This window comes from Pungitius pungitius, chromosome 7, assembly GCF_949316345.1.
Source record: "Pungitius pungitius chromosome 7, fPunPun2.1, whole genome shotgun sequence".
Taxonomy (NCBI): Eukaryota; Metazoa; Chordata; class Actinopteri; order Perciformes; family Gasterosteidae; genus Pungitius; species Pungitius pungitius.
Window position 1 is genome coordinate 306,134 of NC_084906.1, and position 235,218 is coordinate 541,351.

The 235,218-nt window shown below is 42.1% G+C and overlaps 1 protein-coding gene across 3 annotated transcripts; it reads left to right on the plus strand.

Annotated features, from left to right (window-relative positions):
* The first annotated feature begins 14,231 nt into the window (after window positions 1–14,231).
* Window positions 14,232–202,047, plus strand: nlgn1 (neuroligin 1). Of its 3 annotated transcripts, XM_037468705.2 has the most exons (12): window positions 14,232–14,628; window positions 31,369–32,329; window positions 32,960–33,019; window positions 88,588–88,647; window positions 94,416–94,568; window positions 189,974–190,186; window positions 190,917–191,183; window positions 191,279–191,640; window positions 192,278–192,438; window positions 193,267–193,423; window positions 194,739–194,816; window positions 195,879–202,047. In XM_037468705.2, the coding sequence occupies exons 2-12, from the start codon at window positions 31,750–31,752 to the stop codon at window positions 196,467–196,469; spliced, it is 2,682 nt and encodes an 893-aa protein (XP_037324602.2). In that variant the 5' UTR covers window positions 14,232–14,628; window positions 31,369–31,749; the 3' UTR covers window positions 196,470–202,047. The 3 variants fall into 3 exon arrangements, with proteins under 3 accessions (XP_037324602.2, XP_037324604.2, XP_037324606.2); XM_037468707.2 differs by lacking the exon at window positions 32,960–33,019; XM_037468709.2 differs by lacking the exons at window positions 32,960–33,019; window positions 88,588–88,647.
* The last annotated feature ends 33,171 nt before the right edge of the window (window positions 202,048–235,218 follow it).

Consider the following 235,218-nt stretch of genomic DNA (forward strand, 5'->3'; position numbering starts at 1 on the left):
CCCAGTGCAGCCTCATTATCCAACAACTACACAGTTCCTGAAAATTCTGGAAGTGGGGGAGAAGGACTGGCTGATACCCAAGCATTGAGGCCCCCAGGCCAACGTAACCAGTTTACTATTGGCCTAAGTCCTATTTTATGACTGTAAATGCTACACTTTGGAAAATGTATACCTGAGCAGAGTGGGCTCATCTACAATAGCACGTAGTGCGCATTGCACAATTGTAATGGATACAATTGAGGATCCTGTGAGGCCTGCAGAGGATCGTAATCGCAGATGCTTTCACACCAGAAAAGGCTGCAGTATCCAGGAAATCGCCAAGATCTGTCCAAGGCTTGTCACGTTACATCAAAGGTGTTAAATGACCAGCTTTTCTCCTTGTCTCACCCAAAGTCGTCACATACTAAGATATTTGGAATTTGTGTGCTGTACAGAATTAGAGACCTGCAACCTACGTTTTTGAAATGGTGGGCTGTACAAATAAAGGTGAAAAAGGAAATTAAAAAGGAAAAAATGTAGCATTGCTTACAAAGAATAACGGGGCTTTCAGAGGCCCCAAAAGGTCATTGAATTGACGGCTTTATTACATTGCATTCTACATTGGTACATAAAAACAATCTTGTATTTGCTTTTCTTTGACAAGAATAAGCTTTGTACAAGAACAGAAAAGGGACTTTCACATGTTATATGGCGAGTTCGCAGAGTGAAATTAGAAACAATTGAGTAATTTCCATTGACCTTGTGGAACTAGAAGCCTTTGTTAGTTTTTGGTCTGTCCATGTGATTTGTCTAACACTTGTATTAGAGTGGGCAGTCAACAGGTGTTTATCAAGCTATTTTAGAATATTGGACACACGGAGAGGAGTATTCGACATGTACGACTATATTTACTTGGTTTGTAAGTTCCTTCATCCTTGTTGTAGCATTTGTTGCTATCAATAATTCCAGAGAAGTGGAGATACACAGGGGAAAGAGACATGGAAGTAGAGCCAGATCCATGTTTGAAGTGTTGTTGTTAGGGATGACAATTTTGGGTTGCGGCTGCCTTGTAGCTGGTGGTTTCCTTTCTATGCAACCTCCTCCGCCGGGTTTCATCTGTCTGTCTGATGTCTGCAGTTTGATTTGCATGCCACTATGCTTTCATTCCTGATGCTGGATTTTGCAAAGTTGTATTTCTCTTTTCCCTATTTTCCTTGTCTCATCTCCATCTAGCAGCCCCGTCTGTGGTTATTTCAAGAGCTTTCTCTCTGCAAAATAACTTAAAACTTGCTTGGCCATGTGAGTATTTAAGCTCTTCTCAACAGATTTTTAATGCCAGTTTATTTAAATCCATTTTGAAGAGACAGTTTTTTGTGAAGTGTTCTTGCCAAAAAGAAAAAACTGAAGGTTGTGTAAAGATATTGGATTGAATATTACATGTCATTTAGCTTTTATCCAAAGCGACTTACATTAAGTGCATTTCAACCGTAGAGATACAAACTCAGAAAAACACAAGTACAATTTTCATCAAATAAGCGCCATTATAAGTACACTGTTAGTGCTACAATTTGTTGGTGTTTTAGTCATGGTAAAGTCTAAAGTGGTGAGCCTTGAGTTTTTGGCAGAAGATGATATCATCAGAGCTCATTCAACCATCTGGGAGTGAGGACAGCAAAAAGCCGAGTGCTTTTCTCTCAGAGGGAGGAACAAGCCGCTTGATGCAGATGCAGAGTGAAGTGTGCTGGTTGGGATGTAGGGTTTGACCATGTTCATGTTTTTACTATTTTAGTATTAATCATTACTATTACTGTCATCATACATTACCCTTTCCTAAATGTGGTTATCTATAGAGGAGAATTAAATGTATAAACAAATGTAATAATATAACTTTACACCAGAACATAAATGAAATAATTGATTTATTTCTGCATTTCTGTATTTCTGTGTGTGCATATAAATAAGCTCAGGCAGTCCAAACCTCATTCTTGAGCAGGATTGGTCAAATAGAGAAGCAATCGATCGCAGCACATCGCTCCTGTAGAGCGTCTGGAAGCTGCTAGCAGCGCTTATGGCTTCTACCAGCTCAAAACATTGGTGCTCACGTACCGTGCTGTGAATGGATGGGTCAAACCCAACATCCCAACCTGCACACTCCGCTCTGCATTTGCCAAGCTGCTCTTTCCTCCTTCTCTGATTGCAAAATACTCTGCAAGATCACTTTGCTGTCCTTGCTCCTAAAGGGTGGAATGAGCTGTGATGACATCAGGACTGCAGAGAGCCTCTACATCTTCTAAAAAGACTAACAAATTTTAGCATTTAAATTGTACATATAATGGCTCTTATCTCTAAGTTGTAAAACGGCTTATTTTGATGAAATTGCACTTGAAATGCACTTATTGTAAGTCTCTTTGGATAAAAGCGTCAGCTAAATGACACGTAAAGATTGTACAATTCAGCTCAGGGAAAAGTGTGATCTGCTCTCATTGATCTTACCCAAATGGTTTTATTTGATATCTGCTACATAATAGTGATTTTCTGCTCTCTTCAGTGGGTCAGTGTTAAATCACTCAGGCCTAAAATGGCATAAATCTTGGCTTCAAATTCCTTGTGTCTAAAATTGAAACTCATGCTTTCACTGTTTTTTTAAAGAAAAAAATCCATGTTAGGTTTCCTCATGAGCACAAATCTGATTCCATCTCTCTCAACATACTATTGATCAGATTAGGTGCTGGTTGTGGAGATGAAAATGATCCACTGCTGCTGGGAGAGCTGCAGTGGTTAGGATATCTCTCTCTGAGCAGTCTTCTATACCCTAACCCCATCAAAGAACATCTACATTTTGGTGTAGAAGGTTTTCAAATTGTGTACAGGAAAATGTTTGTGGAAGTTTGTGTGTGTGTGTGTGTGTGTGTGCCCTTTCAATTCATTTTATTTTGTATAGCCCAAAATCGCAAATTACAAATTAGCCTCAGCGGGCTTTACAGTCTGTACACCTGCAGCATCCTCTGTCCAGAAACCATCCAGAAACCATTCTCACAGCAGGTCAGACAGCGGTAGTTTGTCCACTTCCCCCCATGAGCGGCCAAGGGCTGTCTTGATTGCATCCAGGTGTCCGCCTTGTTTCCTTTACGTAGTTTTGGTTAAGGGACGGATCTACATTCATGTCTTCCTCTAAGTCCTGCACTCTCCTCCTCAGAGCTTTTTGGCTTTGAATTCCATGGACATTGACTTATTTGGGCTACTTTCTCAGTCTGTTCTTCTTGCTGCAGCTAGTGCCTCCAGCCCTTTTTCACAAGTCCAGATCAAGTGAGCAGATGTGGCTTTGTGGCCTGTTGAAATGTGAATCAGCTCCTGTTCTTCACATGTAAAAGGTTTGATGTGTTATTTTCCTTAGACCTTCTGCCTCCTTTGCACCTTGGCCGTCCTCGGTGTTTGGTGTCATTTGCTTCCAGGTGTGCCATTGCCTTTGTCTGCTAAGACACAGCTGTCAGAACTGGGAGAGCTTTCAAGTAGTTCTCCATGGCTGCAGACTGATGCCAGTGAAGAGTTTTGTCATGGCATCACAAATGAAGGTTTTTTTCAAGTGCGATGGTTCCAGACACCATTGAACCGTCCTTCTGTTTAATGTAATTAATGTTTAATTCAAGCCATTTATAGTAATGCAAATGTTGTGGTATTAAATAAGAATGCACTATGAGTTTGCAAACATTAAGACATTTTAGAATGTAATCTCTTCTGAACACGTTTCTTGTCTGCGCTTTCTGAACTGCACTTCTGGACCTCTGCTTTGATTACAGAATGCATGAAGAGGGCAGCCAGTCAGTAATTACATAACGAGCGCCTGCCTCAGTAAATCAGACGCTAATTGCTCACAAATTGAAAGTGCAAATTGATTAGAGTGTGCAGTGCAAATTGGAGCCCATCCGTAACTATAAAGCAAGGATTCTGTCAGTATGTGTGTCCATATGTCTGTGTGTGTCCTCTGAATGTCTTGAACTTTTCATCAATCCACCTCACACTTGGTGGGGGCATTGCTTAGGAAACAATGTGGAAATTGGTCCAAAATGAACACACAACCCATTCAATGTTATTGAACTTTAAACTAAAAAGCAATAACGTTACAACAGTGTGTTGTTCATTTCTCTGTAGCAGCAGTAGCGGAAGCTATTAGCACACTCTCCAATAACCCTAACCCTTTGCATGATATAAGCCCAGTAAATTGTGTAGTTACCATTGGGCATTCATGTACATATTTACAAAAAGTAAATGTGAATTTCTAAAACGGAAGGGAACGAGACGCTGCGTGACCACGTCATGAAGCAAGTGAGATGGCCTCAACCACCCACTTGCTCTATATATGTGTTTAACTGGCGGTGGTTTTCACATGGTCATTAGAAGTAATATTAGGGCTCATTATCGAAGGTTTATCACAGGAATGTTCAATCTCTCTTGACTATGAGACGTTTTCATCAGCGCAATGACAACACACTGCCCACTGGAATCTTTCCTGGATAAAAGATTCCACACCTCCCCAACTCTGTCCCCTCACCCCAACCCTCATCTTTTTCTACTTTTGGGTTGGCCAGACAAGGTTTGCAACATTAATGAAAGCTTGAAAAACATTGACTAAAGCCTTTGAAGTGGCAGAGAGCCTCTCCATCGTCTTTCTCCTCCCTGCTGCTGCTGGTGAGCTGATAAATGTTGCATGGAGCTTGCTGGGCAGATCCCTCTCCTAATCCTCTGGTCAATACAACAACTCTCCCTTCAGTTGTTTTTCAGTGTTTCATCTGGATCTCCTCTCTCCGCCCTGAAAATACAGCAATGCTAATCAATGTCAATCCACAGACCACTGACATGACTTATCTTCAGTCATGTGACAGCAGCTTCTTTCACAGATGTGAAACATTTTGATTTATCCTATTTTTTTAGGAGTTATTTTCCTTTATTCATCTTTCACCATAAACTGATTTAATAATCTGCTTCAAAACTCAAAAAATCCAAAAACCAAGAAATCAAATACCAAAGACACTCCACATCGACATTCAGACTTGCAAACAACGCGGCACACGACACACAGGGCATAAAGACACAGGGGAGGTGCAGGTGATGATTGAACACAGGTGGAAACAATCATGGACACTGCAGACAATCACAAGGCAGGAAGTGAAGTTGGCCCAGGCACACAAGAGGCATGAAAACTACAAAATAAAACAGGAAGTAAACCAAACCGTGACATGCTTGAACCCATTCTCAGAAGTACCAATGTTTAAAAAACTGTTGATGTGATTCCATAAGTAATGCATACAAGTCAAAAACCTTAAATAGTTAAGTGCATATTTTAGGGAAACTGTTTTTGTCTTTGTGTCTTTTGCAATTTGCCTGACATCTGGAACAAAACATCTGTCAATCAATGGGAATATCTGATTCTCTAGTGTATAAAGATGGATTTATAGTACAAACCAATTGAACTAGTCCTGAACTCTAGTATCAGCATCTTTTCTTTATTTTCAATATAGAAATAATACATTTGTTTAAATTATGTTGGTATAGATAATGGTTGGAAATGTTTTTTCCCAAATCTCTGAAGTTGCCTTTTCTTCAGGAGATATAAAAAATAACATCTATCATAAATCTTTGGAGCTTCAAATTGGTTTAGCGAGAAGTAAAGATTTTGCTAAAGAAGACTCCACTGCATTAAATAAGCACTTAAAAGCCTTTTTAAGTCACGCAGCATTATGTGGGAGGGAAGTTAGAGCAAATCGGTGGTTACCCGACCAGCCGTGTCAAGCAGCTGACACAGTTGGTATTCAGGTCCCGGCCCGTCCACTCTCAACATTTTGGCAAAGGGACGAGGCTGTAACTCTGGGTTGCCCTGTCCTTGTGATTCTGAAAAAGTTGTAGAGTTTACAGCTATGCTGTCAGGAAGGATTGAGATGGAGATGAAGGAAGGAAGCAGTAAGACACAATGGTTTTCTATCATGGAATGGAAGGAAAAAGGAGTCAGGAGGTTCAAATGCCAGCAGATCTTGAAGAGCGTTTAGACGATGAGGAAATTACATAAATGGGATGGAGATTGAAGTCAATAATGAAAGGAAATGAAAAAGAAGGAAGATGTGCAGGTTCCCTGAAGAGTCTACTGTGGATGTCGAGTGACTTACTGAAGCAGAGAGAGCAAACGAGGAGAAGACCAAAGAGAAAAAGCAAAAAGAATCCAACCAACAATCTTGGTCTTTACTGTTCTGAGGGATGCGGCCACCAAAGATATCACAGCCTCTAATGATTCTGTTTGCACTGTTTGGTCGTGGCCCAATAGGATCGGATACTTCCCCAATGTCCGAAAATCAGCCATTAACCATCAGTGAAGTCCCCGCTTCGTATAGCTGATGGGCGTGTTTTTAATGTTGTGCTGCTCATGGAGATTGTCTGAAGCAGTGCCCCCCAATCAGCATGGCTTCCCTGTGTGTGTGTGTGTGTGTGGACTCATACAGCTATACTGATATACATTATTAGCTCTCTCTATTGTATCGTCCTCATAATAGGAAAAATAAATCTAACATCAGTCTGATGTCACTCACAGCCGTACTCTACAGTTGTAACCACTATATATTGTCAACATGTTTATCTATGTAAACTTTGTAAACGTTGAAAAAAAAGTCACCAGTTTTTTTCTCTTCAAGTAAATGCACAAGGCAACACAAAAATCACATTAGTTCAACTAAACTAGATTCAACGTAAACTCACGCTTACAATGTTTACTGAAAGAAGATTTTCTCATTAACTTTTATACATTCAGACTTAATTTTAGTAGACTTCAGAGGAGTTGCAGGGCTTTGGTTTAGCTATTGTGAGCACAACGTGGCCGCCTGATGTATTGACTTTAATAAATATAGGTGGAGAGAAAGTAGGGATCATTCATGTCAATTGTCTTTAACTATTCTTTTTTATTTATCGGTCCTACCTCGTTGGGCGAGTGGTCAAAGCTAATCTTTACTTCTCCCCCCCCAAGGAAGTTTCAGGGACATTCATTTACATTCCTAAAAGTGGTTGAGCCCTGGGAGAAAAATATTGAAGTGAGATTCAACAAAAGCGCTGTAGATAAGTCACAGCCAAGGACAGATTGCTGCTCCTAACCAATGCCAAAGCAGGAGGCTATCAGATTAAACGTGATTTCTCCCTCCGATGTTTGACGAAGGCTGAAAAGGGATCAATATTTGGCTGGAGGGGCTTATGACATGCACACAGAAACTAATAAAAGATGGAACTTGATTACTCTGGTGCCACTGCCGGATCCAATGAGGCCCATATGCTTCCTAACGCAGCCACACACTGTATAGGGAAGTAGAATGACGCTGCGAGGGATAGAATTGCCGAATATGGTGCTCCTTAACATGTCCTAAATCATAAAATATACATATATACAGTATATGTACACACACAATTAACTACCTCCATTCTGCCAGAAGGAAACAAGAGTTGAGCCCAGAAACGATGCCGCCGCTAGTTTCAGTCAGTTAGGCAGGGGAGACCGAGGCGGTAGTTGAAGATGAAGAGAGCTTTTTGCAAAAATTAAAACCAACAGGATCAACACACAGCGTGGAACTGTGCAGAGGAATTCCTCCATGTGACAGACAGAAGGGGGATGAGTGGCAAACGGACCACACCCCACTAGGCTAAGCTAGCTGCTAGGCTACTTCTATCTCAACATCTACCAAGCGCGCCACACACTCTGCAGATGACCACCACTATGTCCTAAAAGACGGTTGTTTGAAAATGTCGGGAGTTTGTTGGTGTTACAAACACAGGCTCCGTTCATGTGTGGTTTTATTCTGCAATGAACAACATCGGTCTGTACTTCAGCCGGAGTCACTCGCTGTGTGGAAGCGTTGCAGCGCCCGTCAGGCCCATTGAACCCGCTACCGCCCCCTGCTGGCAGAAACCAGTGCTGTCCCGTAGCCAGCAGGCTCATAAAGTCTACTCTACTCTAGCTCCAGAGGTGTTGGCTAAAGACCGATCTCTAATCTTCCCTTCCTCACTAAGATCCTTGAGAAATCTGTCACAAATCAATTATGTGACTTTCTACAAAACTATTTTGTTTGAGGATTTCCTGTTAGGATTTCGAGTGCATCACAGCACAGAAACGGCATTGGTGAAAATTACAAATGATCTTCTACTTGCATCGGACCAAGGACTCAGTGCCGCATTTGACACCATCGATCACTGTATCATGCTGCAGAGACTAGAACACTTGATTGGAATCAAGGAAAAGCACTCAGCTGGTTTAAATCGTATTTATCGGATCGATCCCAGTTTGTGAACGGTGAATCCTCGAGGACCACCAACGTTGGTCACGGAGTCCCACAAGGTTCTGTGCTGGGACCGATTTTATTTACCCTGTATATGCGTCCCGGTGAGTGGCGGTTACAAAAGGGACTGAAAGAGTGATCCCTCCCTCTCACTCTGTATAAACATGCAAGCTGCCCATGGAATGTAGAGACATCCATTTAGAGGACAATTACAGTCTATAAATTGCACCAATTTGTTTCTGTTGTAAACCCATTAGGTAACAACATGACATCACCATATAACGAATAATGCATGTCTATTCATAGCGTATTTCTGCTAAATTGCAGTAGGATAAATAATCCAAGGACAGGATCTAAATTGTAAACTTTTTTTTTTAATTATGAAAAAAATAATCTTTAATAAATGCACCACACAGACATGTCTGCAGCAAACAGCATCCTTTATTCACTCTGCCAGCTCCTCAGGTTGGGTCAGGATCAAATCACCAGAGAAATGCTTTGGCCCTTCAGCAGCTTAATGCTGCACTGGCTTATGAGCTCAATTCCTTTCACCTGCGTTGGCATGGCAATACCAAGATGGATTTTGCTGGACTTAGTCTGTTTGCTGTTTTTTTCCTCACATAAACTGCTGCCTGCTGCTGGAAAGAAGGTTGATGGGAGCAGAGACACTGAACTGTCAAAATGTCCTCAACAAAAGACCATTACAATGAGATGATCTTCTAAATTTAAAATAAAGTTTTTGTCTTTAAATTTCCTTTTGATGTGAAGAACTTTGAATTTCCTTGCTGAAACGTTGTCCAAAATGGACACGCATTGGTATTTACCAAATGCACGGTCCTAGTATTCTTCTGTATATACAGGCTACACTGGCACACATTTTGGGAGCCAGGCAGAGCTGTCGCAATGTTGTCTAATTTAACTGCAATTTCTTTAACTAATGTGATGTCTTATTGTAAGTCACTTTAAAAGCGTCAGCTAAATGACATGTATGTAAATAATAAGCAGGAATTACATTTATTTTCCTGTGCAGCCTTGTAGTGTCTCATCACGTATCATGTGACATTGTGGCTGCCTACATTATCATAGGTTCCAGGAATCCTCAATGCAAAGCAAAATGTTTTAAACATCTCTCTACTGGCTTAGGCCATGACAATACTGCCAGCCAGTTGAATTTGCTGCCAAAGGAATTTTGAGAAATGCGTAGCCTCAGAACACCATCGTTACTATTCAAGTGACGGATGGGACTGACCACTTAAATAGGCAGACAGTGTGCATATTTATTTGTCAAGGTTTTGTCTTTCCAATAAACCATGTTAAATTGGCCATGTCAATCTCTGGGCTATAAGACGCATCAGGAGTCTAGAGCTCTAGGCTCCGCTTACTGATGAAGCTGCACCACTCTCATATTATACCTTTAATGATCACTAACCGGGTCATATTACTGTCATTCATCATGGATTCATTTTGAAACTGCAAAATACTGCATCTCTGCCAACATTTGGGCCACATTTCTATTCAATCTGGGTATTATAATATGGAAGCTAAGCTGGAGGTTGCAGGATAGACAAATTGGCAAGGGTGCTGTATAGATTTGTCTGCATGTAGAACAATGTCTCTCATCACAAAGAAATGCTCACCAGCCAATTGTCCCTGTTTTAAGGATGAGATGCATTTATAGCCACAAACAGTGGCATTGTTTTTCATGGCTAAGCTGCTCATTCACACATCATTTTGACTTGATGGGGACACAATTAACAAATGAGCTGTAAGGAAGCCATAATGGGATTTCATGATGAGCAGTTTCTTGTAACTGGAGGCAGCGCAGCTATTGAAGACAAACCTTGACACTTAACGTTTAGTCTTGTCATGTTTTAAAGAAGAAAAGGCACCATGCTGGTACTTCAAACCTTTTCAATCTTCTGCTTTCAGGAAGGCCTTTTTTCAACCTTATCACATCAACATTATTTGATATACAATAATAAACGTTGAAACTAGGGTCTTAGCAAAATGGGAACTTATTTCTTCTAAAACAAATTGTGTAATTGATGTCATCCAGAATAAAACCCATTATTTTGGGAACATGTGTGGACCAAGTTTTCAAAGCACAAGGAAACAGGTTCTTACTGCAGAATGTTTTTCAGGTCAGGTCACAGGTTCTGGAGCAGGAGTCTGCTCTCCACAAGTGGTCCTTGGTTCTTGGACAATTCTTCTGATTATTCTTTTTACTCCTCTGTCAGAAATCATCACAGGCAATGAGACCTTTTTGAAGGCCATCAGTTGGGACTGAACCAGCTGATATTAATTTGCACTGATAAGGGTCTGGATTGCTTTTTAATTACTGATAGTTTTCAGCTGTTGTCTTGGCTTTCCAGACCTTTTTGCACCTCCCTTTTTTCATGTGTTCAATGCTTTTTCCCTGCGTAATTTCACATTATTACACATAACTTAATTTCTGAACTTTTAGTTTTGGTTTCTTTGTATGTATGTATTACTTGCATCTGGTGAAAATGTCATGTCAATAGCTCCTTGGGAAATACATTCACTGAGAAAAATGGTGACGTGTTCAATACTTATTTCACCCGGTGTATATATGTTGCCATATAGAAATATTAGTTGGAATATTAAACTCAATTCATTTTATTTTGTATAGCCGAAAATTGCAAATTGCAAATTTAAAAAACGGTCACATCAGCTACGTGCTCAGTAGATTGCCAAGAACCTTCCCCCTTCACAAGAGGGCAGTTCTTATACCCCAGTTCAGTTCAACACATGTGAACCAACTTGTCTCTACAGGCAGGACACTGGGGACATCTTATCAGTGTGAGTGTGAGACACTCTTTTACCATGGCCTCGCCATCCCAGCACTTTATTAATTAATATACTGGTTATACAATGAAGCGTTTAGAAGAGTTACATATATTTTTGCCATTACAGTGCGGTAGGACCACTGCAGGGACAACCACCATCCACAGAGGCTTCTGTGGGAAGGGAGAGCAAAGACTTTAGGAAAGTGCAATGTTGGCTTAGGATGACAGTAATATGAATCCTATTTAAAATAATGATGATCATGATGATGATGATGGCAGCAGTAGGTGTCGGCTGGGCCAAGGCAGGAGTCAGGACCAGGGACCACACGGAACTATGATCCACAGAGACCTGCTAGGCGAGAAAACACAAAAAACTCCCGGAAAGAAGCTTAATTAGTGATGTACATTAAAACAACGTGGATTATTGTGGAAGGAGAGAGTGAGAGTGAGAGGGGCTCGGTGTGTCCTAAGAAGTCCCCCGGAAATCTAGGCCTAGAGCAGCTTAACTAAGGGCTGGTCCAGGCTAACCTGAGCCAGCCCTAACTATAAGATATCAAAGAGAACATTTTCTCCTACTTTTTAAAACTCTAGGAACCACAAGTAGCCCAGCATCTACGGAGCTCAGATGCCTTGTAGGACAATACGGTGTAACAAGCTCTTTAAGATAAGACGGTGCCTCACCAGCAAGTGCCTTGTAGGTGAGGAGAAGGATCTTAAATTCTATTCTTGATTTAACAGGAAGCCAGTGCAGAGAAGTTAATACAGGAGTTATATGATCCCATTTCTTACTTCTTGTTAATACACGTGCTGCAGCATTCTGAATCAGTTGGAGAGGTTTAAGCGATTTACAAGAGCAGCCCGATAACAAAGAATTACAGTAATCCAGTCTAGAAGTAACAAATGCATGAACTTGTTTTTCTGCATCACTTTGAGACAGGAAGTTCATGATTACCGATACATTACATAGATGAAAAAAGGCAGTCCTTGAAGTCCTCTTTATTTAAGAGTTGAGAATCCCAAGGTTCTTGATGGTGTTCCTGGATACCAGAGCAATTCCATCCATAGAGACTGTATCACGTGACAGCTGACTTTGAAGGCGCTCTGGGCCTGTCATGATAACCGAGTCTAGCATCAGGAGTTTGCATCAGCAAATGCAGCACTGAGGTCCTGCAAGACAAGAAAAGAAACGAGTCCTTGGTCGGATGCGAGTAGAAGATCGTTTTCACCAGTGCTGTTTCTGTGCTGTGATGCACTCGAAATCCTGACTAGAAATCCTTGAATAGCATTGTTTTGTAGAAACCAGGAGTTGTTTTTTATATGTTGTCTGGTGATGATAGCTGCAGTGATTAGATCCAGATTAAAGATCATTTAGTTGCGATGGACATATTTGTGATGAATGTGTATGTTTGGGAAAAGGCTTTGAGGAGGCCCTAGCTGTTATTTACTGGGACCAGTACAACTTGGCTAATTATTCCAGAAGGAGTTATGATGTGCATATTAATCAGGTGGAATATTCACATTTCAGATCCTGCATTCTTCACTGTTAATGTATTCCTCGTTGTAAATACCTTAAGGAGTAGAAACGCTGCCGCTGATAAATAATGCACCGCTGATAAATGAAACAGTGTGCAGTTTAATGTGTGTGTCTGTGTATGCACTTGTGTGACAGTCGATCCACTTTGACGGTTTGTGTTGTTTTTTTTGCCAGTTTGCCTGCAGATGATAAAAACACAGCATATGTTTCTTGCTGTACCAAAGCCTCTGTCACAACCAGCAGTCTTGTAAAGTTGTGTCCCCTGACAGAACATCTGCAGAAACTACACACACACACACACACACACACACACACACACACACACACACACACACACACACACACGCACTGGCTCTGTTTGGGCATTAGCCCACATTTCTGAAATAACACAGTGAATCTCTGTGTTCACATTTTGGGATATGGCTTGGACAGTCGTTGTAGTAACCTTCTTGTGGGGCTGTGACTTTTTTCAAAATGCTGTGACAACAAAAGCTTTATTCACTCATGTCATGGTGTAAAGGATTAAAAAATGTTGGAATTGTGGAATCATCCCATGGACACTACAGAATAGTTTCCTTCACTTCTCAACATCATATAGCCCAGTATGGTTACGCTAGTTTCCTCGACTACCTTTTCTCCATTTATACAAAAAAGACACATTAAAAAATCGCTTTGAGCAGTTGAATATAGCCTTTATTTGTGAATATGTATCCCCTCCGAGAAGGTACGCCGGGAACTGCAGGATTGGCGGTTCGAACCCTGGCTGCTCGTGTCCGATGTCGAACTGTTCCTGAGCAAGAAAGCCGACCCCTAACTGCCCCCTGGGTGCCTTTACGCCAGCACCCTGCTCCCACCGTGTGGGATGTATTCTTAGTTCACACAGTACCAACATTTGATGTTGTTCCTCCACCCATTCTGTGTCTAGGTACACAGGAAAATATATTTCAACGGCTTTCATGAATTGATTTAATGCCATTTTCTTTGCATTCTCTTAAAGCCTGTTATTATTTTTTATTTGGTTAGCTACAACTGAACAGGCAGCAAAGGAGATGGCCTGCAGCAACAGGCTGTGGGGAGATTCAGCCAGATTCTACAGTTTGACCCCCTTCCAGCCACATGAGGATGGAAGGCATTGTAGAGAAATTTATTTTTCCATTATTTATTTATTTAAACTTTAAAGATACAATAATACATTTTTTTTAAAGAAAAAGATTGTCAGATTTATATATATATATAGTTTATGTCTGTTCAGGATAAGATTACATTACATGTCAATAATCCTTCAACCATTAGGATACACACCCAGAAGAACAAGAAACAAGAACGTGCAATTGCATCAAATAAGCTGATTTATATTCATGTCCTTGGGGGAGATTTGGAACGTCTCCCTGACAATCCCTCTGTCCACAGACCGTCCATCACCTCCATTTATTTCCTTATTCTGTTACACATTACTCACATACTTTTCCTTTTAAGAGGCGGTGGGGTGGAGTGGGATGGCCTCATGTGGCCGGGCAGTTCCCGTCAAGGCCGCTAGGCGCGTCTCTGCTCCATGAAGGCAGTGGAGGGAGACTGAAGGTTGGAGAAGGGGGGGGGGGGGGGCGGAGAGAGAGGACGGTGCTCCATCAGCCAAGTGCAGGCTGAGTCGTGAGGAGCGAACGGTGGGGGGAGAATTCCCACTCTTGTTTCATTTTCTCGTCCCCGTCATGAAGATGTTGATGGTGCAGACCTGCCGCCCGATGCAGAGAAGCATGAGACCAGAGTCCTTTGGACTGGGAGGGGGGGGTTCCTGGATGTGTTTCCGCGCGTGCGTTCGACCGCATTCAACCTGAGTTTGTTACCTCTGGAGAGAAAAGTGCGACAGCCTTCTTACTAACTGCTTGAGCGTCTCTATTTGTTGGGGGAGGGGGGGGCTAAAAGGCTCCGGGAAGGACTGCGCCGCATCCTAACGGGACGTAACGCACAGAGGATTACGTGTGAGCAGCGGATGGACCCTCCCCGGACGGTAAATACACATCGGGACCTGTACACCTTCTCTGGTACCTTCATCTCACACTTTACCAGTGGAGTCTGCGGAGGGGGGGGGGGGGGTCAACTAGATGTGGAGATAAAGCTCTCGGTTTTCTCCACATGATGTTATTTCTGCCCAGGGGGGGGGGGGGGGGGGCAGTAGAACAAGCGGCATTACTTTGGTTCTCTCGCGGAAGCGCACAGCGAGCGAGATGCGCAAAATGAAACTAACAGACAGAAGCTTCCTTCTGCTTCGTGTAGATATGTCAGCTGTGTCACCTTTTAATGACGGGTCATTATTGTGATTTATTATCTGAATTCGCAGGTGTTGCATATTGATTCTAAAATGGGATTTAATAGAATGCTCACGTGGATTCCCAGAGGTTTATAAAATGAACGCAAACCTCCTCAGGCGGATTGCTGGGGGTCAGGATGGGCGGGGGGGGGGGGTCAGTGCGTTGCGTACGCATGAATGGTGAATGGAGTCATTCTAGAGAGGTGTAGAAACATTGCCATCACCATATCAATTTGGATGAATGCGGTACTTCTGTGTTCCCCGATGATTTGTCTCACAACAAAATAAAACAAGGGATGGAATGAACCTTTAGATGCTGCTATGAGGCCCAATGCCCCATCACCTCTCGCTCTAATAGATACAGGACCGGGCTTTACAGTGTCAAGTAGGTGGTGTTCGTCCTGGCCTCAGCTATGCGGGCATTTCCAAAAAACATGAAGTGATCATCAATACATTTCATAGATTCTATAAATGTCATCTTTTGTGTTCAGATGAACCGCCTTATAGTCCGAGGTGATGCTACATGTGATCTGCCTATGACATTTAATTAGGTTCTTAGATCCCCCCCTTCTTTTTGTCACTGCGTATTTGTGTTCTCGTCACCAGGTGGTGGAGGCGGCAGCCTCTACAGTGTTTTCATGGATGGGGAGAGGGGGGGGTGTTCACACCGATCGGCCCCAGGGGCCCTGATCTACATAGCGCAGCCCTCAAGGAGAACATCCACTCACAGCCTAGTCTTCTTCTCTCTCGCTGTGTGTTGTACATCCTCATCTCCTTCATGAACGGATCAAGGAGCAGCTTTGCAAATCATCCATTTTTACACAACGTGGCCATCTCATGCTTTGGTGACCTGTTTTATTTTGAAGGGTTCTTTATGTTGAGCTAGTTCTTGAGATAGTTTGGGTCTGTTGTGCATTCACTGGTACATAAAATGGCTGCGTCTCGGAATTCTTGTCGTCGGCAACAGGATTTGTAGTAAGAGCGTTACAGAACCAATGCTAAACGTTAGGGTTTTCATCCTCCCTCACTGGTTGATTCAGATGAATTAGTCATTTCGTCTATTCAGAGTTACACAAAGCATGTTTATTTGCTGGTCAGAATGCCAAAAAGTGGTATGAGACAGTAGATCGTATTTAACGTGGCACAGACACACTGAGGGCCTGCAACATGCACTCAGTGGTCCTAGTTTAGTCTCTCTTTAACAGGGTAAAACATGACAATTGTGACACAAACAATTTGTAACACTAATAATTTACACATTTATAAAAATGACCCCGCCAAACTGCATGCTGGGTACAGCTCACAACAAGAAGTAACTCTGTTGCTACATGACAACACGGCCCCAACTGAACACACTCTATACATCTGTGCACTTATTGTTCAAAGCTAGAAGCTGTCAACGTAAATGAGACCAGAAACAGCGCCGCCATCCCACCCTGAATCCGCTGATATGGGTTACATTTCTCAGACGAATCCCACAGAGCTAGAGGAAAACACCAAGCACTCAAATTCCATTACCACTTTTCAATCATAAATGACTTCACCTTTGCAGGTTTTAAATGAAAGAATGCATAATTCCCAGGGTTTTCAAATGGCAACGCATTCCATTTTTTATGGTGGGAGCCTCAGAGTGTTTGAAAAAACTGCACCTTACCTTTCTGCTGAGGCCTCCACTAAAGGATCTGGATTTGTTCTGATTTAGTCAAAGAAAAAACGTTATATATGTACTATTCACAAAAAGGTTAAAAACTAGACGAGGTCACATATGATTCACTTGTTAATGGTTACGAAAAATGTAGTACTCATGTTTTTATATAACCCACGTCAGTAATCGTTAGCATCAGCGAGAGCTTTGGTTATTTTGTACATCGATTGATAAAAATAATGAAAGGTACACACATCAGATCTCAATGCGCAAAAATGATCTACTCTACAGAAAAAATGTAAAAAGCACACAAACCCTGCACAAAGCAGCAGATATGAATCCTGCTGATGGGTTGAGGACATTCTGTGGCCCTGTCCAGCTCTCCTGCAGTAACTTCATGTCTCCTGGAATCTCCATGTGCTGGATATTGTGCTGGGAGAAACATCAAATCACCTTGGAGGAGTTGGACAATCTGTGCTTTTCTGTTCAAGAAATGGACTCAGGCTCCCAGTAGTGATAATGACTTTAGCTGTAGCCAACACTAGTGGAGAACCAGTCAAAGAGATCAGGACCCTTCTCATTGTTGACCATCTAGTGCACCTGTTGTTAATTCCCTCAATACCAATGCAGCTGAAAATGATTAAAAACCTCTGCTACTTTGTGCAAAATCGAATAACTAGTGATGAGATGCTGCTTAATATGCCAATTTCTGTTAAGATCTGATTACACTGGAATCATTGCAACAAGGAAACAATTAAAATATTTGTTAAATGCATCTTTCTTTACTGAGACAGCAGAAAATAAATTAGGTATTGACAGATTCCGGCTAGTGAGATTACTGAGGTTGGAAATCCGGTGTAATAATGGACACAACAGGGACTGATGCCAGGATTATTCCATAGTATGTGACAGATATGGAAATATTCATTATTGTACGGTGGGACCGGCCACCTCCTTTCCTTCCCTTCTCACCTCGCGTTATGACAGCCGTGGTTGATAAGGATTCATTACTTTGAAATATTTAAAATACTCTCTGCGTTTTTCATCTGTATTATTATACTATTTCAGAGGTGACTGAGAATCAGTATTCATAGCTGTGGTGGGTTCTTGGTGATGATTGCTAACAACCAGCAATCGGATCAACACGTCAACTGGTCAGTAACTTTCGCCGTGTGATTGCGACGCTGCAGGCTGCAGACGGACTTCAGTGTGTGCATCGAGCTCATGCAACCACTCTGATATAACTGTTATTTACATCCACATTTGTGATGTCTGGTGAGGATGAAGAAACATTTGGATGAAGATTTCCGTTTGTTTGATGCCACAGTTTGGCTTTTGCTTGATGTCCTATAGGCTCACAGACTCATGCAAAGCAATTTCGCTAAAACGCTAAACGCAATAATCTGCTCTGCCTGTAGCGTCTAACGTGGGGCGCAGAGAAGGTCCCTGTGGTACCAAACCACAGCCTTTCTCCAGCTTTGATAGTCATTTTGAAACTATGCTTCAACATGTTTTGGCAGAACCTGGGTCGCAGACACTACTGTGTCTTTCTTTCCCACAAAACCAAACCATGTCACAATGTATGAAAGTCGTTGGAGATGATCATGGGCATAGATGTCAGGATAAAACATCAGGGCAGTCGTGGTTCTAGTAACAGGCACAGTCAAATAAAGAATTCACCCATGGAGGACGGGGGAGCTGGCTGCGCCTGCATGTTATCAGTGATAGAGGTGATAAGGAACAGCAGGCGGCATAGAAGATACTATTTTGAGCTATTTCTCTGAGGATTCTTGTCTCAGGTTGGTTCAAAACAACACTATGTATTGAAAATGATATTTGGCCCTGCAACACATAAGGCCAGCTTATTTGGTTTAGCACAGAATAACAAAGTCTGTGTGGAGCTACTGCACACTTGTCACCTTCTCTGTTGGAGCTCTTCTGTGCTAGCTGATGCAGATTGGTGACCACAAGATAAGACTAAGCATTGACGATTAGTTTTATCAGCTACAAAAAAAGGAAGGACTGAGAAAGTGGGTAGAATATGAAGAGGGACATGTGCTGTTCACAAAGCATTTCACCTGGGCTCAGGGTACTACTGTGCTGTGCTGTAGTCAATCCGGGGGCAGTGGAAACACCCAAGACGTGTCTGCTAGAAGGTCCAGTGCAGCTCAACAGTGTGTTAATGTTCCCACTTAAAGTTAATTCAGAGAACTGATTAGTAATCTGTTAGGGCTGCACGGTATACACAGTATAAGATCTCCTTGCGGTATGAAATTCTCACACACCGTTAATACTTGTGTTACATAACAACAACAACCATAACAACTGAAGTTGCTCTTCAGCAAGCTCTGAAGGAAGTTGACTTCCTTCTGTTAAACATTTAAATTGCACTTTCAATGTCTGGGATTATCCGTGACATTGTTAGCTTGTGGTAAATAGGTTGCCCCAGATCCCCTTCACATGAAAAAAACGCATCACGATTAGGGCTGAAGTCAAGCTGTAATTGAGCTTATACAAAACAGGAGCCAGTGGTGAAGGGCGTCTGTGTCAGGACGAGTGACCTGATTATTAGTCAAGACAGCATACATTGACAAGGTGAGTGCTACGTTACTTGCTAAGCACATACACTTGTTTTTCTTCCTTTCCATGTTAACACCCTGAACATTTCCATGGAGGGATTTCCATGTGTGCTGAATAATCCAATCGGTGCGACTCGCCACAATAACAATTGAGAACAGAGGTCACTTTGACACATGCAGTGTTAAAGAGCTGTGAGTGATCAGAAGACTATAAAAGGAAAATACAGTCCGGTCCATTTACCATTTATTTTGATAGGGTTGTTAATGTTACAGCTGGAGAGCTCCAGGAGGACGAGGCCTTGAGTACGATTGAAGCAGCATTAACAGACCGCTTAAGCTGCCGAGTACTCTTTATATTTATAACTTTCATTTACATCAACATTTGTGATGTCTGGTGAGGATGAAGAAACATTTGGATGAAGATTTTGTTTGTTTGATGCCACAGTTTGGCTTTTGCTTGATGTCCTATAGGCTCACACACGTGGTGCTATTGTGTCTGGAAAAAACAGCAGTTTTTATTCTGTCATTACGTTCTGTTTCTGTGTGACTGTAGAGAATGTACAGTGTATTTTTGGTTTGGTCGAATTTCTCAGACTAGGTACACGGTTTCTGAGCCAAATTGGACACCTTTTTGAGACATTGCTAAAAACTATATATCTTTTTTATATTATTTCTTGCTTGTTAAGGAGTTGAAGACTTTAAGGGCCATGATGTGTGTTTAAGTCTGACCCATCTTGGTTTTTTTATAAAACATACATTAGATCTATAGTATGTATAGTAAGAGGCAGTTTGGAATTTAAACTGTAATCTGCCTGGTTACTCTTGGGCTTTCTGGGGTAACAAGGATTGCTGAACAGTAATTGACTTTATAATGGTTGGCAGCAGAAATCAAACCTTTCTCTCGGCAGTCTCGGTTCTGCCTTCTCTCTACTGTTCATTTGAGAAGGGAGTGAAACAATTAAGTCCATACGGTGCAGTTGAGGCCTCCACCCGGCCCCCTCTGCAGCTGAGCCAAACCACGGCCGCCATCACACACACCTTTAAGAAAAGCTTATATGAAAGAACAAGTCATTGAAACAAAATCCAGAGTGGCCATCACAGTTTCAACATAAGCCTCTGGCCTCTTCACGACATCTTTTTACATGTAATCAAACCAACTGGCTAATTCTATTCTCGGCCCACAGGGAGGGGGGGCGCGACTCTGCCATCCCCCGGTGATTCTTCCCACTCCAGTCGAGACTTTTGCATCCGCTTTCGCTTCAAAACTGGACGCCCGCGGAGGGAGCATCCTATTCGTTCAAATCGACTCTCCGCCAAGAGACCCCGCCCTCCTCTGACTCTGATTGGTTTTGTTTAACTGGGCGTTATGCCGGTGAGAAGTTGGGAGTGATTGAGTGAGGGAAAGAAAGAAGTTGGAAGGTTAAAAGATCAGAAAGCAGAAGTAAGGATGCGGTCTCCTGGGATCTGGGTGAACACTTGAATGTGTGTGAGCTTTCACACCAACACATCACCCCGTTGACTCCTGGCAGCTGGGAGCATTTTGTCTGCCAGGTAAAAAACAAACAGGGACGGAAAGCTTGGCTCTGCCGCCACCCACGCGACTAACCCTGGTCGCTTTCCTGCTTTATCCATGCTATGCGACTCACGGCACCGGCCTGCTTAGTATGGACGCCTACTGACAAGACTGACTGGGAGCAAATATCCACACATCGATTCCACTCTGTCGACATGATGGAATTGAATACGGTGCAGTTGGATTGGCACTCGTCCTTCGTGTGAGGTTGTAAGGCTTCTCCTGTTGATGTAGCAACCGCATTGTCACACAGAGGTGTGTGTGTGTGTGTGTGTGTGTGTGTGTGTGTGTGTGTGTGGGCTTGGCAGATGTCCAGTCTAGTGCTTCTCTCATAGTTATATAAGCTTGTTTTTATGTGTGTTGGTTTTATCATTACATAATTCTACCAGAGAAACTTGTCATACTGTCATCCGGCAAAGAAGACAAAACAAGAGCAGTTTTGGGACATAAACTTATTTAGCGGGTACTTTGGTGTCTGGTTTTCCTTGAGGATCTTGAGCACTGCATTCTGGTGGAACGGTCTTACAGAAAAAACTAAATGTAGGTAATTCCTCTTGGATTTATTCTAATGTAGATCACCTTTTTCTTTTAAATAATCACTGCTGAGCCATCACACATGAAAGCCATCCCATTTCGTCTGGGGAAGTAAGCTCATTAAATGTGTGCCGAGCACCATATTCACACCAGTAATACATTTTATTTTTTTCTAAAACAATTGACTTAAATGAGTTCTACTCATTGTCAGAACAATCCAACATATTCAGTATGCCCTAAAACAAATTGTAAAGGAATAAAGTCAGTACTATGTATCACTAGATTAACATTTTGATGTTATATAAACAAATAGAAATCAACAGAATAATATTAAAAGTAAGACGTGTTCGCGGCTTGCTTTCAGTCTGGACGCATCGTGTGTCCTCTCTGCTCCGACCGCAGTCCGACCGCTGCACAGGACTCACTCGCTGAGGACAGACACCATAAAAGTCTTCAATAAAACCAGAAAAGGTCACTGGATTTGTCGCTAGTTACTTTTGACAAAAAGTCGCCAAGAGGGTTTGAAAGGTTGATGTACTGATGAAGGAGCCTGCGCATATCTTAAGTCATAATTTTGCAACTCTCACAATTTGGACTTTTCTTTGCCGAAATGGGCTTCCATGGATATGCAAGCAGTGCCGAATGAAAATAAAATACTCCAAACATGAGGGCTCATCTCACACCATGCAATTATCTGTAAGTCAAAAATGTGTGTTATCAGCAATGACCCAACGTAAAAAATACATGAGTGGGTTTAACTGTATTCACACTGCAGATGGTTGTGGGCTTGTATTATGTTTGTGTTGATAGCCACATGAACAGACACCTCACTTTAATGTGTTCTCTTAATATCTTTTCTTCTTATCACAGATTATTCTCATTGTGCTACTTTAGAAATTAGTTGCTGTAGTTTGAAGTGTTTTGTTTTTATTCATATTTGCAGTATACTTTTAAACAGACAATATTTGCTTTGGCATTAAAAAAACAACTTTCTTTAATGTTGTCAATCGTCGTTTTGTGTTTTATAAAATATTGTTTTAGTACTAGTACTGGAAAAAACAAGCAATACCCATCACTAGTGATCAATAGCAAAGCAATGAAACTAATCTTCATAAGATCAATGTATACCTTGTCGTATGAAATTGATAGACTTGGAACTTTTGTCAGTCAGTGACCATATTTAGAGGTTTGGTAGAAGCATCCAATCACAATGTTCTGGTCCGTGCATGGGGCTCTAGGTCACTGATGCCATTAAGCAGCATCATGTACATTGGGGCTTTGAAGCCCGGCAACGAGCAAATTGTACAACACGATATAAGACTGTATGCTGCAAAGTTGTTGTACGGTGGGTGCGTCGTGCGGATAAAGGGCTCGGAGCCAGGATCGAGTATTTACAACAAGTTTTATTGTTTTCAGGAAACCGTGCCAGCGTCGGGCTCGCTCGTTGTCCCCGCTCTCTTCCTCCTCGCTCGTCCTCCCCTTACTCCTTAAATGCAGAGGACCCACACACACACACACGCACACACACACACACAATCACCCACAGCTGATAATTATTATTTCCACCTGGCCCTGTTCCCCGAGCCACTCCCCCTCTCTCCCCCCTGCAGCCGAGCTGAAACCACGCCCGCCACCACAGTTGTCTTTATCCGTGGAGTTCAACCTTTTCTTTGGGCTGACTCTTGCACCAGAGAGAAACCGAAGCTGGTCCGGCATGCATCCCTTCCACCATCCCTGTGTGAGTGTATCACAGAGGTGAGATGAGATGCTTAAAAAAGGACAGACAAAGGGATGGATGTAATGCTGCGATGAGGATTTATCACACAATGGTGGCTGGTGGAGAGATGGATGGACAGGTGATATGGATGAGCCTGCCTAAAGCAAGGGCTGATGGAGTGTTTCAGCTAGGTGACTGGCTGACCCATAAGTCTCCTGTGAGCCTTCTCTCTCTCTTGTCTCCCCCCTCCCTCTTTAAAATCACACTATGTTTGGAATGGTGACAGGCCCAGATGAAATGATTGGCACTTAGTTTTCCCCAGATAATCACCTCACCTACTGGCTGCCTCCACTGTATTAAAGTTATCATCACATTATATTCTGTGGTTAACTTCCACTGATTTGAGAAATGCAACAGTGTGATTAGTTCATGAATGTATATATAAGGCCAGAATGCTTGATTCTAGCTGGTCGGGGGCAGGTGAACAAGCAGAAATGTGTCTAGTGGACAAAGAGCAACATCGGCATTCAATTGGAGACATTTGACTTTCCACCTGACGAATGTAAGTCCAATATTGAATATCTTTTAGCCAACCGCTGAGTGGCTAAATGCTCCATTATGTTTAGCAAGCAGTCACTCTGTCTGCCTGCAGGTAAAGATCCATCAGTGCCTTTACCATTAAACAGGCTTCTCTACGTAAAGCATGGTTCTCGTGGACTGGGAAACAAAGAATTAGTGAAAACACACCCAAACTCTGCTAAAAGGGAACCTCTGTACAACATCCCTATTAGCATGAAGTCACATGAAATAAGATCAAATGGAAATGACAGTCCTAATTGGTGTTTACAACTAAGCAAGTACTGAATTCAATTTTAGAATATTCCTTCAAATATGATCCATTGTATTTGTAGAACTAAAAAGGGTACTTTTAACACCAGATGAGAACAGTGAGGACTAAACACTTCATTCATTCATTTATTCAGTGAATCAGTGCAACCAATCAGAATTCGTCGGGCATACAGTAATTTCCAGCAGTATGAGATTTACTGGACACATACACACACTACTAATCTCTATGTGGAGAGCAATGGGGCAAACAAGTCAAATTCCATGTATGCCTAAGCATGGCCAATACAGCTGATTGAGACTATGCTTGAATTTCAGTTTCAACATCATGAAAACACATTTTGCTATTTGTGTTTAGTACCCGAGTCCCTGAAAAAATAGACAACACTTCTATTGTACTACAGGCACATGGCAGACTGCAGATTTTGTGCTTCCACAGAAGGTTGTACCTGTGTACTGCTGTCCCGCTTGTCTCTCTGTGGGTTTGACTTTTGGACGGGCTACATTTGTTTTATGTCTCTAAGTGTGTTTCTGAATTCATGATGAGGATGGCTGTCACTGACTCGACGTGCACCATCTGGCTGCTTGTAACCGAGCTGTGAGTCAGGTCTGAGTAAATGCGTGAGGATGCTGCAGTGTTTAACTTCCATATGTCAGGAGTACCAGCCCTGCTAACGGCTCCGGGTGAACAGTGACCTCCTAGACTCATGCAACAAGACCTAATTAGAAACCGTCTGAAGATTCTTTCTTTTCATTACAACCTTTCCCAAAGGCATCCTTTTCAGGAGAGCAGCAGTTACCCAACAGAACCATCCCTAATATAGTTTGAAAATGTTTTTATTGTTGAAACATAAATACTCATTTTCAGCTAATCTTAAAGCGGTAAGTGACGGCATGGGGCTTTGGGGTTGTGAAAGTAGGACGTATGTGCTGTTTCTTCTCCCTTTTCTCTTAACCACTAACAATTACAGCTGTCAAAAGACACATCGATAACGGGACATTACAAGACATACCTACTTGTATAGGTCATTTCTTTTAAGTTTAAACAGATTTTACTTTATGTTATTATGTATTATTGATTGATTATTATTATTGAAATTCTGCACAAAGCAGCTTCAAGTTAGTCAGCATCCTACAAACTACACACATGCACATTGGCAAACTATGTTTCATGCAAACACACTTCGGTACGCAGACTCCTTCACTACGCACACACACACACACACACACACACACACACACACACACACACACACACACACACACACACACACACACACACACACACACACACACACACACACGTCTCTTCCATGGCTGTCACTGGGCATCATTGAAATGGCAGCAGCGTGGCTGCAGGCTGCTAAGGCTGATCTGAGCTCATTAGAACAGCAACTCAGACTGAGGGGATTCAGCGGGGATTTGTTACGCCATCACAACTCTCCTGAGCGCCAGAGAGGTGAAATGACATGAAGAGAAGGATGAAGAAGAGGTAAAAATACATTTAAAAAAAGATGTTGAAAGGGTTGGAGAGCAGAAGGATATTTGGAGCAGAGTGGAGAGACTGAAGAAAAGGGAAAGTGAGAGGAGAAAGGGGACTGAGAAGAGGGTCAGAAGGGCCATTGAGGTGATAAGGATGGGAGCTGATACAATACAAAAAGCAGAAAAATGTCATAAGAGCCTATATAGGAAGGGAGAACAGTAAATATGTTGGGAGGAGATGCAGGGTGGGTGATCTGATTAGAGGTGTAAAGCAAGGAGAGCAGACGTGGAAGGACAGGAAGGTGCAAAAAGATAAGATGAAAGCTTTATTGATTGGTGCAGGGCACAGCAGCAGCAGAGCTGAGCCAGAAACAAGTTACTCCTTACAAACCAAAACCTGCTCATGATGAGCTGAAGCCATGCATGATGTCAGATACTACCAGCCGAAATAATGGAAATGTCCCAGTGATTCAAATGAATATGAGTTTGTGGAGAGGAATATAGGAGTAAACCAGAGAGAAATGTTCTGTTGCGCTGAGGACCAAAAAATGAAAGGGACAGAAAAGGAGAAGTCTGAGTGAGCAGCAATGAGAGGAAAGGGAGGAAATGGAATGAAGACGCGAGTTGAAAATTGAAGAGGGATTTTCCAGTTGGTTACCCGGTCCCGACCACGTGTGAAATTTGCTCTGAACACCCGGTGGCGTTCAATCAGCAGCGAAGTGAAGCACCAAGGAAATTAACAGAGAAATTGAGGAAGTGGAAGAGGGAGAAGGAGAAAACAGACAGAAAACAGACAGAAAACACACAGACCTTTCTGACGTTTTACAGCAATATTCTGTCTGAAGCATTTGGAACAGATTGCTGCCAACATGGCTCAAGTAGTGCTTCCTGATGGCTGAAGTATGGAGATACACGTCAAAACATGTGATGCTGTGTCTCATTATAGCCTGTAATAATAATAAAGTATTTTTGCATGCTGAATATAAATTAATAATCGTTACAGATGGTGATAACAAATATTTTCTCACACTCTTCAATGTAAAATTGAACCTTAAAAGGTCTTTAAGGTCTTCATGACATTAAAAAAAGCCTGATTTTTGTAGTCAATATTTTTCTGGTTTGCATAAATGGATGCTTGTTTCTGATAATCATTGGTGCCTGAGGACAGTGAGGAGGGGACTCCAGTAGTTCTCCACATCCTCTCCAAGTTACCTGGTAGGTGGGGCCATCAAGGTAGGACGAGAAAAGGGAGAGATCAGAGCCCGGGACACCAAGTTCCTGGAGGGAGGGAGGGAGGTTTACTGTTTTAAATGCAACAGAAAGGTCCAGAAGGATGATGACAGAGGAGAGAGAGGAGGTTCTATCAGACTTACCTGGATTCCCTTCTCCACATTGGAGGACTCCTCTCACCCAACACCTTCCATTCCTGCCTTTTTGTACCCACTTTTGCATCCAGGGTGCAGCTCAGCTGTGCTAAGCTGGCAAAGTCTCTAATGTCCCAGTCCTGAAATTTACTGTAAATGTTCTGCCCTCATGCAACCCTACTCATGAGACCCTGATGGCAAAGAGCAGTTTGTCATTTATTTCTCCTGAGCCGTGTTGTAAAAACACAATTTCATGAACTCATTAACGAAAACGTCAAACAATCAATGAGCACAGCACCCTCCCTGTCTTGTCTTTTGTCTTTCTGCTATTATTCTGCAAGCGCTGGCTCTCTGTTCTGCATTCGCTCGATGAATGCCGGTTTGTTTAGTGATATTGCTGTTGTTGGGTGAGAGGGGCGTGAGGCTGTCTGTCTGCCAACGTGGCTGCTGGGGCAAAGTCGGCAGCTTCATCGACACGTGTCCTTTGATTTTGCTTTTGTCCGAGTGAAGAGGAGCGTTTGGGATATCTTCATCCGGCTCAACAGATGCTTTATGGGAAAAAAGGGGGTTTCTCGGGTGGCAGTAGTGTTGTTACCTCTGACCCTCCTGCTTCGAAGCTTGTGTCGAAATATGAACCAGTGCAAGGCGTAGCAAATGTATCGGTGCTTGATTCGTTCGCTGCTGATCACGTGATCAGTGACGTCCGAAGCTTCGTTCTGACGCACAGTCACGTGACTGCTTCAAATGGGCGCAAAACAGGGTTTGGGCGTGTCTGTTTGATACAGTCAAAGTCAGTGTTAAGTGTTGAGAGTAATAGTAGCAAAGAGCAAATTTTACACATTTATATATATATATATATATATATATATATATATATACACTGTGTTAGACCCCTGCTGTATAGTATACAAAACACACAGAGTAAAAAACTGTTGGCTGTAGTTTTACGTAAGTTTGCTGGTGCACAACAATAACACAAATAAAAAAGTATCTGAAAAACAACAACATCAAATCTCTAAATTGATGTTTTTTAATGAAGGTGATTGAGACAACAGGGTTGCAGGCCTCCCCTGATCCAAAGCATGACGGTGCCAGCTGGGATTTTCAGTTGCAACATCCTGCTGCGTTTGAATTCCTTTTAACTTCCCATCACTTGAAGAGAATGTGGGTATTTTCCATGGTTTCCTCGTTTGACATGATCCAAAGGGACCATTTAGCATGCTTCAGTTTGCTAAAAGTAAAAGAGGTTTAGTAGGCAATTCTTCTGTGTCCCTGAACAAATAAGTAAAACTGCTGATTTTAAAAGGCCAACAAAGCACTTTATCCTCTGGCATCAACATGGCAGCTAACATTATTTCACACAATGAATATGGATTGAAACGCTCATCATTACGTCAGTAACTTTTATTTACCATGTATTGTAATCGAAAGAATAATTGAGAGATTATTTGTTATTTAAAATTAAAGTCAATGTTATGTTTTTGATATCAGTCAGTTCTTGACTTTATGGATGTTATTACAAAAATAATTATTGTACTAAGTTAGACATTATTGTGATGAGGGAATTATCTCTACGTGGACAAACGCCTGCTCTAGACTCTCGTAGAGAGCCTTCTGTAACGTTGATCGCCCCCACAAAGGGCTTATAAGTATTCTGTGTTTATTTCTGCAGGTTCAACCAAACCTTTTGTTTTCATTTGATTCCATTATCAATTTTGCAGTGATAGTTTCTTCAATAGCTGCCACGTGATTGCAAACAAGCTATACTATGTGGGCATGAACCTACGTGAAAACCCACGATTCACTGAGTGCATCATGTGCCACATCAGGGTTGGATTGGACATAACTTTAATTATCTGTTTTTGTCAGATTCCACCACAACAGTTTATATTATTAGCAAGTTCAAACTCATCTCATAGGGAATAAACTAAATATGTTGTACATAAACACACGTGGCCTGAAGGTACAACGTTGATCTCCTTACATATCAAAGATGAAAAGCAGTCATGCATTCTGTGTTTCACTCTCACGTGGAACCATTTTTCTAATAGAACCTCTGTTGATGATTAACTCTTCCTCTGTCTAGTCCTCCTTGTCACCTCAATGATTGTCACGGTTTGGTCTCTCTTCCTGTTTTAGTTTGAAGTTTCATGTTCCTTGTGGTCTCGGGTTAACTTCACTTCCTGCCTTGTCCTGTGATTGCCTGAGTGTTTCCACCTGTGTCCAATCACCTGCACCTCCCTTGTGTATTTAAGCCCCGTGTGCCTGTTGTCCCTGGTCGCGTCATTCTGTCAGGGTCGGTGCTGGTGCAGGTTGAAGGAGGCAGGCAGGCAGGACTCAGACGCCGGGTTTCCAATGACAAAGTGCTCTTTATTCCAAAAACCAAAACCTAGACGTGCTCCAACGACGAGTGACGTAAGACAATGACGCGACAAGGGACAACAGGCACACAGGGCTTAAATACACAAGGGAGGTGCAGGTGATTGGACACAGGTGGAAACACTCAGGCAATCACAGGACAAGGCAGGAAGTGAAGTTAACCCAGGACCACAAAAGACATGAAAACTACAAAATAAGACAAGCAGACCCAAACCGTGACAATGATGCACACATCAATATGATTCTTTAATTAACCTCTTCAGTTCCAAACATTTTTCACATGTGTGTTCCCTGAGAAGTCAAGATAATTCTAGAAATGTAACATTTCAATTTGAATGGAAACAAAGTTTAGTGGAGCAGCTGTGCGTTTTACTTGATAAGAGATGGACGACCTCAACCTCAACTGGAGGCTGCAACAGCTTATGAACTCTAATATCTCAAATATGATTTGAAGCAAACTATTTAATTTTGAATGAATTCCTGTCATTATTTATCGTACAGTGGCCCTACTTCCCCATCCTATTCGACGGAGTAGGATTGTGCCTTCGGTTTAATTCATTTTCTCGCTAGGTTGCATCTGTTTTTATTCCAGGCCTCCTTTAACTCTTTGGGCTGCTAACTACTTCTCTGCTTGATCCCGATCACGTTGACCCTAATCAAATGGAGAAACTGTTGCTTTCATGAGTCAGCAAAAGAAAAGTATCTAGGTTAATCCCTACCCAAAATGCTGTGCTCACAGTCCTAGTGGTAGAGCCGTAGTAGCAGATGGCTGTGAATCCCTGAGTGGACGGCTCAAATCACTTCACCTCACCTTTGGCATTGGAATGTGTCAACACTACAGGGCATCTACTGAGAACAGCTGTGATTGCATCTCACTATTCCTCTCTATATGCAAATAAACACAAATTACATTTCTGCTATGTTGTTTTTAATCAGTGGGAGCAGAACACCTCCCTTTCTGGATCTTTCAGGAATAAGAGGATCGACAGTACAGACTATAGAATACTCGTAGTCCTCTGGGCTCTCTGTTATTTCTGGACCAGGTGGACTAAGTCCGCTTGATGTTCACACGTTGTGAACCACGTGGAGGGGGGGGGGGGAGGGGGGAGGAGTTATGTGATTGTTCACATCACAACGCTGTCAAATACTTTCCCAAAGACCTCGGCCACTGATTCAAGTGATCCCAACAGCGTTAGTATGTTACTGCCAGGTTGGAACGGGGTCCTAGGGGCGATTACACATTTGAAGTAGTTCAATAATGCTTCTGCAACAAATAAATTATACTGCTATTGTCTGTAAATATATAACACACATACACATGCACAAACCTTTGATCTATAACTAGAACTGTCTATTTCCTCCTTTTCTTCACATTTTGGTCCTCCCGCAGTTGATGTATGTTGTAAATGTCTGAACTCCAACTGCACTCTTCTTTGTGTGTGTGTGTGTGTGTGTGTGTGTGTGTGTTTGTGTTCACTACTGTGAGGACAATTGGGTGTGTGTGCCCCCACAAATTAATGCAAGCATAAACTCTCTCGTCTCTTGCTGTGCGCATGAGTGAGTGTGTAAATATTTATTTTTGTTATCAAAAACTACTTGTCACATGAAATGTGTGAGGAAATGATATTTGAATTCACACATACACAACCAGAGACTGACATGTGAAGGTGAGCTCATCCAGGTGCAAGATTGACTCCTAAGCACTGTCAAAAAATACATAATACATTTTGCTTTGCTGCATATTGTTCATACTTATAAATAAATATAAATTATAAATATTTGCAAGTAAAACAATTGTATTATTGCATTGTTCAGGATAGGATGAAGCATTTGATGAGAAAGAAAAGAAAAGTCCCGTCCAGCACCTGGATTTTGTGCTTGGCTACATAAACGCTCCCTCTGAAGCTGACCCTGAACAATGGCATCTATAAACCTGCCACCATTTCCACTTTTATTCTCAATGCCTGTGGTTTATACTGTCTCCTTGCTGCTAGGAGTATGATTTCCAAGTGTATGGCTTCTTCCCAAAACTATCCCCACTCTCGAGCCCCAGCGTCTCCCCCATAACCTGCAAACATCTGTCACCAAGCATACTGATACACTCCTTGCTTGTTAAACTTACTGTCATGTGCTATAAATAGATGTTATGGTCCTCTTAAACTGATTGATGCTTGTGCATAGGGGTGTAACACAAATCAAATGGCCCTCCTACTAATTGCTGATACTTTAATGACTCGCCAGAGACAGAGAGATAGAGAGGATTGAATGAAGATTATCTGTCTTTGTCTGAGCGCTGATTGTACTTTGTTTCTGTGTTGCAGGGGACAGCCTCCAAGTGTATAAGGCCGTCACCTCTACATCATGGAAACCCTCGTCCGGGATTTGCTTGTCTACCTTCCGACAAGCAGAGTTTAGAGAGGACATCTTTGCCATTCTCTGGTCCATTGCTGTGGCTATTGTAAGGACCTGTGTGAGGAATATTGTGAGGAATAGCTATTGGATTTGCCTTCAACCGAGCTGTAGGTTATTAATGGCTGCTATATTCCCAGTGGATGGTTTACACTGTCTGGATTTTAGACGGGATCATTAGCAACCACAACCTCCCCCACCCTGGGGACTTTCCCTTCCTGATGCCTGCAGAGGTTGTAGCTTAGTGTGATTGTGTGTTTGCATCTGCATGGTGTAATTGAGGAATAGAAAATATGAGAACGCAGCAAACTATTTTAAAACAAGGAGTCTCAACTATGTCCCAGTGGAGGCACCCTTCAATAACTGGTCGTCGGCTGCTCCCGCCTGCCAAGAGTACGAGCAAGATGATGGGACACGTAAAGCTTGAAGGTTCCCTGAGCAGCGGCCGCTGGCTGTCCTCTCTAATGTGGCTGATGCTGCTGCTGCTGCAGGCTTCTCCAACCTCTGTGTGGGCTCAGAAACTTGACGAGAACGACCCGGTGGTCACCACCGTCTACGGCAAACTACGTGGCGTCAAGAAGGAGCTCAATAACGAGATCCTGGGTCCTGTAGTGCAGTTCCTGGGCGTCCCGTACGCTGCCCCGCCGACCGGCGAGCGGCGTTTTCAGCCCCCCGAGCCACCGGCGGCGTGGCCGGAAATCCGCAACGCCACACACTTTGCCCCGGTGTGCCCTCAGAGCATCGTGGAGGGCCGCCTGCCGGACGTGATGCTGCCGGTGTGGTTCACCAACAGCATGGATGTGGTGTCCACATACGTCCAGGACCAGAGCGAGGACTGCCTCTACGTCAACATCTATGTCCCCACTGAGGATGGTGAGTTAGCCTGCGGGCCCGGGCCAGGATGGCTGTGGGGTTGGTGGGCAGAGGGTATTGAACCCACCACATCCTGGTACAGTGAAGGGTGTGTTGTCTCTGTCCCTGTCAGTCAGTAGAGGGAAAGCATGAACTTGTGCATGTTTAATGTGCATGCTACTGCTTATAGAACATGAGTGTGTGAAAGAGTGCGTGTGTGTGTGGCTTCCATGGAGACCAGTTAAACTGTTCATTACACTCCATCTTCTTCTTTCTGTTTACCATCTTTCCCTCCTCCTCCACCCACCTGTTGCTTCTCCTCGTCGCCTTCTTTGCTCTTCTGTGCACACTCGCTCCCCACCTCATTATTGTAACTCATCATAGCGCATTGTGCCAAGACACAATGGCTGCAGTTTGTTAAACTCTGTTGTGACCATCAGAGATTGATCAGGCTGACTGAGCGGCCCACTGGTAGACGGGATGATTGAATTGGTGTGTTTCATTCTTTCCCTCTGCCTTTATTTCTACCTCCCCCCCCCCCCCCCCCCCCCCCAGCTTTGTGTGTGTTTGTGTGTGAGTGCGTGTGCATGCCAGCTCCTGTGTGCGTTCAGGGGCTCCATGTTATTCTTTAGTCTTTTATTCATTTTACAGTCAAAAGAATATCCAAGGAATGTGCCAGGAAACCGGGCAAGAAAATATGTAGACAAGGAGGTATGTATAATCTGATCTATACAGCTCCATTAAAAGAAGAAACTAGGAGTGGAAAAAGGAGAAGAACCTTGTGATGCTGCTGAGAGCAATCATGACATCAAGGTCTACAAATTATTCAGGTCTCAACTCAGTGGATCTGCCTGTTTTCAGAATACTAAATTTCCTAATTACATGGAGTTAAATTGAAGTCTTCCTCTGACAGAACGTTGGTCTGATTTGAGCAGGGACCATTAGACATCTTTCAGGCATTTGCAAAAACACATTTGTTACTACAGCCCTGAATCAGCCATGTGATTTGCAGACCTTGTGATGTTGATGCCATGTGTGCTTTCATTGGACATCAAGGTTTGGTGAGATGATCGGCTGCCAGGTCTGGGGTCATAAGCTGTGCTGTAACAAGGCTTGATGTCTGAAGAGACAGCAGCATATGAGATCAGACACACTGTCACACACACACACACACACACACACTCACATTGTTTTGGGTGCTAGCAGTGCTAAACAAAATGAGCTCGGGGTGGACCTTGACTGTGTAATCTCCATTAAAGGTTGGCCCAGACTACTGTTTCATCAAGATAATGCCCACCTTCTCCCCTCAATCTCTCTCCCTGTCCCCCAGCCTCTCCCCACCAAGGTGTGTGTGTGTGTGTGTGTGTGTGTGTGTGTGTGTGTGTGTGTGTGTGCTGCACTCTCACACCTCTCCAGACGTGTTCCACGTGCAGAGGGACATTGGGGGGGATGCTTATTGAGAGATTATAGTTTACATGTTACACAGAATGGAGAACCAGACAATCTGAAGCGATGTTGGGGTCTGTGTAGGAGCATGTCTGGTTAATAGCTGGTGTGAAACTAAATCATTGACTCATAGAATTCTTAATATACACTACGATAATTCCACAAATAAATAACGGGACGTCATCCTAACAAGGGACTGAAAACCAAGGTTTCATTTTGTGCACTGCATTAAGTTAACAGTACATTTGCAAAGAGAAATCACAGAAAACTGCTCCTTAAAGTATGACAGTTTATTAACTTCCAACAATAATTAACAAGTTAATGTTATTAAAACAGCTCTACAATTGTTATCTAAACCACAAATAAAAACATTGATTAAGGCACCCCGAGGGGGAGAAGATGTGAAGGAGAGAGGGGGCTACCTGGAAGCTAAACCAATGAGCACATGGCGGAGCCTGTGTGGTGACAAACTGGTAGAGGTGTTTCTAGGGGGCTGTGTTTGCTCATGTGTTCTGTAGGTAGATCAGTTAGGGCTGCAACCACGAATGGATGAAATCCATTAAAAGAAATTTCGTCATTGATTTGTTGTGTCGCGTGAGTATTACGTCACTCAATGACTTGCAGAGATGTGCGCCGAGCAGAAAGAGAAGCCAATCACTGGCAGGATGGCCGATGACACTTACCTAAGGTTGCTGCTGATTAAAGAGACTTTTCCACTGTCTGTCTGTGATGATAATCATTAAAACATGACATTACTGACTAACTACTAGCCCCCTGAAGTTTCAACCATTGACAGTCGACTTTCCAGTGTCCCTGTTTGTGACAAGAATTACATTATTCAGATTACTGCCACCTTAAACTGCACACGTTTGAACTATTCCATGATGATCTCCAATTTCCACTTCTGTGCAAGGGGCCGTGATTGCTGTAGGTGCACGTCCGTTACTTGGTCCACCATCTCCACTCACTTTGAATGGAATGTGTCTGTTTGTAAGCACGGATCACTAATTAGCACCACCAATTTATTGACTGTGGATGCGTGGTGTTTTGTTTTCAATGGCCGGCGATGTGCCAGCACTGCTTGGGCATCGACCTGTTGGCCACTCCTGCCGTAGAGAAAGGAAGGTAAAAGTCATTTATTGTTGATTTATTATCCAAAAGCTAGATTTGAAAAGAAGTACAGCCAAGAAATACTCTCCAGTTATTTCATTGATGCAATTGCCACCTGTTTCACCATTTCTTTTGGCTAACTCACTGGCTAGTTTATCCACTATTTCAGCTTTGTCTTCTATGTTCATAACGTAATCCAGAGGGTCTTCAACAAGCTGTATTCACGTTATCCAGCAGGTTGGCTTTTTAAACGCTTGTTTTCTAGGCTTTGGAATGATGAAGGCGAGGCAATACAGCGTCTTCGTCAACACTCTTTGAGGTGTGGTTGCAGCAGGGTCTTCATTGTACAGAACTGTACTGTAGCTACTAGTGACTGTACACCATGTCTAAGATGTCAGAGACAGCTATTTAGCAGCATTTGTGTTGTTGGCATTGACTTTGTATGTACAACGTACAAAGAAACAAAAGCTATCGGCTCAGTGAACCCAGCGTAATAAAACTACTCTCTGCATGTCCATGATCAATCAAAGGGGAAGAAATATCACCTGAACATTTCAGTCACTTTCTCATTGAACAATGAAAAAGTCTAAAGCTGTTTCCTACCTGGCGAGGGAGTATGACCTTGGTATAAACTGTTTTACAACCTTTAGTTGGTCCAAGTAGTTACACACACACACACACACACCCAGCATCCACCCAACTAAACCCATACATGCACAGACTCACATACAACCCTGCTCAAGGTGACAGCATTGATAGCTGCTTATACATATTCATGACACTTGCATTACAATAAATAAGCAGCTTTTTCTTTTTCTTTTCTGAATATTAAATGAAGGGCATTTGAGCCTTCAGCATACCAATACCAGCCATTGTTGTCTCACAAATTACATTACAAGAGACATACCAATAAAAAAGCATTGCCCCATTTCAAAGATATATCTCGCCTTTGCTCTGTCGCTGCAGCCGTAGCACAGACACATTTAGCCTCATGTATATTTCAGATGCAACATATTGTGAATAGCGCAGACCGACACGGCCTGGTGAAAAGTGACAGCTTTCTGCATAGTTTCCATTTCATTCCAGTCATTATTTATGGGGGTCCTTCCAAATTGGCTGTACAAACGATGTAGTGCATGAAGCAGTTTGCCTCAGTGATGATGAAGAAGCAGCTGCAAACAAACTGTAAGCAATAATGTTAGCCTTGCACACCAATGACAGCAAGAAGGAAATGAGGGTCATTGAATATATTGCTGCATTGTTTATCTTGTGCCACATCTTTGGTTTTAAACACAACCAGTTTCATGTGTCATGTGTTGTGGATGCCAAAAAGATGTGCCCTAAAAGTAGGGATAACGAGAGATTAAATATAAACATAATAATGCATAATGTAATATAATGTAAATATCTATTACTGGAAAACGTGTTGTTCTATAACAAAGTAGATAAAACTAATACCCTGGCAGTGATCATTTAGATTTATATTTGATTACATTCATGTTTAAGTAGAAATTTACAATATTAACTGCTGTTAATAAGCACCTTAGTATTTGACGTTTTTGCACAAAATAACCCTAGACTTACACTTACACAATGCTTTACAATTGAATAAATTAAATAATTTTGCTCATAAGGAGATTAATTGTTAATGTACTTGGCAGTGATTTACATTGCCCTGTACTAGTTTACACGGACATATACAGCAGGTGAAATAAGTATTGAACACGTCACCATTTTTCTCAGTAAATATGTTTCCAAAGGAGCTATTGACATGAAATCTTCACTCTAACAAGTGAAGGTCTGGAAAAGGTCTGTAATCAGTAATCCAGACCCTTGTCCGTGCAAATTCTGAAGATGTAAAGGCTCTCTGTGGTCCTGATGTCATCAGAGAGCTCGTTCCACCATTTAGGAGCAGGACAGCACTTGAACTCTGTCTTTTGAATCAGCATATTCTGGGAGGCAAGAGAACATTTTGTTGAACATTCTCTTCTGTAGCTGTTAATTATTTATCTGGAGAGTGTGAATGCTAATGATGCAGCGTTATGGGTTTGACGCGTTCATGTAGAAGCAAGCTTTGCATCATCTCAGCAGCACTGAAGTGCACTTAACACTGAGTAAACACAGCAGTCCTGACCAGTACACAGTTACTACACCAAAGAACTAACTGCTAAGACAGATTGCCTCTCTGAGAACTTCTGAAAGGCTTTGAGCTCGCTGCAACAAACCCTGATGTGCAGCGGTGCAATCACTGGTAAACATACAAGTATTTTCTGTAACTGTAAGCAGTTTCTTCTGAGGACATGTGGCTGTTGGGATTGCATTAGCATAGCATGTCAAATCATATTGAGATCTTGAGAAGCAGGCCAAGACTGACTTTACCATGTTGGTGGGATATTCTGTGCTAGATGGAACTCTGGTGTTAAGGGCTGCCAAGTTGCTTTAATTACGCTTTGATGTTAAATTAGGTATGGAGGCGTAGAGCAGGTTGCACGCTGTAATGCTGGCACCCTTCCATCTGTAGAAACATGCAGACTCCTTGCTACCCAACCCAGGGCTTGTTGGCACGGTTGAGTCATGTGGACATTTTACAGATGGATGGCAGCATATTGTCCCAACTGATACTAGCGTTTTGCAAAGCTAGTATTATTGCAGGTTAGCAACAAATACATCCGTAGTAATGAGGGCACATTCCTGTGTCTGTCCCTTGGCACACTGCTCATTGGTAGACCTCCACAGAAATGACAGATGTGCATGTGTGTGTTCATGGTGTTGACTTTCCACTCAGGTTTACAGTTCAGCATGCGTGGAAAGGTAAATGGACAAGGTTATGCCAGGCCAGATGGTGCGTATGTTGGATGCAAGATGTCCCCTCCACTTGGTAATGAGACGGGCAGTGGTGTGGTGGAGGCAGCAGGGTGCCATTACACATACAAAACACCTCATGAGATGTGAGTGCATACTTTCTCTTTTTCTATGATGCTTACGGTTAAAACACTCGGTTTTACAGATGGATTCATAATCTTGTTGGAGCAGAAAACAAGAAATAAAACACTTACATTACATTCTGTTTTTTGGAGTTTATCCATAATAGACAAATAGTGGTTTCAGGATCTTCTGTGCTCCTGTATTTGTGGCTTAATATCAATAAATCAAACTTCTTTTCAGACCAAAGCATTAGTCTGTCATCTATAGTGCTCAATGAATCGCTGAATATTTGCCTAAGCAGGGGTAACGTTCTGGAAGTGCGTTGTCTCATGTTCATGGTGTTTACAAAGCGAGGCTTTCCTGTGTAGGATAAATCTTCTGTTTTGAGAGAGCGTGAATGAGCTGTATTTCTGTCAAAATGTCCTTCATTGGTGTCATTGCTTTAAAAATCCTTTAAAGGCCTTTTTGCAAAAATATTAGTTTGGCTGGAGGCTCAGCCGCATCCTCGTCATGGCTCACTGTCTGATTTTCAGACCACCTATGGAAGACAATTTCTCAAAATGTGCCACTTCTGTCCACCTTCAGTCTTCGTCCTCCGGTCTCCATTTGTGGTTTACTCACATAAGCAGATGAAGTCATTAGCTCTCTTCCTAATGACTACCTTGTGTGTCATCTTTAATGTTTATGTGCTGCCCTAACAAATACAGAAGGCAGAAAAGCTTGTTGGCACAATGAGAAGTAATGAGTAATATCATTTGCAGTTGCTTATTGTATAAATCATTTAACACCCTGCGGTGGTATTATTCGATCCATAGGTGCTCTGCAAAGTACCAGCCGTGGTATTAATCAATGCATCTATGTCTCCCTGTTTACTTTATGAATCCAAACTCACTTCTAGTTCAAATTTGTGGTTTTGATGCATCGACAGATGTTTTGAACTGGTGTCAGCTTAACTTTGAAGGATTACTGAATTAATTATCATTCAATTCAAGTTTTAAAAACAATATTTCTATTTAAAATAAAGATTTAGTTGATAAATCAGTGTGAAAAAATATGATTTTAAAATGCAGACTCAAAGAAGTATATAGAACTAATAGAGATCAACAGTTAGATGGTTGCAAGTGTTGCATATATCAGTCAGACGAGAAGGGCTGCCTGACATCACATTCAGAGTCTCTTGAAGCGTCGATCCTCACAGGTCACGTTAAAACACTGTGGCTCCTCATTGTCCAGGGTTTCAATCATCGGGCCCAGCCTCTGCATATCGTAATACACTGACATTGCTTCCTCTCTCAACCTGTCTCTCTGTTTTCATCTATTTCTCCAGAGAAATTTATTAGGAAGTCGACATCATTAAGTACCTTGACTTGTGTGCTGCCAGGCTTTAATGTTTAATTTCACACCAAACGAGGGGAGGAGGACAGGGAGGTGGAGGGAGGAGAGGATGGAGGGTAGGGGATCACAGGGGTGGATATGTTTCTTAATTTGTACGTGTGTGGGTGTGTAGTCATCACAGAGTAAACCATAAATCCTTCACGGCCCATTCTCGCCAGCAGCGTGTGTGTTTGTGTGTGTGTGTGTGTGGGGGTGGGGGGGTGGGGGCTTGTATTTGTGTACAAATGCTGATTATTGTAAATCCAGTAATTAGCCCCAGCAGTGCATAGCCTCAGGGGCTCTAATTGGACCCTTAAACCTACTGCCACTCAAATGTCTCACTGTGAAGATGGCAAAGATGCTGAAGCATACACACTGTGCAATACACAACGACACTTAAGCATACACACTGTGCATTACACAAAGATGCTGAAGCATACACAACACATGAAGATGCTGAAGCATACACAACACACAAAGATGCTGAAGCATACACACTGTGCAAACAGTGGAAGCGTGGACGGAGTGGTGTCTTTCCCAAACACACACAAAAGCACATGAAAAGATCTTTGTAAGATAAATAGCCTACAAGGACCTGTGTGCTCAAGGATGATGTACTCAATATTCATTCTCAGTTAATAACACCCATTCTCCCAATTACTTACTTACTCACAAAAACACACACAAACACAGTTGCAGTGGGAGACATAACCCTTACACCTGGATTCAATGGCCGTGTGTGTGTGTGTGTGTGTGTGTGTCAGCAAATTGGCAGCAACAGACACAGCTTCTGTCAATAACTCATCACTTCGTTCATTAAGTGTATTGAGCTTGTCAAATAGACTGTGTGTATGTGTGGTTGATTCCCAGCTTGTTTTTTTAACTGTCCTTTATTTCATTATTCAAGGTCCATTAAGCCTTTAGGCTGTGTATGTGTCTGTTGTAAAGGCTTGATGACATGTATGACATGTAACAGCAGGGAACAAGTCCCACATTGAGTTTGTGTGTCCATGCTGACAGATACAAGCCACAGTAGTCAAATGATTGTCTTTTGCTCACTGGTTCTGAATACACGTACAGACAAAGCTGGAAGTTGTTTTTCTATAACAAACTAATAATCTGTTAATGCCCAGGCAGTGGAAAATAGCTTTGCATTTTAAATTAATTTGATTAATGTTAATGTTTAAGATCTACAATAAATGTCAAGCTTGCAGAATCTCTCAATGTAACTTCATGGGTTTCAAAATATTAACAATTACAATCAACCGCCTCAGAACCTAAACAGCTGTGTGACCCTTGGCCCATTCCAACATGCCTTTTCAGCACCCTTTGCATTTGAACTTGTCCATACATTACGTAACCTTTGACAATGGTTGCTTCATGTTCCACATTATGTGCAGATCACTCATTGTGTGTTTAATCACTGTTATCAGACAGTAACTTGGATTCCCAGCAGTGTTCATTTTGGCAGATATTTTTGACAAATTTGCAAGGGTGCAAAGACTTCATGAGAACCAGGAGCCTAAACGCTACACGTTGTTGTCTTAGTCAGTTTTCTCGCGATGCTTTTGACACGGCCAACGGAAACCTCATGGTCCTTTATTGTTTCCACTGTGAAATTGGTTGTCCCAACAAAAGAGACCTCTTATTGTCCTACAATGGGTGCAATACATTATTTTTGGGGCTGGATCATGAACCAGACATTCTCAACTGGACCCCCACTTTTTATTGTCTTTTCTTTTTCTCTCCTCTTTACTTTTAGTTTTTTCTCTTATGTCCTCTGGGTTTTCCTCCACCTGTCACGTGGGCTTGCGCGTTGTTTGTTGCTTAGTAACGAACGTACGGTGGCCGAGGCGGTTTAACACCGTCTTCTCGAGATGTGACGCGTGGACTAGTTGACGTGCGCGTGTCTCCAAACGCTGGCTGCCGTCACCAGAAAACAGAGCAGCCAGGTCCACATGAACATCTCTGCTGGCCGACCAGCCCCGAGCTGTTAAACGGGTCTTCATCTCCACCACATCGGTCTCTGGAGCTTTAGCCTGCTAACACTTAGCTAAACTGAGACAGCTGAGCTAAACCAAGGAAACACACACAGTCCGGGTCCGTGGATGATGTCATCATGTCACGTTAATAAACGTCATACGGAGGCCGTCCATCTGTTAGGTGCACGCGAATTAAAAAAAAAAAAAGTATTGTGACTTAGTCACCACCAAAAATCTTGTCTTGTCTCGTTGACGAAAATAATCTTAGATTTAGTCAAAGTTTTTATTTTTTTAAGATCCGTTTTTGTCTCTTAGTCATCGAAAAAGGTCGTTGACGAAATTAACACTGGAGCAGGTAGGGGTTGGTGTCTTGCTCAGGGACATGTCGACATGGGACCTGGAGCAAATAGTTAAGCTACTGAACAGAGACTGTCTATGGTGCTCCCTGATAAAATACACATATATTATTATGCTGGTACCTTATTAGCAAATAATTATAATTATATATTATTATTAATTATTCCACTGTTCGTATTCAAGCAACAATTAAACATACACAGACATTTCTATTCAGGTGTTTCTTTTCCCGTCTATCCTAAGATGCCCTTTATGGTTTCCTCTATCGATCGGCCATGGCTCAATACCTCATAAACAAGCGTTGTAACAGTGTTTGATGTCAACTTAAACCTGATTGCCATTTGATTTTAAAATGTGTTGTTATTATTGTTATTATTATGAGTTGTATTATGTGAGTAACAAATATTCATGTATAAATGTAATGTATAAATCCTTAATGTAAAAATGAAAGTATAGCTTTTCATTTACAAAACCCTAGAAGTAAAACATTTATCAGTTTCATAAATTATGGCGACTGATATGAAAAAATGAATGGTTTGTAATAATGTGCCCTTTTACAAATTCAAGTGTCTTTCATCAGCCATTTACACTGTGTACATTCACCTCAGCAATCCATGAGCCGCCACATGGTTGACATACAAAAACACACTAACCATGAGATGGAAACACCAGGTCAACGCCTGGATGGATGTGGATGATACCTACTCAGATATGGTGTCCTATCCCATCAAACAAACACGTTGGCATCATAATGAATCACTCGGTGGAAAGACATTTAGGTTTTGTACAATTTGGGTGTTTGTTCACTTTTGAAAGCCTGGTCACAATGTTCTGGTTCTAATTCTGTAATTAGTTGGAATGCTTGAAGCAGAGTCTTGTATCTCTCAAAATGCTATTATTTTTTGGCTACTCCAAATAGTTTTGCTCCAGGAAGCATTTGTTTGAGGTGTGGATTTGGTCTAAATCTCTTCACTCTGTTCGTTGTGAGCTCATTAGCGACCAGCTGTTGATCTATGGCCATGAAGACGCAGCTCAGCAGTCATCCACTGCGCAGGGACGTGTAGGTTTAACCGTGTTTAGCTAACCGTACATGGACGTGTAGGTTTAACCGTGTTTAGCTAACCGTACATGGACGTGTAGGTTTAACCGTGTTTAGCTAACCGTACATGGACGTGTAGGTTTAACCGTGTTTAGCTAACCGTACATGGACGTGTAGGTTTAACCGTGTTTAGCTAACCGTACATGGACGTGTAGGTTTAACCCTGTTTAGCTAACCGTACATGGACGTGTAGGTTTAACCGTGTTTAGCTAACCGTACATGGACGTGTAGGTTTAACCGTGTTTAGCTAACCGTACATGGACGTGTAGGTTTAACCGTGTTTAGCTAACCGTACATGGACGTGTAGGTTTAACCGTGTTTAGCTTACCGTACATGGACGTGTAGGTTTAACCGTGTTTAGCTAACCGTACATGGACGTGTAGGTTTAACCGTGTTTAGCTAACCGTACATGGACGTGTAGGTTTAACCGTGTTTAGCTAATGTTACGTATGGACGTGCGTGTCGTGAGTTGGGACGGAGACCCCGGACGAGCAGACCGTAAGTAATGTGGAGGCAGGACGGTTAGATATGTGGGACATGGGAGAGCGATACGTGCTAGCTAGCTAAACTGCTAACGAGGCTACTCCCCGTATGCTGGACTTAAACCGGGGGCGTGACGTCATTGAGCTGCTGGCGGAGCCCGGGAAGGACACCTGTGATTGAGGAAGCGAGACGGTAGGATGTCAGCTAATCGCAAGTTTAGCATCAAGTTAAGTTCAGGGTCCGTGTCGAGGAAGGATGACTGTCGGAGTGGCCGTGTGATGGACGAGCGTCTACACCTCCGGCGTTGGAGATCGTCCGTCGCCGCGGTAAAGTATAGCTCGTGGGGTGCTAGGCGGGGTCTCCTCTCTAGCTAGTGAAGTGTTTAGCTAACTTTATAAACTTTATTAGCTCGTCACCAACGCCGAAGGCTTCACCGCGCTTCACCGCGCCAGCGAACAACGACAGCCGGCCGCCTCGCCCCTACAGCCCGTGAAGTGCAGCTCACCAGCTTTCTCCCCCTCTCCCTCCCACGCCACTACACGACGTGAGTAACATCCTGACACACGTGACTCCACCTTGTCCACGAACACCAACGTGGCTCCTTTTTTTAACTGAACGGGTAAAACCGTGAACTGCAAGTGGACATGTTGCTAATGACATTACCCCCCTTCAGTTAGAATAACTCCCCCTTGAGTAAGACTGGTGTTTCCCTGTTAAAGCATGGTCATAAACAAGGGGAAATGTTTCCGTGTGAAATAGTTGTTCTAAACTCCAATTAAATCCTACATTGAATCTAACTTTCTTTATGGTTGGTTCGACCTGCTACATAACTGTACTATAACGAGTCTTCATACGTTTTAATGTGGTGTCAGACTGATGCTGTTCACCGGTTACGTCTGTTTGAGGACAGAGTTTAGATTTATAACTAGTACTAAACCGTATATTACTACAGAAAATGTATTTTTTAATTCTCAGCTTTCTATTCTTTCAGCAACGTTTAAATTAATTTCAGCTTTTATTATTTCTGTGATTTCAAATTCATAGAAGCTTTTCCCATTTCTGTTTTTTTGCAATTCTTTCAAGTTGATTTCAGCTTTTCTCATTTCTGTATTTTCAGCCATTTTTAAATGTATTTCAGCTTTTTCTATTCTTTCAGCAATGTTTAGAATAATTTCAGCTTGTTTCCTTACTGTACTTTAAGCAACTTTTTGAAATTAATTTCAGCTTTCTGCATTCCAATGCATTTTCAGCAGGAAATGCATTTTCTAGTTGAATAACTTTTTTCTATTCATCATTCACACCGATTCACATATTGAAGACCCATTCAAGAACGTGCTATCTTTAACCAACTCCCCTCCTATCTCCACCATAGGTCTGTATCCTTATTTTGTGGAAATGCACTTATTGAAAGTCGCTTTGGAGAGCGAAATGACATGTAATGTTATGTAATCAAGACAGGAGTTACCAAACACAAGAGTGGTCTGAATGGCCATCAGTCTCTAACATTCAGACAACACTCACACACACACACCGTAAAAACAACTCTGGGAGCAATTTTGGGGACATATGGACATGGGCTGGCAGAGCCGGGGATTAGACAGTCAATCCTCTGATTGAAGGACATCTCTGCGCTACCACTGAGCCACTTTCATTCAGCCACACTGTGAAATGTATAACATCCTCTGCACTCATATGTCAGGACACCAATTTCACTGTTTGAAGCTAGTCTGCATTACAATCAAGGAAGGAATGTATTTACACAATGGAACTGTTCAAGTGCATCTTGAAATCCAAGCTAGACACAGAAGGCCTTAATATAGGGTTAATTTAGCACACTTGGAGGAATGTTCTACATTTATCATCAACAGTGAGTGGACATCCACATAAAAAGTGGCAAATTTTCAGTTTTACCAGCAAATGGAATGAACAACCGGCTTTTCATGGGATATCTTAGAAAAATAGTAAAGTAAAAAAAACAAAACAATATTGTTATCCTTGTAAACCCAAGCTCTGGTCAAAGTGTGTGGGGGTGAACGTCAAAATGGTGAGGAGCATCTTTGTCCTGTCATTTATCCCACCAAATATGGTCATTCTGCTCCTGCTTGCTTCCTCCTCTGTAACGCACATTCAAGCTCAAGTAAATTCTCAAAAAGCAGACACACCATATATGTGTGTACACATTCACAGTGGAGACATTAACACCCACACATAAACCCATAACCACATTTCATTCACTCCTTGTGACGCTATTTTGGCCCCGACCAAGAGTTTTCACACTAGGGAGGGTTTCAAATATGGCTCCCAGAGACAGTGTGTTTGTGACAGCGAACTGTTTGAGTGTGTGTGTGGCAGACGGCAGCTGCCTCTCAGTGTGCTTCTGCTTTTAGCTAGTGTGGTCCCTGAGGATAGGAGCTGCCTGAAGTCCTCACAAGGTGAGACAAATGGATTAGAGAAGAGTACAATCTGAGGCAGTAGCATGCCACCTCAATCCAGCCCCAAACCAGACTCCTCGCAGAGCCTTCCCATGAATCACTACTATGAGAGAGCTCTGAAGTCAGTGGTTCTAGACCAGACCTGACCTTCTAGAATTTAAAGGTCAAACCCAATCAAACTCTCACTCTTCCCCTCTTCCTTTTTTAAAGGGATTGGTATTGTTATTGTTGGCTTGCGGTGTAGTAATATGAGCTACTATGCAGTGAAATCCTATATATTTGGTGCCACTATTCTGTCACAGTGTGGGTTTGTTTCCTGTTTGATTTTTTAGTTTCCTGCCTTTTGTTGAACCTGTGTTAGGACCGGCTCGGAAGCCGTAACCTAAGGATGTACAAGAAACACCAGGGTAGAGGCAACACAGGTCCAACAACTTGAACTCGAGACCAGGATCTAGTGGCAGGCAGATGTGACAAAAGATGGCGAAACAAGGAGGCACTTATAGGTGAAGTCCACACCTTCATTCAGGTGCCCTCAGTCACTCATCAGGAAGCTGAACCTAGCACTCAGAGATCAAATACACACAGACACACATTCTCAGCAGGACATAGCATAAGACGTAACACCTGGGTAAGCTTCACTTCCTGCCTTGTGGCGTTATCCCTTGTGAATGTCTGCCGTTTCCCTGATTGTTTCCACCTCGTTATTTAAATAGTCTTTATTTTTTAAATCTGCGTTTAAGGCGCCCTGTTTGCGGTCGTTGACTTTCCGTGTGACAAGTAGACTACCAGCAGAGGAGAAAAGTTGATTATTCGTACTCAGTTTTTGTCAAATCAGGGAAGAGTTTCAGGTCTCACTCTGCCGTCCATTCAATTCAATTCATTTTATTTTGTATAGCCCAAAATTGCAAATTACAAATTAGCCTCAGAGGGCTTTACAGTCTGTACACATGCAACATCCTCTGTCCCCAAACGTTCACATGGGCACAGGAAAAACTCCCCAAAATATGAAAAAACCTTTCAATGGGGAAAAAAGGGAAGAAACCTTAGGGAGAACGTCAGAGGAGGATCCCTCTCCTGGGATGGACAGACTGACATGGATGTCATGTGTACAGAATCAACAATGTAAAAGATGTACAATACATTCTATTCCGCTAACAGTCTTTGGGCTTTGAGGAGACGACCGATGGAAGTAACAGCTTCAGTTCCCCATCAGCAAAGATAAACTGGTGGAAACATTCAGAATATAGTATACACATAAATTTACATAGATCTTTTAGGTATACAATGCTACATTAGCTGTTCGGGTTCTCCTGTCTTCATCATCATCATCTAATATCGATACTACACTAACTATCAATAGAAATTATCAGCTTAAAGCTCTTTTGCCAGAACAAGTTTGTGTAGTCCTGTCCTCCATCTCCTGTCATCTGTCTTACACTGCGTCCTTCTCAAGGTCTGCTCCATCGTTAATCATCATTCTCCCTCAAACACACACGGCATTAATCAGTCACTGCTAACACCGTGGCAGTATAATTATTCAAAGCTGCCAGATGGTTACTCTTGTTGTGCTTGGAGCAGATTGTATCATAAACGTCGAAAGCCTTTGTCATTGTCCATCATTAGGGGCGAAAGACGAACGAAAAACGAACAAACATGAAGGAGGACTGAATAATTTGCTTTATTTGTGACTCAATTGTTTGTGTGGAGGGTTAATGACTATGTGGCATGATCTGGAGTCATATGAAGCCCATTTAATACCCATTTTGCTGTGTTTTTAATTCATGCAACTGGACGCGTCGCAAGTTTGAAGCAAAAAGGACAGTTTGCCTCTGGTAATACCGTCTTAAATGTACAATTCAAATGTAATAGCATTTCAATGTGAGTCAGTTACAGGAATCGCTCTTTGGTGAAAAAGCAGAATACTGTGGGAAGTAGAGTTACTGTGTCCCAGGATTCTTTGCCATGGAAATCATTGATATATTGTCACCCTTACACTTTAGTGTTTATGAGCTGACATTTATTTGCTAATACCTCAAAAGGTTTAGTGCATAGATGGTACTAGTGCATGCTTGAGACTGGGAAATGCATTTTCGTCTAAGACTAAATCAAAAATAGCTGCCGTAATTAACACTGACCTGCTCCCTGGGCAACCCTTACGACTGCACACTACTCTGACCGTGTGGGGTTGGGTTAAAAATGCAATGTAAGTCGCTTTGGATAAAAGCGTGAGCTAAATGTCATGTAATTTAAAAACATATATATATATATACACACAGGGTGACCCGACTAACAAGCAGAAGCTCCTTGGAGGTGTCTGAAGGTGCTGAGCCTCAATATATCATCCTCCCATGTTGATAAATTTGGCATTAACATGCCAATTGTTGTCTTTGTCAATGCCTAGGCATACTAACGACACAGACTCAAAGGTTGCATGTTCTCTGGTCAGCACTTACACATTTTGTATCCTTGCAGGATGGTTAGTTGGAGATTTTTAGCTGCAATAATTGTGATTCAACCTTCTCTACACAAGGCATTGTTTAGGCCCAATTTTGCATTGATACACTTAAACTGGCATATTAATCTTGTCACCCGTGAGTGTGCTTTGAAATTATGAAAATATGAATACATATACATCTATATACTTGTAGGGCACATAGAACAAAAACATTATCTTAGATTTGCCTGGAAAAAGGACTACCTACAGGGCACACATGATCTACCCACTTGATTCGTATTGACTTGTTTCATCATTTAAAAAAGTTAAAGTTAACTTCGATATGCTAGTTTTCCCAGCCATTAGAGGATGGCGATCAGTTACAATGTAAAGTCACAAAAAAAGAAATCCTTTATTTTTTATTCTAGTCATTACTTGCTACCAGCAGTCTTCAAATACCATTGTTGCCATGTAATAGTAACTGAACACGGAAACACACCCAACCTGCTTGGTGTGAAAGCACAGCAAAGTAAGCTTGCAATTATCTCTCCCTCTCTCTCACTGCTTCTTTCTTCCAGTGGGGTCATAGAGGAACTGTTGCGTCTGTCAGCCAACCGCAGCAGTAGTATGATGGCTAATTAAGAAATTGCGGATCAGCAGACAGCTCTTGTTTCTTATTACTCTGATTACGAATTTCAGTGAAACCCAAGAGTGAATGTGTGCGTGCATTGTTTAATATGACTGCATCCTTGGTTAATTAGCAGGATTTCACTGTGATCTCTCTGTCAAGAGTCAATTAGCCTGGTGGCTTTGCGATTGCTGCAATGTCAGACCTGTTGTACGAGGAAGTATTTATTAATGTGTTTGTGTAATTGGTAATGGTATGGGTAAGTTGCTTGTTAAGGTGTTTGACAAGTGTTAATTACCTCAGGGGTTGTCAAAGGCCCAGGTCTGAGAGCGAAGAGATACAGACAAAATGATGGTGACACGTTATTGAATAGCTATTTTTTGTAATTGATAAAGAGTGAAATTTATAGTAAGTTTTTTCTGTATATGCATAGAAATTTTGTCTATTTGCATTCTCTAATTCTTTTAGGGGATTTCCTTGTAACTTCGAGTTGTCTCCCTCAAGCGTGGGATCCAAACTTTGGCCGAGATTGCTGTATTAAATATATCGCCCCAAGCACGCACCTTCTTAGCTTGGCATATCAATTAAATCTAGAAAAGCCTGAGAGCCTTAGAATTGGAGTTGACCACGTTCTGGAAGCATTAACTGACTGGTCCAAACTCATTTGTCAGAAGCAAGTGGCACACTGCAGACATAAATGCTGCTGTTGGGGACATTGTTTCGCTAAGTGACCAAAAGGTGCTGAGAGGACAATTCAAACTTGACAGTAAGGGCGCCGTGAGGGACGTCAACATCTGGATCTTTCGAAGCTACAATGTTCCCGTTTAAAAAGCACTGAAATGGTGAGCAAATACTATGACTTTGAACAGAATAAGAATATCCAAGCCACTATTTCTCACAAAAACGTCAGGTGGTTTTTGTTCTACTACCACCCAGAGGACAAAGACTCAACCAAGACAGTGTTTCAAAACGATTAAGGGAATCTACCAGGACTACATAGTGCTTTTAAAGCTGTAAATCAACCAGACTGTTCTCATGGGAAGATTGAGTTGTAGGTGTCAAGTCAAATGAGAGTTTCTCTGATAAAAAGCACTGGCAGAGGGTGGAGAGAGCAATCTGCGACGTGTGTGACTGGCGGGTCCAAAAACCCTGAGTGGCAGCCGCTTTTATACCTGGATGCTACACAGAGTTTAGTTGAGGTATTGTGTTCCTTAATATGGGACATTACCTCAGCAGTATTGATGTTATGACTTCGTTTTGTACAGCCAATCCATGCAGAGTTCTTTACATTGGTCCTCTTAGTCACCCATCCTCACACACTAACACCCTAACAGCACACAAAAAAACTACCAAATCTCCGGGTCGTCTCCCGTAGAACTCCTGGTCTCCGGATTTCCGTCCAGGCTGCCCCCGAGATTTCCCGGCCAAGGGGGTTGTCCCCCGGGCAACACCTGCCCACCTGTTCCTCCCTCTGGTTGATCCTCGTAGCACTTCAGCCTGAACTTGGCATACCCACCTTATCTTGTGGGTTTGGGGCCGTCTAAAATCCATCCCCTATGAGTGGGTACTGTTTCATTCTGTAGTTTCCTGCCTCTGTGTCTCTGGGTTAGCTTCACTTCCTGCCTTGTCCTGTCATCCCCTGTGATTGTCTGCTGTGTCCCTGATTGTTTCCATCTGTTTCCAATCACCTTCACCTCCCCAGTGTAGTTAAGCCCTGTGTGTTGTCTGTCCCCGGTGTCGTGATTGTCGTTCATGTTGGTCATCATAAATGTCTGAATGTCGGTGTCTGCGGTTTCCCCTTTGGGCTGTTTTATTTTTTATTTTTTTATTATTAAAAGTACCTTCTGTTTGTCAAGACTCTGCGTTTGGGTCTTGCTTCCTGCTTCTGCCTACAATCATTGTGACATATACCAAATTGATATATATAAGTGTTGTGTTTTGGAAAAGTGATGAGTCTGCACTTGAGTCCTGATTCACAGCTGACGAACCTGACAGTCAAAAAACGGCACGCCCTGTCTCCACTAACAATACGAAAGTATTATCAGTTACCTTGTCACCTTGCTAATTGTTTCCAGACGTAATACTATATATCGTACACTAAATGTACAATATCAACGTTGATCTAGTCCAACTAGTGTCTAGTGTTAGTTAGCCAGTAACTGGAATGGACGGTCCAAATCATAGCTTTCTCTACGCTCTCGTTAGCGCACCACTCACTGGACACTCTGCCAATGGTAGAAAACAGAGCAGTTATAGAAACGTTGTTAACTAATCTCACCGATGGCCGTCCTTGCGTTTTAGGCCTATCGAACCGTCTACAACATGTCCGATGGTCACCAAGCACCACACGTTTTTTTTCTTTTTACTAACCCGTATTTTTAGACCAAGATTAAAGAAATCTATTTTGATGAAAACCTACTCTCAGTTAAAATGATAGAGGTGATATCTATTCCTGCACACTATTCTCCTCCGAGGGTGCCTTCCTGCATTGTCGGTTATCAGCCCACCTTCCTAGGTGTTGGTAATGAGCAGTTTCAAACCTCATTGCCCCCTCATTACAGTCAGGACCTGCTGGGGTTTCTGCTGCTTTCCTTCTCTCCAGGATATAACAAAAGAGTCAGCTCGATCCCTGCTGGACACAGGTAGTTTTTCTCTGTGATATGTGTATGATGTGTGCGTGTATTGGGAAACAAAAGGCCGGATGTACTCTATGTGTCTGTTAGATACTTTCCATCTTTGTTTTTTCCCCCCAGTTTTTATTGAATTTATTTTACAATACATTTTTTTGTATCTCTTAAAACATTTCTGTTGTTTTAGGGGGTATTGAGACTGGTAAATATTCAGATCCTAGCCATTTATTTAAAGGACAAAAAGCAGAAGACATGTTAAGCTAAGTACTTAATATAATATGTGTAATATGTCAGACTTTTTTGCCAAAGACAGGATATTGTGCTTCTTTTCATCCCAACATGTAAAATGCTTTTTCATAGCAGTTTTTTTTAAATATTTCCATCACATTCAGTTTTATCTGTTTCATAAGGTGTATTTTAAAATACATAATTTGTAGTCGTCAAACAATGTATTTTTTTTTTCTTCAACAAAACAAACTCATGCGAGTTCAAACAATATGAGCCAGATTCATACATGTAGATTTTTTAAAAATAAACTTCTGTCTCCATAGGAAAAAAACATGGTTTTGCCAACAAAGCTATTTAGGTTTGGGTTAAAAGAACAAACCTTCTTGATTTAATTGAGTAGAGGTGCACAAAGTTTTCAGAGTAGCGCTTAACTTTTTATTTGTACAGTATTTAATAGCTGACTAAGCATAGAGTTTTTTTGTATTGAGGACTATCTTTTTCTAAAGTTTTTAGATTGAAATTCTGTCCTCCCCCTAGGGTTGATCATACCCTATATTTGTAATGTATTTGCATGCAAAATGGTGCCATGTGCAACATATCCCATGGCCATTTGTTTTGCCTTCCTAACTGCACTGCCCTTGAGGGCATCCCTCCGCCACGATGTAGATGTCATTCCACCGCTGCAGAGGACTGAGGCTGGGCTCTTCATTACCCTCACTCTCAGTCTCTAGCTTACCTTTGAAGAAAGGAGGACTTGTTGGCAATGCAGAGTATTGGACCTGGTGTAGCTATTAAACCCCTTACATTTAGATTTAGCCCTCCTTTTATCTTTGCTTCCTCATTAGCAGCGCTACAGAATAGTTGTTCCTGGTTAAGTTATTATTGCTGCTGGCTCTTTCACTTGTTCATCTCCCTCTCTCTCTCAATGTTTTTCTCCCTTCTCTTTTTCCTAATGGCACAATGGCACGGCCTGCTCTCTGTATGAGGTTAATAAGCTTTCATGGTGTTGCTATGAGCGGTGTAGTTTCACTGCTGTGGTTGCCGCTCTTTTTGGCCTGTCAGTCTATCACCCCATGTGAGCATGCTCAGGGCAATTAGTCAAGACTATCTCCCAAACCCACCTGCCTTCACGGTCCAGTCATATCGTGACATAGCAAGAGAGAGGGCGTCCACTTCCCTCCATCTCGTTACCAGCAAGAACAGAAAGTCATCTGGTTTCACAAAGACTTCCTTTTTATTTGCTTGTGGCACTGGATCTGACCTCTGTATACAGACTGTGGACATTTTGAATAGTTTCAAATGCAAAATTACAAGGCACATACACCATGTTATTCTGGAATAATTACCAACTCACAAATATATAAATGAGTGATGTTCACTTTACATGGCATTGGTTGACAATTGCTATTTGATTTCACTTCTTTTATGTATAGTCTGCACTCCAAATTATAGTTGTGGTCTGCAGAATCCTCCCTACTCTGCTTGCCTGGGAGCATAATTTGAGTACTAATGAAGACTCATCTTCCCACACACAACAAATGTGCTCCCTCATTTAGAAATATAAAACGTTGTCACTGTCGAATGAGGGCAGGCGCCGGAACATCACTGTAGAATTAATATGCTGTCATTTGCGAGTTTTTTATGATCTTTGTTAAAGTAAGTAAGTTCCTTCCGGAAAACTGCAAATAAAATGTTTGTATTACCTGGGTAATATGAACATCAAGAAATGTAAAAGTGGGGCTGCTTGCATGCACACAGTTTGATTTGACAGCACTTCGGTATCCGCCCCCTTATGCGAATTGCAATGTGTGCTATTACTGCACTCTGTTATTCAGTAAACAACGTGGGGACAGGTCCAAAATGTGAACAAAAAGGTCTAAGAGGACTGAAGAAGCAATCGTAGTTAGAACAAAGGCAGTCAGACAGTGCTTTACTCTCAATTAGGACATTTTAGGAAGGTGAAGTCCGTCAGGTACACAAAGGCTAGAACATTTTTAAACTTGGCGCGTGCGGTGCGGCCCGCTGCCAGTTTCCAGTTGGTTGTCCAGTGCGGCCCAGCAAAGACTTGCTCAGCCATGCCCCTTGCCATAATGAAGTCTTTCTGTTCTCCTGAACCTAGTCGGACTCCCTGGATGTACACTGTGGGTTTAAGTATGCCGTTAGCTGTGTGCTAAGCTGCATTCACTTCCACTTCCCTTATATGTGAATGCTATAGCACTCAAGACGATTGTGAATAGTTAAAAGAAATAACAAGCCAGTGTCTTTTTTTCTTCCTCTGGACAACTACTATAACAGGTGGAGCCAGACTGAGGGGCTAATCTGAAAAGCTAATTAATCCTCCATTTTAATATAATTCAGCAGTGCATCAGATGATAAGAAAAGGCTGTCACTACATATATCTAATGTTTTGTAATTCAATTCATTTCAATTGGCAACTAATAAACCAAATCCAAAAGCCATCGATAGTCCCTTGTGAGTCTGATCGATGATTCACAAGTTGTAAGGTAATCTATTACTCAGGTGTGGCATCATATCTGGAAAAAACAACAACTTCTTCCTCCCTGATGTGCAATTGTATTTCTAGCATTTGTTCATGAAGAAATACTGAGTTTGTTTCTATCTGCAGCCATAGCAGCATGTCTGAACACAATGCAATAAACAGCACAACTCAAAAAATAGTCAAAGACTGATGACTAATGTCTGGGCAGTTGAGTACAAAAATGCCACATTCAGTTAGAGCTGGATAATAGCTCAGTGAGATCACTATTTCAAATAGTTCATGAGACGTCAGCTTTACATGTTTAATCTTCTGGATTATTTCCCTCTTTTTTTCCACAACCAATTTCCTAAGAATAACAAATTCTAACCATGGGGAAAATTTGAACTCCTGGGACCTATTGGCGGTCTCGTCAAGAGCTGTGGACTTTCCTTCTCGGCTCAGATATTGATCAGCCGCTTAGGCAATTAGTCTGAGCGAACCTTGTTCCCTCCTTATCCTCGTTCCTCCTTGCTCCCATCTAAAGCTCTGAGAAAATACCAAAGGATTGCCCGGAGTCCAAAGAAGCCAAATTACCTGCTCCTTTTCTTCCATTATTGTGGTCACATGCCAGCCTCAGAGGTCGGGAAACGTCTGCACTGTTTATACAACTCCATCCCCCCTCATGTTCTCCCTCAGACTGTTCTCAAGGCCTGCAATCCAGTGATGCTGCTGCCTAGACTAGGAACACAGATTACAGGGTTTAGTCGCCTTGTCATCAGAAGAAAGATGCTAATAGAGAGGGGCTCCTTCATTTGAACTTGCACCAACTAAAATTGCACGTTGGTGACTCTTGAGGAAACAAACTCTGAACCTCTGTGATGAATAATTTAGCACTTGTTTGCTGCAATTACCCATGATTCTTCAACTGTTTTTTTCTACCAAAAAACAATTACATTCGGGCCACTGATCAAGCATCTGTTAACAAAACAGAAGTAAGCGTCCCAACTTTAAGAACAGGACAGCTTAAAACCTAGAACCAGATCAGATGTCTACAATTAAAAACATACTTTTTTTTTTAACCTTTTGGACATTTTTTCTGCAGCAGAGCTGCCTCTACCAAGGAAAAAATACACTAACCGGCAAAGCTGAGTTTTGTTTTACCAGTTGAAACTGAACTCAAATCTTGTTTGCTTGTTTCACCCAATTCCATGATGGTTGGCACTGAAATGGGAGAAAGCTCATGAAAAAGAAATGGCGCTTGTTTGTCTTTTTGCGATTGCTGTGTTCCCAGGGTTTTCTAAAAAAAAAAGCCAGTTCTATGGCTTCAAACTGAAATGGTAAGACTTACTGATGTCAACAAGTAAAGTCTGCAGCTGCTGCATACAGGATCAACGGTAAATACAGGAAGCCAGTGATTTCAGGAGCAAGCTGCAGTGCTACACCTAAAAGCACTGTCAAAGACAACATGGATGTTTTTTCCCAAGATAGCTCCCTGGTCTCTCACCTCCCTTCATTAATTTATTAATTTGAGAGAACGCCATCCACACGCTGAATTAGACTTTCCAGATATATTTATTTATGCCAGCTACCATGGAGCATCTGTTACATCACACCGGGTGTACTCAACATCTGACCACCTTGATTCATGTATAGAAAATGACAGTACATTCTGTACAATATTGACGTGCAGTAGGGACTCTCGCAGGATGCATGGAAACATTTCTTTGTTGGGATTAGGATTTTAAGTAGCGCAGCAGCCAAGTAAACAGCTTGAGGAAACCAAACATGGAGATTGGGCATGAAGACTTTCACACTGCGATTGAGCTTTAATACAAGCATTACACATGTTCTGAAATTAAGTCTAATAAGCAAGTGACAAGTATATTGACCCTAACCCTCATAATCTAATCTATAAAAACTAGGTTAGGCCTAGGTCAAAATATAAAGCATCTCATTCATATGTACCTTGTAATATCTCTGATTATACTCAAATTAAAAACGTGATCACTTTAGTACACTGAAGGATTCATTTTGGTTCAACAATTTTATATATCATGCTATCCTCCCAACACAATAAAACAAAATACCAAAGTCATTATCAATTTTAAATGATATAGATATGATCTAGGCAAACACTGTAATACACAAACCTAGACAACGTTCTAAAATGTTCTCCTGTGGTCAGTGAATAGCATCTTATTAACAAATCGTTCAACTCTTGAAAGGATCCCGTGGAGAGGTACAAATGATAATAGTGTGCTGGGTTGTTTGTGAGAGCTACATTTTCTGCCTCCCAACATCAAACTGGCCTAAATGCCAGCGTTCATCAGATACCTCAATAAGCTGTAGTGATGACGCACCTCTCCTTCTGACATTTGTTAATTTGGAATAAAAGAAGGGGCGAGGGACGATCCCTTATTGACCTTTCAGCTCGAAATTGCATTATACACTGAAACTGGCATATTTATGAAACCAAAAGGTTTATCTTGAACAGGTTGTGTTATACCGTTGACCCAGGAGACCGCACTGTGACCCAGGAGACCGCACTGTGACCCAGGAGACCACACTGTTCATGTTCCTTGGGACACCAAGTCAACATTCACCTGACTAGCGCTGTGTATATCAGTTACAGAACAGGTGTACTTATTTTACATGAATAAAGTACTTGTTTCAATCCAAAACACAATACTTTCCCTATGCTTGCATTTCTTAGTAATCATTCAGGTTGTTCTTATTGTAACTTTCGTAGCAATAACCCATAAAAAAAGTGCGACTCACAATTTTTCTTTGTGTTATGAATGCCATCTGGAATGCCAACTTTTGTACTTCAGTAACAGTAAACCAAGATCTATTTCTGATTCTAAGTGGTTTGGTGTCTTATATCTACCTAACCATTTTAGGATTTTTTCCCAAACCTTACCAAGAAGTGTTGATGACTTAACTGACTTTTAATTAAAAATAGATCTTATTTAGAAAAGACAGTATGAAGGTAAAAACTAGGAGCAACATTTGTTCTTTGAGATTACCCTTCAAAATTTGGAGGACGACCAACCTCGCTGCTGTATATCCCTACTTTGAAGTCAGGGATCAGGAATCAGGAAACGTTGATTACCAAAATATGTCAGACATACAAGGAATTTGACTTTGGGTTTGGCACATAACAGCAGACAGTTTGACAATGGACAACTAGACAACATAGTGCAAGAGGAATAAAATATAATCTAATGCTATGGGTTAGTATATAAGGTTCTGGGTTTAAAAATAAAGGAATAAAAGCAAACAGAAAGTGACAAGTGAAAGTGCATGTGCGGTGTGAAGGGAGTGATCGGTGGGATGTCAGTGACATCATGTTGGCATGCTCATAGCCTTATAGGTTATTAGTAGAAGGTTTTTGATTGCAAGTGTATAATTACGTTACTTTCATAAGCATTGCCTTTTGATGTAGTAACATGATATTTGCTCGCAATTAACTAATATCTGCGGTCGTTTAGGGTACAGGAACAAATCTCTTTTCCATCATTTTTGCGTCTCGCCTCATCAAATTAATTTACCTATTGACAGACTCTTCATGCCTTCGATTGATCATTTAAACTGAAATGGTGATTGAGTGAAAAAAATACATCAACATTTTCAGTCAGCTAATGAAGCAGTGATTGCAATGATTGTTTTTCTACTTGGAGGAGACTAATGACTCCTAACCAATAACTAATTGATTCTCGGCCACATGAATAAGCGGACTTCTAATACGAAGCGACAAGGAGACAAGTCCCAATGTAACCGTCCATCTAAGTGAATCCCTACAAGACTTCTGTGCTGTTTTAGCAAAGTCAAGCACAGTCCTTTGAGATCCTGACACCTGGTCATAAAATACTCATGTTTGAAAGTAGATGTGTAGGTGCCACATGGCTTCTTGAAGGAACTACTTTGCTACATTCAAAAACATTCATGTTTTCACATGAGCTTGGGCTGAGGAAGACTGTATGGGTCGCATTAGCACGTAGCATGTAGCGGCTATTAGGTTAGTGGAAACATGCATAGTGCAATAGAGGCATATTTATGAAATATAAAATTCATTGTATTGGTTCCTGTGGGCCTTAAAAGCCGAGTACATACCACAGAAATCAAAGAAACCATCAATGAAACGGCTCTACACAGTTTGAAGGTGCCATATTCTCATATTGGGAGCTCTGTATTTTAGTCTGTAAAGGCTTCCTTAACAGCTAAAGCTTTCCAACATGCACGGCATGCTGCTTAGACAGCTGGGGAACCAAGGAACCTTTTTGTTGTCAGTTCAGAGTCAGATATGCTGTTTGTGAGTCAAGGCAATTCCCCCAAGACCCACTGAGCTCTTATCTACACTTCACTTTGAAAAGAATTTCTCTTTTTTGTTTGTTTTTCAAGGAAAATGTTACACTGCTTTAGACTATGTTACTTACTTGAATATTTCTAAAGTTTGTTTCTGAAGAAGCACTTTCCCCAGGTTTTCATTTTAAATTGGAGCTAATTGTCAACTTGAGAGAGTGTTTTACATATTGCAACATTCATTTTTACTAATGTAAAGTTTTACACCACTTCAAATGTTTTAAATCTAAACTTGTCACCTGTCAGACATCCTGTATTTGTGCTAAGTTTGTACGAAGAGAGGTGCTCTCACTTCTTGTGTCTGCGCTGTAAAATTGAAACGTACCCTGAAAGGCCCTTTGTGCACTCCTCATCTGAGTCCAACCTGTACGCCTGAATCTTGATCTTGTTCTTTCACCATCAACCTACAGCTAACAGTGGTGATGAAGGCTCATTTTAACATTCAGAGATACAGAATTCAATGATGCAGAATTCAACTCATTTTCAATTCATTTTATTTTGTAGAGCCCAAAATGGCAAACTACAAATTAGCCTCAGAGGGCTTTACAGTCTGTACACATGCAACATCCTCTGTCCCCAAACCCTCACATCGGCACAGGAACAACTCCCCAAAATATGAAAAAAGTGGGAGAACGTCAGAGGAGGGATCCCTGTCCCGGGATGGACAGACTGCAATGGATGTCATGTGTACAGAATCAACAATGTACAATACATTCAATTCCTCTAATAGAAATGATTCACACTATTGCGAGTAGTAAGTCAGGTGTACGGCAGGACCACTGCAGGGACAACCACCATCCACAGAAGCCTGTGGGAAGGGAAAGCACAACGACTTTAGCAAAGGCTAATGTAGGTTTATGATGACATGATTAATATTTAAAATAGCAATAATGGTGATGATAGCAGTAGCAGGTATCAGCAGGGCCATGGCAGGAGGCAGGAATAGGGTCCATGGAAACCTGAGAGGTGATAAAGCACAAATACTCTGTGGAAGAACCAAAGTTAGTGAAGCGCATCAATGTTTACAGTAAAAGAAGTGGGAATATCAATGGTGTAGGAAGTGCTAGGGGTCAGAGAGTCAGGCAGAAGTCGGGACCAGGATCCAGACGGAACCACCATCTACGGAGACCTGCAAGGCGAGAAAGCCAGCAAACTCCCGGAAAGAAGCTGAATTAATGATTAATGACATTAATAAAATGTGGATTATTGTGGAAGGAAAGAGAGGGAGAGGAGCTCGGTGTGTCCTAACAAGTCCTGCAGCGTAGATTTGATTGCATCACTTTTACACTTTATCACTTTTACACATCACTTTAAAGAAAATATTAATCAAAGTAGTATTCTATGAAATGTGTCTGGATGGGGGAATTTAAGTAATTGATCTAAACAATGTGTAGTTTATAATTATTCTTATACTGTACTGGTGTCCCCGAAACGATTTGTGGGTTTTAAACTATATAACGGAAAAATACACAAATGAAAGTTCATAGGTAATGGGACTAGAAAATGTTTTTTTTCTCAAGAAAAACCAACCCTCTAAACTCTATGCATGATGGGGGACGAGCTGAGGGCGGCATGCATATTAGACCAGCACTATGCTGTCAATCAAATGCTATAGTGTGAGGAAAACACAGTGTGTCTGCTGGTGTGGGGCTTTGGAAGATTCAGGACAGTTGTTCATGGCAGCTAATACTGGTGTGTGTGTGTGTGTGTGTGTGTGTGTGTGTGTGTGTGTGTGTGTGTGTGTGTGTGTGTGTGTGTGTGTGTGTGTGTGTGTGTGTGTGTGTGTGTGTGTGTGTGTGTGTGTGTGTGTGTGTGTGTGTGTGTGTGGCAGAGACGCAGCATTCCCATGCACAACACGTCCTCGGGCAACCGCCGCGGCGATTTACCCTGTGCTCTGTTGCCGTGGTGACTGAGTCACTAAAGAGGAGGCGCTGTGTGTGTGTGTGTGAGGGGGGGGGGGCAGACAAGGGTCCTTGTTGCTTCAAGATGATAGCCCCCCCCCCCACATCTCTTTTTTTTTTGGCGCATTTTCATCTCACTTATCGTCCTTTCTTCTGCATCTTTTTTCATCATTTTTAGCTCCTATCATGCTCTCATTATTTCCCTCTTCAACTTAACCTTATTACAGTTAGTCTTTCCCTTCATGGCAGCCGGTACTCAGGGGGGCAGTTAGTCTTTTAAACACACAGCCATACTCTTGCCTCCAGTCGATCAGCACACAGTTTCCGTCTCAGGCAGGTGTTGACACATGATTCAAATTATTGTTATAATTGATTATAAAACAATGGAATTATTTGTGCTTTGTCGGCCGCATATCAGACAACGTGAAGGGCTGAATCACGACAGAGACGGGCTGAGAATGGTTAATAGCGTGGCTGAAGCCTAATACATTGCTCGGGGCTTTATTAAAGGTTCAGATAAGAGAAAAGAGAGCCGTGCTCTAAATCCTGCCGCCTTGAAAGACTTAAGGTGTGATGGGAGAGGTTTGAAAAGCGTGGCGGTCTGAGTGAGATGGAGAGTGAGATAAGAAGCCAAAAATAGGACAGGAAGAGCACATTTAATAGGAATCTGCGCTTCCTTTAAATGTCTATGTCTCTTTTAATTAACTTTGAACTCTTTGTATGAGTGAGTGGTATAATGGAATCCACTTGTTACCTCTTGGTGCTTACCAGTAAGTCATTCAAGTCATTTTTATTTACAGAGAGCAAACACAAACTACAAATTTCCATCCAGCGCCTTTTCACCCTCTGATCGAATGAGGAACAGCCCACTTTCATCCCTGCTCACGCTGCAGGGAGATGCTTGTTGTCCAATGACTTCATCGCAGGAGTTATAGTGTACCTCACCAGCTTCTGGGGATATTTGATGATTAGAATTTAGTGCCTTGTCAACGACTATTATTTATCTACCAGTCGTGGAACACTAATGTAATAATAATTTTTACTGTGACTGCTATGTGCTAGTGATACAGAAGGTCCATAATAAAACAAGAATGTACTCATGTACTAAATTGGTATACAAATTATTCACAATTCATGTTTACAGCAACTTGATGGCACTCCAGAACTAACGGACCGATGGTAATGGTTGTTCTGGTCGGGGAATCACTGACTAAAACTCCTCTATGTTGCCTCAGTTTTCATGTCAGACAGACCAATACGACCCCCCTCTGTCATAAGGACCCAGTGCTGCTCCGCATCCCATCATTCAGATTTCAATCAAACATGGTTGACTCTCTGGAGGGAGCAGGGCATCTCTTAAGTATAATACGTCGGTGTTGGCCACCATGTTATTCATGTTACTCACGTGTATCACTCTAAATGGAGCATCTACTGATTGAAATGACATAACTTTGAAATCAACACCATGGCAGTTGCAGTTCCCACTGAAATGTGTCCACACAGTTGAATGGCTTTGTTGATTGGTAAAAGATAACTTCTTCGTGAGACTTGGTGGTACCAAGCTCTTGTCCCTCTTCTCCACATTGGCTCATCATTTTGATACTTTGATTTATCTATTTAAAATTGAGCTTGTCTGGACAAAGAGCTACACAGCCTCACAGAGCCCCTTGTCTTGTTACATAACAATGCCCTTTTGGATAATATCTTGATCTGGGTTCATATACGTACCCATTTAACGTAAGTTGAAATGAGCAGAGACTGACTTTTGGTATCACAAGGAACAGGGTCTGGGTGAGAGTCATGTCTTAGTTTGACCAGAACATCCCCTCGCACTTGACTCCTTTCTCTGGTCCCGTCACCATTAGTAGGGCCACTTCGGGACCCCGTCTAACAATAACCGTAAATATGAGTGGTAATAAGCTGCTTGCACAGACGTTCTATTCAGATGTTGTTGTTTTCACCTAGCTGCATAACAACATCATCAGTGGAATGAGATGTTGGACAGGAACCATTCAGCCATCTGCTGCAGTGTTAATGATCAAACACGCTCATTACCTGACAGTGGATTCAACACGTTGTCAACATTTGGACACAGTGACGAGACGACGGGCCACAATGTCTGTAATTAGGCCGATAGAATTGTCCGTCTGACGCAGTGAGCCAATAAAGGCAACATCGTTAAAGGTTGACATAATAAGGTTGTTAGATGAGGCAATCCGCCTTCTCTCCCTCCGTTTACTACACAGACTACTACGCCACAGTGGATGGAACGGAGAGCTGGAGGGGGAGCGTGCCCATGTTCACAAAGTTTGACATTGCCCTTCGGTCCCTCAGGGAGGAAGCCTGAAATGAAGTTGCCTAAGGTTCCGCCTTTTCGTCTGAGGAGAGGTCAAGGAGTGTTAAGCAATGCTTACTCATCGGAGAAACCTCTGAATGCCGTAGAGCAGGGATCCAGGCATGTGTCAGAGAGGCAGGGGGGGTAACACATATGTCACTTCACAAGGAGCTGTATGCCGTGTAATACTTTCAGTATAAACTTTCTTCACGATGAATAACCCCGTTTTCTTTTGGTAGTAACTCTTCTCTACATAACTATTACTTCAGTTGCATTTTCACTCTAAAGATGTTCTCATTACCAACTATTGTATGTATTGTTTTACTGGCTTTCTGTTCAGTGTCATCAGAAAAGAAGAGAGAAGTAAAAACTTCAATCAATCCAGCCGGTCTTTTATATTGCGTTGTGTAGTTTTATGCTTTTTGAACAAATAAGCCTCATTATTTCATCTAATTTAATCCAGTGTTTTCATTTCATGGTTGTATTATTCATATATAATTCATAGCAATCTGATTTTTCCCATGATCATGTTCATTCAGTGCTGTTGTTCTGTCGAAATTTGTGTGCATCAGTGTCTTTATTTTTCTCTCTAGCAACATCCTGTTTGCTTGTGTCTATTTGTAAATTAGGCTTTAATGGATTCTATTATTTTACAAGACGCTACATACAAAACACAGAATGATGCAATAAGCTGGTTTTACCCTAGCAAGATATGTGAGCCACGTCTCATCGTTGGACGTGTGAGGCCGCACCCCCGCTCACTGCCTTCTTTGAAACTTTTGTTTGGAACATCATTCTTCATCTTGGAGAAAAGTATGTGGACACAACATTTTTAACCCTATTTGCTGTACATTAGTACTAAAGCACAGTATCACTTAATTAAAACACTTTTTTTTTATTCATGTCAGTGCACACTTATCGCACACTTCTAAAGCTCTACGCTTGATCCTTAGATAGTCAGAGGGGGGGGGTCACTAAAAGGTCTTCCATGCCCTTTTAGAGAGAATTTCTCACCCTAAACACAATGTACCACCTGAAAGGTTATCCAATTAATTTATATGCACCGATACAAATAACTTATGCTTCCCTTTTATTAAAGTATTAACAGTACAGTCAAAGTGGATGATAACATATTTAACATTTACAGTGATAATATGTATTCATTATGTCACGTAACAAGCTGATTATTTCATTAATTGAGTAAAAACAGACATGAATGCCTGATCTTAATCAAGCCTGAGTTATTGTTATTGATACATTGTGAATAATTTGGTTACGGTGTGTGGCCAGGTTGAAATGTATTTAAATGTTTTACTTTTTATATTTAATACAGGTAATACAAGTAATAAAATATGTGACATATGCAAAACCCAATTGGGCTGGAGGTCCCTAAACAATTATTCTCGTGGTGTGATTTTTCTTACTCTGCCTATTTATAGTTTCAGATTTCTATTAGCATATGTTCAGACACAGGCTGAGCTCTTTCCTTTATGCTGGCCCTTGATTGCCAGCAGAATTCCAAGGATCTGGCTCTGGCTCCAAGAGGCTGGTGAGCCCTTCTGGTGTCGCTGAGCCGGGAGGAGGGGTCAGCTTTGTTGTGTTTAGAAACCGCAACCGACTAATCCTCCTCCTGCTGCCGTCAAAGCTTCGAGGAGAATACATGTTCACGGTGGCAAAAGATGAAATGGCTGTCTGTCATGTGAAAGGTGGCAGGCGAAGGCCCAATGCCTCGTTGGTGAAGAGCAAAGATGCAGCTGAAGTGAAGGAGAACATTGAGAGGGAGTATATTCCCAAGGTGGCCAGGATCCCCCCTGGTCACCCAAGCAACATGTTTCCATGTAATCCACATGCACTGTCATTTGGTCCACAGAGGAGGAGGCGATGCGTGTGTCCACACAGGACAGGAAGTCAAAGTTGAACCTTTTACTTCACGGCCTTATCTTATCAGACGTTGTCATATTAAGCCAAGTTACGCTGTTTCACTGGACGTAACCATGTACATCTATTGCCGTCCGTGGTCGGTTGAAGGTTCCTTTTTCAGAACGGCAGGTTGTGTGGTCGGTTCCTCCGGTGGTCGGTTCCTTTGTCAGAATGGCACAATATTGGGTATTTAGCGACACGGACCCACCTCCATCTCATGTAAACTCCATGTAACATTAAATGAGTATCTTCATGACCATGGGTTTGCCGTACACATATCTTTCTAACTTTATTGAGAATCTGGAACAACACAGGGACAAGCAAGTAGCGCAGCGTCTTAAATAAAGTGATGTGTGTCTTAATGCGAGGCTTTAGAAACGAAGGGATTCTGTGTTTGCTCATAAAGTCTGAAACAGGTCATTTGGCCAATGTTTTGATAACCGGCCGCTGCCAGGTCACTGTTTCCCCACCATTATAACAGGGGGGCGCCCCCCTCCCCGAAAAAAGTTTGACTCCCCCCAGTCACCCCATGAAGGTGTAAACCCAGGAGAGACACGGCAGTCTGCCTAATCAATGGGAGCAGCGTGTGTGTACGTCCTCCAACTCGTGTCATTTAGCCGTCACTGGAAAATGGGTTCTGGTTTGATTTGTTTAAGTCATATAGCAATGCTGGTCAATACATGTGTCCCTCTATTGTTTTAGCGTTGCCTCTCCGAATATCGCCATGTTTTCATCATCGAACGGCGGGTCACATGATCTGAAGGCGCCTTCCGATCATGTTCAACGGATTGACATGTTCTGTGGGCAGGGTTACACATTAAGCAATACTTTTACAATTTTACTTAAGTAAAAAGCTTGAGTTGATACTTCTACAGAAGTCTGTAACCCAAGAATCTATACTTTTACTGAGTAATGAATGTGAATACTTTTGACCCCTCTGGTCATGTCTAATATATTCTACTAGTGTCACAGAATGAAATGTGGTGTGGTTTAAGGAGCTGCAGCCTTTTTGGTGAATTGAGATCGAAACATAACTCTCCAGTTGCCTCCCTCTCTTGTTTTCTGGGTGAAGCTACACTTCCTCACACCCTCCTATGTCTATTGTTGACGACCTGAGAGGCAGCGGCCAATGAAAGACAAAAGGTAAAATGGATATGGATTTTTCCCTGTCCCAGAGATGATTTAGTAGTTCATCAGGCAGAAATATAGAACTCTTCCTGGCGTGCTCATCGATCTGTCTTATGGATACATTAAAAAGGCAGCAGGAAATCATTGCAGAACTCACCGAACTACACAGGCTGTATGAAGGCCGTACGTGCACACACATAAAACCACGTGCACACACTCTAAGTGTTGTTAGACTGGGAGTTTAACCACAGTCCTTCCCTCGGCTTGCATGGCCGCTGCCATCACCTGGGGGGTTGAGGAGAGGGTCCAGGCAGCTTCCATTACTTGGGCGAGACAGGGCGTCGGGCTTGACGTTGCGGCTACCTGGTCGATAGGAGTCTTCTGTCCGTCCTCATGTATCCCAAGTTCTTGTGGTCGGTCCACACCAGGAACGGCTGTTTTGCAGGATGGGGGCAGAGGTGAAGCGGCTCTTCAGGGTCTGGAAAGTGGTGTCTGCTGCAGGTGACCATCTGAAAGGGACCTTGTAGGGGCCGTGTAGGTGAGAGCCGTGAGGGGGGCTGCCACCACGCTGTACCCTCGGATGAAGCTGCGATGGAAGTTGGCGAAAACGTTGCTTCCCACTTGATACCGAAAAGATGCCATTGTGCCGGGTGAATAGGCACTTTTTGAAACATCCTTTATGTCAACTTGAGAGAGCATTAATGCCATTGTCAACTTAATGGAGGGAAAGGGGCCAGGGGGAATAAAACTGCTCCTGAGCGGGGGGGGCAACAGATGAAGTATTTGTCTTTTCTTCCCTGAGTATTTTCCCGTGGCCACTCCTATCAGACTAGTACGTAACACCAAAAATAGCCGACAGTACCTGGATCTTGTATTGCTGGTTACAGGTTCTTTGCCAATGTGATACCCCTGTGATAAGCCTTTGAGAATGTGGTCGACAAACCCCTGCTCTGTTGCTAGAGCTTTTATATTTATAGGAGTTGAGGGATGTAGTCTTAAAATGTTTTTGACCCACGTCGTTTTCCCAATTTTTGGATTGGCTCGTGCTGTGCTGCAGTATTTGTACTCGTTTTTTTCCGTTCGCTCTCAGTTAAGACGCTGTTAACATTCCTCAGAGCCCCACAGAACTATATTTGGGTCTGTGGGGCTGAAGATGTTCCAAGCAGCAATGTGTCCAGGTGACCTTTCAAAAACATGAATGACTCTCCATGGCTACTCTCTCTCTAATGGCGCATTAACTAGCCACGTGTCATCTTAGTAGAGCTGTGGGCATTGGACAGTCATGTCCTGTGTTCAATCAGCCCAAAAGAGCAGACGGGGAGGTAGAAGGAGACTAGGAAACGTGAAGCAGATGGAAAAGGACTGATTGGCTGTAAATGCTTGTGCTTTATCTTTTGTCACTAATGAGGGTTGCTTGGGGTAATTTGCTTGCCTATTAAGCCACCATTTGCAAATGGACGAAAGCCTTGCATTTTGAAGACTCACAAAAGAAGCAAGTGTTTTTGCATGTACTAAAAGCAACAAAAGACATCCATTAAGTAAAGTACTGACATTGTCTAGAGTGGAGACACTTTGTCTGTCTCTGTTTCTCCCTATTATCTTATTCGGCCTCACTCTGCCCTTTCCTCGCCTTCTTGTTTTTCCGTTCCTCTTTGCCATCTTATTACCAGCTTTCGCTTCCCCTATTCTTTCCGTTCCACTCTTTGTGACATTCTGTCTCACTCCCCCGTTGTCACTTTCTCACCTTTCACTCCGGCCAGCCTGTGCCAAACGGCGTTTTATCATTCTCTGCAGCGTCAGTGTGTTCGGGAAGCCTTCAGAGAATATATTGGTGAAGACAAGGAGGAAATCAGAATGGAACTTGAGCTGGCAGGGGAGACATAGGTATTTAACTTTTTGGTTTAACCACACCTTTTGTATTTATCTAAACCAACACACAAATATACAGTGTGTGTAGAGTACACATACATTTTCTAAAACTTGGTAATTAGGGTTGTCACGATATTATCAGGCTGTGTTGGTCTTGTATATAAATTAACAATATCCCCAGCATTGCAATATGAAACAATGCGATTTTGCCATTTATTACCTATTTCTAACTACAAATGAAGTGCTTTTTAACTTTATCACCCATTTTATTTTACTTAGCCAATGAATTAAAAAAATGTATTAGCATCATTATCAAATATTTATTCTTTCTACGGCTGCTGTGGCGTCTATGGGTGCTGTCTGCGTTACTATGGTTACCAGCTGAACATTTCATCATGGATCCATTGTTCACATGCTTCACCAACAGAACAGCAAATAGAAAGCATCAATGATGATCTCTGGTAGTCACCTCTCATATCTTTACTGAATATAGGCCGAGGATGATTGTCAGCAAAACACATTTTCACTTCAGTAATTACTGGCTGAATGTTAAACTTATGTCTTCCCCACTTTCAGTACTTTTATGTGTACAAAGGCCGAAGTGTTGCATTCCGAAACAATATGTCTTTATGCCTGAATCAGGACACCATATTGTAGCTTCTTCGATTGGTATGGTTTTGAAACCGTGACACGTATGTAACCACAGAGAGGGTCTCCCTTGGATAGTCCCTAAACCTGCTATTGCAGTTTGATTTAGAAAGGATTGACACTTCTAATTCTACAATAGTGTTATGCAAAATATTGCAATGCCATGTTGTATACAACTCTGAACTCAAGCCCGTCCCCTGTTTTTCATATTTCATGTGATGTCTATGGAGGCAGGAGCTACAGTCTGGCAGTAAAAAAATGAATTGCCACATGCTTGGCTGTTCTTTTTTCATTCTGCTGAACTAGTCCTCCTACCTCTGTCCCAACATTCTTCTTTGGCTGTTCCTCTGCTCTTGCTGAGAGATCGAAGGTGATTCATCTTCCACTGCTCTGGTTCAGCAGTTATTTGACTGGCGGGTCCTGTGGCTGGGTGAGGGGGGAGAGAGAGGAAGGGCTGGATGGGGGTGCATGACGTATTGACTTGACACACTGTAATTGCAGTACTTACATGCTGTAGCAGCTTCGTTTGAATTATGATGAGTTGTAATGTAAAAAGTCTTCGTCTCTATACAATGAAATGTCATTTTACATCTTTGAATGCTTTATTTGAACACCCAAAATGTGATAGGTATCATTCAGAAAGGACATCAGATCAAACATATCAGATGTATTACAATAACATTATTTTACTTGATGTTTTGTATATATTCACAAACTTTATGTCTACCTCGCTCTCACCAATCTTCTGTGAAGGGGGTTCTGTGTTCTCTATATTTGCCACTTTTGAGACAGCAGAGGAGGATTATTTTCCTCACCCCAAGCAATATACAATATCTGTGTAATACAGAGAGAGGCTATATTTTAGATCCAGTGGATTCAACCTGCAGTTTCATTATCTGCAGAATAAATTGGAAACCCATGGATTGATTTGAGATAGTTACCCTAAGTGGCGATGCTCATTGAGCCAGGGATCAGTTCGAAAGGAGGAGGAGATCAATTAGCCGAGCCTTACTGCTGACGCTGTTGACTGATATGCAAACATAGGGCATTGATCAGGCTCTGGGCTGAAGCTGGGATGAACCTTGTGGGCCGTCATACAGAGGTGAACTATTTGCCAGAAAGGAGAAGGCAGGATTACAATCATTTCTTTCATCCATGTTCCCTGTGTACAGACTGTAAAGCCCTGCGAGGAACCTCTGATTTGGGCTAAACAGAGTAGAATTTACTTATATTTGTCCTGGATTCTCTCATGGATCAGTTCATCTTGTGGACCAGCACCAAGTAGGGTCCTTGTTGACCACTGATTGTTGGTGTTTTTCAGTCTCGCACCAGATTTGTGACTTGTAAATAACCTGCCCCGTCCACTTCAGCAGGCTGCTAGTGAAGTCCAATGTGGGAATTTCTTGGGGCAAAAAAAAAAAAATGGAAGTTGATGAACGCAATGGTGATACTGTGCACAGAAGCTTCCTTTAGAATCTATGTGATTCCCTGACACACTGTGTCCTATCTGTGGATTGCTGAAGGAGAAAGTGCTGCGCTGCCAAGCCTTTGGTGCATCTCTAAAGATTGATGGGCAACATTTGTCATTTGGCTGGTGGACCTATAATTACACACAGGAATTATGGCGACACATTCAAATTGCCCACTGAATAATAAGCAGAATGGCAAACCTCTGGTTTCATTTCACAGAAGTTCTTTACCTGGAGAAAAAGCGTTGGCTTTGAACACATCACTGTTCACTGAGTGTTTTCACTATCTTGCCTTAACCTCGTCTCAGCCCCCAGTGGGTGCACAGTGCGTGGAGATCTCCCTCTGTCTTCTGTTAGCTTTGTTCCACATGCCAGTATGATATACTGTTCGTAACTTCAGGGAAGTAACACATTATGGCAGGACCTGTATCCCTGGTCAACATCACCAAGAGTCTTGTCTGTTTATGTGGTTATGTAAACCTGTTGGAGAGCACAACCTCACATTGTTACTATTTATCCATCACCATTTCCCCACATTTTCAATGCTGATGCATCATTGGCCGATCAACAGTGATTTTTTCAATAGAATCAAGAGGGAATATTTAGAGTTATAAGAAGCCATGAATGCCCATGGCTTTTTAATAAGAATCACAACATATTGTAAAGCACGTTAAGATTATTAGATTTATAATCCCATAGTTGACATTATCAATTTAAAATGCTAAATGTTGACTGCTATAAGCATTACAGCTATATTTGAGATAAAGATTTCCTATATGTATGTTCTATTCATATTCATTATATTCACTCTTAGAAGCTATCAACAGACTTATAGAGCTGTTTCTCCTATTCTAACAGCAGTTTTCTGCTTTAACCTGCGTTTACAAAGAACCAGCAAACACAGACAAGACCAATAAATCAGCATTCAATCCCCCAAACAGTGAGCAATAAACGCATCCAGACGTAAAACAATGCCTATATGCTTCTTGTCTTTTGATAACAAAGCAACATTTTCCTCTCTTTATCGTTATTCATTCTAAAGCTCTGTCCCCCGTCCATTTCTGCCTGCCTCATTATCCCCCTCCCATATTCTCTCAAACCCCTGTTGTAAAGATACAGAGAACAAATGAGGAAGAAAAGGCTGTAAAATATTCCTCCAGGGCGCTTCCTGCTTTTCTTTGGTATTGCCTTCTTCTCCTATTGTCAGGAAGTGAAATTGGATTTTAGCCTCTGATAAGGCATGTTGGGGCAATGATGTGTTTTTTAATAATTTACAGATTAAGCTAAATTAGACGTAGTTTAGTTATTGTCTCTCCAGAAAAAATTCCTCATTCCTCCCGTCTGTTGCTCTCTTACCAAGAGCTCTCACACTGAAGCTCATTGGTTCCTCGTGGAAGTTTAAATCTTTGAAACTGGGTCATGGCTAAATACTTTTAATATTTTTAGAAGATAAATATTTCCAAGACGTTTGCCACAGTGTTAGCCAAGCATGTTTGGAAGGTAGTGAGCACATGGCTGGGTAATGAGACAGGGATCAAACTGCATGAGTTGTGTGTGGTTTTGTTAACAAATAATTTGATACAAAGCACTAGAATGAAAGCCTGGACACATTTTCTCATTCATTACATATTTTAATTCAATTCCACATTACTTTCCTATGTCTGGCCATTCTATACTTACTACCATGTAAGCATAAGAGAACATTTTCCCTCAAGAATTCAAGCTAACAGAAAGAGTCTCATATACAAAAAAGCCTCGGTTTTACTTCTAAATAAACACGCAGACAGACAGCCCTGGAAAGCACAGATGTGCAGTCCTTCCTTCCGTAGGGTCTTCTCACGGGACGCGTTCCACAACCGTGTAGTTGATAACTGAGCTACTAGTTGTGAAGTAGTGGCAGTACGGACCGGCCTGGCTAAGACCATGGAGTCCAATGATCAGCGCACAGTGTACACCCTGGGACGACAACCTTTACACAACGGCCACCCCAGCACTCTCTCAGAAAGGGCAGGTTCTGTTCAACCGACTGAAGTGAAAGACCAAGACCATAACATACAGTACCAGACGGTATCTACTGCACAGATATAAACGCCTGGAAGCTATTTTAGGAACGCCAAAGGACCCATGGCAGCACAAAGTTTCTTTCAACCACCCCATCTTTCTTCTCTTTTTTCAACCCTTCACTAACTCTTCCTTTTTTTCAAGCCAAATGCTAATGCAGCCAGAAGGCTCTTTGAAATTGAAATGATGTGAAAATAGAATTGCATTGGAAAATGAGCTGTGGTTGCTGGTCCCGTCGGGGTGAGCATCAACCCCTTTGAACGCGTCTCCCTTGGCGAGGAAGCCCCTTTCTGGGCCTCTACGGCGCTCACCTCGTTTTTCACGTCAGCTGGAGAGCTCCCAGAGGAGCAGAGATGAAGCTGAAGCTGATTGGTATGGAGTTGGTTTCACATATGTGTGGATCTAGACATCTGCAAAAGCTTGAAAACAAAGTCAATAGTATGCATAGGTTTCCTCCTGCTAACAATCACACTTATGTGCAGCCTCTGTGAGATGGATCTAGCTTGTGGTAACAGCAGGTTTATTCCACATCAGCATCAGGGACAACAGGACAATGTAGAATGAAGAATAGACACTGCGCACGCTGTGTCTAGAAATACCTCATATAAGTGTTAGCTAGCTATATTGGACATTGGACATTTACATTTTTACTAGCAATAAAAAATATAAATTAAATAACAAATGCTTTACTGAATGAAACTATATACAGAGGGAAAAATATATTCTAGGACAAATTAAATCCAAATAAATAGAGCCAGCTCAACTAGTATGTACTTTTTCAGTTAACATTATATCGTGCACAGACCTTCATAGACACATTACCTAGAAGAGATCCCTCAGTTGTGTTGATGATTACCCATCATCAGGTACACATTTACAACAGCATAGTTTTTCCATTTAGCAGGATTTAACCTGAACCTTTTTAACTGTGTGACATACGTGTGTTTGAACATATGTACACATAAGCTGCAAACACAATTCAATGCAGATATAAACACTCTACAATAATACATGTCTATTGTTCATTAGACACATTGGATTTGAAATGGAACTTTGATTATGAGGTTAAAATGCTTGCCATGTCTGTAATGTGAGGTCAAGGAGAAATGGGGCACATTTTGTTACATCAGGATTTTGTACATCATTAGTTTTGTAATAATGTAATTTCTAATAAGTGAACTTTACTGCAAACCATTTTTTCACATCGCATCAGCATAGGATTACACCTAAACCTATATTTTGTCGATGTCAGATTGTGACACAACCTTAACATCTATGTAGAGTGTAAAAGGAAGAGACCAGAACTGCATTTTGTGACAGGCTATTACATGCAATGCAAACCCTTCGGCTTTGACACTAGATTATTTTGAAATAGTACACTACGTAATGGTAGATGGTTTGGTCAAACAAATACAGAACTTAGAACTCTGCTTTTTGTAAAGTCAAAGTTCCCTTAATTTTAGTCAGTAAATGGTGTTAAGTATTTTAATTACAGTCAGTAAACCGGCGTGAAAGTTTCTTTTGACAAACACCGAGGTGCACTTTAGTGAATGCCTAACGCATGCACATATTTATTCATTGTGCTTTATTTTTAGATCTGTAGCTATGTGGAAGGAGAGCATAGCAAAATAAGAATTTCAATGTACAGAGTAACCTGTTAAACTGTAGACATGACAATGGATATCATGAATCTTGCATGTAACAAGCACAGCAGACTCAATATCCTGACTAATCCAAGAGGAGAATAATGAGCATCATAGATATCAATATTTGGTTGTTTGGGAGTGAGAGTGTGTTGGTTTCACAACTGGGCTTTTAGGCAATGACAAAGGTGTAAGGAAGTGTTGGGGTTGTCAGAAAAACTGACGGAAGCCAAAAGTAGTCGGGGATCACCCCAACGGAGCAGGTGCTCTGCATCAGGCCATCTGCTCCCTAGGGACAAAGGGACAAAAGCATTGGAGACAGGGGCCATCACACTTGGTTTTCATCATACATGTGCATTTCCATAAAATTCAGAGAATAAATGGCCTATGTATCTATCACTGTTCTACGTTAATGAACGAATCACACCAAAAAATAAAAGGCAGAACAATGGACTGTTCTTCAGATGACATTTGGACACTCTCATACACACCCGTCTTGTTTCTGGAAAACTGCCAGCATCAGAGAGAAACCCTTTGTGGAGGAATCTGATCAACACACATTGTGCAACAACAGACACCCGAGAGAAGCAGTGGGACAGCCATTAGGAAGAAAGAAGGAAACCGAGGGACACAAGTGAAAATGAAGACACGGCTCGGCCGATACATGACGAGAGTGAAGGGAATTTTAAAATGACAGGGCTTGTGATGACAGCAGTCCCAGCCCGAATCCCCCTGAATCTGCTCCGTGCTCTGAGCAGTGGAGCGACTGCAGCGTTCCACCATCAACACACTAAGAATTCATAAGAGCATCTCTCTGAGACGTAGTCATCATTAATGAATGCTACAGTGTGATGTAAGAGGAAGAGTAAATACTGTCAGGCTTCAGTTAGCATCTCAACAGAGAGTTGACACTCGCCTCTTCGCTTCACATACGGTGTGTGAGAGGATGGACACCTCACTGGGCTGTGTGATTGACGGCTTTGCAGATGTTTACTACCAGGGTGTGCCAGATGTTTCTCATTTGCCACAATGTGAACAAACCACCGTACTTCTATTGTGTCCTTAACTGACTCCTCAGCCCCTTTAGAATCATGACTTTGAGCGACAAACAAGGCCCCGTGTGTTAGAAAAGGGTCTCAATCCAAAACTCAATGTTTGGTTACTCTTCCCAAGACCAGGGATCATCTGGTCATCATCTCTTACCAAGTTCAAACTACCCTTGGTTTGACCGGTGTGAATGCTGTCAGTTGAACTTTTGTATGTAGCAAAACCTTTCAGTGAACTCGGCTGTAGTTGAAAACCTTATGAGTAAGGAGGACGTCAGGCACACACACATGTGAGCAACTACGTCTCTGATGCTGTTTGACAAGTCCTTTTGTAAATGACCCATCCCGTGAGGTCCGATATGATTAGTTCTTAATAAAAAGTGAGTAAAACATGGTCACTACACAGTAACTTCCCATGTATTACAGCGTCATGGGAGTGAAATAGTGGAGAGGCATGTGGGCTATTTATTATTCCAAGGCTGCTTTGCATCAAATAGACAATTGCATAACTTTGACACCAATCCTGCCAAACAAGGGGACATGACTATTCTGTCAAGTGTCTCACAGGAAGATTGGAGGAGATGACAGAATCTTTGAATGAGTGATGAGGAGATCTGGCAGATTGGATTAGATGAAGAAAGTCACATAACGTGACAGAGCGAGTGAGCAGGGAAGAAGTGGCTGAGAGTACAAAGTGTAAGTGTGAATGTGTTAGCTTATGAATATATGTTGGGAAGTGGTTGCTGGCTTCTGGGTGTGTGTGTGTGTGTGTGTGTGTGTGTGTGTGTGTGTGTGTGTCTCTGCTCCTGTGTTTCCCTTTCCCTCATGCTGACACCTGTCAACTCAAGAAAAGTGGAGAGATTTTGGTCTTCAAAAAAGAAAAGAGCGCTTGTGCAGGTCTGCATATGAAACAGCAACGCGGCCTCGCTCTGACTTCCTCCGGCAGCGCTCGCTGGCCTTCGCCCAGTATGGAAATGCCCCTCAGCTTTAATGGACGCTTCATTTGATAATCAGTGATTGATCCCTGCAGGTAATGATGTATAAGCAGCAGGATTCTGGGGATAAAGAATATTCTCAGTCAATAATTGGAAGCGGTAGGCAGCGTATTGGAAAGACTGTCAATGGCATTGCCAGTAGCAGCATGTCTTCTTAACTCTCCAGTTGTCAATATGGCATCTCTTTATTTGCCAGTGGCAATTAGCGCCATGGAGTCGTGTTGTTGAGTTAGAGTCACATGAACCTCACAGAGCTAATTAGACACACTTGACCTTTTCTGCAACAGGCTGGTTTTAGTGACCGCGATGAGGCCGAGGCGAAGGGTCTGAATATTTTCATGTCAGATGCCCTTGGATAAACACATCGCACTCACTTTCTTTAATACAAATAAGTGAAATGAATGGAGCTGTGTGTGCGTGTCGGTCCTAATGTGTGCGAGCCACAATGGCCAGCTGGTCTGGACTAAGAGCCATGTGGGGACCATCCAACATACGCTTTGGATCTGGAATGCAGCACCTTGCACAGGCTACGTTGTGTGTGAGGTTTTTCTAAAACCCTTCACTGTGTTGAGGTTGAGTCTGGGTGTGTGAATAATTCAACAGCATGAGCGAGTGTTGACCTATCTTATGTCCAATGAGCTCCTCACCACCAAGTCCTCATTGATATTGTGGCCTCCTCAGGTCCAGAGCAGATAGTACGATCCTCAGAGAGCCTCTCCAATCAAACGCACACACACACACACACACCATTAAATGTTTTAAAGCCCGCCATGTTGATGACATTTAGTGGTATTTCATATTTATGAACATGTACTATTTCTATTTGTGGAAGATTGCTGAATGGAATTTACATACACATTAAGTATGACACATATTGGTGCATCTGCTTTACACAAAGTGTGATTGGTATGAAAGTGTGTGTTAGTGTGCTGCCTTGTAAAACATATATTGAAGATCTGCCTAATGTTTTATCATTGCTTAAATGGAATATGTTCATAATAATCAGCAAAATGTCTATGATAAAGAATGAATACTTGCAACATGCTCAATATCACATAAAATCAGAAAGGCATGTGAAAGCTGAAAAAGGCTACTTGGTGTTTATAGTCAAAGGTAATGGTTGGAATGTAAGCGTTGGTTTTAAAAATATGAGTATTAGTCAATTGGCTTTTAAAGAAGTATCTTTAGTAACTCTGAACCAGAGCAGTGAGGTCTCTCCCCCTTTGCTTGTTTTACTTGACCTTTCTTTGGTGTTGTACTATTGAGGAAGGAAGGAGAGAAAGCTTTGACAGCATTAAATGAGCCGGGATTCATTTCATGGCAGCAGCTGCATGTACGTGGCTTTCTCACTAATTGGTTTTGTCACCATGAAGCCCAGGGCTTCCTTTTTAAGATCTCCTTTATGTCATGCATACACAGCAGGGGAGAAGCAGTTTGGAAGATAACATGCAGCTTCTGGTCTTCATGGCAGCTCAGCCTGCCAAGGCACATGCAATGTGTGCATGTCTGATACAGTTTTGCTGCTTTTGCTGCATATGTCTATTCAAAGAAGCACTCCTTAAAAATAATGTTTTTGACCCCTCTCAAACATGTGTTCAGTTAGATGTTACGTTCTTTTGCCATCAGCGTAGCTCCAATGTGTTGAGGTGTTAATTGTATTGAAATTGTGATAAAAGAAAAAACCAAATTTTGAATTTCATATACAACAAAGCTGGCAAAAAAATAAATAAAACTTAATTTATTATAAATGACTACATTAACTACCAATATGTACGGTTACTACACAGTGTATCAGGTGTATTTCCACTTGACCCAAAAATAGCGGCTGTGCATGTTGAAGCATGAGCCAGTGCTGCTGGCCGGTGTGTGGCCTCCTCAGCTCACTGGGCAGATGAAACCAGGGAGGGAGGGGTCTGCACTGCGTTGGCATTTTATCGCCACAACATCATTATCGGGCATTTAGATTGGCTTTGATAATCCTTAAGCTCTTGATGATTCTCACTTCATCCCATTGAGAACCCAGCAGAGGCACTAAAATGTCAACCTTCAGTAAATTAAAATAGCAAAGATGAACATTATTTTGTAGAGCAAAGTATCCCAAAATAACATCCATGTTATGTGAAAAAAACTGAATCTAAATCCTTGAAAGTAGAAACTGCAATATAAACATGGTCAGAGCTTCAAATTGCATAATTTCAACACATTCGGCTAATGGAGCTCTTCCTCATGCGGCGTAACACAAACATATTTTGTGCCGAGCCGTGCCTCACAGCCTGAAGTCAAAATCCATATTCCGTTCGTGTTTAAGTAGGGTCACAAACTCTGGTTTAAAACCTCTGCAGTTGCTGTCATGCCGTATTTCACAGAGCAGTGGGTGAACACAGAGCAGAGCTGACAAGTGTCCCTGTGTGAGGAGAGCAGGCTCGGCTCACAAACAGCTTGACTCCCTGATAAATGGGCCGGGCACTGGCCTATTAGCTAACAGTGTCGGTCAAAATGAGTGGAAACACTCGTCTCTTCCGATGTGACACATGCAGTGTTGACACATCCTGAGATTCAGATACGGAGACTGGTCAGTGACTAATGAGCTCTCTGATGGCATCAGGATGGCAGAGAGCCTTCACATCTTCCACCGCAAACTAAAGATACACCTCCACTAGGAACACTAGAAATTGTACCAGCGTTTGCATCCTTATTGTTGAAATGCACGTATTGTAAGTCGCTTTGGATAAAAGCATCAGCTATATGACATGTAATCTAATGACTACCAACTGGACAATGTTCTATACCCAAACACGCGCTGGTGAGCGAAGTCTCGTCTTGACAATAGCAGCACCCGAATGGCAGCAGTTATTACAAACCTCTACTCGTGTTGCTCTTACACTTCATTTGTCCAAAGACTCATCAGTTGGAAATGTCAGGCAACAAGGAGGGAAAAACCAAGGACTCGATGATACCAACCAGGTTGGTCGCGTCATTGCATGTAGACAAGCCAACATGCAATGACGCGACCTGAGACAAGAGACTTAAATGGGCTTAAATACACCCAGTGAGCACAAGACGTCATTTCAACGTTCAGATTGGAGTTCAAATGGAAATCGGGTTGAAATGAGGTCTGAACGTCTAAGACCTCATTTCAACGTCTTTTCAACCGGCCAAAAAGTGCGTGAAACATCAACGTGCTAGAAAAGGGTACATTTCTTGATTATGTGTCATGTTGTAACGTAAGGTTGAAAGAGAGACGATAACATCATTAAGATTATCATAAAAATGAATGAACTGGTCGGCGAAATTTGGTCTACGCAAAGACGTGATTTCAACTTCAAATTCCAATGACTTGAATTTGAATTGACTTAACATGTTGACTAGAGGAATCTGCAACTGAGGGGTGTTCTGCGCATTCTGAATCATTGAGTGACGGTGAGGGCGATGCAGCTGCTCTCAGGTATACGATCCTAACTAGTAACTAGTGACTCAGAGCCAGATCTTCTTACAGAATCTGAAAATGAAGTGCCAATGATTTCGAAAAAAGCTTTACAAACACAAAATTCTAAATTAAGTGGTTCATGTTGTTGCTGCTGCTACTGTGACTGTGTGTAACTTGTACTTTTCCAGCGAGCAGTTCATCCGTTGAAAAGATGTTGAAAAGACGTTGCAAAATGTTTTATTCGTCTATTCAACGTCTTTTCAACCAAAAAATGCTCCCTGGGCACAGGGGGGGTGCAGGTGATTGGACACTGCACACAATCACAGGGGAAGACAGGACAAGGCAGGAAGTGAAGCTAACCCACAGACACAAGAGGCATGAAACTACAAAATAAACCAGGAAGTAAAACCCAAACCGTGACAAGAGAAACAGATTTTGTAATTAGTTAGAAACTATAAGCTAGAGAGGTCTTTCAATAACTCTGAACTCTTAACGCAAAAGGAAGGGATTTCACAAAAGGATTGTTGGACTTTGGCCACAGCTTAACCTGCATAACAAATATGGCAAAAAGAAATGGTGAAATCTTCAAAGCTCTGTTTCTGCATGAATTTTAATGAGAAGATATTTGGCCCAAATTTGCAAGTCGTTGTAAAAACAAAATAATTCAAAGTTCAGAAAATAAATTTCCACATGTTGGAAGAAGGCAACTAATAACATCTTTGGAGAGTTGTTGGTAAATAAAGGGCACTATTAAGGGCTGAAATCGTCTGATTTTGGAGTGATCATGGCGTACTGACTCCCTAACACGTCTTCGCTCAGATTTAAATTCATAGGTCGTATGTATGCACGCTAGTTCTATTTTTCTCTGTTAATTGCTCTGCTTAGTGTTGTTTGCTCAAAGGCAACATGAGTACTGATGATTGATAATTACCGTCACGACGCAAAAAAGAAGGCTAGGAAATCAGCAGAAAAGCCTTGTGGTTGTGTTTGCACTGACACTGTCATTGGACCAACATCATTTGGGACTCATCATTTTACACGTTGCAGACTGTGGACCCAATCCATCTTTGGAAATGTTTCTCAAATTGTAGACTTTTGGTCTTCTTTGCATATTTTTTGTGCGAGTTTAGAGTCCACTGGAAACCCCTGTACATTTAGTAGTGTACTCAGTATCATGAATGTGGCAGGTGTGTTGTAATATAGTGAGAAGGTTATGTGTTCTATTCCTCTATTCACAGATTTTCTCTTGGTCTTTTAACTCGCTTTGAACGTGGCGAGTCATGGATTTGGTCTTTATTTGAGGATTTACGGTATGTCATCATTATTAATATCAAAGTCAATAAATTGAGCAAGACAAATAATATTTACATGCATTTCAAGACAGCTTGTCTAAGTTAAGTCATCAAACAAACAACCACGAACTGCCTTCATTTGAGTACATGGACCAAATGGAGAAAGGAAACACTGAAAATAACTGCTCTAAATCAAGTGGGTGTGGAAAGGCCCTTGGATGCTGGCAGAATCATTACAGTACATGATGTGCTCTCCGTTTGATCTGCTCTTTTGATGTTTAACTAAGGCCTAATGCTCCCACACAGGTCCTTCCTGGGAAGGACATCTGACTAATAACCTACCGTGTAAGACCTTAACCAAGATGTCGGCTGCTAGTCCCTTCTTTGATAAGTCAGAAACTTGATTGAAGGACAAGTCCAGTCTTTAAGACCCAAGGCACACCGCTAAAATGCAAAAAGCTGTCTAATTAGATGATACGAAGGGCTCATTAAAAGTGTATTTCTATTCCTTTTTTCCAAAGTCTCAGCTTTCTCATTTTCACACTAGTCACACATCTTCCCTCATGTGCCACTTCCCAGACCTCTCGCCTGTTCCAATTGACTTTCAGACATTGACATTGTGTGCGTTTGTTTCATCAGCAAGCAGTAGAAGGAGAGAGAATGTCAAGGAATGTACGAATTGAATTATTAGTACAACAGGAGTGGCTTGGGTAGGAAAAGTGTGATTAGATGAAATGTGTGGCGGTGGAAGCAGAAAAAGGAACAAGAAATGTAGCGAGACACAAGGTGAGAGGGACGTCAGAGTGGAGTCCTCACATGCATCATGTCTCCAGCAGCCTCAGCCTGTCACGGCGTGTTGGCACAAGATTGTTCTAAGCTACTAAGAACTATGAGTGATCAATTTCTTTAGAACTTGGCATTCATGTGTTTACAGCAGCAGATGTTCTCTTTGAATGAAGCCTCTGAGTTGTAGCTCTGACCTTGTTAGGCTAATGTTTCGACAAGTTTGTTTGCCACCACCAACATAAATTGGTATAGAGCAAAAGTATTTCTCTGCGCCAACAGCTAAATCGTAGTGCGTGGGGTGACAGCACATTAATTACATCCAGTCAGTGTCAGTTGACTATTCATGATCCACTTGTTTTGGGGGTTATAGCAAAAGCAGAAAAGCAGACGCAAATGTAGAGAGGACATGGTGAAAATACGAACCTTGGAGGTTAAGTAGGCACACAAGTCACATGTATATAATCATTGTGGAAATGGCTTCAGGTTACTTGACGTTCCATATAGATATGATACATAATCCTCAATTTCTCAAATTTCACAGTCAGTTAAGTCCCAGGGATGAATGGGAGGAACTCCTTTGATCCTTTGCCAGCGGAATGACCCCCCCCACCCCCCAGACTGTTAATTCCATTAATTTAATAAGTTATTATAACACTATGTACATCATTTTACAATACATATATAGGCATCAAATCAATCAAATGACCCTGAATTGGTTTTAAAAATCGGACTAGCTAAAGCATTATGTTGTCACGTTGATTCAATTTTATTTAAATGTGACCATCATCATCGACAGCGATCTATAACCCCTCCCCACCCCAATAACAACAAGTAGTAGCAGCAACCAAACGGAATAACGCTTACCTTACTCGGATGACTGACTGGAGTCAGGGTTACTTTTGGCAAATTTGGCAAGCAAGGATCGCTATATAGCACTACCAAGTTTACAATTTGCATGCGTGGTGACTCGACGATTTATTTTCCCCTATCAGGCGATCTACTGGCACTGCCTTGACAATCGGCCGGTCGATCACCATGAACCTAATGAGCACCCCTGATCTACTGTGTTAATTAGGGTTCATGTGCTTGTCTAATTAATTCAGAAAGCTTCAGAAAGAATCCGAAAAAAAACATGAGACAGGTAATGAAAAAGAAGCAGGGTGTTGTAGAATAAAGGTCGTCCAGGTCCCTTCATATTCATCTGAGAACTCCCCAAGTACATCACACTGTATCTGCAGATGTCTGTTTGCTGGGTGTCTGCTGGTGTCTCAGTGCAGGTCTCGCCCACACAAAACATACCCAGATACGTGCTGCTTCCATGCCTCCTCCACACCGTGACACTCGGGGCCGGAGGCATCCTGCTTTTTGCTTGACTGTCTTCCTGTGCTCTCTGTGCTATTGTCACCACCGCTGAAAGGACATTTTGGTTTAAAAGTGACCGAAACGTCCTCTTTGGCTCAGGGAGGAACATATTAGAATTTGGCGATTAGAAGTCAAAGGTCACTGAGAACTCATGACCGAATAACAAAGCAATTATAATCATATTATGCATGACAATTATAATTTTGTTTCAAGGTTATTTCATGTAGTGATAAGAATTTTGAACGTGCATGGTTTGATGGATGCAATATTTTCATTTGAGTATTTCCAGTTATATAATTAAAATCAGATGCTCCTAATCTTTTTAAACACCTTTTTTTCACATTTGGTTCCGTTCCACTGATGGGGGTGAATTGCATCGTTCTCAAGCTTCTCTTTAATTGAACTATACCTTCCACTTTCAGTGCGGGGGCAGACAGTCACCTCATTTAACAAAGAGCATATGACTTTCCTCTTTGAAAGAATTATAGTTAGGGCTGGCTCAGGTTAGCCTGGAGCAGCCCTTAGATGCTATAGGCTACTGGAGGACTTCCTAGGACACACTGAGCTCCTCCCTCTTGCCTTTTATAAGAATTCACGTCGATGATGATCTATGACATTAATGTATAATTTTCTCCCTCACACACTCCCTTTTAGGATTGCATAATCGTATGATCTATGTTACAACACATTATTTCCATGGCAAATTTTAGTCATTCCACAGATAACTCATCCACACAGCCGGAACAAATGACAGCATTAATCAGTCCTCTCATGCACATCTGTTTAGATGGTTTCACAGTCGCCTCTCTAAAGAACAATTGGGCAGCAAACGCATTCAAACAGTGTGTTTTGGGGAAATGAGATGGATACAAAAATAAAAAGGGCAGAATAATTTGAGTATTTCAAAAGTAAAGTTCCTTATGTCAGTCTGAAACTCTTGGTCAAGGTTAGGGAAGGATTCTTGCCCCGGTTTAAAGAAACCAGCATCGACCGTTGGGAGATGGTAGGGATGCAAATAGCAGCCTCTTCTATCAAAGAACCACTCTTTGTATGCTGGGCCATCCGCCCGCAACTGGTCCCTGAGGCTTTCTGTTCTGTTGGAATTGTAACTTTTCAAAGCAGACTGTCCAGAAGGCACTTCAGGTGTAGAAAGCTAGAAAGTAGGCAGGACTTTCTCTCTACATCTCTTTGTGAATTAATGATAGGACTATTTCTGCCGCTTTCCCTGTGTATACTGTGTAAATAAAAGACAATGAATGGCGTTAAGGAGACAGATTTGTCTTCACATTATGACTCTACTGTGTCTCAGCACAGATCCATTAATCAGAGGATCGGCGGTTTGATCGCCCCCCCCGATGTGGCCGCATGTCCATGTCACCCTAAGTCTAGCTATAGCTATGGCGACCGTGTATGGTAGCAGTACATGAATGGATGAGAATGGCTGAATGATGTAGTGTTACATTTATTGTGTGATACATCCAAAGCTCGCCAAAGAACATTGTATATGTTGGATGTAGAGTCCTGCAATGGTCTAACTGCTGCCCTGATTCCAATCTGTATTTTAAAAAAGCTAACCAGCTGTTACATTTACTGTGCAAGAAAGCAGGTGCAAGTATTCATTAAGCTAATAAAAGTACCCCAACATTTTTGACTAACTTTTTTTCAAAATGTTTATATAACATAAAATATTGTCCACGCTGAGGCTTCAATGTGGAAAAGGATTTCTTTTAGAGTTTACAGTTAATGGGATTCAAAGGGAGGGAACTGTGAACTCTTCTTAACCTCTTTCTGTTTATTCAATACTGTGATACAGCCTTTACAGCAGCGCCTCCACAGTGGACTCTGCATGAAATTGAATATACAATTTAAATGTGGTTGGATTGATGTCTTTAGACACTGCAAATACAATGGGGGATGGCGTGTCTGAACTACTGAATTCAAAATGGAAATAAGTGGATGAAAAGTATTTTTGGGTTAAATATAGTTTTGACTCAGTTCTTCTCAGTTCTTTTTCATTCTTCACTTGTATCTACTTTTTGATATTTGCTCTATTATACTTTTCAGTTTCAGATTTTTCATTTTTAGTTTCAGATCTTTTTTTCACTTTAGTTTTTTTCGCATTCAGACCCTTGGGCGTGATCTGGCGTGGAGGCGGGCCATCAACTGAGAGGGCCGTGGTATCATGAGTGACAGCTTAGAAACTGAACGGATGCAATGTTGTTTGAGTTTGTTAAATTGGAAGTATATTAACAGATTCAGACTTCAGACACCAGTTGTAGTTCAGTGACTACCACACAGGCAGATAAACCATATGTTAAGACCTGAGCCTCAGGATCACACCCCTATAAAGATCACACCCTTTGCCTACACTGCTCACACTGCCCTCATTGAAGAGAATGAAATGGATTCTATATTTAAAGTTTACAGCCTGTCGGGATTTTATCCAAGGTCAGTCAGTAGTTATACCTATGTGGCTCATTGAGCCGTGCGCTCTGTTAGATTCACTTTCGTAATGTGTATCTGTGATTGATTAAGCCGATGTCTTTCTATGCTTGTGCAGACCCTGACTGATGCATGCAGAGAGCAATAGCTATGTAGCGGTGGCCCCTGTGCTGAATGTGCGATCGATGCAAAGACTCCCCTCGCAATAATTACCTCATCCAGAAGATGGGGAATGCCTGAGGGTGTGTGTGTGTGTGTGTGTGTGTGTGTGTTATCCTTTATGCAATGGTTTTTGAGTCACAGAGAGTTTCAGAGTATCAACCAGCGTAAAGCTCCACTTCATCAGTCTGCAATCAATGGTGATGGATGAGGGATGAAGCCATGAGTGTAGAAGAGAGAGATGGACGGACATAAGCAAGCGACTGCCTAAAGCAAGGGACAAGGAATTATACATTATAGACTTGTGTGTTATAACTTTTGATGCCAAACAAATATATATGGAGATACATGCTTTTGTATTGTTTGTTACACATAAACAGAACCTTGAGGAACTCCAGTAGGAATAGGACACGGTTCCCACACAGATCCTCTCCAGGTTACCTGCTAAGTGCGGCCGTCAAGGTAGGATGAGAGAAAAGAAAGAGCAGAGCCTGTGACCCCAAGTTCCTGAAGGAAGGAGATGAGGATCTGGTTGTTTACTTTGTCAAATGCTGCAGAAAGTGAGGGAGAAGATAGAAAATAGTTTTTTGGGTTTAGAAAATGAGGATAAAATTCAAGATTGGTAGATCTTTGGGCAGCAGAGATAGAAGCAGAGAAAAAGGAGAGAAGAGATTAAAACGCAAGCAGGTCATCAGTTTGTTCATACTGTATTTACGCCATTTCTATTCCGATGCTGGGATAGTGGCTCTCACGGCGTGCACCGGTCCAGACAGCCACGGCGCCGGAGGGGATTTTCTGGCCTGTTATGTTGTAAGAGGACAGAGAGAGTCGAGAGAGGAGGACGGAGTTGAGAGGAGCTCAAAATGACTTTCCTCAGAGGCCTTTACAGTCTTTACACATGAGACTTTGTGCTGAAACCATCACAATCCCCCCAAAATGAGACCTTCAACAGGGAAAAGAAAGGAAGATACCTCAGGGGGAGGCTGAATTAATGATGTGCATTCATGAGATGTGAATTCTTATAAAATGCAAGAGAGAGAAGCTCAGTGTGTCCTAGGAAGTCCCCCAGTAGGCCTATAGCAGTTGATCTAAGGCGTGGTCCAGGTCCGTGGTCTAGATGATCAAGATAATCTCTGTTTTGTCTGAGTTTAACATCAGGAAGTGGCTGGTCAACCAGCCAACAAGCTGGCTGGGCTCATCTGGCTTGATACAAAAAATGAGTATTGTCTCCATACTAATGGAAGTTGAGTCCTATTAATTAAGTCCATTTTATATTTGGTGAGAATCTGTTGACTTATTGCTTTTGTTTATTACAACCTGTTTTTATTCTTACCACAGATATTTTGGGTACCGTGTTGTGGAATTTCATGAGTAAGTGCCACCAATATTAAGCAAGGAAAAAGAGTGGCAAATGTATTAGTTTCACCTCTACAAACTAGTGAAGACCAATAAATATGGTTTGAAAAAAACATCTACTTTCACGACACAAAGGTGTTACTTGTTAATATGTATTAGCTTTGAGTTTTTTGTCATATTTAGAGGTGTTTCTAAGATTCTCCCTCACTTATGTTAATAAATTGGGTTATAGGCAGTTATGGATATTATATGTAAAATGATATATTAGTAGAATTGGGTTAAATAACTCTGGTGAGCCTTACATCGTGGCCTGATATTCCATGGAACACTGCGATGGAGATCAAGGGGATGGTGATGAAAAACAAGACAAAGAGATGTTAGATGTAAAGAGATGAAAAGTTCCAAGTTCTATATCACTGTTGAAAGCTGATGCCAGCTGAGAAACACACACACACACACACACACACATGCTCCCAGTGACAGGTAGGGCAGTGGAGGTCACTGTCGGGTCCTCTTGTCACTGGGCAGTTTGGAATTGACACCTGACTGCTGTATGATGTCTCTCTCTCCATCAGTGTGTGTATTGTGTCAGTTTGAGTTAGATGGGAGCTGTCATTTCTCCTCTGATCCCCACTAACCCTCAGTCAGACAACACGCCACAGTATTAGCAGCACATGTGCAGCCCAGAGAGGTTCACATCAATCACACTCTTTGAGTCGTAATGCACCCCACAATCCACAAACAGGGTGTTGCTTTAGTTTTTTAACCTTTCTTTGTGTTTTCTGTATCTTTGTAGGCCATTTATTTCACAAGGCAACAGACAGTACACTGTGTCAAACAAAGTTTGATTTGGTCCATGCACTACTGCATGGCACCTTCTGTTTTAGTTGAGTGATTAATTGATATTATTTGTGCCATAGGCCATTGAGGACTTATGTACCTGGGGCAGACAGAATAGCACAGCGAAAGCAAAGCTTTCAAAGAACCGATCTGGAGGTCAATGTCATGTCATTGTTCTTTCATTTTCAGCTGTTACATTGGGCAACCAATGTTGACTTCAAAATGATAACTCAATGTAGAACATTTTTTTAAAAAGTTGTCACTGAAGAGAAATGGATTGAGAAAAAAAGAACTATGTTGAATGATGGAGGAATTATGAGTGAACAATTTTATCATCTGACTTAAAGCCTCTTCAACCCGTCTAGTGATTCATGTTCCATTATCTACTCCATACACACTATGTACGTTCAAACAGTCATTGGAGTCTTCATTGAATAATCCTGCTTTCAGAGAGAGACATTTTTCAGCATCAACGTTATGGATAGACATTCGTTGAAACTTTTTCCATGTTGAAATTGAATGTTTAAAATGTGTTTCTAATATGTGAATGAGATTGGTCATTTTCTCATCAGTAGATGGATGTTTGAGGTGAATTGTATGTGTTGGATTGTGCACGTGCACGAGTGAGAGTGGGCTCAAGCACTGCCAGACTGCATGCTATCAGATACAGTATGTCAAGTAATACATGTGTGTACCTCTGTGTGTGCTCCTGTGGGTGTGTGTGTGTGTTTGTCTTGTTTAAGATAGCACATTAATGCCTCTGTATGAACTACAATCATCCAGCAAAAGCTGCAAAGCTCACCAATGAGCATTGTATTTGTTGGATGTAGAGTCCTGCCATTGGCTAGCTGCTCCCCCTGTTTCTAGTCTGTGTTTTTAACAAAAGCTAACCAGTATTCACTAAGGAAATAAAAGTACATCAAAACTTTGGACTAATTACGTTTTTTGTAAATGTTGGTACAAAGAATAGTATCAAAGTCTAAAATGATTTCCTTCTGAGTTTACAGTTAATGGGATTCAAAGGGAGGGAACTGTGAACTGAACCTCTTTCTGTTTATTCAATACTGTGACACAGCCTTTACAGCAGCACCTCCACAGTGGAATATCTGCATGAAATTGAATGTACAATTTGAATGTGGGTGTGTTGATGTCCAAAGACACTTTGCAAATACAATTGAGGGGGGGTGCCACATCTGTTGAACTGCTCTGCTGTTAAAAATGCTTTTTATTTCCTTTCCTCATCTTCAGAAGTTAACACAATGTCTCTGAGATGTACAGCTGATGCTACTGTATGCACTGTTTCAGAGTTTAATGCCTGTTGATTTTAAGAGGTTTATCCTCAGTTAAGTCTTCATTTTCAAAAAAGAAAAAATCAATTTTTGCCTCTTTTTTTCTTCTTTTTTTACAAGAGAACCTCTTTTCTTTCCCCTGTACTTTCTTAAGTGAACCATGACACAGTAAAACTTACTGTTAACATGTGAAGTGGACTTTGTGGTAATGTTTACCCAGTCTTCATGTCATGTGACAATTCTTCCAGTAGAAACATACTTCTCTTTTGAGAGCATCTTTTAAAAACTATGTGTTCTTGATCACCTTGTTTTTGCTTCATCTTCTCCTTCTTGGTCCTATAGGTCCCCTTACAAAGAAACACACTGATGATTTAGGTGATAGTGACCGCACGGAAGACGAAGGTATTCCCCCCCCCCGCCCCCCCCCCTCCCCCATGTCAAACTGATTTGCATGACAAGGGAAACCAAACCTACCCTCCTCCTCCAATTTTTATCTTCTTTGATTTTCTTACATTTCTTGTCTTTTTCTTGAAAGTGATGGACATTTTCTTTTTGCTCTTTACTGGTAAACTCTTTTTGGCCTGGATGTGTTTTGTCCTTTTCAGCTTGATGTTTAAAGTTTACATGTCTACCACTATTCTTTATTTTTAATACTGAAACATCAATTTTCTGCTTGAATTTGCTTACTTTCTTTTTCTATGTTGCATCCCACCAACAGATCAAGTAACTAATAATCCTTCAGCCAGCTCCTAACACATGTTTGCATGTTTTTGGTTATTTAATCGGTGTAGTATGAGTCTGATCATCTCAAAAGATCCTCTTCTGGCTAACTGGCTTGCAACCATACTAACATTTGGCCATGTTCGCTTTTTGGGCGTCAAACCAACAACCTTTGTATGTGAAACAGGATGAAAATACATTCTCGTCGGGTGATGAACTCATCCCTCTTGGAATTCGTTATAAGGCTTATTTGAAGTGAAATTCTGGGTCCTCCATTCTGATGCTTTGGAGAAATAACACAATCCAAACCGCATATACAAACTAAGGTTAGATTGCATGATAATTGTGGAGGCCTCCTAATGTGGCTTCTGTCAATCGTATGTCCCTAAACATTTAGCAAAATCTGTCAAATCTCTGACTATATATCACCAATCCACGAGGAAGTGGATTCATGAATGTATATGATCCTTCTCCTTTTCCTTGAAATATAAAACTATCCCAACGTTGCTCAGAGACACAACTCCCCTACCACCATCGACCCTATAACTTACACATTTCATTAACTTGTGGTAATAAACACCAACGTGCTCTTTTCCCAGAATCTTTCTGAAATAGATATAGAAAAAGACAATTCTTAAAGGTGGAACTCTTTCATTTAAAATTGTAATGAGAAGTAATAGCAGTAATGCATTTAAAAGCTACGTAAGCATTTAATGCATATGGTTGTTTTTTCATAGCATTTGATCCCAGGTGATTAGAGGGCTTGACACAATTACCATAAGAATCCAGGGCTGGATTGTCCCCAAACCAGTATGCTGGAAACCCATTAATCTCAATAATACAGAAAGATGAACCTATGGCAAAGTGCCATGAACAACAAGTCTTTTGAAAAGTCCTACTAGGAATAAGATTTCCTTGATAAAACCCTGAGATAGAGCGGTTTCCCCTTAAGGCTGTTGGTGAGCGACTTTAAAGCCAGCCACAAAGTCTTAATAAGGCAACTCTACTGTATAATGTGAGCAAGTAAACAGCAATTAGATCCAAACAAGACTCACAACCATCCAGAACCCTTTGATCTGAGCCGTTATGCTGTTTTTCTGGATTCTCCAAAAACACACACACACACACCAATAGGATTAGAAAGTCACATGGATCTATTCAATGCATCACAGCAAGCTTCACATTTGATCTCAAAGAAGGACAACTAATTCAGTTTAATATGGAGGAAAACCTGCTGGAGGACACAGTCTCAGACTCTATTGCTCCATCATGGCAGTGAAACTCTAAACCCTCTTTTGGCCTTGGAGATGCAAACTGAATGAGGACATCCCCAACCTCCCGTTCCCTTTACAATCTCCTTTATACTAAATAATCTGGTGTTTGTAATCCCTTTGGGATGGGGATAGTGATGTTAACAGGAATCTCCCCTGAAGCTGAGGATTTGTTCAAATCTCCTTTTCTTACAGCAAATATTTCAAGTTAAGAGTGGGTGTACTGAAGTGTCAATGATGCGAACTGTGGTAGGGCCCCTGTACCCTACATAAAAGGTTAGATGACAATACATGAGAGATATGAATCGTCCCAACACTATGGATTTATTACTCCGAGTGTGGAGGGCACAGGGATATGGATTTTGTGAACATGAGGAGAAACGTGGGCTGGAAGAAGACATGATAGAGAGAATCTTGGCGCATCCATCCCAGACTGAGGCTGCAGTTGGGGGCTATTCTTCTGCAGCTCCAACTATTGAGGCTTGATGTAGCAGGAAGTGATGCTTCCTTTACACATTTACTCATTCACGTCAATAAGTGCTGTAGGTACTGTATATTTATATGAATATATGAAACGTCAATATGCCATTCTACACGTACTGGTGGACAAGTGAACCCACTCTGAGTCACATCACATGACAGAGGAGCACTTCCTGTTCACGTCCCTATGGCTTTGAGGCTGTTGGTTTGATAAGTCTCTAACGCAGCACAGGAAGAGGAAACCAGGGTTGTTACAACAGCCCCAGGGCATCTCCCAGGGCCTACTCACTGAACACCTGGATCTCTTTGATCATAACCTCATCCAAGAGCAAGAAACAATCTACTCCATGTTGTCATGGTACCTTTCCTCTGACAATCTCTACTTCACACACTATTATCACTGCAAAGACTGAATGGTGGAATCACTTCAAGATTGCATATCATTATTGCGCTTCCCAAAGCAAGCTTTCATCTCGCTGCATGCTTGTGTACAAACGCTTGCAATGAAAAAGAAGGATTCATTTTAAGTCACTTCAAACTGAAAACATCATTATATTAAAAATGATCTGTCATTATTAGCTGTTTTACCTCACTTCCCTCAGCAGAATGAGGATTGATCGATACGCAAGAGTCTGCTTTAGATTTGTTTATTTGGCTTTAAATGTTACTGTGGCAGCCGATGAAAGATGCAGGAAACCATGCTGAGAGTAAAGCTGGATTGTATAAAACCTCAAAACTCAAGTACATTTTAATAAACAGTGGGACACATTTCAGCCAGTCAATTCAGGTAAATCAATCACATGCTCAAACACCGCACAAATATCTAACCCTAAGCTCCCCTTATAGCGCTGACCTTCAGTCCTGCTGGATGTAGTGCGCTGCAGCAGAAATTCATTTATTCACGTAATACTGATATGGAAAAGTTTGACCCAGATCTAACAAGGCATTCAGATATGATAAATAATCCCTTGCTTTAAATAAAAATACACCATTAATACATAAACAAAGTAGCCCTCCGTTCCTTTCCATCATCATCATCGTTTTCATAATCATCATATTCACTATTAATGTTGTCACCATCATTTGCATCAACTTCATTGTCACCACTGCTTGTTGCTTTAATCAACATCATCCTTGGTTCAATGCTAGTTAATGGCTGCATGGCCATGATAATTGCTGACATCATCATGACTTACAGCAATATAAACTTCTTTGTTAAAATGGGTTGTCATGTCCATCATCATCAGCAGCAGCTGACCATCCCCATCCAACCCAACTCGCCAAATACCAACTCCTGGTCACTGTTGGAGGATCCAGGCTTCCATCCATCTGAACCTAGCTCTAAGTAAGCCTGTCTGCACCATTATTACAAGTTAAAATCAGTTGATGTAGTGCAAGGAAGTCAGGTCAACATTGACTTGTTTTACAGCTGGTTTCTAGTTCCATAACATTCAGTCTTTACTTACTAATAGAACAGTTATTTTGTGTCACAAATAAACTTATTTTAACCCAAACTGTGACCTCTCCTAATGCTCACCACCTAGTTGAGTAACCTCAAAACAATACCAGTGTTTATTGCAAAGAAAAGGAACGCTTTTGCACCCACTTCAGCAACATGCGTGTTAAAGCATGGCGAGGTATGTACAGCCAAGCCGCAGATCGCCTCTCACGGGACATGCATTGTCGGGAGGGTCAAGGGGAAAGTGGGAGTTTCCCATCAAGAAATGGGAGGGGATGGGTAAAGTGCGCCTGATTATGTATTCCACGTTATGCACAGAAACCGCCCAGGAAACCGATCCTAGAAGCAGCTGTAAACCAGAATGTGGGTTTCCTCACATATGCCTCCTGGTGCAATGGAAGCCGTAATCAGAGCCAGACGGTGACATAGGCCGAGGAGACGAGCTGAAAAGATTTTTATCACATGGATCACACTTTTTCAGTTGAGTTAACAGGAAATCATGAAATCATAGATCACATCTCTGACTCAGCGCTCAGAAAGGCACTGGTTACCTGATGAAGAATCACAGCGTGCGCTTTGGCCGTGGCGTTGTACCGTACGTTTCCAAATGTACGTACATGAGGGCCTGTATGTTTACTGTTCTCCTTTCAGGACACTTTGCCTGAAACAAGTGCCGTTAAACTGAGTGTCATATTCTGAGGTGTAGGGCCACTCCCCGGGCGCCATTGATCGGCTGCCAGCATCAGCATCATGGCCATGCCATCAGAATCGCCTTCAGCACCATTACCCTCTCTTCACCAACATCATTGTCATGTTTGGCATCTGCATCATCATCATCATCATCATCATCATCATCATTGATATCAAACACCTTCCATCCTCCCTGCTTCACACTGTACAACAACACGCTGCCATAGTCCTTCTTTTTTGTCCTGACTGTGGAAGTCTTCCAGAGGACAGCTATGACGTAATGTAATGATGGAAGGACAAACGTTTCACTCAAAGAGAAGGAAGTTTCACCTAAATTTCATTTCCCTTTAGATGTGTGTTTTCTTTTAGCCCATTTCCTCTTGCCAAATGAGTTTTTTCCTCAGGCTGTGTGTATTGCATTGGGATACGTTGGTAAGAAACTCTTTTCCCGATTTATAGACACACTGTAACATTTAGTTCCAGTCTCCAGTTTCCATAGAAATGTGTTCCTTTCACTTAATTATAACAGTGACAGGAAGTGGAGGGTAAACCCCCTGCTTATTATTCTAATAGTCTTTACTACAATTATAAAAATCCTCAAAAAAATGGTTTCGTTGCTGGATTAATATCTAATTGGCCGTGGACTCTTGATCTGTCCCTGTATGACGGGATGGTTAGGACGCCATGTGAAAAGCCTTGTCTAGCAGATGCAGCAGATGAAAGTGACAGCTTGGTTTGAACGTGGGTAGCAGCGTGCTGTTGGATCTCTGCATCCGGCCTCCATTAGAACCTGCAGCCCTCCTTTCTTCCATTCCAATCAGGCAGTTATTCTGATGCTCTCTTAACCACAACCTCATTTTCACACATTTCTACACATGCAAAAACATCGCCGTGGTAACAGAAATCCACCTCCACCTTTCTCTGCGACATAATTCATTTTAGTATGGCAACTCATCATCCACTGTATATTTTGTTTAGCTACTGTAATTACACTGGATTATATCATTTTTGATTTTCATGTTAGAGAAAAAGTGAATTACCATCCTCTCTTTTAAAATTCTTTTCACTGTTCAGTTGTTAGTTGTGTTTTATTCCCCCTGCTGCCAGTAAGCTCACATGCATTTATATTCACAATGTTCAGGCACATTCCCGACGGAGCCTGAACCTAAACTTTTATACCATTTACATGATTTAACAGTTTAGATTGCCACTCTTGCATGTTGACAGTCTATTGGCTAGACGAGAATATATCCAGTTTCATTAACACCTATAGAGATTTAAAATCGGGTAATAAATGAATGCAATTTCCCAATGAACACAACTATGTCACAGCCTTCGTGTAGAAAAATGAGTGGTTTGACGCCTCGAACTAACACGGTCTTTGTGTTAAAAAGCCAGTGTGCCAAGATTAAGTTTCAAATTAACAAGGTGGCTAAAGACCCCTTAAGTATTGGAATTTCATCTGTAGCTGTCACATTCATTATGTCATCTAATCAGTCCTTCTGCCTTCTCCACCTCCCCCCCTTCCTCTCCCCCCCCCCCTCCCCCAGACATTAGGGAGAGTGGAAGCCCCAAGCCAGTGATGGTTTTCATACACGGGGGCTCCTACATGGAAGGAACTGGGAATATGTTTGATGGCAGCATCCTGGCCAGCTATGGAAATGTGATTGTCATAACTGTCAACTACCGGCTGGGCATCCTAGGTAAGGAACCGTCTCTGCTGTGTGACACACATCCACTGTTTCCATGTTGGAGCTCTGCTTTCTCTCTGTGCCTCTACTTTACTGCTGATCCCCTGGCTTAGGCCTTCAGGGGAAGCTTTTTCCTGCTCCCTTTGCATCTATTCGTGATTCCATGTGCTGTTGCTGTTATTTTCCTGGGACTTTATCTTAGCATCAATGCTAATCTGGGTCTTTGTTGTTTCTTTCTTCCTCCCCTTGTTCCATACCCTTCATCATTGGTTTTTCCCATCTGCTGCTGCTGGTGATATTTGAGAGAGCTCAGTTTGGTGTGATTCTTATTCTTTAACATCTGCGTTTCATTTTGTTCACTCTGGATGAAAACAATTTCAATCTCAATTTTTTGGATTAGAGTTGCCCAAAAGATACTTTTACCCAAAGTCTGGATTTGAATCATTTATATTTAGGGCTGTGCCTCCTCACCCTCATGTGTAACAGTGTGAAGTTTGGACTGTCAAAGTACACTCTTTTTAGCTCTTCATCATGTTTCCTCACCATCAGTCAAGAAGGCTGTCAAACAATACTGTCAAACCCATTTCATCAAGCCCTCACGAGTAATCTAATGTCGAGGATGATTGACGTTCTAAAATCATGATGATTGATTTAATATCTCCTTTTATTTTCACGTTGTACAAAGAAATGTCGTAGCGACAGACATATCCTCGTAGTCTACTCAACATCAAAATATTTGCTGAAATATCTTTTCTTTCTTTAACTGAACTGTACAAGAACACAAACTGGGATTCTCCCGGTTACTTTTTATGCATCTATTCTCCTTATACTATACTATACTATACCGTGACATGTCTCCTCTGATCTTAAGTCATTTTTCTCCTCGTCAGATAAGTAAAAGCTAAATCATTCCCATTCTTTAATTATTATGCACATGCTGGTTGTAAACTGCCATAGGCCTCATGGTTTTGAGGGAAACTGTATCCCTGCTGGTTGAGACCTTCTGTTTGCTCTCTATCTGTCTCCCTCTGGGCAGTGGACAAAGGGTACGACGTTGATGTGCACGGTGAGAAAATCCCTTGTCTAGAGCTAACGCTAGCTAGCTCGGTTGGCAAGGTGCAGCGTAGTTCACATGAACTGTGATAATGAATAGCATTCAACAAACGAGAGCTTTAAATTAAGCGATACAGACTTTGACAAGTTCAATTTGGTCATGAATCAATATTCAAATGTCACCTAAATGATGATGTGGTGTTGATTTATTAATACATTTGCTTGACTTACTAGTTCAGGGAGTAGTTTGCCTTTACATGCCGTGTTGTCAGGTCAGCACATTTTGCAGTGGACTCAGTGCATGTACTACTGTACCACTCCACAAATAATAACACATATCACCACATAGATCTACTTTTGAAAATGACGCTTGGTGTGGTGAACTTGTCAGATGACCCCACGCCTACCCTGAAAAGAATGTGCTTCCTAAATGTCTCAAGGCGCAAACCAGGGCTGACCATAGATAGGAATGAATAAAAGATTGAAGGTGAAATTGATTCACAAAGAACCACGAGGTATTTAAGTTGAGGTCCTGCACCAAAGACCAGGAAGCCGTGTAGAGTCTGTCCACACGTTCCTTCATGAATAACCTCCAGCCGGCTGGTCATCCTCCGTAGGTGATGGCGTGCGGTTGACCTAACCCAACCAGCCATTGCAGGCCCTGTTCACTTGGAGAACCGTCTATGCTGGCACAATTCCCTCCTCTAGCACTGGTGATTTTTTTCTCCTCGGCTTAGTGGGTGTTTGTGTGTCTGTGAGAGTGAGCACTTGCAGGAAGTCATTAGTGGCTTTAAATATGCATTGCTTCTGACTCAAAGCTGTATTTATTGTTTAAGGGCCTTGGCTGCAATATATCTGGCCATGTGCCACATATATAGTATGCTACTAGTGTGTGTATGTGTGTCTATAATGAGATAGGACTTGTTGGTTTGTAAGGGGGTAATCCGTTTTAAGGTAGGTTTTGTTTAGTTCTATCCCATATCACCTAGAAAAATATTCAGATGAATGATGAATTGTGTTATTCTGAGGGACAACAGAAGGTTTGGACTTATGTCTGATGTTATATGTCTTGACTATCCAAAGCTCTGTCCCAAATAGCATAACACCTGGAAACGTGACGTCAATACTGGAGGGCCTCAACCTAGCATTCCTTCTAATGTCCACCAGGAGAAAGTGACTCCTTTCCACTTCTTACTTGATTAACTAGAGTTATGTTGTTTGAATGTTGTTGCCCTTCTGACTGACCGGCATGTGTCACAGTGTATGGGAGCTCCTATCATCAGTGTATGAATGAGAGTGAAGGATGACATGCAAGGATAAAGAGCTTTGAGTGGTCAGAAGACTAGAAAAGAGAAATACAGGTGCAGTCCGTTCATCATCAACTGTTTTGACGCTTTAATAGTAAATCCAAATAGGAATAGTATGGCTGCACAAAGCAACATAGTGGTTGGTTGCAAATGCCTATACATGAAACCAGTAAATACACAGGACCTGTAAACAGCGGCCTGTGCCTTTAAGGCCCGTACAGTGTTGAGTTTGCTTTGGCCCAGCCAAAACCTTTAATCATGCTGATTGATGAAGTGCATTTCCCTGACTCAAACCTTCTCCAAATACCTCTTCCATTCCAGCCATACATCAGCCATTCAGCCAATTCATCAAGCCTCTGATTGTTTTAAGATATACCTGACCACTAAAATATCCATTCACTGCATGGGCACTGCTTTTCTAACTGGGCCCCACTGTCAGCGCCACACTCACATCGTGCAAGAGAAGAAGAGACTGAACAGGAAGGCTTGACTCCTGAAACAACATGCAATCAGAGCTGCTATCGGAGCATTGTCTATTGTCTCTCTCTTTATTCCTCTACGTTCCTTGGAAAATCCCTTTTCAGTTAGTCTTGGTCCCGCTGCCTAAATGCTGACGACTAGTATTTTAAGGCTTATTAATGGATTCCTCCAGCAAACAAATACCCAAACAATTTAGTTGTACTATTCTTTGTGTGCCTCTGTGGCTCCCCTCCTTTGTTGCATCCTTCGTTGCTAGTGGTTCAGAAACCCATGGGCCGCGTCTGACTAAGTGCTTCACTTTAATCTTGTTCTTCACACGAGTCTTTAATAGAGGCTAATGATTCCTTTCCCTCCAAACATCTGGATTTATTCTATCACTCTCGCTCCCTCCCTTTGTACTATTGTTGAGATAAGCTTTCTCTTTAGCAGATAAGGACAGAATTTTTGGAATTATTGTGTGCACAATATGAATACTACGGATCTTTTTGGTTAATATCCTCCGATAACACAAAATATTCACTGAGACCATTGCCGGTGAATATTGCTCTCAATAGTGGGTTTTATCCCCAGTTGTGAGAGATCAAAAAGTGAACTGAGATGGCTGCTCTCCATCACTTGACTGGTTCAGTCTCATCAGTATTTCACAAAATGCATTAAATCATCATCATCATTAAACCTTTATTCAACCAGGAGTCCCATTGAGATTACAAATACCTTTTTTAAAGAGAGACCTGGTTTCTATGCAGCAACATAGAAAACACATAGTTACAGACAGAAGTAACCTTGATAGTAGTGTTGCTGTGCAATAAATGCTACCAATCCAATTGGGGTTGGGAGAATTGTACATCTTCATATGCAAATACTGGTTATGGCTGTGGTGTTAGATTTCTGTTTCTACCCAAGATATTATATGTCGACGGGTTCTAAAGTGTGTGTGTGTGTGTGTGTGTGTGTGTGTGTGTGTGTGTGTGTGTGTGTGTGTGTGTGTGTGTGTGTGTGTGTGTGTGTGTGTGTGTGTGTGTGTGTGTGTGTGTGTGTGTGTGTGTGTGTGTGTGTGTGTGTGTGTATCATCAGTATTGCCATGTTGCTGGGTTGTTTCCTCCTGTAAATTAGCCGAGTGAAGATCTGACATTTCCTCAACTGTTTTAGGGCAGAGGGAGCTTTGATCAGTGGACATGCTGCACTGAAACATACATGCTGCAATATTTCCTACTTCATACTGTCATACTGCCATGCCAAAACCTACCACTAACACAATTTGTTTCATTTCCTTTCCTCTCTTCATTGTATTTAATACATTTTCTCCATAATGCAATAAACATAAAACATGTTAAAGTACACACATATCAGTAGTTTTGATGGGATATGTAGCAGTAAACCTCAAACCAAACTTAATCTGATAACATTTTATAGAAAACGGCTTTTGATCAGATCTATTGTATGTATGAAATTGCCATAGTATTCAGTATTCTCCAGTAAGAGTGCTTCAAATGTAATGGTTGTGTTATTATATGTTGTTTTATGCTTTGATTTATTTAAATTTGACTACATTCTGTCCGTTATCAGCATGAAATATATTTATAAATGCTTACAACCTTGGTGAGAAAACAATGTGGCCCTTGTGATAATCTCTAATGTTCTGAGAATGTAGACCTTATATGAACATGTAGCTATCCTAACTAAAATGTAGCTGTTTTTGGTCAATGGTGGGTTTGTCACAGCCTTGTGGGCCTGATGCCGTAGTTGTTTCCTGGTCATTCTGTGGTTCTCTTTCAGCCCTCACTTGGTTTGTTTGGGTCCTGCTCATTTATGTGTCCCTAGCAGAAGGATTTGTGAGGGGACTGCAATGTCAGTAGAAGTTATTCTATGCTATGCTAACGGTGATCTGGCACGTTAAGAGGTGGTGTGGCGAGGCACGCAGCAGCTCTGCCGATGCGTTGGTGATTGGATGAATCTGGCCGAGGGCTGGACAACAGATGACGATCTGAGCAGCCACGAGACGGAGCGCCAGGCATCTGTGGTCAAAACTTTCACCACATCCCACCATTCCACCATGAAATCAAGGATATGCATGTGTCATGCACCATGTGATGCACATAGCCAACGCTGCTTTCCAATGGATAATTATGAAAATAATTAATGCAAATACAATTGTTGCCGTTTTCATTCGGCCCTTTATTGCAGAAGCCATAATGGCAGACATTGATTTGGAATAAAAGGTACCAGTGCTCCACACCTGCAGGCTGCTAAACATGCACATGCAGAGTTGAGGTATTTCAGGAAAAAGGAATTTCCAGACAAAACAATCCCATTTAAAGGTCCACTTATTAATTTCAATAGCCCATGTTGGCTCAGTGGTGAGCACAGGCCTTTTTCATCACAACATGGATGATTGTATTGTCACAGTACTGTGAAATAATAACTGCTACATAGCTTGCACGTCACTAATCAATCGCCATGACAACTGAGCAAGCTCCATCTGGTGGCGAAGAAGCCGAGTCTCAGGGAAAGAGTCTGCATTCTACTGCTTCTCCGTGTCTTACAGTAACTATTTTATATTACGTTGGTGGTCATATACATATACAAAATTTGAACTCAGCATTAACCCCATGTAAAAATGTTGTCCGCAGTGGCTTTCTCTATAGTACTCCCACTTACCAGGCTCCAAGAGGCCAACTGATTGGCGAGAGATGAAACGGGGGGGATAAAGGGTCCAATGGAGGTATAGGTTGAGTAGGTAATGAGAGGAGATCCTTCCACACCAAGGTATTACAAGGCACCTGCTTATATCTGTGTGTACACCAAACTCCCTGTGTCTCCCCTGTGGCTGTGTTATTTATTAATCATTGCTTTGGCCCCAGCTTGTGTGTGAACGCATGCAGGAGCATGAGTGTGAGCATGTGTGTGTGTGTGTGGTCCTGCCTGTGTCAGTGGGACCGGGCTAATGCAGCAGATGTAGAAGGAGGATCAAAGCATGTGCCATGAGACACCTCTGATCTCTGCAGATTACATAAAATAGGGGAGTGGACCGGTCCAGGCACAGAACAACTGTCTTATGTGTGTGATGAGGTTCTGAACTGTCCCGTGCTATGTGGCTACATGGCCTACAGATGTGTTCGTTCGATTTAAGTTATAGTTAAGTTGTATTGGCGAGTTGTTCCTGTGTCTAAAGTTGACTTATCATGAGGGAGATTTTAAAGTGTTCAGCCTAAGAAAGGGAAATTGGATGATTTATACCAACATTTAGTATTCTGCAGAATGATCCAATATGTTCTTGTCCAAAGGTTGTAAACAGCACACTAATGACTCCTTAATGTTTTCACAATTAATTATTCCTTCTAATTTGTCAGATGCAGAGCCTGGGTCAGTGGTTTTAAGTATTGGGTTTATAAGCCCCATGTTCCATTCTAGTATTAGCTTGGCATCTCTATCTATATGATGAATATCACTCTACTTACACTCGTTAAATGTGCACTGGCAAAAAGAAGCGACTGCTGTGACACTGGGTGTCTTAGAGTGGGTTGGTCAGGGATGGCCTGTGACCAATGGAGACTGCCTTGATCTTTGCACTGCATCTGTTGGTCCGAGTCCCTAATAAGGACAAAGAAACCCCTGAGGGCCTCATACAGATATAAAAGGCTGCCAGCTGTATCAACGGTAGATGCCATGTGGAGCTAACCCAGTGTCAGAGAAAGGACTCATCCATAATTATAGTGCTCATGCTCAAGGGGCTGATGGGAGGTTTTCTCAACTCATCAGCAGCCAAACGCTCAAAATTGCAACACAGTTTAAATTCAAATATATCAATATCAGAACGGTATGCCCCTCTCAAAACAGATTCCCATCCAACCTGCCAGCATTACCCAGGGCCAAACCTTTGGCTGATATGGTGCCACTGAAGCCCCCTGGATCCAACAGCCTGTTCCTGTTGTCCTGGGACGCAGTGGGACTTGCTTTTGTCTGCCACTGTCTTGCTCTCTTTCCAATCGAGGCGTTTCACTGCATAAATACTCAATTTTACAGAACACATGTGCCATATTGCCTCCTCGCTTTGTTCTAACACAAATCCCATAATCCTCTCAAAGGTCAGCCCTCTCTTCTCCGTGGTCCCGCTCTCACCACTCGCTGTGTATTCATTTGTTTCCCCCAGATGGAAATAATAGAGCAACAAGGAGAGGCTGAGGAGGCAGGTAGAATAGAAGGAGGAAGATTCTCTTGTTCCCGCTCTCTCATCTCCCTCAAGTATCCCATTATCTTTTGTTGTCTGTTTGTTTTTCTCTCATTTGAATTCAGTTGAAGGGTTTATTGGCACACAAAGTATTTTCAAAAGCTAACAATCATCATTTTACACTGACACTATTGGTTTTTTAACTTTAACTGTTATTTTATTGTACAGAGATATTCAATATATGTATTTAAAGAAAGTTTTGTTAAATGAATTGTTCACTGCAGGAACTCAGCAACGTGTGGTTACACCCACATCAATTATTGTAAACTCTCCCCTTTCACCCTCATGTGACTGTATGTTCCAATCACAAGAAAGGAAAGATAATCAAATGATATCTTACTGTCTGCAACAAAGCATAACAGTTCTTTTGAGTTCTATAGATATATTAATCAAGGATATTTAGTTCATGTAATAAACAAAACCTTTAGTAAGTCATGAGCAAATGAATGTATCCATAGATTAGTTATAATGTACTACTAACTACTGCCATGACATCACACAGACACATTGTTGTGTCAGGTCCAACCAGCGACAGGTAGAAAGACATCTTGCACATGCTTGGTGTGACCTGTGTGTGTGTGTGGGGACGTACATGTTTATGTATTAGGGGAGACAATTGGACTGAACATCTATAAGCGCTGCCCTTGCAGGTTCATAACTGGCCCCGAGGGAGCCATGAACTGACCGTGGTGCTGAAAAGTAGTGTGTGTGTTTGTGTTGGAGTAAGGTTGTGTGTCCATAGCCTCTCTGATAGAGGAATGAAAGCATAGGAGCATTTCATTCACTGCCCCAGGGAGACCTTTCCACTGGCATGCATTTATAGACACTTGCACTTTAACCGCTGCTGACCCAGCGTATAGATAGAGTGTAGCCTTGAGCAGAATGCATGAAACCTACATCATTTCCAACCATTACTGGCTCGAGCTGTGCTGGACTTATACCCCTAAGACCCAGCTCAGACTCAGACTTATCCTCTCAGTGCCTGGTGGCATTCAAGGCCAACACAAGACTTTCCTTTGCTGGCAATCAGAGGCCAGCTGGCAGAAATTGCTCTCGTGATACTGGTGAGATGATTGGCTCATAGAGACACATTCCATTTGTTTTTCTCTTCTTATAATTATAATTCATTCTTACATAGCTTCTTTTTCATATTGGGAGTGACAATAACATTAGAGTAGTTTTCTTGCAGTTGGACAAACACTCGTACACACAAACACATGTGATCACACTCTCTGGACATTTGGTATTGTGTGTAGCATATTGACTCTCGAGCCAAAAGTAAACGCCATTTCCAGATATGTGCTTTCAGAAATCATAGAATAATGAAATATAAAAGCAGCCACAAGGTTTTGTTCATGTCACGCATCAATATAAAGCTATATTGATTCAACTTTTTAATCAGTACCACTGAAAATCAATCTGCCTTAAATATCCTGTGAGCTGAAGACATGTGCATTGTGGCTGTGGCATGTCTGGAAGCCCTCAGGGTGCCTTCAGGCTGCCTAGTAAAGCAAACCATCGACCACTACATCCGTAGAGAGATAAATTACACAAGTGTAACGATTGTGCCTGTGTTTATATGGTGATACGCCAAATAGCCTCCAACCACTAGGAACCCCACGCACACAGACACACACATGCATAGTAGCATTACATGTTTAGAATGGGCAAACGGCGACTGGTTTCTTACAGAGACCAAACTCACTGTCTCAAGTGTTTGTTACAAATAACATATACATATGGAATCATAAACAGGAGGACTGAGGGTGAGGGGCGAGCGCGTCGCCCTTCAATCAGAGGACTGGTCCGACACAAGGTCCTGCTAATCAACATGTGGATGTGCCCTTGGGCGTGATACTTAACCCATTGCTCCTGCAGCTGACTGGTGGGAAGGTGGCGTTGTGTGCGGTAGCTGCTGTCGTCACTGTATGAACGGGTGAATGATGACATATAGTGTTGAACCTTTGAGTGGTCGAGAGACTAGAAAAGTGCTGAACAAGTGCAGTGTATTTACGTATGGGAACTTTTCCAACTCAAAACCATTTTTGAAATAAGCGCTTGTGTTTGTTGCGTGTGCATATGGAGCTCTGTGATTCATAATGTTAAAGCCATTACAAGTGACACATGTTATTAATCACTGTCACCCAATTCTTTTTATCAGTACCCACTGCTGTTCCTTAATGAGCCATCCACATAGAGGGCCTCTCATGCAGGCGAGGTGTTGCTGGGAGATAAGTGACTTGCTCACTGTCCCTCTGAACCACAGACGCGTTCAAGTCAGCCTTCCATCTCCGTCAAGCAAACACATACAGCTGTTCACCGTGTGTGTGGAAATTCATTCAATTGGAAGGGTGAGATCGGAATGTTTGGAGTTTAGTTAGTGAGTGAACTATGAAGCAACTCACATTCTACTTTCTACAACTAAGGGCACTTTTCTAATTGATAACCATACTGTATGTTAAAAGCTGACAACGTCACCTGTTAACAAGTTATAAAGCAGAATGTTCTACACTCTTTAGGACAGTTAACATGGAATGCTGCACCTATTTCAGGCCACTTGTGTACTAGCTGTCATTCCTTATATTGTTCTAGTGAACGTTGAGGTTTTCTTTTAACAAGCCTTTACATTTTTAGGAAAATACCATCATTGTGAATTTTTAAATGGTCTCAAGTCTAGAAAATGTCATTTGGTTTTCAGAGGTTTAATATTTGGTTGGTTCAGCATCATCAGCTTCAGGTAGACGGTCCTCCCTCTAACGCCGACCTAGCTGAACCCACATGTGAGAGAAACTTTTTTTAAGGTGCAAAATAATTCAAACAGGATAAACTGACAAACCCCTACTGTAAGAGAAGAAAAGTGAAACGACTCTTTAGATAAATCGGTAGGATCTGTGTGGCTCATAGAAATGCTGCTGCGGCTGCAACTCGTTCCTTTTGGCTGTTCCTTTGGTTCTTGCGTCCTGTTGGTTTTAAGTATCGGGTCCAGTTGTGTGACTCGCCACGAACAAAAACCACGTACACCGACTTATAGGTGTAGAGGGCACACAGAAATGTGTCTCCTACATATGCAGTTAGTTGTGCTTAATCTACATTCTATTTGGAAGAACTACTTTGGCACTGGGAGGAAATGAGCTTAAACTGTAAAGGTACTTGACACTGTCCAAAATAATCAGAAAGAAAAAACGACATCTGGAAGTGCTGATGTCTTATTATAAGGTGTGAAGGCTTATGCATTTCAAAGTGCCCTGAAGTCCAGGGCGTACTTGGAGTCTACTTGTTTCTCACTATAGCTGTTCCCACAGTGACAGCCAGTGAAAGACATTTGGCACGGTGCGATCTAGTTGTCAGAGCTGCATTCCCATTGGAGGGATTGTGATTGGCCCCGGTTGAAGGAAATTGATTTAGTCGCTTAAGTCTGCACATGTAGTGTTCTCTGATATCATTGGGTTGAGAGAACACAAGTCATTAGAGAAATATTTAGTATGATTAGTTGTTTGGACATGTAGCATGATAGAATGATGAATTATACAATATAATATATCTGGATCGACAACCTGTATTTTAGTCTCAGTCCAACTATTTAAATGATGATTTTAACCTGCTGCAACCCTATTCAAATTGTAGCAGCAAGAACTCCCCTTTCAGATTTAGAGTAACATGGTTGTATTTACTGTTTTGCTTGTTCCTTTAGTCTGGATGGTGCTTAAAGCCTTCAGAGGACGTGGTCCTGCTTGGAAGCTTTCCAGTCCTCCTGTTGTTGGCACAGTGCAGATAGTTGTGGTGTGTTCTATGGACCAGATGGCCTGTGAACAGCACCGCAGATTCTTCAGACAATCACAACTACATGCATGCTTTCCGTAATAGAGTCACCTCGGAACTCCCTCTGTCTGCATATCTATCTTCTCCTCTTGCATCTCAACATGGGGTTGTTGCCCCAGGCTACAGACCTGTGTAACTTGACAGCTGTTTATCCCCCACCGTCAGGCTCGTCTGTATATGCCTACTGCCGTGGCCTCAGCCTCTTTATGGGACTCATACAATATCTTAGTGCCATCTCTGCTGTTTAAAATCACAAGTGCAGGTTGGACAGCACACCTGTTGGCCTGTGGTCCTTCTGCTTAGGTCCCTCCGAGGAGCACTGCCATGGATGTGTCCCGTCTGATGCTCCCTTCATGTCCCTGCAGCGGCTGGAGGATCACAACCATAGTGTTGTGAAGGGAATGACTTCTTTCTGAAGGTAAATGTTAAAAACTCATTTAGTCTTTCAACCGGTGACATGCATTGATACATATTGTCAAAAAGAAACATTTGGAACGATGCTGTTATCGGTGTGAGGGCAGTTTGGTCACACGTGAGCTGTGGGATCTTACAGTAACAGTAATTGATCTGTCACTGTGTTTGTGGGAGTTGGGTTCCTTAAGGAATAAGCAAGCAGGTTTTAGTTGCATTTAAGAAAATGTTTGGTGGCATAAGCCTTCAATATTTATAGTTAAACATGCTCAGACTATTAAAAGCACAGGATGAAGACAAGAGGGACCCCAAAAGAAGTTCCATTTTGGTACAGGATGAACAGATGTCTCCGTGTTTCAGTCAGGGATGATCCTACAGAACCCCCCCACACCTCCCTGCCTCCTCTCTGTCTCTCCCTATCATCTCACATTTGTCATGCTCTCTTGGCTTATGTATTTTTAAATGCAATTTTGTCTATTCAGATTTAACAGTGAAAGATTGTTTTCATTAGCGTGTGACAATAAATGGGATATTTAAACAGCCGACTGGCTTTTCAATTTCACATGTGGAGCGCCAGGGACACGCTAGGTTCATAACAGCCACCAGTAGGAGGAGAGAGAGCTGGGGAGGGGGGGGGGGAGGAAGACCCCACAGAGGGCTGAGGATGCAATTGAATTCTATTGAATTCATTTCATTTAATCTGAAATTACACATTTGCCTGAGAGGGCTTTGCAGTTTGTTCACATACGGCCTCCCCCGTCCAACAGCCCCCACATCTCCACAGGAAAGAAGGGAAGAAAACAGAGGAGGGATCCCTCTCTCGGGCTGGATAGACTGCAATGCATGTCATGTGTACAGAATGAACAACGTAAAATATGTTGTATTGTGACATGCATGTGACATGCATGATTTAAATATTGAGAATGGTAAGCTAGGCGTACGGCACAAGCACTGTTAGACGTAACTACAATCAGATGTGAGGTGATGGTCACAGTTTGTGTAGCTACTCTTCATTACTCATTTTTCATTGGTAGCAGCTAGGAAGCGTCCGATCTGCCCTGTAATAACATGTATTGCCTGCACGCCTCCGATAAGCTCCGTTTATAGAACACAAGGTGGATCACAGAGAAGAAGTCCGGGCCAAAGGGATCCTGGTGCAGCGCTTTATTTAGCCATATTTGGAAATGCTCCACCAGAGAGGCTTCGTTGTTCCTGTAAGGGCAAATTAAGCAATCCACAAGTGTTCTTTGGAGTGTAGAAAATCTAATTTGATCTGGCTTTATATCTGTGCCAAGACAGTTACGCGGCAGTGGGATCGTTCCTGTGGTGCAGATCCCAGTGTTTGCTTAGTCCTTTTGCAGCCAAGACACATCAGAGAGTTGGACAAATTCAACCTGACCGCTGTTGTCTTTACCCAGATGGACTGGTTATTGAGTCACCAATGCTTCTCCATTCTCTGAATATGTGTGTCCACTCCTTTGGAGGCTGCAAACAATAGACATGAATAGACAAAAATAGACATGGGGTCTTCAGACTGGCCAAATGAGTCCTGGTTTGTGTGCTGTTCTTGTTGTTCATTAATGGGGCTGTAGACATGGTTCTTCCTCTTCATCCTTGGTGGGGTGTGGGTGGAGGTTGGCGGGGCCGAGGGAGCTGGTCCAGTCCAGGATCCACTCGAACAAGTTCCGTCTACTATTTCTATCAATTCTAAAACGACTTTGTCTACAGCTTCGTTCCTATTCATCCTTCTGATTTGTGCTTCTGTTAAATACATATTATTAGATATGTTAATGTAACAACAAAAACAAATATACTATAATATAATATCCGTGGTCTAGGTGGTGCAATTGCTTACCAAAGGGCAGCCACAGCCTGTAGCTCTGCACATCTCCCTCTAATGAGGTCTTGTGACCTGTTTCTCATACGCACCCAGATAGTTGCAAGCTTGAAAAGAGAGGAAACGTGAAACAAAATGCAACTCGCCTCAAGTTTGGACAAACTTTTAGCTGTCGTTGCTGTTTGTGTGTTCTGCTCTCTGTCTTTGATGCATGAGGCAGGTTGTTTGATAGAGACATGACAGCCTCACACAGTGTGTGTGTGTGTGTGTGTGTGTGTGTGTGTATTGACAGCTCCAGATTGCTGTGAAACGCACAGAGAGAACAGTCTATTCCCTTTTCAGTCTGAAGCGCAGGCAACATCCATCACCACTGACAGAGAGAGCGGGAGCAGGCGGGGGGGGCGGGGGGGGGGGGGGTGCGAGGGAAAGAGCGGGAGTGACGGGTGAAGGAGTGATCTTAATTCTGAAGGGAACTTTTTTTGCATTTAAAGCTTGGATACACATTATAAAGGTGGGAGGAGGGAGGGGATTTTTCATGACCCGCAAACCACCCTTATAAACACACACACACACACACAGCGAACAAGGCTCTTCATTTAGTTTTCAGCTGAGTTAGCCATGCTTCTGGGGGGGTGCACACAGCCCTCTCTGCTCATTCGATGTACATTCATCCCGTCTCTCGGCCCTTCGCTCACTTTCTTAACGTCCATTCGCTTTGACTTACTACATTTTTATTCCCCCCACTTTCTTTCCTCTGTATCCTTCTACAGCTCATCCTCCTCCTCCTCTCCCGCCCACACCCCTTCATCCCGCCTGCTCTTTTTATCTGATTACAACTAGAGTTATACGTTGCTCATGCTGATCTATATAGTTGTCTATCCTACTTACAGAGGCATCCATCAGATGACACTGGCCTGCGTACATCGAGTTGTGTAGGGGTGGCTGGTGTAGGATTGATGGCTCTCACACTCACAAACACCCACACAGGCACTCACAAAGAGACACAAAGCACGGGAGCATAGACACGCACAGCATTTACACTTGCAAGTGTATGATGATGCAGATCTGTGCACGTGTACAGAGACGCACACTCACAGCTCAGATCTCCCCAGCGACTTCCTCTGGGAAATATAAACCGCGTAGTACGACTCGGCGTTGGAGGACTTGGATCAAAGCTGCAAATGTATCGATAAAAGTGGGTTTTAATCAGTACAAACCTCATGATGAAATGTAGCCTTTAGTGGGGCATATCATTTCATACTCATGGTCAATAAATAACAAACACAGACTTGTTGACTGCTTAATAAGATCTGGGGAGTGAACCAAAGGATGCGGGTGACTTTCCCTTCTTGGTCTGGCTAAACGAAAGGCTTCTCTATGACTCATGGGAGCTCTGTGATCCGGCGCTGTCCCTCCACGTGTCCCCACAGGACCCTGAGGAGATGCTGTTTCCCTGCTAGTGGCCCCGCTGCGTTTAGGAGTCTGCACATCCACTCCACGGCCCATAGCTGGAGGGGCCGAGGACGAGGAGAAGGAGTGATTCCACTCTAATTCTGTGCTCTTGACTTGAAGAGATTGGCCAGGCAATAATTGCAGGACCCTTTGCTCGGGGTAAATCAATCCAAACGAACAGGCCTGGGTGACGCGTCTCCTCTTGACCGACTGTGTTCCTTCCCACTTGTGATTGGCTCAATCGCTCCCCTGGTGCTCAAGTGACTGTTGAATGGGCTTTAGAGGAGCTGAGGCACACACTCACATACATGACAAGATGTCGAAACCCACACCAGCACCCAGATAAACACATAAGATGTTCATTTGAAATAGTTGTTTAAGCAATGGCCTGAGGCGTGTTATGCTGAGAGACTCCAGGCCAGTACTTAATAAGTGTTCATGATGTCTAAAAGACATATTCTAAAAGGCTTTTAAACAACATCCTCCCCATCAGAAAACCGGTGCATTTATCATGATCTTGCCCACATGTAAACCAGTATCCAGTTAATTATTGCAACATATTGCTGATCATATCTACTCTAAAACTCCAATTATTTTATTTCATTAATAGGAATGTCTTCAGCTCTATTTGATAAATGTGCTTATTATTTTGAATGCTTTTGTATTCATCAATTCTTAAGCAGAACGAGACAACTGTCTTTCAAACAATACATTTTTTCCTTCTGAAAGTATAAGGACAAAAAGCTGTTGAGTACTAAGTACTAAGAAAGATTAACGAGATATTTGCTTTTCAATGAGATTTTAAACATGGTCAGATACAGATACAACAAGCTGTGTGATTGTGGGTGATGTTCATCCACACAGTTACACAGGGAGGAAACACCATTCATTTCATTCATTCACCTCCACTTATGGAAGGCAATATTTAGCATTTAATAGGTGGAATATGCACTTAATCAATCTATGCAGTTTAATGAAGGGCAGCATTTCGTTGTTGCTAAGAGTACATTTAAAAAACAACAAAATAATTAATGGAAGAAATATATAAATAATACAAACCATGGATGAAAATTAATTAATTTCTCAGCATTTAGTAATATAAAATGAAGATGGATGTTCTATAATAATAAAGTCTTACTTCTGTTCCAGCAGAGAGAGACAGACATCCTGCTGATCCTTGTAGTCCATCACAAGCATTGGCTGGTCCATTGTTATGTCTTTTCACATAATTGTAGAGCGTGAGTTATTACAGTAATAGGAGACCCCTCCATATTGTACCAACTGATTTTCCAGTTGCATTGAGCTCTGTATTTGTGGATGCTAATTATTTTTCCATTTGGATCTCGCAGTGCGCTTCTTCTTCTTCTTCTCAGTCCTGTGTCTGTTTAACCAACTTACAAACGTTGTGCTGCCCTGATGTGTGACCAAATGTCACCAAACAGCAGTTAAACTGCTATAATACTACTGTACTATTAGACATAGAGGACATTTAAGATTTTGGAGGTCTGGTTATAACAGTTATAACAGTCAACACAAAGCACAGCGGGCTAAGGGGGTCCAAGCCATCCCTGCCCTCGGCCCCCTAAGAGGTTCAATGGGCCACAGCTCACAGCGCATAACACGCTGCCAACAGGATGTTCTCTGAAAATGGAGTTGTAGTTTGAACCTTGTCAGATAAATACAACTTAAAAGCACAGTCACTTTGATGTGGTGTGCTAACTGGCTTTGACCCTCTCTGTCCAGCCTGTAGCTGGCTGTGTTCACATGGTGCCTCGCTCTCCCCTCAGCCCCCATCTCTCTGCTGCCCCAGGTTCATGTCATGCCATTACGGGATTAATATAAGTCAAGGGTTAGATAAAGAGCAGTGGGAGGGAATCATTTTCATCCCAGTTTCTCGCTGCTTCTCTGTCTCCAGAAGTGCTTGTAGATGGGGGGGGGGGGGTAGCGTTGCGGCTGCGCCGTAGGACGCTGCGCCAGCCAACTCCATCTCTAATCCTGTTTCCTCCTTCACACGCTCCATGATCAACTACTTTGGGCTGCATCCATGCTCTGAAGTGGTCTGAATGAGCTATTTCATGCATGTTGTTTTCTGTGTTGTCTGCGCCCTCAGTGACGGGATGTGTTGTGAGATAGTGAGCGCTTTGGTTAGCAGATCCAACAAAATGCATAGTGATGATATATGGGCAAGAGATGCAGACACACACACACCCCAGAGGTCGTTGCGGGAGTGCGGTGCATTACTGTGATTGAAGCCGATAACGCACCAACAGACTCTGTGCTGTGTCCCTTCTAACCCAATCACAAATCTGCTGATGGCTTGGCCCGCCATCTGTGCTCCTTGGATTGGATGTGGAAGTGATGGATGTGCACTTGCACCTATTCCACTGAATTATTGTGCCCCTCTGTAGTCTTTAAGACAATAACCTGTGGTCATTTTTCACATTCTGAGGCCAGTTTGTCGTACTGGCCTCCCTTCGCCTGCATTCATTAACTCTTTGATGCAAAGTTGAAATGCAATAACAGTGTTTCATAGTTGGGGGGCAGATGTATGGCATCATACACTTTTTTTATTCCGTGAATCATGCCATGCTGCAGAATTCACACATGCATAACTGACTGCAGAAGATAAACAGAACAGGTATGGACATTTTATGGCTAGGTATATGTGCATCAGTGTAATGACACTGCTGTTTCCTATGCTGTAGTGAGTGACCTGATCATGGGACTAACTAATTGAATGGCCTATTGGCGTCAAGTGGGTTTATAATGACGTAGTGTAGGGAAACTTGAGGACTGGTAGAGAATGGTTTTCACTGATTGGTGATGTTACTATTAGGTTATAAGGATAAATGAAGTTTAGGCGTAAATTCAGTCAGGAAGACTGGAGAAGCTACGGCGCCGCTGTCTATGGGGGCGTGTCATAAGCAGATTCGGGGCGGAGGCACAGTTTGGTAAACCAATCACGGCTGGGCTGCCAACGTTAAAAGCTGAACTCATCTCTGTTGCTGTCAGTTGTCATTTCAGCAAGCACCAGACGCAACACGCCCCCCCCCCCCCCCCCCCCCACCTCTGACACCTCCAATCAGCAGGGGAATCCGGCAACTCATTCTCTACCACCACCACCACCAGTGTCTGGACCCCCAAAGGGGGGGATATGCCTCATCTGACCTCGGCATCCCGGCCCCTGGTTAATCCTACGGCTGGATGGAGTCCAAGCCCCAATGAACTTTGCACTTTGGCTAGTGTTAATAAATCATTGTTAAAAGTTCAAAAGTCTCTCCTGATTAAAATGAAGCTTGATTTGAAATCTAGGACTCCTAATTTGCCCCAATAACATGTGGCTGCTTGGATCTTCACATTTTGTAAATCGTTGTATTTTTAGAAGCAAAAACATCTATCCTGAAATTAACTTTCTACAGCTGGACGTTCATTGTTGACCTTTGGAAAATTCAAGGAAAATACAATCCTTGAGGTGGCAATGTATATATGGTAATTTATGTTAAAATGTCCCACTACTCCACAGAAGTATGTCATCTAGACAATGTCATGAAGATTTGTCAAGACATTTACTCTAGATTTCCTTTAAAGAGTTGTTCCCCATTTTTCAAATCTGTTGCTTTTCGAGCATCATGTATTGGCCATTTTAAACTAATGATTCTTTAAGCGAACACATCTAGTGACCACTTGAGATGTAGTGGTCACTACATTGAAATGATGACTTTACAAGTAGTCCATGTGATACTATGGAGCATCCTTGTTGTACTGCAGATGAAGGCCGAGGAGTGGGCCAGCTCCTTGGTGCTATAGCTGAGGGAAACAACATTTTCCAACGTGGCCACTTTTTCAGAACAGTGTAAGTGCATTGTTTTGGTTAATAGCTAGTGGGAAACAAGATCATTTATCAATAGAATTCTTAACAATCATTAAAATAAGTGAATTAGGTTGATCCCCCTAAAGAGGGACCAATAACCCATCTATAAATCAAGTCCTATGATTGATATTCACTCGTTAAGAGCCAGGCAATGAACGTTTCAGTCGGTACACGGTGTTTGCAGCCAGCATCACAGAAAACTGCTCCTTCTAGTTTAATAGGGTTTATTAACTTCCAACAATGCTAATCTGAACAATACCATTTGAAATCAACCAAAAATATTTACAAAAATCCTAATATCTAAACAATAAAAACATTTGTGCATGAGGGGGGGGCGTGTGTGTGGATCGGAGTGATATTATCAGCCACAGTGAGTTGCAATAGTGGTTAACTTATCACACCCTCATGCAATTTGGAAACTGGGTTCCTGTGTTCTGAGTTACAAGTTACAAATTGATCTAGCCAACCAACAGAATATCACAGCAGGGGGGGGATGCTGTTGTTACGCAGCGTTTAGCGGACTGTGGGGCCTGGACACATCCCAATGACACGCTAACCACAGAATGATATACACACACAGCACGTAGCCAAGTTTGGCAGTTAATAAAAATACACAATTGCTTGTTAAACAATACAGTAAACATCAACATAGAAATAAAACACATGCTCATCTAGCTTCTTCCCAGACATTGCCTTGCTTTGTGTTGATAGGGTCAGCTTTGTTTTGTTGCAGGGATCGACTGGGGATCACGAGGACTGTTGGCTTTCTTTGTGACGCAACAGTTCTTCGTGCTCTTTAACCGCTTTCTTTCTCCTTGAGCTGCTTAGAACAGGAGTGAGGACTCTGGGAGCCGGACCTCTCTGGGGCACCTAGAACAAGGGTCTCACCAACGAGGTTGGGTCCGGGAGGCGTTGGATTGGAGAGGCCTAGCAGCTGAAAGCTGGAGAGTAGCACATTCATTGTTAAAGTGTAGGGCATGAGATGGCATGTTTAAATGTGTTTTGATAATAATAAGAATACATTTGCCCTTCCTATAATGATTTGTATTTTGCCAGGATACAATTCAGTAAGTAACTGTTGAAGTTGATCCCATTTAATGACATGTGAGTATCATCCATACCTTGGTTTTCTCTGACAGTTTATTTCCATAATAAACTGCTTGCATTTCCCATGACAATATCAATTACATGCCTGTGTAGCGAGTTGGTGTTTGCCATTCCCATGACTCAACACGACATGTGCTGTGTTTAACCCCACTAACAACAAAACGCCACATAGCTGTTCTTTTCCTGCCACTTTCAGACGAGCCGTTCTCCCATACAGTATATATTTGTGTGAACGTGTGTGTGTATTTGTGTCTGTAAGTGTGTGTTTTCTTTCCTTAGCATACGATTGTGCCAGTATGTGAGAGGGCCTGTGTAATATGCACTGCAGAGAATAGAAACATCGCTCCAGTAACTTGCTGCATAATTCTGGGTGCCAGGGGAGACTCTGCTGGATGGGTGGTTTCTATGAAGAGATGTCTCCCCATGTTTGAAGAGGCCAAAATAGAATAAAAAAATAAATAAATGACAGATTCTGTATTCCTAACCCACACGGTGCCAGTGCACTCGGGGAATGGCTGTTGGTCTGTCTGCCTGGCTGATTTAACCAGTGTTGGCAACACACAAGAAAAGAATATATATATAATTAGAAATGATGGGAGGTACTTTATCTTTTATGTGGTTGTATGAGGATATTTTATTATTGTATTATATTTTGTATGATTTTCTGCCTCCTATGATCACCAAACACAGACCATGCGCAGTCAGCACAGTAGCTTCCCACTAGCTTAACTAGAGAGACAACAAGAGGTGTATATCATCACTTTAACACAAACTCTACCACATGGCCACACAAAGAAAGGCTGGGTAACATCTATTGACGAATGGGGGCATTTGTTTATAGCCCATAGGTAGCCCAGAGGAAGGATCCAGAGCTTAGTACAAAACAATGAAACCCTACATAATATTAAATAATAGTAACGTGAACAAAGACTAAAACTTTGTTGTCCCATAATAATTCAAAGAAATGCATGATTTCTAATGATTTGTTCAATTCAACTGGATATTCTTTTAATGTAAAGTTAGCATTGTCCAAGCTGCACTAAAGAGTGTAAATAGTGTTGATTATAGGAACCCATCATAACGTGTGTTGTTCTTTAGTCTTTCGGTAAGACCCATGCTGTGGGACGTTACGTCTGCATGGGGTATAGTGGGATTCTGACTGCTTTGAAGATATGGAGGTTCAGCTGCAAGGGTAAAAAGCTGTGACTGGTGAGTTTTTTGTGGCACCATAGACCTGCTGGTAGGAGACAGTTAGGATGAGAGTACAGATTGTCTCCACTTGAGGCTCGCTCTATTGCCTTCTTTTGTCCAGCACTTGTAGTGCCTGCTTATTCATCCCTGTTTCCAGAATGGGGGAAACCCCAAACCTTTAACGATGGCCAAGGGCAGCGGCCTGTCCACTTTTTTCTATCCTCAACGCAATCAGCCTATGTCAGAGTGAGATACGGTGTGTAGGTTTTATATAAATGTGGGAGTGGAGGAGAGAGTGGTGGAGGTGTAAAGAGGGGAGACCAGATATGAAGCGAGGAGTATGCAGTATGGGGTTGGAATTGAAATGGTTGCTAGGGTTACGGGCAGGGCGGCCCTTTGTCAATCCGTCCATTTGGAGCATATTGCAGAGTAAGAGGATTGGATTTTTATTGAGATGGATTTCATCTGCTGGTAAGCTCTTTCTCTCTCCCTCTCCCTTTCTCCGGCTGTACTTCTTGCTCAGCCCCCCCCACCTCCACTGTCTTTCATTTTGTGTTTCCATGTGAGAATAGTCCCCCATACTTCCCCTCTCGCTTCCTTTCCTCCTCCTCTTAACCTCACCACAGTATGTTTATTCAGCCCCATCAGGATCAACACGAGTCCTTGTGATATTTTCCAAATGCCAATTTGTGTCTCGTACCTCACACGTAAAAGATTACAGTCTGTGCTTTGTGTATCTTCCCCGACCCCCACGTACGATTTCAGATGACCACCAGAAGGCTTAATGGAGGGAGCTTGGATGGCTTGGATTTTTGAAAATGTCACACAATTCTTTTTCCTTCTGCACATAGTGTTTGGTCTCATTCTGATGCTTGGCAATGTTCTCCATGTAGGGCACACTACTCTGTACTAAAAGGAGGGCACAATTTATAATTTACTCGTGGTATTTCAACTGAACACGGGGGATTATCATGATATTTTGGCCCACATGTTGTTTATACCGTGATAATATTTAAAGCAAAATATGTAATGTCAGTGCTCATTGGGGCTGAGCCGGCACGTCATGCCTACATTGTAATGGGTTTACCAAGAAACCTCCAAATGTGATCGGATCTCTGCCAGGAGTAAAAATAAAACAGACAAATAACTTTTTTATTTTTTAACAAACTGGGAAAGATTGCTGTTTGAGTTTTAAAAATCATATTCAAGACTTGCCGTTTATTATTTACATTAAAAAGGTTGAGTTGAAATAAGTAAATGTTGACTGTGGTTTCACTCATGACAGAAACTATGTTTTCCATCCTGAGATTCCCTCCACATGGTTGTAGACGCTTACTAGACGTCATCATGACCTTCTTTTATTCTATCAGTGATCGAACAGGCAAATATGTGATAACCAGCGCTGTCAACATAAATGCATTAATCTATGCGAGTGATAAACGGACCACTTAAAGCACTGCTATGCTAAGCTAGCTGCTAGGCTACTTCCATCTCAACATCTAATGTTACCCTGCACGGCACACAGTCTGCAGAGGACACCACTGTGTCCCTTAAAGACGTAGTTTGAAAACGTCCTGTAAATGTGGGACATTGTTGGCACTTCAAACACAGCCGTTAGATTATTACATTATTATTATTATTATTAGTTGAGAGCGAAGTGCACGAGGACAACAGGAAGAGTCACTTGTTCAACATGTTCCACCCGGTGGAATTCTGCCTCAAAGTAAGATCAAATGTGTGTAGTTTTGTGTTAATAACAATTAAACAACAGTGTCTAAAATACACGCTTTCTAATGTAATGACTCGTTACTTTTAAGATTTAGTAGAAAAAGAAACATTCATCCATTGTAACAACAAAAACATTAATTAATCGCCTTTAATCGAGATCATCGAATTAGTGATAACCAACTTCTAAACTGATAAGTAGTTGTATCAGGCCGATTCCTACTCATATTCATGAGCCCTAATGCAGCAGCTGACATGGTGTGACATTACTTTTAATATCTTGTATCCTTCAATGAACCCATGGCAATTTATCTTTTGATTTTTAAAATCTATGTCAAATTTCACCTCATTGTCCATATAATTCTAATTGCGTGAACTTCAAATCTTACAGAAAATTTAGATTGAGTCAGGTGATGGTAATGTAACTTTTATGGGCCAAGCCAGCTGAGGCTTATTTGCATCAAACAGTATAAATATTCTCACGTTGAGCAGTGAATAAGATCCGCTTCACTTCCCTTTCCCCCTCAGCCATGAACTTTTTAAAGCAACCCGTCAAACCTTTGATCTCCCAATGACACACAATTATTTTATGGCACTAGTGATGCCCTGTTGTGGCTTTTCCTTCACTGCCTTCATTTCCAGTGGAAATGTTAACTGAGCGGAGTTGACAAGCTGGCCGGTCATTCAGCTCCATTCTCACATAGAAGCAACCTTGAGAAGTCAGTGTTGAGGTCGCAGTTAGCGCCTTGCCAAGAGGTACCTCATCTGCTGCTGTGTCTCCAACCACATTTTGCAGATGTTCAGCTTAATTCTGCTTCTTCAGGCTCTGCCCACCCACATTAAAAGATGCTGTATCTCCTCTCAGGCACAAGATAAACACAAAAGGTTGAGCCTGAAAAAGAGTTCCAAAGGAGATCTTCAATGTTTGTTACAGAACTTCCTACTTCTGAAGAACCTATTTTTGAAAAACAGATTTTCATGGATTTCTTTTTAATGACAAACTTTCAGAAAAAGGAACAGTTCCTCAAACAATGATGAAAGTATGCGCTTTAGAAGAGAGAGACCCGATCAATAGGATATAAAAGGGAACCCGCGGGTGGGCTCTACATGAAACAATTCTAATATAAAAGAGTTCTTTATAGTGAGTCATCTCCTGTTAGCCCCCTTAGAACTTGGGGTATATTACAATATAATCTTCAAAGGGTTTTCAGAGAAGCCATTGGCAGACAGTACTGGTCATAACGCTCTGGAATGGTCCTATAAGCAAAGCAAAAGTTTTCCTATGTTGTTCACGTGAGCACCTTTAATTCTATGAGTGTCTTTATGTGTCTTAGACGTTCTAACGAGACACAGTAAACATCAATCTCTTTATTTCATCACATCTTTCTCTGTTTATGCAGCACGCTCTGTTGCATGATGTATGCATGGTGTGTGTGTGTGTGTGTGCAGCGTATTGTAATCATGCTGGTATGCTACCTTGGTTTGCACACTGACGTGTGTGTGTGTGTGTGTGTGTGTGTGTGTGTGTTTATGTTGATGTGTGTTTCTAGCAGGTTAATATGTCACTCAATGGGGGGTTCTGGTAGAAGCTGGCTTTTTATGACACCCCACCTTGCACCGGCGGCAGTACCTGCTGTGTCAAAGTAAGTTTGTGGGCGTGTGTGTTGGTGTGTGTGTACGAGTAGGAGAGAGATAGAGTTAAACCACTTTCAGCCTGTTATTTTCAGTGAAAACGAGCCATCTTTGCTCTGCATATTGTCTCCACCGTAGGACACACACACACACACACACACACACACACACACACAAAGCAGAGAGGTCATTGATCTAGGTACCTCTCCCCCTTCAGCCCCCAACCTCTGCTCTACTGTCCTCACTCCATGGCTCTCCTCCTTGACCAACCCACAACTCCTGGGGCTCTGAAGCGTGTGTGTGTGTGTGTGTGTGTGTGTGTGTGTGTGCGCGTGTGTGTGTGTGTGTGTGTGTGTGCAGGGTACCAGAGGAGGAGATGGCACGCAGCGTGTGTTTCATGGGAAAGGAATGAGCATGAGTCCTTATTTGATTGCCAGATGCACAGGTGTCTAACAGAATGGAGATCCCCCCCCCCCCACACACCCCATTCATATCCAAACAGCATGCTGGCAGACAACGCACTGCTTCCCGGTTAGTATAAAAATGTATTTTTAATTATGGGTGTTTTTTATGGCTCTAGTAAAACACATCATGAAAGACATTAAATAGATTGAAATGACTTCTAAACTGAATGTTTGAGCTATACAGAATAGTTGAACACTGACTTCCAGCACTTAATGAATTGATGAGTGAAAATAATTGCATTTAACCTCCCAAAATACAAATTAGCAGTAAATTGTCATATTATTAATGCAGTTCGAAAAAGTTAAAAATAACAATTGGTATATGACTAGTTTTTGTTAAGTTGTTGATTTGATTGCAGTTAGTCTCCTTGTCTCTCTGCCTGTAACAAGAGGCAACCCACAGGGTAGAAACGTCCTGTCTGGTTCCTCATGGAGCTTTGCCTTGGATTTGTGTCATTATTTGTGAAATTGCCAGCGTTGGGAAGTGTGAAGACAAGAAGGAAAAGGCCCCCGATGACAATGCACTTGAGATGTATTTCTACCTTTTGGGATGTTGTGCAGTTGGTTCTTGTAAATCCAAGTGACAAGTTGAGGAGAAAGTAAAAATAATCAAAAGAAATCATTGATATGATCATGAGAGTTCTCCTGCAGATTAATAAGCCTTTTATTAAGTCTTACAATGGAGTCATGGAAGCAGCGTTCCTTTTACAAATTGTGTGTGTCTGAGGCCTTCACAGTTAAATAAACATGGGAAAAGAGCTTTTAGAGAGTAAACTAAATTGCAACAAGGAAACACAAAAACAGGACTTTGAAATGTGTGTTCATAGAAAAAACAAGACCTTAGTAGAACATATGGAGTGCTACCAGAGGTTCACCCGAGTTCAGGCTGCGGTGTAATCAGGCTGATATTTTTTCAAGCTGCCCCTGCAGTTATGTAATACACAGATGGTGCTAGATTTACCTCCACATATGGTTACCATGTTGCTCTTCTGCATCTCCCCAGCCTACCCTGCTCCCTCTCCTTGGATTAGCCTCCACCGGGAGTGACCCAGGACTACACACAGCGTAGTGAGATTACTCATGCCAGGTCCACTCACAGTTCCTGCGCTAATGCTACGTTCTCACCAAAGGCAAACGCTCTGAATGAGACGCATCGTCTCGGGGTGCCGTGTCTGGTCAATTCGTGTGAATCTGCTCATTTGCATGAGAAATTGCATCGGCAGCTCGGTGAATTGGACCGACTTCTACAGGTTGGTTTGAATTTCAAGGGTGTGACAGTGACCTCGTTAGCTGGATAATGTTCAGGATAAGATGACGATTTCCGGTTCCCCCGAAGCAGGTTTGGCTAAATCACCATAGCAACACATTGAAAAACGTGCTTTGCCGCAGGTTCATTTGAGCTGCTGGATGAGTTCATCACTCCCCCGGAATAAAAGGGCAGCTCACTTCCTCATTGATGAAGGAGCGTTATCAGTTAGATTATCGTTTTATAGGGAGACAGTTCTCCGACATCACAAAGACACGAGGAGCACACAGGGACCCTAAACACAAGCATTTATACATTCTTCTTTAAAATGAGACAGAGCTGCACCACCATATGAGAGGGTCCACATTTCACACTGTAACAGTTAATTTAGAAATCCATTAAACAATTACAAAACATATCCATGTAGAGTCATTTAATGTGATAGTTCACATAATGAAGACGCCAACACACAAAGGCACATTGTTTTAACATAATTCCTGTACTGAGGGGGCAGGACCCCCTGGACACTATCGGCCTGCAGCCATGGCAGACAGAATGACTTCCTGTGTCAGATTAGGGTTATTGTAGCAGGGCTAGGAGTTACCACCATTGTGACATCACAGAGGACAGATGGAGTATTTAGGTTTTATAATGTTGGATAATCTTCACTTCGGGGTAGTTAGCTGGCAGCCAGAGTTTGGCCTACATGAACCTGAAACTACAACAAGCAATTCCTTGGTAGATGTGCTGTGTTTTCTTTAATAAAGAACCATTAGAATTTGAAAATGTGTGAGTGGGGGGGAAATGACTGATTGTTGGATACTTGATCAAATAAGACACAGACAAATGAATTAAATTGAATTTTTTGCGGTTGAATACTTTTAACGTTGAATTTTTTGCAGTATTTTAATGTTGAAAACATTCAGATACATCATTTCAATGCATAAATATTCAGTGCTAGAAATTCAATCACCTTTTTCTTTCAAAACCCGACGACACAGATTTAGTTCCATAGAGGGGAACGGTTTCCATCACAGAAAGAGAATATGTTTGGATCTACTTTCCCTCAGCCGGTTCACACCCTTCCAATGAGTCTCATGAACGTTGGGCCAGTAATTGTGTCTGTAATCCGTCTGAGAAACTCCTTTAGGTAATAATCATCAAGTTAACGTGCAGCTCTAATCAGCTCATTGTTCATTTTCAGTCACAGAGCAAAAAAACAATGGCAGCGTAACAAGTGAATCAATTCATATTGAACAGAGATCACTTCTTCAAATGATGTTTCCACAGTCGAGAATAAACTTTTAAGAATTTTTTAGAAAACACTATATATATATATATATATATATACATTTTAAACTGTAAAATGTTACACTTCATTGTTTTTATTAATCCACGTGTTAAGGATGAATTTCATTTCCTTGTTATGTTTAATTTATATCCATAAGACCCACATGGATCTGTACAAGATGGTCTTAACCAGATTTTATGAGTAACCCAAGAGAAAAATGAAAAGGCTATTCCTTTACTGGAGGTACACGCCATGAACATCATACTGTGAAACAAAGGTATTCTTTATTGGTTCTATTAAATTATAAAAAGGTGAATTTGGGTTATTACATTCTTTTTCATGAGTGCAGTTAAATGACTTTTTTCTCTTTTCTTTTAGATAAACAGCCCCTTAGTTTTGGGTGTTTTCATGTGCACCAGCCCCATTATGTGATCGAGGTGGCCTTTAGTACACAGTGTTAGGGATTAAATGGCCTCTTTGGCTGGTAATGAGCATCCCTGTTTATGACCGTCATCAAATGATTTCATGTGCTGGGAGTAAGAAGAGTGCAGAAGGATATCATAGTTATTTTAGGTGGCACAATGTCCAGGTGGGTGTCAGTCGAAGGTTACAACGCGCAGACCGACAGGGATATATGAGAGCGAGATGACACCAGCAGTGTGGGACATATAGATGGACACCTGCTTCAACCTTCAATCTGAGGCTGGACATTAGCTTCCAAGCAATGGGGGACCACTACTGAACAAAAACACTGAGTGAAAATGAAAAGTAGAGGCAAAGGCGAAGAAACGAAAACATGAAAATAAGAAGAAGGGTTTGCCCATTTAATTGCATAAGGGGAAGATCTTTTAGCTTGGATGGATGGTGTAGCCATCGATAGCTATCAGCTATCAATGTCCCAAACAGGCTGGGCACCAGTCCATACTCATGTGCAGGACATTTAAAGGAGATAGCAACACCTGGCAGGCTAGCAAAGAGGGTATGACTCTGCTCTTGGCTAAGGGTGAGTCTATGACTCCTCTGACAGTGACAGCTGGTATAGAATATGTGCTGCAAGAGGCATGAGGGTATTTTCTTCCTGTCTGAACTCAGTAGATCAGTAGAGTCAAGTGAGTGAATAGTAGTTAACATTTTTTTATGTTCATGAATTACATTTATTTTAAGATTAGAAATGAGGCATGACATCAACATTATTGGAGAATTGCAGTTATGTGGCGGCCACAAGCAGAGCTCTGTGATGAAAGATGTCGCCTTGGTGGCTCATGGCCGTGGTGGCCTGACATTAGCGATGTGATGGATCTGATACCCTTCAGATATACTTGACGTGTATGAGGATAAGATACTGTGGCAATTACTGGTGCGATGAGCATAGGCTGTGAACAGTATTTGACGTAGTGCTACTTACCACCACTTCTATCCCAATGCTATGGTGCCATGAGACATAACACGCTTTGTATGATGATTGCAAGTAGCTAGAAGGGCTGTGATGACCGGCCTGGGAATATGTGTTCCAGTTGTGCAGTATGATGTTACCAGCGATGGCTAACGGGCTGTGTGCCCCGCTTGGATGGTGTTGTGTCAGTGAAGTGCTAGACACAGAATTCAGGTAGAGGTAAGAGCCTATCATACTTATATCATACTTATTAGGTTGATTTCACAAAGACCCTTAGCAATAGAAGTAGCCACGAAGCCCACCAAACTTACTTTTACTTATACTTCACATAGTATGCAGTTACGCTGGAGCTTTATTCACACAGCAGAACTGTATTAGAGGAGCTGGGGTACTAAACACCTTTTTGTCTCCGCAGGAGAAGTGGATGTGAATGCAGGATAAATAAAGGAGACGATACCTTCACACACTTCTAAGGTTCTACTCAACTGACAGTTATTCAATGCAATCACTGTAAAAAAAAAAGAGTCTGCACATTGGGAAGATAAAGAATTAGCCCAATTTGATTTGGTGAAATGAGATTTGATTAAACTGTGGGGATCTCCTCAGGAAACAAGCAGAGAAATAAGGGTGGAGGTCCAAGGGAGAGACATGGATAAGACTCAAAGGGAGAGGGATGAGGTTCTTTTTACACGCACACAGCTAATTGTCCAGTGTGTCACGTCGGTCAGAGTGTTGGTCCAGTTTCACACTTTTAGCTCCAGTAGCTAACTTGTTGTAGATTGTGTTATCCCTTCTGTTTTAGCTTTCTTATTCTTTCATTTCTCTTTGAGACGAAGCACTGCTTTTAGTGGTCTGACATTGCCCTTTTATTAAGTTTAGATTGTGTTCTGTCCCCTGCCAATGAGTTGGAGGCAAGGCCTTGTTTGTGCTCAGCAGCTCGGAGGCTACCAGTGAAAAGGCCTCGCCGGGCTTAAGGAGCTGCTAACACACCTAAAACAATGTTATTTGTCACGGTGTCAGAGGAGTGTTTCACGGCTCCTTGGTAGTGTGTAAGTGCTGCTTCAGTGAAGTGCTGCAGTGTCTGCTAATCAATAGCAGAGAAAAAAGGCTCATCTGTGCTTTGGATTCATCACATCCGCAGTGACTTGGCCTCCTTTAAATGGCATCTGTTTTAATTAAGTATTGTTCTTTAAATCTTTATTCAACTTATTCTATTTCTGTCGCACTGTCGTGACCAGAAGGTACACATTTTGAAAGCTTGTCATAGACCCGTTTTTATGACACGAAGAGACATGTAAATAACCTGGACGCATTCGTTAGAGTTTTGGGTCTCGTCAGTTCAGATTTCTGTTATAGTTTCCTCGCTAATTTAACTTGCATGAGGTGTAAATCTCCTCTTTGAGCAGCGCGTTAGTGAACGCAGGTTACTGTGACACTTGCTGCCGTCTCCTCTGTCTGTGACTCACAGCTGATCCATACTAGCGGATTAGTGCAGTCTGACAGGTTACTATTAAGTAAGCAGATTCACTTTTTAAAATTAATTTCAGCTCCTGCAACTTCATTTCAGCTTCTCCCATTTCAGCATTGCATTTTATAATTGCTCCTTCATGTCAGCCAACATTTTATATAGTTGCAGTAATCACAATGATTGCAGCTTTACAGACAGTGGTGCCTGATCCAATGAAGTGGACAAACGTTTTGTTTTATTTACACTTAATACAAATCACTAAATGTGATAAATGAATACAAGCTAATACTTGAAATTGGTACTTAGTAACCACTGTATGTTCATCTGAAGGGTGAACACTATTCCTGAGGTGAATAGATCTTCTGGCCAGTCTTTGGACAACCTCTATGCTCTGTGAGTAACTTCAGTAAAACAACAGGATCGAATGTGGCCTTCAACCCTCCCACCAAGTCCTCTCCCTGTCTCCACTTGTCCCGCCTCGTTCTCCTCATTATCACGTCATGCTTGTGGTGAGCGCACACTACATCTGTTTAGCATGCTATATCAATTTTTGTATTGAGAAGTGATGGGCCGAGGCGGCTGTTTGTCCCCCTCGTGTCGTGTCTTGTCTCCAATAACAAGATGGACCTTGGTCTGGTCGTGAGATGGCAGGTCACCGATTCAATCAAAGGCCTCCTCATGCAGGGCGGCGTTTGTGTTCTCACAGAGGTTCTGACTGAACGGAGGAGGCAGCGGTGTTGAGCTAATTGCTGTTTTATGCAAATCGTGATGCAGCGTGAGCTCAAGCTTTACTGCTTCGCTCACTTCATCCTCATCCCTCTAAAATAATGTTCTACAATTAATAGTCATTACATCTCCCCAAGATGGATTCTCCGTGCTGAACTCGCAGCAGGAGCGTGCTGATGGCCAACTGGTGCCGAGCACGCTTTAGGCTCCGGGGGTCAGATCCTCCACGATGCAATCCGTCCAGCTGGAGGGGTCAAGGAATCCAGCAGTGACCTCTCCTTCGATACCGCACTTTATTCATACAAACATGGATGTATCAGAAGGAATATTACACAGAAGAAGCACATTGAAAAGGCTTTTCTTTAGGGCAGTCCATCCATCATCCATCTGATCTTATGTGGATGAGTTTTTCTCACATTTCAGGAATCAGGAAACGTTTATTCCCATAATATGTCAGACATACATGAAATTTAAGAAATAAAGATAAAACAAAAATGAAGATAAAGTGACAGGTGAAGGTGACAAAGTGTATGTGCATGTAGAGAGTGAGACTCGGTCAGGGGGGGGGCTACAATCTTTCTAGCCCAATTTAAAATTTGCATATGGGTGTTTAAAATATTTCAGAATGAGTTGTGATTTTCTCTCCACCAACTTTCAAAGACCTAAACGTCAACTTTGCACTCAATAAACATATACATATATATACATTTTTATTAATGAGCACATGGCTTGTGTTGCACATGATTGAAATACCCTGCTATCTTTATGTGTGTGTGTGTGTGTGTCTTCATGGTGGTAGGGGGGTGAGTCCATGCACTAAAAGCCTCCCCGTGAGGAGCACCACCACTGGGCTCCACACAGGGCCTCGGGGGGGGGGGGGGGGGGGGGGGGGGGGCGTTTACAGCTAAGCACTTGCGCTATAAAGTAACCGGTCCACTACCATTGAGCCTCGTGGCTGGCTGAGCTGCTGCTGGGCCTTCTGGGTGAGTGCCGTGCTGGACGCATGGACGCATGGATGGTTAAGCATTTCTTAAGATGCAGCACAAGAAAACACCATCAAAGCAGAGACACACATGTAAGAATGAGAATTGTTATTGTCAATATTAAATGCATTAATACAATATCACAATGTATGTTGTTTAAAAAATGACTTTGAAAAGCATAATAAGGGTGCATGTGATCACCACTAAAGCTGGAGAAGGTATCAGCAGCAATGGGGTCAATATATTCAATTCATCTGTATTCATATACTACACACACTACGAACTAGTAGCTTTGCTGCAATAAGAAGGTTCACACGTATTCCTGTCATAACAGAAACAACTCCATACATGTTCTATCCATGTGTTCATTTGTACACGCTAACACACAATGTGTGAGTCGATCTCTTCCACACACAAACTCTTTATCTGCTAGCATATAGAGCGAGACCCCCTCCAACACACATCTGACTCACTCGGCTTCCCATCACAATGAGATGACTTCACATCGTTCATCAATTTCTAAATGATATTCATAACGCATAAAAACAGACAACTGTTTAAAAGAAGGAGACATTTCATCACAGTCTTAGATATACATACACACACACACACACACAACAACACCCACACACACTCCACCCGCTCAACGGTTTGCATGTTCAATTTGACGAGTGATCTGAGCCTCTCGACCGTGATTGTATCTGTGTGTGCGCGGTAGCGTGCCCCCCCCCCCCCCCCCCCCCCCCCCCCCCCCGCGTGGAGCATTTTGTTTGGCCGTGCTGACGGTTGTTGTGTTGCAGGAGGAGCTGGATGAACGACATATTTGGGCTTTATGTTGCGCTACTTAATGTGGCAGCAGACACCAGTTGCTGGAAGCGCTGCTCAGTGTTGTGTGTGTGTGTGTGTGTGTGTGTGTGTGTGTGTGTGTGTGTGTGTGTGTGTGTGTGTGTGCGCGCGTTGATGGGCCAGGACTCAGCGTAATGGACTCACCGTTAATTGAAATGCCCACTAGAGGAGTTTGGGGACTAATAACTGTTATGAAATTGATAACCTTGGCAGATGTCGGCTCTCTTTGCACCTGCTACTGTTTTCAATAAAACAAGAGGAACAACATCTTCCACAATAACGCCCGAAATATGAACCCACTTATTTTGCCTGGCCATGTCTGCTCAGCTGTAACCATAGCAGGGGGTTCTGTGCTTTACTGCCCAGTATATGATGGACATGGTGTTTCTTTAGCTCATATCAGCAGGCACCAGGAGATACAGGAAGGACAAGTGATAACGTTCTGGTCTATAGTGGCCTACTGAGTATTTCATAGACTGGAACACACTGGTGAAAAGAAAAGAACTCTCACTGTGCCCGGACTGTGGATTTGATTTCCCCTTGATACACAAATACCACTTTTGCAGAAATGTGTTGTGTTGACGTTTAAAAGGAAAATTCCCTGAGCTGTGTTCACACAGTGAATTATCTTTAATAAATGTGCCTGTTTTCATCGACGTCCTGGTTGTGTGTCCTGTGTGCGTCGAGCTGGACTCTGCAACACTTGCTATTTAATGATGAGAATGGAGGTTGATGGCTAAATTAAGTTGTATGTAAAATAACTTGAGAACCTCTTGCTCAAAGAAACATTCCCGTTGGCTTTTAAAAGCAAATACCAGGTAGTTTTGGGATTGCTTTATTATTTGCTCTTTGTAGATTCTTACGTGTACAGAAACCATTTGAGTCTCTCTGGGATCCTTCTCCCCCTCAGTGTGATGTAACCCAGCAGGTGAAGAGAGTTGGTTCTTAACTAATTAAAGATTCACACTTTGGGTTTGTGGATGCCAGAAGTGGTCGTGGCATCGTGTGGGAGAGAGTGACTGCAAAGCCATAACCACCACCATCACCTCAGGGTTCTTATGTTTGACTCACACAGGGAAGTGTCACCGTTTGGGTTCATGTCTTGTTTTATTTTGTAGTTTCATGTCTCTTGTGTCCCTGGGTCAACTTCACTTCCTGCCTTGTCCTGTGATTGTCTGCAGTGTCGATGATTTTGTGTCCTGTGTCCAATCACCTGCCCCCCCTGTGTAATGAAGCCCTGTCAGTTTCTCGTCTCGCGTCACGTCATTGCTTGTTGCATGTTGCTTGTTGCATGTTGCTTGTTGCATGTTGCTTGTTGCTTGTTGCATGTTGCTTGTTGCTTGTTGCTTGTTGCATGTTGCATGTTGCTTGTTGCTTGTTGCATGTTGCATGTTGCTTGTTGCATGTTGCATGTTGCATGTTGCATGTTGCTTGTTGCATGTTGCATGTTGCATGTTGCATGTTGCATGTTGCATGTTGCTTGTTGCATGTTGCATGTTGCTTGTTGCATGTTGCATGTTGCATGTTGCTTGTTGCTTGTTGCTTGTTGCTTGTTGCATGTTTGCCTGTCTATGCGTTGTTGGCACAGAGTCGTCGTGTTTTTGTTTTTCCCCTTGATGGATTTTTGGACTTTTGATTTTGGATTCATTAAAAGGTCATTTTGTGTTAAAACTCAGAGTCCTGCCTCTGCCCGCCTTTTAGGGCACCAAACACCTTAATGAAATTAGCTGTGTGAGTGTAAACAAGTTTGAAAAGTTGCTTTAGTAGAAACCAAACTAGTGTTGACGCTGCTTTCTTGGGATGCTGTGTCAGCACATGCCACAGTGTCTGCAGCTGTGATGTGCTTCTTTCTCTCCAGCATGTTGTTTACTTAGTTATTTTTGTGTAAACAACGATGTGAGAGTGGGAAAATGGAAATGGAGAGGCAAAAATAAAGGGTGAGTCAGACAGGACGAGTGTGTGAGTGGAATCCTTAGAGCCATTGGGCTAATTTATCATCACCCCTGTTGCCATGGGAACCGGTTTTCTGGTTTGCTGTTCTTCTCTTTCTCCTTTTTTCAGTCCAGTTGGAGTCTGCACTACAGAGAGAAGGAGAAGTCATTTAGTCTGCATTTAGATGCTTCAAATCCAGCTTTTATTATGATAAGTGGGGACAGGAATAAAGTATTGAATGGAGATAATTCCACTCGCTTCTAATGTAAATGATGTTTCTCTTGGGTGGAGCGACAGGCCTGATGTCGACGCGTCAGGAGAAAAACAAATGAACTTATTCCCACATTTACTTTCATACAGACAAAATTAACAATTTAATGACAAGTATTTTCTTTTTTTCCTTCTGCTGAGCTTTTGAATGATAAGGAGATAACCTAATCAATCAAACATCATTTCTTGAACATGTTGGGTTTGTAACAAGAATAATGAAACCACCGAATGTTTAGTGACTGTCGAGCTGTTTAAGGTCGGTTTGCAAAATACTGTCCAATGGAAGTGGAGATTGTGAATGACACTTCAGTATGCACATCTGGACTGGATCAGATGATAAGTATAGATTGAGGTAATATACTACAATATTTTACCTGAGTCTTCAAAAGAATCTTTCAGAAAACCTGTATTCACAATGAAATGTGCTCTCTGTAGCAATCACTCTGCGTTACTATTTGATGAAGTGAACATACTGTCGAATTCAGAAAACTGCGTTATTGGATCTCAGGACCTTTTTTCTTCGATATTCAAAGGATGTGAAGTGTGCTCCACATAGCCACGATGCCTTGAGTAGTAAACATCATCCGATGCCTCCAGGGTTCGTCTAGGTCTGTACGATTAAATCCAACGTGGCAGAAACGAGAAAACATGGCATTTAAAACTCCTCAGGTAAAAGGAGACAGGCCAGAGATGGACCTTCAGCACCTGGCAACTGAATTCAGTCAGTGCAGATTCCTGGAGCAAGAGACCTGATCCTGGACCCCCCGCCCCCCCCCCCCCCCCCCCAACCAGTAGCAGTTATGCTGGTTAGCCCGTCACTGACCCTGGCCATGGCCCGCTGTGTCTCCAGCTCTGGCTTTGTACTGGCTTTTTACAGTATGCCTTCGCCACAGAATGAGCAGCTAGATGTACGATACGCTTCATTTCTACAAGAGACATCATTTAAATATATTCAAATCCAAAGAGCACCTTTTGTTCAACTATAGTTGTATGTGTATATGAAGGCGGTCTCTCCGTGTTCCAGGTGTCGAAGCCATGCTGCCCTGTGCCTTTTTGAACCTGTGAGTTTGGACCTTAATGACGTCACAGGAAGTGTCTCTTACCACCTTGTGCTCCGGTTGTCTTGCTTTGATTTCCAATGAGAAGGATTATGAAAAAGCATCCAGCTGTGTTCCTCTTTTCTCTCCCCCTCCTCTCAAATTACGGTGGAAGGAGGAAAACATGTTTACTATGCTTTCTCATTCTCTCCCTATGCCCCCGCAAGTTGACAGCGCATCATAAATTCATCTCAGCCTGGAGGAAGAGCATCTCAAGGCTGCTTCTTGCTTCTACAAAAATGGTCTTATTCTTTAACAAAAAAAACACAACAACTGCAGAGCTCCGGAGGGGAGGAAGGAGGATGGAGAAGGAGGAGGAGTAGATGGGAGGAGGAGGATGCTCAAAGAGAATTATTCATCCTGTGTTTGGAGAGCAAGTTTGTCTAAATGAAGCTTGGCGAGCTGCTACAGCAACACAGGGATACTTCAGCAGGAAGTTCACAGCGACCTGCTCCACACACACACACACACACACACACACACACACACACACACACACACACACACACACACACACACACACACACACACACACACAACCCTGACCACTGTTTGACTTACTGAGGATGATGGACACTCCAGGGCCGCAGGCAAGGTATTACTGGATGAGAGGAAACAAGTCTACCAAACCCTTAATGGCAGTGTGTGTGTAAATGGTAACCAGCGTGTGCATGCATGCATGCGTGTGTGTGTGTGTGTGTGTGTGTATGAATATATTTTATTATGCAGCTGATTGTATTTGTCCGGTCGTGCTGTGTGGAAACAACGTTTCACTTGTCTTTCGCCGTGCTCATTTAGTCCACAATTTGGCTGATTACCAGAGCAAGGACGTGTCCATGCATGTGATGCCCTCCTGGAGTACAAGGAGCAGGGGGGGTGGTGCAGTGCTTCTTTCAAGGGCACAATGATATTGCATGTGGTAAAACTTTATATGGAAACTCCATAACTCAGAATTTCTGCATGATTTTTCCAGTAGATCCAAGAAATGAGATCCTCTTGCAGCACCTGCCATTTAGACACAACTTGGGGGTGAGGTCTTTTCCCTACCTGGTCAGTGAGGTCCGATACAACGCACCGTGCGTCTTTTAACTTAAATCCAATGTTAACCCGTCTGAATACATGGAAACAGCTGACATCACGTAAAGAGGTGGAAAGTCCACTTTGGGAGACAGTTGGACAGGTAGTTTGTTCAAACCATATCAACGGTGACTTAAACTTTTGTTAAACTCACCTGTTTAACGGCATGCACTTAAAGAAGAGGTATCATGCTCATTCTGTTCTGCCCGAGGGGTCCTCTAATGGACTCCAACCAGAAGGGAGTAGAGCCAACTTCCAACAGGAATATTGTGCACTCCTCACAAACAAATATATGAATGCTTTGCACCGTTCAAAACATTAGTCTTGGCTACAAAATCCCCTTTTCCGTTAAAAATACTCAAACATGTAAGGGAGTCCCCTTTGGTCCGATGACGAGCCAACCCCGAAACATCCAAAAAGGTTATATTAATTACTATTAATTCATTACAGGAATCAAAAGGAAGGCCGGGGCTTGACAGCCATGTTAACGTGTCCAAGCCCTACCTAAATGTTCATCATTTGTCTCCTTTAAGTCCTTTAAGGTCATACGTATTGTACTTAACTTAATTGGTCCAAATCCCTGTGCTTCCTAAACCTCCAGTAAGTAAACATACTGTGTAAAAAGGGTATAGAGTCCATGCCACGTGCACATCTAAAACAAGAAAGATGTGTAGAACCAAGCATCGGTACTGAAGGAGTTTAAAATGAGAACATGGTCATTACATCATCACAGCTGATTATATTTCCACCCTTTACATTCAAAGTTGATATGTAATGGAATGACCCGTCTCTTTTACCATCGATGGTGTTATATTTTATTCTGTAAGTAAAGGGTTAAAACTCCGTGCCTAAGCACATCAGAAAGTGCTATAATGATGCTTTACACTTACATTGGACAAGAAAAAAGATCATTATTGTATCAGAGAACATTGTGTCTATACTGTCAGCTTCAATATTTGAAGAAGTTAAAACGAATGTTCTGGGAAAAGTGCCGTGTCATTACATGACTGACAGCTTGGTTGAGCTCTCGCTCTGAGCTAATTTATTACAACTCCACGGCCTCGTCCTGATATCCAGGAAGAGATGCTTGAGGAAGCGCTGAATAACAAACAATCCACTCCCACTTGAGATCGCCCTTCTTCCATGATGGAACCAGATCTAACATTTAAAGCCTACGAAGAGACTGAAACTCTCCAGAGGGACAAGTACTCCAGCTCCTCAAAGGGACTGAAGAGCGTCCAAGCGCCTGGAACCCGACTGGGGACACAAATGACTGCTCCATGAATCACAGCCCAGTTTGAGCCGATAACAGCAGCTCATTGTGCTCATATGCTGTTTCACAGAATATGAGCATCCTCACTGTCCATTACTGTAATGTAAACAATGTCGATTCATACTCTCATTGCTAAGAACTAGTGTTCCTGCTTGGACGCACTGGTAACCCTAAAGCCATGAGAGGTGTGTCTGAGGCTCCAGATGAGGCTTTAGGACTGAAAGTAGGCCAGCTATTTGTGACTCATTTTCATTACCACTAAAACACAGAAAAGCAAAAGGAGAGTGGAAAGAAGAGCCGAGCGGCTCTTTGTGCAGAGCGATGATGCATCCTGTTTACATGGCACCACCCCCCCCCTCCCCACCCCCCCTACTGTCTCCTTTTGATTGTGAGTGCATGGACGCCGGAGACAGGGAGATACGCACAAGAGATGTTGAGCTACTGATACCTATTTTGGACCGTCTACCCACACACATCCCTGTTTTTGGTCCCAAACCGAGCCAAGATCAACTCCCCAGGAATATTGTGTACTCATCACAAACAAATCTATGAGGCTTCACACCGTTCCCAACATTACAGTCTGCACATATGCATTTGAAAATATCCCCAACCAAGCCTCACTTAGGCCTCTGAGTGTCTCGGAAGCTGTTGATCTTTGAGTAGAGTCAGAGTTGGATCCAATAGGATCCGACATTAGAAAAAGAGGTTGAACCATGAGAACCAGCCAACTGGAATCGGAGCAGATCTCGCTGTGAGGCCAAAGCTGAATTATCCTCAATCTAACAATGGAAAACCTCATAAGGAATTACTGGGCTATCACATAGTAGTACTTTTGGTTTCTCTATGTTTTATAGGACTTATAGTAATTTATTTCAGGCCATTCACAAAAAAAAGGGTTTACTTCAAAGCGAAACTTGTTTTTCTATAAATAACTAGACCTGGTGTCAGTTTTGGTTTAAGTTGAGATTTACAACAATAAATATTTGATCTGATTCTAAAAAGCACTTATTACTTATACATTTTTATATAAACTTAAAAAGTGAATTAGAAATGTTAAGTGTTGCCCAGTTTACAATAACTGAGCAAACACTACATGTCCACATTTATCTTGCCATGGCTGCTCTTTGGGAATATATTTCCAAATATATCTTCTGCAGAATATCAACTTAATGAGAAAAAGGCCTTTCAATGATCCACTTGACAAAGTCATTCACAGTTGACACTGTGACCTTGAAGACATTAGCAGAGACTCCTGATTTCCCAGGGTGATTAATCTGTCCTCTACCTGAGACATGTCAAAGGACAGTTAAATTAAATAACATATAAAAGAGGGGAAATGAGCCAAAGGACGAGCATCCATAAAGGATCAACTAAAAGGAGCATAGGAAGGAGGATTGGGCAGGACGAGGAGACCAGAAGCCACCAGGAGAGACGGACAGCTGTCAGACATCCAGCAACACATGGAAAGAGTCTACGGGAGGCTTTTCATATTATTCCCTCACAAACAACCAGATCCACAATTTGGACCTGTAAATATTAGTCTATGAATTTAACATGATCAGTTGAAACAAGAATTCTCTTCTAGCTGGCTGTGGATCAAAGGCTGACATTTCAATCCGTCTCGGTAAAAATACACCTGAGGAGTAAGATAAGTCCAACATGAAGCTTCGTCTTCTGCTCAAAGGCCGCTGTAGCTGACATTCTGATTAGATCCCGCACAGCGCTTATTATCCCGAGCAGAGGGAAGGTTCCTCACAACTGTGTGCGTGTGTGTGACATGGATCCGGTGCCCCATGGAGCCCAGATATTGGCCAGCAGGCTTTTGATGAGCAGAAAGATTGTTATATCCTCAAATACCTGAAAGATGGATTGGTCTTTCATCTTCTATCAGATGGGTCAAAAAGCTGGAGGTGTGTTAGAGATCATTGTGTGTGTGTGTGTGTGTGTGTGCGTGTGTGTGAGCGAGTTATTGAAGTCAAGGGGATGCAGCTCAATGAAAATGGAACGGTTCAGATCGTTGACCCGGGGTTTGGAGGGAAAAAGATCACGATTTGTGTCTGATAAACAAAATAATTCACACAAATTAAATGAACATTAATGACTCTTAAAGGTTGTTTTGTGAAGGAAATTTCTACAGTGAAAAAAATATATGTATAAAAGTAAATAGTAAATGTCTCTCACGGAACCAGAAAGTACACAACTGGACTGGAAACATGTTGAATTCAACATGTCATATGTTTAACGTTTTGGTGACACTACGTGTGAATATCCTTCTTTTTCATCTTTTTCACCGTATAAATATATTTCATACCATATATATTACCAGTGCAGTTGATGTGACTGATGGTTTCAGACACTGTTCATTGTGTAACGCTTTGTTCACTGGACCAGTCACAGCTCGGTCCATTTTGAATGATGACTATGAGCAGCAGAGCCCCCTTAAGGACACCAGAGTCTCTCTATGAGGACTCTTGTATTGTTTTGAGAAACCTTAAGTTGCACTTGAATAATCAACTTGACCGTGTCTTCCAAATTAGCCGCGCAAGATGCTTTCAGATTGGGGGATGGTGGTCATGGAGTGGTGTGACGTGCTGGGGGCCGCAAGGTTGGTGGTTCGGATCCCGGCTGCCCCATGTGCCATGTTGAAGTGTCCCTGAGCAAGACACCTGACCCTTAATTGCTCCCCAGGCAAAATGTAACGCATGGGTTACAATGCAATGTAGGTCGCTTTGGATAAAAGCATCAGCTAAATGACACGTGATGTAAAAAAGAGCCTCTCAGCACACAAATGTGAAAAAAGCCTCTTTGTGTCAGACTGCCTTTGATGCTTTTTAGTTTCCGCTCTGTATAAAGTTAACCTGCTTAGATGTCTCTATAGATCCCAGCCTTTGCCAAAATAGAGCTTCAGTCATTAATATTGGTGAAGTAAATGTAAAATAGACATGAGGAAATACAAGATGTAAGCCCAGGCCTTTTCCTGAGACCATGAAGTCTGCAGAGCTCCACGGGTGAGTTGACTCTCTGCCATCGCGTATATATAGCTCACAGTTTTTCTCTGCTGCAACTGACTGACATGAAATCCTTAAAGACGAATGAAGCGATTACCACGGGCTGCTGGTTAGAGCTAATTTCAAGCTCTACTTGTAATATTTTGATATTTAGTATCTGTGATGGCTGCCAGGAGTCAACAAGCTTGGGTAACATGACAGCGTAACAAGCAGCAGCATGTTGACTCGCCGTAATAAAGCCCAATGACGGCAAACAGCGAGACACAATCCCAGCTCAGCAATGGGAATAAAGCTGTGTAATGAAAGCACTGATGTAATCTGTGCTCTGTCTGTGGAGGAGAGGCAGCAGAAGAAGGATGGAGGAAAAGCGGGAGCCATTACTTGCAGATCGATGGAGAGATGAGAAAAATTGTAAATAGCGCAATTTTGCTGACAGGGTTGTGTTACTATTGTTGCTTTCTCTGTGGGAATGCATGATTCATCCAAACTGGGCTTCTTCTGTTGTGTTGTCACACTGTTCCTTCCTCTGGCCGAGTAGCATGACGTTTCATTGGGAGTCTACCACACACACAGCTAATCATACAATATGTTATAATCATACTGTTCAAATGTAGCGCTGTGTAACTGTAGTTCTAGGCGTGAGTACGTTTTAGGTTTTAAAACATAACTATAAAGACACACTATAATATTAAATATCCTCACCTTTATAGTGAAAAATGGATCTTAAAGTTACTTCTCCACATTTTCATAACTAAACGTGCACTACACACTGTGGCTAGACACCGGTGCACTAAATAATGGACTTTAGTCTTTATCTTAAGAGCTATGGGACAGTAAAAAACAACCCCTACCTTCATCCGTCCCCGTGTCCTCGGCCCTGCTGCTCTTTATTCACCTCCTCTCACCTTCTCCACTGTGCCATCAGTAAGCGTATACACTCACCGGCCACTTTATTAGGTACACCTGTCCAACTGCTCGTTAACACTTAATTTCTAAGCAGCCAATCACATGGCGGCAACTCAGTGCATTTAGGCATGTAGACATTGTCAAGACAATCTCCTGCAGTTCAAACCGAGCATCAGTATGGGGAAGAAAGGTGATTTGAGTGACTTTGAACGTGGCATGATTGTTGGTGCCAGAAGGGCTGGTCTGATTATTTCAGAAACTGCTAATCTACTGGGATTTTCACGCACAACCATCTCTAGGGTTTACAGAGAATGGTCCGAAAAAGAAAAAACATCCAGTGAGCGGCAGTTCTGTGGGCGGAAATGCCTTGTTGATGCCAGAGGTCAGAGGAGAATGGCCAGACTGGTTCGAGCTGATAGAAGGGCAACAGTGACTCAAATAACCACCCGTTACAACCATGGTGGGCATAAGAGCATGTCTGAACGCACAGTACGTCGAACTTTGAGGCAGATGGGCTACAGCAGCCGAAGACCACACCGGGTGCCACTCCTTTCAGCTAAGAACAGGAAACTGAGGCTACAATTTGCACAAGCTCATCGAAATTGGACAATAGGAGATTGGAAAAACGTTGCCTGGTCTGATGAGTCTCGATTTCTGCTGCGACATTCGGATGGTAGGGTCAGAATTTGGCGTCTACAACATGAAAGCATGGATCCATCCTGCCTTGTATCAACGGTTCAGGCTGGTGGTGGTGGTGTCATGGTGTGGGGAATATTTTCTTGGCACTCTTTGGGCCCCTTGGTACCAATTGAGCATCGTTGCAACGCCATAGCCTACCTGAGTATTGTTGCTGACCATGTCCATCCCTTTATGACCACAATGTACCCAACTTCTGATGGCTACTTTCAGCAGGATAATGCGCCATGTCATAAAGCTGGAATCATCTCAGACTGGTTTCTTGAACATGACAATGAGTTCGCTGTACTCAAATGGCCTCCACAATCACCAGATCTCAATCCAATAGAGCATCTTTGGGATGTGGTGGAACGGGAGATTCGCATCATGGATGTGCAGCCGACAAATCTGCGGCAACTGTGTGATGCCATCATGTCAATATGGACCAAACTCCCTGAGGAATGCTTCCAGCACCTTGTTGAATCTATGCCACGAAGAATTGAGGCAGTTCTGAAGGCAAAAGGGGGTCCAACCCGTTACTAGCATGGGGTACCTAATAAAGTGGCCGGTGAGTGTATATGGCTCAGTCAGCTATGATGAATTAAAACTATGTGCATGTGCCTGTGTGTGTGATGTATTACAGCATAGTGTGTGTGTGGTATGTGTTTGATATATTAGGACAGTGCATGTGCTGCATCCATCTCAGGCCATTCTGCGCCGCCAATGAATCATCATCAGCTTCACCGTCACCTCCAGGAAACCTGACAGGAGATCAGGAGATGCCCCACTTCAGAGCCCTGTGTGTTTGTACCCATAGTGTAAACCTTGTGTTGGATTGGATCATAGAGGCTAAATGTTCTATATCTACAATCAGGGCAAAATATTATAGAAATTCCAGCTTTTTGGTTCATGTTAATGAATTCCAATCGCAAAGCCGGCCGGTAATAGACGGAATCTGCAGCTAAATAACACAGGAGATTTATCAGAAGAAATGTCCCTCTGTGACTTATCTCACAATAATAACAAGAATGCTTTAATGTAATGGTTGCTACTTAAGAGAAATATTGTAAAGGATTAAGTGGGATGGAAATGATCAGATAGAGTACCGTTGCTAATTAAAAGGACTCCCAGAGTGTTCACAGGGAATGTATGTTCTGTTCCACTTTCTTCTTTAATGCTTCTTTAATTGACTGTCAAATACTTTTGGAATTTATTGCCTCAAATGGAGTGGAGGAGACAGAGAGACGTGCAGCATCAGAAAGACAACAAAAAGACGCACTGTGACACGCTGGATTCAAAGAATTCTGGTAAATGTTGACATTTTTGCAGTTGAAGGTTTTTCACTAATTTTAATGTTGAAATACATTTGCGTTGTACCTGTTTTTATGTGGCGTGTTTTTCCTGGAAGGGGGACCATCAAATATCCATTATCCAACAGGATATCGGTCTGTTGACATATATTTAGCAGAATTGTCTAATCAGGGGAACCAACAATCTGTCAATCAAACCATATCAATCATATTCATGCACATATTGTCATCAGAGTGACATTGCCTTGATGGCCTTGTTGTCACGCTGTTCAACTCTGGTTGGTTTGACTTCCACAGCAGGGCCCAGGGAGGCTTGGTCTGAAGACCTGAAGACAATAAAGACCGTGGTCGTGTTGTTCCAGCTAGGGAGTAGGACATAAGGAGGCCAATATCCATGCTTCAGTGGACAATCTATTCACACACCGTCAACGACATCTCTAATCTGAGATGGCGGTCCAATCCAGAGAGGGTTTTAGTGCCATTTCATTGTGTAAAAAACCCTGATGCGCACACACACACATTGACACCTGGGCTGTTGGTCACAGATGTGCCCATCTGGCTTCCACTCTCAGTGTGTGCATACATGCATGTGTGTGTGTGTGTGTGTGTGTGGCCTAAAAGAACAGCCAGTCCTAGAACAGAGTGGGATCAGTCTGCATCAGTGACCTCCTGGAAAACACCTGGGGGTAGTTTAGTAGTACAAGTGTTTTAGCACTGAGATGAGATTGTGTTGTTGGGGGAAAGGGACACAAAGACAGAGATAGAAGAACAGATTGTAATCTCCTCCAGACAGCAGTGAATGTACATTCATCAGGTGTTAAAGTTCCCCAACAGCTCCGACTAACCCACCCAAAGGAGCTCCCTGAGGAGAAGGATTCTCATCAGGAGAAGTTTACCTGTGTGCAAAACCATCGCGCAAATGAATAGTTTTTCTAATTGTTTATTAAAAAAAGGTTTTCCCGCCAATTTAACAAGTTGAATCACCCAAAGCAAATGGATCCCCCATTTCCTCTCTCTGTGGCACTTGCCTCCACCCAGTGCTCCTCTTTTTATTTCACCCTGTCCTCCTCTATCCTATGTCCTTCTCCTCCCTCCTTTTCCTTTAACCCCCCCCCGGTCTGTTTGTCTCTGTAAGGAGAGGAGGAGGAAGTGGAAGGTTACCCTCCTTCTTGTGTTATCTCATAAAGATGGCTTTACAAAGTGGCCACGCCACTACTCAGCCCTGCCTGCGTGTGCGCGGCATGTCAGTGTGCGTCCACGTGGTGTGCACGTGCGTGTGCACGGCGGGGAGCGCCTTAATTGTTCTGGCTGGATACGTCTCATTTGAGACCGCTAAAAGAGGCCCGCCATGACCTGTCTGCCACATCTATACAGCGTCTCCAGAATGCTGATGACCACAGAGACGTCTCTCGCTGTACCTTTGCATATGGAGGGACCAGGTGTTCACTGATTAGTGGTTCATGAATGCAAGTTATTAAAGCTTTCAAATGACCACATTGTAATCAACGCAAATAGAACAATCTAAATCTCACAGTCACGAGTTGCTCAGGTATTTCCCTATAGTGTCATACATTTTATAGAAATACACGCACAAGGATAATAAATTATTGACAAAGACATGACCTCCATTGAGGTCTGGACTTAAAAATAATGGAATTGAAATAGTCAACATGTTTTCATGATGGCAGGTGTTGAGGCATCACTACGAGCAGCTTCACTGGGTTCTGCTCCGAGTGAGTCAGCTCACAATCACCTCCTGTGACGACGTGTCTTCTTTTTCTGACTCTGCTGATGTGAGGGCTTTGGAACAGACGGTGGTTCTCGTGCACAGACTAACGCCCTCTGAGGATAATTCATCCTTTCTGATTCTGGGCTGTACAGAAATCCAATGAAAAGGATTGAATGTGTTTACAGAGATTAGTTTGGAAGAACGGTACCTTGATACGTAGAATAATAGATTTGGTCGTTTTTTTAGCTTAACATTTGCCACAAACGTTGTGTTTAGTCGGCCTTTTGTCAGGTCGGTTTCGATACTCACCCACCTGGTTGGACAGAGGTCCAATAAAGATGGAGGAATGTAGTATTCTTATAATGGGTATGACATACTATTTTTGACAAAGAAAGTCACCACTACCTGAGTAGTTCAGGAATGTGAAGCAGCTAAACACAAAACAATGAATTACCTCAGAAAATGGATTTGCAATTTGGTAACAAAATGAATATTATTTTCTTAATTGTTTGATGTCATTTATACTGAGTTATTAATTAGTTACAAGTTACACACCATTGAAACATATTGTTCAAAGTGTAGAAAAGGCCAATAAAATTCAATTCCATTACTTATTTTCTTTGAACAACACCTAAACTAAAATGTACTGTGGCTAAATGATCTCTATCCTAGATAAATGATTAAGATAATTGCTTGTTGCTGCTTTTCTCGTGGGGCAACTGACAATTGAGTAAATTAACCTAACATTTAGCTCTAAATATATCACAATCAAATTAAGAGCTAAATATATAACCCAATTGGCAGGCATAATATGACGCTTCATATTACCATGTTTATTCAAGCCTCCAGGGTGACTTATACTTGAGCAACGATAGAGACCATATGATCGCTTCTATGGTTCAAAGTAGGCATTTCTCTGCATCAAGTATGAAGTTATAGAATTGCTATATTCAGATTTTAGAACTCCAATGCAGAATAATTGAGGTTTTTAAAAGTCTCCAAGAGAAAGGGTCCTTTGGTTCCCTTGGGGATCCAGAGGGAGAGATAATAATTCTGTGCTTTGGGTTTGGAGCCGGAGCCTCAGTGGAGGTTTGATGTGGTTATACGGAGTATACAGGCCGCTCACAGAAAGCTCCACACAAAGAATCAGATGGAGAGCCTGATGAAAGAGATTTATATTGGGTTCAGATTTGATAACCTGTATTCACTCTTCCCTCCAATGTCTCCTGCCAGGCTCTGCAGATGCTGTGTGCTTCTTCTTCTCCCTTCCTCCTTCTGGATTTCTTTTCAATCAGTTCCTCCTGCCTTCTGTGATGGTGTGGTGATAAAGTATCGGGCCGCCTCAAGCCTTTAAAGAGGATTATTGCTGTAGAGATGGGGAAGAATCCTTCACTACGGCCTACGATAAAAACACGTAGTGCTGCAGAATATGATACAAAGAGTCCTGCTGATCATGTTCTAATTGGAAATAGTTCCTTAAGTTTGACATGCTACGACTTCCTCAGGGTCATCCATCATCAACAGCTCACTCCCTTTTAGCCCTCAAAGGTTTGGACACTCTGACTGGCTCTGTTTCTGTTTCCTTACTCCTCTCCCAAGCTTCAGCTTCCCGTGTCCCAACATCCTTGAGGTGGTGACAGCAACTTCTGTTTGAGGGAATAAAAAAATGTTTGGAGAATTGATGTATCCATCATGGGTAATGATGGCCCTTCATCATTCATGCCAGCTACATGATTTAGTGTTATCTCATCAAATTGATGAAGTGTTTTAAAGGCAATAACAAAGGTAATATAAGGTGGATGATGGATAACCTCATTTAGCTTTACAAAAGCATCTGAAAGCTGAGGTGAATACTGTTTTCAACAAAGTGTGTAAGTAAACTAGCTAAGATATTTTATTCAGAATATGTCCGCAATGATTAGGTCAAAGACGACCAATCACAGTTGAGTTGTTTAAGCCAAACGTCGATGATTTGTGCATACTTATTCACGGCAGATCGTTATTTTGTCCAAACCTTACTGTTAGCATAGTTCTGAGGTTAACTTACCAATATATTTCTGTCTCCTGAAACCAATTAGAACCCCAGGATGCAGTAGATTTCTGCCTCATCCTGTGGATGCCAGGGGAGCTGATACCAGAAACCTGTGTAAGGGTTTGAACAAGCAACCTGTTGGACAATTCTTTCTGATTTTGTCCAACAAGCAATCACAGTTAATCAGAGCTATAATTATTTAATCCATTCCATGATTTCTTCATATAATAAAAATGATGGATTAACAAGCTGAATATTTTTACTATACATTTCCTCAGAGTACCACGTCTTCCTATTTGCTCACTGAGATCCATACTTTCCGTCTAAAGTTGAAGACAACCCTGAGCTGGGGACTGCTCCTCATAAGGAGGACGCTGCTGTTGATCTCTGAGTGTGAAGCAGCACGCCGTGTCATTGGCTAACTGGGAACAAGCGTATGGCGCCTGCTGTTTTCATGGTGACTAGTTTCAGGCGGTGTGTGTGTGTGTGTGTGTGTGTGTGTGTGTGTGTGTGTGTGTGTGTGTGTGTGTGTGTGTGTGTGTGTGTGTGTGTGTGTGTGTTGTGTGTGTGTGTGTGTGTGTGTGTGTGTGTGTGTGTGTGTGTGTGTGGGGGTGGATGACTGACATCTCAGCTACACAAAGAAGGAAGCTTTAGTAAACAACGTGATGGTTAGTCTGCTGAATAAAACCTTCTGTCGTTCCTCACATCCTGGTGTAATTGGATTTTTGTAAGCATCCTGTTTCTTTGGACCCACTTGGCTCCGTTAAATCAGACTGTAACACTGCATGCATGGACAGGTTGGGTTTTTGCTTGTGAACATTTCCTATGAATCTTATTAACACGGACTCGTGGTGGGCAACACAAGGGGAATCGTCATGATTGCACTTGGAACAGCTGGACACACACGCAGGTTGTTGCTCTCTGCCTCACTTCACTCATAGTTGTGAAAATGACTAATGCGGTTTCCCAGAAGTAGGGTTTCATTATATTACATGTAGATTCAAATCGATGGAGACTTTACTAATTGTGTAAAAAGTCAGTATCATACAATACGTAATGACACATTCAATAACAGATGTTAACAGATTTTAAAAATAAATACATTGAGGAAGATGAAATGATGGCTTCTTTAATGGATTTGTCATGTTGTCTGCATGGAACCTGTCACAATGGGAGCATTCCTCTTTTAACAATGGTGGCACATGGAGTGGTGTGATGTGCTGGGAGCCGCAAGGTTGGCAGTTTGAATCCCAGCTGCCCCATGTGCCCCGTCAAAGTGTCCCTGAGCAAGACACCTGACCCCTAATTGCTCCCCAGGCAAAATGTAACGCATGGGTTATGATGCAATGTAAGCCGCTTTGGATAAAAGTGTCATTTAAATGACAGGTAATGTAAAAAAGAGCCTCTCACGACGCCAACGTGTCAGACTGCCTTTGAACGCTTTTTAGTTTCCGCTCTTTATAAAGTTAACCTGCTCAGATGTCCATATAAATCCCAGCATTTGCCAAAATGGAGCTAAATGACATGTGACGTATTGTAACAATAGCTACAAAAACAGTTTGATGTTTAATATTCATCACTTCTGTGTTTATTTCAGCTGACACCAGATTAATATGATCATAACTTAACAGATATATTTCTATTTAAAAGGGCAAAATCCAAGGACAGACAAAAACGTAGTTCCAGTAAGAGCGGACCTTTTCATAAAAAGGTGCCGTCTTCAAAGGCTGAATAAAATAACTCTAAGAGGAAAACGCAGCAATGCCACATGTCGTCGGGAAAAGCACCTGGCGACATGAATCATATGCTGGCTGTCATGACAGCACCGATGGAGAGGTTGAGAGGACACGGAGATGAGCGATATGAGAGGAAAAGACGTCTCAAAGCAGATGGGAGGTGGAGCCAGATCCAAACAAGGCAGAAGTGATAGAGAGAGTCATAGCTTATTTATAATCTCTGTTTCTCTCCAGCTCAGATCATACATTAGATCTCTGTGAAACACGCCATGTTTCCTCTCCTCTCCTCTCCAACACGGATTCTATCTTTAGCCGCCATTTCTGTCCAAAATAGACTCTGTGTGTCTCTCCCTCCTCCACCAAGTAGAAAAGGCAAATGGTGAGACATCTGCATCTCTGCTGCATCTGATCGACAAATAGATCCTGAGGATCAGACCTTGTAGCTCTAACTTCTACCAGCTCAAACAGTCCAAAGCAGATGAAGATGCAGCATCCTGCCTGAGAAGAATCTAAAGCATTCACCTCCTCACCTTCTTCTATAGATATAGAGTTGGTGCACATCTGACGTTACATGAGTAAGTAGTGTATTCACAAAGAAAAGGACCTTGAAGGTAATGGAGCTACAGAATGCGTTTCCTTGGAGCCTCAGTGTGAGGATAACAGGATGAAGATGTAGCGCTCTAATGGAACAAGCATCTTACAGATTACATTACAATGATACTCTCAATAAACACAGTCTCATATAATCAACCACTATACTAGAACTAAAATTCTAAAATACCACAAAGAGCCTCTTGCTTCGGCAGAAATAACCAGTTTTTAATATCAGTTTGTTGTTTTTTAGAGCCTTTAATGTCCCTTTATTGGATTTGTGTGATATCTTCTGTTCCCCTGTATCTCTTGCAGGACACATATCCACGGGTTGCGGGTCGTTGTTGTCACCCTGTCATTAGCTGAGTAGTTATCACTGTCACAGTGTCACTGGAGACATGCGCACATCAATCCTCAAGCCAACAGCCGGTTCCTGGAGGTTTCACAGGCAGCGTTAGGTAACCTTTGCTTGATGCCACACTTGGATGAACTTAATATGCTGTTTGTCTTGTCTCACAGCTCATGAGGGGAAAGGTAATAGTTTGTCTTTGGCAACAAAGAATAAGACTTACATCGATTCAAAAGGTTGGTCTGTTACCACTACGAGGCTAAGTTTTCACCTTATAATTACTCTTATTCAAGTAAATGATTAATCCAAGATGGCCTCACTCATCAGGACACTTCTGTTTCCTCACTTTGTATCAGTGGAAGTGGGCGGGTTAAAAGATCAAAGGAGGACGCCATCAGACATCAACACTCTGCTGTCTCTCTCTCTCTCTCTCTCTCTCTGTGTCCTATGCTGTCTCTCTCTCTGTCCTCTGCTGTCTCTCTCTCTCTGTCCTCTGCTGTCTCTCTCTCTCTGTCCTCTGCTGTCTCTCTCTCTCTGTCCTCTGCTGTCTCTCTGTCCTCTGCTGTCTCTCTCTCTCTGTCCTCTGCTGTCTCTCTGTCCTCTGCTGTCTCTCTCTCTGTGTCCTCTGCTGTCTCTCTCTCTCTCTGTGTCCTCTGCTGTGCTCTCTCTCTCTCTGTGTCCTCTGCTGTCTCTCTCTCTCTCTCTCTGTGTCCTCTGCTGTCTCTCTCTCTCTCTCTCTCTGTCCTCTGCATTCTCTCTCTCTCTCTGTCTCTCTCTCTGTGTCCTCTGCTGTGCTCTCTCTCTCTCTGTGTCCTCTGCTGTCTCTCTCTCTCTCTCTCTGTGTCCTCTGCTGTCTCTCTCTCTCTCTCTCTCTGTCCTCTGCATTCTCTCTCTCTCTCTCTCTCTCTCTCTGTGTCCTCTGCTGTGCTCTCTCTCTCTCTGTGTCCTCTGCTGTCTCTCTCTCTCTCTCTCTGTGTCCTCTGCTGTCTCTCTCTCTCTCTCTCTCTGTCCTCTGCATTCTCTCTCTCTCTCTGTCTCTCTCTCTGTGTCCTCTGCTGTGCTCTCTCTCTCCATCACTAGGTCTCCTCGTTCTCGCCTTGGGTGCAGGCTGTTGCTAAGAAACAGATCGAGGAGCCGGTGGATGTATTTTTTCTTTTTAGTCGCGTCGCTGTGCCGAGTTGTGAACTTTTTCGGTGTGGAATGTCATGAATCCTTCATGTGACGATCTCTGTGGAGCTCAGGTTCCGGTCTAAATATACACCTTCTTGCCCTGACACGACAACACGTTGGCTTCCTTCACTCTTCTTTGTATTGAGGACAATAACTGCATCCCCCAAGTTGACATTTTTGCTGTGGTCTTCTTATTGTCTAAACTTTGCCGTTTAACCAACCCCCCCGCGTTGCTTCAGGACCATAGAAAACCAACTCCTTTGTCTTTCTAAACTGATTCTTTCATGTTTTTCAAACGATGGTTATTGTTTCAGAGCTCACATCTCTGACGTTTCAGTGATACAAAACAATCTTGTTCATTGACAGCTTACCCTTCATGTTGAGAAATGGGTATGTCACCAGCATGTGCACAATGGGCACCTCCATGAAAAGACACTCATAAGATCAGCCCTGTAAAGCCTTGTTAATTCATTAGTCAATCATTTAGATTCAAGTGTGAAACCTAGGAGCTCATCCTCACTACGATTTTGCAGAAACTTTGCTCCTGTTTCTGCCAGATGTTTGTGTCCAAGTTACACTCAATCCCTCTAAATGAGCTACTCCACATGCGAGCTAGAACCCAGATGTGCCCCCAGCCCCCCTACAAGGATCTTGACTTGGTTGAGCCCAGCATCAGCCTAAGGTGAAGGGCAAGACCAACTTTGGTGAAATGAGGGGTGAAGGAACCCATTGACTCAGAGGGGCAGTGCTAATGAACAGCACATTGTTCCCATTAACATTCACAGCAGGCAGCCATTAATCAGCTGATGATGGTGCAGTGACACCCAGAGAAGAGGTGGTTGCACACAATAAAGAAACAGATGTACCCCCCCTCACAAAGCCTGCCCCAATAAACATAAGTAAGAACTGAATGGAACACCTTGGAATCACAGATTGTTGCAAAGCAATGGCTGATCAGACTGAAGCAGTCATATGAACCTGGTGTGCACTGGCCTCTAGTGAGCACAGTTTCATCTTCAGGCTACCTGGACATTTCTATCAGTACCTTCTAGTAGAAAGCCCACTTCTTTGAGGGTGCATCTTTGTAGCGCCTATTTCACACACACACACACTGGCGTGGGGGGGGCTGGAGACCACAGAGTCATGTTCTCTGTCGCTATGTTTCATGTGGCTGTTCTCCTTATAGCTAATGAGCTGTTAAGAGCAGGTCGGAGCTATTTCCCTGTAGAAGGAGAGGATGTGTGGACCACAGCTTCCCACAGCGGGTCCCAGAGGGATAGTATCATCTGACCATCTTCCCACCAGGGAAGAAAGGAAACAAAAAGGATTGTTAGTGTAAAAGTGATTAGTAAACTCTATCACTAGCACTGGTTTGAGGCATGTGAAGAGGCGCGCTCTCATGAAAGAGATGGTTGTTTGCTCCAGCCTTCTGCCGAACGGCAGCAGGGCACCAACATGTGCCTTCATGACATTTTTGATCCAAAGCACAAATTACGGCACCAGCGCCCATCTGTTTCCACCCGTGACGACTCTAATTGCTGAAATATTCCAACATCCTACATTGATTTATAGCCGCAATAAATTAGCCAATTAAAGGGAATGGCAGCATTTACATTTTTCGAAAGAAACGGTCGGAGAAAAATGTTTTATGAGTTATTTGAGGAGGCAGTGTGGATTTCATTTTATCAACTCACTCCATCACACACACATACAAATGCTCAGACGCAGAGCGTCTCAGGCAGACAGCGTCGGGCTGCAGCCTGCGCTGATGTGCAGAGCTGGATAACATGTGACTAAAAAGTTATGGAAGCAGTTGGAGCGTCAGATGCACTTAAACTGTTGATGAGAGGAATGGTTGTAACACTATTGTGTTTAGACAGTGATCAGAGAGACTTACAGGAAGCTGGCTTCATCCTCCCAGCATACGGTAGCACGGCTGATCATCTATTTTGGTGACTCTCGTTATAATGGCAAAACAAACTAAGCGGTATAACATAAAGTCAGCTGTCATAAAAACACAACACGTATTTAGCTGTCGTAACTCAGCTGAAGACCCTCAGAGCGTCTCAGCCACGAAGGAACATAAACCACTGAGATGCTTCTCCAGGATCAGCCCCAGGGAGCTGCACAACTTCACCATTTATAGAGAATCAATGGGAAATACGTTACTCTAATCCTTTAAAAACACAGTTATCCATCGCTGATTCTTGTGAATCAAATAAACGTTTTTTATTTTATGTTTGAATATCTGAGAATGCAAAGCATAATTTCACTTCATTCCGTTAAACGTGGTGTTTGAATCAATATTCAGCCACTGTAACCTAAAACCTGTAATCATTAAATGCACTTCATGCTCACTACTGCAAGTTCATCCTCATGTCCATCCATGTCCATTTCTGTTGTTACTCAAACTAAATATATTAGAGTGAAAAATGATTTCCTAATAAAATGTGTCATTGGATAGATTAATGGAAACAGAAGTGCAGAATAATAATGTTTTATTTGTTGTATAAATGGGTCCTCAATTGGTATTTATTTGGTACATTTCAGGTCTGGTATTAAAGATACTACAGGATGTTTGGTTTTGCCCACATCCATTAAATATGTCACAATATATACGTAATGTTACACATTAAAAAAAGTACATAATTGCTGCTTTAAATAAAGGCACCAACAATGGAGACAAATGATACATTTGCCCTGACAGACCAATTACACATCAGATCCACTCATTTAATTCCTTCCTTTCAAAATAAAAACCCTGGACATTTCATATTAGTAATTGAGTATTAAGCGTTTTGGTGTTGTTCATGCATCACACTGCTGGTGTAAAATAACCTTGAGAAAAAGGGAACACATTTAACACTCAGGGATGAGGCGGAATGGACTGCCTTTTTCAGGTAGAACTGGATCAGACTCATACTAAAACAGAGTAAAACATGGAGGGAAAGAGGAACACACAATAAGATGCTGGTTGGTCGATGTTGATCCTCACTATCGATTGGAAGAGGTTTTCAAATTTCTACCAGAAACAGATGGCTGACCTCACCACACCACTGAGCAGGAAGGAAATGGAAAAAGAATACATATGAGATCTGGGTTACTCATAGAAGAACACATGAAATGTGCGTGGAGAGGCTGGAAGGGAGGAGAGGAAAGGAGATGAGCACTAAGTGGACGACACTAGAGGATACATCTAGTATCTGCATCAAAGACCAGACCAATGATCAATGAAAGAGTCCAAGTGGTCCAAAAGTAAAGCTCTACTCTAAACTCCTCCTTCCGCTGTACTAAATTGTATCCTTAGATAATTCCTTTTATAGTTAACAATGTGATTATAGCCCCTTCTTAAAATGTATGAATTGGAAAATACAACCATAAAATGCACACAATGTGTTTCTGTGTTATTGGTCGTGCTTTTCATTACGAGGAGTGATCAGTGCCAAATCACCTAGGCAACAGAGTCGTTTTAATAGCATGATACTTGATTTCACTGTGCCCTCATTATCAATCTTTTTATTGTGACTTAATAAGTCATATTTTTAACATTGTCGTCTTTGAATTGGAGCCCCACTGCTGGTGGGAACCGTGAGATTCAGCTCAATCGGACCACCAGTGACTGACTGCATGGATACAACCAGTGGTGACTTGGTCACAATCAGAATCACAAGCATGGATTTGGAAGTTGGACACAATGAATCTGTCATGGCAGGTGGTCCATACGTTGGACAATGAGGGTGAGGGACTCAGTGGGCTGGAAGAAGGTTGTGGGCATAAAGGGTGGGTGTACACAGAAGCCATCCATACAGCCCTTTAATGAGACTGTTTTATATTCTATGCGACATATAACACCTTAGGGACAATTGATGAAGGTTTTAGGTGGAAACCTTTTAGAGCTTGATTTCCCTAAGAGGAGAGCAAGAGCACTAATGATGAATTATCATCTCAACCAGATACAGTATTTCCAAGTCAAATAATCAGATTCATATACAAGTAACCCAAAAGCAGCACAATAGGGACCACAGGCTTACTAGTAGGAGAGGAGAAAGAAGTGAAGGAGTCTGCTTGATACCAATGAATTACAGCAGTGGGTGCTGTACGTCTAAAACCATCACTGTTAGGGATAAACACAGGGACTGAGCAGAGGCTTTGAAGAAGCATTCAAAATGCTTACTGACAGCTTCAGGCGCATTAACCTGCACCAAAGTGTCTCACTGAATGAATTCTCCTCTCCTTACCTTTATGTTCACTTTGATTCATCTTTCAACGGGTGGACACCAGCACTTCTGCATATTCCTCTTCCATGCTGCAGGGTGACAGGCTCACTCCCCGTTTTCCTCCCAGTGCAGTTGACAGAGAACTTGAGCAGTGTGTGTTGTGTGGAGTAATGTGCCTCTCAGTGTGGTCCGTCTCCCTGGATTCAGACTCAGAGGGTTTCCTGCGCTGCCCCAAAGGAGCTAATGCTACGTTACGTCACAATGCAAATGTAGCAGCAGGAGACGAGTTTGAATTAAATATGTATTCAGTATCCTGTAGACATGGAAGAGCCACAGGCATTAAGTGAAACATTAGATTGTGTCCATTGTTGTTATTATTATTATAAGTATATATTATTATTTTTTAATGCCATTAGTTGACAACCCTCATTTTTAGAAGTTTTCTTGTGGATGCACTGCTTGGAACGGACATCCTGCTGTGATTCAGACACTGATGAGATGTAGACTTGTTGAAATCTCTCCCTGCTTCTCTCAGATTGTGCTTCATACAAAACGATTCGACCCACTGCCGCTGTGCTGGAGCGTATAAGATGAATAAAATGAGGATTTAAAAGTGGTGGAGCACAAAGTGGCTTAGATTCTCACGGGTCAAACTAAATATCTGCTTATGTGTGCTTCATAACTGCTCCTTTGTGTGTAATGCATTATAACCATAGTAAAACCGTAGCTGATTATAATGTGGATATTAGCTGGCTGTATAATGTATTGTTGATACATTATAAAGCATCTTGATGTTTTATAATAATTCACACTGAGAGCGTGAAAACACCAACATCCGGGACCTGAAGGAAGAGCAATCGATTCTAGATTCTAGATTATTGGACATGGCTTCAATCCGAAGCCCAAGGTGTTCTGGGTGCTCGCTCCTTTTGATTGACGCAGGCTCCTGATCTTGAATCTAGAATCGATTGCTCTTCCTTCAGGTCCCGGATGTTGGTGTTTTCACGGCTGAATTTTTTGGGCTGAATATTTTAACAGTGATTTTTTTTTTTAGGTTGAATTTTTCGCAGTTTTTTAATGTTTGAAAAACATTCAGATACATAATTTCAATGCATAAATATTCAGTGCTAGAAATTCAATCACCTTTTAATTTCCACCCCTGATGACACAGATTTGCTTCCGTATAGACAAACGGTAGAAGTCACCTTGAGGTTCACCATTGAGGTGTCAGTCGTGTCTGCTGTTGTAAAGTACTCCGCGCCCTCTTTTTCCTCGTAGCTCATGCAGCTGATCAGCCAGACGCAGGTGGATGGTCCAAGCTGTTAATGGTTCCCATTGAGGAGCTGGCCAGTGTGCTGCTGTAGGTTCACAGTGAATCACGCTTTAATGAGGCACAAGAGAATGGGAGAGGTTTGTCTGGACTAATTTCATTAGTATCTCTCCGTCCCCACTCATTGTGGTGGGAGATAATGAGAACATTCTAGAGTGGGGCATAATGATAACTGATGACATCTCCTTTATAACATGGTGTGAGAGCTGAAATACAAATAGTCAGCAGCATCTTCCTGTTTGATAACCCTCATTGACATCATACTACAACCACAGAAGTTAACAACACATTTTTCAATAAACATGTCATAAAGTCACTATTAATGTGAGGTACGTTAAACACTTACAGTCACAGTTATTGAATGAACATGAATATGTGATACAGTACCAGCTGGACACATCATTCAATTCACTGAGAAAGGTGTCCAAACCTTTGACGTGTACTGTATATGCAATGTATACTTGCTAATGGTCAGTGGGCAGTCATTCTTAAGTCTCTTATATTATATAATACATACGACCCAAAGCTCTGTAAGTGTCATCATTCACACCCATTCATATAGTGACGACAGGAGCTACCACACAGAGTTACACCTGTCCATCAGGAGGTAACATTCAGGTGTTCAGTCACTGGATTTAGGGTTAAGTGTCTTTCCCAAGGACACATGCAGGGATCAAACTGCCCATCCTCTGATTGAAGGTTGACCCCCTTCCCAACTGAGCCATTTAAAAACATCTGTAATGACAATGACATTCCAGGATTGTCTCCAGGATGAAATTGGTTGACATATGACACAAAACATTAGAATGAATAAGTTATTTGACCTCTAATTTGAAATGAAAACTGATTTGAAATGGATTTTGTGTTTTTGTAGTAACCGTGTTCTGCAAGGATTCATACTTTTTGATTGAGGGCTGAAGCTATTAAATAAACAATACACACTTACTCATAAAACAATGATGTGGTGTCTGGCTTCAATTGGTGAAGGAAACACTGGACCATCAACGGGAGGCAGCGATGTACAATACAGCACATGACCACTTCCAACCCAAAATAACCGGAGGCTCCCTCTTTATATTTCATTTGATTTGATAGAATTCAGTCTTTCTTGTCGTTGTGTTGAATGTGAAACGCCACTCCATGGTTTCCGACTGGAGGAACACAATGTGAAATGCAGCGTTGGGCCCAGCAGCAGCTGGCAGCTGATTTATTGATGACTCATATATGCCAGAAATATGCACAGAACACTTAGCAGATCGTTGAGGATTAAACTCTGTTAAATTGAAATCCTCCTGCTGCTTTTTTCCATTGATGTTTGTCAAAATGTTAATATGAGCGTTGAGAAGCTGCGAGAACGTCTCTCTCGCTCCTTCTCTCAAGGTGCCATTAAAGAAATCCCCAATTACTCCTAATAATGATCTAATCAAGCACGGCTGACGTGCCAGCGAGCTTTAATTAAGTTATTAATTAGCTGAATAATGGGTTTTTTATTCACCGGCTCAGAAGCCACAGTCTCCCACGGCAGGAAGGTGTGTGTGTAGGTGGGCCGTGACAAAGTAGGGTTTACGTGTGTGTGTGTGTGTGTGTGTGTGTGTGTGTGTGTGTGAGTTGTAGTGAAGTAGAAATGTAGCTGTCACAAAGAGAATGGGAAAGAAATTAATAAAATGTTGCAATTTATGGTGGGAAAAAGTTGTACTTTTACTAAATACTAATAATAGCGATAACAACCATCTGTTAATATGGCTCCTACGGCTTGGGAATGAATCATTGCTGTACAGACGCTGGTTGAATATTGTGCGTCCTATATTCATGCAGTGCTCACACATTTCTTGTTGTCTTATCTTTCCGTCGATGGCATCTGTACCAACTGGTGCTGTGTGCACATCCAGCATTAAAAGGCCAATGCACACGGGAAGCCCGTTTGGTGTGTTGAGAAGGCCTTCACACCTTTACTATGGAGCCAGTGCATGTGGACCTTCATGGGCATGCACCTCCTGCCCCCCACAGGCCTCAAGCCGGCCAAGCGTCTCCCACAGGGAGCCCTCTGTTGGGCAGGAGGCAAACCAGTCAATAGGAAAGCTTTGTGTTCATGTAACAACAATAATGTGTAAGATACAAATGTCAGTTAGAGGCTAATCTGCAAAACAACCCCCCAAATGGCAATCATGTGATCATCACTATGAGCAGACAACCTGATTGGCTGCTATTATTTCCTCCAATCCCTGCACAGTGTCACGGCCCTTTGGGAGCACGAGGATACCATCTCACCTCTCTGCTCCGTGAGCTTTGGGGCCAGAGGCAAGTTTGTACCTTGTCACATGTTGTGCAGAGTTCAGGCCAGCTTTGGCAATCTGATGACAACACACCCAGGTCATAAATAATTACCTGGATATGAATAATCTAAAGTGACCTGGTGACTGCAAAGGTGCATTTTGGGGTTGATCCAATTAACTCCAAACGACGGGCTTTAACTTATCTGCAAATAGCTGCGCTCCTCCAGGGAAGCCAATAATAACAGTGCTTCTCTCCTTATTATTTTCTCTTATTACGGCAGTTTCTTTTTCTTTTTCCAACCTCTCCTGGCCCACCCTGCTCTCATAGATCAGACTCTATGGCTTCATATGCAGAGCGAGGGGAGAGACACGTGCAGCTTTGTTTGGGTTCGCTGCATTGCGATGTGGATCATAGTACGTACACACAAGTGATTCAAGACAAATCAAAGGAGAGCCATCAAAGTGATCACTTGGTGATCAATGTTTGTGTCCCGGGTGACACCAAGGTAATGCTAGCTCACTTTTGTTTTCAAGTTTGCTCATTTAATTACACAAACATATTTTTATGGAACAAATGCACGGAGCCTTTCTTCCCCTGAGGTGGGGGTGGAAGCTCCAGGCCTCTGACGTCTGCATATGACGAGTTGGGGGTGAGGATGTGAGGAAATATAATATCTCACCATGCATTCACAACAATCTACTCTTGTACTTCAAAACCAGAAATATTATTCCACAGCAGTCTCACAAAGCTGGAATAACATTACATATGTTTTGAATCATGTCGGCACACCACCCTTTTTTATTTTTTTTATTTTAACCATTTTCTGATCCTGACACTTTGCCGTTGTGCATTTAAACGTGGGCTGTGTGTTGGGGGTCGTTGAGCAGCAGATTAAATGCTCCTCAGAGCTGCCTGTTATCACTGAATGGAACCAAGGGGGCCGCTGGCTTTAATGGAGGTGGAGAAACCCTCGTGTCTCTTCCTGTTTGTCTCATCCACTCAATGAAGGCTTGTTCTGTCTGACCTTCTTTGGGATGCAAGGTCACAAAAGTGCAGTGCCTAGTACTGTAATCTGAATACTGTGTGTTTGGGTGTTAAATAAGCAGCGCTCTGTGAATGGAGGGGGGAGCACTTTCTCACTTTCACCCTATTCCCTCCCTCCCTCCCCCGTCTCTTTTGTCTTCCTTCCCTTTGCCCTGCCGCATATTGTCTTTGGTATCAGCCGATCCACCAATGGCTCTCATACTTCAATAAGTGGAGGCGATCCCGGACCCGCTGGGGAAAGAGGATGGAGGCCGAGTGAATACAGAAAGGCCTTTTTATCTCCTCTCTTTATTCTGTCTCCCTCATGTTTCCATTCCCTCGCTCCCCCTTTTATGCCCCCCTCCCCCCCCCGTCTGTGTCTTGGGAGATAGCAGTGAAGGCTGGGTTCATGCTGACAGACCTCGCTTTGCTTAAGGCAGCCTCGGCTAACACAATGATCAACTTGAGTCCACTTTGACTCACCTTCAGCCTCCTGCTCAGCGCCCTGCCAGTGGAGCGATGGCTGGATGAACACAGCTCAGCTGGACGGGGGGGGGAGGCCTGGGAAACAAACATGTAGGCCTACTCGGTGCTTGAGCTCAGCCCTGGTATTAGTATGTAAACGTACATACTAGTATGTAATACTCTGAGAGCTTTGATTCACCAACAAATATCTCTTATGATCACATTTAAACGTTGTGGTAGTCCAATCATTCGGTCACCAATCTGAACTTGAGTGACTATTAATTGTATTACAGATAATCATTGCATGTCTGACAGTGCATAACTAGCCCAGCAGGGCATTTCCTTTCTCCATGTTGTTTGAACCAAATGTGCAAATACGTAACTAAAGCAATTGTAATATATGGTAAATATATACAGGAGAACTGAGAAGTGGAGGGATGTAATTATACATTTTATTGTAAGGATCGTTCTTGATATCCCTTATTTTTCAGTGATGAGTTGGATGTGTAACCCTTTGCCGCATTAGCTCTTTCCTGTGCCTCTTTAATCCAGCGCCGCACACCTTCTGGACCCCGGCCTCATGGGAGTTCAACAGCAGTGACCATCAAGGAGGCTTTTTCCCTCCACATTTAATCATGGCCGCATATGGACTAACGTTACATAAGATGCTTTGAGCTGGATACGACTCAGGGGAGGCTCCCACATTTCCCCTGATGAAATATGAATGCAGGATGGTTGGTGGTGGCTCTTTTCAGCTTTAGGAGAATGCAGCCGCAGCTGTTGTTCTTCAACTTTAAAATGATAAATGTCTAATTCAAAATGTTACGGTTGCACTTATCGAGTTGGGAAGTCTCATTTGTTAGATGGCAGCAGTGTAGACCAGCGGTGCCCAATAGGTCCGTTACTAAGGCAGTGCCAGTAGATCACGTCGGGTCGATTAGCGATCCTTGCTTATACTAAAGGACACGTTTCATAACTGAAAAGTAGCTTGTGAGCCGAAAAAAAGGTATGGCGACCCCTGGTGGCCTATATCTGCATTTAACTAGTAAATAGCACGTTTTCTCACATATGAACTCATGTTGAAACATTTTTTTAACTGTATCATTACTTTAAGATGGTTCTTTTTCATGCCTCTGTGGGACTAACATCATCTCACAATCTCTTCATATCAAATATAGACAACCCTTCACTGCTTCATTAGTTTCATTAGTCGGCCAATTATAATGGTGTGTGTCCATCATCAGTTCATCAAACCCTGTGCCTGTGAGAACAGACTCCCCCACACAGTACATTTGTTTGCTGCAGCTGTTCTTTGACAGGCAGGGAGATATTTATCTGTTAGTATAAAGCGGTCTAATTATGCATAAGCTCCAGATTTAAGCTGCCTCCATTATCAGAGGGTTTAGGTCTTAAACTGGCCTCATTTCACAAACTCCTACCACACTTAATGCCAATATAGGAGCTGTGCAGCACTTACAATACAGCGAGTGTGTGTACAATGAATCAGTGTCTGATTGACTTTTTAAAGAATAAGAACAATGTTTGTTCGTTCAATATTCATAACTTCTCTTTATTAATTGCAGATAGAAAGAAAATAAAAGAACTACTGATGCAATGAATGATAAATGCCATTTGACCATGAATTGGAGGTGTGCTGGGGATTGGTAATAATCTGTTCATATTGCCCATGCTTATGCAGATAGGTAACTACTCAACATCATGCCAGGTCTGGTGTTGGGCCCTGTGAGGTCACATGACCCAGGGTTAAAGAAGGCTATGAGAAGAAGGAGAACGCTTTAGTGAAACCTAGGGTTTAAACAAACATAGTAAACATGCAATCTTTCAAAGATGTACTGGTGAAAATACAAAAAAACCTGTTTAATTTATTGAAAGGCTCAACACAGTACCATCAAAGTCTTTTTTGTCTCAATTGGATCAATACCATTCGTTTTGTAATTCAGTCATTCATATTACTATAATCTATAATCTGACCATAGAGTACCTGCTGCTACCTCTCCATCTTCTAGCCTGGTCTTGTGCAATTATCATGAAAATTGTATAGTATCAAGTACTACCGGGATAGACCGCCAATAGTAAATAGTATAGTAAATAGTATTTCCACGGTACAAAGTGCAACAGCAGCATAAAGAAGGACTTCTCTTATGTGAACTTCACATGTTGGACATGCAGGGATCTGTACCAGATGTCTCAACTGCTCCCAAGTCAGGGACGTGGATCTAGTCTCATCACGCTAGCTGTGCATGCTTGGTAACACCCTCTTGTGTCTCAGGTTTGGAAACTGAAATTATTTATTATTACAATATACAACACGCAATAACATACGAGCATTTTATCTGGCGTATGTTTTTAAGTCACCACATCTGGATCCGTGGAAGCAGAAGTCTTGCTGCTGTTCCTCATGTGGCCAGAAGGGCTGCAGTGATATTGGGGATGGTCGATCTGCTTGGTCTGGCTCGCTGTGTTGTTGACAATAGATTTGTCATAGCTGCCAGTGTGTGAGTGTGTGTCTGTGTGTGATTGTGTGTGTTTGGGAGTGCATTGATCCTCCAGGCACTCATAGGTCTGTTGCAGACTGGTTTGATTCCACACAAGCGTCCCAAACTGCGGGGCAACGGCTGTTGTATAACCCACAGGCTGTGTGTGTATTCCATGTGTCAACTATAACGTGTGTGTGTGTGTGTGTGTGTGTGTGTGTGTGTGTGTGTGCGGTTCAGGCGTGAGCCCTTGGCCAGCACCTTTGCTTTTTGTCTCTCGTTCACAATAAATTGATGGGAGTCAGATGTTGCAAAAAGCCGTTGTTCGTTTCAGCAGTTGGCTCCCTCTGTTTTCCCCATTTGTCTCTTTCGCTCACAGTCACACACACAAACACACAAACACACACACACACACATTTGGATTAATGAGAATGAGACTGCACCATGGAAAAATACAACTGTGAGATGCTGTACAAATGAATACATGAACACAGTGATTTCTGCACTACCACACCGCGTTTGACCCCATACACACACACACACACACACACACACACATTAACACACAAAGGAACTTAAACAGACCCTCCTTATCTAATAGCTTATTGTTCTGCACAAGCCTCAGAGGGAAAACAAAGTCTGTGGGAAATAGAAAAAAAGAGGTAGATGCTTTTCCAATATGAAACTCTCCTCTGTCAGCATCTTACTAGCTGCAGTGGAAACCCATATTTTATTATTATAACCACCTTATTCTGATAAATGAGCTAAAAATGGAAAAAGTGTCAGGGAAAATGCAAAATAAAAACGAGATCCTTAACTGTTGATTATGATCCCCATGAAGATATTTTGGCACATTCCACTGCTGCTCACAATACTTTGTGTCTCTTAGGCCTGGACAACAAAACTGCTTTGTTAGGTTTAGTTGGTAAGAGAGTCTGTGAGCTAGACCTAAAATAACTAAATGCAAGAAGTATATGTTGCCTCATGGCAGAGGTAGTTCTCAAACTGTGGGCAGCATTCTACTGAGCCTGCATGCGACAAAGGAAGCAGAGCCAGGAGGGCAACAGATACCACAATTATTATTATGAACAACGTAAGTGACTTTACTTCTATAATATGCCTGACCTAACACAGATAGGGCACTAAAGCATATGGTCGCATCATCAAAAATTAAGAATAATAAATCCCACGGAACCGACGTGACATGCACTGTGTTCCAGCCACGCCTCCACAGAGAGGAAAAAAGTACAGATGTGTAACTTCGTGAAGCTCAAATCAAAACAGAGGTTTGTGAACCACTGCATAAGAACATGATATCCTATTCCTGATTAACAAAACCAAAGAGCTGCAGACCTACGGACACACTCTCCACTTTGTGTGTGTGTGTTGAATCATTGTTTGCCACAAACGCAAAGGAGGGGGTCCACGTCCCTCCCTGCATGCTTCCACATGCAGTCTGTGCAATGGAGACAAGAGGCAAGAATGACACAGAGAGATGGCTGAATTGAAAGAAGGCTTTTCATGTTTTACACTGTTTGACGGCTTGGATGCGTGAAAGAAATGTATTGCATCTTTAAAGAGGGATTATGCACAAAGAAATAAAAGAAAAACTGAATCAAGAATCCAACTATAAGTTTCATGGGAAGATATGGCTGGAAGGTGGAGATTTAGTGAGGATGAGATGCTCTTCACAGTGGTGATAAAGCTCCCCTTGTATACCTCTCTTTATATCCCTCTCATGACTTTATGCAGTTTGTCTCTCTCTTTTTCACCCAAAGTAGTTGATTGACACACACTCAGATTGCCCCCTGCCTGGTCATGTCACCTCATTTATGATAAAGGACAGATTGCCATTTGTCTAAAAGCTTTTTATGACTGTGCAAACCTTGTTATTGTAGCACACCATCTATGCTTTGCTGGAAGTGTGTGGTGTGCATGCGTTTATGTGTGTGTGTGTGTGTGTGAGAGACATGGATTCATGCAGCAACACTATAATAGGACCTCTATCCTGCAGGCGTTATTTATGCATTGGCCACTCTCAGAGAATTTCTGCTCCCCATGCCTGATTCATTATCCTGAGAGAGAGACAGAAGAGGTGGGGAGGGAGAAATAGGCAGCTCTCTCCTCCTCCTCTTCCTCATCCTCCTCCCCATCACACGGATCTCCCCCGAGCAGAAGCTGTGAGTGCGTAGTGCCGTTGCAGCAGGCTTTTATTGTGATTGAGTCTGCCGCTTACAAGGAATGATGCAGGAGACGCTTTCTCTGTCTCCTACGCAGACGGATAGCTCAATCTTCTGCTTTTCACCTCCATCCAGGAACACAGAGACTCCACACAGCTGGACGTAGCATACAGGAGTTTAAATGGTCTCACCAGGATCATCTGGTGTCATTATGGAGCCAGCATTTAAACATTTCAGGTTATCATATTTCCAGACACAATTGATAGTTAATGTCAGATGAAGTGAAGTAGAAGACGTAGTACTATAGGAGATAGGTGTACTACTAGCAACAGCTACAGCTTGATAAGAATACCACTGAGTAATACCATGTAACAATGAAACTCTGCATTATGTTGACAAATGTAGGGGCAGCATGTATATGGTGTATGGAAGGGGGCCCAATATAGACCCCTGAGGGACACTACAGAACAGAGAAGCCGATGAGGAGGAGACATGTCCAAGCCTTACAGAAAATGACCTATATTTATAATCCTACATGTTGGGGACACTGGCAATAGTGTACATCTAATAAGTAGATAATCCATGGAATTTGTAATAAATTGGATTTTGTATGAAAGGGACGGTAAACGAGGCTGGGGGAGGCGACGCGGACCATGTTGTTTATTGTGTGGGTGAGTGTGCACTCACACTAGTGACCTTCACGATGGAAGAGGCGGACTGAGGAATTAGAGGGGGACTGAGATCACATGAAAGAAAAGGGGAAGGAGTACAAATATTATCAAAAGAGAATCCATCATCACTGAAAATCTGCATTATCATGACGTGTGCGTTTGTGTTTATTCGCTGACGAGTGGCAGGGCGACGCTTTATGGTCCCTAGCCATCAGATAGCAAAGACGGATGTGCATCTGTCTGGAAATGAGCTCTTGTAGTAAGTAAGAGTAAGACTTATAGTGCTTTAAATACACCATCATTATCAAGGACACATTTTAATGTTAAAATGAAAAATGTTATATACATCTTGTCAGTGAAGGAACAGGAATCGGTACTGTAGAACAGTGCTTGTTGCCATAGGAGCATCAGATAGTAAGACTTTAATGGTTCCAGTATTTTTATATATAAAAACAGACCTGGGTCAATGTTTGCCAATACGAATAAAGGAAAATAAAAAACACGAGAGGCCTGAAAAGGATTCCAGAAAACAGTTAAAGTGAACCAAAACAGAACAAAAAGAAAGTATGAAATACACGTTATGTGGATCAAAGTTCACATTCTCACACTTGCCTCAATGATGTCTCTTTTCCTGGGATCATATCTGAACAAGAGAGTACTCACATGCCCGCTGTCAATCAACGTATCAACACACAGAAGCAGCTCTAGAATCCACTCCGATGCAGTCTTGGACGTGTAAGGAATAACAATTTCCACATGTTATGTACAAGCAGTCTACTTCTTTTAAGTTACTATATACGGCTTACATACTTAGGAAGAAGACATGGTCACATTGAATAAGTAGCTCGTGCAGTTTTATTTGTAGAAAGTGTTGCTTTTCATGGGAACACTATCCCCTGCATAACAAACCTATTACAAAGGCTGTAACCTGCTCTCTGGTTTAGCACAAAGCTGTGATTGTTACACTGAACGCTACAGCATGCATTTTAAGAAGACACATTTAACCACGACTACTGCTAAGTAAACACATACCTTCATGAAGAGTTTGCATTTAGAATCATCATGCATCATTAAACTATTAAGCACATGTATTTTAGTTTACCATTTCAACAAAAGTAAGCAGTTATCCTCAGTGGCCTTTTGCAAAGGTGCTGATCCAACTCCAACATCTGTTTCTCCCTGTGTGGATTGGCTTGTGTCACACTGGAACCAGGGAAGAGTTACTAAACTGCTGCAGAACACCAGAGCCAGCAGAGAGTGTGGTTTGATCTCATCCACCAGGCAGTGCAGAAGAAGTCCTTTAAGCATTCACCCAGAGTAGGGAAGATGTTGTGTACTGCATCAATACCCAGGAAGTACAATCGTTCTGGTCGTACTTGACTCAGCGCATTTTTTTTTGCAATTCTTTTACTGCCATTAGCAATTTGCTAGAGCATCACTTCAGTGATAACAGGTGAGTTTCTGTAAATGCATGGTACTGTTACTTATCTTGGTCATGAACAGCCACCTCAGACTAAAAGGCACAAGCGCATGCACTAATGAACACTTGGTGCTGTGAATTCGGCTCTCAGTCATAACGTCCTGCAGTACGGAGCACGGGACGTATTTTGTTCTCCAACAAAGGCACTTGAGCGGCCGGCCTCATTTATTTGACTTGTAAGGTAATATTAGATCTGCACGGAAGCTAAAATCCTTCTGTGATTACGTTTGACCCTGTTGAGCTCAAGATGCTTCTCAGCTAGATGGAGATTGCTTTACTTAAGACACCGTCTCTGGCATCTGTTTTGTACAGTACTTGACATGGAAACCATTCCCTTTTGCAGGTGACTTTCTGGGCAGAATAGTTAAGTCAGTGCTGCTTAGCAATGTCCACAAAAAATGAGATAATGAAGAGAACTTAACTCGTATTGCATCTGAATATATTGTATTAATAATGCTGAATTTATTTATCATACAAAGATGACTTATATAAACACCCTCATCTCCTTATATTAGAAAGATAATGATTACTGACATCTGACATGTTGGGGGTGCGGACTTTGAAGCGATGGTACCATATCGGAAGAGAAGAATGAGGCGCTTAATGAAAATAAGGAAAATTATGGCAGTTGTAAAAAGTGTTCACCATGGTAGAAAAAGACATGTAATAAAGCAGAGAGGCAGTAGAAGGATTTAGGGTTGAAGAGGACACAACATATGGGAGAACAATATAAATGAGAGGGGAGAGGTTGTGAAGGTCGGCGGTAAGAGTAAGTGAGGAGTAAAGGAGGCAGGTGCATTTAATACCAGTTGTTTCATTTTGGAAACCTTGCATCTCTATTATTACAAAGACAAACACATATTTCCTAATTTGTCTTTCTTTCCTAACTCACTTTCCATTACATTTCTCCATCAGAAATGGAGAATGTTGTTTGACCAAAAGCAGATGAAACGTCCTTTTATATTAGTCTGGTTGATGTTTAATTGCACAAAGACCCTTTGATGTGTCAGAAAGACGTGCAACCTTAATTAAAGCACAATTTGAAATCTGCTAAAATATTGTTAAACAGTGTTTTGGATCAGGGTCGAGAGGTCGGATGTATGAATCTACTCTGTATTCTCCTGACAATGAGAACCGTGAACATAAGTCTTCCAAAAATGTCTGCAAAACACACATAGATGAGCTTTCCTTGTTTCATACAACGGACTTTACAGGACAGCTTTGTTACACATAACATTTGGATCCACCAATTTGCCCGGATGAACACATGGAATCAAATGGTTATAGCAGCGCGGGCCGGACGCATGTAGGACATAGTTGGACTGACGGAAGTGAGGAAAGAAAATGGAAACCATGAGTGTGAATACAGATTGCAGACGTAATATATGTCCCTGTGAGGCTTGGCTGGTTGTATATTGAATTGTTGATCATACTAGATACTGTTTCACTCTAGTGGAGGTCACAGTTGATCCATCTTTGGTTTTATTCCCATCATGCATCACTACACTCAGGCTCTCTGCCCAAATGTAAACATGAAACGAAAAACGACCAGCGCTTCCCACTATTTTCCTTTCTGTTGCCTGCTGTATGTGATTCTGTATCAATTAAGGATCAAAGTATGTTTTTCACAGCAAAGCAATGTCTGAACCACTGCCCAACCACCACAGTCCACTGGAGTCCACTGGATGCCAAACACAACGTTCACATAACAAACCGTGAGCTGGATGAGTTCTCATCTCCAGCCAAGTGGTGACTGGAGATGAATCGTTGGGCCGTCCATGTGAAGCTGTAGGAGGAGTGTAAAGTGAAGAGTGGGACTGTCACATGTGTGTATGTGTTGAGCCAGATACAATTCGTAGGCTGGCGCTGCTCAGTCTTACTGGGCAACCCAAACGTTCCCAGTCTCTTTGCCTTCCTCCACTTGAAATGAGAGGATGAATCCCCGGCTCCATTGGTGTCTACAGTATGTCGATCTGTCCTTGGGCAGCCATTTAACCCTAAACTGCTCCCATGGGTGTGACTTTGGTTTTTGGATGTGTGGGTTCTATAAGCACAACAGGGCTCTCTCAGGGAATCTCGGTGTGTCCATCATCTTCGAGCCGTGATTGGCTACACATTCAAACATTGACATTCCTCTGCATCTATTCTTGAAACCTGAAATCTCTCTCTCCTGATGGGCCCTCACTATTTCAATATCACAATGTACTCTATAAACTTTGGTGTAACTTGGAACCATGGATCCTTATAGTTTCAGTGATGGGAAAATAAGCTGCATCTGCACCAAACTTTAAAATGACAAAATTTCAATGTTTAGATCTGTGGAAAGCTATGATTCTTTGAAGTTAATCGATGCAAACCATTTCAAGATACAATCACAACAGCAACTCACATATGAAACCTCCATTGATGTTGTCTTGTTACGTTGGTGGAGGTCCAGACGACCCAATCCAGTAAAACATTTAGTCCAAATGATAACAATTACAATCTTTGACTGGCGATCAACTCCAGCCCCCCCGCAATCCAGTAAAATGGATTCAAGGCGTAGAAGATGACTGACTGAGGTTATAGTGAATGAAAACCCACAGACTGCTGTTGCATTGTTTCAAATTAGATTGCAGATATGCTTTAGTACTTACTCAGAATATAGAACAAACAATGGTGCTGCACTCCCACCATTTGATTGACACCTCACTTTAATTAATAAGACCCGGCATGTTCTGACACTTCCTGCCTGCAACCTACAAAAGTCAGCGTTGAAGGAAAGCCAGTGAAAAGCTGAAAAAGAGAGATGTTGCTTCAATGACTAAATTTGGAACAAGGAAGACACTGCGTAACAGCTAGTTCAGTCTGTGTCTTTGGGTTTAGTTTCAATTTGGGGAAAAAAGCACTATAATGTTCTTTGATTTACTCTGTCAGAAATGCTGATAGTGAATACTTCTCTGTGTAACCTTTCGTTTTAGTCCAAAATTAAGATGAATAGACTTTTAAGCCTAAGTATGTGGCCATGGTTACTAAGAGACCTTTGAGGTCTCTAAATGGCCTTTTTTGCAAAACTCTTCCTCCTGGAAGGATAAGCAGCTCAATGATGTCAGCGTCTCCCAGGCAGGCTTCAGCGTGCAAATAAAACAGCTTTTAATTTACTTTGGGTATGCCTTCGATTGGCATTTTAAGGCAAATTTAGAGGAATGGCTGGCGGTAAGGTCTGGTTACTTGGCTATTTTTAGTTTTAGTTTTTTTATGTTGTAATCCATTTAAATGAAGGAAGTGGTTGGCTCTATCGCAGTGGCAGAGCAGAGCCCTAGTGAGGATACTCCAGAAACGTCATCCACTCAACTAGACCAAGCCACCTTGGTAATGAGGTAAATGAAACCATGGCGGTAGTGAGCATGGTGTAATTCTATGCAGGACTTCCATTCGCTTCCCTCCCGCATGTGATATGTGTTTGGGTGTGAAAGTGAGGCGTCTGGTTTGTATAATGTTTAACTGAGCCAACAGCCGGGGCCAGATCCATTGTTTCAGGGTGCGATTGGTCACAAAAGGGCCTCGGCTGAGAAACCAGATGTGAGTTATTATAAAAAGATCTGTCTGCGATCTTGTCAACTTGTGTTTATAAGACAAAAAAAATATGGCTTCAGGGATGAATTGAGAAATAACTGTTCTACAGCAGCACGTGGCCACACTGATCCTGTTCTGACAGTGGTCTTTGGCACAGCTTAACCTTAATCTCATGTGTGTACAGGCAGACGTTGTTTGATAAGGTGATATGTTCTTGCCAAAAGGCTTCGCACACTGTCCCGTCAGCTCTGATGATATCATCACACAGTCTTCTGGCATTGAGCAGCTTATCCACCGTTCCTACGTGTAACGCCCCTTACTGATGTGGGATGAAGGGCATTCATTAATCCAAATATCTTTCTACTCAAAGTTTGGGCCACAGTTGACCGGAGCAAAATAGATTTTACACTCTGAGGCTGTTTTTTGGCCTCTGCTCCAAAAATAGCATACGCATAATGAAAAGTGTAATAACAATTCTTTGGGTCAGGATGAAGCGGAACCCCTGTGTGTCAATCGTGGGCAAGGAGGGAGGACTCAGGCGAAGAGTTTCAAGAGAGTAAAAGGACTTTAATCGTCAAAAAAAACAAAAATTAAACTCAAGAACCTGGCAGTTACTGGCAGTGGTGAAAGTAAGCCGGTATCATACTACTAAACTGACTAAACTAAGCTTAAACCCTTTTTGGGTCTCACGGGAAAAAATCGATTGACTTCATAATTTAGTTCAAAAGGTCAAAGGTAAGATGGATTTATGATTAATATGCTTGGATAATTGATGGTTACAGCAAGGGTTGTTTGAGAGAAATGATATGTGATTTGGATCCTTGTTTTCTTTGTTCTATCTTCAAACCGGTTGTAGCAGTAACAGTGTGAAGCATTCATGATGTTGTATGTGATGAGTACACCATGTCCCTGTTGGTTCTGTCTGGGTTCTGGCTCTAGCTTGCTTCTTTCTCTCCCCCTGTGCATCAGCAGATGTGTTGGGTAGGTAGGGAAGGTAGATATGAGAAATGATTTCTAGGTGGGTCTACCTATTAGATCTATATGTTCCCCAGCTCAATAGCCTCTAACATGACAAATTAACAAGTGTCCAGCATCGGGTTGGTGTTTCTCGCTGTGCTGTGTTGTCTCCTGTGTGTCCTGCTGGTTTCACATTATTGCCTAATGGCTTCAGACAGCTGTTACACCTCATTAATGGTGAAAGAGACAAGGTTTGCAGAACTTTAGTTGTGGTTTTTCATAGCTTGACAACAACAAGCCATGTGAAGTGAATTATGTTCCTGTGATTTATTTTTTCCAACATTCTTTTAATTCTCTTTTATCCAATGCAAGGGTGCAAGGGCTGAGGATGTCATGTTACAAACTGTAACGCCCTCTGAGGAATATTGGTGATTATAGAAGTAGATTATAGAGTAGAAATAGAATTTGTTTAGTATCTTTATCTATTCAACGTGATTTCCATGATTTATCAGTTTATTTTGATATATAATTTTGATGGATATGACAGACATGGTTTCCCACTTCCTGTGTCAACCTGCACAGACAAGTGAATACGAGTTGATTGGTTTAACATGCAGAGCTTTTAGCCTCACAAACACATTTGTGTGACTTCCCATCCAGACATGGGTGAGTTGCCTAAAAGCTCCTTTGACCAAAGTCCTGAAGTAACATCAGGGGCTGAAAAGTAATAACCTCCTCTGGCCAAATCATCTCCATCGCTGCCTGCATACCAAAAGGGAAAGACATACCATTTCAAAGTTATGAGCTATTTTCCCAATGTAATCGTAAGTATATTCAAACTTTTATGTAAACATTCAGACGAACAAATGAATGATGATCAGGCAGTCAAAGATGATAATCTCCTAGTGGATTATCTGAACCTGGTGTATTTTTGCTCTGTAAATTATATTTGTGAAAAGAAAGTGAGTGAGAATGAGACACCATGGAGCAATGGAAACAGAAACAGCAGCATGACAAAGAAAGGCAGGGTAAAAAGAAAATGTTAACAGGCTGAGCATGAGTGGGATTAACCTAAAGTGAAGGATTAGCAGGGTTGAAAGAAGTCCCCTTAAAGAGAGCAGAGAAGCCAGCATCAACACGACAGCAAGCAGACAGCTAAAGGTGTAAGCCAACAGAACGGGATGGTGCTGACAGATAACAGCGAGATCTGGATGCATGTCGATTGGAGACTGACTCTGTTTGGCCTGGAAAGGTGTAGTTTGCAGGGAATGTATTGCTGAATTAAACATCTGTTAGAGTTTTCTCACAAAGTCAGCCATTGTTTCAATGTCCCCTAATTGTAAGATGATATTTGCAAGTTTAGGGGCTACCTAAATACTGGGAAAATATTAAATAAAAAACTCAATCTGCTAAAAAATGTAGTTTTGAGAAACTGCTGTCAGGATTTCCTTGAACTAGACCGGCAGAGGTACAAGTGCCATGAAAACACTTCAAGATGAAGGAGAACAATGTGTGCGGTGACATGCAGCTACTGTAGCTTGGATATTTAGTGTAATATCGTGTAATATGGTTACAGATGAAATAGCTTGTTAAAAGCTAAAAGTACGCAGTTCAACCAGAGTTTAAAATAACGAGAAAATGTTCTTCTCTCGGCCTGAAATATATCATGAGATATCCACCTGAGGTGAAGCATATCATCCTATTGTAAAGAACTATACAAGCACAGCGGGTTGCTAGGCAACGGGCGCAGCTGAAGAAAAGCTGGTGACGCAAGCAGGACGTCCCCCTGTAAGGAGGCCCGGGCACAGATAGACCCCTAGTGGTGCTTAAGCACCTGCCCACCTGCCCTGGATGAGAAAAGTTCCGCTTCGCCTGGAGCCCAATTTTCATCAATATTTAGGAATAAAAATGACTCACTCTGTTATCAAATGTGTTTTAATATGTGTGAAAATATTACGTCACAACTGGTCCAACGTTTCCTTTAAAATACAAAAAACTCACGACCCATGATTTCAAAGCCTTGTTCAGCTGATACAGACAGACAGAGAATCTAAAGGCAGTTTAAAGAATACATTTTGGATTATTTAACATATTATTTGGTTATACAATATGGCCATGTCTATGTCTGTTTTTGCCTGATTTTCCTCTCAGCCGATATTCAGCCGAACAAAAGAGACACATTGAGGATATTATAGAGGTTATAGAGTGTTTCAGACAGAGGGACGATAGAAGGAGGAAAATAGTCATTTTGTTAACATATTTTAATGGTACCTCAAAATAAAAGCAAATATTTAGTCAGTGTAATTATCCTTTAATACCCATCACAAGACAAATGTTGGGTAGCCAGGGAGAACAGGAAAACAAGCAGAACTTTCCACACCTGCAAAAAAGTAACAAGCGTTTCACTGTCCACCAAGTGGATGTTCTCACAGAGAAAAAACAACAGGATTAATTAGTACACGCAGGTCATTACTGGAAGTGCACGTGCCAATGCATTCTGGGTAAAGGAGAGTAATCATTCCCATCTTTTGAAAATGAAATTGCATGGCGTCCCAGTGGTATGAATAGTCTTATTTTGGGGCTCTCTGTGGTGTCTGCAGAGGAATATGATGAATAATTGGGAGGTTCATGTTGCAGTCATTGCACCGACACACATACACACACACAAAGGCGGTCCAAGTGAATGCAAATACATGAATATAAAGTTCTACATGTTGAAACACTGTGGATACATCTTTGTAAAATAGCCATTGAAATCTGAGTATTAGAGTTGGATTTGCACACTCTAATGGCCACCCGCTGTGGTCCGGGGCTGTGAAATTTCACAAGTTATTCCTGTGAATGAAAACTCTCGGAAGTTATTTGGTAGAACTTTTCTTCAAAGATGTATTTGATGGTGTTTAAGTTTGCAGATGGAAGAGAGCATGACAGTGAGTATGGAACAGAGAAGAGAGAAAAAACACATTGACATGTGAGGGAAAAGCTTTATGCAGCATGTCAAACTGATGTTAAATGCATGTTGAACCACACCCAGCCTTCATTTGGGTGACCAGTGCTAGACAGGCTTGGGCCTGCTGCATGGTGTTGTAACAGATTCCCTGTGAAATAATGAAATACTAATCGAATGTGCCTACTGCTCCTTACTAAAGATTAGTTTACTTACTGAAGATGCATTTTATTAATAGTTGAACCGGGTCATCAGTTTTTTTCTAATAATCTACGATTGACATCTCAATACCAACTTTGCTACTGAGGTTTGAATCATGCAATACAAGCAATATGTTTGAACGATTTAACTAACATTCATATCAGACCAACCCAAGCAAATTCTCCTTTTCAAACCTGCCTTTGAACCACTATTACCATCAACAATGAGGATCAGAGGATGTTGCAAAGTATCTTAACACTTTGCACATTATTCTCACACACATTCAGCCTCCTGAACAAGCAGCATGTTGTTAGCTTGTAAATTGAAGCCAAATTTCATAACCCTAAGGACACAACGTCTGTGACTCAGTGCCACGATTTAACATTCTGACATAACGTTGTCAGCTAGAGCCAAACAATCTTTGCTGTCGGGCCATCAGTTTATTACACTCTTAAACTCTAGTTATATACAAATAGAAGCATTGATAGTCCATGTGTCACTCAGTGCCTTCGCTGCACTTTTATTGCATCTTGTCAATGTACTGAGCAATTTATACAACACTTCTTTGTATTGCCTTGTTTGCAGATTTACAACTTTAAACTCTAACTCTAAACTTTCAAAAAACATATCCTCCGTGGAGCATTTCCATGCACTATTGACCTGACATGCCTCTGTGTAAACTCAAGTTTATTTCAATCAGTGCAATAGCTGCACGCATCACACTATCATGCCGTCATCTTAATGCTCTGAGTCTGACACACAGCCCTTCTTTGGAGCAGATTACAAATTCAAGCTCATAAATGAATCAATGTCAAAAACATCTCAGCTCCAGAAACCGAGTTGTTCAATGGAGCATGTAAATGCATCATTAACATGTTGTGACATGCGGGTGGAATCATACAGTTCACTGCTCATTCATAAGTGCCATTGCAGCTTCAAGTAATACTATAGGGTAGTCTTTTAAATGCTTCACATAATAATACAACATTCTTTTCTAACTTCTACTTAAAGGCACATTAAGATTTAAAACTAATATACTCATTAGTCCAAAAGCCATCCAAACATCTCCAATAGGTCCCTACTGGTTAAATGCCGGCCATGGCTGACTGTGATTTAATTCTTCCTAGCTTGTTCAATTTGTTCTGCTGTTGCACTACATATCGACTATATGTATATGTATATGAAAGTTAACATTTTTTTAACTTCAGCAAACCAAATAGTGTGACGCTACAGAGCAATAGACAATCACCTGAGTATAGTAGATTATCGTGTGGGATCATTTCATGGTTTGAGGCAGTTTGGATGTGCATGAGCATCACACGGCGTCTGTGATGTGTATGATGGGAAGTCTGCTCCCCGATCTGAGCCAACAAGCCATCAAACTGCCTAAATGAGTCACAGTGTGTCTGCAAAGCGTCTTGTGTTTCTTTTGGTCTTTCTCCAGTCAGGTTTTCATTCCAAAGCAACCATGCGTTTTAAAGCGGAACAAATGTACATGAGGTGAGAAGTGTGTCCCACATCTGAGAGAAGCTCTGATGCCGAACAAAGTGTACAGTGATGTTCAATTTTTCAAAACACACACACACACACACATGCATGTACACACATACACACACACACACACACACACAGACACACATGCATGCACACACATACACCTCTTTGGGGATCAGGTGAGTGCATATGTCTTTAGAAAGCTTCAGGCTAGGTGAGTGCTGCTGAGAATGAGCAGATTTAGCCTTACTGACATTCTCACACACACACATTAGTTTGTATTGTAAGTTCAAATGTCAGTGCAAGACAAAGAAGAATGAATGATACTGATGTGTGAAAAAGGCATTATTTTATATATAGTCATAAGATAACCAACAGCATGAGAGTCCGCCTGGACTCCTGGAACTCTCTGCTGGCAGGTCTCCCATTCCACCTCTGCAGCTCATTTAGAATGCAGCAGCTCGACTGGTCTTCAACCTTCCTAAGTTCTCCCACACTACGCCACTTCTCCGCACTCTTCACTGGTTACCAGTGGCTGCCTCATCCAGTTCTCATCATTGGTGCTCACGTACCGTTCTGTGAATGAATGGGGTCCAGTCTACATCCAGGTCGTGGTCAAACCCTACATCCCAACCCGATGAAATAACACTTTCTCGTTACTTGATCTTCTGAGTTTGTACCCTTATGGTTGAAATGCACTTATTGGAAGTCGCTTTGGATTAAAGCGTCAGCTAAATTACATGTTATATAATGAGAGGGACAGATGGATTCCTATTTTAATTGTGTATTAATGTGTCGTTTTCATGCATTTTCAAACTGTATTTATTAAGGCGTAGGAAAATAAATCAACATCTGTCTTATTTCCCCTCCTTCTCGTCACTGTGAAGACTGCCCTTTTTTTGCAGTCTCACCCATTTTGTTTGTGTGTCTCTTTTCCAACTCCCTAAATGAAAGTGGCTCTTAGCTCTCTAAAGACAGCGAGAGAGAGCTGTCGGCCAAGCTGTCCACTTTAGCACTAAACAAATTGTCAGCACACTCACGCAGATATTTCTCTGTCTCTATGTAAAGGGGCCCCATTATTTGAGAAGGTCAAGATCAGTATTTGTTGCGACAGCCGCACATATGCCGGGGGATTGGTAAATTACAGCTATCGAGAACAGATTGGAGGGGCACGACCAGACAATTAGCTTGGATCCATAGAGGCCAGACGCGATTTGGTCTCAACACATACATAAAGACACATACTGGGTGTGCTCTCCTTGTGAGGACCTCACCTTGATGAGGTTAATTGACATTACAATAAACTACATTTTAAACTTCACCTTGTAAGTTTCTGCACACAAGTCTAAACAAGGCCAAACAGTGAATGTGGATTATAGAATCAATGACTTAATTCCTGGATGTGGCAGCTTCAAAAGCTGTGCATTCAGTTGCTCCCATACTTTATAAGTCAAATATTTTGAACTTTAGGAAAAACAGAGCTTAAAGACATAGATTAACAATGTAGTTTAACAGAGTAGCAAAACAACAACAACGCAACATGACGACGTAGCTGACGACGTAGCTGACGGCGTAGCTGACGACGTAGCTGACGACGTAACATGACGACGTAGCTGACGGCGTAGCTGACGACGTAACATGACGACGTAGCTGACGACGTAGCTGACGGCGTAACATGACGACGTAGCTGACGACGTAGCTGACGACGTAGCTGACGGCGTAGCTGACGACGTAGCTGACGGCGTAGCTGACGACGTAGCTGACGACGTAACATGACGACGTAGCTGACGGCGTAGCTGGCGACGTAGCTGACGACGTAGCTGGCGACGTAGCTGACGGCGTAGCTGACGACGTAGCGTGATAACGGCACGTGATGCTGTAGCGTGAGAGAGATATCACAATAAAATGATGTATATTGAAAAAGCGATGATATTATATTAGTCTAATCTTCTAAAACCAGAATTTTCTTTTCTCTTTTTCTTCTTCTCTTTGTACACAGAAAAATCATAAAGTAACATCCCAAAATGTTTATGTACTAAATTAATTTCCGTTATTTTTACTGCATTTTAAATCCTCCAGCAATACCATTGATTTAAGATTCATATTGATTTCTTTTTATGATTTCTTTTTATTATGGGTTGCTTTCAAAATAGGATTTTTATATCATTGGTGGCAATAAAGCACAGTGAGTTGAATCGAAAAAATCCCAAATGAAGCTAAAGCGCAGACAGTGTGGAGAGGGAGAGGAAACAAGCAAAAGCTTTGGGGTAGCAGCCATAATGAGAGGAGGGTCTGACTTCAGTGTGTCCACAGCAGCCTCTAGCTGACTATTAGTAGCTGCAGCACAAGCACGAGGCCCCGTGACAGTCAATTAAACATCTTTATGTAAGAAACCTGCATCACCTTTCCCCCTTCCTCCTCTCCTTCTGGTGTCTCTACTCTTGTCTTCAGTCTTCCTTTTATCCGGTTCGCTCTCCCTTTGTTGCCTTCCCCATCAAACTCCAAATAAGCTATGTTCACAGAGAAATATTGCCCAAGAGGCAGTAGCTTGACAAGCAAAATGGTGTTCAAACATATAGCCTCAACAAGACATTCCTTGTGTTTGTGTGATGGGCCTTTGGACTCACTGCTATCTGGAAGCCATTTCTTCCCTTAATGCTCCACAGTGGATGTTTGCCAAGTCAAACTAAGGCTAAGTGTCTTGCTTTCGGTGACTGATCTTTCTGTACAGTGTGACAGAAGAAAAAGACAGATTCAGTACAGTTCCAGGTTGCTTTCATGGCCCTGAGATGGAAACATAAGTCAAAAGTTGCCGACGAGCCACATGGGTCCTTATCCCACATTAGCTGTGAATAATAGGTGGACATAGACATAGACATCATAGTCATAGCACTCATTCAGCAGTGCAGGAAACGCACTCAGGTGATCAGCCTGACCAACATGTCGACATACACATTGGTGGGAGAGAGGAGCGGACACAGAGACCCCAAGACATGACTGTCATATATTCATTCTTCCCACAGACAGTTTGCAACCAGGGTGTCTCACTCCTGGAGAAACCCACTCTCAACCCTTCTGAAGAAAACAACTACAGACCGGTCTCTTTTCTTCCCTTTTTGTCCAAAACTCTGGAACGTGCTATCTTTAACCGACTCTCCTCCTATCTCCACCGCAGCAACCTCAGTGACCCCCACCACTCATGCTTCAAGACGGGCCCTTCCACAGAGACTGCTCTCCTTGAGTGCCTCATCCTTCTGGATCTGAACCACCCGATCCATATCACCTCCCTTCAGGAACTTAATGTCACAGGCTCGGCTCTCTCCCTTCTTTCGTCCTACCTTAAAGGCCACACCTCCTGGGTAACCTGGAGAGGATCTGTGTCGGAACCTTGTCCTCATTGACTGCAGTTCCTCAGGGCTCCGTCCTGGGTCCCCACCTATTCTCCCTCTACACCAACTCTCTCGGCACTGTCATTCGCTCGCTTGGTTTCTCCTACCACAGCATGCCGACAGCATGCCAACTACTTCTCTTTCCGGGGAAAGACTCTCCGACCCAGGACTTGACTGTTAACTTTGGCAACTCTGTGTTAACGCCCACTCTGACTGCTAGGAACCTTGGTGTGACACTTGACACTACAACAATTACTTAGTTTACTGCAATAACACAGTCCTGTAGATACGTGCTCTACAACATAGAATACGTCCCCTTCTCACTCTGAAGGCGGTACGGGTACCGATTCAGGCTCTGGCCTTGACTATTGTAACTCTCTCCTGGCAGGTCTCCCTGGTACCGCCATTCGACCACTGCAGCTCATCCAGAATGATTAACCTTCCTAAATTCCCCCACACCCTCCACTCCTCCGTTCTCTTCACTGGTTACCAGTGGCTGCCCGCATCTACTTCAAAACATTGGTGCTCACGTACCATGCTGTGAAAGGATGGGGTCCAGTCTACATCCAGGACATGGTTAAACCCTACATCCCAACCCGCTCACTCCGCTCTGCATCAAGCTGCTTGTTCCTCCCTCTGGATGGTGGAACAAGCTCTCTAATGACAGCAGGACCACAGAGAGCCTTGACAACTTCAAACTAAAGGCACACCTCTTCAGACTAAACCTCGACTAAAAACACTAACACATTGTAGCACTTAAATTGTACTTCTCTATAACAAGTTTTAAATTGGATTATTTGAAATTTCACTTTCTTGTTTCTGGTTTTTCTGAGTTTGTATCTCTATGGTTGAAATGCACTTAATGTAAGTCGCTTTGGATAAAAGTGTCAGCTAAATGACATGTGATGTAATGATGTCAACAGAGAAGAATAGAGCTAAAACAAATGGTGAGATTAGAATATTGTGGCTTCTTCGATTGACGTCAGTTCACACCTGACTAAACTCAATTTAAAGTGGGACGGTTCAATTCAGTTTTCTTCAGAATCTTTCACGTCTGATCGACTTTGTAGGAAGATTGCAAGACACCCATTTACTTAGAGATCATTAACATCTTCCCTATGAGATGACACCTTCCATGTCATCCCAAAGGGGACATTTAATACCATAGAGAGGAGTAAAGCAACTAAAATGGAAGATAACATAATGGGCAAAAGTGTGCTTGGAGAGAGCTGACATTAGAGAATCATCACATGTCGAGTAAATAAGCAGATGCCCCATATCCAGCAGACTGTGGCCTCGTTAAGTAGAAGCACCGTGTGGTGTGGTTACAGAGAGGACAGGCAGCTGTTCCACACGGACCAATGGAGCTCACTTATATCTCCTACCGCACATCCAACCAAAATGATCTCTTCTGAGGGGTTTTTTTTTAAATAGAGAAGACATTGTGGCGAGTGTTAAAAGAGGGGGGAGGAAAGTCAAAATGTGACAGATTACACAATGATGCTGGTTCCCTGCGTCATCCAGCCATCCCCATACCGTCTTCTGCGGTAGGTTGAGGCGCTGTGACGCCAGGTTGTCACAACGCTTATAGTGTGGCAGGGTGATTTGTGCCTTCAGCTTCTCTGAATCACCGAGCAGAGAGAGAGAGAAGAAACAAATGCTGAAAAAAATGAAAAAATTAGATAAAGCGTTTGACAGTGAATTTCTATTTGCAGATATACAGTCAAAATAAGGTTTTTAATAAATGTGCGTTACCATTAAGGTGTGGTGGTGTGAAATACATGCACATTTTATCAATGGCAAATGCAAATTTCATTTAAATTTAGTAGTGGAGAGAAATGAGCAGACAACGCAGGGAGAAGTAAAAGAAGACAGTACATGGACAAAGAGACAATACAATGGAGGGCAGATGAAGGTGGAAGCAGGACAATAGAAAAAATACAAATGCACTCCAGTAGACGTGGAGTTACTGACCTGGAAGGATTTGCCCCAGCCATGTGTGTGGGCCCAGTGATAGCCAGAGAGCACCCACCAACCTGCAGAGAGCACCCACCAACCTGCAGAGAGCACCCACCAACCTGCAGAGAGCACCCACCAACCTGCAGAGAGCACCCACCAACCTGCAGAGAGCACCCACCAACCTGCAGGTCTCCTCCCTGCCGTATGCACGCACACATCTGAAGGCATTGACCACAGCTGCCTCACTCGCTCTCCCTTCAACAGCTTCACGCGTCTCCAGTATCTGTACAATGGTAAGTGAGGAGGATACATGGAGGATACCGATAATTAACAACTGTTTCAGTGTAAAGACATTTCAGTGTAACATTATAATCATCATCATTTTTTAAATGATTACTAATACTACTAATAACTACTAAAAGATATAGCATGTTACATTAATATAGCACTTCGGTTGTAATATTTCTTTTCATTTCTCTCAAAAGGAACGTGCTAAGGTAACATTTTGTATAGACAGTTGCTATTTGTAAAACAGTAATATAATGTCATGTGTACAGAATCAACAATGCAAAAGAGGAGCTTAACAACTGAAGGCTCTGGCCCCCATCCTACTTTTTAAAACTCAAGGGACAACAAGTAACCAGCATCTACGGAGCGTAGCGGCCTTGTAGGACAGTACGGTGTAACAAGCTCTTTTCTTATACTGAAAAAGATCACTACACAATCAACTTAGTATAGCTAGAGCTGTGAAAAAGTTCAATGACATCAGACACGCTGCCAACAGGAACTGACGCAACGCGCTTACCCTTCAATCACTGGGACAGAAAAAACTATTTAATTCACCATTAGATGTAAGCAGATGAAAAGGCTGAAAGGGGGAGTTTCACTGAATGGCTGTAAAATAGATCACAGTGTTTCTCCATCTGTGTAGATTACACATGTGGCTGTGGTGGGAGACTCTATCAGGTTGGATTTTCTCAGGCACCATGACTATTAGCTGAGCCCCAATGGATTTTAGCTAAGAGCCCTCTCTCGTCTTTTTACAACGATGCAACAATAGTGCACGTGTGTTTCTGCACGCATGTGTGTGTGCGTCTACCTGGCTATCTTGTACAGCGCGCAGTGAGTGAGGGCTTGCAACACACACACTTGCGTCACCTGAGCCCTCAACACTGATGTGTGTTAGCATGTGTGTGTTTGTTGAAATATTCAACGGCTCAGAGAGATACTTTCAGATCGCGCTCACCTACAGTAACTGTTTTATTTGCAGTAGTACGTTTAAAAGCCTTTTTATTCGATCTGACTTATGTCACTGTGCCGGGAGAACGTCACAATATTTTATTAGAAATTTCACGTGGATCACGTTGACTACATCCAAATAACGTTGTACTGACTGGGTCCAACTGGTAGAAACCCCTCCGCTCTCTGTCTCGCTGTTTCTCTGAGTGAAAACAAAGTAGACTTTATAGAGGTATTTCAAAACACAATTCCATCTGCCGCCCAACACAAACAGCCGAGGTTCTTAATGAGTCGCATGGAGAGGAAAAGGGAGAAAGCAGGAATGTCACCGCTATTACAACTCCTGTTGTCTCTGTCGCTGGGACAACAGCAGCCAACCAATTAACCTTTATTCTGAAGGTGCAAACCAACCTCCACACACACACTCACACACACACACACACACACCTCATACGGAGAAAGTTTAATTTGTAGAGTGTCTCATTGCATTTCGTCTCCTGAAAGATTTCACATTGCAGGGTTCAAGACTAATCGACATTGCCTTTTCTCCCTGTTCCTATGTCACCCTCACCATCCACCCTCCTGACAAGCAAACATAGGAGGGACATCATCGACAACCAAAGATTAGATTTTAGTATTTACATGATGATAATACACCCCTGTACTAAAGGAAGGAAACACTCATGGTTTGGGGTTTTATTTTTTTTACATTATTTTTTATTTTAAGCTAGCATGAACTCTCGGATTCACCTGATCATTTTCAAGAAATCTCTATTCACTTATTTCCTCCAGTCATTAACCATTTATATTATTTAGCTAAACTCCTGCACAAAAGGAATAAAGGGGTGAAAAAATCCTTTGTTTAAAATCAAATGTGGACAAGTGTCCCGACTGGACACTGGACATCAGAAAACCTCCCCCAAATACTCCAATGCCTGTGATGGGGACACACGTCTCTTCCCCCTAAGCCGTCATTGAAGAACAGAGCTGTGGCAGTGGGGGTCATCCCCCTCTTGTTGGGGCTAGTTTGCTGTCAGCGAGTGTTACCTCTCTCCCCCCCTCTCATTCTCTCTAACAGGGATTCTATCCATCAACAGCATTGCTTTTGCATCAGATCAGCAGCGAGGCCAACCACGTCTGTCATGTGGGGGGTGTGTGTGTGTGATTACTGCTGCAGCGTAGCTTGTTAACATAACTACCTTGTGTACGGTGAGTCAGTGGGTGACTCCCCCCCCCACTGACTCCCAGGCCTCTGTGTCATTTTCACAGGACTGCAGCCAAGGCCTGCATAACATTAGTATGGAGACACACAGTCAAACACACACACGCAGGAAAATAGGATCCTTTAAAATGGACTAATCTGCTTTTCAAGGGAAAAATGAAATCATAACTCAGATCATTGTTTTTGTAAAAAAGCAAACGTAATCGTCTTATTTCTAACACAGTTGATGTGTTTAAATTGGTTTTACAAATTGCTTATTATCTGTAAAAATCTGATGGAAATAAACAGAACATATTGGAACCTGATACAGCATCAAGAAACGAGGAAAGAAAATAAAAGAGAACGTCTTCTCAACGTTGCTAATAGCTTTAACTTTGCAGCATCAGTTACTGCTGTGTGGTTGGTGGTCGCTGCGGGGTTCTTCAGTAAAGAGTAGCTGGAGGAGATTTTCTAGGTCGTAGCTGCATCTGTAAGGATTCTGGCTTGGTGTGTGTGTGTGTGTGTGTGTGTGTGTGTGTGTGTGTGTCACATCAGCTTCTTGCTACAGAAAGTGGAACAGGTGCTCTGATGGGTCGACAGCTGGTTGGGTTAAGCAAGGTTACATTTAGTGCTCAAAGAAGAGAACACACACTGGTGTGCCACGTCATATAGTCCTGTCTGCTGCTTTGTAGTACTATGAGACTAAAACCAACAGGTTAACAGTTACGACCAATTTAGCTGGAATCTTGTCACTAAACTGCGAACATCCTCATTGACTCAGATACCCCCCCCCCCACGCTCACACACATTCACGTCTATGCGGCACTGACAATAAAAAGCATCCAGAGACGATTCTAATCTCACCATCCAGCAGATCCTTAAGGCGAAAGATTGCATTCTGCCACCTGGGATTCAAAGAAAGAAAGGAATTAGGGAAGACTGAGAAGGAATAGAGAAAGAAAGACTATTATACGCATATAGGACCGTAATTCCATCAACAATTAATTTTCTCGTATTTCTCTAAAACAAGTAAAAACTTGGGAGAGTATCTTTTTACTTTCCAATAAAGTGACACCTCTTACACGTGTTATTCTAGAAACTGTTGCAGAAACGGAGAATGAGCTTTTGGCGACCCCATGAAAGCCACTTTGTGTGGATTTAAAATCCCTGGTTTTAAAGTGTATTTTAAAAACCAAAGTTGAGCAGAATCAGTATCTTGATCTCATTTTTTTATTTGTGTTAAAAGTACATTACAACAGTCAGCATTTTCTTGAATTTAATTGCAGCTTGTTCTCACACAGCAGTCATCAGCAGCTGATTGCACCATCTCTGCTCAAAGCGGAGAGCACAGACCCAGCACTGGTTCTCAATCTGGGCCTCAGCAGATGGCTCGCCTGCAGCCAGAGGAGCAGATGACGCCGCACATAAGAACTACTCTGCTGAACACCACTTACAGCCACTAACTCCGCGGTGCAACACATTACAGCACCACATGACGGGTACAATGTACAAATATCACGTGATGTATGTTTGAGTGTACAGCCCTCTGCCTTAGCCAGAATATGTGTGTGTGTGTGTGTGTGTGTGTGTGTGTGTGTGTGTGTGTGTGTGTGTGTGTGTGTGTGTGTGTGTGTGTGTGTGTGTGTGTGTGTGTGTGTGTGTGTGTGCGCGCCAACCGGTGTATCTATTTGATCTATGAGCAAGGCCTTGGCCTATACATCAATTCGACCAGCCCTTCATACCCAACCCTGAGGTCATATATCTACCTTGTGTGTGTGTGTGTGTGTGTGTGTGTGTTTTCACCTGTGTAGCAGTGTGCGTGCTTTCATAAAGACTGTTATGGGCCCTACCAACACACACACACACATGCTGAGCTGCAGTGGGTTGCTGAAGATCCCCCTGTGTGTTTTTCTAGGAGAATGTTAGTGGCTGGTTGGCTAAGCATGGCTCCATGGTGGTTGTTGGTCCAGCCCAGAGGTCACTAACCGGCAGACTGCGGCCCGGATTCGGACCCGGAACAAAAGTTTAAAATAGACGCTTGTGATATAAACTAGAGACATTCTACCAAATAAAACAAATCGTCAATTTGTCATGTTTGTGGTTGCAGTTGCTGCAGACAGTCCCACAATGCAATGTTTTTCCTGACAAATGTTTTCTTTAGTAGAAAACGTAGTTTAGGAAGTATTTTTTCTTCTGTGGCCTAGAAAGCCCCACTGGCTCCGGAGAGATTTCGGCTCCTTTGCGTTGGCCATTCAGAGGATAAGTTTCAGTTGGCTTCAGTCTCAACTTCAAACGAACACATATGTTCTGTAAAGGATAAGCGCAGTAGATGTGCTGCAGGCATGTTTGTGTCATGCTGCTGTTTAGAACTTATTCCAGGGGATGGAAAGCATTTCACTCTTCCTAAGGTGATGTTTGGCTGAAGTCCTTGTGTGTTTCTGCAGAGACTTCAATCAACGTCAATTGATGTCGGGACACACGTGTCTGTGTGTGTGTGTGTGTGTGGGGGGGGTTAAAGCTGTTTGGGTTTCTGCTCACATTTCTAGAGAGGTTTGACGGGAAGTCCCAGAAGATGCCCTGCTCTCCTCTCCTTCCCTTTTTTCATTCTTTCACCCTCTGTCTCTCTTTTTGTGCTCCTTTCTGAGCTGCCCCCCCCCACACCCACCTCCAATCCTTCTTTCCCAGCATGCATAGGGAATCCAACAGTGAGTTCTTTTTGTTTGTTGTCATTGACAGCTCCATGTGGAGCCTCAAAGCTCACAAAGAAACAAATCTGCTCCTTATCTGTGCATATGTGTATATCTATGATTGTGTGTATGTGTTTGTGTGTAAATAACCCCCCATCTAAAACATCAAAAAAGTTGTGTTACTGATATATGAATATGCCAAAATTGGCCTTGAATTAAAAATCCAAGCTCAGTCAGAGTGAGCTACATCTGATGAGATGCAGGATCTTTGCAGCATGCAGCCAGTCAATATTTTTTCTTATTTCTTTACAGAAGTCTGAACCGAGAAATCACTCCTATTTTTGTTTTTCACTTTTGAAAAGCTCTCTTTTAGCAAGCAGCTAACTATGCACTTCAAGTGGCTTGAAAGAAGCTGTTGTAATGCCCTCTGATTATTTTGAATACTGTAATGCATGCTTCTTGGGCGGGGAAATGGAGCATGAAAGTGGTCAACCGCAGATCTGGAGTTTAACGAGAAAGCTTAAGATGTGACTCGTATGTAATGCCGTAAAAACGTGTGCAAATAACACAGTAACTACGGCAACCACCTATCATCACAGGCAGGCCGACACGTGTGTGTGAGGTGCACATGAAGGCTGAGCTTTTAGAATTCACACCAGTTGAGGGGAGGGACAAAAAGAAGAAAATGAAAGGCACCTTAACATGGAGAAGCATGCCAGGCGGTTTGAACTAGATCCTACTGTCTGAAAGATGATCAGCCAGTGCTGCGATGCATGATGAGCGACCACCAGAAGATCCCCGCCATAAGTCTGTTATATGTAATATGAGGCAGTAATCATTGTGTCCCTGTTCCACTTAGTTGAAAACTGGCTATTTCCATATTCCAACTTGGCCATTGGTCACCTTTGACCTCTCAAACCCAATTTAAAAAAAAATTCTACGTCAGTCGTAGCCTAAAAACATTTTGCTCCACTGTGTTGAGAGTAGACTCTACTGAACTCTCCAGCGCGCCTGTTTGAGTGCAGAGTATTTGTTGTGTGCATCTGTTGGCAGACCTGCCATACGCCGGATGAATAAGAGATGCCTCTGTTGACGGGCGGCGATGAAATGGGCCATGCTTAATTAATATGTGAATATGGCGCAGGCTCTGCTTGGCAGCGCTTGAAGTGTTGGATGGCTGATGATGTCATCGACTCTGGAGAGAACAGTGGTTGTCTTCTTCAGGAGCAGGACAAGTGTCTTGTCGAGTTTGAGAAGAGGCCTTCACTCTGACCACATGGGGGCAGAACTCCCTGCTGGTTGTTGGTCCCATTGCTGTCAAACCTTCAGCATAACGAACGACCAAACTAGAGGATGCACTTCTACACAACTTATAATAAAGGGGCATAACTGGTTTGTCGATCTAGACATTTTAGCTGTGAGGATAAAACAAGCAGCTGTGAGTTTGTTCTGATGTGAACTATCCATATGTAGGTTAGGGTTAAGAAATAATGGAAGATGGTGCTCTGATACACCTGGCAGTTAGACAAACTCCTTTGGGCGAAGCCTCCTTTCCAGCACCTTGGAGTAGACTTTCTCACAATCATGACTGCTGGATGTACTTTTTTTAAGTGGTGGTGTGTTGATCATTGTGTCCCAATGGTTTGTGACTACACTAACACGTGTATATTGCGACATCTGCGGGCAGTCTAGGCCACAGTTACAATTTCTGCAGAATTTTCTAGTTGAAAAATGATCTGCCGTGTTTTGGTGTTCCTCTGTGCCGTGTATCTGCTTGGGGGCCTGTGTGTGTGTGTGTGTGTGTGTGTGTGTGTGTGTGTGTGTGTGTGTGTGGTAAAGGGAATAATGAAGAGGATTATGAGTCACACAGCGGTGTGACGAGGAGGAACGGATCGATAACTAGATGTGTGTGCCAGAGCGTCACAGTACAGCAGAGACGAGAGAGGTCGACATTTTGACTCTAATTGTGTGGAAGGCCGAGAACGAGGCCGAGGGGGATTACAAATACTGAAAAGCAAAAGGAAATACAGGGTTATGACTCATGTAAATCATACAAGTGTAAATGATGTCAATAAATAAATGAATGCAATAAGAGTAAGAAGTAAGAAGACTTCTTGAAAATAAGAAAAATAGTTCCTGCAGCATGCATAATACAGGAGAAATAGGAAATGGAAAACTAACTGGCTACTTGTTTTAAACTTCAATCAATATGTATGAGAACTCAGTGCAGGACAGGCCAACGGGGGGGGGGGGCAGATTTAGAGGAGAGACAGAAAATAGAAGGACTCCAGTGTTTCCCCTGGGTTTACAACTTCAAGGGGGGCGGGGGGGGGGGGGGGTGGCAGTGTAGTAGACGGGCCAACCGTGGGGGGGGGCGTATTAGTTGGCTGAACTCTGGTTCTCTCTGCCCCGCCGTGAATAAATTATAATTGTATAATATATATATGTATATTTTTTGGAGGGGGGGGGGGCACTGGACTCTTCTCTCTGCGTCAGATCCCGGTTTCTTCTTAAGACAAATGGTTTTTAATACGAGGACCCAGAGGGTTCTGGACCTGACGGGCTTCACAAACCCAAGCCGAACCTTCTTGCCCCCCTTAAACAGTCAGACAATGTGTCAGCTCACATTGGAAGGAATTCATTTCTTCGTTTCTGTCTTTTAGTCTTTTTTTCTCCTAAATTTTTTCGCATCTCTTTTTTCACATTTCGAGTTGTCCTTTTTTTGCATGTGTGTGTGTGTGTGTGTTTGTATGCGTTTCAGCTCATCATAGAAGGCACAACTGAGATGGAAATGGGAAGAAAAGATGGGCGAGTCAAGGTTTTTGCTGGTTTCGTCTGAAGAAGCGTCTTCTGTGTCTCTCCCTCTCCGTCCATCCGGGATTCTCTTTGTCCTCAATCACTCCCTCTCTGCACATTAGACTGTCTCCCTGCATTCAACTTCAAATGTCCTTACTTTTTTTCTTCTTTGGTGCTTTGATGTTCCTTCCAGGTGATCAGCTGTCAATTAAACACTATGGTCATGTATGAATGAAAGTTCCCGTCAGCCCCTTGTTCCTCAAAGGAACACTGCCTAGGAAACAGGAACCTTTTGTGGAGTTCTTGGCACATTTTACCTCCGATACGACTGAGTGGTAGATTTAAAAAAATGTTTTGACTATTTCACCGTTGCGCCTCAAGGGGTGAGTGGAGAGCATGGTCGTCCGTCATTAGAGGGCAGGCAGTTCCACATAGCGATGTGTCCAGACATCTGGAGATGCTATACAACAGTCAACATCTTATCAGGTATTCTTACCTGATTCATTCATTCATCCAACTATTACCCATTTCTGTCATACAGAATCCTCTCAGCTTTACTCAGCCCCTTGTTTCCCATCAACTTGATTCCACATGAAGCCAGCAGCTGTTTTCAGCTGGTGCACTTCCCCGTCCAGGAGTAGACAGACAAGAACATACTGGAAAACCAAATTAAGCAGCCAGCAGCTCAAAAGGCTCATGTTTTACCCAGGATATCAGTTTGTGTGTTCACATAAAAAGGTTAAGCCTTTATAGAGCATGTGAACCCTCTGTCAGGTCAGAAGTAACCTGGACCAAAGAATGATGCTTCTCTGCTCTGATCTTAGTGAATGTGTGAATTTATTGTTGCAGCAGCTGCTGTGAATTCAGTTTTCAAGTGTGGACGTCCTTGAGCAAATAACAGCAGCAGCAAGAAAAAGGAGTTGTAATTCTGTTGCACCACGCATCACAGTATGTGAGGAGTGTGTTTGCATGGCCTAGGGGCAATGTTTGTTAAAAACTAGTGTCAAATTAAATCATTACCGTCAACCTAATTATTAATAATCACTAAGCTAAATCACAAAATAAATAACTGTCAGGCTCCACCTTAAAAAGGGACTAATAACCAAACTATAAATCAAGCCTAATAATTAATATTCACTCATTAAGAGTGAGGAATTGAAGGTTTCAGTTGGTACACTTCACAGTACGATGTGCTCAAATAAATCACAGAGAACTGCTCCTTAAAGTTTAACAGGGTTCCCATCAATACAGATCAAGACCATTTGACATAAACAAAAGCTATTATACGATATCCTACTATCTGAACAACAAATGAAAACATGCATGCATGTGGGGGGGGGGGGGGTGTGTGTGTAACCGTAGTTCCCTGAGAGGCGTATCTCTACAGAAAGAGAGCGTTTCTGTGCACATCCCACTGCTGTTTGTCACTGAGAATCATATTTAGCCCTCCTATAAATGAATGAATAAAGACAGTATTTGATTTAGAAACAGTAACTGATGATGTGGTTATTTAGCCCTTCTGGGGCCCAACATTACTGAAACCCTTTATGTTGTTTAATCACAGAGCGACTTTCTTTGCCTCGGGAGAAAAATGGACTTGCATTCATCAGATGGCCAGAATCTAAGTGTTCTTCTTTTCAAGTGCCCCCCCCCTACATATTATACAGTCACCAATAGTCTTTGGTGGAACATTAAGCCATAATTGAATCATATTTAATATACTGAATTTGTATTTAGATCGATGTGCGGTTGTCTACAGGGGCTGAAACACGAGGGGACCTCCATGAGAGATTAATCATTCAGAACCCTTTATAGCCATCATTAGGTGTTCTATCACTGTCTTTTTCCCGGTGTGCTTGTTTATCTAGCTGCTTTATCTTTCACTTGGACTTCCCCTTCATTTTGTCTGTCTGCATTTTGCTTTCCATTCCACCGCTGCTGCAGCGCCTCAGTGACGGTGTTTCTCCTCTCTTCATTTCATGCTCTCTGTCTTGAGTCGAGAGGACAGACAGCGAGAGACGGAGAGAAAGAGAGGATTATAGCACAGACAGTGGGAAATAGAAGTATATTTCTTGGCGTCCAGCGGCTTCTCTCCTGTAGGACAGAGATAGTTGGGATTCCTGGATCAGGGTTCACCTTCATATTGTCATGGAGCTTAGAGGCCGAGCTGCCGTATCGCTGCCTGTGACCCTTGGAAACAGACTCCGTCCCACGTGGGAGCTCGTAGAAGCTGAAAGGTTGATAACTATAGTCTAGACTATGACACCACTAGGATTGAGTCCTGCTGCATCCTGATGCATAAAGCATCTTGGGAAGATTGTTCAGCATCAATTATTCTAGAATCAATATTACAATCAACGTTGTCAACATTTCAACTTGAACTAATCCTTCGCCACAACATCAACAAATCCTTTTACACTATGTGTGCATTAATAACAACATATTGTCTGATTAATGTATTTACTCTGACCTGGTACCAAGGAGGAGCACTCACAGTAACTTGTTTTGTCCGGTAGTAGACAGTAGTATTTGTTCATAACTATGAAACAATAAGAGGTCTGTGTGTCATCGTGATTAGCCGTCATTATGGAGCATACCACCAATGAATAGTGGGAGCAGAGAGGTTGGGGTACAAGGGGCTTCACATGGAAGATGTTGGGAGTGTCAGCAGTAGCTCTGTGCATGAAGGCAGTATCTTATCATTTAGGGCAGCTTTACTACCTCATCTACTCACTATTACTGTGAGAGCCAAGTGTCAGCAGATCTGTAAATCATGTCTTCTGTACTGCTGCATTACCAAGGCTAACAGAGCAGAGCAGTACATGCACCATTTAACAAACCCAGCTACTGCTCCCGCTTTGCTGGGTTTGGGTTTCTTTTGGGACTAAATATCTTCTTAAGGAAATAGAAGATACAGTACAGTGTCCCATGAATGTGTTATTTCTTGTTTTTAATGTTCTAATCAAAATCAAGCTAAAAAACGATGTTTGTGAAGTCACCAAATTAAACATTCAATGCACTCTGCAGTGTGTGTGTGTGTGTGTGTGTGTGTGTGTGTGTGTGTGTGTGTGTGTGCAGCCGTGTGCGCCACTATCACTATCCCTGCCTCCCTTTGTGATTGTCAGCCCATCGCTTCAGCTAAATTGAATCAATTAAAATCTTTCTAGTAGATGTTTGCTGTTGCTTCCACACGATGAGGAACACAAATAAATAAATAAGCCAGCTGAAAAGGAATAGAAAGAGAAATGAACTCAATTAAACAATGTGGTGTGGAAGCTGCTGCCAGTGAGGTGTGTTTGTCAGGGTGTGTATGTGTGCAGATGCATATGTTATCTTTGTTCATAAAATCCAGTTTATATTTATTCTTAACATTATAATGTCTGCTACGTTATCTAAAGTAAGAAAGTATTTTGAATCCTTTTTAGCTTCAGATTCTGAATATAACCTGCTCTTGAACTGGTAATGATGCATTAAATAAAGCGTGTTTACCTTGCTTACCTTTCCCTCAAACAGACAGTTCTGATGGGGAGTTGAAAGCATAATTTCACTCTTTTTAAAGACTACAAACCCCATCCACAAAAAAGTTTCACCTCATAGAATCCAAAGCCACTCTTATTTTCAAACTCAGCACAGCTGTTGTTCCATATTGAACTGTTAGAGTGTGTGTGTTTGTGAGTGGGCACAAGGCGATGGCTCAGAATACCGGTCTTCCTACCAGAGTAGTGTTGGCATCATGCCTCTCTGCAGCCCATTACAGGAGCATGTCTTCCCCCTGAGGCTCTTCTCCTGACTCCCCACCAAGTGGCCTGAATGCATCCCCGTGGACATGAACTGTGGTGTTGACTGACACTGGCTCATGAACTCTCCACTTAGTGAGAGCTTGAAAATGGAGTCGGCGGGTGAGGGAACATGTGAGGCGGAAGGTTTGAGTGGGCTTGGTGGCCGGGTCTGGAGGACTCCCTGTATGCCTGTAGCTGGTAATGGAGCTGTTAACATGGAAATCAGAGGGATAGGTAGGGGGTGGTGGGGGCAGTGGTAGACATGAAATTGCTTTAAAAGAGCAGAGCTCTCCTTTGGGTACATTCGAAGAGCCTCGTCTGGGCTTTACTGGACTTTACTGGACTTTACTGGACAGGGGGACTAGATGATGAAGAGTAGGACTGATGCTGAGATGGAAATATATATAGTTAGATGTAATTCATGCTAATGTATTAGATCAGCCTAGATAAAGAGTGTTTTATTAATTGTAATACGTGCTGCATTAAGTTGCTGTTTATTCTTGAGAACTATTTTTGTAGTTTAAGGATGATTGATAATATCTGGGAATATGGCTAAAAAGTGAGTCGGTTGTTAAGGCTCCAAGAAAAACATTGATTTGAAAGAGAAAAGTGAGGTGAATGCTGAGCAGGTTTGCCCCCCCCCCCTATTGAATGGTACAGGAAGCACTGAAGGTGAGGGTCTACTTTATAGTGAGAACACATGCATCCTGCTACTACTAAAATAAAGTTATCTAACTGTGTACAAATAAAGTATAAACTAGGTATTGTAAGCTATTATTTCACTAGTGTTGTGGTGTTTATGGTATTATGGAAACAGACAGGTTGACGTTGAGGGACACTAACCAACAGTCAGATTTGATTAGTTAGCAGTGAGAACACGTTGTCGTTTCCATTTGACCTCCTGACCTCTGCCCGCTCATCATGTCGACCTCATGGTGACAATGTAGAAATAATATGAACAACTCGCACTTTATGGCTTCTAATAATGAAATAGTTGTCAAATCTGCTTTGATCAATATTCATCCTGTCCTTTCACTCTTTTATTTTTTTCACAAATATTAAATTGTAAAAACGTATATTTATTGAAGAACAGTTTACTTGTAAATGTTTTTCTTGTATATCTAAACTCTGTTTATTTCAGAGACAAATGATTTGTTTGTTGTAGAAATAGTTTTAAGAAGTTTGGATACAACGATCAGAACCTCTCTACTTTTCAGGCACTAGCCTCATCGTATAGATAATGGCATTAAATGTTTTGTTGTACATTTATGTCAGTCAGGTGGGTTGAGTGATCATTTTCTAATTTCAAATGAACCCCTCTGTTTAAGATATGAATATCAACACAAAGAAGGATACCACTCACATGTCCTCTGCTCTCTATCTTCTTGAACAGGGTTCCTGAGCACAGGGGACCAGGCTGCCAAAGGGAACTACGGCTTACTGGACCTGATCCAGGCTCTGCGTTGGACCAGTGAGAACATCGCTGCCTTCGGCGGCGACCCTTTGCGTATCACCGTGTTTGGCTCCGGCGCCGGGGCTTCCTGCGTCAACCTGCTCACGCTGTCCCACTACTCCGAAGGCAACCGGTGGAGCAACTCAACCAAGGGTAAACATGAGTTAGTGAATGTGTACCGGGTGTGTGCTGCAGGGTTGTCCAACCTCATGTGTACTTGGTTCAGAGGAAACCCAACATTTTAGTTTCAGCCACACACACAACGTCTTGTTAGCCTCGTGTCTGTGTGTCTTTGCACATCTCCTATTCTCAGCTGCCCCTTCCACCCAGCTGCCTCCAGCTGCCTCATCACCCCACTCACCCACTCCCTGTGGTCCCCGCTAAGGTTGTCAGATGTCACTCATTATTCGTTCCCTTGTGTGTCTCTCATGAGTATTTGCTGTATCTCCATTAATGACTGTGACTGCCCCTTTGTGGATTTTTTCTCTCTCCCGGTCTGAGTTTTGTTTTTGTTAAATTAAGTTAAATCTGATCTCCAGTGTCTCTCTGTGTTTAAGTCCTCACCCAGCTGTGAATCATGACAATACATGTGTTAATTCCTGAACCCCAAGCAGTTTTGGATAAAGATATTCACTGCAAAATGTAAGTCCTTAAAACAGTCCAATCAGAGCTAGATGTCAAATATATTATGCATTATAAGTGCTGTATATCTGTCCTGTCCAGTTTCATTGCCATTGCCAAAACACCGATTTAATTTGTCCATTACAGAGCACTGGGGGACATCGGTATGCTAATCAATCAAATGAAACTCCTCAAATCTGGGTGTTTTTTATATAATAACAGCATTTTTCTTGGTTTCCTGCTCTGCTGGTTTTCTCTCCAGGGTTGTTCCAGAGGGCCATCGCTCAGAGCGGGACCGCTCTCTCCAGCTGGGCTGTCAGTTTCCAGCCAGCCAAATACGCCCGGATCCTGGCCCGTAAGGTGGGCTGTAACCTGGAGGACACGGTGGAGTTAGTTGGGTGCCTTCAGAGGAAACATTACAAGGAGCTCGTAGAACAAGACATCCAGCCAGCCCGCTACCACATTGCCTTTGGACCTGTTATTGATGGAGATGTTATACCTGATGACCCCCAGATACTCATGGAGCAAGGTACAAATTAACTTTGCTAAAGACAGCGATTTCTTACAATCTTCTTACCTACTGTTACTTATGTACTTATAACACTGTGTAACATCTCTTTAAAGGTGAGTTCCTCAACTACGATATCATGATGGGAGTTAATCAGGGCGAAGGCCTTAAATTTGTGGAGCTTATTGTGGACAATGAAAACGGCGTTCAGGCAAACGACTTTGACTACGCCGTGTCCAGCTTTGTGGATGACCTGTACGGCTACCCAGAGGGAAAAGACATTCTCCGGGAGACCATCAAGTTCATGTACACAGACTGGGCCGACCGGCACAACCCAGAGACGCGACGGAAAACACTGCTGGCCCTGTTCACTGATCACCAGTGGGTAGCGCCGGCTGTAGCCACAGCAGACCTGCACTCCAGCTTCGGCTCCCCGACCTACTTCTATGCCTTTTACCACCACTGTCAGACGGAGCAGGTGGGTCATGTTACGCCTTGGAAAGACTCAGTTACTGCTCAAACAACATTGTGATTCATAATCTAAGATCAGACGGATATTTTTGAAAAGTAAGATTAATATAAATATATTTTATTTTATTATAAAAATCCTACCTATTGTAGATGTGCTCTAATTTATTAACTCTAAGTTGAACTGATTAAGGTAGTTTTGTACAGCTGCACCTGATCAGCTGACTCAAGCAGTTTGTGTTTACCCACTCAGGTTGTGCACTGAGTTCATTCTATTTTCTCTGAGGTTGTAATATAGTAACTTCCCGTGGTTACGTCTGTCCCTCAGTTTCCACCATGTTGAGCAGCATCCCTTTACTACTGGTCTTGTATAGAATTGCACCACATTTGACCTGGGTTGAAATCTGCTTCTGGTTGTTTCTTAACATGAAGGCGGCCACCACTGATTCCCTAACAGAGCGTGATTTAGAAAACGTCCTTATTAGATGTGGGGACAATGTTGGCACTTCAAACAAAGGCGCCGAATGACTGAGAGTTGATGGAACTGTACGAGGACAGCAGGAAGAGTCACTGGTTCAACCTCTAAGATGATCCCATGTGTGTAGTGTTGTGTTTAAAATAACATCTGATCTGATTGCTTACATCAGGTCCCACAGTGGGCGGACGCAGCACATGGAGATGAGATCCCGTATGTGTTCGGGCTGCCCATGATTGGTCCAACAGAGCTGTTTCCCTGCAACTTCTCCAAGAACGACGTGATGCTCAGCGCTGTGGTCATGACTTACTGGACAAACTTTGCCAAAACGGGGTATGAGGAACCTAAAGACGTGGCTCAACTCCCTTTCTGTGTGTTGTGTGTTATTCCGTGGACCGATGGAATTGGCCTGAGGAGTAACAAACTCGATAGGACAAAATTAAAATCCCCCCCCCCCCCCTTCTGTTTCTTGGTGCCCTAGAGCATGTAGTCATGGCCACTAATTGTTTTTGGGGAGTGTAATGTGGGACATTAGCTTTTTCTGGGCACTGCCCAGTAGCTTGAGGGGATGAGAAAAAGGCCTAATGATCTACATATATAACTCCAAATTGACATTAAATGCAGGGTACCTGGGAGATTTATGCCGCCAATTTGAATAGTTAAGCGTGTTCCTGATGAGTTCTGGCTGGCTCCATATGCCACTCTCACACAATAAGGCTCTCAGTGGGTGTGAATGGGCCTCCATAGCTCACATGGCCAGCTCGCTTCTATTCACATTACGTGTAAGGGGGTCTTTTTAACACAGAATCCCCTGTGGAATGTGCTCCTGAAGCATATACTGAAGTTCATATGGTGTGACGACCTGCATTCATAATGTAGTTAATTTGTGTGTTGATGTTAGATGGTATATATTCATTAGCAGATGGTATAAATTCATATACCATCTGCTAATCTGCTAAAGAAGTACCTACTTCTTAGATTGGTTTATAGTAACCATTGAAGCTTATGTTTTATACCTATTTTTTATGTATGAATCAAGTTTAAATATCTTATTATTATTACATATATTCTACATTGTTATCAATACATGTGTGCATAGATCTGGAAAACAAAACGACAGCAGATCTTGACACTCTAAAAATTCTTTACTCTTTTTGTCAGGGATCCAAACCAGCCTGTTCCACAAGACACAAAGTTCATCCACACCAAGCCCAATCGCTTTGAGGAGGTGGCATGGACACGCTACAACCAGAAGGACCAACTTTACTTACACATTGGCCTGAAACCCCGGGTCAAAGAGCACTACCGTGCCAACAAGGTATTGCTTGGTTACCGTTATAATAGCTGTGTTAGAGCGGGACACACAGGTTTTGCACAACCCAACCATCAGCTGTTGTTATTATAACCATTCTAGTGCATCATATAGTGCAAACTAAACCATCACTATGACACAGTAAAAACAGGTAGTTAAAGATGAGGGTTGCATCACAACTACTTGGTTAGGTTATATGCAGATGTGACTGTATGATACAGGCATCGCTCAAATTACCTTTCACACTGGAATCAAACAGCAAATACCTGTGTGAAAGTCCGTAGGCTTTGAAGTCTCTATTATTTGTTTGAATCTATTTAGCGAGACGTCCTCCCTACAGCGATATTTTTCTTTGTCCTTTGCTCCCATTTTAACTACAACAGCCACTTGAGGACTGGATCCTTTTCTTGTATTCTTATTGGTTATCAACCTTTAAATTGATCATATCAGCCTTCTGAACTTAATAGTAGGTTAATCAGGCCTCTTCTAAAAATTCAATTCATTTTATTCTGTATAATCCAAAATTGCCTCAGAGAGCTTTTAAACAAAAAGAAGTAATAATGGTAATGATAGCCGTACACTGTCCAGATTTAAAGACTTAAATAGAAAGTACAACATGCACATCTACAGACATTAGAAGGTAGAACAGGTGGAACAGCGACTCTCTCTTTATGCAGTTTGCCACTGTCTGTTAGGGTCACAGTGGTGGTGCTCATCAGACCATGTTCTGCTCATGGTAGACAAGAAGATGAAAGAATAATGTATCATTGATTGCATTTAAAGTGGTGCTGGCGGTGCGTAAAGTGGTCCGATTCCTCTGTACATTCTCCGCTGTATGTCACGCCTCTTTGTTTTACTTGAAATGCAAAAAGCTTTCTCCATCTTGAACTACCACCTCGCTCTCTCCAATCTAACCGACTGCAGCTGTTGTTGCTGTTGTTTACTGGGTGTTTATTTCCGGCACACCGAAAGTTAACAAAATTGCGTTAACTGCATGAAATTGTTTTATCGTATGAATCTCTGCCACATTAATTGCATCGATCGGTGGGAATTGACAGCACTAATTAAAATATATTACCTTTTATTATAAAACATCTATTGAGATGTCCTCATTATGATATATTATAATATTATTGCGTGTTTGATAGCGTTTTTTACATTGTATAATGCTATGTTAGTTTGCTGGAACTGTCTGGCCCTACCAATAAAAAGTCCAACAGCCGCTGCTGTTTGAAAGCATTTCAAGATGTTGTGAAATTAATCTTTTTGAAATGGAAGATGTTACATGTTCTCATTTTCTCATTTTCTCTCCACTACTCAGGTCAACTTATGGTTGGAGCTGGTTCCTCATCTGCATAGCCTCAACGACGTCACTCAGCTAATACCCACCACAACAAAGGTTAGCTTCTATATTTCATCCTGAATCGTGATTAGAAAAGAAGGTTTTGTAGTAGTACATCCAAAGTAATATTCCTTAGTGTTTACAATGCTTCACGCCCCTTGTAAGGCCTGATACAAGTGCACGATGAAGTAAAGCTGCGAGCAGCGATGAACGGGCCTTCGCATCTCCTTGCATGTCGGGCCGGGGGGGCAACGGTCAGCCAGACCCGCGGGTCAAAAAGGCTTTGGCTTTTAACAAGTAGCATATATAAATAAAGCATTTATTTGATAGGATATTTAACACATTTGCAAAGATGTAAAGCTCCGCCGACTTCATGAGAACCAGGAACCTAAACACAACACTGTGTTTGATGCTTCTGACCCGACCAAAGGAAACCTCATGGTCCTTTAGGTTAAGAGACCCCTCAACCCTCCTACAATGGGTGCAATACATTATTTTTTTGGGCTGGATCATGAACCAGACATTCTCAACTGGACCCCCACTTTGTATTGAACAGTCTTTTCTTTCTCTTTCCCTCCTCTTAATTTTTCCTCCACCTGCACTGAGCAGCTCCATCAAAAGCCTCCACCTGTCACGTGTGCTTGTGCGTTCTTTGTTGCTTAGTAACGAACGTTCGATGGCGGGACGGTTTAACAGTCTTCTCGAGATGTGACGCGTGGACTAGTTGACGTGCGCGTGTCTCAAAACGCTGGCTGCCGTCACCACAAAACAGATCGGTTTTCGTCTCGTCTCGTGAAAAAAGGGTGTTAACGAATATTTTTATAGTTATAGTTCAACATTTTGTGAAGAAAAGTTTGCTATAAAAAATATATATAACATGTACCAAATCCAAGAGGTCCATACAGAAAGAGAGAAACATAAACATGGTGCTGCCTCTGTTACTTTGAGATCTATTGATGAAGAGTTTTATCATTCTTCTTCATTTAGGTTTAAAGACCAATAATTGATTTTTAGCATCCATTTCGGCACCTAAGCAGAGAGAAAACGGGCGCTACCACATAGAACTTGGACTTATGTCACACCTGATCATAATAGTCTTAATGTTTATCCCTCCTTCAGATCCCTCCACCTGAAGCCACCAACCGCACCCCGAAGACCAAGGTTCTGGTAACCAAACGCCCCAACCCGACCCCGTTCCCCACGGAGACCCAGGACAGCCACATCCAGCCCCATCTGGTGGACCAGCGTGACTACTCCACTGAACTGTCGGTGACCATCGCTGTTGGAGCTTCCCTGCTTTTCCTCAACATTCTGGCCTTTGCTGCCCTTTACTACAAGAAAGACAAGCGCCGGCATGACGTCCACAGGCGCTGCAGCCCCCAGCGGAGTGCCACCAATGACCTGGCTCACACTCAGGAAGAGGAGATCATGTCCCTGCAGATGAAGCAACACTCGGGCCTGGACTGCAGGGGGGTGGGTGACTCTCTGCATCCGCACGATATGGTGCTGAGGACTGCCTGTCCGCCGGACTACACTCTGGCCATGAGGCGCTCACCGGACGACATCCCGCTCATGACGCCAAACACCATAACCATGATCCCCAGCACCATGGGGGGGCTCACCTCCATCCACTCTTTCAACACCTTCCCCAGCAGCGGGCAAAATAACACCCTAACCCATCCGCACCCACATTCCACTACCCGGGTATAGCCTCGTGGATGCACCCTAGCAGGCAGGACTCACTGCGGCCAACCAAGTGACAACCAGCGATGTGTCAGCCTGGAGTGACACTGGGATTGTTCACCCTGTTAATACCTGAGGGAATATAGTTGAGGGATTTCTTTTGAGGTTTGGACCAGAAGGAAAAAAAGAATAACCATCATGTTTTTGTAGAAAAATAAAGACAGGAATAAAAAAGTACAAACAAGGAGAAAAACAACTTCAATAGCTAAAACCGCGAAGGATCTTGTTTATTATTATTTTGTTTCTAATATTTCAGCCAAACAGGTACGGTAAACTGCTTTTTTTCTAGCGACAGAAATGGCCTTGGAGGCTTTTGACAAACGACTGCCTGACAGTGCTATCTGGAAGCAGAACCAAGCATCAAACCTGCCTCGGAGTTAAGAAGAGCGGAGCACTTTGTAAAAGAAAGAAAACATATTGTTTTCTTTGGGCATCGACGAGCAGATTCCTCTGTTTGTGTGGCACGGAGTAGATAAGGTGCAAACCCATTTAGGTATGTGATCAATTCTTAAATGGAGACTATGTAAGATACAGCAGAAACAATTGTTGAATAGAACAAAAGAAGGATGGAAACGTCAATGGAAAAAAGGAAACCTGTATGCACAATGGAACCATTAAGAGGAAAAAAATGTGAGATGTTTCATCCATTTATTTTTGAGGATCGGGAACAATGTTATTGTATAGAAGCTATTTACATATCTAGAACGGTACACCAAACACCAGGCTGTTCAGACCTCTTCTCTTAGGGTGTGGGTGTGGGGCATCTATACTGCAAACCTGAACCAGTGGGAATCGGCTGATCCACCTTCTGGCTCTTGCAGTTTCAACTTCAACACAAAAAGCTGGGCGACAAAGGATAATGGATATTTTAGCACGATCCGCATGACAATTTAACTGCTTCATGGCTGCCCTGCTTATTACATCATTATTAAGAATCCTTTTTCCCCTCTACTTTGCATTGGAACAATTTTAAATCAATTCCCTAATTGGATTACGGGAAAACACACCTTTGCAGGACCACAGGAAACGCAGTCCCAGGTTGCGGATGTTGTGGCTGGAGCTGGAAACCGAAAGGGGAGGTACTGGGAATGTGCTCCAACTTTCTTGCATAACATAATATAGCTGGAGTGGAGCTGGGCATATGCAGACTAGTGTTGTACTCTGTGTTGGTACTACTTTTTGATGATGGTAAATTACATCACGCTGCATTAATCAAATTTATCACACCTTCAGTTGAGATCAAAGTTATCTGCTATTCTACCACTATTTTACCACTCTGCCATATAGGAACAATTACCTGCACTGTTAGTTCCATTGCACTCATTCTTTTTTTCTTCATCTGGAAGGAGTGTTGATTGAGTGACACACTGTACTTATTGAAATGAAAGCAATATGGTAAAGGTAGTAGAAGAAATTATTTTGCTATATTATAGCTTTTATTTTGCTTCATCCAGCCAGGTTCTGTAGAGCAATTTAAACATAAACGCCATTACAGAACTTCTACAAGTCAAAGGCCAAGCACAGACAGATCATGTTGGGTGGAATTCTCTGGATAGCACAACAGGTAGAGAAATGGATGCATTCAAACGGGATACTTTCTATCTAGTTTTTTATCAATAGCCAAGGTTTATGATTTTTAGATGCACATTGTCTTATAGTAAGAAAGAAAAAAGGTTTTCTTTAGCAGCTGAGAAATCTGTTGTCCCTCTTTACCCAACTTGAGATAGCTACTACCTTTCTTCTTTTGGTCACAATCTCTATTTAAAGTCCTCTCTACTTTCTCATCTTTCCACTGAGCGGACAGGGCTCTTTAGCCAATAGTCATTTACCTTTGCATCCAGAGCGCCTTAAGTCTGCCGCGGCCAGCATCGTGCGGTCAGTGAGGCTTCGGTGCAACAGCAAAGCAGTTGAAATCCAGTTGTTGTTGTTAGTCATTAGAGTCGTTGCAGTAAATTAGGGATATATGCCCTAGATGGCAGAGCCATTGTGCTGAGACAAATACAAAAGTCTGATTGCTGGCGCATCAATGCTACTTGGTAAGCTGAAAGGCTTGTTTTCCTTTCACTAAAGTGTAGATGTTTGGAGGGCTCTGTTGTGAGAATAAATCTGGCCCCTTTTGGCTCCCTTACAGGACTGTGCAGTCATTCAAAATAATGAGCACAGACTACTGTTACCCAATATAACACTGCGGCAGACAGGCTGTTAGGGGAATAAAATCGAGTCTTTCATAAGAGTGTTGCTTTTTGGGATAAGCTTTATATTGAGTAAACTAATTACATTTGTGAGCTATAGATGGATGAAATAAACTACCAAGCCTTGATCTGGGATTTCAACAAAAGGAGGATTCCATTATCACACATCATCCTCGTGGGCCATTTTTAATATCCTTCTCTATAAAGGAAGCCAACAACATCAAGAGTGTGTGAATTCCAGAATACTGGGACTACCCATACTGTAGGTCTGTGACATTGTATCAACAGGCCATTGGCTTTTCCAGCATTTGTGATCGCCCACATACATGTGAAAATTAATATATGTGTGCAGACACCTGCAATATTTCAAGCATTGCACTGAAATAACCTGGGGCAAAGCAGTGGGCATCCATTGAATTAAACATGTTATTATGAGTAAACAATCCTTACTGAGTAGTTAATAATTGAGGATTGATGGCTGATACCTGCAAGCCAACTGTAGCGTTAGTGCTGGTCAACAACTGACATATTTGAGATCAAAAATTGAAATGTATTGTGACAACTGCTAACAAGATTTAACATGCGTGGTGAAAACATGGTAACGCTTGTTTTGAGGATGTAAAACTAGAAAAGATGACTCAAAAGTTTCAGAGTGTGTGCTTGCAATGACTTGCAAATTGCATCAAACCGCTGTATCATGCCTAACTGACAAGATGTGTGGGAACTGAGGCAAAAAACATGGAACATCAAGCAAAAGCATTGGATGACCTTCACACCCATAAAGAGAAACTCAGGCTTACATATAGACATATAGCTAATCTACTTTCTCCTAAAAACTTTAATAAGCTGGCAAGAACAAAGAGCTGGATTAGATCTCGAGCTAGCTGTATAAATTGAGACAGACTGAAGCCATAGCTATCTAAAGAACAACACTCACCCCCTGCCCCCCCACACCTTTAATGACAGTGAAGCACATGTAGTGATACTAGTGGTGCATTGGAAGACAGTATAGCTAGCATGCTAGTTGATTCATTCCATAAAATCAATCAAAATGTATTCATGTAGCACCTTTTGCAGGCAGCAGTCAAAGTTCAGAGTTAAAATAAAAAAGAAGACATATTGCAATTCAAGGGGCCAGCACATTACAAGTAGCCTTTGACACAAGAGTCATAGCACATTGCCCCATTTAAAAAAGATATACCAACCCGTTGCTAGGATTCTTTTTCACGTCTTAAAATTTGATGTTTTGGATGTCACTGATTATTATCCATAAACACGTTTTCATGTCAGCCTTGCACAAACTTAGACACACATGCCCCATGGATATCGTTAAGGGCAGGGCTGGTTTTCCCAGCAAAAGTAGTTGCGTAAAGTTCGAAAAAACGAAATGGTTCCTGTTAAAATAAAATATGTAACAAAGTAACCAGAGTGAATGAATAATAGCCGACTTTTTTATGTAGCCTCGCTCAACAATATTACGAAACAAGCGAAAAAGAGCGGTCTCCCGGGTGAAAGTCCTTTCACTCTTTATTTGATCTTTCGGCCAGAAAGAACCCAGAAGTGGACTTTCATGGTTATTGTATTCAATAAATTGTCCCACTTCAAAGCTAAACAGTCACCCTGTGTACTACGTTGCATTCGGTGACCAAATACCAAAAACACATCCATCTATTGTATCCTTGGTTACACAGAGAAGGGAGCTGACATAACGATTCCAATGTTCCCACTTCAGAATTTGCTCCTTAGCAGCAATATTAGAGCCCATCTGCTTTGCATAACATTGTTAAAAGACCAGGTTAATGACCTAATTTGACCTAAAACTCCACAGGATACCATTAGTAATGAGACATTTTATTTAGATTTCACCTTAAAACATTAGTCCTTCAAGCAATGGCATTAAGGTTGTTCAAGGAGGTTGGAATTAACAGTAATTTTAACACTTTTTTCACTCCTAGACCTGCGCTCATACAACAGATAAAATCCTTGATATGCCCTAAATTATTGCCGATAGGAAAAAATGGATCACAAAAAAAGACATTTTTGAAAAAAAATCCAGGCAGTAAATCTGAAACGCATTATGAAATTGAAATACAAAAGATGGAAATGGCTTTAGGATGCCATAAGCAAGTGCTTTCCCAGGACTTTATTCTTGTCACTAGAACATTAGTTGGATTGACATTTACACCGAGCTTGCCGAGATGTTTCTAGGCAGGTCACAGGAAACTTTAAAGGCTTAATGTTCCTGTTGCTGAGCGCAACTCAGAACTATTTATAGTAAAACATGGATAAACAGATAATAAAATCAAATATGAAAAGTAGCTATACTGTTTATATGCTGTGGCAATGATTTTACCAGAAGTCTTGTCTGAATTTGCTACACCATAAAAACATGCACACATCTTTTTTAACACTTTTTTCAAATTTTCTCTGATAAATGACTAGATTCATGTTTGTTGGACCACGAAAATTCTAATGTTTCCTTAATGCTCGGTGCTCACACTGAACGGGTTCAGCATGCATTAGGAGTGTGTATAATTGTGTGTTTGGTGTAACACACAACTTTTAGTGTTATGAGTGCATTTACATGGAAATCCCTGTTATTGTTCATTCTTCAGTTCAAACCATACTTCACTGTCAATAGCTGAGGGTTGTAACCATTTTATCCATCAGTGTTCATTTCTTCAATGTGCCTAATGCTGTTATTATCTTAATATTTTGAATATGTTATGAGTCACATGACATAATCGTGACTTCAATTTGAAATTCTTGATTGTGTGTTTGTAAGCACGCTCATCCAGAAACAGCAGCAGGTGACAGTGTGAGGATGCCCCAGAGATCAGATTGATATCCATCCAGTGTCACCTTCCTTCAGTACTGTTTGTCAATCAGTCAAAGAGGGGAACCCCAAAACCAATCCAGGTAGCATTTCTTCAGTGATTTCTGTTGATCCCAGCACCAGTATGTTTTAACGAGCCAGTCTAGCAGGGTAAGTGAGAACTGAAGACACTAAACCCTGAGCATGGTGGACAGTCAGCCTGTGGCATGGTGTACAGGACGGTCACGGAAGGGGAGGAACAAGCACTGCGAATGAATGTAATGCAACGTGCCATTTTGTAACCTCAAAACGCAGCAGAAACGGCAACAACCAAACCTCAGATTCATCCTGAGAAGTTTTTGCTAGCAGTCTGACAACTAAAGGAAGATTTGTCTTTTGAATGCCATTTGGAAACAGGGGGCACCACGTGAACTGGTCTGGCCTTTGTAATGTAGATTATTTGTCACTTGTCTTTCTTTCTGGTTAAATAGTAATTACTCTTCTGGAGCACAATAAATACATGATTTTAATATGCGGATATGGTTCTTTTTCTCCTTTTTCCTAAGTCTTCATTTATATTCTGTTCCTGTTCTTGCTCATTTATTTGGTCAACCATACATCAACTCTCTCACAATTCAATTTTTGCTTGATTAACTTTTTTTAAAGCTTTGTTGCTTATTAAGGTAAAAAGCACCAGCATGATACAGCACAAGAAGTAGCTAAACAGCCTTCGCATGCATTCAGCTTTCATTTCCACTGTGAGTTTTTGACTTTGAGTTTGTGACTTTTGAATTAATTGACTAACAATGTTCTAGATTGCCGTATCTTTAATACTAATTGCAATGATTAATTTTGGAGTAATGACAAATGTAAAAGACCAAATGTTTGACATTGCCCCTAAAAGGAATCCAACGGAAAACAGTAGAAATCAAATGAATGTGTTCATGTTTTTGTGTTCAGTTTTTTTTTAGCAGAGGCCAAAATATCATTCATTTTAGTGGTGGAATAAACATAACTAGGGCATTAACATTCTATAAAGGCTATCAATGCAAATTTTGTAGACTGATGGAACCAATCAGAATGATCAAGATATAAGAAGTTGATTTACTGTGTCAGACAAACGGTCACTGAAGCTGCTTGCTGTGATTCACGCAGCTGGTGAAGTTGTTGCGAGTTGAAATAAAGACAGAATCTCTCAAAGCAGTTTCAATGGACCGGCCAAGTGTTTCTATAGCAGCCACAAATCACTTAACTGAAACTTTACTGAGCTTTTATACACACCTAGAAATATGGGAAATGGAAACAAAACTCTACTTTTATTGTGCAAGAAATGTGATCATCAGTATTGTGAATTCCCCGTCATTCTAGCTCATTACTCCATCTATGATAACCTCAGAATATTATGCCCATGTTGACCTTTTTTTGTCACGGTTTGGGTTCTTGTCTTATTTGTTTTATTTTGTAGTTTCATGTCTCTTGTGTCCCTGTGGTAACTTCACTTCCTGCCCTGTCTTCCCCTGTGATTGTCTGCCGTGCCGATGATTGTTCCCACCTGTGTCCCATCACCTGCCCCCCCCCCCCCCCCCCCCCTGTGTATGTAAGCCCTGTCAGTCTCTTGTCTCGTGTCATGTCATTGCATGTTGCATGTTAGCCGTGTTGCGTCGTGTCACCATGTAGTTATTGTATTTGTTTTTCCAGGTTCCCGTCTCGTCTTTGTTGTTTTTCCCTTCCTCGCCTTGAACTTTTGGATTTTGAGTTTACTTTAACTATTAAAGTCCTTTTTTCCCTGCATCTGAGTCCTTGTTCTCACACCCGCACGTTGTGACAATTGTCGATGTTATATTTTGTTTCTATATGTTCCCTCCTGTAGCACCAACAATGGATGTCATTCAACCATGCATAATACTTCACTGTTTTCCAGTATGTGATGTTTTTAGTGGGTATTTAATTGGAAATTCGTAAGAGCTTCAAAAATCCAGAGCAGTGTGCTTTGTCGTGCCCCGCCTACAGACTCTAGGATGTGTTTCTGTGCCTCTGGGGCTGCAATGCTGCATTATGTTTCTTCTGATCTTAACTTCTGTACTGATGCAAGCATCATTAAACTACAAAAAAAACTAAGAAAAGTAAGTTAGCTAGATTGAATGCTGCTAATGATTAGAAACAAATGATGTCCAAAACTGACATTTGAAGAGCAGGCGGCTGTTTGTAGTGTAAAGGATCAACAGAGATGTCTTGATGCTTTACGTATGTGCGAGTGGGCACGCATGTATGTGTGTAACAACTGTATTACCCTAAGGGTACACACTGCTGTGGGCTGCTCAACCAGAGGGGCCTGTAGGAATAGCTTGATTGCAAAGGCTTATTTACCGTAATAATGCATCTCATCTCTGCACATCAAACACTTGTTCCTGGTCTGATAACCAGTTCTTTATATTAGCACAACTATTTGATCTAGCTGCCGCTGTCCCAGGGCCATTGGCCAAGCAGTAACACGGTTGGGTAATTGCAGTTTACTTTAACAGCACTTCACAATTGTTATGTTATGTTGGTGAACCTATAGTGCCTTTTTTGTATTTTTAGAGAACATTGCCTATAGAAATAGAATAGCGCCAGAAGGATATTGAATGTTTAGCAAACACTAAAATACCAATTAAACTTCTGGTCAAAACACTACCAAAAGTGTTTTGACAGGCTGCTGGGAACATAATCAAATTTCATACGCTTTTGGTGGGTAGGTGATGTAATGGCAGAAAACATAGGGTTATGTCAATTACAGTATTGGCCTACAGTTTCAATTTCTCCCTGGTTATTCCCATTTCCAAAGGTTGACTTTAATATACAGCATGAATTGAAGGAGAAGTCTAACCTAATAATACTGAAACAGAGTGTGCAGGTGACACAGTTTGGTGGGTGACACCTGCATCAGGGAAAGAGTGTGTCAATATACACCACATTGCTATTGGCTATTGGCAATATTATTGTCCCTACAGTGGCTAAATAAGATGGAAGAGAAACAACACCGTTATTGCATCTGATAGTTTCTCAGCACTTACAGTACAAGCGTAGGATCTGGTAGATCATCTATCAGTACTGATATCATTAATGAAATATTCCTCAATGTATAGGTTGGAAATATGAGGCATAGTTACACATTTCATCTGGGTTCCAGCTCACGTTGGTGTGGAGGGGAAGCAGGTGGAGATTTAGCCAAACAAACATTTAAGAATATAGGTTTACATGTTTCATTCAGCAAAACCGAGGCTAAGCAATTTATCTGTAACGTTTTCACATACAGTGGCAGGAGTACCGATCAGGAAACTGGAAGGCATCTGTACAAGATTAAAAAATGCAGGAATGTCCAGAGGAATAATCTTTTTCACCCACTAAGTAAGGCAAAACATCAGACTGATCATTGTCAGGTCTATTGGGGAATCAAGGAGATAAAATATACTTCAAATGATTTGCCAACCGCCAATGAACACCAAAGAATAAGAAGAACTTGCCCCCAGCTGATCACTCTGTACCTTGTCTCCACCATGTGGGGATTGTCCTGCCAAGAGCTGTAATATAATAAATACTTTCTTTTTGGTTAACCGTCTGCGTCTCCCTCATTCGGTTATGGCTGTCCGAGCAAGGTTGTGACAAATTGCGTCCAGCACTGCTGCTGGGGTGGGGCATGAAAAAAGACGTGAGCAGCCTCTCGTCTGTCAGAACCAACCGTGCATGCATGAGGAGGCTTTCTGTAATTCTCACAATACCAAAGGTGGCGTCTCGCCACATGACGGCAGTCTTAAAAGTTGATGTAGGTTTTGTTAGAGCTTAGAGATAAAGTCTGGACCTGAGGGTCAACTCGGTAAATGGGAGGGGGCTGCAGTCTACCTTCAGTACTTTGTGGTATTGTACTTCCATAAAGTTAGTCCTTTAGTTGCAAGAGACATGATTCTTACCTGATAACGCCCTCCATGCCTCCATTGTGGTTATTATCTCAGCCTTGACAGATTTACAATGTCAATTAAATGATAAGAATAAATAATACACCAACCAATTTCAACCTCTTGCATTACACGTTTAGAGAAGATCATATATATTTATTAGGGCCGGGACTCGATTAAAAATATTAATCTAATTAATTAGAGGCTTTGTAGTTAATTAATCGCATTTTAATTGCATAAATATTTGACCTGAGAACAGTGAGAAGTAATTTTTTTCACATGGATTTTTATTTTTGTTCAACCAATTCCAGCAGACAAGTGTGTTGTGTTGTGGATTCCAGCCTGAGAATCTATGAGAATTGAGGTTGGATTCAAAAGCATCAACAGGTGTGTGGTGGAACAGTGCAGGGAGATAGCAGGAAGGCTGAAGTGTGGAGGATCCTCAGTTCAAACCTGCTCTCTCAGAAGGAGGGTTTGGTTGCAGTCAGGGCTTCAAACTGTAAACTTTGAAACAGTTTTGAGGTTTAGTAAACAATCCCAAGGTCTAATATGAGAAACGGACACAATGAGGCATGTGCTTGAATAGCACAAGGGAACAACTGACGGGCTGCATGCTCCAACCTGCTGTCTGAGGTTGTGGGTTCATGCCCCTTCATGCAGACATCACTTCTGCTTTGAAAGAGTTTTGAGGTTTGAGTAGCAGTCTCAAGGTTAAATACAACAAACAAATCTTTGGTTAGTGTGTGGTGAAGTAGCACAGCGGAAGAGTTGCTGCCACAAGCCTGCACTGCATTTGAATGTTGTGGGTTCAAGCCTTTGGCTTTACTTCTGGTTTGAGTAGCAATCTCAAGGTTAAATACAACAAACAAAGGGATGGTTAGTGTGTGGTGAATTAGCACATTGGAAGAGCTGCTGCCACAAGCCTGCATTTGAAGGTTGTGGGTTCAAGGCCAGTCTTCGGTTTTAGCCTTTGGCTTTTCTTCAGGTTTGAGTAGCAAGCTCAAGGTTAAATACAACAAACAAAGGGCTGATTAGTGTGTGGTGAAGTAGCACATCGGAAGAGCTGCTGACATAAGCCCCTGCACTGCACTTGAAGGTTGCAGGTTCAAGCCCAGTCTTGGTTTTGAGCCTTTCGCTTTACTTCAGGTTTGAGTAGCAATCTCAAGGTTAAATACAACAAACAAAGGTCTGATTTGTGTGTGGTGAAGTAGCACATCGGAAGAGCTCCTGACATAAGCCCCTGCACTGCACTTGAAGGTTGTGGGTTCAAGCCCAGATGTGGAAATTGCATTTAAAAGAATTTTAAAGTTTAACTCACATGCTCAAGGTTAAATAGGAGAATCAAAGTTGCCCAAATGTGACCAGGACTGGTAGTGTAGGGGTGCAAGCTAGAGCCCAGAAGCCTCTGTGCGCACCGCCAGTGGGTTCAAATCCCGCTCGTGCCAAGTCTTGAGCACACTACCGCGGAGGTAGTAGTGGGGGCATTGTCCCCACGGTTGTTTCAGAGAAGTGAACCCTAGGGGTTATGCAAAAACACAAGGCGCGTTCACTTGAGTTATGATGGCATGGTCAAGAATGATGAAGAATCTTTTGCTGACGAATTGAATTTGATGTTAATTGCTTTAGCCTTTTAGCACTTTAGCACTTATTAGCAGAGGTGGGATCAAGTCATTGCCCTCGAGTCAAGTCGAGTCAAAGACGAAGCAAGTCCCAAGTCGAGTCACAAGTCAAAGCCAACAAGTCTCAAGTCGAGTCACAAGTCAAAGCCAACAAGTCTCAAGTCGAGTCACAAGTCGTACCATTTTAGTTTCGAGTCATGAGCAGATGTGTCTCATTCAGTGGTCACACTGACATGAAACTTATTACAGCCTCTGAGGGCATTTTTCAAGACAATCACATGTTTGTCTACTTCAGGGCATCCTGTGGACAACCTTAAACTGACAGTCTGGCACAGGGTGTAGATTTGTTTACCCTTTTTAGTGCATCCACCCTCCAATTCTCTGTTACATTCAAATTCAACTCACTTGTGCCTTCACCAATGCAGGAAGGATGAATAGCATGGTTGATCCTCCAAGATGCACCAATCCGTCTCTGGGGCAATATCCCATTAGGATTTTTTATAAATGTCAGTTACCCAAAACTAAAAAAGGATTTAGGAAGAGCCACCATGTCCCTTGAGGGTTGAACCCAGATAAGGTTGAAAGTACAGAAATTTGGGGCATTTGGCACGTGTAGGTTGCTCCATCTAAGATCATTCTAGTCATGTCATGGGAAAAAAAATATTGTGAAAAAAGTTAAAATATGTAGGGTCAAAAAATGTCACAGAAAAGATTTTTTTTAAATAGGTAAAAAATTATTATACAAAAATATATGTAAGGTCAATATATATATATATAATATATATATTATTAGGGCCGGGACTCGATTAAAAATATTAATCTAATTAGAGGCTTTGTAATTAATCAAAATTAATCGCATTTTAATTGCATAAATATATATATATATAGTGAGAAGTAATTTTTTTCACATGGATTTTTATTTTTGTTCAACCAATTCCAGCCAAGTGTAGCAATAGCATGTTTAGAAATATAGTACTTTCAGAAATTCAGGTAGCCTATAGGTAAGTAGACCTTCTGTAAACTATGTTTTTTTAAGCAGACCAATACTTTCAAGTACATTTAGAAAATTGGTTATTTTTTCAGACGTGGACTTAGTTACCCTGGTCCTTAAACCAGTCATCCGGTGCAGTGTGGGTTGGGTGTGGGTCCTTGTACGTCCACGCTAGCTGCTAGTTGTGTTGCGTTGAGGTGATACTTGAGGCTCGATGTGAATTCCTTGTTGCACAGCTTGCACACAACCACGCTCTTATCGACGCTTCCATCCGTGTGTTTATTATAATAAGATTTCCCATTCACGGGGCCACCCGACACGGTCTCGTCAGCTTCTTCGTTCATGTTCACTGTGGTTTGTTGTTGTCTGACGTCATGGACGCTAGTTGGTGCTCCAGTATAATCAGTCCTCCGAAACTCATCCAGTGAGAAACGTTCCGCGGTGCAAAAAATAAGTGTAAAAATGCGTAAAAAATGTTTAATGTGTTATTTTTTGTGTAATTAATTAATCTTAATTCACATTGTAATTAACGCGCTAAAGTCCCGGCCCTAATATTTATGTATCCTGGAATTGGTTCTCACTATCTAAGACTGTCCTTCTGCCAATCACAAGGGCAAATACATTAGAAGTTAACTAAGTTTAAGCTAATTTTTGGTATACGTTTCAGAACAAAAGATTTAAACAATGAAATGATTAATTGAAATTTCCCGGCTATTTATTAAATAATCAACATTTTGCTTTGCTTTGAGCCAGATGAGTCACCCTTCTGCCCTTAACAAGCAGTTTTAATCACTCTTCTGTTCTCTTCCCAACAACACGCTCACACACAGTAAAAGCTTTGTTCATGGTCTGTGTTCAATTTAATTGGGAAGTGCTGTGTTTCTGCATCGTTTGAGTTGGTCCACTTGACGCTACCCTCAGGTAAGGCAATTATAATAACTGTGCTGCGCGTCTCTTCTCAAAGAGCTTCTTGTGCAGAACAACACACATCGTTTTTGATTGGGGATCCGTTTACATGATCAAACACTTGAAAGACAAATCAAATGTGTTCAGCATGTTGTTTTTATTCTGATGTTCTTACTCAGCCAACATCATTGATGCTATTTTAGTTCACATAATGTGAGGTAAAAAATAAAATGTGACTGAAGCTTTTTCAGATGTTTTCAGGTGTGAACGTCTGATGACACATTTGTTGAAGGTAAATTGCTTATTGGTTTACCAAGAGTGTAATGGTAAAATCGGTTATAACATAGTTGTATACTAAGAGTGCGTATTGTTTCTTTTGAAGTAATGTGCGAAAAGCAGGGTCATTCAATAGTTTCCTTTGCAGCTGTGTAAGGGAGGCCAGTCAAACATACTTTCACACAACTGCTCGAACAAAGGAACTATGTTACTCCCATCTCAACCTTGGTTTGCAATATTTCACATATGTATATAAAAGCTCAGAGCACCGTAATACGTGTTTGTGTAATTGGCCTCCTGCTTGCAAACAATAAATGGACTTTTGCAACTTTGATAATTCATCAAGACTCTGATTTGTTTCTAGGTTCATCTAATGAAACATTACTCATGATGAACTCATTTTATTGAAATATTCCACTACAAGAGCTACTATCAAAATGTGTTCCATTTGAGTCGAATGGTGTGAAAATGGCGACACATGTTTATTGTCTGAGTTAGAAATGACTTCCTGTCAACACCTGTGATTGGAGCATTTCTCTCGCATTTGGTTTCATTTCTACAAGCGATCATCATGCCGTGATTGAAGAAAACAAATGAAATCAGAGAGGATCTGATGCTGGTCCCAGCCTGTCCCTCTGAATATCTTTGAGCTTAATGAGATCTGGCAGACGGCCTGCTCTTGCTGTCTCTTTGGAACTGAAGAAAGTTGGAACTGTCTAGAGTGAAGCTAATTTAACAAATCTGACAGCCAGGCGCTGTGCACCAACTGTTAGAAGCTGCATGGCATTTATAGACAGGCTGAATCCTTCAGCACCTGGAATAATGTAGGAAGACAGACATTTTCTATTCTCAGATAATAAAGGGTATGGTCACCTGAGTGTAATATTTACCTCATTATCTTGAGCTTTAGGAACATCCGTCACCTAGCTGACAATCCATATCTGCTAAAAAAATACAAATACAACAAAAAGGGATTACTAAATATGAATTTAGTTTTGACTTCATTTGGACATTAAAGCAAGTTTTTGAAGCATGGTTGAAGTTATGAGTACTGAATTACTACAGTAGATGGAGATTGGATGGGACAGACGGGAGTATCAGCAGGTGCTGGTAAACAAAAAGTGCTGGTAGTCAATCTTGGATGTAGACGATCATCTTTGGCGCCAAAAGATTATACACATCAACAAAATGGCCTGGGAATACTTTTCTTGGATTAACTAATTTATATCATTCTAGGTTGGATGTGTGTTCAGTGAATAAAATAAAAAATGTAACATTTGTTGAAAATACATAGATGAGAAAAGCTGAAAATACATATATGGCAAAGAATGTACATAGCAGAAGCTCAATACGAATTTCCAAAAACTGCTGAAAATACAGAAACTGAAAGCCGACAAAAGCTGAGTAAAATAAAAATATATATTGTGTAGTCCTTTTAGTAGTAGCAGGGAGCACGGTGCTGTGCTGCTTAGCAATGTCGCCTTAGACAGAATATTTGTCCTTCAAAACTAGATGTTATTAATTAATAGGCCTTGTCAAAGACATTACACTAAGAATTCCCACTATGGGGGTTTTGTTTGAAAAGAGAAGAGTTTGGGGAGGAGGGGGGGGTTATCTCTTAAAGGGGGAAGAGGCATAGTTGAAAGGGAGGGGGCGCGTCTTCTGTAAGGGGGAGATTAAGAAAACATGGCTGGGGGGGGAAGAACCACATCTGTGAGTGGGGGGGAAAAGGCCGTGTTTGAAAGGTGGTTAAAAACGGGGGGGTGCAAAGGAGGTTCTGAAATGTCTGTAAGACCTGAATACCTTCAGGTCGTGTCAGACTGCACTAATCAGCTAATATGGATGAGCTGTAGTGAAAGGACAGCAACATTAAAGCAACAATGTCCCCTCAATGCTAATGTAAACCCTGGTTGGATAAGAAGATGAAATCTGATGCATAGCTTCAGTGTTAAAACTGATCAAATAACTGCTGTCTGTGGTTCTAAATGGGCTGTGGCAATCATTTTGAAAAATAATAGCTTGCAGCAACTTATGGAAAAGAGAACTGAACTAGTTGGAACTGTGAACTTAGTTCAAATATTTTGAAGTTTGAACTAAAAATGTATGAACTGAACTTTGAACTAGTTCATTTAGAAAGTGAACTTTCCCAACACTGCACCTACCTGTCTGGTTCCTAAATGTCCTTCTTAAGATCAGGTCCTTTCAGACTGCAGTTATCAGCTAATACGGAACAGCTGTGTGGCACAGCACACCTGCCATCATTAACAAACTGCTTAGAGGGCAGAGTGACAAAAATCGAATGAAACATAATCAGTGTCTCTAATAAAATAGATATCATCAAGCTATTTTTTTATAAAATAGTTTAGACTTTTGTCCACATTTTAAAGTTTAAATGGTGTCTGTAGCTGAAAGATTGGCAAAGCGGAAAAATGTGAAAGTTGAAGAAGTTAAGGAGGATTTGAAAATGAACTCCATTGGAAAACCATGTTAAAAAAAAAGGTTTATGAATTTGATTTATATAATTTCAAGCATAAGAGGCAGTAAGCTGGTCTGCTTCGCAGGCCACACTCAAAAATAAGCCAGAGAGATTACAAGGACCCAGACGGGGAGTCTGAGGACATGAAACACTCACTTAACTCTGTTAAGTATTAAATGGATACATACTGGTTACGAGGTTCTTAAATAGGTACAATCCTCATAATGAATAGATAAACAGCAGAAACACATTTTATCTGAACTTCTACAAGAGTGGGCAGGCATGCCACGTTACACTTGGAAAAGATGGGACCAATGACTGTGAAACTTTTAAAGCCACGTTCTTCTATGACTACCGGCAGCAGAAAATGTACCTGCCCTCCACCGGTTAAGCAATTAGATAGAACATGTCCCGCTATTGTCACCGGGCATCATGGCAAACAGTCTGATGTATGCCTGCATCAAAATGACAGGCAGCAGAGACATCCGTTCTGATGGCAAATGACACACACACACACACACACACACACAGAGAGAGACAAGCGCCTCTAGCACCAGCCCTCATCAACACTGCTGATTTGTTGTCGTGGCAGCTCTCAGGCGCGTTCTGGGCTGATTGACCGTGTAACCTTTTAGTTGATGTCTGACTGTCTTGTCACATCTCAGCAAAAAACAGAACCAATCCCATCAATTTACTCAACATTGACATTTGTTTGTCTTGTCATCTCTTAGCAAGCACAGCCGTGTAAGACATGACGGATGCTGGGTGTTATATAAGTAGTAAAATGGGATTTGATGTCTTCAGTAAAGCAGCATGAACAAGGAGAGCAAAAAAAAACTTATGGAGAAATGAAGTGAAAACAGATTCACTCCAAACGACTATATCAACGCTCGTCTGAAGCAATGGGGGCTGTTCAATGTCTCTGTTACTGCACAGACAACGACTATTAGTAAAGCTACTGTATGCAGAGAAACGTGTGCCTCGCTCTGAAACGTCTTTTAAACGTCTTTTTCCCTGGACACAAACGAGAGAGGAGGATTGCACCAGAATAAAATACATTATATGGATTCCATTGTTATAAAAAGACTTTGCTCAGATTCACATGACATTAAAGGGACTCTATTTAAGTTCCCTTTATTTCCTGTCCTTCTCTTTAGAAACCTGCAAACTTTTGGGATTTTGCCATGGCAAAGAAACAGATTTAGTGTTAAGGAGAATAAATTGCATCAATAACCATCAATTTAAGAGGTTTCTTTCTTGCCTAGACACACTGCAACAGGTTTCCTTTCTGCTCCCAGTGTGTGGCCCTCTGTTTCCTCCTCCTGTCTGTGTTGTACTTGAGAGCCAGGTACTTATGTCTGGTGTCCTGCCCACTGCCACACACCTCTCGGTGGCTCATCCCCGTGACCGCAAGGGTTTAAATGCTTCAGCGTTGAGTCTTTAGCTTCCTGATCTTTTTCAGTCTTGTTTTTTCTGTGCACATTATTTTAGAAAAATATTTAGAATTAGACTTATAGAGATTTGTGCATATTGTAAAACATATTCTCGCATTGTAAATAAGTGTTTGAAATGAGTGGCCCTACAAAAGAAAATTACACCAGCCACAATTTTCATTTTAAGTAACCTTACAGTTTGAAGAACAATGTAAAAGTCTTTGGAGATAAGTTCACCAAGAATAACCCTGGTTGGATTTGGAAACTACAATAGTCAGCCCTGTGAGGCGGGAGACTTAAAATCTAATAAAAAATAAGATAAATATAAAAAAAAGGTACCAGCAACGCCACCTAGTTGCGGAGTCTAGGTCTCCATAAAAACAGGTTCTTGTTCATCAGAGGAAGAACAGCATGGATCACAAGACTTAAAAGCGTGGTTAAAAGGAGGATTTTATTATGAACTAAAAACCCATAAATAACTACAATTGTATTAAAAGTCCAGCTGGAACAAAGTGCTAAATAAAGGTTTAAAATTCAACCAGCCACTGCTGCTGATCCGTCCGGCCCTTTCTTCTAGTTTCCGGTTGCTCAGTGAGGTGCCCAATCCGTCTCGGCCTGCTCGTCCGCTGTCTTGCCGTCCTCCACTGCTCGACTCCACTGCTCGACTCCACTGCTCGACTCCACTGCTCGACTCCACTGCTCGACTCCACTGCAGCTTCTCCTTCCCGTGGCCTCTCTTCTCCCTCTCATGCTGTGCTTGGTGTCCTTTATAGCAGCTGTGTTGATTGGAGAGGGGAGGTCCTTTCCTTGTGAAATGTGGTTGGCCAGGGCTCTGTAATTGATTAGTCCCTCCAGGTGCATGTAGTTTGCTGAACATTGGGTTTATTAGGTAAAAAATGTTATAAAACAAACCATGCTAAAATGTTATAAAACAAATTATGCTAAAAGTTATAAAAACAAAACATGCTAAAATAACCAATAATTTATAGAAACCACAATGTCCCCCTGGTGACACAATGATTTACTTTTCTTTGGTACTATTTGATTAACAATCTTTAGACTTTTCTCACATTTGACATTGAACCTGACACAGCTGGAAACGCACAGTAACAATGATGGCTCCTCTATTTTTCAGTGTCCTCGCAGTCAGCTACCGTTGGACACTATCAGAGCTCTTAATGGTGCCATAGTGACTGTTGTTAGTTAAACCTGTGCGGGATGCCTTTAATGTGTTCTGTTTTCTTCAATACCAAACATAAAATAACAAATCGTAAAACAACAGCCCAGCTGTCAATATAGTATATGTGTGTTTGTGTTCTGGAAGCGATAATGCACAGTACCTGTTGAAAGTGTAAAAGAGACGTATTTGCAGAAATCACCTGTGGCTATTCAAATATTTTACCTATTTCTTCTTCGCAGCTCAACATCCCATAATGCCAGCGTGCCTCAGTGTCTCCTGAGAGTAGCACAGCGGCCTTTCAAACAGGGGTTGCCGTGGAAACCCCAGTTGGGCCACAGGCAGCAGCAGCAGCCACTCGTTCTGCTGACATTCAGACAAGCCCTCTAGCAACAAAGCCACACTGGGTCCCATATGTGCTGTATAGACACGCTTCCTTGACTATATATACACAGCGTGGAACAAATGCACATACAGCTGGATCAATGACACCCACTAACCCAATCCTGAATTATTAATGATGTGCACACCTGCAAACTCGGCAGGTGGCAAACACCAGTGCCCAACAGGCCACAACACAACCCAGTTTGTCCAATAATAATAGCCTGTTTTTATATACCATATCATTTACACTGTTTAGAACAAGCATTGGAGGAAAAGTGTGAAAGCACTGTCAACAGCACCGTTATGTGGACGCATTGTCAAAACGCGGGGTCGGGGACAAGGAGGGAGGACTCAGATGCGGAGTACTTGTTGAAAAATAAAAGGACTTTAATAGTCAAAAAACACGAACTCAAAATCACTCCAACCAAAAAGGGGAGGAAGGAGGCAAAAACCAAACAGACAAAAACAGGGACCTGGACTTGAACACACAGACTTATTTGAACACATGGACGTTCGACATGTAATGACGCCACACAAGACAAGAGACTCACAGGGCTTAAATACACAAGGTGCAGGTGATTGAACACAGGTGGAAACGATCAGGCACGGCAGACAATCACAGGGGAAGACAGGAAGTGAAGTTACCCAGGAACACAAGAGACATGAAAACTACAAAATAAGACAAGAAGTAGACCCAAACCGTGACACGCATATCCAATTTGATGCAAATTCTTTCCTTTGTTAAAGAAAATCCAATCATGGAATAATAATTTATCATAGAATAATAATTTATGCAGCATCATTGAGAAAATACAACATGTTTTTTCACAAGTAAGCGAGAAAATGAAGAAAGAAACAGGAAGAGAGAGAGATTAGCTGGGAGATGGAAACAAGTGGTGAATCAAACCAACAAAAGCTTTTAGAGACGATACAGCTCCCATCTCCGGCCGAAGGCACCAACACATCACTGCTTTTGTCTAGATTCAGTGCAATTACTACGCAGTATTTTTTAAGCCAATTTACGGAAGGCCATCATAGTAAGGGAGGTAGTGCGACTGACTACATTTACATTTAAATTGGTTGTATGAATTTGATGAGACTTAAAAAAAAAAATGAAATAGTTGAGGCTCTCTGAAGACCCTCTCGCCTCTTTTGAAAGGCGCATTACATTTTTGTTGCACGGATTGGTCTGAGTGACTGCTGATGTTGCCTTTGTAACAATTCCCCCTTCTGGTTTAACTTAAAAAGGAAAAAATGCACAACGCTACATTAAAAGGGAATGGGCGGATTGACTGTTAATGGACATTGCCTAATATAACAAAATTAACCTGGAATGGTTGTTGTGTTTTTTTGTTCCCTGTGCCAAACAGTGAGTTGCTAGCCTGGATTATATTGCCCAATTAAATTCAATGCAACACAAAATAAAACATTATACAACAAACTAATCAATAAATCCCCCCCCGAAGTATGCCGTAATCCCCGGCTTTCCCTAGTCTCTGGCTGTCCAAACCCGTCCAGTGTCAACAAAAATACACCCCCCCCCGTAATGTCTGCACCTCGTCATAACCCCCGCTTGCATTAAAAACAAAAAAAAATTAAAGCGTTGGATGGGTCCTATACTGTAGATGAGTCAATTTCCTCCAATATCTCAATCACCAGACTACATTTTCTCATTTTCAGATTAGATATAAAAGGATAAAATCAATACTTTGATGACCATTCCACTTCAGGCAGAGAGTACACATCACCATGGTGTGACTTGGTGATAACCAGGTTATTCTGATGTTCCATCCCAAAATAAAAGCCTCTCAAAATACCATACATGAGCCAACTTCCTTCGAAATCATTCAAAAGCTGTTTTTGTAAATTGCTCCCAAAGCACAGTTTAATATTTCTTCTGGCAAAATGCAACTTTTAGAGCCCAGGGTCTCAAGAGCACACTGCGTGGATTTGAAAAGAATGGGGTTTAATTCTTGGGAGGAGTTCGGTCTTTTACAACCTTTGCAAATTATGAAAATATGCCAAAAAGGCACATCTTTAATGATTAAATGCAGTGCCCCCTAATCTTCAAAAATTAGGATAAAATTAAGGTGTCTTCAGGGGTTTAAAGTTTAAAGTTAATTAACCCATATCTCATCAGAACAATGAGTTATCAGCACCATTCTGATATAGCAAGGGCACATTGAGCGTTTAGGAGAAATTGCCAGAAATGTGTTTTTCACTCAATTTAAAATGGCGGAAAATCTAGTAGTGCATTTGCATACCATGATTTACTGTTTTGTAGAGGCTGTCGAAGAGCACCTGTGTGCCAAAGTTGATCGGACATCGGGGCGGAAACTGGCCTAGTGTGGTCTTGGTGGTGTAACAGTCTAGATATTCATGCCAATTTTAACAACTTTTTGAATATGATAAAGGCCCCAAAAAGGCCCACGGTTTCTGAGAATGATAATAATTCCTTGAAATACAATAGGATCCTCTACGACTAGTCGTAGCAAGGACCCTAAAAAAGAAAATCAGACTGGGAGATGCAGGATTCAAACCCCAGTCTCCTACGTGCTGAGCAAGGCGAGTAGCCACTGGGCCGACGCCCAGGCATGTTTGACATGCAAATTCTGGTGTTTTTCTCCTGTTTTCTATTTAAGATTCCATTTTGGGAAGACCGATCTCCTAACTACAAAATAAACCGCGACAGTATAAAAAGTACTGATTATCTATTGAGCATAATCAATAGAGGTGGTAAACTAGCTATATAACAGCAAGACCTGTGACTTTTTTTGGAGACTAAATGCCTTCCAAAGGAGATTTTTTGCATTGCCCGTAACGCCCCGCCGCCGGCAGTAGCGTCTGCCCCGCCCTCGCCAAATTGTCCGTCCGCCACGCTGTAATGTCCGCCCCCCACCCCCGCAGCAATTAGAGTTGGGGTTAGGGTTTTATCCCCTTTTTGTTGGAATGCATTGATGCATTCAAAGTATTGTTCTTCGAATCTTTATTCCGACACTTTATCCGACTTTATTTATTCCATTGTACGCTAAAATTCCTTCACACTTTCAGCTATTAAAACCGTTCAAATTAGGGCCGGGACTTTAGCGCGTTAATTGCGATTAATTAATTACAATATGAATTAAGATTAATTAATTATACATAAAAAAAACGCATTACACATTTTTTACGCATTTCTACACTTTTTTTGCACCGCGGAACGTTTCTCACTGGATGAGTTTCGGAGGACCGATTTTACTGGAGCACCAACTAGCGTTCATGACTTCAGACAACAACAAACCACAGTGAACATGAACGAAGAAGCTAACGAGACCGTGTCGGGTGGCCCCGTGAATGGGAAATCTTATTACCAACCAACTTGTTAGACTTCAGGACTGTCTTGGAGACATCAAAACCTGGATGACCTGCAACTTCCTGATGTTAAACTCGGAAAAAACGGAAGTTATCATGATAGGCCCAGAGCGCCTTCGAAGTCAGCTGTCACGTGATACAGTCTCTATGGATGGAATTGCTCTGGTATCCAACAGCACCGTCAGAAATCTTGGAGTTCTCTTCGACCAGGATATGTCCTTCAACTCTCATATAAAGAAGACTTCAAGGACTGCCTTTTTTCATCTACGGAATATATCAAAAATCAGGAACTTCCTGTCTCAAAGTGATGCAGAAAAACTAGTTCATGCATTTGTTACTTCTAGACTGGATTACTGTAATTCTTTGTTATCAGGCTGCTCTTGTAAATCGCTTAAACCTCTCCAACTGATTCAGAATGCTGCAGCACGTGTATTAACAAGAACTAAGAAATGGGATCATATAACTCCTGTATTAACTTCTCTGCACTGGCTTCCTGTTAAATCAAGAATAGAATTTAAGGTACTTCTCCTCACCTACAAGGCACTTGCTGGTGAGGCACCGTCTTATCTTAAAGAGCTTGTTACACCGTATTGTCCTACAAGGCATCTACGCTCCATAGATGCTGGGCTACTTGTGGTTCCTAGAGTTTTAAAAAGTAGGATGGGGGCCAGAGCCTTCAGTTATCAAGCTCCTCTTTTGTGGAACCAGCTTCCACTTTCAGTCCGGGGGGCAGACTCGGTCAGTTCATTTAAGATAAAGCTTAAAACGTTCCTCTTTGATATTGCTTATAGTTAGGGCTGGCTCAGGTTAGCCTGGACCAGCCCTTAGTTAAGCTGCTCTAGGCTTAGACTGCCGGGGGACTTCTTAGGACACACCGAGCCCCTCTCTCACTCTCACTCTCTCCTCCCACAATCATCCATGCTTTATTAATGTACATCACTAATTAAGCTTCTTTCCGGGAGTTTTTTGTGCTTTCTCGCCTAGCAGGTCTCCGTGGATCATAGTTTCGTGCGGACCCCGGTTCTAACTCCTGGCTCATGGCTCTGCTGACACCTGCTGCTGCCATCATCATTACTTTAAATATGATTCATATTACTGTCATCAAAAACCAACATCTTTCTGCTCTCCCTCCCCACAGAAGCCTCTGTGGATGGTGGTTCGATCTGATGGAGGTTGTCCCTGCAGTGGTCCTGCCGTACACCTCTTCTGCTACTTGCAATTACTTGTATCATTTCAGTTAGAGAAATTGAATGTATTGTACATCTTTTACATTGTTGATTCTGTACACATGACATCCATTGCAGTCTGTCCATCCCGGGAGAGGGATCCCTCCTCTGACGTTCTCCCTAAGGTTTCTTCCCTTTTTTCCCCATTGAAGGGTTTTTTTTCATATTTTGGGGAGTTTTTCCTGTGCCGATGTGAGGGTTTCGGGACAGAGGATGTTGCATGTGTACAGACTGTAAAGCCCTCTGAGGCAAATTTGTAATTTGCGATTTTGGGCTATACAAAATAAAATGAATTGAATTGAATTATTATAATAAACACACGGATGGAAGCGTCGATAAGAGCGTGGTTGTGTGCAAGCTGTGCAACAAGGAATTCACATCGAGCCTCAAGTATCACCTCAACGCTAAACAATTAGCAGCTAGCGTGGACGTACAAGGACCCACACCCAACCCACACTGCACCAGATGACTGGTTTAAGGACCAGGGTAACTAAGTCCACGTCTGAAAAAATAACCAATGTTCTGAATGTACTTGAAAATATTGGTCTACTTAAAAAAACATAGTTTACAGAAGGTCTACTTACCTATAGGCTACCTGAATTTCTGAAAGTACTATATTTCTAAATATGCTATTGCTACACTTGTCTGCTGGAATTGGTTGAATAAAAAAAAAATCCATGTGAAAAAAATGACTTCTCACTGTTCTCAGGTCATATATTTGTATGTATAATATATGCGATTAATTAATTACAAAGCCTCTAATTAATTAGATTAATATTTTATCGAGTCCCGGCCCTAGTTCAAATATTTAAATGTTCAGCTCCTTCAGGAGAGGGGGGCTATGACTTTTCAGCTGTTTAGCTCTTATAATTGAATTTATATTAATTAAAATCATCAACCTTTTTAACATGGTTTCCAATGGAGTTCATTTTCAAATCCTCTCAAAACTTCAACTAGAGACACCATTTAAACTTTAAAGTCTTAACAAAAAAAAAAAACAGCTTGTTGATATCTATTATACTTTTTTCATAATCACTAATTATGTTTATTTAGTTTTTCAGTCCTCTTCTGAGTTTTACATGTGTTTCTATGTGGAGAGCTAGAGGGCAGCTTTGGAATGTTCCAGAAATCTAGAGTGACAGCAGTGTCAGATTCCGCTAAAAAAAATATGGCACTCTTGCCCTTAAGGCCACAATATTTACTTTTCAGGCTCAATTTTTGGATCAAAACGATGCCGTGCTAGTGCTGGTCGGACTCATGGGTATAGAATCCCAAAGTTATTTACTTTGTCTGGAGGAGCCCGATAGTGAGACAACGTCTGTTCTAAGCCCCTTAGGCTCCGATACAAATACATATTTCTAAAAAAACAAACAGAAGGTACATGTTTTAAGACTGCTCTGCTAGCAGTTTTAATACACGGAGAGACATGTAAACTACACTCAGGCGTACGGTAGAGTCTTGGATCTCTCAAAATGACATTATTTTTTGTTTACCCCATATAGTTTTGCTCCAGGGGACATTTGTTTGAGGTGTGGATTTTGAGAAAATCACTGTCTGTCACTGCCCTGTGAGCTCGTTAGTGGCCGCAGCTGCTCCGTAGTCACAGTTACTCGCTCCGTCTGTGACTCACAGCTGATCAATATTAGCTGATTAGTAAAGTCACCAATGCAGCTATGCTTTCTGTCATCAGACATCTCTCCCTTCCTTACCCTCTTTCTAGGTTTCTTTTTTTTCCCCAATCCCATAATTTCAAAACAACCCCCCATGGAGGGAATTCTTACTGTAATGTTTGATAAGGCCTATCAATTAATAACTTCTTAGTTTGAATAACAAACATTCTGTCTCTCAACCCTCCCCCTCCTTCTCCTCACCCGATACCATCATTTCAAAATACAACCACTACTAATATTGCTAGTACTTCTAGTATTTCAACTGGTTTTAATACTAAAATGACTCTTACGACTACAAAAAGTACTATTATAATAATAATATAAATTAACTAATTTCATAACTTTTAGTTAAAATAGCTATATTCTAGACAAGAAACCAATAAAAGTCATTGCATACACGTTATTAAATGTTTCCTGTTGTGGTTTTTAGGGACTGTATTGATTGATTCACACTGCCTTACGATTGCAATATTACTTTTAGCTAACAGTTCAAGGCTTAACTGATTTAAGTAAGCATTTCAATTCAATTCATTTTATTTTGTATAGCCCAAAATCGCAAACTACAAATTTGCCTCAGAGGGCTTTACAGTCTGTACACATGCAACATCCTCTGTCCCCAAACCCTCACATCAGCACAGGAAAAACTCCCCAAAATATGAAAAAACCCTTCAATGGGGAAAAAGGGAAGAAACCTTAGTGAGAAGGTCAGAGGAGGATCCCTCTCCTGGGATGGACAGACTGACATGGATGTCATGTGTACAGAATCAACAATGTAAAAGATGTACAATACATTCAACTTCTCTAACAGAAATGATATCCTTGATACTTGTGCGGTGCAGTCCTGTGTATTTGACTATTAACATTGGTAGTCAAATACATTAGCAACATGAACAAAACCTGTAAAATGAAATTGGTTGAGGCCCAAGGCACTGATCAGAAAGAACAACAAAGAGCTGCTGCTGCAGATACGAGTGATCCCAGGCAAGTATTTGAAATTCATACAGACTGTGTCAAACATTGTCCTGATGTCACCTTAATCTACCATTGTTATCATTGTACTCATCCATCTCACACCAACCTCCAACGTGTGGCTTTAGGTACCATAAGCCGCCCTGTACCTTAACACATGTATTATCCCTGGGCCGGTTTAGGCATGGGCGGTTTAAGCTCCATGTATCGATTGTTGTTGGTAATTCAATGCCTACAGACTTGCTGTTCTCCTCTCCTCTCCACCCAGGGGAGTTTTAAATGGAAACACCTTACCATGAATCACACAGCAGGAAGCTGCGTGATTGATAGCATTGCTTACCATTTACTAGTCACTGTCTGAAGATAAGACCTGAATTTATGGACTATTGGAAATCTTCGCCGCTGCTGCACCCACATTAGAGTGAGGAACGGCTCCCCCATGCTGCCGCTAGAGTCACCTGGTCAACAACAAGGAGCCCATTTCATTGTTTACTAAAAATAATATCTAGTGTTCTTTTTCCACATAGACGGTTTTAATGGGGAACTTCCTAAAGAATGATGTGTAGTGTGTAGGTGTTTAACTGTGTGTGTGTGTGTGTGTGACCGTGGTCATTTGCTTTTACCAACTCATTCTCAATGCATCTCAGTGAAGCATTTGCTGACAAGCCACCATGTCTCTGCTCACGTTAGAAATTGCTGTTGCAAATCTGTTAAGGTTAATGGACTGAGGCTGTGTATTTGGTTCAAATCCAGTGAAAGCTTATCATCAAAGGATGTGGTAAACTCAATCTTCTTACATTTAAAGTAGGGCCGGGACTTTAGCGCGTTAATTACGATTAATTAATTACAATGTGAATTAAGATGAATTAATTACACAAATAACACATTAAACATTTTTTACGCATTTTTACACTTATTTTTTGCACCGCGGAACGTTTCTCACTGGATGAGTTTCGGAGGACCGATTATACTGGAGCACCAACTAGCGTCCATGACTTCAGACAACAACAAACCACAGTGAACATGAACGAAGAAGCTGACGAGACCGTGTCGGGTGGCCCCGTGAATGGGAAATCTTATTATAATAAACACACGGATGGAAGCGTCGATAAGAGCGTGGTTGTGTGCAAGCTGTGCAACAAGGAATTCACATCGAGCCTCAAGTATCACCTCAACGCTAAACAATTAGCAGCTAGCGTGGACGTTAGCCCCACTCCGGGTACAAGGACCCACACCCAACCCACGCTGCACCAGATGACTGGTTTAAGGACCAGGGTAACTAAGTCCACGTCTGAAAAAATAACCAATGTTCTGAATGTACTTGAAAGTATTGGTCTACTTAAAAAAACATAGTTTACACAAGGTCTACTTTCCTATAGGGTACCTGAATTTCTGAAAGTACTATATTTCTAAATATGCTATTCCTACATTTGTCTGCTGGAATTGGTTGAACAAAAATAAAAATCCATGTGAAAAAAATTACTTCTCACTGTTCTCAGGTCAAATATTTATGCAATTAAAATGTGATTAATTTCGATTAATTAATTACAAAGCCTCTAATTAATTAGATTAATATTTTTAATCGAGTCCCGGCCCTAATTTAAAGTAAAATTCAGAACTCAAGGCAGTTAAAAGGGAATTTTAAAACTGTTGCAGTAGACACCCCAGCCTGGCTGTATCACAACACACACAATTTTGTCACTGATGGCAAAGCAACAAACTCTGCACAATTCCTTCCAACGAGCCACCCTAACTGATCCTGAACCTGCCTGGTGAGGAGCTGCACACACCACCAACCACTATTCAACCAGCCTCTTGTCCATGCACCCAGGAGACAGACACCTCACTAATGACAGTGAGGGAGGTCTCAACGTTGTGATGGCCTAACTCCTGATGAACACGGTCTACTGTAGCAATGTGTAGCGGTTCTGTGTTCTTCAATTAGCCCCTAATTGCTTTAAGTACAGCAATTAATAAGTAGAACCAATATTCTGATACACAAATAGCTGTGTACTCAATTCCATCTTCCTTTTCAGTGCACAAATAAAGTTCATCTTTAAGTTCATGACCTTTTCTAAACTACTGTCCTGCTCCAGCTGCTCTCCAGATTCCAGAAGCAGACAGAGCTTTGATGGATCTCTGTACGACACTTGTCTAGGACCAGTACACTGCGAACTAGTCCTTTACTTTCTTGCATGCTTTTTAAAATTTCTCCTAATTTATAGGTTATAGTTGAGTAATGTTTACCTGAGCAGAGACTGAAGCCTGTTTCCTCAGTATGTCTTGTTATAAGAGCCTAACTGTGCTTTGCTACATATACTGACTGACAGTTTGCTCCGGAAGCATGTCCCCTTTACTGACAACCCTGTCAGCTGTTTATTCAGTTATCATCTTGGTTATATTGCTATTGAGAGGCAATAGCTATGCTATCAAAACATAAGCCTCGGCCCTGAACATTTTGTTTAATTCATTACTGCCAAAATGTATTAAGCATTTTTCATTCATTAACAGACACTCTCATTCTATCCTTATGTATTTACCCTCTCTTCAAATTGAACTCATAGCAATTGACAATCATAAGCCCCGCCTCGGCTCTGAAAACTAAAAATATAATGCAACAAACAACTAATCTACATCGATTCACATTGTTTTTATTCCACAGGTACAAATAAAACTCCATTATACCATCCACGTTTCTCAAAATCCCTCAGCAACAGAACAAGAAAACTTGACCTTCAGCAGTAATGGAGTACATAACCTGTTGACTTGTGGGTAATGCAGTTTTTAATAGACTGGCTTGAACTTTCAGAAAGCGGCGAGAAGCCAGGGAGCAAAACAAGTAAGGAGTATTGAGAGGAAGAAATAGAAACAAAAAGCTAGATAATAATGTTTGGCTGTTATTGTTTTCTGTGTCTAACATCTTGATACATGGCCTGTGGTATTTAGGAGATTTAATGCAGAGGAGTGAGAGAGATCTATAAAGCCTACTCCTGCACCCTGGTGGAAGCCATCTTTAATTTATGAACACTAAAAAAATAAAGGTTTTCCGTGAAGGCTCAGCAGCCTGTAACAGACTCTCTCACAGCAGCATGGCACCGGGCAGATATTGATGACGTGGTTACAGATGGATATGCGCTTCTGAGACCTTTATACTTTATTATGGTATATAGAGGTTTATGAGTAACTACTACCCCCCTCGTTAGTAAATTGCCTCCATAGCGCCCCCTGGAAATCTTCGACGAAGCCGCGCCGGCACCCTGTTTGACCTACAATGGTGATTTTTGAACAAATGTATTACAGGATGACTTTAAAAGGTCTCTGGGGACACTGCTCTAAAACAAACAGGAGGTCCGTTATAATTTTTTTAGTGTGAATATTCTCTGTATTTTTTGCAAAGAGGCAAAAAACCTATTTGAGTAACGTTTTGATTTGTTTAAGGTACAAGTGAGGCCCTTAGCCTCTGGGCTTTGCTCCGAGTCTGCTGTGTGGGGAGTCCCTGTTCAAGTCCTGCCAGGACCATAGTATTTTTTTTCTTCTCTTGTTATCCGCGTGTCCGGCTGAAATAACAAACAATTCAACAGTTCAGTATAATTACATCTATGGTTTAAATACAAGTATTCTGCCACATACTGGTGGAGAACACGTTTACTCTACGATCTCCTAACCCGCTAATTAACTTCGCAAGGGGTGTGGCTTAATCTGGCAGATTTTTTTACTTTTACTGACTTGGCCGGCACTCACCAAAAGTATGTGTAAACATTAAAGCCCTGAACACACCCTCATTTTTTTGAATTTTTGAAGAATAGGGGGCGCTGTAATTAATGGTTGAAAATGTATGGCCGGTTTTTGGCCTATTTTCATGATTTCTTGTAAAAGGCCAAACTCCTCCCAGTGTCACAGTTTGGGTTCTTGTCTTGTCTTATTTTGTAGTTCAATGTCTCTTGTGTCCCTGGGTAACTTCACTTCCTGCCTTGTCCTGTCTTCCCCTGTGATTGTCTGCCGTGCCTGATCGTTTCCACCTGTGTTCAATCACCTGCACCTTGTGTGTTTAAGCCCTGTGAGTCTCTTGTCTTGTGTGGCGTCATTACATGTTGACCGTTCATGTCACGTTTGTTGTTGTCTCAAGTCCAGGTCCTTGTTTGTGCTTTGTCGGTTTTGTTTTTGCCTCCTTCCAGTATTTTTTGGTTGGAGAGATTTTGATTGAGTTTTTTTTTTTTACTATTAAAGTCCTTTTATTTTTGCATACTCCGCGTCTGAGTCCTCCCTCCTTGCCCTCGCACCCCGCGTTCTGACACCCAGGGATTAAACCCGATTCTTTTCAAATCCACGCAGTGTGCTCTTGAGACCTTGGGCTCTAAAAATTGCATTTTTCCGGAAGAAATATTAAACTGTGTGTGTAGGGGGGAGATAAAAAAAACGACCACTGTCGAACTGACGCTCCGTCCGACGGCCGCAGGCGTCCTCGGCCCCGAGTGCCCCGACGTGCAAAGAGTACCGAGGACCCGTCCAATGCTGCTCGCAGCTTTAAATAGATTCAATGATACAAACAAAATCAGATCCGACCATAATCCAGATCAGGACATATTTTCTTTCCTTAATTAATATAAGAAAATTGAAAACATTCATAGGTTGGTACAATTATAGGTTGTTGAATTTGACAATTCTAGCATGTTGAGGAAACCTGAAAATTCTTTTAAACTCCCCAAAAGCTAAAGCAAAAGTTGACTTCTTTTATTCTATTAAATGCTCTTTGGCCTCGCAGAAGGCGTTTAAAATCAGTGTAAAAAAGGGGAGTTGGTTGAGACAAGGGTCTCTGTTATTAAAAACCTCAACTCTCAGCTTTCAGTCGGATTTGACAACTATGGAGGCATAAGAGGACGCACACCCTCACTCACACACATCAGGTCTCAGAGGAAAAACACATTCATCTTTATTCCCCAGCAAACGGAATGAAAACCTTACCTCACTCCTGCCTGCCAATCATCCCAGCCTGATAACTCGCCTTTTTGACTCAGAATAGAAATTTTATATTTGAAATGACAGCACCCACACTGACTCCCCCTCCACGGCTTACAGGCGGGCGTCAGTGTGTGTATTGGCCTGTATCAGACTCTCCGAAGCGTATCCCCCCCCCCCACTCTAACATCTATCTCCTCCATCAACAGCTCCGTGTAAGCGTCCGCATCACATTTTCATGTCAGGCCATTGATTAAAGGCTAATGCCAATTCATTTTTTATCCTCTGCATCTTCAGCGCGGTTGAGAGAGTCACGGGATTCAGTGACTACTATAACAAGGGGAGGTGGAAGAACCTGTCAGGAGAAAGCCAAGTAGGAAGGAAATGTGGGAAAAAACAGAAGGATGAGAATAAAGTATAAAAAAATAAAAAAAAGTACCCATTTCTGAATTTCAAGCAATTCTTTCAAATTCAAGAAAAATTCTTTTCTCATATCTTTATTGAAATTTCTTTCAGCTCCTCCCATTTCTGCATTTTCAATTAAAAAAATAATTTCAAAACATTTTCAGCAGGAAATGCATCTTCTAGTTTTGTGTTTAAAATAACATTAACAACTAAAAAATTCCGAAGAAATGTTGAGAAGATGGAGCCCTCCCCTTGCCCGAAGAAGAGAAGAAGGATGAAGGACTCGTCAATATTCCCACTTCTTCCTTATACCTGGTCTCATTTATTTCCACACATGCACAGGCAATATCTGAAATATGGAACCACGATGAGCTTCACCTGTGCAAGGACACAGACATTGTTAGGAAATGACTTCTGTACTATGATGTATGACAACGACCAGTCGGCAGGCCTCCCAGGTCACCCTTCAAAACTGATGGATGCTAACATGTCACCACGTGAAAATGTTTCAGGAAACAGGGAAAAATGGAAACACCAAGGCATAGAAGGGAGGGTAGGTTTATTCCTTTTTTTAGTGCATGCAAAGAATAGAAACACACATTCACTGCTAATGTCTTTCTTGCCCATTATTCACCAGTTTTTTGTGGGTTTTCTTCCCCCTGCATCAAGAAGCAGCCACCTAAGGGGAAACTGCATTTCCTAGTTCTCCCCCAAAGACACATTGGAAGCTCGGGCGTGAGTGCATTGTTCAGTGGAGCAAAGCATTTCCTGCTCCAAATGAAGAACAAAATCCATCCTCCAGGCTGAATTATTAACAACACACATCCCTTAGAATACAGGGTCCACAAGTGAGAGAGGGGGTGAACTGGAGTGGGGAGAGAGCAAATGGAGCTAAAAGGAGAAGACGGAGACAATGTGATGCAATGGATCAATTTAAAAGGGCTTCTTTGGATTTACAGGAGCATCTATGGCCCAGCACTTACTAGAAAGCCTTAACTAGTGACTGCAACAACAAACAAGTCCCTTTCCTCAGTGAAAAAAGTCACGGTTTACCATTTTCCTGTAAAATAACACAAATGAGCATTGCAAGACATTTTTTAAAAACCTTGTCAAAATGCGTGAAAATGAATCCACCTGACTTTGTGGCAGCCCCATCACTCTAAAATGCCCCCATAAATAATGCATAGTGTGTGTGTGAAATAGCAACAGAGTGAAGAAATTCAATCCCCGCAATGGGGATTATTTCCTCTACTACGTTTTTCGTCTTATATGGCCCTTATTTCTATAAAGGATACAACAAGCAGGACCCATGTTCATGTATGCTATGTATCATCTGCTAACAATCCACCAAATGCATGGATGTTCGTTTCTTCAAGCTAAGGTCTGTCATGCAGACATGCCAGCCCTCCCGAAACAAAGCAACAAAACAGAGACGAGACAGGGGCCTGGGGGGTATCGCACTAAAGTAGAATAAAGAAAACCAGGTTAAGTGATAAAGCAACGCTTGACTTAGTGTGACCCGCTCGTCCCGGCTTAATAGGTTGCGCAGAGCAACTGAATTCGAAAGGATATAAAAATATCTACTTACTAGGAAGTTGTACACTCCATTAATTAATTAATTAATTGCTTTTAAAATGATGGTTTTATGTGTTGGCTTTATTGCTGTATCTGTGTTCATGTGGTAAATGCGCTGGTTTTCCTGTAAAGTGTCTTTGAGTAGCCTACCATGTAAAGCACTATATAGATAACATGTATTATTAGGTCAAGATAAAATATAAAAGCATTTTGCAGGCTGGTAAGTGTCTTAACATGTTGCAAATGGTGTAGAAATTGCTTACAAGATGCCTGCTCACGTGTTTGATTCAAACAGCAGTTAAAAAAAACATTTGTCTGGCACTGGAGGGGGGGGGGGGGTACCAGCACGATGCAGGCTTCACCCTGAGGAATTGGCCTTTGTTTGAAACCAAGGAAGGCCCGTGATGGAACCGCAGAAACTGGCCTCTTCATTATCCAGTACTGCACATCCAACCCAATCACCCATTTATACGCATATGTGGAAATCCTCTTTGATGTGACATTCTTCTGTGGCCAGGGAAGGTAATAAAGATGTCAGCTAAGGACTTCAGTGCCAAACACACACTTCTGACAGGACTGCAAATAGTGGGTCTATTTACAGTTTCAGCATGTAAAAAGCGCAGTGCCATACAGAGCATCTGTGGGATGGTGAGAGCACGGCTTTGTGCTGGTTCGATCTGTCCCCATCACCCTCTCAATATCAGTGCTTCTTCATCCAAATGGGGATCGTGGTGCAGGAAGAAACACAGGATTCATCTTAGCCTGGTCTGGAGCAGGCTAGCTTCAAAAAATAAATTGCCATGGTTACTTGGCCAGGTGTAATTCAACCTGCTTTGGTGCAACCAAGTCCAAGCTAAATTCCTGCAGGAGAACCTGAATATCCCGGCTTAATCCCTTACATACAAATGGTTTATGTGTCACAAGCTGTTTGTTTTAGAGTTATAAATAAAACACAAGGCTAGAGATCACTTTGTCATGCTGAGTGAGTTAGAATAACAGCCCGGATGCTTTAAAAGGAGGGTGGGGGTTTAAATCATTGTTCTTCCTCTATTAACCATGGTTACCTACGAGGAAATGGCACAAAAAGGGCTTCACAGGCAAGATCTTGCCGCATGTAATATTGCACCTAAATCAACCATTAATCACATTATCAAGAACGTCAAAGTGTTAAGCAGAAGGCTTCACTCACAGCGCCCAAGAAAGTCCAAATGTCACCAGGACCGTCTCCTAATGCTGATACAACTTTGGGTTTGGGGCACCAGCATTGCAGAGCTTGGTCAAGAAGGGCAGCAAAGAAGCCATCAGTCAGGATCTGGGCTGCATGTTAACTGACAGCAGGAATAGAAGGGTCACCACTGCAAGAAATGCTAAACAGTTATTATATATGTCACACTAGGTTTTAAAACAACAACTAATGACAAATAATTAAGAATCACATTGACATTCTCATATCATTGGCTGATTTTGAACATAAAAAATATTCCAGTTTTAACGCCCCGAACCTTCTCAAGTCAGATGGTCACAGGGTGTGATGGCTTTGGAAAAGTTGCTGTAAAAGGTTCTGGAGCTTTCTGTAATGCCTCTGCAGCAGAACCCGATGGAGGAAGAAGAATAAAAAGAGCACAAACATTATTTTCACATTCAGACAGCTTTTAACTGTACCTAGTTTCCAAGGGCTAGCAGATCTCAGGGTCCCTGGGGAGGTTAAAGGAGAGGCATACATGCAAGCCAAAAAGACAAAGAGCATCAAAGGGTAAAGGAGAGGAGAAAGAGAGGAAACATGGCAGAGGAGGCATCATAGGTCTCTCAGAGCTGTCAATCATGGAAGAAAACCCAAAGGCTTGCTAGCAAGCAACCCGCAGAGTGAGAAGTGGGATGGAAATAAGGAGCTACGGCTTTCTACAGCAAACAAACATTCATACAATCTTTCAAATTAAGTTCTATGATTGAAACAGACTGATTAATGTAAGTTCTGTTCAGGTCAGATTAAAGACGGGTTTTGAGTGATTTAGGTTCCAAACACTGAAACACGAGCTCCCTGGAGATTGAAGAAGACCCTCACTCTGCGTCCGAGTCCTCCTCCCCAGCCCCCCCCCCCCCCCCCCCTCTCTAGTAGTCTGCTTTCCCTTAGCTGTTACCCACTATAGCACAGACATGGTATTCATATGATTTAATCAAGTTTCTGTTCCTTCTATGCCTGGGACAGGAAGTGGAGAATTGTTTGGGGGCTGTGGGTCAAGGTCATGTGATGCTATATTCACACCAAACACAGGCCACAGGTTACCTTTGTTCAATCCACACTAGTCATTAACATGCAACCACTCAGGCACACTGACTCCTTGTTGTGTGACGCAATTTGATGGATCTAACTAAATAATATTAAAAAGCATTGCATTTCTGCCCTTAAGTAGAATAAAACACAAAATTCTACATTAACTGTCAAATAATAATTTTCAAGTAGAAACGTAGTAGAAATGTTCAAGCCGTCTGACGGTTCAGTACCAGTACCAAGTCCCTGCCTCCAGGGGCAAGTAGCCCAGACAACAGTTCATCAGTTCGAGGGATGCTCACCCAAGGAGAGGATTCAAACCCTCTGCTTCATTTAATGCAGGAGTGACCACTGACACGCTCTCTCAGCTTGACCCTCTGCCTGAAGAGCATGTCACTGTCACAAACACTCCCATCTCAGACTAAACTAATTTGATCCATTACTGCGGATTGACTGATTTTAGAGCTTGAATGAATACTGTGTTCCACATTTAAGCCGTTTTGCATGCCTATAATAGATTAACGCAGGCCTTTGTAAATGAACAATACCACATTATTGACAGAGTGAATGAAGAAATGGAGAAATAAGGAAATTAGAAAATGTCTGTTCAAGCGAAGACTTTCAATCCAGACATCTGAGGAGCCATTAGTGAGAATGGTGTTCCAACGACGTGGAGATTGAAGAAGTGTTCACTCAATAAATGTGAGCTTACTGAAGCACAATGTTATTAAGATCCTCTGCTCCTTTGTTTTATAAAAGGCATCTGTTTTTATTATGCTCCTAAATCAGAGATTTCAAATGTGTGGGAGAGGGGGGGGGCACTTAAAAATCCAAAGCGTCATCTCCATAATCTCCAGCTCAGTAGGCTCTGCTGGAGTGAGAGAATGGAAATTACAGCCTGTCAGGCATCAATGACTTAGAGAAATAGGAAAATGGTTGACTTTTAACACCCTGCCTTCCTTTTTAAATGCCTACCAAAAACATTCCTGCTGCTCCATTTAACACTACGTCACAAAAGGTCACTCGTCCTCACTTAGATCTGAAACTGAACCTACATTGTCTCAACTAAGGATGAAATTAAGGTAATCGTTCAGTGAAAGTAATTCAGCTGATATTTCATCATTTAAACAAAACCAAAGCGACACGCAGATTAAAAACAACAACATTCCTGGTGATTTACGCAGCTTCTTAAAATGTTCCTGTACCACAGTGTATCAGCTCTGATTCAACAAGTGAAAATATGCAAAGCAAGCACTTTCTGGATTAATTTACTTCACTTGCAAATATCAGTTTGATATTTCTTCAGTACTAAAGAAGAGCATGGTGTGCATTAACCAGCATAAAATACTATTCAAAATTAATAATGTTCAGATTACGCCCTGCCTTGGACTCACCCACAGTGACAGAGATGATACAAGTAATTACAAGTAGCAGAACAAGTGTACGGCAGGACCACTGCAGGGACAACCACCATCAGGTAGAACCACCATCAGGTAGAACCACCATCAGATGTCCCCCGGCAGTCTAAGCCTAGAGCAGCTTAACTAAGGGCTACAACATCAGTGTTGACATTTTGTAACGTCAGTCTGGAACACCCTTTTATTCTCAAGCAGTCCCCAAAATGTCCAAAACTGACCCTAGAGTATGACCAAGAGAGAAATCACATATCAGAAAAAAGCATAAAATGTAAATATATTGAACTGACCCAAGTTATTTTCCATCCATGTATTCCAGTGCTTTACGGTCTCAGACAAAGGCATCTCTGACAATATAAACCCAATAGAACACCAAAGAATGTTAGTGTAGATTTTCACGGGGTTTACCGCTTCCAAATTGCTGGGGTAGTATATTGGACGTGAAGGAGGCGCTTCTCAGTGAGAGGATGAGAGAGCAGCCCTAATGCGGCATCTCATTACAACCTCTGTCTGGATCCTTCTATTAAACTATCAGCTCCCCTTAACTCGGTAAGAGCCTAACTGTCGTTTCGAGTGAATCTGCCGCCGAGGAGGCATTTACAAATAAATGAGAAATGTCTCATTTGGTTTCACTCCTGCCGGACTGCGGCGCCTCAGCTTTGTCACAAACTGTCTTTGTTGTTCTGGTCTCTCGCAGATTCTGGTCCCAGTCAGCGCCGATACGTTCTGGCACTCTGCGTCCCTCCCAGGGTAAGCCGGCAGGCAATGACCTTCCCTCAATGTTGATCTCACTGATTCGGCATATATCGCCCTGTTCTGCTTGTCCTTGAATGGCAGCAAGTTGGACCTGGTTTGCATTGAGGGGGAAGTAAAGAGCTGGTAAGGGCATGTTGTTGAGGCAGAGTCGGCATGTTGCCGCCTTTAACCTTTCGCTTTGCGGTTGGCGTTGGACGCCTTCGATACAGCTGCCGCCACAACAAATGCAGGGAAGACACAGTGCACTTTGCTTTAATTAAAGGACACGAGGAGGCCGTCATTGAGACTCTAAACTGGCACCAGAACTTCAGCTTCAAAGAAATTCTGAAGCTCTGTGGACACTTCCTTTTACACCTTTTACTGATCTGTATAAAAACCTGTAGTCAGCCGTTGTTCTAGAGTTCTCCGTCAAAGGGCTTCGCCGAGACCAGCGGCTCCTCAGCTGATGTTCTTTTTAACACAACACACATTACTTTTAATACTTTGGATTTTATATTTTCATTCCAAGATGTCTTCTGTCCACACAGTGTTTCTTCATTTTTTTGAAACATGACATAGCGCTACCTACTGGTAACAGGAAGTCAGATTTTCTAGTATCCAGTAAGCAACAAAAGGTGCTTTTGAGGTACTAAACATGGTCAAATTGTAAATGTAGAACCCACATTTAGAGTCAAAGATGTAGTTAACTGATAACATTTTAATGATTCAAAACAGTGTTGGGGGAGAATTTGGTGAGCTGCATATTGTGAATCTCTCAGGACTGACCTTTCTTGAGAAACCTGTGACCTGACAGAGTTCACGATGGCATCCTGTCATCCAAGGCTTTTTGGCCCACAGGACTGCTGCATACTGGATGTTTTTCCCTTTTCACAGCATTCTTTGTAAATCCCAGTAACTGAGCAGATGGTGAAATACGCAGAGCGGCCCGTGTGGCACCAACAACCAGGCCACGCTCAAAAGTGCTTAAATCACCTTTCTTTCCCATTGTGACATTCAGTTTGGAGTTCAGGAGATTGTCTTCACCAGGACCACGCCCCTAGATGCGTGGAAGCAACTGCCATGTGATTGGTTGATTAGATAATTGCATTAATGAGAAATTGAACAGGTGTTCCTAATAATCCTTTAGGTGAGTGTATGTTATGTTTGGAATAAAGTAATCTCACACTGTTGCATATAACTGAACTTGGATGAGGACATTTGCATTTTTTCACTTGTTAAATTCTAGGTTTCAACTGTTATTGACCTTAAAATGCCAAGATACACACATACAAAGAGAATAGCATGCAGGTGCCTATACTATTTCTGTGATGTTTGGTGTCTTTACTTTTTGTAAGGTGGATGTTCATTGTTTCCACCCAGCTGCTGAATTGCTGCTGTTCCTTGAGTAGATGAGAGATGAAGATGAAGGTGAAGAAGTGGTGAAAAGTATAGAAGAAGATATAATACGATAAGACAGAAGTAAACCGCTGTGCGGGTAAAAGTAGGTAAGCTGAAGAAAAAGAAGGGTGGAGATTGGTAGACGATGTAAGTGAAGGGGGAGGCTATGAGGGGGGGGGGGGGACCAACTTCAGAGAACGGAAAGCTAGAGGGTGCCATTAAAAGCATCAAAAGTTCTTTGTGTTCCCTGGAACCATATGGTGCTCCTGCTAACTCAAAGAGAAAAGCAGCATCAACTGAGGTTTGCACTGCAAAAGGAACTGAAGAATGCAGCAGGTGTTTGGAGGCTGTCTCAGATTTGAAGTGATGATAAAACCCACCTTGTGTCCCTGGTGGATTATTTGCTACACTTCACACCTGGTCTTCAATGCTAACAGCTTATATAATGTTTGCATTTTGTTACCCTTTGGCCCCCCATGAGGGTCATTTCCCTTGTTGACCTATTAGAACTCTTCTCGCCACTGTGCGGGTACTTTAATACTTCAT

Bases quoted from the DNA above. Each gene is read 5' to 3' on its own strand.
- nlgn1 (XM_037468705.2), top strand. From the start codon at position 31,750: ATGAGAACGCAGCAAACTATTTTAAAACAAGGAGTCTCAACTATGTCC. The intron at 192,439-193,266 runs GTATGAGGAACC...TCTTTTTGTCAG, and splicing joins ACAAACTTTGCCAAAACGGG to GGATCCAAACCAGCCTGTTC. The intron at 193,424-194,738 runs GTATTGCTTGGT...TCCACTACTCAG, and splicing joins AGCACTACCGTGCCAACAAG to GTCAACTTATGGTTGGAGCT.